This window comes from Echeneis naucrates, chromosome 17 (genome assembly GCF_900963305.1).
Source record: "Echeneis naucrates chromosome 17, fEcheNa1.1, whole genome shotgun sequence".
In the NCBI taxonomy this organism is placed as follows: domain Eukaryota; kingdom Metazoa; phylum Chordata; class Actinopteri; order Carangiformes; family Echeneidae; genus Echeneis; species Echeneis naucrates.
This window is the reverse complement of record NC_042527.1, coordinates 18796908-19065489: the sequence shown is the minus strand read 5'-3', so window position 1 is coordinate 19065489 and position 268582 is coordinate 18796908. Positions and strand designations below refer to the sequence as shown.

The 268582-nt window shown below is 43.1% G+C and overlaps 10 protein-coding genes and 1 non-coding gene across 14 annotated transcripts; 9 read left to right on the top strand and 2 right to left on the bottom strand.

Annotated features, from left to right (window-relative positions):
• Positions 1 to 30071: 30071 nt before the first annotated feature.
• kcnj9 (potassium inwardly rectifying channel subfamily J member 9) lies at positions 30072 to 38873 on the bottom strand. 2 transcript variants are annotated; one of them, XM_029524391.1, is made up of 8 exons: positions 38739 to 38873; positions 37524 to 37933; positions 36561 to 36774; positions 35486 to 35687; positions 34557 to 34749; positions 33994 to 34191; positions 32359 to 32489; positions 31090 to 31356 (listed from the first exon to the last, which is right to left on the bottom strand). In XM_029524391.1, the coding sequence occupies exons 2-8, from the start codon at positions 37819 to 37821 to the stop codon at positions 31090 to 31092; spliced, it is 1503 nt and encodes a 500-aa protein (XP_029380251.1). In that variant the 5' UTR covers positions 37822 to 37933; positions 38739 to 38873. The 2 variants fall into 2 exon arrangements, with proteins under 2 accessions (XP_029380252.1, XP_029380251.1); XM_029524392.1 differs by lacking the exon at positions 38739 to 38873 and having other exon boundaries at positions 30072 to 31356; positions 37524 to 37821.
• Positions 38874 to 39559: 686 nt separating this feature from the next.
• On the top strand, positions 39560 to 42242 carry eif3f (eukaryotic translation initiation factor 3, subunit F). Its single transcript, XM_029524393.1, has 8 exons — positions 39560 to 39692; positions 40228 to 40298; positions 40674 to 40753; positions 40853 to 40990; positions 41093 to 41184; positions 41367 to 41503; positions 41674 to 41787; positions 42087 to 42242. Exons 1-8 carry the CDS (start codon positions 39581 to 39583, stop codon positions 42162 to 42164), a joined length of 822 nt encoding a protein of 273 aa, XP_029380253.1. The 5' UTR covers positions 39560 to 39580; the 3' UTR covers positions 42165 to 42242.
• A 314-nt stretch (positions 42243 to 42556) lies between these two features.
• On the bottom strand, positions 42557 to 43332 carry LOC115057341 (MICOS complex subunit MIC26-like). Its single transcript, XM_029524394.1, has one exon. It carries the CDS (start codon positions 43299 to 43301, stop codon positions 42714 to 42716), a length of 588 nt encoding a protein of 195 aa, XP_029380254.1. The 5' UTR covers positions 43302 to 43332; the 3' UTR covers positions 42557 to 42713.
• A 596-nt stretch (positions 43333 to 43928) lies between these two features.
• Positions 43929 to 46548, top strand: dnaaf6 (dynein axonemal assembly factor 6). The gene is made up of 6 exons (XM_029525521.1): positions 43929 to 44229; positions 44557 to 44623; positions 44725 to 44830; positions 45347 to 45443; positions 45989 to 46074; positions 46318 to 46548. The coding sequence occupies exons 1-6, from the start codon at positions 44131 to 44133 to the stop codon at positions 46445 to 46447; spliced, it is 585 nt and encodes a 194-aa protein (XP_029381381.1). The 5' UTR covers positions 43929 to 44130; the 3' UTR covers positions 46448 to 46548.
• Positions 46549 to 47116: 568 nt separating this feature from the next.
• On the top strand, positions 47117 to 58958 carry pip4p1a (phosphatidylinositol-4,5-bisphosphate 4-phosphatase 1a). Its single transcript, XM_029525695.1, has 7 exons — positions 47117 to 47273; positions 48242 to 48435; positions 49629 to 49735; positions 51324 to 51429; positions 53714 to 53766; positions 55438 to 55528; positions 58208 to 58958. Exons 1-7 carry the CDS (start codon positions 47156 to 47158, stop codon positions 58349 to 58351), a joined length of 813 nt encoding a protein of 270 aa, XP_029381555.1. The 5' UTR covers positions 47117 to 47155; the 3' UTR covers positions 58352 to 58958.
• Positions 58959 to 76502: 17544 nt separating this feature from the next.
• lig1 (ligase I, DNA, ATP-dependent) lies at positions 76503 to 122581 on the top strand. Its single transcript, XM_029524619.1, has 27 exons — positions 76503 to 76647; positions 77140 to 77208; positions 78054 to 78234; positions 79779 to 79944; positions 81448 to 81585; positions 83647 to 84021; positions 84179 to 84287; positions 86668 to 86754; positions 89761 to 89817; positions 90561 to 90619; positions 91176 to 91289; positions 91447 to 91613; positions 92037 to 92113; positions 92344 to 92435; positions 93778 to 93877; positions 94105 to 94190; positions 95111 to 95226; positions 97680 to 97775; positions 102211 to 102321; positions 104445 to 104516; positions 106435 to 106579; positions 107759 to 107841; positions 108481 to 108633; positions 113707 to 113760; positions 118481 to 118624; positions 119555 to 119647; positions 122405 to 122581. The coding sequence occupies exons 1-27, from the start codon at positions 76631 to 76633 to the stop codon at positions 122477 to 122479; spliced, it is 3036 nt and encodes a 1011-aa protein (XP_029380479.1). The 5' UTR covers positions 76503 to 76630; the 3' UTR covers positions 122480 to 122581.
• Positions 122582 to 129445: 6864 nt separating this feature from the next.
• On the top strand, positions 129446 to 140515 carry mpz (myelin protein zero). 2 transcript variants are annotated; one of them, XM_029525653.1, is made up of 6 exons: positions 129446 to 129667; positions 130992 to 131158; positions 133079 to 133292; positions 134096 to 134225; positions 134693 to 134735; positions 138849 to 140515. In XM_029525653.1, exons 1-6 carry the CDS (start codon positions 129622 to 129624, stop codon positions 138933 to 138935), a joined length of 687 nt encoding a protein of 228 aa, XP_029381513.1. In that variant the 5' UTR covers positions 129446 to 129621; the 3' UTR covers positions 138936 to 140515. The 2 variants fall into 2 exon arrangements, with proteins under 2 accessions (XP_029381513.1, XP_029381514.1); XM_029525654.1 differs by having other exon boundaries at positions 138508 to 140515.
• A 4469-nt stretch (positions 140516 to 144984) lies between these two features.
• On the top strand, positions 144985 to 176176 carry atp1a2a (ATPase Na+/K+ transporting subunit alpha 2a). The gene is made up of 24 exons (XM_029524519.1): positions 144985 to 145071; positions 146000 to 146074; positions 147291 to 147350; positions 147958 to 148161; positions 150686 to 150799; positions 151270 to 151404; positions 152802 to 152919; positions 153965 to 154233; positions 155729 to 155927; positions 156906 to 157015; positions 159517 to 159651; positions 161301 to 161380; positions 162646 to 162755; positions 163914 to 164089; positions 166177 to 166313; positions 166979 to 167129; positions 167796 to 167964; positions 168743 to 168897; positions 171319 to 171442; positions 173314 to 173459; positions 173557 to 173687; positions 173806 to 173907; positions 174139 to 174230; positions 175791 to 176176. The coding sequence occupies exons 1-24, from the start codon at positions 145060 to 145062 to the stop codon at positions 175817 to 175819; spliced, it is 3033 nt and encodes a 1010-aa protein (XP_029380379.1). The 5' UTR covers positions 144985 to 145059; the 3' UTR covers positions 175820 to 176176.
• A 980-nt stretch (positions 176177 to 177156) lies between these two features.
• Positions 177157 to 182047, top strand: sdhc (succinate dehydrogenase complex, subunit C, integral membrane protein). Its single transcript, XM_029525233.1, has 6 exons — positions 177157 to 177173; positions 179152 to 179211; positions 179452 to 179553; positions 180420 to 180481; positions 181376 to 181539; positions 181807 to 182047. The coding sequence occupies exons 1-6, from the start codon at positions 177157 to 177159 to the stop codon at positions 181909 to 181911; spliced, it is 510 nt and encodes a 169-aa protein (XP_029381093.1). The 3' UTR covers positions 181912 to 182047.
• Positions 182048 to 183722: 1675 nt separating this feature from the next.
• On the top strand, positions 183723 to 183796 carry trnar-ucu (transfer RNA arginine (anticodon UCU)). Its single transcript has one exon. It is a non-coding gene; the product is annotated as a tRNA-Arg (tRNA).
• A 1896-nt stretch (positions 183797 to 185692) lies between these two features.
• cadm3 (cell adhesion molecule 3) lies at positions 185693 to 263957 on the top strand. Of its 2 annotated transcripts, XM_029525138.1 has the most exons (11): positions 185693 to 185921; positions 187671 to 187828; positions 220565 to 220714; positions 235483 to 235635; positions 241030 to 241167; positions 250989 to 251159; positions 251647 to 251737; positions 257077 to 257249; positions 258531 to 258551; positions 261260 to 261385; positions 263306 to 263957. In XM_029525138.1, the coding sequence occupies exons 2-11, from the start codon at positions 187738 to 187740 to the stop codon at positions 263422 to 263424; spliced, it is 1233 nt and encodes a 410-aa protein (XP_029380998.1). In that variant the 5' UTR covers positions 185693 to 185921; positions 187671 to 187737; the 3' UTR covers positions 263425 to 263957. The 2 variants fall into 2 exon arrangements, with proteins under 2 accessions (XP_029380998.1, XP_029380999.1); XM_029525139.1 differs by lacking the exons at positions 261260 to 261385; positions 263306 to 263957 and adding an exon at positions 259411 to 259516.
• Positions 263958 to 268582: the final 4625 nt, after the last annotated feature.

Sequence of the window (268582 nt, the reverse complement as noted above, 5' to 3'; positions counted from 1 at the left end):
TCTACAAATGAGACCATTTGCTCTGACTTTAACTGGCTTTTGTTTTGTTGGGTCAAAGACTGATAGAAATGTGTAACCCGGTCCAACTATTTCCTTGTGCAAGACAGGATTCACTAAAACCCAACACCAAGGACGTCGGATAAACAACACGAGCCGAGTCCTCAACAAATCCCTGGCTGACTCAACATCAAAGCATCTCTCAGCAAATCAGACTTTAAGCTTTAAAGCCTAACAGCATGTTGGTTTGGGGTACGAAGATGAAGTTATCTCATAGAGGACAATACCACATCAGCCTTTTCTTCAGTCCAGCTTCTTACAAGCCGGAGCTTTACCGACTTCAGGTCTTTATGGGATGTAAATTACGACTGACAGGTGTCGAGCCGCTAACTTCTTCTTTAGCTTTGCAACCTAAAGGCACATTTTTAACTGACCAAGCTTTGTCAGAATCTTCATTTTAATCTCTGCAACTGAAGGCCATTTCTGTCAAGGTAACTTTTTCACTTGCAATTCAAAGTAACCTGACACACTTCGTTTGGCCTTAGGACCACTGTAGGTGTGTTATGGTCTGTACTGGACTAGGACAAACCGTGATTGGCTCCAGAGTAGATTAAAGATACAAGCGCAGGCCTTGTATTCTCTTTTTACTACCAAAGAACCTCATTACATTCCTAGCACTGACTATATTTGATCATGTGTGATGAGAAAAAGATGGATGAGGCGGGTCAAACTGTTTTTGGAGAGTTTGGCCACACCATAAATACTTTGGCCATTTTTAAAAGCGCAGGTTTTAGTTGAAGCAACACAATTCATCCAGTGACGTCAAATCAGTGAGCTAACTCAAGAGCATTTGAAACAGACGCATTATCAGAAGTTAATGTGAACCTGACTGATGTGTTGGGGATCAATTCTGTGTCTCATATCTATCTCACTCTTAAACAGCCCAGCTGTTAACAAGTGCTTGTGAAAGCTGGAAGTATTAATCCTTTCGCGTTCACTATCATCATCATTATTTTATTATGATGGCACAAATACACCAGTTCGCAATGAGGAATAGACAAACCTGGACATGTCTTTAACATCTGAAGACACGTGAAGAAGTACATGCTCCAAAAACCTCTAACAAACACAAAAGCAGGCAGCAGAGAAGGAACCTTCATCCTCCCTCCTTCCTTCCTTAAACATTTACTCTGCCACTCCCTCTTTAGATCCAGATCTGAGTTCTTCCAAGCTGCCCTGCATCAGCTCTGCCAGACACTCAGCACAGAAACCTGCCCGCTCTGCTCTTATATGGATATCAATGAGCAACATGGGACAGTGCTGAGGAGACACACTTAAGAAGTTCTGCAACACTTTAGGCAGAGAAGGAGGGAGGGAGGGGGGAAAGATGGAGTCAAGGAGGAGGAAGATGAGGATCTCAAGCCAGAAATGGATACTTGAGGATTTGGCTGTCCTTTCTTAAAAGGTGCACCATCCAGGAACATCTTCACATTATGTAACAAGATGAGGCAACTTAGTCCAGTTTGATGCAACACAGTCCGTCGTCAGTAACATCTCTCAGTGTTACTGTAGGCTCCATTTCTACAGCTTGTTTTTGGCTGAGAAAACTAAGATGGGAGAGAGCAGATGATGTGCAGCATGAGCCGTGGCTCTGATAACGCTCGTCTCAGTTTACAACTACTAGCATATCAAAATATTATTTTTAAAGGCTAAACTGAGGTACATTTAGTCAAAACACATACATAAATAGAAGTAATAAAATATTAGAACAATAAAAATAAACCTAATCCACACAATGTTAAGCATTTTAATAGTTTGTCTATATATGCTGCCTGCTGTGCAGTTAGATCCACAATTATACCAACTAATTCATACTTGGCATCAGTATGTAACAGCTATAACTACAGTATAAACCATAATTAAACTCTTTATTAGATTAACAGTGATTAAAATATTTAGATTTTTCAAGATGAAATCTGACCTGATTGGATTTCCTTTCCACTGAAATACCCAGATATCATCCAGAAGCATGACTATACATTAGCTATTAGTCTCTAAAAGCAACGTAATAGTCCAAAAACATATCAGAAATATATTTACCATGTTTTTAATAATGCACATCTGAAAGCAAAGGATCCTTTTGTGACTGTGCATTTGGGGGGTGTCAGTACTTCATGTCATATATTTTGTGAAGAGCAGAAAGAAAGAGGCCAGCTTGTTAGCGGGCCAGCAGGCGGCCATGGGCAGCTCTCTGCCTTCTGACATACAAGGTGCTGATGGTAACAGTAGACAGTGGGGACAAACAGAGACGCCACTGAGCACAAACTCTGGGAGTAACTGCTCTGTGAGCTTCTCCTTTGATGATGAAAGGACGTGAAAGTTGCTGATCGCTTCCAAGAGCTGAGCTTGTTGTTCAAATTCTTGCTAGGAGGACACACAAACAGGCCGGTTTGCTGTTCTGAGAACTCAGTCTGCTGCTAAATTCTCCAACACTGATAAAACTTCCAAATGCCAATAACGAGAAATCAACTTACTATGCGTTTCATCCGTGGTGTTAGTATAAAGGACAAGAATAAACTACGTATGTACCTTAAAGGTGTTCATTAAGACGCCGCAAAGCATATACGCATTTGTGGATGTGTATTTTAACTAAGAACATTGGCCTTGACCAAACGAACAACTGGTGATTCAGTTTGCACGTCTGCAATCTTACACTATATGTGGATGAATAGAAACCAGTCACAGAGTCAACAAAGGGGCCCGTAAACCTGTCTGTTCATTTTGATGGGTGCAGCAGGTGCAGAGCACCAAGCGACTTCTGAACAGTCTCACAAGCACACACACATACACACACTATAAAAACAAAGCCGTGGAGAAGTGACGCCTGTTCGCTGTTGGAACAACACACCAGCCCACCTCATAGCTGACAGATCAGCTGCACACACATGCCACCATACAGCCATAATCTGGAGCTTGGAATGCTAATACCCATGTGGTTACTTGAGACAGCTCAAAGCAACAAGAGGGGGCTCAGATGGGACACTGCATTCAGTCCTCCACCCCACTCTGTCTCAATGCTGCAGAACTTCGGTGGTTGCATCAGTGTTTGCCTCCTCTGCCAGACAGCGAATGCTATTATTATGCTAATAAGGGTAATGACAATGGGCTCAAACTATGATTGATTTATAAACTTTGCCTGCTGTTTTCACTTTTATATCAGAATTCGGAAAAACAGAGAAAATGACATAAAGGGTCTTTATATTTAACAGCATTGGCAACATTTTCCTTTTTCTCCTGCACAGAAATTCAAGTCAGCAAAATTGCTTGAAAGGCAACTTCTGGGCTGTCAAATAACTTATCTTATCTCTAAATGATGCCAGTAGCAAGTTATTTCATATTCTTATAAGCCAAGCTATTGCAGCAACGAAGTAAATACATAAATAATAAACTAACATGAGAGCTAAACACTGTCTGTTTATCATAAACTTTAATGCTTTGCAACAGTTCAAATTGTCAAATTATTAATCGTCAGTATATATTAGATTGGCAAGTAAATACAGAGTTTTATATTTTAGCATGAATGATTAAACTATGAAAAGGAAAATACTTACAATGATTTAGCTCCAATAACAAAGGAATGCAGAGGAAAGCTTCACAGGCGACATCCATTTATCCTCATGGTAGAGTTCAGGGATAGGACACCTGAAAACACTAGTTCCTTATTCAGAGCAAAGAAGGTGCTGAGGAGGCAGGAGAGTCAGGTGAGCGCAGGTAAACCCAACAAAGGATCCAAAGTCATCAGGCAGCAGGTCCAAACTCAGCTGCTGACAAATATAGCCTGGTGCTTTCCCACTAGTGGTGCACCAGACCAAATAAATCAGTCCAGGAACAGCCACACAAATCAGAAAGAGGAGGGAGAGGGAACGAGGGGGATTAGGGTATGCAGGACAGCGGTGAAGGAGATGGACAGGGTCTGAGGGGAAACTGAGGAAAAAAAAAAATCCACAAGAGGGGTGCTGCAACAGGGCGATACTCCTACAGTAAGGGCATCTTTAAACTATTCCAAAAGCCAAGCCAGTGTGTGCCAACGCGTCCATTCTTATGAAGCGGTTTGGAGAGACTATAGACTGACAGTGAGAGACTACACAACACTACTTTCAAAGGGTTTGGGGAGTGTGGGCCAAAACTGGTGTGGTAACCTCATCCCACAGCAACCATGTATGGGCTGAAGAGAGCGGCCTCGATAGTGGGGCATCTGCCATAAATAGCCAGGAAGCGTCAGGCTCCCTGTGCTAGGGGGAATCGAATCAGCTGTTAAAACTACAATCCAGCAGCACAGTGTGAGCCAGTGTCTGCAGGGACTCTCACAGCGCAGGGCAGGACCAAATTTTAACTGAGGGATCCTGAAGGCCTTGGTGTTGCATCTTCACTAAATCTACATTCATTTAACTAAACGGTGGAATAATTTCAGCTTGTTTTATAAACATCACACTGTATTAAAGGCCAAAAGTGCAGTATGATCAAGAAGTACTTACTGCAGGATTTGACAGATCCGGATTTCTTCTACACGGTTCATGTCAAGGTGTTAACCTACAAAACACACATGCAAGGAAATCTTTATGAGAGGTTATGCAAGTATTATTTTTCATCACCAAAAATGGCTAGGTGAAGGCAACATACAAAACAAATTTACTAGCAATCGCAAGAATGAATAACAAAACCGTGGACTTCCCATGCTCTAATCGAACTGAAAACAGGAAATTGGAGGTGCGTGCCAGAAAATAGTTCAAATTCAAAGTCCTTTTAACATTTAGGTTGTACAAAAACAATAATGCTTTCTGTGCAGTCAGATGTGATCATATCCAGGTGGACAACTGCAACCACAATATATGCATTTGAGAGATATGCGATATGTGTTCTATATGTGAATGAATTTGTAACTCAAGATGAAGAAAAGGAACTGAGACAGTTGAGGAGCCTGGTTTTTGTTTGTCATTTGTCTCCATCTTGTGGACTCGATTTGCTAAAGCAGGACACTGAAATAAAGTAATATTTCCACACATAAAAAAAAGTATCATTGCAAAGCTGCAAACTCGAATTGTATGTGTATTATTATGTATGTATCTTGTATATTTGTTTAATTTAACATGAGAATGATTTAATATTTCTTTCTTGCTCAATTTTAACTACTAAGATTTATATTCAGGACTGTGGATTGCTCATTAAAAAAAACAAAACATACACTATTAATATATCTGACTGCGTTTGCTGTTCCATTAGTCAAAATCCACACATCGTAGGATCCAGCAGTTTCAGGTTGTGGTACAGGCCAGCAGGTGTGCAGTGATCATAGATATGTAGTTTGCTACAGGCAACTGTGACGACTGGATGAATGGCAGTGAGGGCCAGAGAGCAATGGCGTATTGTTTCATTTTGGAAACAACATATCCACTAGGAGTGTGCCAAAAAAAAAAAAAAACCCCAAACAATTCAATTTATTACTCCTCACCAACACATTTCAGCCGGAGTTGAACCCTGACATTCTGGTCTAGTCTTTAGTCCGGTCTCTGGAGGGGTCCCATCTCTGGTCCAGTCTGCTCTAGGAGCTGGGGGGCAGGCGCCATTTCTTGCTGTAGCCAGTCCATTACTCGTCATTAACATAGATGTGTTCAGGTGCCTACACCGGGAATCGAACCCTGACCTTCAGGTTTGGGGGGGGGGGGGGTTGCTGCTCAAGTCACCATATACATTTACATTAAGTCACTGAATGAATTAAGTTAAGATTCTGCATCCTTCAATCCCCAAAGTACCCCTGAAGTTTATGTTTTTAAGGATAATCAAGAAACACAAAATTTATCAACATGAAAAAAACGAATATCTAGCTTGTCAATGAAATATTGCTCCACAATTACCAAGAGCTCATTTTTAGTAGTGTGAGCCGCCATATTTAAACATTTCATTTTTAAAGTGAAATATTTTCGCACCAATCCACTTTTTTTTTTTTTTTAAATGACACCGCATTCCAAATGATTTCATGAATCAAACTGATCGGTTGTGGCGATCTGAAATACCTGAAATTAAGGATGAAGACGGCGGAAATAAGAAGCTCCTGGTCATGATTTTCAGAATAAAACGATAGCGGAAGCAGAGCTTATATAATCACTGACTCGCCCACACACATCCACATTAATTAATCATAATTCACCAATATTCCTTATATATTTCTTGTGTTAAATGTAATACAAGATATGATAAATTATCAATTTTCAATTTAAACTACAATCATGGTTTCCCTGATTTATTTATTTATTTATCTTTACATGCACTTTTTTTTACATTGCTAACACGATGTATGAAAACTCTAAAAAAATATTTTTCGTTTGTTTGGAAATAATTTAAAACAACTTACCGTTGCCGGCCGCCATCTTGTTACAAGTAAGTAAATACAGGTGGATGACGCGGCGGCATCACTTCCGGGTTCCTCTAAAGGGTACACATGGTGCTAGCTCCCCGGTTCAATATTTTTGTTTGTTTTTAATCCGTTTTTTTCCACCTTACTCGGTCAAAGACTCGGTAGGTTTGGCCGGTGGTCCGAGTCCAACAACCGGCAGCCAGCGGCGGAGTTTGCCCGGGGCCTGATGGAGGTCTGGCGGTCAGTCCTGTTTTCGTTAGCTCCCATAGATAAATTACTATTTCTGTTTTTTCGTGCAACACAATCCCAAAAACTTGATGGAAATGTCGAGGTGAAGGAAAAAAAGTAACCACAGCAATCTTTGCTAAATAAATAAAAGGTAATTCCTGTTCCAGTTGTGGTTGTTGTCAGTCAGCTTGAAGGTCACACACCTTTGACAACACAATATGGATTATCAAGTATTAGTGTCATCACCTGCCGTTTGAAATGAAGGAATTGTGCCGTTCCTTTTCATTGCTGTTTTAGTGCAGACTAGAAAGTATCTTCACCCTTCTGATGCATAGCGGTCACCACAGTGGACAGAAAGATGTTTACTTCTAAATGCAGGAGTCTGCGACTGTGTCATCCAAATTCACCGCCACCCATGGTTAGCCATTTGTGGCACACAAAAAGATGAGATGGCCGGCAGTGCAGGGCAGGAATGTCTCCATTCCTTTACTCTGAACTTATTTTAATCATTGTTTTGTTAAAAACACATTCATCAATTAAAAGTTTAAAAGCATGTTGTCCAGCATCGTGGATATGTCACCAGCTCCTTGGAAAATGTGTGTTTTTTTTCCATGCCTAGAGAATAATAATAATTAAGAAAAAAAACTTGGGGAAAAAAATCCCAAAGGAGGTTTTCATAATTCATGCGTCAGAGCAGCTAAATTAAGTTATATAGCCAGTTTACTGCAGAGCCCCCAATCCTTCAGAGCTGCTGACCTGCATGTCTTAAATGTTAACCTGCTGTAACACACCTAATTTAAATGACGAGCTGATCATTTGAATCAGCTGCTTTGGAGCACGGAAACATCCAAAACATGCAGGGCAGTATCCCTCCAAGACCTCTTTTCAAGACCTTTTTTCTTCTGTGTTTTATGGCGCCACAATACCAGAGGCTCATTCATTGTTACAGAGCATCACACATTTTAATGCTTTTACTGGCTGGAGCAGAGGAAAAATCAATGCCAGTTGTTTTCCCTTTAAATGCATAACTCATAATTCTAATACAGCGATTCACATTCAAAACTAAAATCATAAATAAAGTCCTCGTAGAAGCAAATGCACATCAATGATGAATTAAGCCTGAAAATGAAAGTGTAATTTTCTACAGATTTATGAAGGAGGAGCAGTCAGCAAGTTCTATTTAAGAATTTCAACTTCAGGGCAAAATCTGAGGTATTTTTCTCAAAAATCTAATCAGAATCTGTACATCAATGCATTGTGACTTAAAATATACAGTACATGATTATGTAGACATTAAAAGTACGTCTTAACAATAAGATGAATAAGATTTTCCAATTCCAATTTCAACACACTGAAATAATGTCAGGAACCACTTCAACTGAAGGGCAAACAGAATGAGCTTAGGAGTTGTTGCAATGCATTGAGCTCTAAGGGCCGCAGAAGAAAAGAGATATAAATCAATAATGTGCAATAATAAAAGAATTTCTGACCCTGTGAAGAACGTAAAATAAGATTGCTTTCAAAGCAATCCCTCCTTATAATGGAAAATAAAATAAAGCAGCACTTAAGAGGAAGTACTAATCAGTCCTCGAAAAAAGATGGAACACAGAGGAAGTTGAACAGCATCTCAGGATGGATGCCCTCCAAGCCTCAGAGAGCATGCTGTGAGGTTTTTGCAAGGTTCAGCTCAAGTAGTGTCTTTGCCAACACTTTAATCCAGCAAGTGGAGCTCAGTGTGACAGTCTGGCAGACTAAATGGACTGCTTTTGCCAATACACAAATCTACATGTGTAAAAACACACCCATTCAGTCCTATTGCATTATTATTACTAACACAAGACATTTTTTATCAAGTGTATCTGCTTTTAAAATATAAGACCAGTTGTGACCTACTTGTGTCTGTTTCATACAATAATAGACATTGTAGAATGAGGAAGTTCTGTATTTCTAAGATATTCTGCAAAGAAGGGGAAAAATATATTTTGCTATTTTTTTGGCCAGGAGAGATGTGAGATTCATAAACTTTGTGTTTTTAAACGTTATGCAATTGATCACAAACACAAATTTCATGCAAAGAGTTTATTTATGAATCAGACTGCAGTATCATACAACAGTAGCACAATCATATGACTATGGATTATGCTCATATTTATAGATACAAAGATAAAGGCATGTGTTAAAGAAAAAAAATGAATGAGTTCTCTTTTGTTTTACTCTAAAAATAGCTTTTAAATACTTGGCATAGTTTTGTAAATTAAATTATGAAACATAATGTTTTGCCCACTGGTTTTACTATTGGAGTACCAAATGCAAATATACTTTATGAAAAACTTTTTTTTCCTCCTCTCGCTTGCATTTCATGCAAGGAAGAAAAAAAGATGTCAGTGAGTACAAAAAGCACTTAAATCTCATATGAAAATAGAAAATATTACAAGTGTGCATAATTACTTCATGTTGCACATAACCTGCAGTACAAAAATTCAAATGACACTATGTTCAAGTGTACCTGACATGCCAATTATTGGGGGGCATACTGTATGTACTGAAATAGCTATTTAAATGTTGTTAGGGGCAGTTTACACACAAGACTGAGGCGAAGCCTTCAGCCTTCGAAATGAATTGAAAATGAGATGTTAGTAATCATGGGCGTGTCAGCTTGTCCTCCCTGTGACGCTGACTATGGGCTTGTCTTGAAACACTGAAACTCATCCTGTACTTTTTATAATCACGCTTTTTGTATTATTTAAAGATCACAGTTTTGCTTCAATGTTCCTACAGATAAAACAGCATGAAGAGCAGAAACTATCCACAATGCTACTGTACCTCTCCAGCCAGAGGGATGGCAGAACAGTAAGTTGTTTGTAAAAACCTAAGGTATGAAACAGTGCTTAGTACGTTAATATTTGGCATTGCCTGGAGTATAATGTAATGCACACATAGTAAGGCGACATGATAATTCCAAATTTACAAGAAATGTTTGAAATACTAAGACAAAGTTCTGAGTTGATAAAATGCTACAGCTGTAAAATGCTACATAACAATTATGTGAAACTTGATGAGTAATGGGACAGAGATTGATTCCTACAGATCCGTTGTTGAACCGTTATACCAATGCAACACTGCTGTTGTGGAAAAACCATGTAACTGCAAATTTCTATTTATTCACCAGATAGAAGATTTTTTCGAATTGTAATCTAGAGTTTGAGTTAAGTTTTTATGTTCATCAAAAAACCCCAGTATTTAAAAAAGACAAAACAACTTTTTTATATGTATTTTGCAAATACGTGGTTTTTAGCCAATAATAGCATACCGCATTGTACCCTTTAGTGCAATAAGTGGTGGAGACAGCAAACACTTTACAATTTACTCAAAATGAACATTGTGTGAGGTGATAAATAGGAAGAAAGAAAGGGGGAAATTAGGTGGAGGAGAGTGAGCCAGGGAGGTTGTAAGTAAGGAAAAAAAAAATAAAATCAATTTTTATTTCTAAATATGTTTTGAAGAACTGACAGAACAAAACAAGATGTGATTTGAACTGGAAGACAAAAATAAGACACACGTCACGTTTGACGAACATAGGAAACAAAAGCTGAGATGGATTTATGTGTTAAATATCACAAGGAGCGTCCAACAATGACTCTGTTAGCGTATGAAAAAGCACTATCCAATAGGAAATCATGGCACAATCAAAACGTTCCCATCACATCAACTCTCGTGTTGATGAACCCTATCGCTCACTGAAACCGAATCGTGCGATCAAGGCACACCACAGGGTCATCCCTTCCTATATCACTCTATTAGATTTTAAAGCACTAGAAAATTATGTATACTCTCGATATGATACTGTACAGACATATGATACTTTCAGCTTGATATAAGCGTGGAGAAATAAAAATTCATGGTTGAATAAAAAATATCTCTTAAAATATTTAAAATATACTTTATTTTGTACATTATGCAAACTCATTAACAATTCGATGATAAAAAAAATAAATATTCCGTGAAATGTTGTCTCTTTGCGATACAGATGTATGAACAGATATATATCATGAAGTTAAGCACCCGCCCCCTGTTACACACCCATATACCCTGACACGATTCCATATCCCTGTAATATAATTTGAATGACACGTTCACATTAAGACTCCTGACCATGGTTCCTACACGTAGCCGCACTAAACCACTGAGCTGTTTATACAACAATATTGCTCTACGGATCTTTTTTTTTTTCCCCCCCTTTTCTTTTTTTTTTATTTTCATTTTCCCTTTGTCCATCTTAAATTTTTATCAAAGTTGCTGACCACCATTTCAACTCAATCTGTGCCTTTATTGCTTCCTGAAATTACCTGGAAATGGGAGCTATACATCAAATTAATCGGACGACTAACCAGAGACTTTACCTGATCCAACCAGGAAATAGCACATCTGGTTAATGAAGGCAACTCCCCCTCTCCAGTGTAGAACCAAGGTATCGCATAATAGGTCACTGATCTATCATATCATGTGGTATAGAGTCACTCTTCACTGAAGAGCTCCATGGGTTATGGTTGCAGTGTTTACAAAAGCAATGAGACAGGGCACAATGTCATTGAACTTTAAAAGAAGAAAGGCTGATTTAAATGATCTGAAAATCAAAAACAGTTCTTGAGCCAGAGACAGTGATGTCCAGTTCTAAAACAGCTGTTGCTTTACCACAACAATCAGATGCGCAATTTATTTTGGTTGAGTTTAAATGCAACAGAATAGCTTTGTGACTATACCCATTCTATGTCTACGTTAGATTAAACATAAACGCTTACATTCATATCCTTAACGGCTCGCCCGTAAACAAATGCGAAAAATGTCTCGACTGTATCCACTATGGGCATTTTAGAAGTTCTAGTACGCGCGACAGATTTGCATAATGTCTGCCAATGAGAAAAGCATAGGGAGGATAGAATAGAAAGGACAAGCCGCTACAAGAAGACTAACTAGTAGAAACCCTATAAGAGGATGGGGTTGGGGATGGAGGACAGATGGGGTAGTGGGAAGGTAGTTTGGGAAGGCCGGGGAGGGATTCAGAGTAGAAGTTGCCCCTCACGTGAACAGGGCACCTCCCTTTGGCAGTGGAACAGCACTCTTAGAAGTCAACGCAGCGCCGAGGGTGAGGGTGTACACAATGCTCTTGTCGGACAAGAAGGCCATTTCAGTGTCAAGATGAGATGAAGGCATTCTAGTAGGCAGCCAGGTCACAGTGTTGGAGCTATAAACCTCAGATGGAGATGGTGGTCGTAGTCTTTCTACAATGTCTCCGCTCGGCTGGGATCATGGGGCTCTGAGACAAACAAAAGGAAAATTTTCATTAGATTTCATTTGAAAGAAGAGGCTAAAATGGGTGCTCATTGAATTTGTCGGTGGAAGACACTAACACATCTTGTAGAGAATTCTTTAACAGCAACCCTGACAGCTTCATCAATGTTGATAACTTGCAAACACCGAGATTAAATACAAGCCTGCAGTCTGTGTCTTTCCTCCAAGAATACAAATGTTCGTAAAAAAAAAAAAAAAAAAAAATTGTGAAAAATATTTTCTTTGTTTCTTTTACAAAAAAAAAAAAAAAGAAACGTCTGTATTAACTAATGGCATTTACTTTTTCCAAGTCTGTGTGGAAACACTGGGCAAATATTTAACTTTTATTGCTAACCAGGATACATTTTTGTGAAGCTGCACAGATAATTCCCCAACACATTTTTATGCAAGTGTTTCTAATATTCTTAAATTTTATTCTTACCTGAGAGAGATGACCCCTCCTCCTTTTGTAACGTTGTCTCCTCGGAGGCTTGCTGAGAATGGGTGACTTCTTGATCGTTCTCTGTGTGTGTCTCAGGAGCAGGGTCAGTCTCCTCCACTTGTTCATCCTTGCCCTCCCCCTCCACTTCTGCCTCCCCTTCCCCAGAGTCAGTACTTCTGATGCTGAGGCGCCTCATGCGATACATAAAGTCCACCTCCCTCATACGACCCAAGCGCTCAACTGCCACCCGACCTGGAGAAACAGCCAGCTTGTTCTGCAAAGCTTCGATTCTGTTGGGCGGGCCCTTGCTCCTCCTTTCCCCCTCCAGGCTAAGGGACAGCCTGCGATCTAGGTTTGGGGGGACTGAGAGTGGCAGTCTATCTGGGGGAAACTCTGGTAACCCTGGGTGGTCTCGCCCCAGATGAGTCCAAAGTCTGTGCTCTGGGGCAGCAAATGGCTTCTTCTCATGCTCCTGCTTGTTATCAGACATTGCACCGTCTTGTTTCTCACACTTGGCTGACTGTTTGTCCACACTGCCATCAGGTGTATTTCCTGTAATGGATTCCTTCTCCCCTGCCTCAACTTCTTTAGTCACTATTTCACTAATTCCCTGTACCTCTGTGACTTTGGGGTCTGCGAGCGTATCATTTGCTAATACTGTGGATGTGCTCTCCTCTGTAGCCCCGCTTGCTGGTTTGCTATCATCAGGATTTACTGTACACAAATTGTCCAAGTTTTCTGGTGGAGCATTGTCCATTTTTTCATCCCCTCCCCTCTCCTGTGTCATTGAATGCTGCTCCTTACTGTCAGCACACAGGTCAGACCCTGACTGATTTAAACTTGAATCATTTGCCTCTACTGTTGCATCTTCTGCTGGACTTTCTGAGGCAGCACTTTGTGGCGGACTGCCATTTTGATTGGCCGAGCTGTCCGAGCTGTTCTCCTCATGAAGTGGAGGCAGTGGGCCCTGTCTCATCTGATTCTCAAGCTCTCTTTTACAAATAGGGCACTCCTCCTCTGATTCAGCACTGAGATCCTTTAGAGGCTCTGCGTCATTAGGTCTGGCATTGCCTGCGGACACTTTACTGCCATCCGTTGGGTCTCTAGACTGACGCAAAGTCTGGCATATGTCCTCATAATCTGGTGGACTAGTGAGTGTAGAGGCATCTTGCATGGGCTGTCTATCTGCCCATGGAACCTCAGCTGCTGTGGTGTGCGTTGTTGGACTGAAGTCACAAAGTGGTGTCTCGATGGGCTCATCTGGCAGGTCTAGTTTTACTGTCCTGCCATCATTGCTCCGTCTGCGCGAGAGATGCGCAACAACCCTGTATTCTCTGAAGCCTGTCTCCCGAGGTGGGACAGGGAGTTCCTCCCTAAGCTGCTTGCTGAAAGTTACCGACTTTGTTGCGGGCCTGGAGAAGGCGCTCTTGACTTCCCTGTATTCTGGGTCAACAGACCAGCTTACTGCACTGCGCCTAAGGCTGCTGGGCTTGTTGAGAGGTTCTGATGTCAAGCGAATTTTGATACGCTCTGGAATTTGCACAGAACCATTTGGGACTTTATTGCTGGCAGTGCCTAGCTCCAAGATGTCTTTGTAGGCCTCATTGAGGTCCTCTATGCACTTGTCAACACTGGGCTGTTTGCTGCCCTGCTGCTGCTGTTGATCCTGGACTTCTTTTTTGATGGTCTCTAGCTCTTTGACAGCATCCCATGGTCGCTGGTTGGCCGGTTTTAGTAGGAACTGTCCAAATCCCTCCTGCCCACTGTTCGCTGCTGGTTTGGTCTCCTCCATGTTTCCTGAGGGTGTTACTGCTGGCTGCTGAGCTGTGCTCTTGTTCAGCTGGTTGGAGAAGGTGGCTGTCAGAGAGAAGGCGCTGTTGCTCGAAAGCTTCAAGCTCTTCACTCCCTTTATCGGAAAACTGAAGGTAGTGGCCACTACACCGCTGCTGTCAGGAGGGACTTCAGTGCTGGGAGGGGCAGGTTCCTCTTGTGCTTCCTTGTCTTCAGGGGCGGGTTTTTGGGCCTCTGGGCTAGTTTGTGTCTCCTGGTCTCGATACTGGTTTGAAGGCCAGGATCCTGACAGTTTCAGCTCCTTATAATGATTTATCTTAGGGGGTCTACAGGGTACTCTTTTAAACATTTTGCTGCTTGCTCTACTGCTTGCTTTGCTGCTCGCTATGCTACCAGTTAGTGCTTGCAGCTCAGCTTCAGCTGAAGATGTGCTTTGGAGACTTTGGTTTGTTAAGTGGCCAGTTTTATTATCACTTGGACTGTCTGCTGGGTCCGGTGACTTCTCATTGTTGTTATTCTGATCACGGATTATCCCGCTGAGTTGAGGAGTAACAGGGACAGACACCAAACAAAAAATTGTCTCACTAAGTCTCTTTTTCAGATTCTTGGATTTGTCCTTCTCTGGTGGATCAGGTTGTTCCACCTTTTTTACTTCTGTCACAGTTTCAGGGACACCCTGGTCAGCCGGCTTGCATGGAGGAGGTGGTGGTTTACCCAGAATAGATGAAGGAAAAAACTGACTACGGTTTTGATCAGGAGCTACACTGTCACTCTTTTTGTTCATTCCCCTGTTGCACCATCGATTACTGTTGTCGTTGTCAATGAGGGCTGTTTTGCGGCCGTCAGTATTGAGAGCAGGCCCCTGTTGGGGAGGAAAGGCACTATCATGTGTAGATTGTCCTAAAATTTTAGCGGATGGAATCTCTTTGTTGATGTTACGGATCTTGTCTGAGTCAGTGAGAGAATTTCCACCAGGCCCTCCTGAGATTTGCTTCACTCTTGGGTCTTCAGTGGGTACTTGACGGGCAGGACCTGGTTGTTCTTCATGCCCAGAATGCACCTGCTTTCGATAGGACGCGCCACGATCTCCATAATACTCCAGCCATGAACCACCTGCCTGTCTGGAAAACCACCTTCCAGGATCTGAGCTGTGCATCTGCAGAGCTTCTGCCCTCCATCTTAGATTTGCCATTTCATTGCGGTTGATTGAAACTGCCCTTGGGGGTAGGGCTCTTTTATAAGACGGGGGTGGGATGTAGCCAGGGGGCTCCATTCCAGAGATGGCAGAGTGTTGTGCGAAATAGTCATGTCTCAGCTCCCCACCCCTTGGATAATAGACAGACCTGTCTTTTTGTTTGGCACCCTGGTCTATAGCAAGCATTTCTGCGCTACCCCTAGTCTGCTGGTGAATCTCATATGACGGAGGCTTTAAAGGCCTACTGAACCTGGGCTTTGGTAAAAGTGCAACATGGCTGCTTGGCCCGGCATTCCTAGCCCAGCGGTCCCTGACAGCAGCACCACTATAGATGTACCTACTGTAGGGCCCAGAAAAGACAGTGCTGCTTATCCTCTGTCTGTCAGGTAGGCTAGGCCTGGATGGAATGAGATCTCTATCAATTCCATCAGGTGACAAAACTCTGGGGAGAGACTGAGACTTTGCTTTAGTTCTAGGGTGAAAAAAACCCTCAGGTGTCCTCAAGCGATACTGTTCCTGAGCCCACCTTTCCCCATCCCCATCTGAAAGCTGCCTTCCCAGGCCCACAGCAGGCCTCCATTCTTCTGTACCAAGGCTCTGGCACTTCCTCTCCCCAGTCACTCTTAGCTGACCAGGCGCCGCATCTGGGTCCCTTAGCCAGGAAATGTCCTCCCACAGCTGCTGCGCTCGCCTCTCTGCCCTGTGTTCCTCTGCTGCGATCAGGGCCTGTGGCCTCCATGCACCAGCAGAGGCCCTCAGTTCCCTCCCATCAGCATAGTCCAGGAGGATGCTGAAATCCTGGCCTCGCCTCCGCCAGTAGGAAACATCCCTTTCTTCATGGCTCAGTGGCTCTGAATAAGTCAAACTAGGAACATCGTAGAACCTGCAAAGATAGAAAAAGTGTTGGTAGGACAGGTATAGTGGTGAGTCAAATCACGTGGACTGTCTTAGTTTATATGTTAGTGAAGTACAGGAGAAACAGTGATTGTTGACTATAAGTGACTTGTCCACGCCAGCTTCAAGCATGTGTGTTGGCTTCGGCAGTATCGGCTTTCCAATGCAACTTAATCAAGGAGAGCGAGCACATATGAGACAGAAGTGCTTGAGTCAGCGGCTCCCAAGTCCCTTAAAGACACCATGAAATTGTGATGCTACTGCAATATGATCTGCATATTAAATTGTGCTGACCTTATCTTACGTTGCTGGTCATCTGGACAGCAACTGTGGCTTTCAAAGAATATCGAGGAAACATGCCACTACCTGAGCTCATCTGAAAAAAGAACTACCTCTTTTTGTTGAATCTGATCATATAACTGGGCTAATAAGATCAAACTGTGTCTTTTTGGGACATACAGAATATAGCTTTTATTGGAGAACTGATTCTTTCTGATTGTTGCCAGGGTGAATATGTAATATCAGCTATAATTAAAAAAAAAATGCTTGATGAAGCTAACACAAAATGGCAACTGTGTGACAACTGGCTGTTGGCAGGTTCTAAACAGTGGTTCCACTGTGGTGTGATAAAGCAGTGCCGCCTGGAGATAACTTTAGTAACGGTTCCAATTTTACCTCCTAGGTACAGAATGTGGCTGGAGTGCATGCTGCACTGCCAAAACAATTATCTTAGAACAAGCACACTTAATCATAGCAAATTTAGACCAAAGATCAGAGCTTGCTTTCTTTGTGTTACAGAGGGTCATTATATTCAATATCACTGTAATTTTAATTTTCTAATTTCCTCAAGTAGTGTTGGTGAATTTTGCGCTTGTGGTGGGGCAGCACCGCTGAATGATGCAGAGGACGCAATGTGAAATCCATGAATATCCCCGGATCATCAGTCACATCCAAGCATGTTTGACAGTCACAGCACTTTGATGACAGCCAGCAGCCAGTTATAATGGAATGAGGGAGTGTGGATTTGAAATCATCGCTGACATTCAAATACAACTACCAGGTCTTCTAAATAAAGTAAATTGGATTGGTTATTCATATTTATCATAGAGCCATGAATTACAGTTAGCAGTTCTATAAAGAAAGAGTAAAATCTAATCTTGAAGATACATCATGAATATGTATTAAAGTGTATGTATATATAATTCAGAAAATATTAAGTCTAATAAATAATATGTCAACTCAAAAATTGAATGAATTGCAATTACCATTTTTAAGAGCTCCATCTCATATCTGCACTGCACTAAATCACCGTTAGTCACTGTACTCATTCATTTAAGCAGCAAAGTCAGTGGATCATCCTCAGCAGCATATGCTGCTGTATAGCTGAGGGGGAGCCACGCTGTGCACACTTGCCCAGCAACATGCTTACATCACAGAGCACGTGCTGGGCGTGCTTCAGTGTGCCAGTGTTTACAGTGGAGTGATTACGCGCCTGTCTTGAGGCATGTTCAAGTCTCCTCAGTTTGCTAACCGTCTAGTGCTGCTGTTTGCATCTGCCCGCCTCGTGGAGGCCATGGAGACGATAGCAGTGCTTGGGTGGGCTTCATAGAGACATGAGCCACCTCTCTGTGCAGCCATGTTAGCAAATCAAATGGGTGCAGACGCACTTTTCATACTCCCTTATATCTATATGTGAGTGCTGCTGCTGCTGCAGCCGCTGTGTTCTGCAGCTCTGGAAGGAGGGGAAAGGGAAGAGGAGGGAAAAAAAAAAACCTGCGCAGTGCAGACTCAGTTTTGCATGCAATACCAAAGGGCCCCAGTGAGAAGGGGGCGGGAGAGGAAAAAGGGAAGGTAAAGGGTGTGGGGGATTGCAAGAGAGAGGGGAAAAAACCACTCACCCACTGTCTGTGGCGAGAGAATCACCCAAGGGCTGAGCGTCACCTAGGATACCGATGGCAGCTTCTTTTCTCCTTTGGTTCCTTTCCCCGCTTTCGTTGTCTATGGCGGGGTAGCCCTTCACCAGTGCCTGCCTGCTGCCGTAGATGCCTGTGAAAGATGCCCCCCGGTCTGCCTCATACCCATTCAGTGTCCCCCGGCCAGCCCTGTTGTCCACAAGTTCACGCTGGCAGTCAGCGGGGCGCTTGTCATAAGGCGTGGCAGACGGAGGCCCGCTCTTGGGCAATTTATATCCGTGCGAAATGAGAAGGTCCTCCACACTGTACATGGTGGTGTCTCTCACTTCTGGGCAGGAGGGCAAAGGTGGGTGTGTTGCCTTATGCGCAGTGCTGCTGGTGGAAGCTGGAGCACGTTTGCTCAGCAGAGGCCATCACTGAGGAGAGGACAGGGGAGTGAAGAGGGAACAAGTGAACAGATTATTTCTGCATGCACCTAAATCGAGGATGTGTCACATTCAACGCAGCAGCTGATGCCAGAAAACACGTTTTAATACGTCAGTTTTTCGACGTTGAAAGTGAACGTCGATCCTATATTTAACACGAGCGTGTGGTGAACAAAACTCAATCGTTGCTGCGGACGTTTTTATGTCTCCAAGGACAACTCTCACATCTACAAAATAAAAATCTCATCTTCTTTATTCTTATTCTGTGGGACAGCACAGTTTAATTATCTGAACACAAATCTAGAAACCAGGCTAACGTGTATTCATTGCCACACCCTCCTTTGCTGTCACCACCTTCCAAAAGTATCTGACACATTTGACCTATCCAATTGTCAACCCGCATTTTGTTTTGAAGCCTCCAGTTTGTAATTTGCTTGCCTCTGTCTTCATTTTTGTGGAAAACAGAAGTAATTTGGAAAAGAAGGAGGTGCTGAGGAGGATTGATGGTGGATCAGACCTGCTCTGTGCTCTATCCCGATTGTGTGTTAAAGTCTGTCAATCAGACAGTGGCCACGCCCTAATTTATACCCTGCCTTATGGTCTATTTTCCTCTAAATGGGACCACTGTTTAAAAAGTTAACGTCATGTTTTATTGAGGTAAACTTGAAACCACAGATGAGACCATGAGTTCACTGAGCAAATGAATCATGTGGCCTTTTTCCCATAGACTCCAATACAACTTGCGTATACAACCAGCAGAGTGGCATTTTTAAATACATCCTACAGAGCTTATATAGGAACCGTTAAACTGAGTGCCTCTTGTTCATGAATAAATCCAGTGGAAAATATTTCACATTTTCCTCAACACAAGCAGGAATTAGGAGGACCCTCTCTGTTATTGTTCCGCAGACCAGCATTTAGACAGCTGCACTATTTTATGCATGTGGACATTAATTATGTTATTCCGAGACAGAAAAACAACTGTGTGTGTATTTTCGCAAAAACTGTAAATAAATTATTTAATAATAGATGTAAAAACCTCAGCATTCTTTCATTCTGAGTCAGATGCTGTTAATCAATCATGCAACTAACTTAGGACAGCTGCAAACATCTGGAACACTCATGGCTAATGACTAGGAAAATTATACTTTATATTCCTAAATATAATTGATAGTGCCCTTTGTCTCTGTGATGTGTGCAAGTTCGAAAGTCACCGGTATTTCTTGTGTCGTCATGGCACCAGGAAAAAATATGGTACATTTATTACATCTAATTAAAGTGATTCAGCCACTGATTCATATGATCTGGGTCAAAGTTTAAGTCTAACTTGCAGTGTGAGCAAAAAAACCAAGATGAACACGAAAATAATGTAAAACAATGAAATGGAAAATAAAGTGTAAATTAAAATAGTGACAAAAACCAACCTGTTAATTAGTTTAATCTGCAGTTATGAATCTCACACTATAATGTATTATGAACAAAAGTCTTAGAAAAATTATATCACAATTTTGTAAAAGCACAATGCAATCATGTTTTTATTTCTGTATTGGCCAAAACTTTGTAAAACAAACCCACAAAATCAAAACTTTGTAGACCGACACACCGGCCATGATGAAATCTGTTCAATAAAACTAAAGCTTCTGAGCACTGCTCTCACATCAGCCGGTGTCTTAAATACTCAATAATGTAGCTCACATTTACATGAATATTGGCCAAAGACACCAATTTTTAACCGTTAAGATATAATCGACAATTTTCCTCAGCAATTATTGACTTAAAAAATTCCTCATTTGATCTGTAATGTCAGAATTGATGAGAAGGTCCCTCGAAATGTCATTTAAATGCTGGGATATAAAGGCTCTGGTGGATGAGCGGTTAGAGTACATGCATGTAAACGCAGTGTGCTAGGTTTGAATCTCGGGACTTTCCTGTCAGCCTCTTTTCCAATTACTAACTAAAATAAAGAAATTAAGCGCCTCAAAAAACACAATTAAAAGACAAAAAAATTATATCGAACCTAATAATATTGAACAACAAACATGAAAAATAAAACTAAACAATAAATCAGATATCGAAAAAAGCAGCAGCAATACCTGTTTTGCTGTTCCAATAACTGCTTGATCAACTAATCATTTTAGGTGTAAACATAAAATAAGTTTATTCTGATAAGTTCCTTCACTGTGTGTGTGCCACCAGTCCTGTCTGTCTGATGTATTAATTAGCAGCTATAACAGTCTGTCCTGCCTGGAGATGACAGTGGATGGCTTATAAAACAGTAACGCAGTGATCAAAGGCTTTGCACACATTAGCATTTTGGTTAATCATGTTTGGACCAGAATTGTGTTTCACTCTTAATTTTCTATTGTGCGGATGTCATTTAAAGGACAAGTACATTGTTGAATCAGTGATGTGAGTGCTAGAGACGACTTCACATACCATTACTCGCTTAACACTCTGGAGATGCTTTGACAGAATTACTCAGAAAAAACTTATTTAAACTTCAACCTGTCTGACATTTATTGGCAACTATGAGAATAAGATGTGTCTGAATGTGACACTCGACCAAGCAAACATATGAACAGAATGTGTGACACCGATACTGCAATACGATAAACGCCACATCTCTTCTAGAATTCCCCAGAACAGAGAACCTGTTGTTGTTACCGTCTGACCAAATTCACTAACCTCATCCTGTCACTTTCCTTAACAACATCAATAACACATCAGTACATTTAAATAAGCTCTGCTTCGTTTAGTTTTTTTTTCAATGCAATGAATTATAAAAACTTTAAAACAGGACAATACGATATATATAACAATGATACTCTCTAAAGGTTTTTACATTTCAGTGATCATATAAAAATCTACTCAGAAGATTTGTGAGCGATGGTAGTAAGTGAATCTTATATAGTTTTAAGACATCATTGATTTTGGTTGAATTATCGTTTAAAGGTACAAATGTGACATACTTGTTTTGCTCAACCAACAGTCAAAGCCAGTGCACATTTAACTGATGTACATATGTATGCGACGAAGATGAGAGGAAAAAACATTGTGTGTGTAAAACCAGCAACTATCTTAATGTCTTCAGTTTTCTTTCAGGCAACTAATCCATGAATTGAAAAATCACTGCAGCTCTAAAGCAGCTCGCACTCAGAGAATAGGTTTGTTTTCTGCTTAACTTTCTCCTAAAAGAGGGAGATTTTTTTATATATATATATATATAATTCAGCTCTGTTTTATCACTGGTGCAAAATATATGTTATATAATGTATAATGATATTGAAATGATCTGGAAAATGACCTTCCCCTTCTCTTGACCTTAACGTGACCTTAACATTTCTCACTCCGCAACTTTGTGAATTCTGCAGCTCAAGAGTTGCCTCCGTCCTTGGGGCGTATTTCACACTGTAAGATGCACGCTAACAATTCGGATCAGTCTATAGCCTCAAGATAATTATTACTATCCAGATGTAGAAGGCTCAGCAGAAAATCTCCACTTTGAGACCACGCTGTGTGAGACCATATTGTCAAGGACAACATGTGAAAATGGATTAGTTAATATACGAATGTCACCGTAACTTCACTTGGTAGACGGGCTTTGGCAGAGCCCAAAATAACATGAAACAAATCAGAGCTTCTGATGTACAAGTCCTCCAACTATCCCCAGCTCCTCAAGTGGAGCGAATAGTGTGCTAACTGCAGCAAAAATCAACTCGAGGGTTTCCTGAATTAACCAAATCCAGAACCAGTGAATATGGCCCCTTCTTTTAACGGAGTCTGATGAGAGCGAAGCAGAGGGAACCAGACACACTGTGGGACACACTGTGGCCCTTTTTTTGACAAGGTCACGGCTTCAAATGATTGCAGTGGAAATGTGGCACATGGGCCTTTTTTTGCATAGCAACAACAAGACTACAACAAATAAATGCAACACAAGTACATTTTCACATGCACATTATTGATATATGTTAAGGGATGTGGCAGTTTGGTGTGTTGGGTGGGTGGGGGGCCGGGGGGGCTAACACTAAGGTCAGCCATTTTAAAAGTTAATGTTGATTTCATTCATTCATTTGCAGATAATCACCGCTGGTAAGAGTTTCAGTCCGTCCAGTTTCTGTTCTTAGAAACATTTGTCTTTTCTCCTTTTCTTTTCTTTTTTTTTTTTGTTTTTTTTTTCCCTGTATGTGATTGGATGAGACGCCATCATTGGTAACTTTCCTAAATCTGGAGATTTCAGTCCAAATGTACTTCAAACTTAAAAAAAAAAAAAAAGATTTATACAGCATCACCCACCCTTCCACTCACCACAACTGGAAGCCACCCTTCCAGGAGCTGAGGGATGGAAGGGGGACCCCCCCCCCCCCCTCCATTTACAGCCAGGCCTTACAGACTGCATGCACAGGTAGTGGCCACTGTAACACATCAGCACTAGCAGGCAGCACCACCCTAACTGCCAAGGGAGTGTACCTACATCTTACCTAGTGACAGGCAAAACAGCACCACTGATCACACTAATCATACTGAAAAAACTGCTGATGCAAACTCGTTTAAAGCACATCGATAATTAAGAGCACTCTGTGTTAACTAAGTCCATCAGATCTTGTCAAAAACACCCTCCTCAAATCATTCCCCCTGAATGAAAACTCACTATGAATGAATGATGATCTGAAATAGATCTGTTGTATCACAACACATAGATATTAATAATACATCACTGTTGTGTGCATGGATACGGTGTGACCTACTACAGCCATGCTATAGCCTGCTGCAGTGTTATATGGCACAGCCTACAGAAAATTGACTGCTATGAAATGATTTTTTATTTTTTTAAATCAGCTCCCACTGCCTTCTACCGCTTCGCCTCAGTGCCGCAAGTCCAGCGCCTGGAATTAAAAAAAAAAAGAAATGATGATGATAATAATAATAATAATAATAATAATAATAATAAAAAGCCACCCTCTTCACCTGCGCGCACCGCAAGTTGGACAATCTAACTCAGCGGGTCATGTTTTGGCCAAAGCCTCTCTGGCTGAAATGCACGCAGCGCACATCACCTCCCCGCCTCGGCGGCGGCGGCGGCTCCGGCGAAGGGCGAACGTTTTGAGGTGTGTGCAAGTTGACGCGCCGCTAACGAGGAGCGGTTCTCCCTTTTTTTTTTTTTTTTTTTTTTTTTTTTGCAGATGCATCCTGAGTGTTTACCCAGAGATACCGCTGCTGCCCTGCGCTACCGCATATAAAGAAAAAACACACACACATATATATGTATAAATACACACACACACACACATAGCAACACCCCTCCGTGGAAATGAGCCCGGGTCGGCGGAGCGGGGAAACAGCATGCAGCAAGGATGGCCATAACAGCGCAAAAATGAGGAAGGGCGTAGCGGCAGAGACGCATACCTGGGAAGATGCTTGGCGCGGCCGTCGCAGTTCCCCTGCGCCCAGCTTCAGCTCTGCACACAGCCTGAGCCGAGCATGCCTATTGGTAGGCAGAGACGCGCTGGTTGCTGGCTGCCTGGACTGGGCTCTCCTCACTACAGCTGAGGTGGGGTGGGCTACAGAGAGGGATGGCAGAATGGTTTCTTCCAAACACTTTCCCCTAACTTTTCTCCCTTTTTTTCATAGCAACAGCCCCCCCCACCCACCACCTCCCCACCCCACACACACACACACACACACACACACACAAACCCTCTCATTTTTCAATCTGGCATATTGACTTGAATGATAGCTCCAGTCACATGGAGCAGAGAGGTCTTTGTCTTTGCCACACATGTGGTAGATCAAAACCTGACACACCTTGTGTATTTCTGCAAGAAAAGGCCAACGGCTGCTTGGATTTCTATTTGTTTGTTTATTGAATTATCGCCGAAGTGACGGATTTCCTCGTCGACGGCCGATCAGCCCTTTCCCATCTTGTTAAGTTTTAGGTGAGAAGCGTGGCAGCGATCAGAGAACCGCGCCCTTGGTGATGTTGATGAATCGTCACTGTGTGTGTGTCCCCCCTCCCATCCAATGCCAAGACAGCTTGGCTAATTAAATGTGCTGGGCTCAGGCCTTCCTGTGCCAACTGTGACATGCTACACTCTGAGGGATCCCTCGCTCGGAGGAGTGACTGGCAACGCACACTTCCCAGAGATCCACTCACTGATGAGGAAGTGTTGTCGACTGACCTCTGGGGTCCCTGCAAAAAAAAAAACAAAAAAAAAGCACAGACCATAGAATTTCACTGTTTTCACTCATTTATGGGCCTCGTGTCCACGTCTGGGAGCTGCTCAGTACAACCAGTGGCTCAAAGCAGGGTCATTCAAGACGGCGTAGTTTGACCCAAACAGGCTTTATTCTAGGACACCTGGTTGTCAGACTGATGATAAATGATGCACCTGGTTGACTGACCTGAAGCTAACCTGCGTGCTGCTAACTGCAGCTCATGTTCATCCCGGATTCATCCAAGTCCCCCTCTTCAATACAGCTGAACGTGCAAAGCACACAGTCGGCTCACATTCGCTCCTCCAGTGCCGATACGCAGCCAAATCTGCTGACTGGGCTGATTGCACTGTAGGAGACATTGCACGTCATTGCCATGCGTGAACATGTTTAATTGGCCGTGTTGTCTTTGAAACACAATTCCAGGTACATCTCTGCTGAAGTTGTGGAAAGTTTCAGATGTCAGCTTTTTAAAAACGCTGCTCTAGTGCAGAACACCGTTCATTAAGCTTCCAGGTTGGACTAACGCAAAAGCAGCAGAGCAAAATGATCTCTTGAATTTCTGTGTCCAAAATCTCTTTCAACCGAGAGCTATTTCCTCTGGCTGGGGATCTTGGTTGATAGCTGATAATTCTGGAAAGGTTTTCATTTTAAATCTCAATTCAAGGTTCACTTGCAAAAGATTTTATTAAGTTTGTCACTACTGGGAAATTTAGAGCTGAGGAGTTTGTATTTTGATTACAGGACGACCTCTATTACTGGTCATTTATTCAAGGCTGTTCTAGAGGCCAGTTGTGCAGCCCAGCCTTTCATTCAATCTCCTGCATTCCTTTTTTAACTACATTTAGACGGTACAAAGTCTCAATTTTTAAAATACTATATTTCTGTATTGTGTTGCATATAAAGTTCTTTATGCTCAAATTGAAACATGAGGTTATTATAAACCTCTTCAGAGCTGACAGAGCAAACTCAAACACTACAGTACAGACACCATAATATGGGCCGTGATTTTACAGGCATATTGATTCCTCATTGACATTCAGAATCAATCAATAAAAATCTGAGCCAGTGTATTTTTTGGCCTCCAATAATTACATGTACTGGAAGAAGGGACGACCTTCATCTAATCAGAATCCCAGCAGATTGCACTTCTGTCCGATACCTGCTGAACAGACGACTGTATCAGCTCATCCTCTTCTGCTTCCTGTCATAATGTCAAGGCCCCGCCAGTGATTCTCATCTCTATGGTAACATAAAGAATGGTTGTGCCGTTTAGTGGATGCTTATGAGCCTGATGGTACTTGACTGTATGTTTTATTTTATTTATTTATTTTTTGGTTTGTTTGTTTTAGTCTTATTAAGATCGGTAGTGGTCTGATGATAATAAAGCGTCATTACTTAGGACGGTGTTTTACCCGGAGACACCCGGTTATTCATCAGTAGTTTGAACATCACTGGTCTATTTATAGCACTGAACTTTGCCGGATAAGATACAGCGTCAAAAATATCAGAAGGACAATAAAACAGTGGATTTTTGTTGGGTGTTTTGTGTATTTTTCTCTCTTAGAAATAAAAGTTGTCTATACTTTTCCTGCATTTATGGAACCCCCCCAAAAATACTTATTTAAATTATATTTGTCGTATTTACTCCCCAACTCTTTTATAATAAATGCCATAATAATGTCATTGATTAGTAAAAACTGGTGAGATTCATAGACACACATACATTGCTGGTGACAATTTATAAAATTCTTCAAATTCATTGTGCTCATAAGAATTTCACATTTAGTGTTAATTTAGCTTTTTGCACCATGAGAAGATTGAAAGCTCCAAAATTGAACTGACTTAGAAGTGAGAAGTGACATCGTTTTCTTGAGCAGGTCTCTAACTTGCTTAGCTCAGATCTAAACTCCATCTTGATCAGCTCAGATGTGCCGTTATGAGTTTTACTCAGAAATACTCTGTGGTTTACCGGATGTGGTCTTGAGATTTTCTTAGAAAGAGTGTGTGATCAGCCTCCTGTGGCAGAGCGATATGAAGATGTAAAATGACTCTGCAGCATGTCTGAAGCCCGCTCCTTGTTACAGTGGGTGGTCTACTTTGCAGGCTGACTTTTACAAGACTTCAATGAACAGGCCTTGGAAAAATATGGATGGATTTCAAGCCGTGGCTTGAAACACTTCTGTACATTGATTGAATGTGGTGCCTTAATTCTGCTTGTTCTCAGAGCAGCTGTTACCCAGAGGTTGTAGATTGAACTCACTGCACATACGAGAGGCGTTTTTCACATTAGCAGTAAAGCAGGAAGACACATCTTAAGTTTTTTTTAGGCTCGATGGTCGGTGGTTTTTGAGCATTCAGGTGAAGCCCTGTGGTTCATACAGTAAGGAAGTGGTCATGAATATGTGGAATTAATAAATATTAAATAAACACTATTGGTCGAATATTTCCATTTAGACATTCAACGTGGATTTTGTTGCTACACATATGCTCTTAATGTTTTGAAAATTTGTGGTCGGTTGTCTGATCTCTCTCTGAGTGCTTCCATTTTCCTCCCTTTCCATATCGGGCTGTTTTTTTTTTTTTTTTTTTTTTTTTTTTTCATATTCCGAACATGATGCTAAACAGTATCAGCATTCCTCAGGTACAACACCCAGGAGGACCTTAAAGCTGCACTGTTATAACCTCACAGGAGCTCTGGTTGTTTCGGATGCTATAGAAACAGACTGCACTGACATCTGACACAGACATGAGCCATGTGGCCGCATGTGTCTCGCTATCTGGTTGATGTGTGAGCACAGATTGAGTGTCCGCCCAGAGTCACAGCTTTGAGGGAAGTGATGTACCTGAACATTAAACCTCCATACATTGATTATTGTGTCCACAGATTATTATCCAGATATGAAATGTGCTAGCCAACAGCCAACAGTTGTACCTTGAATAAACAGAATAAACTTTTAGCTCCACTTTGGTCTCCAGTACACAACAGTGACTATTGTTATTACATTTCCAAAAACCTGTTTAAAAGCCTCATTTTGCTCTTTGGGATACTGGAGGTCAGTGTTTTATGGGTAATATTTTTCATTCTTATACTTTTAAATGTTTTTTTTTTTTCCCCTCCTCCACCTTTTGCCATCTGCCTAGACTGAAACCAAACTGTCATGACGTCTTTCCATCAGGAGAAACATTGATTTTGGTTTAGTGGGGATGATGCAAATCAACTTTTCATTAAAATCATAATTAGAAGTTGGAAATGGCACTTGGGGGATCAACTATGTGGCAAACTGAAAAATCACTGGAAACTATTAAACTTGTACTTAGCCTTTCACTCCCAAACAAAACGTGTCTGATCCCAATTGTGACATCGCGTCATGTCTGCCGTCTTCTTGTGCGTTTCCTCTAATAGACTGAGTTTTTCTCTCAAATGTAAGGTGTATTTTTTGTTAAATCGAAAAACACACTTTCCATCTTCCACCTGTCCATTTTCATCGCCTTTTGTCACTGGATAAATGACATTTAGATGCTAAAACTTGTGGCTTTGTGTGGTGCTTAAGGTAGTTTTACTGTGACAGGCGAAACAGAAATTAAAACATGTCGTTATCCTTTGTAACTTGTACGTCAATGTTGAGGACGTCCGTTCTTTTTCACATGAAGGTCAACGTTGTGCATCATCGCCATCATCTGCTCTCGAACAGATACAAACGTCAAATTAACTCTGACAATCCTCATAAACTCCCCCATCAGTTGTGAAAATCCAGTGCAAACACACACACACACACACAAACACACACTCTGCCCTCTTCCTGTCCCCAGCCCCGGTTGCCTAGGAGACAGCTGAGACGGGGACCCCATCTCATTACACACCGATCGGGCTGTGTGACTGGCTGGAGGATCGCCATCTAGCAGCCAAAGTAGAAATAACCTCTCTTCTTCTTCCTTTTTTTTTTTTTTTTTTTGTTTTATAAGGGAAGATTCTGCCTGGTAACACAATATGCTGACTTCTCCTGGGGCCAAGATCCAGCACTGAATTTCTAATGAGATGCATCACATTGTGAGACACAGTTAAAAAGTTTTATATGGCCCATTAGTCAGGCAGTGACCAAATAATCAATGATAATCAGTCATTTATTGTACAAAATGGCATGTTCTTTAAAACGCCGTAATGCTGATGAAGCTTATGTTTGAATACATTATTTTGAAATTACTTTTATATATATTTATATGTTTCTTTTTGGAGAGGGTTATGTATAATAACTAAGGACGTTTTAGAAGTGCTCTTCTGGAGGATTTAACACTTTATGCCACTATGCCAACTGCTGTCTAAAATGAAATGTTGTATAAATAGATTAGTTACTGTTTACTTTTAGATTAAACATGTAAATCATATGACCACCTTTTAAATGCAGCACCATCATAAACTACGCTGCTGTAAAACAAATTGCTCTAAGTAGCTCCAGCAGCTACAGCATACAGCAATTTACAATGCACAATTTTTTCATTGTGTTTTGGGTTTTGTGAAACCACATTCATAATATTTCTGTACTCTAGAATGCATAAACAGATTTTTGGCTCCGGTTTGTGTCCAGTAAATTGATTATTTCTATAGCTGGAAAAAGTTTTCAGAAAGCAGCAATACAACAATTTAAAAATAATCCATTAGAAGTAAGCCCAGAAGTCAAACTCCTTTGTTATGCAATAAAATTGTCCCTGTGGGCGTATTATGTATTATTTATTCATTGTTGTGGCTACATTGCTGTCTGAGCAGCATTTTAATTTAGCAGGTGGAAGTGAAACTAATTTTAATTTGACAATCTGTGTTATTCAATAAGATCATTATAAGACGTGTAAACGTTTAGCATATAATGTAACAGGTAAATAGTAAGGCTCAAATACATTCAGTAGACTAAAAAGCACATTATTATTATTTGTATAATGTGGCATAAATATAAGTTGTCCCATTGATTTTAGTCCCTAAAACTCCAAGAGAAAGATTCGTCTTTTGTAATGTTGCTGTAGTTACTTTTTTACATTAGTCATTAATCTTATTTTCAAGCCTATAGAGAGAAGTACTTCTTATTTTTTATTTTTGTTTAGAGTTTGCTCCCCTACATAGAGTGTGCAGATTGTGGTGTGGCTTTATGCCTGGATCCGCCTCACAACAACACACAATCCAAGACAGTTGCTCTGCAATATACTGTAGTTTATTAATTCTAATCGATGTGTTATATTAAATATTAAAAACATCCAGTAAAAATGGCCACATATATATACACAGCAGCAGAAGCAGGAGTTAGGGCTGAACTGAGCGGGACACCGTTGTGCTTTTAATTTCTACTTGGCTGGGGACAAAAGATAGACAATCCATGTGTGTACACACATCGTACATTAAACGAAGCCACACACACGAGTGTTGACCTGTCTCTGTGTTAAAGGTTTTAGATGGATACCCTATTCGCCATTATGTGGGGACAAGCCACATTAGTATTCAAGTGTTTTTCACAACTGGCATCGTCTGTGTTCCCTGGAAGGCAGGAATGCATCTTTGTTGTCCACATGCCACAATCCACTGGCCACTGTTGCTCATTTTATCCGCCAAATGTGTTTTGTCGAAAGTTTTTTTTCTAGCACCAATCAAAAAGTTAAGATTGTAGCAGTAGACATATTTGAGCTGGTGTTACTTCCCCACCCCGTTAACGCCTGATTGATGTGAAGCAAATCTTTGAACAATCCTCGCATCTAAAGAAAGTTTACGTTTCTACAATATTTAGTCTATACCTCAATATCATCTGGTGATATTCATGCTCAGGTGAAATTAAAGCGTCTATGCACTGTACGTATTTTAAATGGGAACAATCCAGACTAACTTTGCACATAAAAATCGCCTTGTCCTTGACTTGTCTCTCGTCTCTTTTGGTCCACAGGATACACTATTGTTGACCCCGCCTGAAGCATAGTATTGTCATTTAAATGTAGATATAGGCAAGGGTGATAGGAGCTAACACATCAGATCAAAAAGAGATATCACACGTACAGTACACTTGTAACAAAGATCAACGTAAAAGACAAGTATCAAGAACTGAACTCTCTCATGGGAACACAGGATATGGAGGATATGGTGTATATACTGTAGAATTGGGTCTAATGAAACTTCTCATTTTGCCTTGAAAGAAAAGAGCTGCACACGCTAACTGTCATGGCGGTGATGGTGATGGTGACAGACACACTGAAGGTCTTTGTAAACATTCTCTGTCCTAGGCCGCCGATTCGGATTGGTCGGTGGCGACGCTGCCGTTCAGCTCGCCCAGTCCTGATTGCTCCTGAATGTCGGTCATCTCCCCGACTATGAAGGTCGGCTCCCCTCCCGTGCTGTTGGCTGAGCCGCTGTCGTGCTGTTTGGCCGCCTGGTTGGCCAGCGTAGGCTCCTCATCCAGCCTGCTGGAGATGGACCAGTAGAGGTGAGCGTCTAGTCTTGCCGCAGCCAACGAGAGCTCTCGTGCTGAACAGGAGGGCGTGTCCACCTTTGGGGAGATGGGAACGTGAGATCTGGTTAAATCAAAAACCTGAGCCGTGTACTCCTTGATAAAACTGGCATTCACAATGTTGGTGGTATCTGATAAACATCAATGTCGTAGCATCATCAATGCGAGTGTGTAGCTTCTGGAACTACGGATGAACAACAGCAATGCCAGGCTCTTCTGCTGTGACAAAACTATTTCCAACTGGTGTCAGACATCCTAAGACAGGAGAGTTGCTGCTTTGTACTGTTATATTTTGTGTTTTTTGGGGGGGTTGTATGTTTGTATACAGACTCATCCAACAGTAGGAATTGTGTAGTTAAAGCTTTGACATTAGTCCTTTTCCCTCCTCATGTTGGTGCTTTGCCCAACAAAAATATCCATGAAATAAATACTTCAGTTCAAGTTCCTACATTTCCCAGCATGCCTTGTAGCTACCCCAAGAGAATGTGAGGATTCAGCTGCTGGTTTCACACGTAGGTGGAGACAGGAATAGGGATACCAGAGCAAGAGTGGTTCCAGGTTTTCTCTCTACTTGACTTTGCAGTTGTGTCCTTTTCCTTTTTCTGTGTGAGATTTTTTATTTATTTATTTTATATTTTTTTTCTACACAGATTGAGGCCAAAACCTAACATCTGTGTTATACTGTAACATTTTTGACACATTTCTTGACTACCTAACCTAGAAATTAGGAAAATCCCACAAACTGACTCAGGCAGGCAAAGCAGACTGCTGACAAAATACACAGTTGTGTTACCAGCAATGAGGAGTGACAGCTTTCCTTAAAATAAAACTGTTACATTTTTCATACACACTCTTGGGCCTTTCTCAAGGAGAAGACATAAAAGATGAGTCATAAAATATTGAATTATTATTACATATTAAATATTTGCCGCATGCTACTGTACTTTCCTATTTCGCATAAGACAGCTTGTAGAAATCAAACATCCCTATAATTAGCCTTCAGGAATATTTTATCACAGCTCCGACTTCAGGAGACGTTACCTCAAACGTGTGATGAAAGGCCCCGTAGTCGATGTCGAAGAAACCCTCTGCCAGAGACATCATCGGGCTGAACCTGTGACCCCACAACACCTCCTCCGCTAGATAGGAGCTCCTCGCCTGACACGTCATCCCTGCACGCACAAAAACACACAAACTGATAAGTGGACATCACGCCTGACAACATTTATTCAGCCTCTTGGTTTACATATGAAACAAAAAAAAAAAAAACCCCAAACATCTCTGATACAGATGGAATCCATTTACCTATTGAGACAAAAAAAGTTGGCGAGCCGTCTTGACATGAACATTATGTGTATATATGCAGAGTCAGCTATTTCTTTGTTTCTCTCCACGTCACTCTAAATGAATCAATATTTGGAGCGGCAGAGAGGAGATACATCATGAATAGCTCTGATACGCTGAATTCTTGCCAAACAGTGCAGAAGAGTTGGGTCTATAATCCTCTCACAATGAATTTGACAGGAGGCAATATGAAATGGAGATAAAGAAAAAGGGATAAACACTAAATACTCCGAACAGCTACCTGGCCAGTTGTTTCTGCTGCAACATGAAATACTTAACACAACAAAGGTGATTCACTTCTACATGTCAAACATCCACAGACAGAGATTGCGTGTTTCCAATCTGGCGTGAATAATTTTCCACTCAAAAAAAAAAAAAAAAAAAAAAGATGTGCTTTTAGAGGTCTTGCCCAAGGGTTATATTTTCACCTGTAAGATGAAGATTTAAAGGACTGCTGTCGACAATGCAGTGAAAACAACCACACACACTGATGATTAACCCCCCTCCCTCAGATTATTCCCCATTCTAACACATTCACTGACATCTAAAAACCGAAACCATCTACAAATACACGCACATTTCCCCCATGAGGACGTCATATGGCTCTTAAGCACGCTGCTCTACACAGACATCCTGGACAAGGAATTTCATTTCCTAATGGACAGTTTCAAAGACTGCGCTTTTATGACAACCAGTGATGGTATTATTGTAATATCAGATAGTCGTACACATCTGCAAGTTTAATTCCCTAATGGTTGTTTCTAGACGTTGTAGCCAAATGTACATTTATATTATACAGGCCACTGGAATTTTAAAGTCAAATTAAACTGCATTGTATTACTTCCTATACGACACAATGTGTTAGCTGTTATATTTATTATGTTTTTTAATGATTTTAAATAAATAAATAAATAAATAAAAACTCTCAAAGCCACATAAAAGCCTCAAGTAATAAAATATTGTTTATGGTGTTATTTGTTTAGCTTGTACATTCATAAATTTAAAATCAGCTCAGTATAGCAGTTGTTTTTGGCCCAACTAGTTGCAGTGAGTCACTGTGTGTTCATTCACTGCTCTGTGATGCCCTCTTTTCCCCTCATATGCAAACATGGAAATGTATTCCCCCTCACTCATGATTATTTTATCTATCTTGCATCGTGCATAAAACTAACAGACTTAATTGTGCATGTAGAGTATCTTATGGTGTCTTAACCTGAAGCAAATCTCACTAATTCCTCCTTTGAATAACTGGAATATGATGATTAACCACCAACAGATGAATGATTTTTCTGTTTGTCATTACTTTACAGCTATGTTTAAGCCATCCCTCACCGGTGGCCTCCACCATTCCCTCCAGGATAACCACGATCTCGAAGTCCTCCTTCTCCAGCTGGGCCTGGGACATGTCCCAAAAGGGTGAATGTGCATCAATCTCGTGGGAGATCACCAGCGGCGAGACGAGGAAGAGGCGATCGTCGCCTGTCTCAAATCCCACGCTGATGTCTGTCTGGTCCAGGGGGATGAACTCGCCTGACGGGGGACAAGAAGATGGGAGGTGAGGAAAGGGAAGAAGTTTAGATGAGAACTTGTCTTCATCAAAGTGCTTTTAGACAGATTGTATCACATCAGTGTATATAAATAAAACATCTTGATAACTAAAAGCAGGTAAACACAAAAATAGACATTGATTTTATAATGTACTCAAAATGGGAACCATAAACAAAGCAATTAAGGACACAGGGCTGGTTGTAAGTGGGTCATTTTCCTCCCATGGTAGCTGCCACACTGAGATCAATAGTAGTTATACAAAATGGAATTAATAGTCACTGTTGTTGTGGCCATTACCAGGTAATTACTGGCTCTAAGTAAAAGAGAAATAAACATGGTGGTCTCACCTTCCTGAGTCTGTTTGGACTTGATGAGCTTGGCCCTCATGTTGGCCCCTACAATGTGGGAGCTGCGCAGGTCGCCAACTCTGAACATCAGACAGAGCTTGTCGTCTCTCCGGGAGATGACTGCGTGTTTGGAAAACACCAACGTCTCGGCTCGTTTGTTCGGCTGTGAAATCTTCACGAACATGCAGCCGACCTGGAGTGGACAGAGATGAGTGAGGGGAGGATGTGTTACCTGAGGCACTGCTCAAAACTCAGGGAGATATTTACACTAAAAGGAAGGAAGGAAGGAAGGTCAGCTAAAGAGCCAGGAAATCCTGATGCAGCCTGAATGGCTGCAGCCAGCTTTATTTTTTTGCTTTTGCTATTTTCAGTTTCCAGTGTTTAAAACAGTAGTGACACTTGAATTAACCTTTGATTCAATTGTTTTTTAATACCCACAGTACAGCAGCCCACATTTCCATCAGTTGCTAATATGGCATGTTTCCAGCTCACAAACAAAACATGAATCTGCCTGAACGTCAAAATGTGGATTTGTCCTCATCAGCTGGCTGCTTACTCAGCTCCATCAGCAGGGCGAACCATCTGCACTGTGTCATTTCATGTATTCATGCATTCACCTCCCAATCCAGCCTCAAGGAAAACGTGCATTTTAATTTTTTGATTTGATTCAGCTGAACTGATGGGAGGCCTCCTTCTAATCAAACAGGCTCAGATCAAACGGTCTCTAATTGTACTCATCTATGACACGTTCATGTTGTCCATTCTTACATCAGTTAAAAATTTTATATCAATTTTCTAATCGTGAAATTAAAATATGATGTAAAGCGGAGGAGGGAAAATTGTGTATTTTATTTTCACAAATAAGCATTATGATTGTCTTTATCACCATCATCATCTACACAAATCTGTTTCTATAAACCAGAGCTCACCATGAAGGCGTTGACCATTGATCCCAGTATGGCTTGTAGCAGCAGCAGCATGGTGCCCACTGGACACTGGTCAGTGATGACGCGGTGGCCGTAGCCAATGGTGGTCTCCGTCTCGATGGAGAAGAGGAAGGCCGAGATGAAGCTGTTGACGTTGTTGACGCACGGCGTCCACGCCTGATCCTCCAGATGGTCCAGATCACCCCTTTGGGAAGAAAAGGAGGAGAGGGTGAGAGAAAGGAGGGGAGGGAGGGTGACAAAGTGGGTGTCAGGAGGGAAAATTTGACAGAGAGCAAGAAGATTTATATATTTAGAATGGAGGCACAGAAATATACAGGAAGTGTCATGAAACGTCTCGACTCAGGCTTGATGTACCACCTCCATCCAGCTAATGCACATGATGAAGAAGAGTTGATTATAATTCACCATAATTATTAACCCCACATTCAAGGTGTCACTTTCTACTAATGCAGCAAAAATCAACTTTTTCATATGTCATATATCATCACATATTATCCTCTGTCGCTGAGTCTGCTGTCCCTTCACACGATTCCCTTCCAAACACACACCAGAGTGGCAGACGACCGCGATTAGCCCGGCTTCAGCCGGACAGGGAGTTCTAATTAATGAAAGTGGCGTCAAGTATTTTATATAATCTATGACTTTAAATGACCTGTGTTGGTGACCAAGGAATTGCCAGCCACGCAGACAGTTCCCTGGCACCGCTCAGGGGGGCCTGTAATTGATCCAAAAAGGTCACGGTTTTATGAGACGAACACGTTAGCTAATTAGAGCGGGGATCCAGCAGACACATCAAGCAAAGACATCACACATCCACGATAAAATAGGCTGTAATATTAATACTGCTTTGTCATCTGTTCTGGGCCTTTTTTAGCCTTCGGTGCAGAAATGTCTTGCAGTGCTGGTCACTTGTTCATAGTGCCATTGTCCATCTCTGAGCCATTAAAAAAAAAAGGAAGAGTTTGGCATTTGGATGGACGGATTGATTTTCCTTCTCATGTTTGTGCTAAATATTTTTAAGCCACAGCTGAGGAAAGCCCAAAAGACTTCAACTAACCTGCAATAGGCTATGAGGTACCAGATGGCCCCGAAGAAGAGCCATGTGACAGCGTAGGCCATGACGAATACAAAGAGTGAGCAGCGCCAGTTGAGGTCCACCAGCGTGGTGAAGATGTCCGTCAGGTAGCGGTAGGTCTCCCGCATGTTCCCGTGCTGCACGTTGCAACGGCCATTTTTCTCCACATATCGCTGCCTCTTGCGCCGAGTCCGAGCTGGTCGATGAGAGGATGGACGAGAAGAGAAGTAACAAAGTTGAGAAAGTAGAGTAGGTTAAGTTATACATGTACATGGAGAAATGTCAGGTTGTACTCTTGCGGAAAATACCCGCAGCAACAGTTTTGCTGCTTTTTTCGACTTGAAATGAGGTTGAATTCAAATCTTCAGTGGTGCCTCAGTTCTCTTACCCTTTCAAAACTCCTTACAATTCTTTAGAAATCCCTATAAGGCTGACTTTCCAAAGTTTCCAAAGCTACAACTCAGACTGCATTCAGAGGTCGTGAGTAGAAAGAAGGCACACACTGGAGGATAAACACAGGAAGGTGCCAAGGGACAGAGCTCCTTACAGAGATGTGAGTGTGTGTGACGTGTGAGGCTAGTCAAGAAGGGATGACGGAAATGAAGACAGACACGTGATGAAAAGAAGGCAGATTATGTTTGACAGGACAAAGTCATCAAACTCTGAAAAGAAAAGTTATAAAACCAGACTTCCGTTGCTGTTCAACCCTGAAAGTAACGCGTGATTCTTTGTCTGTGGTGGCGTCTTTTTATTCAATCACAGAGGGTTGACAGTCCATATCACACCTACAGCAACCAAGGTGGGGAGGAGAAACAGGTGGACTGTTTGTGAAGAAAGAAAATGTTGAAAATGTTTTTCAGACTAGTCGATCATAGATAGCTTCCCTGTCTTGTCCCTGAAATGGGGGCCCACCCAGGACAGGAAGTCCCATACTCAGCCACTCACCCCAGCCGAATCGTCCCCTCTCCTTCTCCGTCCCCTGGGTCTTCTTCCTGTGCTCGTTGGCTTTGGCCTCCCGCTCGGCCAGCTTGGCCTGGAACGACCTGTTGACCTTGGCCGGGATCAGAGGGGACGGTGCCGTCTCGGTGGTGACCACGTGGCCCAGCTCCTCTGATACGTTGAAGACTCCCGTGGAGGCGGTGGCCTCATTGGCCACCTCCACTTCTTCCCTTTCGCCCTTCTCCTCCACGGGGAGCGAGAGGGAGTCTGGGCGGGAAGGAAAGACCGAGTTCTCCAGCGCCATGGCCCGTGTTTGTGTGGGTGTGTCAGGTGTACTAGCGTGTTATTGATACCCTCCCTACGGCAGACTCTGTCCAGTGGCTATTGATTGGACCATTTGTTTGCTTGACTGAAGCCTAGAACAGAGGAGAAGAACACAATGATCAAACACAGTCATGAAATTGATTAGCTGTTTTTATTCACTGACAAACAGTTCTCAAACAGAAACAGAACCGACTTTAAGAGCTTTTCAGCTCCGTTGTCTTTTAAAATCTCTTTGGTTTTTCTCTTCTGCGTTTACAAAGCCTATGCTGCCGAGATCTGACTTCCTGTCTGTGCCTGTTTCATCATCTCGCTCCTTTTAAAAACAAAACACAAACAACATAAAGAAGGAATTCACAACTCCTGAATTTGAACTTGTACAGTCAGTAAGGAAGGAAAACCGAGTGGAAATGTGTAATTTTCTCTGAGAGAAATCCTGTTCCTGGAGCGGAGTGCCTTATATACACAATAGAGTCACTTTCACTCTTTTGCACGTATGCCTTGGGGTGTGCGTGTGCGTGTGTGTGTTGTGTAAGTGCTCTTACTGCTATGTTAAATATAGTGAATTTATACTCCAGGCCTACTGAGATTTCTTACATAAGTGCCACAGTCTTAGGAACAGAGTTAAATATGTATGTGGGCAGTGAGACACGCTGTGTCTGAAATGTTTGCCCAGTAAAATGGAGTCCTGGTCTTCTTTAACCCTGGATGATGATGCAAGTCCATTTGGACGCAAGAGGAGACCGATGGTGACAATGGAGATGACGCACATGCCTGATGGATGGATCAGAAACAGCCTCTCTGCTGAGGAGGATCCGTCCTCCGGCCGGCAGGCCACACAAACCAAAGGGCTAAGACTGTGGATTCATGGCAGGAAGCTGAGAATGAACAAAATCCTACCTGCTCAGCGCAGCAACTTGTAGATGTGGAAGACCTGTGCTGGACAGATGTTGTATCATAAGAAAAAGGGACATCTGGTCCAAGAGCGAACCGGGATAGGCAGCCTCGGTTCGATGACACCCATTTCTGTTGTTTACCAGCGACGCAGCGTCAGTCCACTCCTGCCCCCCCACCCCACCCCCACCCCCAGGAAAACAAAAGCCCACCTCGATCCGACCACTCAGCATTCACTGTAAAAAAGAGAACGAGAACATCCCGTCCGCTGAGTGATCAGGCATAAATGATAACAACAATAATGAGAAAGGGAAAAAAGCAGTTTAAGGAAAGGAAATGATCGCGGCGCCTGCAGAGCATGTGACGGGGCAGTGGACGTGTGAAATGGTGGCAGCAGGATCCCCCGGCAGCTCCATCATCTGTGCGTCCGATGGAGCCAGTCAGGTGTGGAGCCGCTGAGAGGCGGAGGATGCTGTCATCGGCCCAGCCCCCATCGGCCTCTGCCCGCCTCACGCTCCTGTCACCCCCCCCCCCCCCCCCCCCGGCACGTCGGACATCTGAGGATCCACAGCTCTGATTTAACGCGATTCCTCTGTCACAAAAAAGTATCCGTCGATCGAACTCACTGGGCTATTATCAGAAATTCAAGATATTAATAAAAAAAAATATAAAGTAAAAACAGAAAACACCACCTGTTTCTGTCAGATATGCACGCTTTATATAATTACAGGTATTAGAGAGAGATTATAATTAGATTAAAATGAAATAGAGCCGCTGTTCGCCCTCCGGCCTGCAGGGGGAGCGTCCGTCTTTCGCCGGCAGCCGGTGATCGAGCCTCCCTTTCCAAGATGTCGGTGTTCGGGCCAGTGGTGAAAATTCACCCCGTCGTTCTCGCCTCTATCTGTGACTCCTACGAGCGGAGAAATGAAGGGGCGAGTCGTGTGATCGGAACCCTGTTGGGTAAGTAGAAAGTGGACATACTTGTCTCGGCTCGGACGGACCGGTCAGCTGGTGCTAGCTTCGCGGCTAACGCACGCTGGCTGTAGCTGTTAGCCGCCGTTAGCCGCCGTTAGCCGCCGTTAGCCGGGGAGGCAGCCTCCAGCATCCCATGTAACAGCTGGCTGTCCGTTCAAATTGTCGTGTTGAAGGAAACTTTGACATTCCAAATCAACTTTGTCAAGTCATTCAGCGCGTGTTGGTGATTTTTGAGCTGTTTACACACAAAGCTACAAAGATTGTTGTTAGCTTTGAGCTAACGTCGATGCTCGTCATGAGTTTATTCTGTAGAGCGGCTAGTTAGCTCACGGTGCTAATGTGGCTAATCAAAATAACAATTAGAAATACTTTATTGATCCGAAAGGGGGGTACTGTTTGTTCCAGAGTAAAGGTAGAAATGGAAATATTATAAGAATGTGTACAAGCTAAAGTTACAATGTGGAAAGTAATATTTGTGAGAATATTAAAGTGTATGCTGACTGTTATCTCTCCTCCTCAGGTACCATCGACAAACACTCTATTGAGGTGACCAACTGCTTCTCTGTCCCCCACAATGAGTCTGAAGATGAGGTATGTTCTTTAAACTCATCTGTCCCCAGTATCAGGTTAGTGTGTGCTGTGGATGAAGAAAGCTCGGGTGTTATGGTTCTGTCATGATACAGCAGCCGGGTCGCCAATATTGTTTGGAGGATTAATAACATACATAGCAATTCCTCCTACAACTTCCTGTTAGGAATGCCCCAGTTTGATCACATTATATTGGATATTGGTTTATATTGGAGAAATCAGAATTTAACTCAAATTCAATCTGTACCTCGATAATGTCCACACATGTAACATATTCCTTTGAAAGTTAAAATCTTAACCTCTGTGCAGCAGATAAATATGGTGAAAGGTTTTATATCAAAGTGTCCACTTGTCAAATTTATCCCTTTTGGCCAACAGGTGGCTGTGGACATGGAGTTTGCAAAGAATATGTATGAGCTCCACAAGCGGGTTTCACCCACAGAGGTCATCATTGGCTGGTGCGTGAGTAAAATTTTGCATTTCAAGTGCGAATTATGGGGTAAAAACTTTTCCTTAAAACAGTGCATCTGTTCCCCCCCCCCCCCCCCCTTCTTCAGGTATGCCACTGGCTTTGACATCACAGAACACTCTGTGCTCATTCATGAGTACTACAGCCGTGAGGCCTCCAACCCCATTCACCTGACAGCAGACACGGCCCTGCAGAGTGGCAAGATGAACATCCGCGCCTACGTCAGGTTGGCTGATCTTCCTGTCTACGACTGTTTGTGTGGTCAACTACATGCCGAGTGTGTGTGTGTGTGTGTGTTTAAATGTCCTTGTGTGTTTCTCCTACACAGTGCACAGATGGGTGTGCCAGGAAAGACGGTTGGTGTGATGTTCACTCCACTCACTGTCAAGTATATTTACTATGACACTGAGCGGATAGGCGGTAAGGATGCAAAGAATAATAATTTATCTGTTTATTATTCCCTTAAAGTGTGCTTTGTTCTGTGGAAAACTGTCTCAATCGGACTGTAGTTTTTAGTGTGTAAGTCCTGAAAAAAAAGTTTCTTGTGTTTTTCTGTTTTCTTGCTTTGTTACATACTATAACTGTCCATTTCTGTATTGCAGTGGACCTCCTGCAGAGGACACGTGTCGCTCCCAATCGCACCAAGGGGCTGACCTCTGATCTGTCCCAGGTGGCTGGATCAGCAGCCAGGGTACAGGACATGCTAGCCACTGTGCTTGCATACATTGAGGATGTGCTGGTAAGTAGTGAAGTGTAGGCACCAGACAAGCAGCCTCCATATATACCTGATGATGAAACATTCGCTGCTGTTATTTATATTGTTAGACTTATTCCCTCTGTTAAAACTTTGCGTGACACACTTTGACACAGTTCAATGCTGTCAAGAGTCATAATGTTGTTCTGTTTCAGTCCGGCAAGGTAACAGCAGATAACAGTGTGGGCCGTTTCCTGATGGACTTGGTCAACAAGGTGCCGACCATCTCGGCTGAGGACTTTGAGAACATGCTCAATTCCAACATCAATGTAAGTTCTTTTCATCAGCTTGAGAAAAAGGGGGATGGGGGCGACTGCTGCTGCTGCTGTTTGTTTATCCACACTGGACTTTGTGCATCTCCCTCTGCCTCCCATTCTTTATGTACTTTCTGTTCTCAGCACATCATGGACGTTCTGTTTATTATAGGAAGCACTTAATGAGTTTGCTTCATGTTATCAGTTCTTCTCTGGCTCTGGTTCCTATACTTGCATTAGACTACTGAGTGTTGTTTCCCTGTAATAGTGTAATGACCTTTTACTCATAACAAAATGTCTGTACTGTGTTCCAGGACCTGTTGATGGTGACCTACCTGTCTAACCTGACCCAAGCACAGATTGCTCTGAATGAGAAGCTGGTGCTGCTCTGAAGGGTTTTCTTTGAAATGATTCGTATTTAATTTTTGTACACTCTTATGGCTGAGGGGAATAAAGATGTTTAACAGTCATAAAGGCTAATGGGGCTTTAATTGCTAATGTACACAGAGTTCACATTTACTGCTGTTGTGTTGCTGCCTTTGTGATGTCAGTCAATTAGCCAACAGTTTTCTCTGTAAAACATAAAAACTAAAATGTGTTTGTAGTAGCTCCAAACTTGTCTCATTCAAATGTCTCTTTTCTGGCCTGACAGTCAGTTGAACATAAAGTGGGTTCATATTCATCTTGATTATCACGACTTTAAAGACAGAAGTGACTAAAGTCGAGAAAAACAAATGTCTGTAGAGTTGAATGTAAGACAAGTAGATTTTTTTTTTATTAATTCTCTAGATAAATGGACATTCATATCAGAAGCAGAGTGAATCAGCTGTGACCGGCCATGCCCAGCCTGAGATGCAAGTGAAGCTTAGTGCAAAATAAAAAAGTGGGCATGAGAGTCACATCCCTGCCGGCCTCCGTAGGTGGAGGTCACGCCGGGGTCATCATGGTTTGGGATCCGCTTTGTCGGAACTGCTCTGGGGCTTCAGCATCCTCTCCAGCGCGGCGCAGCCCTGGACGGCGCACTCATACACCGACGCGCCGCCTGACTTGACGGCGGCGGCCGCCTGCTCCGGGTAGTAGAGGGAGGAGCTGACGGCCAGCAGGACGGTCGGGTAGACGAGTTTCTTCATCCTGGAGCCCCGGGCGAGGACCAGTCCCAGCACACCGGTGAAGCCGATGACCCCAGCCCGGGGATAGAAGTCCTTCGGAGGGTTCTTCAGGTAGTCGTAGGTGTCGGTCCCGGACTGGACCACACTTTGGACTTTGGGTTTGATTTTGTCGTAAGTGACCCGGAACCAAGACGTGTACGGCTCCGCCAGGCTCCGGACGGTGGCGACACTCCGCTCCAGCTGACCGGCTTCGGGCGCCGCGTACCGGGACTCCCGCTGCCGGGGAGCGGTGTACAGGGACAGCTCGTCCAGGCTCACCCGGGCGGTCGGCTCTTCTTTCCCGTCACCTGCAGCAGCAAACACGGTGATCGGCAGGAGACTCGGAGCCCCCGGCATTACTCTACCTGTCACCTTCAACATGATCCCCGCCAGCCATGCGTCTGCTACGGTGTCCGGCGAGGGACACAACGACTGCGGACGATTAATCGCTTCGCCTTTTAGTCGAGGTGTTAACAAACAAGCAAGGAATTTAAAACCGGGATGAATATAACATGTCTTTTCAAGCATTTATAGTTTTTGTAAATTGAATACTTTATAAGGTAATTTATTTATGCTAAATACAGTGAGTTTATATGATATAAATATAAATAAAGAAGTGCTAAATAATATAAATGCACACATAAGGATCCTGCTGCTATGAAGTTAATTAGGTTATATCAATAGTAAGAACTATAGTGTACGTTTCCGTTTTATGATATTTTATACTTTTCTGATAAAAATTTAATTACTATTATTGTATTGTGTATTATTTTACATGGTGTTGAAGTTTAGTTCCTCGTCGGACAATTTTAGCTTTAAAATTCTTAAGTAATTGTAATTATAATTTGTGATTTTATTGACGTTTAATTAAGATTTAAAAAAACATGTATGTATTTCACAGATTTAATGAATCTGTTCTTAAATTTTTTTTTTTTTTTTTTTTTTTTTTTTTTTTTTTTTTTGGGGGGGGGGGGGGGGGGGTCTTTTTATTTTTTTTGAAGATGTCAATGTTCGCCACCGTTACGTCACCGGTTCCCATGACAGCCTGCAGCTTGGTCGTCGCCTAGGAGACAGAAAGCATCAACAGTCTGCAGATCAGCACTTCCGTGTTCAGGCTGCTGCCGCTGCTCAAACTGAAGTTGTAACTTTCCCAAAAAAGTATTTATAGCTGTATTTTTTCTACACGTTGTTGTGTTTTGTCCTGAGATAAATGGACTGTTTCGGAGTCTCGTCCTTTCAGAACCTGCAGGCTCTGTCTGCCTTGTTGTCAACTCGGCAGGATGATGACGATGATGGAGAGGAAACACAGGTAAAGTATCTGTGGTGAACTGATCTCAAGTCAGTCTGACTGTTTGCTTAGCTCAGCATGATCGATTATTGCAATGTGTAAGATACAGATACATGCACAGGAGTAAAAATTACATTTACCTCTAAAATGTTTAAATAACGTTCTTCAAAACTGTACTTAGGTATCATTTTGCACATCTGTCAAAAATAGGAATAAAGAGTCTTTAACACTTGCTTTTGGAACCCTCTTAATACTTTTCTGTTGTAATTACTTATGCCACCAGCATTTCTTTGAATTAATGGTAAAAACAGTCTATTAGTTTCCAATAATATCAGTTCATTTCAACAGAGAGTGTCTGCCTATGCACAGATGGGTCCTGGACACATCGGTCCTCCACCCAAAACAGATAAAGAAGGTAATACTTTAAATTTCTCACAGACAAATGGTAAAATAACTCCTTAATATCTTCCTGTAAACTGAATGTGTGTCTTCTTCTCTGTATTTGTGTTCATTTAGTGTCATCTGCCTATGTGAAGAAGAACTCCAAAGATATCTGGAGCGAGGAAGAGGTGGCTGAAGGATCCCAGTACGATGATCTGGCTGATCCACGACCACAGCCAGAGTAAGACAAAAACCCATCCAAGCAGCTCAGCAGTGCATCAGGAGGCGAAACTGAAGGAAACACAGACGAGGCCTTTCTGTCTTTTTCACCTCCTCTATTCTTTGGCTCAGATCAGAGAAGCCCCCATCCTCACCTTTTGAATATATTCAAGAATTAAACCCAAAACATTGCCACCTTAAGGGTTTCACATAGCTTTCCAGTTACAAGCCTCTATTCCAAACAGACAGGTATTGAGAAAATATAAATACTTGGTCATTACTGTGATTGTGCTATAAACTAGTTATAGAAGTACAAGGGAGGGAGAGGCCACCGGGTAGGAAAAAATAATAACTATTAATTATAGCTACTTATGACATTTTCCACACTCCATTGACCTCAGCCGTTATCCCCCCTCTGCTTTCTCTTTATTGTTTCTGATATTGCCCATTGTGAAGTAATTTTAATGAGATGAATATTGCACCGATTGTGTGTCTTTGTGGATGCATGCATAAGTGTGTGTTACCTTTGTTTGTTCAGATATGACATAATCCTGAAGCAGCGTGTGGGCACAGAGGACCTGTTTTTGGGCTTGAGTGGAAAGGACCCGTCCTCCATGTGCTGTGAATCTATGCTGGTACTTAAATTAAATGTCCTCCTCTTTTGCACCCCACAACATATACTAATGTGATGATGAGAAATTAAGAGAACAAAGCTGTGGGACAAGCCAGAGTGATTAAATGATTATATATGTGGGAAGGATTCAGTGAATTAGATTTAGGAATTATAGTCAGACTCTTTCAGACCCAATTAAGGCTAATAGATTTTCTGACACTTTGTGCAAACAGTATGAAAAATGTTAAGGGACACAAAATCCAACTTAAGCAGTATGAATGGGGGAAAGAGGTAGAGAATGTAGACTTAATGAAGCATAACAAATCTTAGTTTCTCAACATGATTACTAGGATTAGATCGAAAAAAGACCTGAATATCTTCCTCCTTAAGGCTTTTTTGAATCAGTATTAGAATGGAATAAACAGTTAAGAAAATATGATGGGAATGGAATTGCTTGGAGAGCAGAATACCATGGGAAATATCATACTCTGTTAACAGGAATGTGCTGTAATGTCTTCTGTACACAGTGTAAAATATTAAAGACACTGACTCTTTCCTCATACTTAGGTGAAAATCAAGCTGCCAGACACTAAAGCAACAGAAGTGGTCCTTGATGTAAAGGAGAAGTTTCTTGATCTACGAACACCAAAATAGTAAGAGATGCTTTGAAAATCTGCTCTTTAATTTTAAATCCCCTCCAGACGGAGCAGCGGCAGTTCAGACCAAAAGCTTCCATTTCCAGGCATTTCCTTTTAATCAGAAGTTAACATCATGATCTCAGCTTTGATCGCTGTTTCACACGGCTCTCGACATCTTAGTCTCTCACTTACTACAAACGCACACATTCCCCTTGTACTCTCTGTAACTATTTAACCTTCCTTTTCCTGTCCCTACAGTAAACTAGGTCTCCATCTCCCTCATCCCATCCACAGCCAAGAGGGCAAGGCTCAGTTCTTCAGTGAGAGAGAGGAGCTGGAGGTGACTCTACTACTAAAACGCTCTATGGATTTCATCAACATCCAGTGAAAGAAAGGATGAAACGGTCCACATGATATAAAGCCAGGCAGCAGAGAAGATATAAACACCGTCTTCTCTATATGTTTGGGTAGATAAGAATTGAGAAATGAACAGTGCAAAGTGTTGCATTTCCAGAGGCACATAGTATGTGAAGTCATATTATTACATGTGTTTCTACTGATTGTGTGAGTATAGTTTGTTATATGTTATATGTTTTTCAATAAACATTTTAAATAAAAATAAATGAATGTAATGATGTACAGTTAATAGATAGAGAGATAGACTCACAGATGCGATTGAATTACTTTAGTAAAAGAAACAAAATGGAAGCAGTGCTGCTGGGACCCAATGTCTCCATGTATTTGTGCATTTTATACAATATTCCTGGATCTTTAGAGGCAGGTTTCTACAATATTATACTATACAGTGGGTTCAGGATCCACGGACAGCTGAGGGTGGGGGGGCATTAACTTATCTTGCTTCCAAAAAATGCAGAATATGCGTTCCTAAACTTTTGCATCTCACTGTAAATGCAGATCTTTGTCTGCAGCTCTGTCCAAACTGCATCCCAGACACTCGCGTTACCGCGGCAACGTTGCCGCAGCAGCGTTACCGCGGCAGCGGCAGCTGTGGTGTGATCACGTGACGCCCGCATTTCCGACACAACAATCCCCGGTGCCGGTCTGCCCCTCCCCTCCTCGCGCCTCGTTCTCGGTTATGGCGGACGGCGAGAGGTCCCCGCTACTGTCGGACCTGGGAGATGGTGCCCTCGGCAGCGGTAACGGAGGGGTGTCTCCCGGCGCGCCGCCCTACGGTTTGCCCAACAAATCGCCGGGTGAGTGTCCCCTCCGCCCGGCTCCAGCCTGTTAGCCTAGCCGACATTAGCGCCCTGACTGACGGGGCATTCTGCCGTTAGCCCGCCGGCTCAGCTGCGGTGGCCACAAAGGGGCCGGGCTGTCTTGTCTGGGCATGTGGCTGGATATGATCTTACCCTCCCCGGTGTTTGCTTATGAGAAAATAACGAAACAATAATAATGATGTGGAGGATGCTCGGGAGCTAAGTAGCTAGCCAGCGTAGCAACCGGTTTGTTAGCTGGACAGCTAGCTCCAGTTATTCTGGTTTGTAGCTCGGTATTACTATCAGCGCCCACAAAAAAAAAAAAAACAAAAAAAAAACCAGACATTTTATTTACATTTTATCAGCACAAACCTTTTCTGTGACACGTGTTTGCACAGCTGAGGTGCAACCACGTCAGGTAAGTGCATCGCTTAGCTAGCCAGCCAGCCAGCCAGCCAGCTAGCATCTGAAACACCTGATGTGACTGACAGAGAAGAGAGCCATTAAGGAGGCTGCTGATGGATGCTGCAAGATACAGCAGCTGCCAGTAGCTGCTCACACACACACAGACTGTCTGAGGACATTCATGGAAAACACGTGAGATAAAGCTCCTAATTATGTTTTCACTCCAAACCTGTTCAAGTGCTGCTGTGTTGCATCAGATTTCCTGATAGAAGCCTGCTCCATGTAGTTTTACCCACCTTCTCTCTCAGACAAACACTTGAACTGTTATTTGTTAAAGCTGAGCCCGCGCAGCATTCCTGGAGTGTTTTTCTCCTAAAGCTCCTTTCACATATTCTTAAAATGTTATTACCTAGTGAGTTGCGATGCAAGAGGTTATTTGTCAAGGGAATTGAGGCAACTCTCGTGACTTTATTTCTTCAACAGGCCTTCGTTTGTCGCTGCTCAGACTGTTGTTGTATTCATTGTTGTTTTGCTTCCTTGTCTCCTCCCGTCCTGTTCAGATTCCCCTCCGTTCCCAATCCCAACTCAGCCCTCGGTGCTCCTAGGGGAAGATCCTCCACCTTACTCCCCGCTCACCTCCCCAGAGAGCGGCAGCGCCCCTGTTATAAACTGCAGGGTGTGTCAGAGCCTGATCTCTGTGGAGGGCAAGATCCACCAGCATGTGGTGAAGTGTGGAGTCTGCAATGAAGCTACGGTAAGTTCTATTTCCAGAGGAATCTGTGCACACAGGTGTACCCAGATGAGCTCATTCCCCCCAGGTTATGCATCTCTGATTTTTCTGCGTCAAATTACAGGAGAATGGCATTATAAAAATTTAACATTCATTTTCCTGTGTCCTCATTACTTTGGAAAATCGCCACACTCCATAGAGAGGTCACTAATGGTCCATTTAAGCCCTGTCAGAATGTTCTTTGAAAGAAAGTTGGTTCCATTAAATTGTGTTTTAAATGTAGTTTTGTGTGATTTCACCGACTGTATTTAAACATCATGGAACCTTTAATTCCTTGAATTATAAAGATGGGAAGTCTATTAGTTTTCACCAAAATTGTCAATGAATTCCCACCATTATTTCCCCCCTTTAGACATAATTTTGCTTGTGAAATTGGTAATGGAGTAATGGAGTTTGATGATGCAGTGGAGGGAACCATCAGCAGGACAGACAGCAGGATGTTCTCTGAAGCCTTGGGGGAAGTTCTGTGTGATTCATATAGTTGTAAAACACAGATTCAAATTTCCATTCTTTTTCTGAACTCCAATGACTGCCTTAATAACTGAACTGCAGTCTTATGTGACCTAGTGGGATTATACAAGGTTGGCAGTGCCAACAATCATAAAATGCACAGTAATATTTAAATAGTTCTGCAAGTAGACATGTATTTTGAAGTTCCTCGATCAGTTCCTTAAGTTTGTGGCCTAAATATTTTTAAAATTTCTGTCTGTATTTCCTGCTGCATTATTCATGTTAAGTTTTCTCAGTATTATTAATATTTATATTAAGTGCTAAGCGGACCTGTTGCTCTGTAGATGCCCTCGAGCTGCCCTCTTTCCTCACAGTAGGCATCTTTGTGATTACACAGAGTGAGTGCCTGGTGCATGTTTTAGTTAAAATTATACCTTGCCTATTAATTACTCCAGAGCTGTGTAATTATGTATTTTAAGTAGAGCAACAAGCAGCTGTTCTAGTATTAGTTTATTGTAATGGCGTCCCATGGCTCCTTTCCCACAATTACAGCACAACCACTTCTTATCTGTCAGAATACCTCTCTGCCTCTCATAGTTCAGGTTAAATAGTGTCTGTCAAGAATAATTGGGCTGTTACCTGCTCTTATTCTAATTCATTTTTCTACTGTCTTCTCTCCTCCTGTGTGTCTCTGTCTGCTTCTGCAGCCCATTAAGAATGCCCCAGCAGGGAAGAAGTACGTCCGCTGCCCATGCAACTGTCTGCTCATCTGCAAAGTCACTTCCCAGAGGATCGCCTGTCCCCGGCCATACTGGTAAGAAATGGCTTGCGAGTGTGTGTGTTTGTGTTTGTGAGCGTATCACTATGAGACAGCAAGAACGTTGTGTATCTGTGTGACAGGGAAGTGAAGCAGAGGAAACAAGGTGCAGTGGGAGCAGTGGTTCCTCAATTAAGGCTATGCTCCCAGCACAGTTTACATGCAGTGTTCAGTGAGCCGGATGAGGATTTAACAGACTCATTAGAGAAGCCCCGCGCCATGAGTTTCACTTCTGTCCTCGATGTTATGAGCGGTGTTTCAGTGCAGAAAATATACAGTGTGTTTTAGGCCACATTTAGTCTGGGATGTGGGTTATGTAAAGATTCAACTTAGTCTGCACTTTGCAGCAAAATAGAAAAATAAATAAAATCACAATTTATTCAGGATATACTAAACTCCTGCAAAGCAGCTACCAACTAAATGCACAGGTAGCAAATTCACTCAAATGATGCACCAATGAGAGGGCAGAATCAGGGAACCGGGAAAGTATCACGCATTACACTAAATATCTCTTGAGTGCCACTTTTGATTTTTTTTTCAGAGCTTAAAAGAAACATTACAGGGTTGCTGACAGTTGACAGCTTACAATTTCTATTTCTCAAGGAAAAGTTTTCTTTTGTCATCTTGTCAGGAAACTTGTTCAATTAAAAAGCCATAAAGCACTCTTCACCGGTCAGAGATGTGCCAATGTGTTGGGATTTTTTATCGTCTAAAACACAAGGCTGATGTCAATGAAAATGTACCACTTTGGCAGCTCATCTGAACATCATGCTGCTGCAGCCTCATGTAATTGCTCAGAAAGATAAGATTCCTTGTTTATGCCCAAGGCATAAAATATGCAAGAGCAACATTTTTAGCCATCCATTTTCTTTTCTTTCTTTCTCTTTTTTTTTCCTGCCTCTATCTAAATATGTATCATGATAAACTGCATCACAAAATCTCTTGTTAAAAATATCTCAAATCCATAATGCATCTGACAGCTTCAGAGCAGATCATCAGGTTAGGCTTGAGGCTTATGGATATTGAAGGCAAAATAATAATTTTCACTAAATGCCCTGATGTCTTTGACAATGATACTCAATCTTTTCCGCTTTTACCATCATCTCTTTTGACATTTGGATGGTCACAGATTGCTGAGATGTATAACTTTTACTCTTCTGGTTGTGTCACATGTGACTGCTGGTGTTGACCACAGGTTGCTGAGCCTGTTCAAGTGTTCACAAAAGTTGTGAATCCTTAGTGGAGGAACTTTTCCTGCATAAAGTGGGTCTAGAGACTTTACCTCCAGTGTCACTGTTTTGCATTCAGACTAGACATGCTGACTGAGAGACACATCTCAGTGCTGCTGTCTAATCAGTGATCCTGAGCTACTGGAGACTTCTCATGAGGTTGGTTGTAGAAAAGCGGTGTTGGTGGTAATGAGAGGACTGGCTGCTGATGGATACCCAAAACTCACTTGTCAGCCTTTCTCCACAGGCATAATGAGGCGCCTACTCAAACTACCAGGTAGTAAACATTAGGCCTAAATGACGAAAAATATCTTGCAGCGTTGATGCTAACTCTGTGTGCCTCTCTCTCTCCACAGCAAGAGGATAATTAATCTGGGTCCAGTTCATCCCGGTCCAGCCAGTCCTGACCCCCAACCGGCCGGGGCCCGCGTCTCCTGTGGACACTGCAGCAACACCTTTCTGGTAACACACACACACACTTCCTCTGCTTAATCAAATTAGTTTTTTCATTCTCTGCTGTAGAAGAAATACCCCAAAAGATCTGCAGTCTTACTGCATTAATTTCAAAGCTAAAGGAATTGCCTGACATTTTAACGAGAAGATCAATTAAAAAGATTGCACAGATATGAGAGTGGTATTGATTTTCATCCTTTCACTCTTGGCCAAAAAGCTGTATAAATTTCTCAAAGTGACTAAACAGAACTCCCTTAAAGGTGAAAATGTCAGTTTGGGATTGAAAACAAAAAATGTATTGTAATATAAATTCTTCCAAGTATAGTGTACATAACAAAAGTGTGCTCAAAGGTCTTTGTCTTGGCTTCTGGAGCCCTCCTTACTTCTCATAGTCTTTATGCAGTAAATGAAGCCGTGCTGTGACTGTGCGTCCATCATGTTGAAATGTGATGTGGTGTAAATGTCACTGGGTTCCCTCCATAGATACATTGTTAAACAAAAGAAAGTAAATTATGAACTGCGGTGTTTCTCCTGTGAGTTTTATTCATAAAGGGTTTAATTGATGACCTGTAATGGCCTCTCTGCCATTCTGAACTGCAACATCAGTGCAGCAGCTGTTTATAAACTCTCTGGCACAAGTCCCCCCCCGAATGATATAAACCTGAGCAGACACAGCCAATAAAATCACACACACTAAGAGCCAAGATCCAGTAAAAGTTTTTTTACATTACCATGCAAACTAGCTGAATAATAAAACTGCCGTGGCGTTTGCTTTTTTTGGCTTTTATCATCCGTAGCTGAAATATCTTGTGACAGTTTCATTTGGCCTGCAAGGTTTCTGTCGTGAAATGTACTGCTGCACAGCCAGAGAAGTGCAGTGAATTATTGAAAAGCCAAAATGGTTTTTGCACCAGACCAAGTAAATGTTGAGTTATTGGTGTAGATCAATAACCCCATCAACCCCCTGATGCTAAGTGCTAGCCACTGTGTGAAGGGGGGGGCAGTAAAATTTTAACCTACTGCTCTGTAACGATGTGGGGGACAGGTAAAGATGGTTTGGATAAATGGTGAAAGGATGAGTGGTGGGCCAGCCTGAGAAAGGAAAGAATAGAGCTATGAAAGGAAGTGAAATGGATGGAGCAGGGTGTTTAACATTCAGCTGGACCGCAACTACCTCCTTAAAGACACGGCTGCTGAAAGAAAACACAAATCTGTGCCCTGGGTGGCGTCGCAGTGATTTTCGAATTGCAGATTTAGTGATAATGTACTGTGTGCTTCCCATACAAAGTGTTGCTATCAGAACGAGAGGAATATACAGCATGTGGAGTGTAATCTGCTCTGCAGGTTTTACAAATGTATCCCACCTCAGCATTACGGAGGGATCAAATGCTTACACGCTGAGAGAGGGCTGTTTTGTTTGTTTTATTTTTCTCCTGTTATCACGTGGCACGCTGCACCTGTTCGCAGGAGCAGGCATATTTGAATAAGGCTATCTGTAAGGGAATTTATCCTAAAGTTGTCTGCACATGTATCCTGTCCCATCACGGCACCTTTCCAAAGAAAAGCTAACATCATGATGACAAATCGGATGATTTTGGTCTGTCAAGGAAAAAAGTGCCAGATATTTGTTTGCTCAAGCCCGAGTGAGGATTATTTCTACTCTCCATTTGTTTTAGAACTGCAAGTGGAATCTTGTGAATCAGACAGAAATAAGCAACCTCCTCATCTTTTTCAGTTTCTGACATTTTTGCCTTTTATGAATAATTGAATAATTGATTCCATTGGCATGAATCTCAGGTTAACAGTGACGTCAATATCAAAATCTAAAGTTTTCTGTTTTACTGCAATAGGCAGGTTTCTCTGCATCCGGCCAGTTGGATGCAGACAGCTTGTCATACCCTTCACACCCACACCATAACTCCTCCAGTCAATATGAAAACCTTCTGGCCAGGACAAACACATTGAGAAAATATTAATTCAGCTGCCTTTAACACATAAACCAGCAGTGAAGGACTTCACGCTCTGACACCCGTACATATTTCCTATTTTCCATTTCCTGCACAGCCATCCTTGCCTTATCTATCTTCATTTATTTCTGATATTTTTCTTTTGCCAGTGACATCAAGGACAACTTGTAATCACCTTTTGATAGACAGTCCTGTTTTTTTGTTTTTTTTTTTTTTTTCTTTTTTCCCCTGCATTGATGAAGGAGGTGGAAATGTCGGCAAAAATTCTCTATAACTGAGACTTTGAAAAAACTGTTGTCTGAAGCTCTTTCTCTCTGTGATTTCAGTGGACAGAGTTCACAGACCGGACGCTGGCCAGGTGCCCACACTGCAGGAAAGTGTAAGTAGCTATGAGCAATTTGTCCGTGCTCATTGCACCAGTTCATTCCCACTGTACGGTTTTTGTTCAGAGAAACCTCATGAACCGTGACCAGGTAGCAGCTTTGAGGACTTTCTCAAGGACAGGAAACTGTGAATCAAACATGTAGCTGACTTTGCCTCAAACATCAGCTGCAGCAAAACCACCAGACTCGGCCTGCTTACATGTCTCATGACTTCACGTCAGATCAGTCTCTGAGCTGTGGGCTTTTTGCTCATGTGTGTTTTTGTGTCACTGGATTGACTGCTGAGCACATTCCTATATCACTGGCTGCACAAGCTTCTTAACACGGTGAACAAAGGTAAAGGAATTGGCTGGTATAACCAGATCCAATGCTGAGTCGGTTCTGATAATTATAGTAATAATAACACGTTTCAGACGCTCAAGGACACTGTAAAATGAATAAAGTCAACAATAAATACAATCAATATACATAAAAGAAACAATGGAGAGCATAATAATAGAAGTTAAAGTGAGTGAGCAGTCTGAAACGGATGAGTTTGAGGTTGGACCTGAAGGTGGAGAGAGAATTCGAGTTGTGGATGTGAGGAAGCAGAGAGTTACAGAGCTGGAACATTTATTTTCATTATGGACTATCTGTAATATTACGGTTTAATATTATAAGTTCATTGGGTAATTCTGATGAAACTTTTATTATGGGCTCACACGGAATAGCAGATTAAAACATTTTAGAATTTAAAAATTCAAAAATTTCACCTAAGGCTCTTTTTTGAGACAGATTGAGGGATTTTTTCGTGCAAAGAAACAAGCTAGTTTCTGTTTTTTCTTTTTCTTTTTTCATTCTAAGCGTTAAGCTTCACAGGTTGCTGAAATGAGGGGTGCCCATATGTCGGTGTATTACTGCAATGCACAGATGTGTCTCATCTATCTTTATGAACAGTTTTAGTCTTGAGAATTCAGTTTGTTGCTCCAAAATGGCCCAGAAACCTGGACAGGATGTGGACAGGTGCTGCTTAAATCACAATCATCCATTAATGTGTTATCACAGCCCTGCGCCCCAGGGACAAGTTTACCTGTTTTGGCTGCAGGAAAAGAGAAAAGCATCTTCCGAAATAAACAAAATTAAGTTCCTGGAGTGATTAAATAATGTAATTTGTGGTGTTTTTCTATTTATTTACTTATTTATTTATTTTTTCGGTCACCATAGACAATCCAGCTTTAACTTGGGATCCACTATAATCAGACTATTGTGATGGACATAAAGTTCTGCTCCACATAAAAAGCTTCTCTCTTTATACTGATTCATTATTTTAACTGTTCTCACCTTCAAGAAGTGTGTGAATGAAATATTTATTTAATGCTCCTTTTTATTGTGCTTACAAAAAAAGGCAGGTTAAATTTTTAACTCTCATTCTTATTATTTCATGGGGCTTTTTCACAGAAGACATTTTGACACACAGCAGTATGAAAATCAGGTGTAAATAATGTGATGAGTGACGGCTGAATTCCATTTAGCAGCGTCTGTTTCAGGGCCCTTGTATTGTTTGTGCTGGTTCGTTGATATGTTTGTTACACTTGACGCCCCGTGAAACTGAGCTGCTTGACAACATATTTGATCTTATTTTCTTCTAAAGTTAACGTCTCTGTTTCTCTTCTCTGTCTGACCTGAAGCTCCTCCATAGGTCAGAGGTATCCCCGGAGGCGGAGTTTGTGGTGTTTTCTACTCTGCTTGCTATTTAGCGTTTCCACCGCTGGCCTGATGGTGAGTGGACGCCACACTAATGCTCACGACACTTGAGACTTGTTTGGTCTCTGCAGTCTCATCCTCTCCAAACCCGTATCACCTTTTTATTTTCTTTTCAAAGTGAGAGCTTTATAGTTGATGGTAAAAACAAAGGTAGGCTGAAGAAGAAGCCCTCCTGCTGTCGCTTGATTAATATGGAGGACGTGCAGCTTGCAGCAGCTTCCCAGACGCTGCCTAACAGCCCTTGATTTGTCAGGGAGATATAGCACAAACATGGCGGTTTAACTATGAGCTCCGTTCAAGCAGCAACACCAGCTGCAGTGCACGTTGAACAGCAGAACAGAATGACCTTCACTTCTTGACTTTGATCCACATGCAAGCTGTCAGGGCTCACAATGAATCTTCTATTTTCTGTTTCTGTGTTGATTTTGCTTAAACGATGAGGATAACCGTGCAACAGTAAAACAGTCACAGAGTTATACAGCAGATTAGCCACACAGCACTCTTCTGTGTGAAAGAGCAGAAGTCTAAAAATGCACGTGGGCTCACAGAAAGGGCCGGACAGTCGGTCCATTCTGCCTGGTGAACAGCAGAGGGTGCAAGATGAGCGCACATCGACAAATCGGCAGCAACAAACCCAGTACGCCTGCCAGCTATGTGCCGACAGTAAATATGCTGTGTTGACAGTGTGGCATCATGATGGTGTGGTGGCAAAAGACTGCAACATGACTTAAAAAGGCATTTTTAATTATGAGTGAGATCCAACAGCAGGTGTTTTGACAGTTCAATCCTTGGAGGTGTTAACTGGATCAAGAGAAGTAACAGATGAAGCTTCATCTCCTGGCTGGATTTGATTCTAAATACATAATCAATGACTTTTTAAATGAAGGTTATTTTACTAAATCAATTTGTTAGAACTGAGGAAAAATATGAATAACTTCAAAGGTTCAGGTAGTTAATTTGTAAACGTTTAAATTAAAATGAAAGCTCTAACCACAAAATCTTATCTGAGGCGCTGTTCATTGGACATCATTTTAGAAAAGGACATATACCTATACTGAATACTTAAAACTAAAGCAATGAATTAACCAGCTGCAGCTTCATATGAAATTGAATTAAATTTTAGAAACAATTCCTATAATCACAAAGAGGGAGAAGTAAGTGCATATGATTGAATATGAAGCCAGCAACTAAATAATTTGAACATTTTAACCGTTGGAGGAAGAAGAAACACAAATGGGCCTTGTGAAGAAACAACTCTGCAAGGACAAATTGGTAAACCAATGAAAGATTTAATTTAGAGTTGACGAGTGCTTTACTTTTTCTTCTTTTCTCATGTAAGTGGAGATCCTTAAATCCAAGGACCTGTCCTGCCTGGTGTCGGTCATCCGGGCTGCAGGTGTAAGAATGTGGGGAATGTTTTCTCAGCTCATTCGCCAGTCAATCATCCTGAATGTCAGAGGCTCTCCTGAGTGTTGTTGCTGCCCATGCACATCCTTTTACCGCCACACTTCACTGTGCCACCGAGCCAAACTGCCTGAAAGTGGTCAAAATGGTCTGAACTGAACTTCAGTGACATTCAGCGTGAATGTGCTGCTGTCAGCTGATGTGAAGTAATAACATCAGCACGGAGTCTCACATAAATATTTTCATTATCTCCTAAAGCCCAAAGCTGATGTCTGTATAATCATATAGAGTCAAAACAGAGAGTATTTTCTATTTCAGGGAGGGTTGAGAGCAGCACAACAAAATGTTGGAAGAATTGATTTTTAAATCATCATTCTTTTGTTTTGTATCCATGTTAGCTTTGCTTTCATGCTGTCATGCTGTTTCACTTTAGAAAACGTTTGAATTCCTATTTCCATATTCTCAGAAAATCCCTTTGGGTCTTCTCAAAGTCATTTTTGCCATCTTCATTAAATAATTTTCTTCTTAGCAGCTGCACACTGAATACTTGATGGGAAAACAATTCTCTCTCTCTCTCTCCATTCTTCAGTGTTCAATATGAGCTCCTCCATGAAAAATTGTGCGTTCAAAGCCACACAAGTCGGTGTCATTGCGTTGGATCAGTGGCTCGCTATGAATACGCAAACTGTACTCAATCTTTTGTCTGTCTTTGTGTCCTTCTTATCAAGTGAATTCCTGCTGGATTTAAGTCAGCAACGTGTCTATCAAACGAAAATCAACTTGCAACGGTTTTGCTAATTGTTTGAAATTGCTAGTTATTTAAATCTGTTTCAATGTACTAAATAATTCAGCTTCTCACTTGTCGGAATTCGCTGCAGTTTGTCTTACATTATTTTGAATTGAGAAGAAACATTTCATATCATCACCTTGACTTTACGTGCCTTCAGTTGGTTTATATATAATCCAGCAGTAGAAATAACTATTTGTTTTAATGTTATTCAGTATCTGTGCCTGTTCCTCTTGGCTCTGGGGAAATCGCTGGATACTTGGCTGGAATTTTTGTAGTTTAAAACACCAAAAATGGGTCATATAATAGATGCAGAAAACATTTCCCAACATAATTATAGCTTTAGCCCTCTGGTTACTTGCGTTTAGCCGGGCTAGACTTGAGCTGGATCGTTATTATCACCGTGATGCACTCAGAATGTGCTCTCAATTTCCTTGAAAGGCTTCACGAGCATCATCTGAATTTCTAAAAACGTGCCTCTTTGTGTCGCCGCGTCTCTTCAGGCTGGGACGTGGGTGAAGGCTCAGACCTACCAGGGGATCTACGCCTCGTGGGCCGTGCTGCTGCTCCTGGTTCTCGTCACCCTGGCTCGGGCCTTCTACTGGGCCTGCATGAGGGTCAGCCAGCCTCTCCAGAACTTCACATAGAGCCCACCTCGACTCTGCGGCACTCTTCATCTCAACCCACCAGGCAGGAGGAAAGATGGCTTGGGGGGGGAGACAAAAAAAAAAAAAAAAAAAAGAGAAAAACCCACAAAAAAACCCAGAATATTTATTTAAATCCACAAAGAAAACATTCTCCTCCTGTTCTCTACCTTTTAGTCAAATGTGTTTCTAAAACTGGATGGTGGCGGCTGCGACTGCTGTATATCTAAAGATAAATGTGACGAGTGACGACGCGTGTAGCCTAATGTACCGTTAATCTATTAATCTCATGGCCAGTGTGGGCTTCATTTTAACATTTTTAACACTTTCTCTTCTCGTCTGTCCCCCGTCACTGATGTTTATACATTTCAGCTTTAGTATGTGACACATCTGTTGCACAACCTCTGAGACGACGGCTGAAAGTCGAGTCTAAGATGTGAATGACTTTTTTTTTTTTTTTTAGGACATCAGTCCTAATTTGATTTGTTCGTATTCCAGCATTTAACAGTTTTTTTTTAAAACAGAGAGACAAATTATTTTGTGAAAGCAGCGATGAAGTCAGATTAAGCTTTAGAAAAAAAAAAAAAAAAAAAAAAACCAACAAGAAAAAGATGCCAGTAGAGGAAAACTAGAGTGACTGGCGGGACATCAGCCTCCTTTTTTTGAATCGAAAGATGCAGGAGGTGCTGAAATGTGTCTGAAAAATTAAATTCAGCAGCATGTGAAGGTAGGCTATGATGTGTCTGAACTCGGTGTTTATGCTGAATTATCCCCTGGGACTGACTTTGATCCAAAGCAGCTTGAAAGCCTTAAAAGGAGGTGTGGTAGAAGGATCCCAAACACACACATCTACACACACACACACACGCACAGCCACATTAATGAATACCGGTACACAATAAAAGGAGGATACTCTTTCAGAGCTGCAACAGCTCAGAAAGCAGTTCTTCAAAGACCGGCGAACACATTTTCACCACAGCTGAGGGAAAAGTGACATACATGCCACTTTGTGGAGAAAATTATGTTATATTGTTCCGCTCCCGCAAGAGTGTTACTAAATCTATATTTTTTTTTCCCTCCTTCCAATTTTGATGTATCTTATTTATTAATCTTTTTTTTAATCTTCAGTTTGACACATCAGAAACACCAACAAATGAAAAAGCTTCTCCGCCAGAATCCAGGAGAAGACTTTCCTTTATTACAAACTGCTCGATGGTTTGACCCGAGTTCATTTTAGTCTGCTCAGCTTTCTGAAAGAGACCTAAATATGAAATGAAACACAAAGAGCTCAGTATCTGTCTTCTCCTTCCCACAATCCCCTGTGAGTATCAGGTGTTTCTGAGATTCAGCTCTCTAAGAGCAGAATTTAGTGGCTGGCAGGGTTTGAATATGTGAAAACAAGAACGCAGAAAGTACAAATCCGTGACTTAAAGCTTCTGCAGCAGTCTTAAAATATTGTAATGTCCATATAAACACATCAAACTCTGAGTTGAAGCCTTTTGTTGGCAGGGACAGGCGATGTTGCTCAACATTTTGATGCATCTGGGGCCATTAATGGTGGAAATGTGCCTGTTGTCGGTGCAGATGGAGGCTGATCCTGAGCGTTCGGTCAGAATAGGTCAGCAACACAAACACAACTCACTTCATGTTCCATTGTCTCTCTGGAAGTCGACATCACGACTTGTCTGTGCTTCTGAATGTGGTGGCATTTCTTTTGTTATTCTGTGTTTTTGTTTGATTGTAAATATAATTGTTTATGTACATTGGAAGTGACTAAGCTAATTACGTTGCACTCAGAGCTTAACACTACTGCTGTGATTGCTGCGGACGTTTTGTTTATTTTTAAGGAGGTTATTTTTGCAGCTCTTCACCTGTTACATATTTAATGATTTGATGAACTACTAACCTAATAAGCCTCTGGACACCCGGTCGTGTCCAAATCTTAACCACAAGCAAAAGCACATCCACACACACACACACACACACACACACAAACCAACAAAACATTATGATCAAAATACATTCCCAAGTGATGACATTTCCATTTCTCTCACGCACAAACGCACACACACACACACACACACACACACCCAGCACCTTAAACAGTAGTAAGAAACACTGCATACACCAAGAAAGAGGAGATGAATTTACCTTGCTAGACTGTACTGAGGTTGCAGACAGTTCAAATGGAAGTGTCATGTTATTTATTATGAATGCTGCAAAAAAAAAAAAGGGCCGTTTTGAAGGTTGCCATTTTTATTCAGTCTTATATTCTTATTTTTCAAAACGTCGGAGATTATTTCCCTTTTTTTTTTTTTTTTTCAGACAAATCCAAGGGCATTTTTTTCCTGTCATAATGATGTTCCAGTTTTAAGTTAAATTAAACTGTAGGAAACACAGAAAAGTGAGATTTTAGGGCAGATTAAGATGGAGTGTTTAAAAGGGCCCCCTTTTTTATTTTTACAGCGGTGATCATGTTTTATCCATGACAGCAAAAAAAAATCAATCATGTTCATGCCAATGATCAAGAACCTGGCTGATGCTCTTTTCAGAGTTTGTTTACACACAAATAAAGACATGATGATGTAAAAAAAAGAAAATGCCAACGTGACTTCTCTTCTGTTCTTTGTTTTTCAACAATGCACAGGGCTTAGTAACGACATGAATCCCCGAGCAGTTCATTTATTTTTCTAGTTTATCATTTCCATTTATCAAATGTCAACAAAGACTGTTGTTGACCGTGTGGCACACGGAGGAATGTTTTGTTTATGAATTTAATAATGCCCTGTTTTCAACAGCACACGCCTCCAAGGCCGATCATCAGCGTTGAATCGGGAATATTTTGGGAGCAAATATTTGTGCGGCTCAGCTTCCTTTTTCAGATTTATTCATGCGCTGGTGTCGGATGGACCTGAAGCCCGGCGACTCCCCCAACAGTACCATGTGACCTTTGACCCCAGCAGTCGGTGAGGTCATAGATTCGAACCATCAGCGTTGAAGTGGCTGGACTTTTACCTAAGAGTTTCTACTCATTCCAAAAATATCTCTTATGACCTTCATCGACTAAATATTTCAGACACTGATCTGTTATTTCTCGGCTAATCGTTTCAGCTACACGTTTGAGCCAACAAAGCGATTTCAGCCGTCTGTGAGGAACTTTTTATTCTTCTGATTATTTATCCATTTATACTCGTTTCAACTTATCTTCACTGATTTCAACCCATTTATCTATTTTTTCAAGTCAACTATTTTAACAAGCTGAAAGTATGTAAAGTGTTCAGCCATTTATTACTGTCAGCTAGCCAACTCATTATTGATCAGTTGTAAAAGAAATGTCTAAGCAACCCGTTTTCAGCTCTTTCATTTATTTTAACTCGTGCAGGTGTTTCAAACATTGATATGTGATTTCTGTCTGCAGGATGCTGCTTGTTATTAAAGTGTCTTATTTATTTATTTTGAATAATTTTCATCAGTTTCAACTCTTCATCCGTAACTAAACCGACCGTGTTCCTTTTACCAGCTTATCGATGATGATTTGTGTTTCAGTGGTTTTCTTTTTGGCAGGTTAGGATATTGAAGCTGATTCAGCTGGGTGCCTGCTGCTTACTCAGCCTATTGGTGAGCATCACATCCATCTGTTCAAATTCTGTCTATTAAATGGGTTTAAAATGCTAACCTGATTTGAAACTCTTTTTCAAAATATCTTTTTTTAATTTAGGTGCTGCATTTCTTTGCACACAGCCCCCCAATCAGCTAATTTCTGTGTATGTACTTCCTCCATCTGTGATGATTTGCCACTAAATTCCTGATTTTGTACTGCTGGTAAGGGAAACCTGCTTAATTGGGATAATTCCTGGTTATTAAAGTGAGAGAAATCAAGCCATTCCTGTTACTGAATGTCTCCATCTTTAAAACCAGGAACTTCAAGTGTGGTGCTTTTCTCTTTATTTTTCCAACCTAGTTTCTTTTTTTAAAAAAGCAGCAGCTCTCCTCACTCCACTTGGCCCCCGTCTGCCTCTTGAGTTTCATGCGGATATATTTTTTGCCTGGACACAAAGAGATGGAGGGATTAAGGACACTGAGAAACCTTTCAGAAACCACACCTCCCTGGAGGCTGAGAGACCAGAGGTGGGGGGGGGGGGGTAAAAAGTAGTGAGGAAGACAATTGGTCCAATAACCTCCTGCTTTTAAGTGCGAGGACATTTGTGTAACCCAACACACACACAGAGTCAGCGCCTTTCTCCCATGGACACACAATCCTACTCAATGCGCTTAAGATCCATTTTATTGTTATTTTATTGCGTTTTATTTTGTCTTGTCATGATAATATACTGCTTTACCTCCGCGGGGGGAGCGCTGCCGTCTCCTTGCCATCTTTTTGGTTTTCCCCAGTGAGATACATCAGTAACGATTCAGATGGCACGAAGGAACAAGGAGATTTGTCTTTGGTATAAATCTGTCTGTCTTGGATCACGACTGTCACAGATCCCTTCATTTCCCAGCCAAGTACAGTATCTACTGTACTGTGGTGCTTTTTATTGCTGCACACAAAGCTTTTTCACGGTTGAGAATCCTTTCACTCATTACCATCTCTCTAATCCAGCCGTTAAAAACAAAACAGGCTCTTTCTGGGTGAGAATTGCTTTTTGACACGCCATTAAAAATAAAAACAAAACAATAAATCAAGTGCACGACACACCCAAACGTTCCCCTTTCATTTCAGATGCTATGAACGATGCTGAAATGAGCCAAATGAAATAAAGAACAAGTGTGGTTGAATTGGATTTTGGCGATAAGGTTGAAATTATAATATTAATGGTTTCTGTTCATCAATTCTACCGCTTTGTAATTATTACTCACTTATCCCAGCTGTTTATTCATTGTTCTCTCAAAGTCCTGCCATTAACACGCTCTGTATAATTTTAGTTTTTCCCCTTTCAGTCCAAACGTACAGCCAAACAAATCAGCGTCCTGTCAGAGGAACTGTGATCCACAGAGCTGTCACACAGCTGAACTACTTAGTCTTTGATTATTATTTGTTGTGAATGAGTCATTTGGAGAACAGGCCTTATTAAAATGATGACACAACATCATCATGTCGTCGGTTTACGAGCCGTTTGTGTTTCAGATGGTCGAGCAGGTTGTCCATTAATTTCCACCATATGTTGTGGAGTGTCCTTCAGAATGACACCGAACTCCCCGAGACCAAACTGATTCCAGCTGAAATCTGCAGACAGCTGGACCATCTCGTTTATTTTAACAAGCGCTTTGTTTTGATTGTGTTTTAAAGCAGCTATACGTCCACCGATCTGCCAACTTCAAACTTTTTATAAACCTGCAAATTCCATTTTTAATGTCAAGTCCAGTTCCCGACATTTCTGCAGACACCAGAAGAGCAGAAATGTGAAAAATGATGTTTCACTTTTTCCTCGAGTGTAGATCACAAAGTTCACCGTTGGTCCTGACTCTGACATTAACGACGCACAAAAAGGAAAGTACAAAACACATTGTGGTTCAGTTTGATTTTCTCCTCAAATATCAAATGATGAAACAGTCACTTCATAAAAATATCATAGTTTAATAACCAGCTCTGTTTTCTGCTGCTTATTCTTTTATCTCACTCTTCCACGACTTGTCTGTTTTGTCCTCCTTTCTCTCCCTCTTCCTGTCTCTCTTCCTGTCTCTCTCTCCTTTCCTGTCTCTTCCTGTCTCTTCTTGTCTCTCTCTCCTTTCCTCTCTCTTCCTGTCTCTCTTCCTCGCTCTCTCCTTTCCCGTCTCTTCCTGTCTTTTCCTGTCTCTCTCTCCTTTCCCGTCTCTTCCTGTCTCTCTTCCTCGCTCTCTCCTTTCCCGTCTCTTCCTGTCTTTTCCTGTCTCTCTCTCCTTTCCTGTCTCCTCCTGTCTCTCTTCCTCTCTCTCTCCTTTCCTGTCTCCTCCTGTCTCTCTTCCTCTCTCTCTCCTTTCCTGTCTCCTCCTGTCTCTCTTCCTGTCTCTCTCTCCTTTCCCGTCTCTTCCTGTTCCTCTCCTTTCCTCTCTCTTCCTGTCTCTTCCTGTCTCTCTTCCTCGCTCTCTCCTTTCCCGTCTCTTCCTGTCTCTTCCTGTCTCCTCCTGTCTCCTCCTGTCTCTCTTCCTCTCTCTCTCCTTTCCTGTCTCTTCCTGTCTCCTCCTGTCTCTCTTCCTCTCTCTCTCCTTTCCCGTCTCCTCCTGTCTCTCTTCCTGTCTCTCTCTCCTTTCCCGTCTCCTCCTGTCTCTCTTCCTGTCTCTCTCTCCTTTCCTGTCTCCTCCTGTCTCTCTTCCTGTCTCTCTTCCTGTTCCTCTCCTGTCCTTGCCGTAGAGTTTGGTCTGGACCTGTTCTGTGGATAAAGTGCTCTGATCTAACTTTGTTATGAATTGGCGCTATAGAAATAAATCAGATTTCATTTGTCATTTTCTCCGCTCCTCTACTTCCATTTCTTTTATTCTCCTTCTCTTTTTTTTTCTTATGTTTAACTGAATTCAAGCAGATCAAATGAAAGAGTTTTAAGCTATTCCACACTGTTTCCGAATGTCTGTCACACGCTCGGAGCTGCTCTTGCACCCTGTCAGTGAATATTGCAGCAGTGAAAAAGGCAGCGGCTCGCTAAAGCCTTGATCCCTCTTACTTCTAACAGGATTTGACCCTTAAGACCTGCAGCATGACCCTCATCTGCTGCAATTCCATCATCCTGTTTAACATACACTCTTACTATTGTCCTCCGCCTCACACACACACGCTGTAATGTATGATGTAACGTCGCATAATTTTACGGCTAACACACACGTTGATGGATCCAGTTTAATGTAAATTGTATACAAGTGCTTCAGGCATTGCCCCCCCCCCCCAAAAAAAAAAAAATAAAAGAGTGAGAAATAAGAAGATGACAAGTGATGGAGGATGGGACAGATGAACTCGCTTTGAGAGGATGATACGATTGAGTGAGTGAGAAAGAGATGAAGAAGAGACGGGGGGGTGGTGAGAGGATGCAAGGAGACGAAGGAGAGGAGAGATTGAGCAGGCAGCTAAGCACCAGATTAAACTCCGGGGTCGTCAGCTGTAAAACAAACAGTCCTTTTAGCGAAAACCAAATCCAGACTTAACCCTCCCCTCCGTGCTCCTCATCTCCTCACACACAGTCCACACAGAGGAGATAATGCTGCCTGCTGAAGGAGGGGAGGATGACAATCTGTGTGCAAAGTAAATTCCCGTCTGGGGGCCCGTTTCTGTGCTGCTGCCTAAATTGGCCCTCAGAGACATAAAGTCTTATTCTACTCGGGCAGAAGTCCTTCATTATATTTGTTTGTTGTTGTTGTTGTTGTTTTTTTGTCCTGCTCTGCTTCTGTCTGCGTCGGCCCCGTCTAATATCTGGCACAGAGGCAGTGAAGAAGTAAATAATGCAGAGGAGGGAGTTTTCCCTCTCCAGCGCTGTTTATATTACATCTTTACAGTAATATTCCCCCGACGGCCACTCGCCTTAATATTCACAGAGTATTTGTTTAAATCTCTCTCTCTGTCATCTGGTTGTGGATGCTGCCCGGGCAGCTCCATCAGTCCAAAGGCTCAATTTCCAAACTGTCAGCTTTTATACTCCGTGTGAGGCCTCCCGCTTTGTTGTTGTGGATGTGTGCGTCTGTGTGATTTTGTATTTGTTTTTTTTTTGTGTGTGTGTGTGTGTAACAACTTGTGCTTCTGTCTTCTAGAAGACCAATTTTATGTATGAGTTCACGCTCAGGAGAGCACACACGTCCCGGAGCTTTCATCCGCATCACATGGACTTCATCACCAGTTGTCGGAGTTTTCGTGGAAGTAAATTGTCTGTCTGTTGTGTTTTTGGCTCCTGTCGAGGTGGAACTCATCACAGTTCATCCGCTGATGACGACAGAGCGATCAAAAGCTGCAGAACAAACGTCACAGGCCGCTGACAGGCTCACCTGAAAATGATAACATGAAATGATGAGTCTCAGTCGGTGCCAAACGTTCGATGGCTGCAGCTGCTCAGATTGAATTAATCTTGTTTTGATGAACTTGATCTTTTTGGGCTTCAGATTGTTGGTAATGATCCAAAACAAACATGAAATTGTTTCACTGTTTTAACGGCCATTTACAAACAAAACAACAAACTGATGAATGAAAAAAATAATGGGGAGAATTAATCAACAACAGCCAGACTGTTAAATGTTTGTGATTTCCTCCATTATGGCAAATCTGCATCTTTAGCCGAAATGAAGAAAACTGAGTGGTTGAAGTTTGATCCAAATGTACAAAATCAATGCAAAGTTTTGGCTAAACTTTCTTTTTTGTTTGATTTTAAACTTTAAACTTTGGCATCAGATGACCCCGCTGACACACGCTGGTTAGCTTAGCATATAGCACAGCAGCCGTTCTGCTCCTCACTAATGAGCATCTGTCTGTTTCTTCTAATGATTTGTGCTTCAATGTGGATTTATTTCAGGTAAATGTAACTTTTATCTGCCGCTCATACCAACACCGAAATCAGGAGTTTTCCATTTTAGTTTGTGTTAATTGAGTCTTAAAGCCAGCACATGCTGCCTGGGTTCTCCGTCCCGGACGTCCTTGAGTGATCCAGAATTGGGCTGAATTTCTGCCAGACTGGTTGTCGGGTGATGTGCGGTGTAATGGAGGTCACTGTGCCCAGATTAATCACCTGGACCATCGGTGATCTGGCTCCCGTCTCCCGTCTCCGTTTTTTGGCATGATGCAGACTTCAGTCAGCTTTCCCGCCATCTGATTTCCCAAAAGGCGGCGCTCAGATCATGTGTTGAAGTTGTGCAGCTCTGTGTGTGGCCATGTTGTCTGAATAATCTGATATCGGTGGGAGTATTCCTGAATATCAGGCAGTCAGTGTTTCTGTCTCTTTATGTTTTCTCAGCTTTGTTGGATGATGGTTAAAAGGCCGTGTTGGTGAGAGTGTCATCATCAAATCTAAATAATTGTCTCAAAGTCCCACCATCCCATCATGATAATGTCATTTAAAGACAGATATTCACGTTGTTACTGCAACACAGTCGCATAACTGAGCCAAACACAAGTGCACTACACATTTACTTAAACAACTCGTGAAACTTTCAACAGCGAGCCAACTAGTTATCATACCATATGGAAATAAATGGAAACTAATGGGCCCTTACAGCACAGGAGCTCTATACAGCATCATCACTAATGTAAAATCTTCTTAATGTAAAGTAAATGGGCTGAAGCGTGCAAAATCACTGCTGCGGTCTATTAAGGTTAACATTATAAGGAAGGGAATGAAGGATATCAATAAGGGTGTGTGTGTGTGTGTGTGTGTGTGTGTGTGTGTGTGTGTGCGTGCGTGTGCTTGGTTGTGACCCGGGGTCTCTGTGCTGCTAAAAGCACAACGTTCAACTCAATTAGTGGCATGCATAATTGATAGCTGTCTGGAAGAGTATTTGTATTTACACTGGAATTAAAAGCCTCCGGTGTCAGTTATCACATCTGAGAGACGATAAGTGCGCATGTGTGCGTTGTGTGTCTGTGTGAGCTGTGTGTGTGCAGGTTGGGAATGTGGAGGGATTCACGTGTATCATGAACCAGAAAGGATTTTTGTTTTTCTGTCTCCTTTCTCTGCTGCAGAGGAAACTAAATCACTGCTAATCCACAAACAAACACAGCAACACAACATAAACACACACAGTGAGTCTGAGTAAACTGCAGAATTAGCTTGTAAGCCAGAAAAACTCTGTGACTCACACTTTTAGATTCATTTTATCTCTCCGTGTTTCTTGACTGGAGCTGATGATGATTTTTAAAATGATGCAGTTCAGCTTCTGATACAATAACGGGGCTTTTGGTGATAATACAAGAACACTGAGAGATAAATATAAAAATATTTCCTCTACAAAACTTTGTAAGAAACTAAATAACCCCAAATAAAAAAAAAGAGAGCGAGAGATATGACTTGCTTTCTATCTGAGCAGTAGATTGTGCAGCCAATATAAAGATAAACCAGCGGCTGCAGATTAATTTAGATTATCATGAAGAATAATCCCGACTCAGGCTCAAATAACTCATCCAGGGTTTGTACAGTTTTATATAATGTGATAAGGCTAATTTATCCTAATCACTAAATGAACTCATCTTGAAAAGTAGGAAGACACATTTCAGAAACTCTTGAATTATTCATTTCAGTTTCATTCTAACAGAAGCGGTTGTGTAACGTGTTTTAGTTCAAACCTACATTCATCCTGCTTACTCAGACGGCTGCATTTGACATTTAATTACAACTTTAATTTGCGGTATTTCTTAACTTTTGGATTTCAGATTGGTTTATAAAGACGAAGTCTCTTTGGAATTTAAAATGATAATTTATTGAAATCTGAAATAATCTAAAAAAAAATAAATAAATAAAAAATGTTAGTTTGGAGCTTTGAGAAAAAACCGTCTCCCTCAAAGAGATTTAACGCATCATTAAATGCACTATTATAATTGGTCTGGGATTTTTTTTTTTTTGCATAAACTTAAATGTAAAAGTTGAAAATATTTAATTAGGCCTCATCTAAAGCTGCAGATTAAAAAAAAAAAAAAAAAAAAAAAAGCAGCATGGCTGTCGGCTCTGTCTCTGCAGGAATTCATCCTCGGGTCTCGCCGGAGTGACACGAATACTTGAGGCTCAGGTAATTGAGGGACAGCCGGCAGGACGGCAGAAACGTTTCCCCACTGCGGCCTCCCGAGCTGAGTATCGAGCAGCCTGTTGACCTTGGACAAAGTCGCCCCCTCGTCGAGTGGAAAGCAGCTGGAGTGGAGTAAAGTGCGGCTCTGGTGTTGAGTTCATCGCCTGTTTGATTCAAGCTCCAGTCACCTTCACCCCCCCCCCTCCTCTGTAAAACGCTGTGGGCCTGATGTGGAGGAGAAATAACTTCACCTATTTCCAGCTACTTTTTTAAAAAGTCTTTTTCAGGTCCAGCCCTTCACACCCTCACATGTAATGACGGTCATTGAAGTTTATTCCCCTGTTGCCCTTTTCGTTTCAGAAAATGGCAGCTGTCGACCTCCACTCTTCACAAAAACGACTTTCTGTCAGCGTCCCATTTCAGGTTCAGGTGAAGGAATACTTCACCTGAACCTTTCACTAACGACTTCGATGACAAATACAGTTCAAAATGTTTAACCGCGAATATTAATGCACCGTTAGTTTGTTTTTTCAGGCGAAACCAAACGTTTTCAGGTTTGAAAGTCTCTATTAAAGTTTTTTTTTGTCATCTGAGGTTGTTACACTGAAGATATTTCAGTTCCAATTTAAAAAGAAAAGAGGATTTGAAGAGACAAAGACAAATTTGACCCTGTTGTTCAACATTTCGAACACGCAGATGCATTAATCGATTCAGGTTGAACGGATATCATGCTGAGCTGCGTCATCAATTATCAGAAGAGTTTGTTGATTTTCTGCAGGCGCTCTTTTTAATCTCGGCGGCAGCAGGAAAGCAGTTTTGGGGATTCTTTTCCTCTGAAGGTAGCAGGACACCGTGGTTTAGTTCTGACCTAGTCCCTGTAAGTCTGGGATGGGAGGGTGACACTGGAGAGGGGAGGACTGGGGGTGTGGTGGGGTGAGATGAGATAGAGGGTCCAGTCCTCAGCAGTGCTGACAGACAGGCACATCATTGTTATTCAGCTAACGAAGCCTTTTCCACTCCTGCTCAAATCAAGGTAACATGACCAATTGAATTATTATTGCACTAATGGGGGGGCCTTTAGTCGGCCCACTCTTTGTAAACGAGATGATTGTAAGGGAGAGAGTTCATGTTGTTGATTAGTTAAATTACACAGGAAAGTCTACTTTTAAAAAATCACCTCGGTCGACCTTCTGTGCTCGACTGGCGTGATGATTTTAGCGTTTTTTTTGGTTTTTTTTAATTGTGTGTCATTCATTAGACTGATGCTGCACTTACATTTACATTTCCATGTTCATGCAGGCTCTTTTCAGCAGAATGAGGTTTAATTTGCAGCTAAATGACCAAACAACCTCTAAAAAATTGTAGGGAGTGATTCACAACAGAGCCATTTTACCGAAAACATGTTTGTTTGTTTGTTTTCTTTTACTCATATTGGAGCGTGACTGGATTTATTTCTTTTTTTATTCCATTCTTGTGTTTTAATTCGTCATCTATTTAAGCTTTGGCTCAGCATTCCTGGCTTCCTGATAAAGTCCCTCTGACCTTACAGTGATCATGTCTGAATGTGGAGCTGCGCGAGAGAAAGAAATAAAATAAGAGCAAAGAGGAGAGACAAGCTGTTGTTTCTTTTTTTGTAGTTGTTGCTGCTCCAAGATAAGAGGATATTACAGCTCGTGGAAGAGGGCTTATAGGAGAGGAGACATCATTCAGTGGGGGGGAAAGGGTTATGTGAAGCACTTCCAGAGGAGATGAGTTTTCAGCCTTCCAGGGAAGATGGTGGGCGTCTCTGCTGCTTCGAATTGCCTGGGAAGGTCATTGTAACTGTGGGTGGATGGTGTGTGTGTGTGTGTGTGTGTGTGTGTGTGTTTATGGGATGAAATTGGCAGCAAAATATAGAAAATACTAAACAGCCTCCACGGGGGAAAAGTGTGCTTTGACACTTTTATTGTGCTGCAAAAAGACTCTGACTTCTAATCCGATCAGCTGTTGCCTTCAGTAAATGTGATTTTGAAGCGACAATTAGATGGATATTGATGCAATATACAGTCTGGAGATCGTCTTTGTTCTGGGTTCAGATTCGTCATTAAATTAATACGTGTGAAGATGATTTAATCATGTAAGTGATGCTGAGAGCAGATGCTGCTGCAATCAGTTTCAACACATCTGTGCTTTGTTGTGATGGCTGATTTACCATCACATAATGGCTAATTGAAACATCTTTTATTAGGTTTTTATTTTCTTAGTTCGCTGCGATGATGAACATGACGTGAAAAAAAAAAAAAAAAAACACTCATCATGTGATTTCAGATGCAGTGCAGCTGCGGCCCCTCAGTCGGACCCCTTTCATCACCTTACTGGAGCAGAAGTAAGACCGTGTGTGTGTGTGTGGTTTTGTTGTTTTTTTTTTTTTTTGTTATCATGATTATTTTCAGTGGTGTGGGTTAGCATTTGTGTGGGTGAATTTTCATCTTTATATAAGAGTTATTATATATTCATCCTGTTTTTTTTTTCTGTTACAGCACCCTGATAAAAAAAAAAAAAAGTCATGAAAAACAAAACAACAGCAAACATGTATCTCCAAACAACACTTCCTCGTGTTGACTGACGGCTTTAACGCCTCCCTCCTTCAGTTGTTGTCACTTTTACTTGCTTGTATTCGCTTCACTCAAAAGTGGCGATGATGTTCATTTTCAGAGGACATTTAATATTTGAATTTTCTTTCCAGATGACGTTTTTTTTTTTTTCCTTTCTTGTGACAGGCCATTTAATTAATTTGTTTACTTTGTGTGCAGCTCAGAGTTGATGACGCCTGCTAATCGCAGAGCTGCGGAGCTCAGTGAGTTTTGAAACATTTCTGTGACGCCAGAAAGACATTTGATTCTGACATTCTGACAGATTTTAAATTTTAATTGGAAAATGTTTTTTTTTTGTGAGGTTGAGCTGATGATAATGAAGATGTTGAGTTTTGCAACAATATTTTTTGGATCTTGGTTCCTTAACAACACAATTTAAAGACAACAAAACACCAACATCAGCCGCCGACATCAAATTAACCTTTCAGCATTACATCCAGTTTCCACACACTAGATTTCAGGTCAAGATGCTGCAGGATCACAATACCAGCATCTAATGATGTCGGGGGGGGTCAGTTTCGTGCCTGTGGGGAAGATGTGAGATTTTTTATGTAAAATTGCAGGTATCCTCTCCTCCTGCTGCGAGGAAATGTACGCGTTTGTTTCAGATAATTGTGTTGCCAGCATAATGATCTTGAAATTGTTTTCTCATATTGAATGAATAATTACTTTGTGCTTGCAGGAATCTAAAGCTTCATGAGCTCCGGAAAAAGATTAATGGCTAAATAATTACTCAGATCCTTTTGACCCTGGATAATGTTTTATATGTTACGTCTCGTTGAAGCAAATGTTAATCAACTCTACTGCAAAAAATTAATAATAATGATTTTTACTGCTTTTCTGTCTGAGAAACAGGGATGTGTGTTTCAAGACAAACTGAACACATTGCTGTTGATAATGAGACCAATGAGCGACAGGGTCAGTGAAAAGGTCAGAGGTCATAAGCAGATTATGAATCGTCATGTCTGTCTCGCCACATTTTCTATTGAGACCTGTAAAATTCCAAATCCAGGTTTTGGTAAACAGATGAATTCTTTCTTTTGCTGAGTGCCTGATGGGAAGATCAATATCGCTCTCATGTCTTGTTGGCTTTATCCAAAATCCACCTGCCAGCTCCTCAAATGGTCACTAATGACCACAAAGATCCTCGTTTGCTGAGCTGCATCATATTTATCGTACGTACATGAGGGCTCTATCGATCTTCTCATTAAACTCTCCCCAACATGTATTTCCCAAAATTAAAAAAAAAAAAAAAAATCACAGTCCCCCGACTAACTCGTGTTTTGTTCAAATCTGATCTGGTGTTTCAACATTAAATTGATTGTCTTTAATTCACCCTCAACCCGACCAGTTAAGGCAAAAGGCCGACATTTCCGTAATCTAAGTCCTGAAGAGTGAGGATCCAGACCTGAACCACTTATGCTGCGGTTTGGTGAAATATGAATAAAAATGGATTTGACTCGACTCGTTACACGCTATCTGATCTTGTATTCATCACCTTTCATTTCCATCATCCTGCTTCTTCTGCATCTTTTCCATTTGAGTGAAAATGTGCTTTAAGAAGGGAGAGAATTTAGAAAAATTCTCCAAAGGTGTTTTGCCCTCGGCTCAGCTGGAAGAGTTGGTGAATCAATTAAAACTAATTGCAACAAAAAAAAAAAAAAATCACGCCACGTTTGGTCCGCTGAAGCGTCAGCTCTACTGAGAAGACCGAAAAGTAACGGGAAAAGAAAAGCCACGTGGAGCAATGAAGGAAATGAAAGACACAGAATGAAGCTGTTGCCACCGTTTTAGGGTCGATTGGGGTTGTTTGGAGTTGAGACACATTGGTGATGAAAATTAACGCAGCCGGCCGTTTATCTTTTGTAACTTCCTCAAGATTCGGTTCAGATTTTGTTCTCCGTTCAGAAACACCCTCACGCCGGCTCCTCTGGTCTCTCCAGCAGTGCTGTTCCCCGACTGGGCCTACAAGCCGGCCTGGTCTCCGGGCTCCAGGCAGGTCCAGCTGTGGCACTTCCTGCTGGAGCTGCTGGGGCGGGGCGAGGGCAGCGCCATCGGCTGGGGAGGGGAGTGGGGCGAGTTCGTCATCAGGGACCCCGAGAGGCTGGCCAAGCTGTGGGGGGAGCGGAAGGGCAAGCCACACATGAACTACGACAAACTGAGCCGGGCGCTCAGGTAACTCCAAACACACTGCTGGAGTTTATGTGTTGTGTTTTTAATGCATTGTGACACAAACATGTGGACTAAACACATAAATAAGGACGGCTCACAGTGTCTATAAATGTGACAGCGTGAAATCTTCTCCTCCCCTCAGGCTGATCCTCTAAATAAACTGTAGTCACTAACACAGACTGTCAAATTGGATTTCAGCAATTCTAAAATACAGATGCAACACTTTTATATGAAGCGCCTCCCCAGGGCAGCATGAGCTCATCCACACAGACAGACAGACAGACAGACGCTGACACAACTCTCATTCCCAGATACTACTACAACAAACGCATCCTGCACAAGACCAAAGGGAAACGGTTCACCTACAAGTTCAACTTCAGCAAGCTCATCCTGGTGAATTATCCCGGATATCCGCCGCCCGGCCTGCAGGTCATTATCACGTCTCTGCAGCTCATGTCAAAACCTCCAGTACTGCTTTTATTCCATTTTATATAAAACCATCAACGCCTTTTTTATTTTTTATTTTGACATTTCCTAAAACTTGGGTGTGGTCCTTTAAGAAGAGTTTTATTCCACAACTCTTAAAAATAATAATTGCTTTAACACTATAATTTGATGCTTAAAAATGGACCCAACTTTAAGAGAAACATTTCCCTCAGTTTTATAATTTAATATGAATTTGTCTGACTTTGAATGCAAATCAGTTTTGACACTCCATCATTTAGTAATAAAATGGACCAAAGGACTGATCCTCGTATGGAGAGGGAAGAGCGTTATATCACATTTACAGGCAAAGCAGGAGCTTAAGTTACCAAACGTTTTTGTTATTTTAATTATGAGATTAATGTTGTGTGAGTAGGCCAAAGAACAGGGAAACAGTGTTTAGTGCGGCTTTTTTTTTTTTTTTTTTTTTTTTTTTTTATGTGCAGTTGGCGTTTGCTAATGGAAATAAACTCTGGATATAATTTAAGTATTTCACTTTTTCTGCATCCATTTACTTTGATCTGTGTGTTGAAAGAAAGAAAAACCAGGTGATATTTTGAGCATGATCGAAAGCTCCATTTCATCCTTTCATCTCATCCTTCACCCCCCCACAGCTGATACAGGGTGGTGCTCTTCCCTTCCCCCTCCTCCCCGCTGACAGCGTTCTGCCTCTGTGTGGAGGGGGGTCAGTGGTGGACAGAGGTAAGAACAGGGGGGGGGGGCCGGTACCAAAAAAGCCTACCAACAATATGAACCGTCTCCGTATATAAAATAGTTTTGTGAAAACTTTTTGTTGCCCCCCCTCCCATTGTGAAGCATCAAACTGCGTCTGACTGCTGTGACTCTCTGTCCCCTGACAGTGATCCAGCCGGTGACTCACCCCTTTTTGCTCCCGTGCTGCCTTCCCAAGGCTGTCCCGACCGCCCGGGGCCTCCGCGGCCCCTTCCCCTTCACCTCCGGCCCTGCACGTCCCGGGGCCAACCTGAACCAGAGGGAGCCGAGGGAGTCGGGGCCCCCGCCTCTCGCCTCTCCCCTCCACGCCAGCGCCAACGGCTGGTGGAATCTGAGCCACGTCAGTCTGAACCATCTCGGTGGACTGAAGCAGACTGAAATTCAAAGACAGGCCAGGAGAGCAGAGGAGCAGAACGAGTGAAGGGACACATGGACTGCCTTCGCTCCTCCAATCTCTGCGTCCTTTTCAGCTCATTGTAGACTTTAGTTTATCATCAGCTGCTGTGGGATTTAAAACAGACTTTGTATTTATTGGGCTGGACAGTGTTGTAAACAGACAAGCTGAGAAATGCCACAGAAGAAGAATAGCGCTTGTAAACAGTTAACATGGCGGCACTTGTGTTGGAGGGAATAAAAGCGGAGCTCTCAAGTTGCATTGTTGATCCGCGTTGTCGTGCATTTCATGACCTCATGAAAATAAAAACTGCATGTGATGCATGTGTGCTCTGCTGCAGCTCCCCTCCGACACGGCAGGGGGCAGCACCAGCTTTTCCCGGGAGTCAGTCAGAGCTGTGAGGGGCAAACTAATTACGAGGTGCCACTCTGACTGCTTTCGGGGGCACATCCTAAAATATCCGACACTCCGACACACACACACACACACACACACACACACACACACACACACACATACATATATATCTCTACACAAGAATTATAAAGTATTCAACCAGTAGTGTTTGAACAGCCTCTTTTTGGATATTATTAAAGTCAAAATAATTTTTATTGTCATTTCTTCTGCACATACAATCAAAATTACATCAGCTCTTTTGTCTGCTGTGGTGTAACATAGAACCAAATAAACTGTTATTATTATTTTATGTTTTAGCTGCATACTGTATTATAACACATTAATCTAAAGAAAGTAATTTAAAATCATTTGTTGGTGGCTGCTTGTTTGCTGGGTTAAAAGGTTAAAGATAAACGACAGAATGATTGATAGATAGAGATTTTCTTGTCATCACACATAAATCACACATAAACCCATAAAATGGGAGTATAAATATTGTTTCAGTCATTTAAAGGTTTTTTTTCAATGACACTTTGTTTGTCTTTTAAAGTAATTTCAGCTTTCTTTCCCAAATCTTTCCCTGCGGAGTGAAGTATTTGACATTTGACGATCTTTGGCTGATGTGTCATTTTGGCGCCGAATATTCCAACTTTTTTTCTGTCGTCATTTTCCCAGCGCGGGACTTTTGTGTTGCGGTGTGAGTGTGTGTGTGTTTGTGTGTTGTCGTCGTCGTCGTATGTGTGGATGCTGGACCCAGCTGTGGTTTTAAACTTCTTTCCGTCTTAAAACACAAAGATCCCCGACAACATGCAGCGAAGCATCGCGTAAGTGTGTGTTTGTTTTTTTTTTTGTGTTTTCCCCCGATGAGCTAACCGAGAGAGCAACGTTAGCTTCCTGGACACACAACTTGTGTTGGTTGTGTTAACCGAGCAGGCTGAAGTGTGTTGTGTGTTGGTTCATTTAAATGTTTGTAGAGACTTTTTTTTTTGTCGTTGCTGCTGTTGTGAAAATGCGGCTTTAACGACGTTTAAAGCGAGTTAGCTTTAGCATAAGTTAGTTTTTGGTGAGAGATTTTTGGGGTTTCTTCGTCTTTAGCTGGCGGTGAAAGCTTAAACATTGAAGCGGATGGTGTGTGTCTGAAGGGGGAAACCTTCCCTCCGTTGGCACAAACCTGTAGTTTTAACAATAACGTAGCTAGCCGCTCCGTTGTGTGCTAACCATGAGTGGAAGCTAGCTGCTTTATCAGCTTCAGTCATGGTGGATCTTCTTAACTCTGTTTGTGTTTTGTTTTTTTTTATATCTGTTTCTGCTGTCAGATCGTTTTTCCAGCCGAAGAGCAAAGACAAGTATGTGCAGAAGAAAACAGCAGATGAGACTGTGAAGAAGTAAGACCAGCCTGCCTTTGAATTAGCATTTTATTTGCTGTGTGCTGCATCTGTCTGGTGGAGAGATGAGCAGAAAAGCATCAGCTGCACGAACCACATCCTTTTTTTTTATCTGCAGCTGCTTTCACACAATAAGTTATAACAGAAAAGAAAAACAACCCCAACCTCTGGCACAGATGACTGACTTTGCTGATTACAGAATATTTCTGCCATTTATAACAGCTGCCAGATTATAAAAAAAAAAACAAAAACAAACCCATTGTCAGTAAAAATACTTAAAGTACCTGCATATGTGAAAAATTATTAGAGATTAGCTGATGTGCTTGGAAAGGCACAGACATCAGTAAACAAGATTAGTGTCTGAGCTAATTTTCAAGCACTTCCTATATATGTAGGAGTCTTTTTGCATTGAGGCCCAACTGGCAGTTTGTGTGAGCAATTATCTCTGATTCAGATCTTTCAGAATCAGAGATCTCTGATGTTTAATAAAAGTTTCTGTGTCCAGTCATTATTACCAAAAGACATGATGAAAAGAGATAACTTAAGTGTCTCATCTCTGAGCTGCTTTGATCATAACGTGCTCATTATCTCTGTGCTGCTGCATCTTTAAAGTACGTCTTCAGCCTCACTTTAATACACTTGCCTTTATGTAATGAGCTTCACATCGTTGCTTTTTGGCCTCTTTCATTTTGATTTTATGCCACAATTGTTTTTTTGTTTTTTTTTTATCTGTATAATTTTATGCTTTCTTTCTTTCTTTTTTTTTTAATCCTCATTATAAACCTTACAGCTTTAGTTATACCAAATGCATGTTGTATTGAAAGTGTGCTTGTGCTCATCTCCAGACCTGTCAAGAGTCCTCTCAAGGTGCAGAACAGAGTCGTGGAAGCCGATTCACCTGTCAAGAAGGCCGCCAAGCGCAGCCGCCAAATCCTGGACAGCGATGATGACGAGGCGCCCGTTGTTAAGGGGCAGGTTGCCACCAATGGACAGGCAGACAAAGAAGTCTCCAGTAAAAGAGAAAAGGTACACACACAAAAAGCATCTCAAACGTCCTAATTTGACAGAATAGTTGAAACAAATGAGATGCGATTGTGTTGAAGAAACAAAGCAGACGTACTCTGAGTAACAAAACATCTGAGTTAATAATAATTATCATCGGGTGACTTCCATTCTCCTTATGCAGAGTAAGTGATTTTTGAACAATTGGTAACCCATAAAATTTTTCTGGCCTATTATAACCTGCACATGGTCAATGTTATAAGGGCGTTAGAGCTCCTGTAGGCAGATCAGTGCCTATTGTTTGTTCAGTGGAGGGAAAAACACTGTCTCACAAAGACATGGTTATTATATGGTGACTCACAATGTTGAATGAGTTTGTCAATAAGCCACATAATAAAAAGACATGATTATCACCTGTGGCTGCTGCTCAACCACCTGCGGTTCAGTTAACACTTCTTAACCTTCATGGGAATTTTGAATTGTTAATGTGTCGGTGTTGTGTTATTTGTTCGCTCAGGGAAGAGAGCAGCATAACTAACTAAGACTAACTACTGTTACTTTCACATGGCTGCAATGATGAAAACAATTTTCATGACTCCAGCCAGAGAGGCTCAATGAGATATAACTGCTGGGCAGCTGCGCAGTATTATAAGTGATATGTGATAAGTCAAAACTTTTCTGCACTTTTCTGTCACAGATTGGTAAACTAGTTGTATTTAGTAGCTTTAATGAACCTCATTTCAACATGTGATGTTTAGATGTCAGAGCAGACAGGTCAGTGTAAAAACTTTGTGCAGATAATTAGTGTACATGCAGTTTATTTCTTATTAATATGACAAATATAACAAGGAATATTGTCAACACTACAATTATGTTTGGGTTTTTTTTTCTTCCTAAACAAAACACAAGGACAAATATTTTTACTCAGTCTGAATTTTTAACAAGTCTCTGAATGTTGAATCCCATTCAGCAGAGAGTTTATTGACCAACTCTGTAATGCTTATTGTATTTATATCATAGTTTTATGTGATAACGACCTCACAGTATAGTTTACTGGGAGTATTGAGACTTCTCATGTTGAGGGTCTAATCAGAAATTCTTTCCAACCTTCCTGTGATGGATCTTTCTGTCTCTCTCTTCCTCTTTCTAGCAGGCCTCACTAAACGATGCACTTCATTGAACCACAAACTTGTTCTTCATTGATGGAGGTTTATATTGTTCAGGGTTTGCGGTGTCCAACACAGAGTAAAGGGCTGAGATATTTTACTTCATGGGCTTTGCTGCAGCTTTTCTTTAATTTGCTTTCAGCCATCTCATCAGTAGAGCTCCACAGACAAATGGATTCTCTCGCCCCCCCACCCCCCCTTTCCTCCTTCTATATTTTTTTTTTTCTTAAATTACCACAAATTTAAAAGCAAAAGCTCTCACTTGCCTTTGCTGAAGATGCCAGACTGAGGATGTGTAATGCAAACTGACACATTGGTCCACATCACACGTTGTTTCATGCCTTTTCCAATATCAGCTGTCCGTGGAAACAGATCACTAATGTTTCTGCCGGTCTTTTTCAGAAGGATGATGTATTTAAGGCCGTTCCCACCCCCATGTCTTCACCGCCTGCTCAGGCCACCCCGGTGACACCCGCCACTCCAGTCACCCCGGCCTCTTCAGCCTCACCGGGGACCCCCACCACCCCAAACTCAATTTCCCCATCTGGGATAGTTAAACGCAAGACCGGTCAGTAACTGATTTCTTTCTATCGATCTTTTTTGATTTTTACTCCAGACTTGCACCCGATTTGTGTGCCTTTTTGCAGCGTTTTGAACTTTAACACCAGCTGAGAATTTATAGTTCCTGCGCCTCGAGCTATTTTACTTGATTACTTGTTAGCGGGGGCCTAATGGCTCCAAATACTCATTATTTAACAACGAGGGAAAAGACGACATTTATCACAAAGTGACTACATGAGAGGTTGTTTGTTTTGTTTTGTGTTTCTTTTTTTCTCCAGCAAAAACAGACAAGTACACTTTCCACACTTTTTTTTTTTTTTTTTTTTTCAATTTGTCTCTTGACTGTCAAACTTTCAGACTGACAAGCGCTATACTGGATGTTACTGCAGTCTTTGTGATTTACTTCATCTGCTGAGCCCATATCATTATTTTCTTGAATGTATTTGCACTGTGATGATAATATCATCGATGCATTACATCTTGCCATGTTCTCTGCTGACTGGGCGTTAATGGAACCGGCAGAGCAAGTCGTCTTATTATTGTGGCTGATTGTCACTTTTGGTTCACAGACAGAGAGAAAAGGCCTGCACATCCGTTGCCCTTATATTTTTTAGCTGCAGCCTGTACATGATTACGCCACATTTCAGAAAAACAGAGAGCTGCTGCTGCTTGCTTTCTTGTCATACATGTTCATTATATGTAAACCCTAAATGAGATCCATGTGCAGTGATCTGCACATATTATAAAATAGAATGGCCAAGGAAATTTGACTAAGGCTGCATATTTATTTATTTATCAGGAATTTAAAGCTACTTTTGCCTGGTTTTCTAGCAGTGAAGATGTGTTTTCATTTGGGAAGCACTCTTTTCTCACTTTGTTTCCTTCATCCTACTTTTGCACTAAGCGGGAAGCGGCTCATTCTCTTTTCATCATCTCATTCTCTTTGTGTCTGATGAGAGCAGCATTGGCTTTCAGGAGCAGTTGCGTTGCAACACTAAGAGCCCTGCCACCATCACCACTGAGGAAAACATCAAATTAAAGTAACGCTCTAATTTGACCTGAAATTGCCTTCCTAATGTCCTGGGCTAATGCTTTCATTATAATATCTTGGGGAAAAAAGACAAATGGTAGCACTACCTGTGCGAGAAGTTTAACAAGGACCAGCACTGAGGCAGCTGCAGAACCTAAACCAAAATTACCCTCAAGCACCACTGCTGCATAAAATTACTGAGGAAATTGTACTGGAACTATAAGCTGCTGTGCTGCATAGTACGTTTCAGGATGGAATTAGTGTTTTCATTAGCAAAGTGCGCATCTTTGATCCCCCCCCCCCTTCCCCCCCGTTGCCCTACATCTGCAGTGAGAGAATGAACTAGACCTGTTTTCATCTGCACTTTCTTTCTGTTCATGCCATGATTTCAGTTGGGATGCCGCCTCTTCTTTTTTTTTTTTTTTTTTTCCCCTTGCCCCCTCCCTTCTTTTAATCTAATGCCTGTCCTGACGTATGCAGCAAGGAAGATGTTCCCCAAGAGGAAGCTTGATGAGAGCAGGGGCAGCAACGAGAATCAGAGAGAGGAGGCCGAGGCCAAAGAGGAGCAGGGTCAGCAAAATAAACGACCCCGTGTGGAGACCAGCGGCAGCAGTCCAGGTATGCCTCCATGTCTGCAATGAGGCTGATAACACTAACAGCTTTCTACACGGGCCCTAAAAGTCTTTGTGAGGATGGAAAATTACCTTAAACCCGTCAAGGAACTGGGAAGATGCACAAACACTTTGGATAAATGGTAAAAAGACAAGAAATATTTTATCAACAATCATTCCAGTCTGATTTTGGAAATGTCTCCACAGAATTATCTCGTATTTTATTATTTCCATGATAAAAGCAATAGAAGATAGAAATATTTTTTCCAATTCCTGTCAATGTTACTGCACAAAATGTCACATTTCAGTGCTGCTTATATTCCTGCTGTACAGACAATGGTATCTGTTGTCCGCATATTCCATGGACACATGCCTTGGTTTTACTCTGTAGTGTGTTGCACATTATACAAAATACTTGCACTCTGTCAGCATCACTTTCTTGCAGTCATAGCAACACAAAGTTTTCACAGCAGCACTCTTGCATGAATACCATCTGTGCCTGAGCAGGAAAAAGTCCAGAACAAAAAGAGGACATGAAGTTAGCAAATATGGAGTAGAAGCAGTTTGTACATATAAATCATTTCAACGTTTCAAATGCTTACATATTTCAAATTGCAGAAAACTTTTTCCATTGAATGAAGGCAGGAAGATATAGTGCTACTTCTAAATAGCTGTGACATGGTTTTATGTGCATCACATCAGAGAGAAGAAACACTTTTATCACACTCCTCCACAAAACACCTCCTGGTTACTTTTCCTGACCTCTTCTTCTGCATATATGGTGCACGTATGCTATGTTTATGATATAATTTGTCATTTCATTTACAAAAAATTGGTCTGCAAGTCTTTGATAATTCACTCTATGTATAAACAAATTTTTTAAACCATTGTAAATATTCTTTTTCTCTAACTTGTGATTACGAAGTGTCAGGCTTTACAGCTTTTCTCTTAGTATAGCTGAAAATTGAAAAGATTTGGTGCGTAGGTTGGATCAAATAAGGAAATCAAACTGCGCTCTGATGAATTGTGAGCTGTATTTTCTTTTTTCTGAGACAAGTTCTGACCTAAATGGCCAACAGATTCATAAAGAAATAATTAGATGTATGAAAATACTTTCTACTTCAAGGCTAAACGATTTATCAAAATATCGCCAATATGCAATTTTAAATTACTGATGCTGCCCTTTCTTTTGTGTTATAACAGACAATAATTATCACTGAAGCGAGACGACGTCAGCTCACAAATCATGTTCTCCAGATGGAAGGCAAAACCTTTGTTTGTTACAAGACCCAACAAAATCCCATCCTCGTCATTTTAATATTTTTTTACTTTCATGTAAATGTGAAATGTGATTTTATAACTGAAATTGTGACTCATATTGCAACAACAATATATGCCAAATATTGTCCAGCCCAGTTTTAGCTGCAGCACTGACGTCAGACGCTGCAGCTCATGTGTGTTAACCAGAGCTGTTCTGGCTTTATCCGATTTGGTTTTGACTTGACGTCTTTTCAGTGGTGAAATTACAAAAAGTGATTTGAGTGTAGGAGGAGGTGGTAACATTCATTTTCAGCGAACTTACTGAGTTTAGCCGGTCAGCACATTTTTTAACCCCACCTTCCGGAGCGGCAATTGTGCCTCCAGAAGAAGCAGCAGTGCAGACAGGGAAATGGCCTCCTGACTCTTTTTCTGAAATTGTTTGGCAAAATGGCAGAAGCGACTGCTGGATTCACCAGTCCAGTCCACTCATCATTTTAACTCACAGATGAGAAAATTAAAGTTTCATGTCCGGGTCTTCACCCAGTCAACGACTCCAGCTCTGTCTGCAGGGACACAGAGCTTCAACTTTTTCTCCTACCTTATTGTCTGGAATGAAAGGGAAACCTCACAAATATTACCTGCAGCATTTTATTGAAGAAGGCTGTTATGTTTAAGACCATCTATGAACGTGGGCTCCAAGCAACAAAGAGGAAAAGGAAAAAAAAAAAACAAAACTGGGTCGCCCTCAGGAAACTTGCTGGCATTTATCTCTTCGGTAACTATTCCCTCTCTGTCTCACCTGGTGTAGGGAAAACCAGTGAACCCATGGAGGAGGGAGCAAAAGATGAAGTTGAAAAGGCAGTGACTGAAGCAAACAGCCCAGATGAGGAGGTGGAGAACAAGAAGGAAGAGGAAGAGGAGAAGGCCAGAGAGGAGGAGCAGGTAGAGAAAAGGAGCGCTGATGAGAAAGAAAAGAAAGCTGAGGGGGCAGAGAATAGAAATGAAGCAAAGGAGAAGACAGATGATGAGAGAGGGCTTGCCGTTGCCAAGAAGGAAGTGGTTGAAAAGGACACACGAGAGGGAGAAGAGAGCCCAAAAAGTCAAACACAGAGAAAACAGAAAGAAGTAAAAGAGCAGAAAGATAAGGAGCCCGCCAAGAAGTCCCCCATCAGCAGTTTCTTTGGTGAGTGGGAAAATTTGCATAGTTCTGTACTTGCACAAAAAAGAAAACATGTCTGTAAATGTTTGATGCTTTTATCAGTTAGGAAAGAAGGCAAAATATTACTCTGCCCCAACCCCTGCTCCACCCTCACCTTTTTTTTTATTTATTTTTAAAATAGCTCCCAGAAAAGCTGCAGTGAAGACTGAGAAACCAGAGAAGAATGAAGGGGAGAAGAAGACGCATGCGGAAAGGAAGAGTTCAGCGGAGGACAGTAAAGACGTTAAGGGGTAAGGGGAACATAATGACAAGAAGTTCTGCTGCAGGTCTCTAGTTTTGCTGAATCCAAATGTCCAAAGTTTACCACACTAGCAGATCCATGGCCTTAATGGGAAAGTTTCTGTAAGGTCAAATCCATATTTTATTGAGTCCACAAAAGACCTCAAGGAGATTTTCTTTCAGGGCTGCTTGTGTTTCAGGCTTCATCTCAAGAACTGTATATAATGAACTGGTTTTCGACACCTGATGACTTTTCACCCTCTCATTTCATCAGTTACCCTTGTATTTAGCCTCTGTGGAGTCATTAGCGAGGCCATCAACAGTGCATGGTTTGTTGGAGCTCCTGGCTGTTCTAATGACAGTAATTTGGATTTAAGAGATGTGTTAAGGTGTCTGCGCTGCCAGTCCAACTGCCCTCAGTTCAACTTACTTGGATAACCATAATCAGGATGACTGGGAATCTTCAGCCTTCAGCATGGATGTGATGGTTATTCATGTAGACTATGAATAACCATATAGATTTGTTCAAATGTACATATTCTGTGGTTTGATGATCCTCAGTTTGAGGTTTGATGTTGAATATAGTGCTAAGCAACCCGTATAAAGGAAAAAGTTGTCTTTACATTCAGACCATATCTGTTAAAGCCACTGTGTAATAATGCAGCTCTGTCACGCATCGGTTACCAACATCAATAGCATCGATACCACTAAGAAATGTTAGCGGGACGGGAGCTTCAGTTTAATGCTGTGGAAACACACAAGTCCTGCTTTGTGGCAAATTTCCGCCCACATGAATAAAATGAGTGTCCAGAAGCTCAGTTTGATTATTGGATTAAGAATCAAAGTACTCATTTTAAAACAGATTTTTAAATGTGGTGAATACAGCATTTATAGATTGAATTAAAATTTTATTGAGGAAGTTGAGTTTTTGAACAGATCTAGACTTGCAGATGCGTCTTCAACATTACATAACATGAAGTACAGGGTGTGCATAAAGTCTCTTTGCAACTTAAAAAGTTTATTACAAAAGCTAATGAACAGACAAATATGTGGAAATTATTACAAAAGATATTGAGGAGTAGATATTGAAGTTTTTTGCCTCATTTAATACACTTATACATTGGCCCCATTAGTTGGACGAAGCACATCAAGATAGTACTCGATTTCGTGCCATGTTCGCTGTAGCATAGCCTCATCAGTGGTTGCAATGGCATCAGTGATCTTTTGCTTTAGGTCAGTGATGTCCTGTGTCTCTGTTCGATACACAATATCTTTAACATAACCCCACAATATCTGTTGAACGAGGTGGCCAGGGAATCTCAGGGTATTTAACACTACCCATTTCATCAACAGGGTACCTGAAATGCAATGTGATTTTAAAAACTTTGATAACCACTGAGTACATACAACACATCTGACCAAGTTAACTCATCAATTGCCTTTATAATAATTTTTTTTTAAATTGGATAGAGACTTTATGGACACCCTGTTTATCCGGTGACTCCCACAGGTTGAGAATTGAAAACACAGAAAGGTGCTGTTTGTTACCCGATTCTCTTTTTCAATATGTAGATACAATTATTTTCTCATTGTCTGTAATTGAAATGTGCATGTATTCCATAAGTGCTTTCAGGCAAACTATTTTTGTATGGATTAATTATTAGTATTAAGATAATACTAATGGTTTGCACAATGCTTTGATTACATTTGAATAAACACTCAGCAGCAGCATCAGTATATTACAGCTTTGTCATTTTGAGGTCATGTTAACTATTCCATCCACAAGCTATATTTAGCTTGAGAAGAGAGGGAATGCATTTTTCATCCTCCTAACTATTTATTTTTTTATCACTGCCTTGTGTGCGAAAGTGTAGGAGTGATAGGCACAGCATAAAAAGGAGAGTTCACAGCTCCCTGTAATAAATTCAGCAGATGATATTTAGTTTTACTCTGGTTTTCTGTGCCCTGCATGAGGACCAGAAACACATATGAGATATTGTAGGTTTTACTTCGGTAAAAAGCAGATCTCTAATCAGAAGGAGGTTCTTTTTTTGTTTTGTTTAGTTTTTTTGTTTTTTTTCTTTCCCCTCCTTCAAAAATTAATCATTATATAAGAATGGTGATATGGGAATTGCACCGCCATTAAATATGTTGAACTTTTCTCAGAAAGAGGTGCTTTTCTTTGAGATTAACTTTCCTGTAGTTCAACTTGGATTTTGAAAATATCTTCTGAAGCACTCATTACATTTCCCAGCAACTCATTGTTATGATAATTGTGCGCATGACTTTCTGCCTACAAAGAGTTGGAGTTGACTTCGGTGAGCGTAACAGCTGTCACCATTGTTCTGCTGGAGACTAATTTGCTGCCATTCTCGTCTTGTTCCTCCTCAGTGAGCCATCGTCAGGACAGACAGACTATGATCCGTCCAGGCCAGGATATCACCCTGTGGACCACGCCTGCTGGAAGCCCGGCCAAAAGTAAGAGGAGTCTTCTTCTTACCTTCCTCCCTTCTCACCAACCTGAGGGAAAACTAAGAACCCAAAGCCCCAGTTTGAATATTTTTACTAATCGGAGAATTTCATTGATTATGGGCTTTGATGTCTTCTAGAGCAGGGAGCCCCGGCTTGGCTTAAGAAGTAGCCCTTGACTCGTATACCAATGTCCATTTTTGTTGGTTAAATTCACGAGTCTACCCAAGATCCAACCACGACCATGGTCATGCTGAGTCTTATGGTGCACATTTACATGAAGACATGCAAATCAGCGATTGTTGCTAAGCAACACACACATAGTCTGACCTGCAACTTCACTAAAGCTGGGAAATATGGACAAAGAAAGCCAAAAGGCCATGAAAATGAAATTTACTGATAAAGAAAGAAGAGAATCTAGGTGGGTATAGCGCCTTAGGCAGCACTGTAGAGCCAAGGATACTGTCCTAATGGCCAGACATCCAGTCTTCCAACGTACACTGATCATATTGCCCAAAGCATTTTGAAGGCTGTGTTAGAGTAAAACCGAAGCACAGTCAGCACCTGCAGGGTCTTTCTCTCCAGTTTTTGCTGTAGTTGAGGGGAAAGCTCCTCCATTAGCTCGAACAAGGCTTGTCTGAGAAAGAGAAACCTGTCTAGTCGGTGACTGTTCCTGTAGACATCCAGTCAGCCCGATCACAAAATGGCCTTTTCTTATTTAACCTGTAAACAAGACATGCTGCTGTCACAATTTAACTGGAGAGAAAATAAATAAGGGGGTGTTCTTGGATCTGACAAGAGTGTGACAGAGCAGGTTGTCTTTTTTCCCCCACAGGAAGGGACGCCATTCTTAAGAAATGTGTCAAAGTTCAGAATAATTTATTTTGTGACAGCGTGATTAAAAGAAATGACTGACATTATGTCAGCCACACAACCGTCTTCCTAAGGGTCACGTCATTTTTCAAGTAACAGTAAGGTAACCGCTCACCATTGGCACTGGAAAACCAGAGAAGGAAACAGAAAAGGAAAGGTGCAGTATACTTCAAAAGGGTCCAGAGTGTGTAAATGGATGTAGAAAGCACTTAGTGTTGTATCATGTAATAATCTCAAGCTTGATGCAGGTCAGTAGTCCCTAGATTCTGCCTTCAAACCAAAAGGATGAAAACATGTTTCCATCTCAGGGTGATAAGGCGCCTAACCTGCAAAGCAGTGAGACCTGATATCCCGTGACAGAGAGGTCACAAACACAGAACACAAATAAATCTCTTCAGGTGGTTTATAGAATACGATAGATTTTTTTTTTTTATAGCCTAGAGAATGAGATCCACATTATCTACAGAGATCAGTCTCTGTGCGGTAGACCTGTATTTTGACAGAACGTCATCTATTTGATTATCACTGCATAGTGACATTTCAGCCAATTATAAAGCTCAGAACTACTGCAGCATGAAATTCCAGGATTTCACTCTTCAAGCCTTTATTCCCCCCTTTTCCACGTTCACATGTCTGTCACAGAAAGATAAAAAGGCCCAAAGCAAATCTCATCCCCAAACAGCCAAATCTGGGATGCAACAGTTGTGACAAGTCACTGTTGTATTAGGGGTGTTTTATTTTCTCCCTGCTGAGCCGAAGTGAAGACCAGCCTGTTTCTGAGTGAACTGCTTTGACTTAGAATTGGTCATGAAAAAGGATTTCACATCAAGGCCATGGTACAAATCACACAGCTCAGAGCAGACTGAGACCATGAGTCACTGTCCTCTGCGCCGTTTGTGCTGTGTTCGCCTCGACCTGCTTTGAATACAGGATGAAGTTGATGTAACACAACTGTCTCAGAAACAATACTGAGATGAATCACAAAAACCAATAGGACACCACAAAAATAACACAGTCCAGAATTTAACACAAATACAAACAACCAGGACATAAAATCAAGACTACAAAGACAAAATGAAATCAGAAAACCACGAAAACAACTCCAGGCGTCGAGGCAACGAGCCCATCGGCCCCCATGCCAGAAGCCTCTGCCCTCCTCTAATGCTGATGCCAGAGCTTTTTAGGCTCCGTCAGATCTATCTCATTGACCAGGAAACTCTGGGTGGTGCTACAGAGACACTGGATAGGAAGAAATCCGATGGTGTCTTGACAACAACTAAATAACCAACCTAGGGCTCAGCGACGCACCTTTTAAAAAAATAAAATCTCAGATTTTCTTCTTCATGCTGAACTTGAATGATGATTCAATTACTTTGACAAATCCCAATTCATTGATTAAAATCGATTTATCGCTGAATTCTTAAACTGTCCCACCGTCTCCACGGCAACCCCCCACCAGCAGCTCTTTCACATCCTTTTTCACTCATAACAGACAGAACATTTATTTCCCAACATTATTATGCCAATTCAGTTTTATTGTTGTTTTTAGTTATTGTAGTTCATACTTTTATGATTTCTATTTTTCAGTCTTCATTACTCCAATACATAATACAGCATATTAGCAATAATTGCTGGTTAATTGTGGAAATCATCCCTCTGTGTCTTTCCTACCTTCTCTTTTTGCTTTTGTGCCTCCTTAATTTGCTTCTCCTTCGCTTATGGTTGTTTCCAAACCTTACTGTCATGTTTTTGCACCAATGAAGGAGGAAAGAAAGAATGAAAGAGTTTACAGTGATATTATTTGCTCTGTTTTAGTTCAAGTAAGTTATTAAAATTTCTATGAATTGAATTAAACCTCAATCATTTTTCTGGACAAAGCTCTAAAGGACGTTCTTTTTTTTTTTTTTTTTTTCCTCCAAACCAATCACAAGCCACTGTGAGGGCACAATTTTCCCACCATGGCAGCGCCGACCTTTTGTCACCTCACTGGTGCTTTAATGGTGCTTTTGATAAGCAGGAATCAAAGCTGGTTCTGCTGTTGTGCTAATTGGGAGCCGCCCTGAGCTCAGCTTAACGCCACGAATGTAAAAATCTCTCATTGTGGACACCTCACCTGCTAACTATGTGCTCATCACTCTCCAGAGTGCCGTACTTGGCAGTGGCTCGCACCTTTGAGAAGATTGAAGAGGACTCTGGCAGGTAAGAGCTCCATATGCAGGAAAAAGGAGTTTTATCCCAGTCTGAAGTAAATGCCATTTGGGAGAATGTGATTGCTAAATATTCAAAGAATGTAGACACATCCCCAAAGTTAGCACTCAGGCTTTCTGCTGGGAGTATCTGGAGTATAATTAGAGGAGTTTGTTCCAGCCAGGGAGAGTAAGGTAATTGGATTAATTTTCTGGAGGGAGGTTGGGGGTGCATGGAACATGACGAAATTTTTACAAATAGGTCAGTTTCTAGGAATCGTGAAGGATGTATTTTAACACAATTTTTACACACTTACATTCTCTGCTGCTATTTTTGAAACCTGGCTGATGGCTTATTTATCAACTCTTAAGCTGAAAAGAAGCTGAAAACCCAACAGAAAATACAGGAAAATCCATGTGACTCTTGGCTGTAGGAATCGAAATGATACATTTTAAAGGATAATTCTGAACTGAGGGCTTTTACCAAGAAATTGAGAAGGCGTTTTTCAGACAGTCTTTATCTTTTGAACATATTAAATGACGGACGTCCTGGTAATGACTTGTATTTTTCCTGCCCACTACAATTGATGTATAGCGTTTCATAAATGAACAGCTCGTCTGCCTCCTGAACTTCCATTTCTCGATTAAAACCTCCAGACAGATCTCATTTCCTGCCTCCCAGTATTTACAGAATGGCTTTGAAATTCGTTTAACTCGTCTTCCTTGTCTCAAAGCAATCCCAATGTCATTTTCTAGGCTGAGAAACATTGAGACGCTGTCGAACTTGCTTCGCTCTGTGCTGCTGCTCTCTCCAGGTAAATGGTGTTTTATCTCTCCCATAATGCATGCTGATGTAGCTACACAGGCATCTGGCTGCCAGCCACTCTATCAAAGAGATGATGATCAAGCCAGGTTGCACATAAAAGTGGGAGGATGAGTCAGTCCGTTGATGTGTGTGTGTGTGTGTGTGTGTGTGTGTGTGTGTGTGTGTGTGTGTGTGTGTGTGTGTGTGTGTGTGTGTGTGTGCGTGTGCACGCACGTACCTGTGGGATTTTGATGAAGTATTTGTGTTGATGTGTTGCTTTTTATTGTGTGTATGTGTGTGTGTGTATCCACTGATGACTCAAGTGTGTCTACTTCTCTGTATGACCCTGTTTGTTTGTGTGTATGCGCGCGCGCGCGTGCGTGTGTGTTTGGTTGTGTCTTGAACGTGTTTGTCAGTATGTCCACGTGTTTGTCACCAAGTGTGTCTAACTTGTGTTAGGTGTGGCGTCTGTTCTTCTGTTTGCCAGCCTATATTGTGTCTCTCGTGCATCCTTATGTTTTCTCCGCAGTAAAATGCGTGTGCGCCTTTTTACATTCTTTTTCCAGAGGACCTACTGTGCTGTGTGTACCTGTGTTTGAACCAGCTGGGTCCTGCCTACTTGGGGATGGAGCTTGGCGTCGGAGAGACGGTGCTGATGAAAGCTGTTGCTCAAGCAACTGGTAATAGACACATGTTAATACCCACACACGCACAAATAACCACTGTCACACACCCAAACGCTTGTGCCTTCTCAGCCTGACTGCTGGTGCCTCTATTCTCCGTTCATCAGCCAATTATGTGGATGCTATTTACCACCTCTCTCGCTCTTGTTTCCAGGGCGACAATTGGACAAAATCAAGGCAGAGGCGCAGGAGAAAGGAGATTTGGGCCTGGTGGCCGAGAGCTCCCGTAGCAACCAGCGCACGATGTTCCAACCGGCCAGTCTGACAGCAGGGGGCGTGTTCAGGAAATTGAAAGAAATTGCCAGCATGAGTGGAAACTCGGTGAGCCACGGAATAACATTTTCATTACAGGAAAGCAAGCTTGACAAAATATTGTTTTCGCTCTATTTCCTTCTGAGTATGGGGGTCAGGGAGGAAAAAGAAAAAAAAATGTTAATGTGATCGTTGAGTGAACAAAGAATTATTAGTTTAATTGTGGACCTTGGCAGACACGGGGTGGGAATTTCTCAGCTTTTGAATAAGTTGTCACCTGGCTGGAATGTTTCAAGCAGTTTGTTTCATTCTCCTTCCCGTTGCTGCTGGGTCTGTTTTTAATTTTTATAAATTTTTTTGTTATCCTCTGGATTGAACGTGGAGTTTGTTCTCACAGGTGACCTCAGTCTTTTTTTTTTTTTTTCTCTTTTCTCTCTCTCGCTGTCTCTCGCTCTTCTTCTGTGAATCTCAATTTCTTCCTGCCTGCCTTAGGCCATGAATAAGAAAATCGACATCATCAAAGGTCTCTTTGTGGCGTGCCGTTTTTCTGAGGCCCGCTACATAGTCAGGTAAAATAACACTCTCTCTCTCTCACACACACACACACACGCATATAGGCTCAACTGATTGTGTGAGCACAGCCACACGTATACATCTGCATGTATAAAGACGTGGCAATCTTGGAATACGTTTTTTTTTTTTTAAAACCTCCATGCGTGAATGAGTGAGCATGTAGCTGCGGTCATGGGCAGCAGGTGTCAATGCTGACTTTGGTTGGTCTTGTGGTTCTGATTGGCAGGTCTCTAGCGGGGAAGCTGCGGATAGGCCTGGCTGAGCAGAGTGTCCTATCAGCACTCAGCCAGGCTGTGTGTTTGACCCCACCTGGACAAGGTAGCCTTTAAAGGATATCTACAACCAAAAAAGCATTCATTCTGAAACATTATTCGTCTCTGCATGGACACTAACCCTGTTTTTGCTCGCTGTTATCACTCTTCCTATCTTTACTGGCCCATAAAAGACCCCCATTTTAAAGCTTTTTAAACCTAAGTGATGCAAAAATTGATCTGAATTTAATGTGCGGCTTCAGCACTTTGAGTTACCCAAGTGAGTACCTTCCAACATTACAGTTTATTTTAGCCCAGAATCCCTCTTTGTTATACAATCTCTCCACCGCAGCTCCACCAGGAAAACACACACTGAATTTTCTCCTAAAAATACCTCGAGTTTGGAAGATAGCCACTTGCTTCGTCTCAACTCAGACGGTTCCAGCCTCACATTAGCTTCAGATAAACTCTCAAATATACTTTTGAATGGATCTGGATTTGTGCACCCCCCCCCCCATCTGTGGGAAGACTTATGTATTTTACTTTTAGTTTGGGAACTTTTTAATACAGCTGTTAATGACTTGCCTCACAAAATTTAATTAAGAATCCTACTGAGAACCCAACAGGCGGTCACACTGGAGGAGAGAAGGTGCTAAAAGGTGTTAAAATATTCTGTGCATTCATTAAAATTGTTGTACAAGAATTTTGATAATTATTGTGTTACCCAAACCAATTTGACCTCATAAAGTTGTTGAATAAAGAAATTACACGAATAAAAACACCAGTTACTGAGAATGTAATTCAGACTTTGATACTGCCATGTCTTCTAAATACTTCATTAAAAATTTACAGCTGTCACTATCTACTTTCATTCCGCTAATCTGACCTGCTCTCACCAATGCCGGCAACACCAAAATTTAATAAATTCATCCCTGGTTTATTAGTATTCGTGTCTTATTCTCCACTGGAGGTATACTTTAATAAGAGTCAATTAGACCAGAGGCTCGGTGGGAAAATTTGCATTGATCTATGGTCTGGTCTGGAAATGTTTTTCTTTGTGTGTTTGTTTATTTATTTAACCATTATTTTATCAGGCAGGTCAACCGAAAACAAATTCTTGTGCAGAGCTCGAGTGGATCATTACGATTAATAATTCAAGCAAAATAATTAATTTGGCCTTTAAGCATATATTATCTTAAACATTTCAACAGCAATGGTGCTCTTAAAGTCTTGTTCATTTTGAAAAACACTGAGGTTCAGGTGTACACAAGTAATTGAGCTGCTCTTTCTGGTTCTATATTTTTCTTTTTATTGCTTTTCTAGTGCCCCTGACCTAACAAATACTGTGCTGCTACGTTCTTACATTTACAGATCTGCTTTAAATGCATCTTCCCCCTTATTTCTTATAGGTTTCCCACCTGCTGTGATCGACGCAGGAAAGGGGATGAGCACTGAGAGCAGGCGGGCCTGGATCGAAGAAAAGAGTCTCATTCTCAAACAGACTTACTGGTAAGTGAAACCTAAACAAACCTCCTCGTTTTGCTTTGCAGTCTTTCCTCGGCGCCATTACAATACCTCATTCCTCTTAAGCCCCGTCCCTCATTCTCCCTCACTCGTACTGCTCACTTTCATATTGGGCGATATTGATTTTCCTCTCTTTCTTTTTTGTTTTTCCTCCACAAACACTTGGCTTTGTCTCCCGCTTGCTCCCCCAACCCCTACACTCTCCCATCCAGCGAGATGCCCAATTACGACGCCCTCATCCCTGTTCTGCTAAAGGAGGGCATAGACCAGTTACCCAATCACTGCAAGCTCACTCCAGGTAAGCAACCAACCGGGGGCTAGAGAGGTTATTTAATCCAAATCGGTGACTTGTGTGTGTTTATTGATCAGTTCAGTGCAGGTGACTCAGTTATTTTAGCTGAATCATTTATCACAGAAAGATAAGATGCCGCTAAACTAAGGATTAACTCCCCATTACACTGTTGTAAAGCTATTTGTGATAAGGAGCCTTGGCACCAAGGCAGAGAATTAATACCAACTACCAACTGAACACAACTAAATAGGGAAACTAAATTGGCTGTCGGTCAGTTTGAGGAATCTAGCAGCTATTTTGGCAGGTAAGTAATCGGTACTCAGAGGGCTCTTTTTGTTCTCAAATTCATTATAGTAAAAGGAGCTGGTGAATTTTTGGATGGGCTCACTCGGTTTGGTCCCAACATTATTGTCCTGCCATATCTTGTGCTATTGTGTTCCTTTAATTGTAAGCTGCAATTAAAGGAATTTGTTTGCTATATTTCATTATATCGCTCTGCTCCTGCTCTCAGAGCTTAACTTAGCAGCGCAGCCTCAGGGTACTTGAGTCAGAGAACTTTCGTATTAGGGCCAAATGAGAATACAAACTCACTTTCAACTGTGGTTTTGTCACAAAAACAGTTATGGGTGTGATGTTGATGTGCCATGTGGGTAATGTGTCGTTGACGCTAATTTCACAGCTTCTGGGTTTCTTGCAAACCAAATGTGAGACCTTGAGGCCTGTTAGCACCGGTGTGTCTCCTCCTCCTCTTCTCCACACATGCACCATAAAAAAGTGGCAAATAGAGAAAAGTCCTCGGCAGACTCACAATTAGTTTCCCAACTGTTTAGAATTCATGAAAAATGGTTAACAACTTTTTTTTTTTGTTTTGTTTCCTGCTGCTTTTACCTTCTCATTGAATTCTCTTACCACCTCTCATCTCCCAGGTGTACCGCTGAGACCCATGTTGGCTCACCCCACGAAGGGTGTTGGCGAGGTGATGAAGAAGTTCGACGAGGCGGCGTTTACCTGCGAATACAAGTACGATGGCGAGCGTGCTCAGGTGCGTATTTGTCTGCATACATGTAGGTGGTAATGTGACAGAATGGGACCATTACTTTTGCATGCGTTTGGCAGCAAACATGTGCCTGCTGAATTTTGTATGCGTATCCCTCACGGCTGTGTTCTTTGAGGTTGAGGTATTGCCATTCTGTGAGTCGCTGTGCCTTCACTTAGTGCGCGAATACATGCCTGGTGTTTCTGCATGACGTGTATGCGTGCCAATTCTTTTAAGATAAACAGTAGTGCTGCTTTCGCCCTGGGCCTGTAGGCAGAGCAAACTACCTCTGCCATTGTGAACCAGAGAGAGAGAGAGGGAGGAGGGGGTGTGTTGGAGATGGAGAGCTCGTGAGGAAAGAGACAGTGAAGGCGAGACACATATGAGGGAGAGGAAGATGAAAAATGGAGACAAACGGGAGACAGTAGTGTGGCTGAGGAAATTTCGAGAGAGACATAAAGCGCAAGACTGTAATGTAAACCCCTCCAGCTGTATTGTTAATTTTGGACAGTCATGCCAATAAAGTGCCTTTGAACTGAGTTGAATTGAGAAAAAGAGAGCTAAGCAGGGAGGGAGAAACAGAAACAGTGAGTGAACAAACCTTATGACGTCCTTTTCTTTCTCTCAGTTCTCTCTCTCTGGTCTCACTGCAGTGGACTGTATCACAACCAGCCAGCAGAGGGACTCGCGGCACACCACTCACTTAATGACTCCCAGTGTGTTTGTGCATGTTTGTTTGTGTGTGTGTGTGTGTGTGTGTGTGTGTGTGTGTATACATACAGTATTTTGTATATGAATGTGATTGTTCGCAGCCGCCACCACAAGTGCAATCTGTGTGTGTCAGCTGATGAATCATGTATTCATGGACTGTTCGTCCTATTTAATAATCAGCTGTGTCTGAATCTCTTTTTGACGTTGATCAGATATGATTGGATCCTTGATCAATGGGGGGAAAAAAAAGGAGCGTGACTCATCATGAGAGATCTGTTGTCCCTGGCCAAGTGGCACCTGAACATAATATGTAGTTGTAGATAATGTGTAAAAAGGAACATAATAACAACAGACACACTGAGCAGCTGTAAAACACATGAGTAATAAAGAACAAATGTAAAACAAGCAATGGCTTGAATTAAAAAAAAAAAGAAAAGAAAAGGAATTTTTTGGCAGAATTCGGATCAAGACAAATGAGCAAATGGCTGCAGGGATGATGAGTCTTGGATGGTTCACATGTTTCAAAGAAAAGCAAGAACTGACCCAATTATTGTTGCCTCAATAGGGCCGACCAGCATATATTGTCTTTTAACAAACGCAATGGATTGATACAAAGATGACACGAATTTCAGGGAGAGAACATTAGTTAGCTCGCAGTCTGACAATATATTTCTAAAGGCAAGAGCAGCGCCATCAGGACACGGAGACCTTAAGCCTGATGATTCTTTTCACACAGACCTGTTGAGGACAGCAGACTACACATACACACAAAAGGCTAAAGACCCAAGTTTAACCAAGCGATACAGAGGAGAGAGAGCAAAGAGCCACGTCGGCCTTCTTGTCCCTTTTCTTGACAAAGCGTTGTATCGGATCGTCTTAGTTGTGGTCAGAATTTTTCTTTCAGCTTCTTTCACCTGGTTTGACAAGTACTCTGACTTATTTTGGGTCACTGACTCATAGAGAACAGCTCAATCCAAACTGCAGAACTGTAAACATGAGGCAGCACCAGGATTCATTTATATAAACCTGTAACTGTCTGTCACCATCTGTCACAGATCCCAAACTAATCACGTGTGGATGAAGCAGCGCTCTCACAGCCGCGATTGCGTGTTTCATTTATCAATGGATTAACCCTTATTGCAATTTTTTTTCCAGCTAAAGACTAAATATTTTGTGTTGTCACCTTCATAAATGTGAACTTTTCCCTTTGAGAAAATAACCTCAATGCCTGTGGCTTGATGTGAGTGATGATTGAATCAAACAAGCAATCTAAGGAAGTCACCTTGGGCACTGGAAAATTACAACAGTGAAAAATTGTGATTGGTTTCTCTGCTGCTTTTTGACTAAACAATTAAAAGACTAATCTAAAATAATTGCCAGATTAATCAATGATGAAAATATTCATTAGCTACAGGTGGAACAGTGATTTCACAAGACTGAACAATCACTGAAATCATGAAAAGTGGTAAAATATGACCAGTCAGTATCATGCAACGTCTATCAGGCGTTGTATGGAAAGAATATAATCTGTTAGTGTCATATTAAAAGGCCAGAAATATTCATTGATATGATCTTATTAAACTTATATACTCATAATTTAAGTGCACATATGGCTGCCTCTTCTTCTGATCTTAATGTCCGTGATCATGTTTCAGTTGCTTTAAAAAAAATCAAAAACAAAAAAAACGCATGAATACCTTTTCTGCTCTGCTTTGTATTTATTGAATTGTGTCCATTTCCTCCCAAAGATTCATATTCTGGAGAGCGGCGAGGTTCGAATATTCAGTCGAAACCAAGAAGACAACACCAGCAAATACCCAGATATCATCTCTCGCATCCCCAAGGTAAGAGGCTCGAACGTGTGGAGCGCTGCAGCTCAGCCCCTGGGGGGCAGAAAGGGATTCACAGTTAGCCCCGACTGTTAACTGACAGCTTCAACAGTGTGCAGATAACTACTGCACACAGCTGTCTGACTCACTCTTTCCCATTTTCCTGCTTTCTCTTGACCTATCTACCTACCTAATATGTCTGGTTTCCATCTGTCCACTCCTGCTCTCTGCCTCTGTCTCAGCTTGAATCCCATATTCAGAGCTTATTTGTTATCTCTGGCTGTTTGTTGTCCTCACCCTGACTCGCCCTGTCATTCCTCTCCACTAGTTAAGAGCCACTGCTACCAATTAAATTTCTTTTTCTTTTTTTTTATTATTTTTTTGAATTTCCACTTAGGACTGCAGAATTTAAAACAACTTGTCATGAAAGTTGAGCTGTCTAATAGGTGTGGAAAAACGCTAGTTGTTTAATTGAAAGCTGGAGCTGTGGGAAGGCTCGCCAAATTAGCAAGGATCTGCTTGCATGGGGAGCAAGAAAGCGATCGCAGGCCAAGGCTTTGGCTGTCGGCCTGGTATTATCAGAGCATACTTACTACCTCGGCACCTGCTGAGTGCGTTTTTTTTGTTTTTGTTTGTTTTTTTTTTTCTGCCAGGGCAAGCTAAAGGAAATAAAGCTATCTCAGTTTTTTTTCCTCTTGCCCTTCATGTCCACTCTGTTGATATTTTTAAGAGTTTGTTGAGACCACCAACACTATTAAAACATCACTAATAATAATAATGAAAAGGAATTCCCTTTTGGTCTGAGTTAATCAAGGCAAATTATTGAATCAAAAACTCACAGCTTTGTCAGAGGTGGTTACTAATGGGTCCCTTTGCTTGAATTTATTAAGGAATAATTTATATGTTATAAGAGGAAACAGGTGCACTGCTGCTCCACTGAATTCTCTGTGGGGGGGGGGGGGGGGGGGGGGGTTAATTTGTCTCTGAAAACTAAGGCAGCACTGCAGCGCTTACCAGAGAGTTTAAGAATCACCCTGTCTCAATCATTTAGAGGAATTTTATTTTGAAGTAAAATGTGTGCAAAACCGCTGAAGTCTGCTGAGAAACAAGTTTCACAAGTTCCATCTTTCCACAATGCACAGTTTTTCAGATCAAGCGTTTCTTCAGTGAATCGCACTTATTAGTACTTACTTCTAATGCTACAAAAAAATTCCTCTGAGCTGGAAAAATAAAACCCAAGGGCAATACTTTGACCGCTACAGGGAACAAAGCTCCATGTTTCAAATAAATTCTCAAGTCTTTCAGTATTTAAAGAAATGCTGCTTCCGTACTGCTAAGTACGGCATATGAACATTTCCTGGTCTGCATCAGTTGACCTGCATCTCTGTCTCAGAAATCAGCAGTCAGATTTTCAATGAATTTTCGGGAATCGTGTTTTTTTGCTGTCAAAGTTGTGGTGAATTTAATCACAGAGAAAGATTAGATGTAAGAAGCATTGGCAATGATCGGACTCTGTTCGGTCCTATTCAGAATTAGGAAGGAAATGATGCTGGGTGGGAGGTTGGAACTGCAGCAAACCAACCGGTGTATATCTGGTTGAGACGTAGTTTTAGTGTGGTGTCACAGCAGGAATAAACACACCTACCTACAGTGTTTTAACAAAGTAAGTTCACTTCAACTTCTAAGTTGCTAATTATTTCATTGTTTCCTGATTGCTTGCGTAATGTGTCTTGTCTGCTTTCAGTTACGCTTCCTCTTCCATTTCTTGCCATCTGCCAGAAGTTAACTCTTTAATAAAGGTCTCTTGGTGATCAAGTTAGTTTTAAACAAACAGTTCAGTTTGAGGCTTGAAAATCGCACAGGCTTTAAATCACAATGGACATAAGCGCCACGATGTCATTCATGTGTTTCCAAAGAACAGTTTTGATGAGTGGGCGGCTCTTGGAGGTTTCTAACTTTACCTTACTCTCCACTAATCTGAAACTGGGCAATGAGAAAGGCAGTATGTGGAGCCGAGACAGGAGTCCGTACCACTTTATGACGAACATACACCAACCTGTCACTGAAAGCGGCTCTGCACCGTAATAAAATAAAAATACACAAGTTGTATAAAATTCCCCCCTAGTGCTGTTGTCGCAAAGCAGAAAATTCGCTCTTGAGACAAAGCTTGTAAACGTGTTTATTTCTGTTATAAAGTTGCGATGATGATAAAACATTTTAACATGAGAGCAAAGGACGATTAACTCCTTAGAAAATCAGTGTAGGTCATTGCAGAAAGATTTCTTTTTGCTTTCGCCCGCGCTCCCGATCTCTCACACCCCCATGTCTCTTATTTCGCCTCTGCCCTCTCACATTGACGTGGTGCTAAGCCCTTACCTCATTGCTCCATCCGTCCACTTGTCTTTTTCATGTCGCTGTCTCATCGTTCCACTCGTTTCTTCTTTGTTACTTCTTGATGTCGCCTGCTCATTCCACACTCCTCTGTGCTTTTTTTTTTTCCCTCCCATTTACTTCTCTCTTCTCACTCTTGTCTTATTCATTCTTGTTTCTCTCTTCCTCGTCTTTTTTCAGTGCTTTGAGACAGGCCTGTCTGCAGTTTCACATTTTTGGTCTGTCTCTCTGCCTCCTATAGCCTTCCCCTCTCACCACTCCTCCCTCCTTCTGTCTCCCTTCCTTCTGCTCTTTTTAGATATTTATTTTTTTGTTGGCTGTCGACGCTCCTATCTTCTCTCGCCTTTTTTGTTTCTCTTTTCAGTTTCTCTAAATACCCATCTACCTTCTCACCACTTCTTTCACACTCATTGTCCTCACATATCTCTCCCTTTTCAAAACCTTCTTTCACTTTTTTTGCTGTCTTCTCTCCTTTCGCCTCATACTCTCTACACCCTTTAACCTGCTGCTCTTGTCTTTTTATTTATTTTTCTGACATCCCTCCTCCGTGCGTCTCTTTTTGTTTTGTCATTATTTCTGCCCTGTATGTATGGTTTAATGATATGTTTTTATGGTTTATGTATGTTTTGTTGGGAGAACCATATAGCATTGTTTAAAGGGTGACACTCATGTAATTTTGATTAATTTGCACTTCAGTTTTTTGTCCTGCATTCATGTAATTTATGATTCTTGGATACATTTAATGAAAGGATGGTGTGAAAACAGCCTGTGCCAAATTTATAAATGAAGCTTTCATCTCAGGTTTCGATTACTGACCGTTTACACGGCACACAGTTAATAAATGATGAAAATTTGTATCTTATGTTCTCAGGGCATCATCAGTGCGCATCTACACATTCATGTGAACACAAAACATGAGGAAGGCATCAGTGAAACGTCACACCAGCACACACGCACTGCATAGAGGAGATGGGCTGATTAGATTTTACAGCACCTTGCTGCATTTATTTGCACATTAATGAGGGGAAACTGAATCTACCACAGTGCCTTAATGTATTAAATTATGAATTAATAGTAATACATTAACACACTCATACTTTTTTTTTTTTTAAAATACCTTAATTTGTAATTAATGCATTACTTAGCCTAATGACCTTATGAGGATAACTGCTTATGTTTGATATATCAGGCTGTTTCCAAACTGCTTGTTACCCTTAATGTCTCTCTTACCCTGACTAGCTTCCTTTGATGACCTTTTAGAACAAATTTTACTGATTGTCTCTCAGTCTTCTTCAAGATGTAAATTCTCACAAAGGATCCTCGTGGTCCTGAATCAGACAGGAAGGTGGAGATGAATCCTTGTGCGCAGGTGGTTAGAAGCCACTCAGTCTGATGTTGAAAATCAGCGGTCACAGTCAGTAAAATCTGCTCCTGATCTCGATGGTTTATCTTCTAAAGACTAAACATTGTCTGTGTTTTGCCTTCAGAAGGAAACAACTAAAAGCTGTCAATACCTTTTTAAATAAAGCAGTTTTTCTTTAGCGCAGCTTTGGCATCCGACCAAGCGTGGGGGTGTGTTAAACAGTTTGGTAACTGTTTGAGAATAAGAGACAGCAACGATAGACATAGCTACTCAGAAAGAGAAATGAATACAGCACAGGAACGAAATGTTAATGTGTTGACTTCCGAAGTGTTTTGCAACAAATTGAGGGCAACTGCAAGCCTTGAAACACTCTGAATATGTTGAGATGCTCCAAGTTAAAAGCTCCAAGTTGAGTTTCCTACTGAGTTGGTGTGAAAGTTTCACTGATGGAAATCAGCAGTCTCCTGTTTGCAATAGCAGATGCTGCTTGTATGCAGATTGGCAAATAACACCATGTGGCTTTCTTGAATTGTGAAAAACATCCTTTACATCTCTCTGTGTGTGTGTGTGTGTGTGTGTGTGTGTGTGTGTGTGTGTGTGTGTGTGTGTGTGTGTGTGTGTGTGTGTGTGTGTGTGTGTGTGTGTGTGTTTTTTTTTTTTTTCTTCCTTTTTCTGATGTCTTAATTTCTTCCATAGGTAAAGAAGGACTCCGTGGTGTCCTGCGTCTTGGACTCGGAGGCCGTCGCTTGGGATCGTGAGAAGAAGCAGATTCAGCCCTTCCAGGTCCTCACCACTCGTAAGAGAAAGGTACGGTGTGAAAAGGAGTGGCTTTTTTTTTTTTTTTTTTTTTTTTTTTTTTTTAAGTTTTGATCAGAGTAATAGTCTCTTTCCACCACAGCAATCACATTAGTGTGGAACTGCTCCCTGTCTTTCCCTGTCCCTCTATATTCATGATGACATCGAAGTAAATTAGGGATGGAGAAATGAGAGTGCAAATGTGGAGAACGTGATGATGAAAATGGACAAAAATTATTATCCTGATGTTTTTTTGTTTTTTTTTTAGCTGGATATTGTTAGGGCCACTATGAAATCATGATTAGTTGTAATGATGCACAAACTGATTGTACCGCCCTTCTGGCATATAGTAACTGCATCTTCACTATTTTCACTACCATAAGCGTTCTTGTCTGAAATATTTCATTTCAGACAAGGAAATGGAAGCAGATATGAACTAATTAGACATCATTTATGAGCAGAGGGGAGAAGTAATGAGGGTGTGAGAAGGAGAATGGAGATGAATCAGGGGAAAATCTCCCAGGTTTAAAGACTGCACAGGTTTTTATTTCGAAAGCCAGCTTTTCATGTTTATCTGTCAGATCTTCCTGCACCTGAAGCTTTAGCGAAGCAGCAAACCACGGAATAGCATCTACTTGTAATTTAAGTGTGGATTCATGCCTTTTTTTTAATGAAAACGATTTTAACAACGCAAAATATTGTAATCGTGTATTATTATTTTTACTACCAAGTAAGTCAATGTAAGTGCAATAAAATTTGCTTTGATAATTAATTTACATTTAAAATGCAAATCGATTGATGCTTCTATTGATACTAACTTTTTGTATATGTATAGAAAAGCTATTCTCATTAAAAATACGAGAATGCTCTCATGAATAATTTATTTGTCATTAAGCTTAATCCTGAGAAAAAAACTAAATGAAATCACTTTGTTGTGACCACCCTTTGGCTTTCTAACAGCACCATTTTTGCTCATTACTGAGCCTTGACATAACTTCTCCAAGATATTGGAGTGTGTTCTGTGTCTTACTGTATGATTGGGGGGGGAACCAGGGTCGGCTGCAGGACTTCTTGTTCTTTCTGTCTGCAGAATGAATTTGAGAACAATTAGATGGCTTCTTATTTAAAGGTGAAGTGGGCAAAGATGACTTTTTACTGTATCTACATATTAGAGTTAAATTAAAGGTAAATTTAATCTCATTAGCTTTTACATTAAAGCTCTTGGCAGTGGAGATACACATTATGTTAGTCTTTATGAGCTATTTTAAACTGCTTCGGGCAGTTTCTTTGTGAAAATGGTTGGTATGTTGTTTGTTGTTGTTTTTGTTGGTTTGTTTACTCTTAATGTTAATCAAAACAAAAATTCTTGAAGCCTGACAAATGTGTTGAATGCACTTCATTTTTAATAGGACATTTTTTGCTAATATCCGTGTTTGCAAGTGTTTTTCCTCCATGCTTTTGTTGCTCCACTTTCTTGTACAGGACCTCCACCTGACTTCAGTGGAACAGTACAAAACATTTGCAGGGCTCTGTATGGGGGGGGGAACATTGCTGCCTGATACTGCTGCTGGCCAAAATTTCCACAGAAAGGTGTTACAATGCCACATAATTTGAGAAACCACTAGTTGGAAAATAGCTGATAGCTCAAGAGGATGGACTTGACTCAGAAACATGGCTGCGGATGCACGAACTGGCACAACCTGAAGTGCAGTTTCTGAAAAGCCATGAGATTTTACATCGAGGTCACCGTGGAAACCCTGTAATAAGGGGAAACCAGGGGGTGTAGTGGCTGAGTGGAGTAAACGAGCAAAATAAATAGGAGAAGGTGTTGGAAAGGTAAGAGCAGCAGATGGAAAAGTAGAAGAGGTTGGTGATGTGAGTCAAAGAGCAGGAAGTAATATGCTGCAAATGCAGGATAAATCCAGTGAGGAGGTGCGATGCTGTTAAAAGGAAGAGAGAAGACTGAAAGGCGGGGTGGTTAACTTTCAAGATGAACGGGAGGGAAATCAAAGAGCTCTTTGTAACAACTCCCAAGGTTGGATGTTCGGATTTGTGAATAAGATGCGTCAATTTGCATATTTTTGTCAAGGGGAAAATATTAAAATGTATATGTGTGTGTTGATGCTTCTCTGCAGGACGTGGATGCTGCGGAGATCAAAGTGCAGGTGTGCGTGTACGCCTTTGACCTCCTCTATCTTAATGGCGAGGTAAGACCTGTGATGATGAGAAATATATTACCCAGAGATCTTTCTGAACACCACTGTTGTCATTTAAAACCAGCAAGTGTGTGCACGTGTTTATTGTTTGTGAGTGCTTGCATGCTCATCGCCCCGCTGAGATGCCAACAATGTCCCTGAATGCCAATGATGATGCTACTGGAGGCCATAACTAGATAATGATTGTAACGCTCATTGTAATTCCAGTGGAGTGTGTCTGAGTGTGTGTATTAGAGGTAAAGTCGGTGCCCTTTTTTTGTGCGCCTGTGCGTCTGCATCATGGGTGGTAATTGTAACTGACTGTGGGATTGACTGTGTGTATGTTTACATCCAAATAATGCACATTTTTAGGCAAACTCATAAAACTCAGCCAAAATGCAAATCAGTGAATATTTCCATCAACGAGTGCGATGTGAATTTTTCCCAAGTGGACGCCAACAAAAATGAATAATTTAAAGAGCGTCAGTGGCTCTTAAATTGTACTGTTTCGTTGCTTCAGCCCACCTAATATGGCATTTATGTAAATCTTCTGAATTAATTTGTCTCTGCAAGCTCATGCTTTGTGTCTTTTTTTTTTTTTTTTTTTTTTAAATCAGCTCTTGTCCTTTTGTTTGTTTATTGTTTATGACAAATTGGGAATGTCTAATTCCCTGTGCTCTGCAGTACTTGTCACTGTTGGCTCGCCGTGTCCTGAGCAGGTCTGTTCATGCTGATACCTTCCCACTAAGGCCCGAAGCAAAAAGCCGGAGCTGCAGTAACTACCACTTATGGCATGAAGGTCACGTCCTTGGTATTATTCTCAGGAATTCACCAGGTTTATGACCTGAAAAGGAGTTTACAACACATACGCTGAGAAATTATTTGAAAGTAATGGGATTTTGTGGTGACATGACCGCTGACATACGTTTGTGACATGTCAAAACACAAGCAGCCAATGTTTTAAATATAAGCCTGCGCAGCAGCAGCGATGTCTTGACGCATGTCAGTGTGTCAGGATATGCCACTGTCCTATTTCCCGGCACTGACACTCATCAACTCTCCAGAACAGTGCAGCTTTTATCAAATTCACTCCCTGGATCGGCCCCTCTTGGCTGCTGTATCTTGACTCTGTATAATATATTTTTGTATGTCTTGTGGGCATCGATAGTAACACATCACATCACACTCTGTTACATTAACAGCATGTGCTACAGTCAGGACTGTCAAACAGGGTTATAAAATACAATCAGAAAGTTAAATGACTTCAATAACATGAAAACATTGAATGAAATGCTGGCAAAATGAAATACAAGTCAGAAACTTTCTCAGTGGGTTGGGCTGGCAGTTGGGGGGGGAATCATTCACTGGTTCCCACGTGTACATGGTCAAGTCTTTTAAGAGCTGTTTTAATTATTTAGTGTTTTAGTTTTGGTTTCTTGCTGTACCTATCCTCCCTGAATTTAAATATGAGAAAGAAAGCCTTGCAGTGATGTCAGTCACTGGGGAAAAAGCTTTGGACTGTGAATGCACCACACTGTTTTCAGTACTCATAGGTGCTTATCTACTTCAGCCAAGTGCTGAATTTAATTCAGGGAAATTAGTGGCGTTTTTATTTCTTTCTTTTATTTATTTATTTTTTTTTTAATGGACAAATACCCCAACAACTATAGTGAGTGGTTGGAAATGGTCATAGTGTCATAGTGTTGTCTTTTTATGTGAACACTGCAGGTTGGAGGCTGCGTGCGTGCGTGCATACTTGTCGTGACTGTTTCTGTGAATAAACTCTGGCACCGTGTTTGTGTGGGTAGCTAGTTGAGATGCCACTTCATCCTTGTCATTGCAAAGCTCCCAGCTACCAACAGGAAATGGTTGTTATGATACACAGTTTTGCTGGTTGTAATGATGCATGTGTGTGTTTGTCTTTGTGCAGTCCTTGGTGCGACAGCCGTTGAGTCGGCGTCGGGCTCTGCTGAGAGAAAGCTTCTCAGAGGTGGAGGGAGAGTTTGTGTTTGCCCGATCCATTGACTCTGACAACACAGACACCATCGCTGAGTTCCTGGAGCAGTCTGTCCGAGGTGTGTATTGTTGTGTATGAGATGGAGACAGACTCTCTTACTTGTTTTCCTTCCTCCTGTCTTTTTATGCCTTGAACTTTGTGTGTGCTCTGTGTAGTTGTTTCCTTGCCTGCTGTGCGTCTTCAACCTTTTTTGTGTGTGTGTGGGTGTGTTTTGTGAGCTTCATTTCATTTGTGCCTTCGCCTGCTGCCTTTATGTGTAAATTATGTGAGGTATGTGTGCAGCAGTTGTATACTTGTACACTCTCTTTTTTTGGCCTGAATGTGTGTTTTTTGTCCAGCAGAATGGAACTTGTGAATTATGTGTTTGAGGTTTCTTGTGTTTTCTGCTTCAGACTCTGCATTTAATGAGAGAGAATATGGCAATGTGTATTTTTATGTACGTTATGTATCTGCGTCTCTTTGTCCATGATGGTCCCATGTAACCTTTTATTGTTGCAGTGTGTGAGTAACATTTGTGCGAGTGCACAATGATCATTAGGCTGTTTTTGTGTCCCGCCGGATCAGCTGCTGGGTCCATCAATGTCATTTTAAGAAATACTTTTTCTTCTTTGCCAGCTCAGCCAATCTTCCCCTTTGTGCACTTTCATCGTATGTGAAACTCCAGAAACAATACATGCAACTCTGCAGCTGATTATTTTAAAGAATAACAGAGAGAGCAGGAAGGAGGATGCTGGAGAGAGAAAGCCAGCCAGAGGTCCCAATCTAGCCTCAACTGTTAAGGATGCAGGCAGGGACAGAATGACTCAACCAGGGAAGAAGAAAATGTACTGCTCTCAACCACAATGACAAACATGCTGTATTGTAGGTAATGTGGCTGATCCACTGCAGGCAAGTCTGAACTCATTACAGGGTCAACACAGTTACAGAAACAGAAAACTTCCAGGGAGTGATCCATCACCCACAACACTGAGCTCCTCCACTTGTGCTTAGTGGTGAAATGGGAGCTACCACTCTCTGGAGGAGAGTGGCCTGGTCATCAAGCTGAGCCCTGTGGACGAGTTAGTCATGTCCTGCACCTCTGTATCAGTGTGTGTGTGTGTGTGTGTGTGTGTCTCCTGCTATGGCACAAAAAAAAAAAAAAAAAAAAAAATTCTGTGTATCAGAGATAATCCGTTTATCTCCTTTCTGCACGGGAAGAATCGTATTTTGGTAAATTAATGTTTCTATGTGTGTGTAGATTCCTGTGAGGGCCTGATGGTGAAGACTCTGGAGAAGGATGCCACTTATGAAATTGCCAAACGTTCCCATAACTGGCTAAAGGTGTGTGTGTGTTCATGTGTGATGGTTAGCATTTGTGAAAATATTGATTCATTTGCAGTTGATATGTTGTCCTTGTAAACATGTAGACACACTGACCCTGACGTGTGTGCTAAACAATACAAAGCAAACACAAACAGAACTAATAACTGTGAAGACTATTGAGCTCCTTATTTGCCTCTCAGTAGGTAAAACATTTAAACATTGTTCCCGTTCTGTTTGATGTGCCAGTTTACTGCAAACACGCAAATGATTTTGAAATTTATAATGCCAAAATAAAGCATCTTTTGTGAGAGAACATTACATTCTGCTGAAGCATAAAGCTCGATAAGTCATCATGACAAAAAGCATCTTTCACATACCTCAATGGATTATAATCCCCGATTTCTAAAGGAAAATGCTTCAGATTTCTGGAGGACAAGAACATTTTAAAGACTATTACTTTGGCATCATTTGGAGTTGATACCTCTGACAGTTCACTTTATTAATATGATGTTTAATTGTGCCCGCTGGCTTTAAAATTTATGCAAAGGAAACCCAGTACCTGGCAGTACAGTATGCATTTTTCAGCCCCACTAATGTATAACACCTAATTATTTAATGCACATTAATAACTCCAAAAATGTTTTTCCTCCCTAATAGCTGAAGAAAGACTACCTGGAGGGGGTGGGTGACACGGTCGATCTGTGCGTGATTGGTGCCTACCTGGGGAAAGGCAAGAGGACGGGCACCTACGGCGGCTTCCTGCTGGCATGCTACGATGAAGAGAACGAGGAGTTCCAGTCTGTCTGCAAGGTGTGTGTCTGTACAGTGAAGCACGTCCAACAGAGGGCGAAACAAACTTATAGTTCTCAACAAAAGTCTTTGTTTCATTGTGAAGAAATCACTGCAGAAAATTCCCTTCTTTACTTCTCCTGAAGCATAGAATGTGCAAATGATGTTTTCAAGTTTAATTATTTCTTAGACTCTGGAGTTGTTTATCCCATCATGTTGAACACAAGATTCACACAATTTGAGCTCTGAAATAATGAGAGCAATCTTTTTTTTTCTTTTTTTTTTTTTTTTGTGAACACATCCATCTCTAATACAAAAACATTTATTGAAAAATGAAAAAATGGCTCAGTGACAAAGTCCTTAATTTCTTCAATCTCTGGAAACATTAAACTCCAGTGAGAGTTGTGGTACAAATGATGGATTCATCAGGATAAATCTGTTATTTATCCTACAAGGTTTGCTGGAGTTTTGTTGTTTTCACTTCTTCCTTCAATTTGTAAATTCCTTTTCTTGTTCTGTGGAAACCATGGAGTAACTGAGACAGACTTGTCACCTCGAGGTTGTTTATTATATTTATATTTCATTCGAAGCCTGATTCTTTTTATTGTAGCCTTTGGATGACATTGTGCTTTGATCTAGCTGTTTGTTGTGATCCAACAAAGAAACAAACATAAATGTTCAGTCTGTTTTCTCCTCGTCTTACGAGAGGGGCTCCGGTGCCTCTAAAATAATTTTAAATGACCCCCATCCTCTTTCAACCTGAGCTACAGAACCCAGAGGAAGTGGCTTTACAATTCCAGAAAGCAGCTAAATGTCAGAACTCATAAACACTGGGTCAAAGTGCAGACAAAATTTATCTGCAGTTATTGTCACATTCACTCAGTATATGAAGTGCATTCGAGCTGTAAGTGTTGTAACTGTCCTGAAATGAATCTAACCTTCATGACAGCTGTGTTCACTTAATATTAACAAAGAAGTGTGTTTGCTATCCTTACCTTCCATGACAATAAAATAACCTGACCATACAGCACAATAGGGAGGAACAGCTGCACAAACCAACTATCCATTATCTATACCATTTATCTGCCAAGGTCACTGCGGTGCGGGAGCCAATCCCTGCTGACATTAGGGGGGTGTGGCAGACCTAGGAAAGGCTGCCAGTCTGTGACAGAGACAAACCAACGCTCAGCCAATGTAGAGTCACCAGTTAACCTGACCCTGCAGGTCTTTGGACTGTGGAAGGAACCTGGACTGAATGTAGAAAAGCCAGGCACATATAAGAGGCCCTGGGGTTCTCTCTGTGAAGCACAGCAGTGTTGACCACTGCTCCACCATGCCGCCCGGCGCAAACCACATCACCACAAAATGGCTATAAACTTCTCTGCTGTGCTTCTGTATCGGACTGTTGCTTTAGCTCGGTGTGCGTTTTGTTGCACCCCGAGCAGCTTGTTTTTCAACTTGTTTCTCTTCTGTGCCATATGTGTTTCAGATCTTTGTATTAAGGTGCTATAGAGTGTTAACGGAGTGTGAGACTTTTCTGTTTATGGCTGTTTGTAGTCTGTTTGTGTGTGTGCTTCGGGGTTTGTTTTTTTTTTTTTTTTTTTTTGATGCCGAGTATATTTTTGATCTGTTTGTTGTTTAGTTGTATTTAGGTGTACGTTAGTGCTTATTCTGTGTGTGTGTGTGTTTTTTGAGCTCTCATTTTAACCCTCAAATTTTATTTGGAGATGAATCTTTAGTGTGTGTGGGGATGCGTGACTGGTTGCATCTTAGAGTAAATGGTAAATGTGTATTAGAGCATGCGTGACCACTTGAGTGTGTGCACACGTGCGTGTTTGTGCGCGACTGTGTTTGAGATAATCAGAGCATGAACATGTCAGAGTATGACTTCACCACTGAGCATAAATTCTGTCTTGTCTGTCCTGCGAAAAAGCTTTCATCTGCATTTTTTTTCCCCTCTGTAACTTTTATGTCTTTATCCATGGAAAGGGGATTTAGTGAGCAGGAAGCTCACACCTTTTTCTTCCCCTTAGAACTGCTTGCTTCACTTTTATATACTTACACACATTCAAATCTGGGAGCCTGCTGGTAAAACCGCAGTGGTCTGCTGTTTGGCTGCAGAGCAGCTTCACTGGAGCAGGCAATGGTTAAAGCACCCATTAGATTACCTTGTTAACTTTTCAGGCACACTAGTGGTTTCCTCGTGGTCGTGTTACTTCTCCTATCATGTCATGGTAAAATGGTGTCATGTATAAATGTGCGCATCAACAGAACACATGCTGGAAAAAGACATTTTTTTCTTCACGTTTCATGTTAAAAAAATTTTTTTTTTTTTTTTACTCTGCTTGTATCAAGCGTGTCACGGCCCTTCACTTCAAAGATAATTTATCAACTTCAAGAGTTTTATTTCATATCATCAGCAGTTTTTAAGCAAAAGTTCACTGAGCCACAGAATGGAAGGAATCAAACCTGTGAGTTGGTGTAATCTGGTGCATCCAGCCAAACCAGGTTTTATCAAATCTATTATTCACACTTTCACTTCAGATCTTGGCCGCATTAAGATCAAGTCTCAAGCTCTGAGGTGTCCTCACTGGCACTGGTATTTTTGATCTCAGCTGTGTGTGGATATCTTGGCAGTTACATCTTGTGCTTTCTCAAAGTTGAGTCGGTGTATCTCCTCCTCCATGCACAGCAACTTAAGTAATATTTTAAAAAGCACACAGAGGCCCACAGGCTTAAAAAACATGAGCCAGGATCAGTTGATATCATAATTAAGCAGAAGCTGATTTTGGTGCTTGGCGTACTTATTGGGCTTTGGTGCGCTGTTTTTTATTTTATTTTATTTTATTTATGGTTATGAAACACTGTGGATGTTGCGGTTTGGGTTAGGGTCTTTGTTATTATGATGCATTTTTTGACAATCAGAAATAACACAGAGGAAAGAAACTCTCATTCCTGTATACTGTCTCAAAAGTTAAAGACTTAATAGTTTTCATGGATGATTTGTTTTTTTTGTTGTTGCTGGGTTTTTTTTGTTTTTTTTTTTATCAGAAACACCTTCTCTGATAAAGGAAATCATTTATTGATGCCACTTGTCTTACAGAAGAGTCACAAGCAGCAACTTTAGTCCTCTTCTAGTCTTCCAGCCGTTTGTTCCATCTGTCACTCTTCAATGACAGCTGTGAGAAAACAAATCTAAAATAACCTTGTTGTCCTTGACACAGAAAACTTGAAGAATCTTCTGTCTGAGAGGCTCTACTGTACCTGAAAGCAGCATTTCAGTCACATTTCCATTTCCCCAAATGTAATTTCAACTCTGCGTCCTTGAGCGAGACACGAGTCCTCAGCACATTCAGGATTGGTGCCGCTGCGGCTCTTGTGAAGTCCTGCAGACGTCCTTCACAGAAACAATGAGGCAGAAGGGACCATTACTGTTGGTTACACACACAGCAGCAACTGGTTTGGAGTCTCAGCATCACTTTAACTTTAACCAAAGAATTTATTCCGTTTCTTTTGGTCATCACTGTCAACAGCATGCTCTGATATAAAATCCCAATCACCTGGGCATCAAGTCAACGTCTCATTCTCTTCTCAAGCTTAGTTTTCCTTGCATGAATACCAGCTATTATGTCAAAACTCATAAGCAAGCTTGTTTTGGGTGAGCTCAGTAGGACGCCTTTGAATAGACTCAGCTTGAGCTTTTGCTCGATGAGTCTCCTCATGTACTTTTACTGAACATCTGTGGCTTGGTATCATGGAAGCGGGAATGACTCGGAGCAACACGCTTGCATGAGTGTTTTTCTTTAGAGAAGGGAAAATCAAGAAGTGTAAAAACAAAACAACAACTGAGGAATCTGAAGCGCAAAGCAAACTCTGCAAAAGATATATTCAAACAGAAGAATCCAGTTAATAAGGCATTCTAAGAATAAAAGCATAAATAAAGCCGTATTAAATCTCAGTTTGGTTCCTTCTGCCTTGATCAGATATTTCATGATCCGAATGGCAACTTAAGTGAAGATTCTTTCTTTTCTTTTTTTTTTCCTTTGTATGTTGTTGAAGCATTTTTGTCTATATTCTAAAATTTCTGCACATAAAAGTCAGAGAGAATGAGAGTGACGATGTGCAGTCACTACAACTAAGACATGAATAAAATTTTTTATAGCTGAAGTTCTGCTGCATCTTGCTGCATTATGACAACAATAAACAGATACAATGAGGTGTTAAGTTCTGAATGGCTCTTCTAGATTGCATTATGCTTTTCTCTTTTATTTCTTCGTCTCTGAGGTTTTTTTCTGGTTTTATTTTGATACACAAACTGTTGATCAGTCGTCTGACAAATTACACAGATACTAAACAAACGATCTTATCAATTTACAGGAGAAATATAAGTTTTCTGAATGTAGCCCAGCAGATTTGTGCTGTAGCTCACACCGGTCTGAGCTCCCTTGTCTGCGTGTTTTCTTTAAGCCTTTAGGTATCAGAAAAATTGCTTCCCAGCTGTCCCACTTATTTAAGTTTGCTCACACACACTGGCACTCCTGTGCTGATTTGATCCAAGCATATAACCCTGTAAGGCTCCTCTGTGTTTGCTGGGATTATGTGGTCTAGATTATCCCCTCATTCCTTACAAATGGCACCGCGGTCCTCCAGGTAGAAGACTTGGCCTGGAGAGAAAGATACAGCTCAAGCATGAAGGCAGTTGAAAGGACACCCTCTTTAAACCTCTGTGTTCAATGCATCCTTGAAACACAAAGATCTTATGGACACCTTCAGAATACACCTTTGAGGACACATACTGTGAGCTAGAAAATGCTCTATTTGCATGATACGCCAGCCTTTTTTTTCTTTCGTCTTTCTGTGCATGTCAACCCATTAGGTGCTCCCTGTGTCTCAGTGGGCTCAGGTCTTTTGAGGGGTGACATGACGCTCCAGGCGAAGCAGGCAGACAAGGCGCTCATGGCGTAGGGGTGGATTTGCTTGCTTGCTTCTGTGCTCTGCTTCCTGCTGCCAAATGTCTCCTGTCTTACCACGAGGGAATATATGGATGTGTATGTCTTCGGTTGCGTGTCTCTTATCTCCTTTTGTCTCTTTCAGATCGGCACAGGTTTCAAGGATGAAGATCTGGAGCAGCATTACAAGTTCTTAAAGGTAAAATCATAGTTCAGACTTCTGAAATTCTGCAGCCTCGTAATTTTAAAAACAGAAAAAAAAAAATCTGTTCTGTGGTTCTTAAAGATGGAAAAAAAAAAAAACAAACAACCCGAACAATTCTTTGGGCCTTGATTCTACAACGAATGACGAATGTCTCATCCCCCATTTCACATGTGATAGTGGTCAAGGATGCACCAAAAACACAACTTGTATGCTTTTTGTTGTTGTTGTTTTGTTTGTTTTATTTTTTATAAGCAGCGCTCGTCCCCACCTGAAGCTTGTTGGCATGTTATCTGATATAATGATCGTGCTGTATATCAAAGAAAAGGAACGAAACCTGGACACTTGGAAATGCACTTCTTGGCTTGCAAATGTGTGAATTTACTCCCTCCGCTTTGGAAATGCTGGGCTGTGAGCATATAGCACTTCTGTTTCACCAATAATAAAATGCTTTTAGAGTAACTGTGCAGGCGTGCTCTGGCATTAGGTTACGAATGGTTTTTTTCAATTTATGTCTGAAGAGGTTTGTTCTAGAGCATCATTTCAACGAATTGATAACTGCTGGCTGAAAACGATTCATCGGAGACTTAATCTGCTAAATTCAGACCTGCTTTCATAGACCTGAGAGCCGAGGCTTTCAAAATGTAGTCATCTCGTTATTAAAGTGTAATTATTGGATGACACCATCTGTAAATATGTAGTCCGTGCTGTTTTGAGGTGAAATAGCCTTATAGAAGCGTTTTAAAAGGTGAAGGGTTTACACTCGGTGGTACAAACTGCAGCTCGGTGCAGAATCACAGTCGAGCAGTGATTGAAAAGGCAGTGTAACCCCCCCCCCCCCTTCCCCAGCCCAATACAGCCTGTTCTGGAGTGCTATGTAATGAAGCCCTCCATCTGAAAGTGATGGATGGTGAATTAAGGTGAGCTGCTAGTGGGGCCATGTTGCTTTAGTTGCAGCAGGGCTCCAGACAGGGAGACTATTGGCTCTGTCCACACTCCTCTGAGGTGCTGCACTCTAACGAGGGACACACTGATTCCCCCCCGTCCTCATGCTGATTCTTATACAGGACCTGCCAGTGCAGCTGCTGAAATCAGCTCCCATTTGGATCTTTTTGCTCGCTCTATGATTAAAAACTGAATATCATTTTATTTTTTATTGTTAACTGTCTAGTTTTCACAATTTCCTGGCACTTAATTGAGAATTTAATAAGCAGGAGAATCAGTTGTTAGTTGGGCCACTTCGCACTTCAAGTAAAATTGCAGTTTTTGTGTTTTTTGTCTCTTATTTCTATCATTAATGACAAAACAAAACCGACTGTGAGAAACTGAGATCTGGACATGTGGCTACAGATAGAACCACAAAGACGGATCGGTTTAATTGGAGGTAAAACCAAAAGTGCAAAAAAAAAAAAAAAAAAAAAAAAACAAACGCAGGAAATGTCAGCAATCATTCGGTGATGCACACCCACAACTATGTCAAGTCCTGTAGATCAAAATTCTGGCTGTAACTTTATTGTTCAGATTTGTTTTCTCTTCTGGAAAAAATGTAGCTGGCTGCACGGCTTTATTTCTTTTCAGCATAGTTGCAATATCCCCCCACAGTGCTGCTGTAATTGGTTGGAATGATGTCATCTGCCTCAATTCTTAGGTGGTGGCCTTAAGAAAGACAGCATTTCATTTATTTCACAGCATTACCAGCAGGGTCATACGTAGCACACACAACACAAGCAACGCAGCCCAGAGCTGTGTGAAAGTTATAACATTCAACTCAGCCGCTCGGCACCCACTTTCAAGTTAAATTTAACCTACACAACCAATATGTCAGGAAAATGAAGTTAGCAGCCGTGTCCATCTGAGGGAATGTGCTCATGCATCTGTTTGAAGAACAGTCGATAGGAAAGCTCTCTCTCTGAAAAGAGAGATTGACCTGAAGTTTCCAGCCACAGGCTTCATTCTTAAAGCTTGAAAACAAAAGCTTCAGAGGGAACACACACAGCCTCGTCTGATGACTTGAATTACAATATCCTGTAATTTCTGCCCTCTAACGCCAAGAAATAACTGTACTAAATCCCTTTCACAGTTTCTCTTGCCTTTCATTTTGCCGTTATGCAGAGCTATTATGCCTCTCCTACACCTTTACACTGACTCCAAGCCATACATTTATTGAGCTAGAAACTGTTTTGATCTCGGTTAGATCTTTGTCCGTCGGTTCATGACAACTAGTGAGCGAGCAGGCGTTATTCTTTTCATTATAGCTGGTTGCCAGCAGCTTTTGCTCCTTCCTGTTTTATGCCTCTAACTTTTGTCCTTCACATTTAAAAGCCAGCTCTCTCTGTTGTTTGTATGATATACGACCCTCTGTTTGCACACTTTTATCAGAGAATTTCAAGACCAAAGCTGTACCAAACTTGAACTGATCCATAACAATCAGAGGAGTTGAGCTTTTTATTTTTTCCCCCCATTTCTTGATAAAGCAAAATCTTCTACAGCTGGCCCCAAAAGTGTTTGTCCTCAACAATAACATCTTTCCTTGATTGTAGTTACTGTCCTTAAATAGGCGTATATACATTTGCCCTGAAGTTGAATTCTTCGCACAGTGCTTCGGGTGTTTATACATTAAAATCAACAGGCATTATAGCAGCAAAATTAAAGAGTTTCCATAACTAAACTCTTGAGGCTCATGCAAAGAAAATATTTATTTTCAGGTGACCATGAACGACTGACGATGTAGATCTAAAAGCTTCCCAATCAATTACTCCGCCTACAGTTGTCCTTTCGGGTCTTTTAATGCATGGCAACGCAGACATGAACAGATGTGAAAGTGTTGCAGCCGTTTATAGCAAGCTGTCACATGCTTGAGCTCTGCTCTAACGTAGCTTCAGCGTGCAGCGACTGTCCAAATACTCGCTGCGCTCTATGTGATATCTTCATCGTTGTGACTCAGTCGCTTAATTCGCCCTCACCTTCATGCCCTGCTTGGGTTTTGCAGTGTGTAATCAAGGCCCCCTCTCCCTCACAGCAGCAGGACCGTTATTTGAGTATCCACCTTTCCCTGTCCAGAAAGGGCCACAACGATGTTCGTTTTATCTCTACGGCGGCCAATATATGGAAGCTCTCAGTCTCATGCCATTATAATCATGTAATAAATAGAACGCAAATGGCAGTAAGGTGATGACTCTAGATGAGAAATAAAAGGAAAGGACAACATGTTGTCAACTGTAAAAAAGCGTCTGTTTATATTGATCAAATTGGCCCAAATAGACGTGATCATCACAGGCGGATGATTAAATAACCATAAAGAGACAGATATGGTATGGATCAGTTCTGCCTGGCTGATCCTGACCTGTCATATAAAGTATGTGAGCGTATCGGAGCATCACTAAGTGTAACTGAGTGGCCACAAGTTTGAGCTCTGACAGAACTCTTGTGTCTATCAGCAGCAGCGTTTTGTAAGGCTCTTCACGCCTACCAGCTCGCTCATTGTTATTCACTCCATATCAGAGTGTCACTTGAATGCCTACAGAATAAATACTGTTTGAAAATCAAATAGTGTGCTGGAGCTTTGTTTCCCTGGTGTTACTTCACTCTGACCTAGTTCTGTGGACACTGCAGCAGTCTGCTTAACATTGCACTGTTTCAGAGCCACGTTCCCTGAAATGATTGTTCCACAGCAAAAGGGGTGGGTATCATTTTGGGAAAGTGTGATAGCCATGCTGACAGAACGAGTGGGCCTGTCGAAGTATGAGTAAAGTAATGTACAAGGTGTAGTTGACAGTTTGCATGAAGGAGAGGACCAGTTCAGTGGAGCCCTTAAATGATTTATTTATTTATTTATTTATTTATTTTTTACGAGGTGAAATTCAGGTAACATGCATGCAGATTGAGGATTTTCTGAATGAAACTTTCATGCCGATGTGTTGATAATCACCCTCTCGTGTTGCTCCTCAGGAAGGTAGGAGTCATTACAATCTGAAAGTGTTGCAAATTTGTACCGTCTCTTTAGAAGTGATTGTAAAACAGCAACAGCATCCAGCAGGGCATCCACAACCACTCTGTCACCGTCTCTTTTTTCAGCTTCCCTGCAAATACATTGGGCTATTTTTATTTTTTTTTTTCTATTATTATTATTATTTTGTCATCTTTCTTTGACATTGTGTAGATCTTGTATATCTACAGCAACGTCTCCTCTCCCTCTGCCTCTAAGAAACATAAAATTTTAAGACAAAGGCTGTATTTTATTTACTTAGTTTATGCACATTCGTCTCCTTTCAGCTCAGCCTGAGAGTCTGCTGGTATTTGCAGTCGTGTAACTTTCTCCTGCTTTCTGTTTCTCTGTGTGTCATACTCCCCCCACACAAAGCAGACAAGACAAGTTGATGAGTCATGTTAAGTCCAATAAAATCCCTCAGAAACCAAAGACGTCAACCCCAAACTGCTGAATGTCAGGCGGAAATACCAGAGATTTTTATTTCAGTATTTTTAAACACAATCTGGTGACAAATATAGAAAGATGGGCCTGAATCAATCTGGCCCGAAACGACCTTTACTGTCCAGGCTGGATCCAAAAGATACACATAATTCAACTTTGTACAGTTGTATCGTTCTGAAACTGAGTACAAGTCAAACATAACCAAACGAGGATCGCTGGGAATTAAAATGGAACAAGATAAGGCTCAAAGAGTGACTCCAGTCTCTGTTTGCCGTTTATTTCCCGTAGGAGCACATTCTGCCGAAGCCCCGTGCCTACTACCGCTTCGACCAATCAGCAGAGCCCGACGTGTGGCTGGATGCTGTGCAGGTTTGGGAGGTGAAGTGCGCCGACCTGTCGCTGTCGCCCGTCTACAAGGCTGCAATGGGAATGGTCAGTCCAGCTTTTTAATGCCTCCCTCTCCCCCTGTTAAAGTCTCTCCTGTTACAGTCTGTTGCCTGCAAAGAGAAGTCGCAATTAGTGCCTCTTAATTGAGTTATTAAAAATGTTGTAAAAGATGCCGGATTTAATGGAACAGATACTGCTTTATTGCCTGCATGTTGGACACAGAGTCCCTCAGTGCACATAAAAATGTTTGCCACAACATCAGAAATACACAGCACTCATTTTAATCACTAGAGGGAAAATGGCTCTGTCTAAAAATATTTTATAGGAAGAATTATGTTACTTTTTTTTTTATGTTTTTGGCATTATTGGTTATAGAGCGCTGAATTTCAAGGTGCTTGTTTTCGGTTTTCAGTGTGAACTTAATTTTTTAAACATTTGGATTTGCTAGAATCCAGACACGGGAGATAATAAGCATTCTGTTTTACTGTTGTTTTGTGGGGGGTTCTTTATTGGTTTTGAGGCTCCTACAAGTCCGTAATTGTTGACCAAAAGCTTCCAGCTCTCAGTGATTAGGTGGATTATAGTTTTGTGGTGAGCTCTCAAAGTTTATACCGTCAGAGTTAAATGGAATTAATGTTGCAACAGACTATTTATCGGCGAATCTCAATCATACATTTCATTTAATACCTCAAGAACATCTTGAATAGTGATTAATTTCCAGTTTTCAAGCTGTTCTGGTTATACAAGAAAAATGCATTGTATTTAGAGGATGATAATAAAAGAAACTGAGAGGACGAGGAATTAAAGCAGAAAACTCAGCGAGTTTGATGTTTTAAAACCTTGAACTAAACATATTGTATTTGTTTTCAAAGCCTCACAGTGAACAAAATAATTCAGCACGGCTCTGAGAAGACTACGTGCTAATGGCAGTGGTTGTGTTCACTGACTGAGACTTTTCTGCATGTCTGCTCCCAGGCGGATCCAGAAAAGGGCATTTCTCTGAGGTTCCCCCGATTCCTTCGGATCAGAGATGACAAAAACCCAGAGGACGCCACAACCGGAGCTCAGGTACGTCCAATCCGCCGCACTGGGAGAAGCTACTGAGAACACTTTCAGCACCGCAGCAAAATACTTTTGAGATTCACTTTGTAAGAATCAAATATTAAGTCTGCAAGAAGGCACGAGGTCAAGCACGGCAGATGTATGTTTGTCACATGGAGATGATGCTTCGTCCTCATCATCCCACACAAATCAAATTGCTGTAAAATTTCAAGGGTGAGCAGCTCCGCAAGGACGTGCTGCGTCTCTGGCGTCGAGTGAGGGATTCAGGGAAATGGGAGTGTGTACAGTACAGTACAGTAGAGATAAATCTAATGTTTGGGTTTCTCTTATGTCCTCATCTGAGCGGAAACCTTTCCCTTCATAACGACATCATCCGCCCAAAGACATGAATGAACGTTTGGTTTACTGTAAAATGATGCTCACTTCGTTGCCGCTGACCTGCCCACTGACACCCCCCCCCCCCCCCCCCCCCCCCCCCCCTCCCCAAACACATCAATTTTTCAGAACCAAACCGAATTACAAGTCAGCGCACACCTCAGTATGTCACTGCAGAGTGTATTAGATTGAATGCCTGAGGTCTAACTGCCCCCGCAGGGGCTGTTAAGAACCACCTCTTCAAGCTCCATTTATATAGAAACGTGCTGCATGTTAATGGTGTTCAATCAGTCAACAAACAAAGAACTGTGGTTCACAATTATTTTTGTTTTCTGTTAGTCTGTCAAATTGTTTCTTGATCAACCAAAGAAGCATTTAGTTTGAAACATGTAAACACACGAAAGAAGACACAACCTGAAGAACACACATTAGTTTTCTTTCAATTAATCATTCAATCGTTTCACCTCCAAAACATTTTCCACATTTAAATTATGATTATTTTTTTTACGGAAAGAATGAAGTAACATTTTAACTGCTACCTGCAGCCCTATTTTTCTTTCTCCCATTTTTTTTTTTCAAATATTAAATGTTCAATCAAAGAAGTTTAAGTTCATCTTAATTAAAAGAAAACTGAAATGTTTCTGTGAAAACAAGCTAATGTTTATTAATTGCACAAGGTCACTTCCTGTAGCTCTGCTCGTTTTATTTTCCTTAAAGTTACAATCAATTACGGCTAATACTGTGCTGATCCATATTATTGACATTATGTCGGTATAATCAGGGAGTCGTGTCAGGATTAAGATTACTTTTCTGAGAAAGGCCCGGGAGCAGGAAACAAAACAAGAAATAAGGAAATGCAGCATGCTTCTCACTTAACTCAAGGCCGACTATAAAACAAGACAAAGATCGTTTCACTTCTTTTTGAAGGAAAATCAGGTTGAAATATTGAGGGACTAATTAAGCAAAAGAGCATCAGAGCGTTTCTCAGCTCCTGCTGTTTGCTGATTCATGCTGCGTACATCAGTTTTTCCCGCCCCCAGATTCCTTTGACCTGGGGTGTAAAACCACCTCAGTAGCTCCAGGTGTGATCAAATCAACCAGGACTGATGTTTTCCCAACGCTGATCACAATAAGCCAAAGATCAAACAGAACATCTTCAGGTCCGGAAAAGCCCGCGATGCTGCAAAACGACTGTGTTTGCTGTTCGATGCTCGACAAATAAATCGGTGGCAAGTCAACAACTTGTTTCAGCCTGTTTGATAAATCATTGTCCCTCATTTTTGGCAAGTCATTGTTACGGCATGCTTTGTTCGACACCAGCTAAATATCTCAGGATGCTTTTGTGTCCGTCTATGAATCATAAATAAAAATCAATCTATCAGCGAGCCACTACCTCCTGCCAAATGACAGATGCTGGCGATGATTGGCTCTGCTTTGTAAACACATTTAAAATGGAGCCCTGTTGTTGTTGTTGACAATACAGTAGAGAAAAGAAACCCTAAAACAATCTAACGCTCGTCAGCATCAAGAATCCGCCCTGGAAGCTTACTAACTGATTGACACTCTCCTCTAAAATCGACACCAGCTATCACACAGAAATTGCTCTTGTGTGCGTGTGTTGTTTAACTTTTGTTGACTTTGTTGGATGTGAACTCTGTGATAATGTGGATGAATCACCAACCGTCTGCTACCTCTAGAGTTTCGATGTGTGTTTAAATGACACTTCTGTCAGGTAGGTCATTATCTGTGAGGAAGCGCACACGCTCACCAACCCAGGGCTCCTGTGGAGAGGACTAAACACTAAGCTGTAACGTTTTCATTTATTTTTCTGCTTTCACAATGAATGATTGTCTATGTCGCTTGGTTACTGACGTCCGTTGTTTTCGGAGGTGCGACGTAGTTTCGCATTTTGTGATTTATTATGAAACTAAATCTTTAATATTATAATTCACTCTGATGTGAATTATAATATTAATTCTAAAAACTGGATGAGGGCAGCTGAGAGTCAGAGCTTGACCTGCATTGGAGAAATAATGTTGTGCTTGATTGTTTTTCTCATCACTGCCGTGCTGCTGCTGAGTGTGGTTAGCCTGCTGTTCACATTATTTATTGTCCCGCCCTCCACCCCCCTCAAACCGACCCAGCGAGCTCGAGCAAACGCACCCTCCATCTCCCAGTGAGCAGCTGGGAGTCACTGGCTTCAAAGCCCCGGATATGAATAATCAAATTATTTTTAGCTTTTCCTCTTCATGTAACTGACACGACCTCATGATTTCCTTCCCTCCACCTCTCCATCCATCCTTCCCTCTCTTTCATGTTTGCTCTCCTGTGCAAACTCTCTCCCCCCTCACTCTTTCTCAAACATCTCTGTCCGTCACATCTCTGCAGATTGCCGATTTGTACAAAAAGCAGCAGCAGGTCCAGAATCAGGGGGAGAAAGCTGACCTGGAGGACTACTACTGATCATCTGCAGTGGAATAATAAATAATGGCAGTTTCAATGTAATTGTAAATAGTGTCTCTCTGATTGTAATGTTGAATTAAAATAAAGGCGTTTGCTGCTTTTAAGCAGCGTGTGATTTGTGTTATTGACTGAATCTGTTCCTTTACTGACCACAATTTTCATTTTTAGAGCCGAAATTGCATAAACATCTCGCTGCATACTGTGCAAACCTCCCACCACAGCAAAAAAAAAAAAAAAATAATCTTAACTGACTCAGCAGCTACAGCCACCCTGCTGGTGATGGATCTCTATCAAAGATTCACTGTGCGTGACATGTATGTGCAGAATACTGACATGTTGAGTGGCCTTCCACATTGACCCTCAAAAGGTGGCAGCAAAGTGCACCCATCGTTTGTGTGTCATTTTAATAAGGGGACAAGCCAAGGAGATTCGTGGCTGCCTGAAACATCAGCAGGAGCTGACAGTAGCTCAAACAGCAGGACAAAAGGGAGAAGCACTCAGTTTACATTAGATGATGGAAATCCACTAACTGTCCTGCTTGAATCAATCGCAGACTGGAGATGTGTTGGGGGGGGGGGGGGGGTGTCGGGTTAAGAGCCAAGGACGAGTGGTTATTACATGGGGAAAGCAAAGAGGATTGTGGGTTTTTCTCTACAGTGATGCCACGAGGCTGCTTGCAACACAGACTGAACCGTTTTTGTGTTCAGGAGCTGTAAGCAACTCGCAAAGCGCATTAAATGCCAACTGGCGTGAACGTGCAGGAAATTGTGTCTGCTGACACTGACGGAGGCCGACTGTGCTCGAGAGTTCCTCTTTTGTACACAGATACAAATAACAGCGGCGCAACGCATCTGCTATCAGGACGGGCAGAACCGTCGGACTGGAAGCGGCTCGTATCTCCTCAAACAAACTCCCGAGTTCTTCCAACGCCTTGAAGGAGGCGTTAACTTATCCTGCGCCTCACTATCAGCTCTGGAGATGCAGATGTCAGTCAGATATACATACAGCTGTCATCCCACCTGCAGCATCTCAATTGTTTTTGTCTGTCGTTACTTGATTGTGAGGAGGTCAGGTTCAGATTTCCACGCTCCTGAGAGGAGGAATCCCCCCCAACATGGCCTTTCCTGGTCACTTTTACTGCTTTGCTCGCAGACAGGCTGCTGACAGCGTGTCCCTGGTCTTGTTTTTAGCTTTTCGGGGCAGGGGGTGTTCACCAGGTGCTCAGTAATGCATTGCAGCATTAGAAGTTGTGCTGAAACACAATGAGATGCATTGGAGGGCCAGCATTCCTGTGGGGAGAAGGAGGCGGGGGGGGGGCCACATCAGGCTCTGCGCTTTGATAGCTGTGGCTTGTCTGAAGAATATTTACATGTAAAACGTTGGCATTTCTGCGGTGACTCTCACAGAATGTGGCACACAGTTCTCCCATGTGTTTCCTGTTCTCCGGAGCTTCTAACATCACTGTTTTGTTGTGAGCATGCATACTGTAGGGCTGCTGGCTGGCTTGTTATTTATGTGTGTGTGTGGGCCGCATCCTGTGTCTGCTGTCGGGGAGTTTGAGAAGGGCACCATTGTGGTAGAATAATCAAGAAAATTCCAAATCTAAATTTGCGTGTCATTTTCATCTCTTGGTTTTTCTGTACCATACTCGCATTTTTCCTTCATCCTTTATTCACTTCTTGCACCCTCGAGGACTTAAATGTGTTTTTTCATCCGTTTGCTCTTTAAATACATCCCTTGCACACGTCTTTGGTTACATCCAACACCCATCTTGAATATAATCATCACATCTTCTTTTTCTTTTTTTTCTTTTTGGTCTCACTTCCTGGTGTTACCAAATCTGAATTTCAAATAGCATTTGTCAGCTGCACTGATGTTTTAGAAGTTGGCTTGAAACAGCAAGTGTGAGGGACAGAAAAGGCCCTAATGGAAATCAAACAAGCAACAGAGCATGAAATATTGAAAATGCAAATATGTAATGAATTCAGTATTTTGTGTGCTGTATGATCCGGGCTCTTGTTGTGAATTACTCTGAAGGTTGACTGCAGCAAACGTCTGATGCTTTATTTGTGTACGTGTGATTGTGTAAGTGGATGGGAAGCGTGATTGTTTGTCTACCTTTGTGCAGGGTGTAAATGCCTACATGCTGAAGCTTTCTGTATTTGTTTCCTCTTTTGTATCTCTAAATTGATTTTTTTTTTCTTTTTTTTTCAAATCATCGCCATGTGAAAACACATTTGACTGGTTAACCGTCTTTCTGTGTGCATATCTGTGCCGCCGATGTTTACACAGGAGAGCAGCTGGCGTACATCATACGCCTGCGGGGCATTGCAGCACAGCGGCCTCCATCTCCGCCAAGGTCCTAGCCCATGTTCAAACAGCTGCGCTGTTAGTTCACATCAAGTCACCCGTTCAGGCCACGTGCTATCGCAAACATACCTGCTAACCAACTCTGGACCTTTCTGTGCTTACAGCTAGGTGGGCTTTGGATATAGGACATTTAAGAATATATAAATCTAAAAAAATAAAGATTCCCCAAAGTGATCTGTGGTGCTGTGACAGATGAAAGCTCATATGAAGGTGGCTCCTTTGTGCTGAAACTGTCCCCACTGTGTGGCTCTTTTAAAGTTTTAGGAGGTGTCTCCTAAAGAAGGTTTATGGATTACCTTCGGCTGCAGAGAAAAAAGGGGGCCTCTATCAAAAAAATGTTAGGTTTCACCTTTCCCTGTCCTTCTGTGTCTCTCTCCCCACCCCACCCCACCCCGTTCTCCCACATAAGCTATCTGTCTTGTTCACAATACCCCTTTCTCCACCCGAGGAACAATGCGTTTGTTCTCTTCCACCGCCTCCTCCTCGCCATCCCTCCATCCCTCGCCATCCTTCCATCCGTTTGTTTGGTGCTCTCTGTGACATCTCTGCCATGCCAGGCTGTGAGGGAGAGAGGGAGGGACAGGCCCTGCCATTGTCCCCATCCAGGCCCCCGGAATATCAATAGTGTTTTTCTTGAGCAGGAGCGCTGAGCGTTGGCCAGTAACCTTTTGGATTTGATGATGTCAGGCCGTCTCTTTTTTCAGGCCCTTTATATGATTTCCCCTCATCCTCCAGTCTCCACTCCAACAGGGTTTGTTGGGTCCTCAGCACAAGAGACAGTGCAGGATTGTATGCACTCATCAGAGCACTTCATCAGCTCGGTTTAAGCGAGTACAAGTTGCATCTGAGTGTGCCAACAAATCCTCAACGACGACAAAAGTGAATGACAATGCTACATTAGTGTCTTTTCCTGATCTGACACTCAAAATCTCTTTCAGAAGCCAAATCGCAGGTACAAAAATAAAAGCCAGGCTACAGATCCGCTTTTCTCGTGGTTTCCCAAAAATACCAGTCAGGTGTGAAATAGAAATAAAACTTTCACACTCTGGTTACATGATTTAAATTTGTCTTGTGGTTGGCCTTCGAGCTCTCCGGGGTTTACATCGCCCAATGCCTGCTGGGACCGGCCCCGAAGTTCCAAGGGACGGACAGGCTCCTCCAATGATTATAGTTAAAATAAAGCAAGGTTGGTTTGAGAAGGTGCTTTCCTGTCGCTGCTGTCGCTTCCCTCATTTTCCTTTGATACCAAAAAAAAAAAAAAAAAAACCCACCATGTTAATAAATATCCATGTTCTCCCCAACTCTCTTTATTTGTTGTACCCCCTCCCCGCCCCATCTCTCTCTCTCTCTCTCTCTCTGGGGTGAACTCTCCATTATTCACTTCAGCTATGTGAGCTGGCTATCGTTTACTTCTCTGAACTGTCCTCCTTTGCAGACAGCGATCTTCAGGAGTTGCAGCTGACCGAATAGACTGAATATTCCTATTTTTGTGTTTCCAATGTAAATCTTTTGACTGACTCAAGCTGCTGGCACAATCTGTCCGTGCATTTCAGCCTAAATGCTTAACATAGTAACTGTATCCAGCTGCTGTTTTTTGGCAGTTTTCTCCTTTAGATGTGCATTTTCTCTTTGCCTTTGTTAACCTGTGTTCTATTAGGAAACGTAGATAGCACACCCCTGCTGTATTTATATTTAATCCTGCCCTCTAGCTTTTCACAGTTTTCGGCCCAATTTCTTGCCGTGGCTCTTTTGACTCTTTTGGGTTATGGAAATTTTTTTGCTTGATTATCCACCCCCCCGCAGCAAAACTATGAGCCCTTCTTGTCATTTACAAGAATACTTTGACTGGTCTGTAATGGCGATGGTCGTTGTTCCCCACTTCTATGTGCTTCACTTAGGCCCACACTGAGAAGATTGTGCTTGAGGGGGCCAAGATTGCGGTTCACTTTGTTGGTTCACTGTTGATGGCCATTACTCTGATGAACTTTGCGCGAACCTGCCTCTGTGGTGTGTAACTCTTCTGTTTCTCTCTCCGTCTTGACCGTCGAGGAACCCTCCAGCAGTCCCGTCTCAACAGGCGCTCTCCATTCACAGAAGCTCTCCACATTTCGAGAAAGTCATTCCCCTTCTGCACACCCGCCAACCCGCCTTGTGATCAGAGCTGCACTCAGCTGTGACAAACATACTCAACATCGCAGAAAAATTAGACACGGATTGAGTTGACAAGAGCCCCTAAAATCTACAGCTCGGGATGTCTTGCCAGACTGTGATTATCCCACGGTCTTTTGACTGTAAGCCTGATATGTTGTTTTTTAATTTTTTTTTTTTTTTTTATATTCTTCATCTCATTGAAAATAATTATGCGTCAAGGAAAATTAAAATATCACAAGAAAATATGCCCTGTAAATTTCTACGGGTGTCTAATGACATGCCCTCCTCAAACGCAACTGAGGCCACTGTCTCATCCCGTGAAAACGAGCTTGATGAGCTACACAGACGGACATTTGAGATGCTTTCATTCACACTGAGTCCTGGAGCCTGCGGTACTTTACGTATTCAGTCATCTCTAATAGCACCAGTTGACATGAAGCCTTGTCCACCTCAATATCGCCAAAGCACAGCTGAGGACTCATCTATAATTTCACAACAGTTTTGCCTGCCTGTTTCTCTCCGGTACCTTCTTCTCCCCTACCTCTCCTCTCTGTATAATTTAGCAACAGATAAGCTCTTCCTCTCCTTCTACATTAGTGTGCTATGTCACTGCCAGCTGAAGGAACGGAGGCCTTCGCTTTATATGTGATACAGTTTCTGCCTGCCAAGCTGAGCCACTGTTGCCGCCACTGTCACTCGGTGCTGACGAGTTTGGGCACTTGCCACGTTCTGCACCTGCCAGGCTCATAAAGAATCCCCCTGTTTCTCTGGGGCCCGCAGGCAGGATCTGCCATAATTGTTGAGGATGTTGCGATTTAGACATTCAAGCCAAAGCTTAGACAGTTGATGGCGCCAACAAGTTGGCAGATGGTCCATTTTGTTCAGCTGATCCGTCAGTGGGGTATTTGAGGTGTTAAGAGGAGCGAGCGGCTGTGATTTGTCACAAGTGGCAAGAATTTATGCCACGGTCTCAAATGTAAGCAAAAGTCGATCTATCAGTAAATGCTTCGCCGCTGTCTTGGCGAAGAGCCCCGCTGCACAGGAGATTGTTGATTTGCAGCAGAGGAACCCTGGATAAGTAGGTTCAGTAAAATATCAAAGTGAAGTGGATGAAGTGGCCACCCTTGTCGAGTACCTCCTCTTCCTCTCACTCACCATATATATAAGGAGGGGGGGGTCAATTCATGATTGATGTGGCTCACACCTCATGTGGAGTATGAGTGAGTCCAGCCTGGGTGTTTGCTGAAGCTGGAGAAGAACCGCACATCGTTAATTTGTGCATGTGTTCACTATTACAATGCCGACGGCTAAATGAAAGCATATTTATGACGTGACAAAATGATGGAATGAGGCATCCAGAAATTAGCCTTCTGCAGAAATTCCACTCCGGCATTGTCAACTCATTCACACCTCCTGCCTCCTGTTTTTCTCGTCTTCTCCCCCCTGCGTCGGCCTCAGTATCTGCCGCTGTCTTTGGCTCTCTCGCATCTTTGCATCTTGTCATGTCCCCATATCAACCCGTCTATATATAGCAGGTCTCTCCCCACACTCTCGCCGTCTCTGTAACTGGAAAAAAAGCAAAGAGTGGGAGCCGCACTTTCAATATGCAGCTTTGTTCGGGCCAGAGGGCAGAAAAAACGAGGCAGGACGAAAGAAAGGGAGAGGCCGAAGAGGAAGAAAGCGCCATTGACAGACGGGTGAACACCCGTCAGCCCCTGTCCCTCCCTCTCTCCATTGTCTCCAAGTGCTAGACGTCAGCAAATGACAAGAATCTGAAGAGAGGGAGGACAGAGAGAGAAAGTGTGAAGAGTCGGGGCTTTGTTTGGGCAGGCTGGCCTGAGAGCCGTCGAAAGTGCACGCAGGGGAGAGATTGGGTCAGCGATGGGGATGGAGGAGAGAGCACTGGGCTCAGCCCGCTCCCCCCCCCCCCCACCCACCCACACTGTGCCCTCCTCCTCCACTGTAAACAGGCAGAAACGGCTTCCCACCGTTCCCCACATAACATTTACACATGAGCAGCGATCACACGGGGGGAGACGCCGCTCCCCTTCACACCCGCCCTCGTTAGCGTGCACATGCAAAGTGCTGATTAGCATTCCCTCTCAACCAAATCACATCATGGCGAAGTTGTAATCTAACACATTACATTCATCGGGGCTTAGAGTTGACAGCGCCGCCCCCCCCTCCCTGTTTTCCCTTTGTTTACCCGATGAATTCTTCTGTAAAACGCAGGTGCCTCATGTCTGCGGTTGCTTTGTTGCCCCCTCCACTTCAAACAGATAATGTGTGTAATTTGTTTTAATGAGGGATGAAATGGAGAGAAGTGGCAGGGTGGAGGTGGGGACGGGAGGTGGGTGGGGAGGAGAGGAATGGGCCGGGCCGGGCCTGGGAGAGGGGTGTGGTTGGGTATAAACCAGGGGACAGTGGGTTATCTGTTGTTGTCCTGTTTTGAAGCCCTCTGGCCTGGCATCCTTCACCCCTCTGCTCTCCTTCTCTCTCTTCCTTTCTTTTGTCCTCCTTCCACTCGCTCCCTTTCAGAGCGGGACTCGTCCTCAACTCGGCTCCTGTCAACTCTGCGGCATCGCTTCGGTCTTTTGGGAGCTCCATAGAAGCCTGAAACCATGCTGACGTTTTTGGCGCTGGCGTCGGTCGTCCTCCTGGGAATAGGTAAAGAAAAATAAACAGCAACAACAACAAAAAAAAAACTTGTATTTTAACTTTAATCTCATTTTGATGAATCCCACACTGAATTGAAACTGACTCTGGAGGCTAAAGGTTAAACGATGCTGAGGAAATGAGGCTTTTTCTTTCTTCCCCTCCAATACTTTTCAGAAAATTCATTAAGATGATGTTACTTTGCCCCCTCTACACTAAACTAACGCCACTCAATTTGGTCTGTGCTATTTTAATTGAATCCAAAATCGCCATTGGGGCCCCTGCAGATAGAGCACCTATTCAGGTCTGCTGCTTATCTGTCCATCTGTGCTGCTTTTCTAAAGCAGGTGTCTCTAATCTTTCAAAGTTTCCCCACCGATGATGTTGCGCCTTTTAGAGTGAAAGTTGGCAGAAGGTTTTCCTCTCAAGCAGATGCAGTATCTTCTCCTTCCCCCTCCCCCCTGTTAGATATTTACTTTTTTTTTTGAGAATTTTAATTAAAAGTGTCAAGTGTGATTTCATTGACAAGTTTTGCCCGGGCTGGCTGCGCTAGCACCAATCGCTCAAGGACACCTGCAGAAAAGCTGTGAACTTTACTATCAGGGTGTTAGGAGAGGAGAAAAAAAAGGCTCATGAACACTTAGGACATGAGTGTTAGTTTATCTGAGAACATCGCAACTCACAGCGATGTGTTCAGAGTCTGAACTGAACTACACAAAAACGCTATTGTGTGTGAATTTAGAGCAGCAGGTGTGTGCGGCTCCTGGGGGCTTCTCGCAGGTTGTTTGAGATGCTGAGTGCATTTTCCAAGGAAGGAAAATATTGATTTTTTGCAGCCAAAACCAAATTAACATCAATCATTAAATATTATTTAAGCGTAAACAGGCCACATGATTAAGCCAACATAATCAATTTTAATGAAGAAAATGATGTTCCCCTTTGACTTTTCGAGACGAGCACCGATGTTCCGGTATCAAACTGAACATTTTCTGGGTGCAGCTACGGATCAATGGTTGGTCTGACACAGCTAATGTGCAGTTTAACTTGTGTATCTGGGTGCAGGTCTAAGTATTTGGGATTTGTTTTATAGATTTGAAGGAGAAAGCTAATGAATGGAAATGCACGAGCTGCTTTGTGTCTGCAATGATTGAAGCAATATTGAGAAATGTGGTGATTTGCGGAGTCGTTATGTGTTTTCACACCAAAGTTTAACAAAACAAGGATGAGCGGTTCTGTATTTTTCTGCATGTTCTTGACACAACCAGGATAAATTGAGAAAAGGGCCGCTTTTTGTTTGCAGGTTTAAATTCATGATTGTGGTTTTTGTGTGTCTCAGTGCCGCAACAGTCCCAGGCCATAGTGATCTACACCGGCTGGGAGCGCCACGCCCTGGTCGGCTCCGACATCCGGCTGTCCTGTTCGTTCTTCTCCTGGCGCTGGACCTCAGAGGACGTCACCTTCTCCTGGACATACAGGCCCGACGGCTCCCGGGACAGCATTTCTGTAATATACACACAACAGTACACAAAACTGCACGGTATTAAAGGCCCAGATATCAAAACTAACATCTAGCCAGGGCACGCTTGAGTTTGCTCTCTCCTGGTTGGCACAACTCGTAAAGAAACCAGTAAATTTTCAACAAAAAGTCCAAATGAATCATTCACGTGCGTTACAATAGCTTTTAGTACCTTTCAGCTCATTGTTTCGTTGCTAGAGCCTCATTTGCGTTGTCTTCAGCCACATCAAGCAGCTGTTTGTATGACAACAGCTCTGATAAAAAGCTGCTGCACACTACCTGCTCAGCAGCCAACGGCAAGCGGGGGGAGTTAATGACGAGCCGATGAACACAGGGCAGCATTTAGCAGCTGCAGAGCCAAATATTTAGCATGACTCCTTAACTGGAGCCACAGCAGACAAGCATCCTTCCCTTCCTCTGCTTGAATAATGTTGTTTTGGGGTTTTGTTTTGTTTTTGTTTTTTTTGTTTTTTTTTCTTTGCGTACTCCCAACTTGAGGCTGATCTTTTTACACATTCAAGAAGCCGCGCATAAATATTTTAGAAGACAACACAACAACATCCTTTACAGCGACAGAAACGTAGCCCTGCCAACAATGGCTTTGTTAGCTGCCAAAACACTTTTTTGTGTGTGTGTGTGTGTTTCTGCCATCTCTGTCTCTGCCAGGAACAAAGACAGGAACACACAACTGCGTCCTGACATCGCGTCACGTGGCCTTTTGGTCCAAACTTCATTGATCTTCGGCTTCAGCAGCAGGAGAATTTAAAACCTGGCCCATCTGAAAAAAGCTCTAAGCTAACAGGACGCAGACGTAGAAGAGCTCGGTCTCACCTGCCGTCACACACTTAAACAATGTTCAGTTTCTGCAATCTGCAGCAGCACAGAAACTTTCCCTCCTAATCTTTCTGGCTCCTCCGGCTGCCTCACCTGCCTCCTGCTCTTTAATTTCACTCTCCCTGCCCTTATCGTCCTGCCATCTCTCTAATCTCTCTATCTCCCCATCCTCACTGTGCCTCCCTCTGCCCACCTCCCTTAATCTTCCTCTCTCCAGCCCTGCCTTCTTTGTCCCTCCCCTCTTCTCACATTATCCCCTCCCCTCACCTCCTTCGCCTTCATCTGTCTCCCCCAGTGCACTCACTTTGAAACTAGATCGCCCCCCCCCCACCCCTTCACTTATCTTCTGTCGTTCATTTCTTCACCCGCCTGGACAGATTTACAGTTTCATATGTCTGTCTGTTTTCGTGCTGCATTTGTCCTTTGGAAATGTCGCATGTGATTTCAGACATGTTCGTATCATGAGAGAGGTTGTGTGGGATTCAATTTTGTGCGTCTTGCAGGTTCAGGAACAATTTCGATCAAATTTGACCTTGACTTTGGGGAGTGTGGCTCATCACTTCAAATCAAATCAATTAGAATTTCAATTTAAAAAAAAAAAAAAAAAAGAAAATCAATGGTTTGACTTTTGGATTTAATTTGCGATGACAGAGGAGGCTTTTTGGTTATGCTGAAATGATACCGGGAAATTTGAGAGTCTCGCCGTCTTTCAGCTCATTTTTTATTTTCCAATCTGCGCTCACATCATGTTGTTTTGGCTCCTGAGAGAATGAATGACTGTACGACACCACGAGACGCAAATAGAGACAGACTAATGGCAGACGGCGGATCTGTAAAGCAGCTAAAATCAAGAGGCTCCTTAAGGAGTTGGTGTAGAACAAAAAAGAGTGAAAAGAGAGAATGCTAACTCCAAATGGATGCTAACGAATCATCATCCAATCATCAATTAAATTCACTTAATTGGGTGTTCTGAGATTCAGCACCCAGGTTTTTGTCTTTTTAAGTGAATCAGTCAGTAAATATGCGTTACTATGGTGACGCCACACATGTAAACAACACGATGTCCCCTACAGATCTTCCACTACACTGGCGGTGCTCCATACGTGGACAACAAGGGCCCGTTCAGGGACCGGGTGGAGTTCGTGGGGAACCCAGCTCGCCGCGACGGCTCCATCCTGATCAAGAACCTGGAGTTCAGCGACAACGGCACCTTCACCTGCGACGCCAAGAACCCCCCTGACATAGTGGGCCGGCCCTCCAGCGTTCGCCTGCTGGTCTTTGAGAAAGGTGAAACAGGAAGGGGGAGGGATGGCTGGCAGGTGGGCGGGTTCTCAGTAAAATCCAATTCCCCAGCATGTTAAGTGTAATGCTGGCATTGTCTTACTTCTGTGCCTGCTCATTAGCTTTCCACTGAGCCCATATGGCGTATTTTGGTGAATGTTTTTTCTCAGAAGCCGATTGTTCTCAGTTGTTGTTATAATCATCCCCAACTCCAAAATTAATCTCAATTTGTGCTGCGCATCAGACTAAAGCGAGCGCTGTGTTCAGACCAGCCGTCGGCGCGCCGCCTCGTTTAGGATTCCTCGCACTTCCATTAAATTAAATCAATTACAACGTTATCTCTTTTTCTATTTGAGATCCCTATCACTGCCTCCCTCTTCATTTCTTTCCTCCACCCCATCTTCACGTTTCTCCCTTCTCCATCATTTGCCACCTTCCTCCCTCCGTTTGCCGAGCTCCACTCTCACATTTGTTCCACCTTCTCTCCGGCTGCTTGAATCCCTCAACTTTCATTCAACCTTTATTTTACCTTTGCTTTCCTTTTTTATTCTCCTTTTATCTCTCATTCTCTTTTCCCTCAGTTTCACCCCCCCCCCGCCTCTTCTGCCATCCATTTCCTCTTTCCTTATGACAACTTCTTTTCTTCTCTTGTCCCTTTACTGTTCCTTTCCTTGTGCCTTCTTTTTTCCCCGGAGCACTGCCTGTCACTTGCTTTACCTCTCTTCCCCCGTTTCATCTCTGATTTCTCAGTGTTGTTCCTGCCTCCTGACGCCACCCCCCCCCCTCCTTTTCCTCTGCTCTCTCCACAGTGCCCATCCAGGCTGGCGTGATCACGGGGGCCATCATCGGGGTGGTGCTGGGTCTGCTGGTGCTCATCGTGGTCATCTACTACCTGATGAGGTTCCTGGTGGCGCGCCGCGTCTTCAGCCTCAGCGTCAGGTCAGTGCCCGGCCTGCGGCCAGCGGCGCTCTGCCAGTCGTGTCTGTGCCAGGGACTGGAGCTGAAGCCAGAGCCCATCCCTGGCACTGACACCTGCGTGGCCAAGCTGGCGTAGCTGCGGTGCCACCACTTGATTTGGTTAGATGTGCACGGTTTAGGTTTGTGATTAGTCAGCTGGACACGGAGCGATGGGAGGGCAGCGGTACAGCAAGAAGATGGAAAGTGGTGAACCCAAGGCGGGGATGATCATGAAGATGATGGATCCATCATCTCGCTCCTACCTTTCCAAACTTAGATCATAGCACATGGAACGCCGATGGCGGAGGGGGGGGCTGTGTTTGACACGGGGGCCAGTAGATTAAGCTGATGCGCTCTTTATGATGACTGCCAGGCAGTGCTGCCCTCTGACCACTGGAGGGAGAGATAGATTCGACATTCTGACATTGTCTTTCTTTTGTCCCCTCCAGCAAACATGGCAAGAAAAAGAAAGAGGGATCACAGCAGAGACAGGCAAGTTTCCTTCAGTCCTTCCACGTCCCCTCCTCTTCTTCCTCTTCCTCCTCCTCCTCCACTTCCTTTTCCTCACACACCATTCACTCAACACCAAATGCAACAGCTTCGTTTTGCTGTCACGCTCAGGCCCCACGCGGTGAAATGACGTCCTTTTGGAGATATTACAGTAGCCTTCGGTGTTTGAACATTTGTTAGGCGCAGGAAATGTGGTGTCAGAAGAAATATTCATCTATTCATTCGGCGAGCAGCCACACAATGGTGCACATCTAACGTGACAGTGCAGAACGAGACGGTCTCGCAATCACACCCCCCTCTCCTCATTGCCAGCTCGAACGGCGCCAATGTGTCCACACACTTTAGCATTTTAGCACCTTATCAACTGCAAAATAACGTGTCATTCAAAATGTCGCCTGGAAAATGCTAATAACAATGTTCAAGCTGTTAAAATGCTAGAGCCTTCTGAGCGTTCAAGGTGTCCCTCCCCTCGATTTCTCCCTCTTGTGGCCCTCACTCCTCCTTCGGCTGCCTTATTGAGGGGACCGGGGGGTGGGGGGTGGGGGGGGCAGGAGCACGGTGCTAGTAAACAGCCGTTGGGCAAAAATCCAACCATCGACTGTGAAATGGCCGAGGCCGGGTCACGGCCCTAATGCTATTGCTGTACTGAATGGGACTGTGATTTGCTCGCTGTGGGGAAAAGGACAGGAGCCACTGATTTCACTCACTGGGAGTCAAATGAAAATCACTGGGCCTATTATGGACAGCGCTGTTATCAGGGGTTTTTACGCTGCTGCACGCTGAGGATTTTGGGTATTTTTTTCTTCCCCCCTTCCATTCCTCAGAGGAGTGTGATAGCCTCAAGTGGTGGATTAATCAGACACTTTGGTGGCTTGTATTTTTTTTTTTTTTGTGTGCACCAGGGCAAGTTCTGTTTGATTACTCAGTGGTAATGTGGGGGCTGGATGGTTCCAGGGGTGTATTGTAATTGACTGTACGTCTTGCATGCTGATGATGGGGAGAAAAGGGGTAAAAAAAAAAAAAGGAAAGTCAAGGGATTTTGGTTGAAAAAAAAAAAAAAATCCCCCCCCCAAAAAAAAAAAAAAAAAAGCTTTCAAATGAGAAGCACACTAAGAGATCAAAGGTCTCAGTGTGACAGTGAGTCATTTAGCCACAGGTGGAAGGTAAAAATGAAGCGGCGGTGACTCGGAGTGCCTTCGTGGCTCATACCTAGGGGGCGACACTGGCGAGGGGCCAACCCGTCCTCCTACCTCAAACGAAGGTGCTCGGCTCTCATCTCCCCGGGGCTCCTTTTCCTCCCTCTTTCTTTTTCTTCCCTTTCTAGTGTCGTTTGATTGTCAGGTTACTCTTGAGTTGCAGTCAGTTGCTCTCAAGTGCCTGCAGCGGGTGACAGTGCATATATGAATAAATAACTTGCCGCCAAAAGGACACTGAAATATTTGACAACGTTGTCGTTTACAGTTACTCTCCTGAAAGTCTCGGTTTGGAGGAGAAATACACTGAAGCAGCTATTCCATCTGAGCTCAGACCCAGACTTATTTTTCATTTTTATTCATTCATTTCCTCCTCGGAGCTGATCCCTCTCTTGCAGCTGTACCGCAGACACAGAGGGGCTCGTGGGATTTCACGGTGTGCTCATAAGTGGTTGTTTGATAAAACAGCCCTTGTTAAGGGCCTCTGCTGACACAACACAATTTTCTATCAGCCCCGCCATCTTTGTTAATTTTCTGTTTGCTTGGCTTGCACTGCAAATCTCCAAAAGGCTGCTGGTGAGGGAGTGAGCGAGCGAGTGAGTGAGACAGAGAGACAAAGAAGCCCTGTGGTGTTTGCTACTCCCCATTAGGTGGAGTGGTGGGAGAGAGTTTACCCCTGCAGACACACACACACACACACACACACACACTGTACTGGAATGATAATTGAGTGCACTTGGTATCGATCTGAGCTCTCACACGCATGCACAGCCCCACCGCACCCATTCCTCTCTCCATCCACCAATTGGCCCCCCAGTTCACTTCATTTCACCCCCTCCTTCGATCTCTCATTCACATTCCTTTCATCCGGTCCCCTGTTTCTCCCTCCCCCTCCTCCCCCCATCCTCCGTTTCTCTTCTTTCCTTTGACTTCCTCACTGACCATGAAGCATCTGTCTGTCTGTAATTCCCTCTCTCTTCCTCCCCTCTTATTCCCTCTCTCGCTCTGCTGATTCACTCTTCGCCGCCGCCGCCGCCGCCGCCACCATCTCCTCACTGTCTTCCCAGTTTCTCTCCTTCTCCCTCCTCAGGTCGTCTGTGTTTTGATCAGCTCTGGTTCTGGACAGAAAATCACTACCCCTCACCCTTCATCTGCCTCTCAATCTCCCCCTCCTCAGCTGTCAGCGTCTCTCTTTAGTATGCAGCCGGGGCCGCAGCCACTTACCTGCCTATCTACCTCCCCACCACCCTCCTATTTTGCCACTGTGCCCACATTTCCTTTGAAGTGTGCGGAGCTCCCGTAACAAGGCTGGTTTCTGCATTCTGCCGAAGCAGGCTGGAGTATCATTAGCGTGGGAGCTCTGAAAATCTTTGCAGCACAAACAGAGCCTAGCCCTGCATGCTTAATGGTAAACAATACCATGATATATGAGAGAATGTAAGTGTGATTGAAGGTAATGACACCGGATGGACCGGTGCAGCAGCCCCCGTGGAGCCGGATGCTGGCTGTAACCTACGCCTTATCAGAGTGTGTGCTGCTTTTGCACAGCGCATAATTAAAGATGATAAATTTTCTAATGCAATCAGTGGGGTATTATTAGTGGGAGCTTAAGCGATGAAGGAGCAGCCCCTGGTGTGCTTTTCACCGTCGACTAACCTGACGTATAAGAGCAGAATGATTTCCGACTCCAAAGCTTTAGATCCAGCGTGCTTTCCATTCACCCCGTCTGTCCTTGGTAACACTTCGCAGCGGTGGAACGGCCTGTGGAAGTGCTTGTTGTTGTTTTTGTTTTTTTTAAATAATCCACAGTGTGGTTAAAGCCTTAACGTTAAAATGAAGGTTCATTTAATTCCCTCAAAGAATTTAATGCACTTATGATACGTTTCAGAAGGTCGACTTGCAGGTTAACGCGCTGGAACACAGCTGTTGATGTGTGTTGGTGTCTTCACCTGACTCCTCTCTGCCCCTTCTGATTTGTGTTGACTCTTCTTCCCTGTTCCTCCTTCGTTCCTTCACTTCCTTTCATAGATTCCTTCTTCAAGATGTTTTTAGACAATATCCAGAATGAGTGGGAGTGAGTGGATGTGCACTGTAAGTGCTAATTGGATGAATATTTGAAGCTGATGTTTTCTTTTTCTAACGCAGACAAGCCTGAAAATCATCTGGAAGTTTCAGATTGAATTAATTATTCTCCTTAAAGCAGCTGAATTCGAGCAGTTCAAATTGGGTTATGGATGGCACGTGTGCTGTACATGAAACGGCTATTTTAAACAACTGCACGTTCTAAATGCAACATAGTCACTGAAAATGTCTAAAGAGCTGTTTTCAATCTCATTTTCAGATATTTATCATTCAAACCAGCATCAGTCAAATCCCAATTAAAAACCCAGTCTGGTATACAGGTTGTGTGTGTGTGTTTGTTTGTGTGAGTGAGTGGGTGTATTTGGGATTGAGTGTGTGTTATTGATCAATTGTCACGCAGTTGTCACAGGTGTTTGGAGCCGGCCTGCCACTGTGTCCCATCCTAACGCATGGTTACCTGTTTTGTCACCCCCTTACAGCTCTGGACACCGCCCCCTCTCACTTGCTACCCCCTCCCCTAAAAGGACTGTGTCTCTACCTCCTCACCCCTCTCTGTCTCCCTCCAAATGTCTGTTTCTCTCCTCCTCCTCCTCCTAAATGTGTTTTTCTTTCCTCTTCACACAGCTCCACCCATCCTGCTAACCCCATCTCTCATCCTCTCACATCTAATGCACCCCATCTCCGCCCCCCAGGTCCTTCCTTCCTTCCTTACTCCCTCACCCACTCTCTCTCTCTTTCTATCTCCCTCGCGCTCCTTTCCTCCTGAAGTGACTCTCCTCCCCTGTTCTCCCCCCGACCCCCTCTCCCTCCTCCCCCACAGGGCCCCGTGCCTCCCGCTGACCCCTCCAAGGTGAAGGCGGCCGCCTCGGAAAAGAAGAAGCAGGAGTCACGCAAGGATAAGAAATAGGATACGGGGAAGGGCTGGGGCGCGCTCGCCAGCTGGCTGCTCCAGCCAGTGCGCCAGGCGGTGGCCAAGTCCCAGCCCAATCAGCAGCAGCGAACCATAGTCAGAAAGACAGAGAGGGTGGGGGGAGGAGGTGGGGAGGAGGGCCCGGGCCGGGTGCTGATGACCATTGAACTGGAGCTGACCCGCAAAAATGGGGAGGAGGGGTCTGGCATTGCGAGAGGGACAGGGAAGTCCAAAGGGCTTGGCCTTCTATCCCACCTCGCCAACCAGCTCACCTTTAAATAATACACCATCAGGGGAGGGGGGGGGGCAGCTTTTGAGGATAGGAGAGTGGGACATTTAAAGGAAACTGCAGAAGAGCTACTTTACACCCACCACAATGCCAACCTGAGCGCCTGAATAAATGAGTCAAATCATATCTGCTCCTGTCACAGGCTGATGACTGTCGACGCGGCCGTACAGGCCACGATGTCGTGATAATCTCTTACACCAGCCGGCACCCCGAGTGCTTTTGTCAGGTCATGAGATATGCCATTTGAAGCAAGACCCTTAGACGGCTGGGTTTGATAACAATATCTTGAAAAAGCCGCTTCTTCTCCGGCTTTTGCCTTTCTGGTTTCTTTTATAGTGATCCTATCCTCTGCCAAAAAAGAAAAAGCTCTCTCTAAGTGTGTCCGATACGCATCACCAATCCTCAGCCGCAGGGACAAGCCAATTTGCTTTTTCTCGAAGGCAACGTGTCAAACTCCAACTTTTCTCCCCCTTCCCCTCCCATCTTCACTCTCTATCCTCTCCCATCCCGTGTCTTCCTCTTTCACTGTGAATTTTTCTGTCTTTCTTTCTTGTTAATGCAAATTACAGAAGTGATTTATATGCTAACTGCTCTATCCTGTTTCTCCTTCTCTCTCACTTCCCTTCCCTCTCTCCTTTCCTTTCCTCTCCTCTCCTCTCCTCTTCTCTTCTCTCTCCTATAGATAAAGGTCTGACTTCTCCATGACTGCCTCCACTCCTCTAGTCTGCTCCCTCCTTTTCTGCCCAGCCTGATGCAACCCCCATTATTTCCCATTATCTCTACTCTCTCAAGACAGCACTGGCTGTAAGAACAGTCCTGCTATAGCAGCGGCAACTGTGTCAAATAATTTTTACAACGCCTCATCGGAGACCCCGTATGCGCTCATTGGACAAACTGTAAAACTGTTTAAGGCCTAACTATGCACATAACTTCCTTAAGAGGAACCTGAAAGACATCCCCGTGTGTTTAGAGTCCCCTGAATCTCCCCCCCTTAATGTTTACGACTCAATCACACACTCCGAGTGGAGCTGCGAGTGCACTCTGGACTTCAGATAGAGAAAAGGAGAGACAGAGAGGGAGAGGAGAGTGATAGTGGGAGAGAAATATGATTCCCGCTCTCAGCCAGCGTAGATAGAGGTTCAAGCCCTCCAGCTCGGGGTGTTTCAATCCTCTCACATTTGAGCTAATGGAGGTTGTCGCCATGTCCCTGCCCCGGCTAAAGGGGCTATTTCTGGCGCTATGAGAGCGCACAGGCTTACTGTAACAGCTGCACATTTTTCAGCCGACAGGGGAGGGAGGGGGGCGATTGGGGCAGAGGTGGGGGGGGGGTGTAGGGAGAGAGAGAAAGGAAGCAGGGCAGGCAGTAGGGGGAGCCTGCGGCGCTGTTTGTGCCCAAGGCCACGAGGCTGTCAGCTGTTGAGTCCACGGCCGGTGACTGACGAACCGGGGATGACGTCACGGCCTCCCCCACCCCTCAGAGGGCTGGCGGACGCTCTCAGGACTCTGACAAAAGGGCTTCCCAGGAAGAAGGTGCAGCTTCTGTGCTCTCGGTTATTTTCGGTCCGGTTAATCTTCCGGCGCGCTTCTCTTCGTCAGCCCAGGGCTAATTATTTTATCGTGTGCTGGTAACCAGATATCTCTCTCTGCACACCCCCCCCCCCTCCTTTAACACCCCCCAGGCCTCCTCTGCTGCCTTCGCTCTTCTCTTATTCACTCTTCGTCTTGGGATTGGTCTCCTTCTACCAACCCGTGTTTCATTCTCTCTGTCCTCACGTCTTTGGCTTTCTTTATCTCTTCTTCTTCTTCCTGTCGTCTGTGCAGTGCATTATTCCCCCACAGAAAAGGCCTAGACACAATCCACTCCACTCTTTAAGCCTCTCCTTATCTGACTGCCAGGCCTACAGCTCAATGCTCAGCTCCTCTTTCCTCTCCGCTGTCCTTCCTCTTCCTCCTCCTCCTCTTCTTCCAACTCGGTGATGGACGTCTCTCTCTCCCTTTCGTTTTGTCCAGTGATTGACGAACGCCCTCTCTCTTGCCCTTCAAAATGCCCACAACCCCCCAAACTCCCCCTCCCTGCAAAGGCACGTCCCTCCTCTCAGCCCTCCTTCCACCGCCCCGCCTTTACTGTCTTATTTCTGCTGGTTCGAATGCCAAAACACACTCTGCTCTGCCGTCCAACCGGCAAAGGAAGGAAACACGTGGGCAGAAATCGGCCTTTAGTTGTCACCGAAGACAGAAACTTATAATCCAGCTCGCTCATCTCTGGTCGCAAATACGACGTGCGTTTTTATGTATATGTGTGTCTAGTTACAGAGTGTTAAATAAAGAGATTTGATATCAAGCAAAAACAGAGAAAAAAAAAAAACTACCCTAAGTAAAGCAAATAATGTTTATGAGACATCGTCTACATGTGTGGAGAACATGTGATGAAATGTAACTGTATTTTATGGGATTATATTTCTGACCGTGCGTGTTATGGATGGTACTGTGTGGCTGCGTCTTACTCCGAGGCGAAGGGAAATCGAGGTTGTCCTGCAGTGGCGAGGGGTGGGATGAAGGTTCGGGTGACTTCGGATTTGGCAAAATGTGGCTGGGGGAAAAAAAAAAAAACCAAACAAACAAAAAAAAAAAAAAAAACAACAAGGAGGCAGGGGGGGGACTGTACTTGCTGTGGGAGAAAGCTTCAGAGGAGGAGACTTATCTGGCGCGTTAAGCCAAAGCCAAAAATCCATATTCATCACTACAGCTCTTCCCCCTGAGCTTTCTTTTAAAGGTGCTCCTTCCCCAACCCTGAGCCAAAGATGGATTGCGATCTGCGTGCGAGATGTGCAGGGTGGACAGTTGTAGACTTGAACGTTCCTTTAAAATTCATAACAGGAATGGAGGTGCTAAAACCCCCGTCTTTATAACTGGAGATCTGTTTCACTAGTCGCTGTTTAACATCCAGTCGGATGGATTAGTTTGAATGTTTTCTTCTTTTTCAGCAAAGCCACACAGACACCTGACATAAGACAGCGTTAAAAAATGCCTTTTTAAAAATGTTTTGTTTGTATGTATTATGAACTGTATTAGTCGTAGCCGCACAATAACACCTTCATTTGAAATGACTGGAGCTTCTTACATATTTTTTACATTTATTTTTAATGCTTGTGATAACTCCAGAGCACTAACAACGTTCAATGGCTCTGTATAATATGTTGTAAAGAGAACGTAAATAAAAATTAAAGCCCCACACGCCACTGTTATCAACAGGAGACAAAGTAAACCCAGCTGAAAGTGTCTGCAGCCTCCTTTCTTTCTCTTCCAAGTCCCGACCATTGAGCAAATCTGTCACGTCTTTTCAATGACATACTTTCATGAACATTTCAAAAGAAGAAATTCGTTCCAAAATGAGATATTACAGAATAGCTCCGGCCTTATTAGCTCTCAGAGGACATTTGCATACACAACAAAAACGCTCTTTCTGATATAATCTGCAGACCTGAGGCGTTGAACAATGACCACCAGGTGTTTTTTCTCTTAAGCACAAAAGGAAATCATTTTTGGAGTTGAGCTTTGAAGCTCCTCTGCTGAACCAACTCCCAAACTCCATTTTTTGCCACCTAACTACCAAAAGTTAATACTGATGAACTGAAAATAAATGCTCACTTTATATTAATGACCTTCTCACTTTTTTGTTTTTGTTTTGTTTTGTTTTTTTTTTTAAGGGTGAGAAAATGAAGTGTAATTTTCAGAGAGGGCTAATTTTTCTGACTTAAAATGCAGCTGTGGTTCGGTGAGCATACGTGACCTTTTCAGACTACTTATTAAGACACACACTCTGTTCAGCTGCAGCAACTGAAAGACTCGACTTGTGGATATTTCATTTAAGTTGAAGATTATACCTGGCAGCATCGGGACACAGAGTGCTGTGACTCTTGTGGCTTGCATGTTCATTTCACATTTCTTTAGGTCGATTAATTAAAAACAAACAAAGAAAACAGTTAAGTGGCAATCAATAAGGTTTCAAGGTGTGAAAAGGTATTTTCCATCTGCTTCCAGTCTTTTATGCTAAGCTAATATCATCTGCAGTTGGTGCAATGCTGCATTTATGACATTGTAATGCCATATCAGTTACTTTAATTGCCACTTGTGAACCAGTTTCAACATCTGAGTTTTAATTATGAGCTGAAATCTGTTCCAGGCAAAGTCAATTATTGAAGGAAAACAAATGAACGGGCCCGGTTGCCAGGATTTGTGCACCTCTGTTTCGCTTTGTTAGTGTTTGTGAAGACAGCAGGAATGTAAAACCCAACACATGCGGACTGACAGCTGCCAGTCGTCCTCCGATGTGAACTTCAGGTTGTAAAAATTGGGAATGTTTCCCATCAGCGCTCCGTCATGATGTGGATGAGGCATCAGATTCAGATTTAAAGCGCCGTGAGTGGCAGCTTTCTCGTGGAGCAGATTCTTTCAAATCAGCAGCTAATGTTTTTGACGTGTTTCTTTCAGACCTTTCCTCTTCGTCTCTTCGCTACGAATAAGTAAATATATGATGATGAACGGCAGCCAACGGACAGATGCTGCTTTTTCCTCAGTTTTTTTTTTTTTTTAGGTTGTGAAGAAGGTTGAGGATTGAAAGATTTAGTTTCCTTATGATTTTTGTGTCGCACAAGTGTTTCAGTCATGTCTGCAAACACAACCACACCGAGTTTGTTCGGGTTAGCTTCATCAGCCACAGTGAGCTACACTTCAGTGTATTGAATTTTCTAAGGTTGTATTCTATAGCTTCCTTTTGAATTACACCTTTTTCCTTTTTCTTTGTAAGTGGGGAAATTGTGTTATTTCAGTGTTCGGAAGTTAATCTCCATTGAGGTTAGAAACAAGACTTTTAGCCAAATAATATCTGCTTTCTATTTCTGCTTCCTCCTGCTCCACTGAGGTTTACACTGAACCGTGTCATTTATTTGATTTTTTTATTTTTTTTTTTTTACTCTGCAGCCAAAATTTAAACCTCCAAATTAATGTCTATGAAATTAGATACCTAAACAAGACGCTTCATCTTTTATGTGTGTGTGTGTGTGTGTCAAACTCTCTTAAACTCCCTTTACTAGGTAGAAACCCTGAAAGGCACCGCAGAGGCTGATACTCTGAAGTGTTATAGGCTTTGCAGCACTCAGGCACAGACTCCACTGTAAAAGTAACTGGCAACTGTTGAGAAGACATTTGGTTCTTATCTGACACAAGATCGTTGGCTGCATCTGTTGTGTGGGCCGCCGGTGGTGACCTGCCGTATGCTCCAAATATGCTGGACTGTAAGCTAATTGCAACGCGTCGTCGTCGTCCATAAATCACTTTGAATTCAAGCAGAGGAAAAAGATTAAACCGTTTCATCTTTGAGGATCAATTAATAAATGATTGAACAATTTATCAGAGGACCTTTTAGCAGAACGGACCTCAGAAAGCAAACGGCTGAACACTCCGCTTCGTTAACAGCTTTGTTATAAATACTGTATGTTATGTAGAGTGCAGAGTTTCATTTGTTGTGTTGACAGCAGTGATTGATGGGCTGTTGTTATCGCAGGTGTGTTTGTGTGTGTGTGTGTGTGTGTTTGTGGGGGGGGGGCAGGTGCAGGTCCAAACATTGAAGCCTCCTGAGTGTTGAATGTGAAGGGGCAGGGGGAGGGAAGGGGTTGGGGGCTCAGGTTACCCTAACAGGGGAGGGGGGGGGTTGGTCAATACCCAAAAAAAGCCACCAGTGTCTTCCCCTGGTGGGGGTGGGGGATGTCAGCTGTGGCGGGCCCCCGAGTGCCGTCCTTCACATTGTAACCTGCCGACTCCTGGACGTCCAGAATGGGCAGAGGGGTAAGTCTGACTTCTTTGATAAAAGCAGAATCAACTCTTCTCCACTTTTTCTTTTTACTATCCTAACCCTGTTCCTTCCTGCCTTAACCGGGGGGGCCACGTGACTCTGCCTTCCCGCTGTAGCTTCTGTACAGTTAGAACATTTGGTGTGGACACGCATCATGGAAAACTACTGCGTTATCTAAATGTGCCTGCAGGCCTCGTGTCTCTGAGCGTCAGAGTGCTGATTTGTTCTTTGTTTTTGTGTTGTTGTTGTTCTTTAAGACAGTAACATCTCAGGATGATGGCTTTTCTCTTCAATAAGTTTTGTCCCCGGCTTGTTGTTTATTTGTGTAATTACGTAATTTTGTTTTTATTCCCACCATCAGGCCGGTTCCATTTACCTTTATGAGAGGACAGCCTGGTAATCGCCCTCGCAAACAGTGAGAGGGAAATTGCTATGCCAGACACATTTCAGGCACTCCACCGGCTCGGCGCTCCCTCTTTGGCTCTTTTTTTGATTACTTTTTCACTGTGTCACTCGCTCACACTCTCCTCTCATTTTCGTTGTATATCCCTCCTCCTCCGACGTAGCACACGTGCTGCTCAGAGCAGACTGACAGCAGCAGGTGATTTCCATGATGCACGCTTCCTCCAGCTGTTCATGGCACACTAGCTCACACATATCTACTATGAGAAGAGGGTTGGACAAAAAAAAAAAAAAAACCCTCCCTCATATTCAGTGAATAATTTGCCACTAGGACCGGGAAAATGAAATGAACTGGCCTCCACAATGTCCATTGTGCTCACATTGAGGCCGCTAATATGTGGCCATGAATGTAAATTGCCAGGCAACAAGTAAAGTGACTTTTCTCTGTTCTTTTCTGCAGCGCTCGCCGACAGGCCTTGGTGTTGAATAATCTCCATCTTTTTCCTTTTTTCCCTCCAGTGCGGTGCCGAGAATGGAGGGAAGCGGAACAAGCGGGACAGGGACTTGGATGAGCTGAAGAAGGAGGTGGCCTTGGTAAGAATAACAAGCTGCCACCGTCACCGGCTCGCACTCACACGGAGATTGATTCCTTCGCCGCTGCTCCCAAACTGCCCCCAATTGGTGCTACGCAGGAGACGCCGGCTTATTTAACGGGGCAATAAATGAAAACAGTGGCCCATAAACAAAATGGCAATCCAACCTGCTTAGAGTATCCAGTTGTTGATGATTTCCACGCCGGCCCATCCTCTCCTGTCTGTTCTCTCCGCCCTCTTCCATGTACCCAGGAAGATAGAGTAATTTGTTGGCCACCAGCAGCGTGGTGCAGAGCTGTGCTGTCAAAACGCAGCCAAGCGATGCCCGTGAAAACTGGGCTAAAGTTTTTGCTGCTCGCGTTACCGCTGTTCAGCTTAAGGCGGCCGCTTGTCAATTACCAGCTTGGCCTGTGACTGATTAAAAGGGAGGAATTCCTCCGATGCTGTCAACGTGCAACGAGCAGTTTTTTTTTTTTTTTGTAATGAAGCGATCAGTCTGCCTCTGCTGCCCCCCCCCCCCCTCAGAAATCCTTTAAACGACCATCAGACAATGTCAGATCAATATTGGGTGTTGGGAGAGGGGCGGCTATCAACAAAGCTTAACTGGCAAACTGTTTTGTGAACGCTGAGCCGTGCCGTTTGTTGGCTAAATTACTTGGTGCTGCGAATCATTGCTGTCTTCTGGCCGCCTCTGGACCGGCGGGGTTTAGAAATTGAGGGATTTCTTCTCATTTTTTTGTCATCACACAAAGCAAGCAGCCCTTTGCTGTGAGAGACCGACACCATGTTGGAGCCATTTTAGACCTGAAGTCTGTTTTTTATATTTTAATTACAACTTTCTCGAGGAGGCTCTCGGCCGTTTGGACACAGTATCTTTGTCAGTTTTGTTGGGGCGCAGTTAACCCGCCTGCTTTTCAGCGCCGCTTGTGGATGCAGGAGGAGCACGCTTCGCTCTTTGACTCCATTGATCCGCCATCAATCATTCTGTACGTTTAAAGCCATATCAGACAGAGAGAACGTAGCCTTTCTGTGGAAAATTGGATTGATTTAGTGCACTCGATGATCTATGGCTGCAGTCTTGCTGTAGAGTTGTGTTTAAAGGTAACCCCTCCCCTTAAATTAGCTTTTGAAGTAATTAAATGACTCTGATTCTGCTTTACTGTTTCTGTTCTACTGAAACAACATTGTCGTTGGTGTTCTTCGTTTTACTCCAACAGGATGACCACAAAATAAATCTGGATGATTTGGGAAAACGTTATGGAGTGGACCTCGCACAGGTAAAGACCGGCACAAACGCACAAACGGCACCCACGTTTACACAAGCACCAAGAGTGGTGGTGGGGGGGCGGTCTCCCTCACTGAGATCCAATCTCTGCTCACATCTACTGCAAAGCAACATCCAGCTCACCTTGAGCCTTCTTCATGTTTAATGCCTAAATCTCTCTCTCACACACACACACACACACACACACACACACACTTGGACGCATCGACTCCTGCAATCTCATGCACAGGAAGATACGAATACATCACATAAGTCTTCGCTTAGCTAAAGTTGGAGGCTGCAGGTGTGTGTGTTAACTGTTCAGTGCGTACGTTAAGGAAGAGCTCAGCTTAGTGTGTCGGGTAGACAGTTAAATTAAACCATGACGCTATTAGGCTTAAAACTGGCTGAAAAAATGTTCAATAAAGTTACATCCAGCAGTTTTACAGCTGAGCACTTGAGAAGATGAGAAGAGTCGCCCAGTTCATTATAAGTGCAGAGTTAAAAAAGCAGGAATATCTGATGTCCTGCAACTCTGGTAGTAAAATAGCTGGCTGTCGCGTTGTAATAAGATGGAGAGAGCACGACGTTCCATCGTTGATGTTTCTGATCTCCCGCAGGGCCTCACCAACACCAGAGCGGTGGAGATCCTGGCCCGGGACGGCCCGAACTCCCTGACTCCTCCTCCCACCACCCCAGAGTGGGTCAAGTTCTGCCGTCAGCTGTTCGGCGGCTTCTCCATCCTGCTCTGGATCGGCGCCATCCTCTGCTTCCTGGCTTACAGCATCCAGGTGGCCACAGAGGACGAGCCGGTCAACGACAACGTGAGTAAACAGCTTGTTTAAAAAATTACGCATGCGTGTGCGCCGCCACTTTCATCAGATACTATAAATCTGCATGACTTAAACACGCAAACACGTCTACCTTTCACCTGCTAACAATCTGTTTTTCTTCTCCTTCCAATCTTTGGTTTGGATCAAAATTAATCGTCCAACATCAACATTTGCATTTCGCCTCAGCTCATCTGTGTAAAAGTCACATCTGTAATCATCCTGCATTACATCTGATAAAACAGAGGCCTGTTAGTCAGACTGTCATGTCATTTGTGGGTTATTTCTGCAAACAGAATCCCCCCCCCTCCTCCTCCACCCCCCCGACTGGCCAAGCTATTGCACAAACCGAATAATTGATCTAGTCGTATATTACAGCATCCCGGTGGGCTCTAACTGATGGTTATTTATTATCTGTCCACCTTTTACGCAGAGAGCAGGTGAAAACGTTCTCTCTGGATGACATTTCATATAGTGAGGAGAGCTGAGTGCTGATTTGGCTCCGTTATTGCTGCTCACTGCAGCCTGACATTGGCTGGCAAATTGTAAAAAGCTCATTTCTTCCTAATTACAAAAATCGTGGGACATCATTAATTTGGCCGACAGAATATTGTCAAAATATGATCATGCCATCTGCCAGTAGTACAAATATCATTGTTCTGCTGAAAATCAAGAATCGAAACATGCACATACAGACTAAATATTCAATCCAGTCTCAACCTGAAACCAGAGAAAAGTCCAAACCTATTTTGTTGACTTTCTTCACCTTTTGTTTTCTTGTGAGCAGATATATTTGTCTGACCTTTACCTAACCAGAATCGCCTCCTGAGGTCTGAATCTCCTTTCCAAAAGTCACAGCCAATTAGGTCACATGACACCAGCCCGGAGCCAACACTCACTAAAGGAAACAGCCAGAAGGAAGAAGGAGAAACAGGGAAAAGCTTATTGGCATATAAAAAGCCCAGAAACCCATTTAAAAGCTCCAGGATTTCATCTTTGCATGGGTCAAATTACCGTGCTGGTAATAATGACGCAGGATCCTCTCCCCCGCCCCGCTGAGGAGGGCGTGAGGTAAAAACAACCACTGACTCTGGCATCGCTCCTGGCATTTGCACAGAAAACTACTCAGACCAACCGCCAAGCAAATGGAGCCAAGCAGCCATCCACACTGCACTTTATGGAGCTGAGTCATTATGCATGCATCATCCGGCGCGCTCCGAAATTCCAGACGCCATTAAGGTCTTGCGTAATATACAGTAACATACAGCTCATAGTCGCGCACACGTGCACACACATGATAGCTTTAATCTCCCCGTGATTTAATCTGCACACTCAGTGCTCAGTATGTACAGCCGGATGCTCTGGTGAGCCACTTCAAAGCTCCTGAGCGCCGGCAGCTTCGGCACTTTGAGTCTTTGCATAATGTACAAGCAGTTATTTGAAATGAAAATCCACCCTAACAGGAATTCGCACAGTGTCATTGTCTTAATTTTCAATATTCTCAATGTTTGTATTGAAATGAGAGATTTTCTCCATTTGAGCATCACCGAGCCGCCGAAACGATGTAATTTACCGCCATTTTAAAATTCACCATTGCAAGTTTATTCTTCCAGTCGTTTAAACTCTCGTAGAGCCAACTCTGTCGCTTGGCTGGTTTTCTTCCTATAATTCGATTCAATTGGTGAAATATCTCCAGAAGTGAGAAGAGGCAAAAGAGCAGCAATTTTAACCTGAAGACGACACACGGAGACAAAACAGGAAGCAGGAAGCACAACGCGGATGTGCAGGCGAACGTTGTAATCAATGATCAGTGAAACAAATGTATTTCTTGGTTCAGAGGATTTTGCTGGAAAAAAAAAAAAAAAAGTCATTCAGATGTAAAAGAGCAGCACAGTTCTGCAGTTGTTGCTGTCAAATGAAAGCGTTACCTTCCAAAAAGCAAACTTTTTCAGGATTTTAGGAATTTTCTGTTCCAGGACTCCGGGACGTGAAGTGCACCACAATCTGGCAGACGCTGTCATCCAAAGCGCCTCGCTGTCTTGTTTGCATCAATGAGAGCTGAATCTGTAGCAGCTTTTTTTTTTTTTTTTTTTCCCATCTGATATAGTCCCCGCTCACAACAACAACAACAAAAAAAAAAACCAAAACAACAATAGCACTTACTGCAAAGGTAGTTTTTGGATGTCTGGGTTTGGCAGACAGATGTTCACTTGGACTAACACCAAATAAACTGTCAGTGAACTCTCCAAGATGGCAGGGACTCAGCTCTCAGGTGGTTTTCCTCCTAAATCTCCGACTAAGACTCGACGCTCCCCCCGTTTTCCTCGCCTTGATTCTTCTCTCGCTCGCTGCATTTAAGGTGCCACCGCTTTAAAACCAGCTTGAAGCTTGTAAATCCCCCATTCGTTGCTCATTTAACACGCCTTACCTGAACCACATCAAACCGAGCGGGTAAAGGACGTCGTCGTCTCCCCCAGCGGCCTCCTCCTCACCCTCCCTCCCTCCTCCCCTGTTTCAGTTGTATCTCGGCGTGGTGCTGGCATCCGTGGTGATCATCACCGGCTGTTTCTCCTACTTCCAAGAGGCCAAGAGCTCCCGAATCATGGACTCCTTCAAGAAAATGGTGCCTCAGGTGAGTTGATGCGGTTCAGTGTTTGGTTGCAGTCGCAGAGCTTCCTGAATCAATAAGCCATCCCTCAAGTCGGTCTTAAACACTCAATTGAGTGGAAACCTAATAGGCTTGCACAAAGGAAGAATAAATGTTTGAGCCAACTTTGGCTTGTGAGTGTGTTTGCATAAAAACTCCACCTCTGGCACTTCGATTGCCTAATTCTTTAATCTATTTAGGCTCCTTTCTCTCCCTTCGTCTGCCTCCTTTCCCTACCTGTCACTTTTTCTTTTCCCTCTCTCTGCACCCTCCGGCTCCTCTCACTTTTATTTATTTATTTTTTAAATCTCTCTTCTAACTCTTCCTCTGAGGAAACCTTGCTGTCCCTTCTCTCTCTCTCTCTCTCTCTCTCTCTCTCTCTCTCCCCCTCTCCCTCTCTTCCTCACCGTTCCCCTCTCCTTTCTCGTCTCTCACTCCGTTTCTCTTCATGCCAGCAAGCGATGGTGATCCGGGAGGGGGAGAAGATGCAGATCAATGCTGAGCTTGTGGTGCAGGGAGATCTGGTGGAGATCAAAGGGGGAGACCGCATCCCAGCTGATCTTCGAGTGATCTCCTCCAGCGGCTGCAAGGTAGGGGAGGCAGAGGGGGAGGTGGGCGGGGGGCCTTTCTTCAGTCTGTCTGTCTTCCCTTTAGTCTTTCTTTTCCATCAATTTCACAGAGATTTGATCATAAAGTATTGATTGACATTCTGGTGGGGAGGGAGGGGGGGTCACTGATTGTTGGGTGGGTGGAGTTTGGAGATGTTTGTAGTAAATTTCATCCAAAAGCTTCTGAAAGTCGTAAATGTACCAAAGTCAGAGAGTCACCGGAGTATTTGGGATTCATGGGAACACGAACGTCTGTAAAAAGCCTCGTGCAGTTACATCTCAGAGCAGCGCCATTAAAAAACTTCGATCTGCTGTTGGCGGCGGACAGAAGTCAGAGGACCTTAAATATTTCATGGCACCCAGTCGATTATACGATGAGACATTTCAGTCCGGACAGGCCTTCTCCTAAAAACAACAGTCAATGGAGCAGACGCTGCTCTTGTTGTGTGATAGTAACACATGTTTATACTTTCTGCTTGGCAGATGTTTCCATATTTACAATCTGGCATCTTGATTATTCTAAACAATCTTTCTTAATCAGTCAATTTCTTTCACTGACGAGGAGAGTCAGACAAGAAGATTTTTTTTAATGATACCAAGTCAGTGTTCTTTATGGAAGATCGACCTCATACTGTATTTTAAGGTTTCTGTTTTCTATTTCTATTAGCTTCAGAAAAGGTTTTTGTTATGAAGGCTGAGTTTGTTTGTCCATCTGGAGTTCTGATTAGTTCATTGTTTGTTTTTAATTTGGGATTATAATGAAAAGCAATGAAAGTAACAAAGAAAACTTTATTTTTTAACTTTTTATATTGTATCATTTCAACAGTGTTCAAGTGATTTTCAGAAAGAAAAGACAAAAACAGATGAATTAAGCAGAAGAAAAAACATCTCGAAGAGGTCACTGTACAAGGTCGCGCTCTGTATGTGATAATCATGTTAAGATGCGACAGTTTGTGTGTGTTGGAGAAAGACGATCATCCATCCAGCAGCGTTTTGTCCCCGTTACAGCGTGGCAATAATCTCCACAAGAGAAAATAAAACTGAGAATGACTTTGTGTCGATCTTTAGGAGACGGGAAAGATCTGATGTAGCTTCTTTTTTTTTTTTTTTTTTCTTTACACAACTGAGTGACATTTTAATACAAAGTTAAAGTGTTCAAACTAAATAATTTCCATATTCACCAGTTCGTGTTTTGTGTCTTTCTCTGAGTTTCCTGTTTGTCCTTCATCGTCACACCTCTGGGAAAAACGCTTTCTTTTCTTTCTTATTTTTTTTTGTTTTGCATCAGTGCACCTTTCCCCATCAACCTCCCCGCCCCGCCGTCCGTCTCATGTCCTCTCTGTCTAATGCTCGTCCTCTCTCTCCCTCTTCCTGTGAAGGTGGACAACTCCTCTCTGACGGGGGAGTCGGAGCCCCAGACTCGCTCCCCGGAGTTCACACACGAGAACCCCCTGGAGACCCGCAACATCTGTTTCTTTTCCACCAACTGTGTCGAGGGTCAGTAGGCCACATCTGGCCAGCGTTGTCTCTTCACACCTCTGATTGTCTTTTTTTTTTTTAGAAAACCATCTGGATATCAAAATCGTTTAGCTGTATCTTACCTCCACAAAACGTGGGTGTGCTTCAGCGCACTGCTGATCCGCAGCTCCGTCCCTGCATCCTCCACTACAGCGTGCTCCGAATGAATTTGGAATGCGTAAAGATTATTAATGAGGGTTTTCATTTCAGATTCAACTGACGGGGGGTTTTAGTTGACATTTCAGTCACCATCCATCATCACGTAGAGATGCAGTGAGCATTTCAATGGAATATTTATGTTAGATTCTGCGACTCCATAAATATTTTCAGCTGGATCCTGATGGTTGAACTCTAAAGTGGAGTTCGAAGGGGGGGAAAAAATTTTTTGGTCGAATAAAAATTTAATAAATGAATGCTCCAGACTGTGAATCAAATAGTTTGTATTCCAAGGATTGAGTTGAGGTTCAGTTCAGTCTCACCTTTCTGATCATATCACATAAACATCATTAAGCAGGGTTTGCCATTAAACTGTCTGCATTTAAATTCCATTTTTTTATTGGAGCACTTGAAGGATTTGCTGTCAATGATAACTTCAAATATGAGGTTAAAGATCCTGCATAAAAAAAAAAAAAAACATGAGCATGAGAACATGTTTTTTTTTTTTTTTCTTTAGAATTTTTCAAAAAAAGATTTCAGAATCAGTAATAAAAACTATAGAATACAGAGCAGCCTGTTTATGTTGTCTTAAATGATCATTTGATCGAAGCAGATCATAGAAAACCAAACAGGCTCCTCTGGTGTGGAGCCACGCAGGTAGACCTGGTTTTGGTTTCCTGTTATATGTTTCCAGACAAATGCAGTGGAGTTAAATTGGCCTAGAAATGATATATTATTTATATTTTTCCCAGAAACAGCGTCCTGGTTTCTCCTAATAATCCACAGATTTTGTTTTCATTGAAACTCCCTGCTCCGAAATTCCTCCGTGTGCTTTTCAAGCAGCATGTGACGCTCCCCTCTCTCTCAGGTACGGCCCGAGGTGTCGTGATTGCCACCGGTGACCGGACGGTGATGGGGCGCATCGCCACCTTGGCCTCTGAGCTGCAGGTGCGACAGACGCCCATCAACATCGAGATCGCACACTTCATCCACATCATCACGGGCGTGGCCGTCTTCCTGGGCGTGAGCTTCTTCATCCTGTCACTCATCCTGGGCTACACCTGGCTGGAGGCCGTCATCTTCCTCATCGGCATCATCGTGGCGAACGTGCCTGAGGGACTGCTGGCTACTGTCACTGTGAGTGGTGTGTGTGCTGGACTTTCTGCTAACACCCCTGTGCGCTCTCATCTTATTTCTACTGCAAGAAAACAAAGCGCGCTTCAGTTTGCAGTAATAAACAACTTCCCCTTGTAGCAAGGACAGGTCATAATATGCTCCTGGAAACAGAAAGTGAGCAGAGCCACGAGGAAAGGTCATAAACTGGCTGCTCAACACAAACAAACACAAAGTTTTGTGTTTTAATTCTTTTCATTTCCGTCCTCTGCTTCATTAGATTTTCATGTAATGAGTCAAGTAAAGTTGGAGGTGATCGGCTCATCGTATCAAACAGATGACTCTGTTTCTGTGAAGCTGCAGGGATTGATTGATTTTTGACCACTACAGCGGAGCGCAGGCCCCTGTAAGGTTAAACCCAACATTTTCACAACATTTGTCTTCAGAACCGTGTTTCTGGTCACCCAGCAAATAAATGTTGATCCTCCTTTCATGCTCCTCACCTGCTCCTGAGGGGAGTGTCTGTCTCTTTAGATATTTGACTTCCTTCACCAGCTTATTGCCAGCTGTGTTTGTGCCTTGCTTGGAGCTGAGCAGCCGCGCTAAATGGGGTTGACGGGACAGGAATTTTCCTGAAAACCAACGCACTGAGCTAAAAACAGGCCTAAAAACTCAGGTGAGCGTTGATAGGTGACCTTGAGCAGCTGCCTCTCACATTACGCACCAGCAATTTGATCTTTTGTTAAAGATATTGATTAGTGCAGCTTTGAGAGTGTCAGCTCCAGAAATCTATTATTAATATTTTACCTGCTGGCTGACAGTTTGAACATGAACCAGCCGTCATCAGTGTCATTTGTTACACCAATTCAACCTCCGAGCATCAGCTGCAGCCCCGCTGATGTCACAGAATGCCCCAAAGCAGGTGATTTATTACTGCACGTCCAAGTTGCTCTAACGCTGAAGTGCATCTAACTTTTTTTCCTGCAACAATAAACAAAGTGAGCGCCAGCTGGCATTTGAAATACCATCAGTCGACATTTCGCTGGTCACAGAAAATAAACTGACTTCCGCCGGCTGGCTTCTTTGCCTCAGACAGACCAGGAGTTGTGTGTGGAAATGTCTCAGCGAGTTATGTGGTCGATGTGAATTAATGTATGTTAATGTGTTTCACAACATATGGAAAGTGTGTGCATCGTACTGCGATGTGCCTGCGCACCTGCTGTTAACCAGCCGACCACACGCAGACACACACTGACACACGCAGACACACGCAGACACACACAGACACAGACAGACACATACACACGCACACGCACGCACACACGCACACACGCTTGCCGTAAGGCACCTGGACCACGCATGGGTTCACATGCAAAAACACTTGAACGCATCGGTGCCTACACATGCTCTCTCCTGTTGTTGACTAACATTCATCCGTCCTCCCCTCCCTCCCTCTTTCTCTCTCTCTCTTCCTCCCCTCCCCACCTCCTCCTTCGCTCACCTCCCGCCGTCCTCCCAGGTGTGTCTGACTCTCACTGCCAAGCGAATGGCCAAGAAGAATTGTCTGGTGAAGAACCTGGAGGCCGTAGAGACTCTCGGCTCCACCTCCACCATCTGCTCCGACAAGACGGGCACACTGACCCAGAACCGCATGACGGTGGCCCACATGTGGTTCGACAACCAGATCCACGAGGCGGACACGACGGAGGACCATAGCGGTAAGACAGACAGACAGACAGGGAGGGAGGGAGGGAAAGAAAGGGAGGATGAGGGAGTGAAGGGTAAAGGAAGAGAGCCTGGAGGGAAGATGGAGGCTGAGAGATATGAAGGGAGGTGGAGGAGTGTGTGGGGGAATAAAAAGCTGAAATTCATCTGTCCAATGTTCATGCCGCCAACCACCATTGCTGTTCGTGCGAGCACTTGGATTAACCGAGCTGCGGCATACGGTGGGCGGCACAAGCCCTCAGCTACAAACGTGTCTTTTTCCCAGAGTTCCCTGGTGAGACTGCTGCTGTGGAACCAATCGGATTCCTGTCTCCCACCAAATGACAAGAAATCCAGCCAAATTTCAAAGATGCTTGCAGCAAAGAACCAAAAAGTTTGGAAGGAGTGAAAAAAACAAACAACTGCAAAAAGCGGAGCCAGGCTGCAGCCATTCAGGCCTGACACGCAGTCCATCCATTTTTCAGGAGAGCACGCTGCTGTGTCTTCTGCAGCTTTTTCAGGCTTTTTGCACGTCGCTTTGTCAAATTCAACAACCCCGGCCACAGTTTGCCTCCGTGTACTTTATGTTATGTGACACTTATCCCACTCCGTTTTCACAATAACAGTGACAGTGACCACTGGAGAGACAGTCCGAGTTAAAATGAAAAATGAATACAGGTGCCAGGAGCAGAGTGATTTTCACTTTGACTGGGTGAGCAAAGGATGAAAATTTGATCTGCGACTTTTTTTTTTTTTTAAGACATACTACTTAAAAATGAATGGGCTTTTTCCAGACTGGGGAATTGAGAATCACATTTGTCAAAGAAAAAGTGATTGCTCGACTTAACTGACCCCGACTCACTGACCTTGTTATTTAGCTACAAAATCCAGTGCTACTCTGTGAACTGAGTTTAATACTGCATGAGCCATACTTTAAAAAAAAAAAAAAAGGACAAAAAAAAGTCTAACAGTTTCCTCTGCTATTCTCTCAGGTTCAGGATTTGACAAGACCTCTGCTACTTGGACTGCTCTGTCTCGTGTGGCTGGACTCTGTAACAGAGCTGATTTCAAAGCTGGGCAGGAGAACTTTCCCGTCCAGATGGTATAAACCTGCAGCGCACACTGACAACACAACAGGAACCCGCCCACCCCCCCTCCAAAAAAAAAAAAAAAAAAACCCCAAAACAAAAACCTTTCATTGATGCATCCGTCTCATGAATTATCTCCACGCTCTAATGTACACGGTGGTTTAATCCAAGGACATTATGAGCAAACCTCGTTAGATTCGGATCAAATAATGCGTCCACATTATTCATGAGACATGATTTTGCCTCCGTGGTTTGGCAGCAGGGTGAAGCTGACGGTGTCAGGAGAATGCCAGGTGAGCTGTCACTCAAAAAGGAGCAGGAGGTGAGGACGTGTTCAGCTCCTTTATCTATGCAGGGGAAGGCAGCCATTCAATAAGTCAAAGATCAGCTAAGTTTGGACTGAAATATCTAAACAGGTGACATGTTCAAATGACATATGCAAAATAATATATATGTCAAACAAGTGAATTTCTTCCCACTTCATTTTAAACATGTCTATCTTCCCACAGAAACCCCTGCACATAACATCAACATGTAGGCTTTGGGATGGGAATGTATGTCCCATATGTGTATGTACGGTAAAGGTCAAAGGTTAAACTGGTATGTGGTTTCTGTAGCGGTTTGGTAAAACCTTCATAGCTAAAGTAGCTAAAACGGATCACTAAAGTTCACCTGTCTCAAACTTTGGAAACGGGTACATTTGGCACACTTTGGCACTCTCTCCTGTTTGCAGATGAGGCTAACCCACATGGTGCCTGCAGGGAAAAATACAACCCATAAAAATAATTCCTCGATACCTCTCGACACAGGTGCATTACGTACACATCGGCTCACACGCTTAACCTCCCTCTCATGCAGAAAGGCAGAAACACTGAGGATAATCCAATGCACCCCTGGAAATAACTCCCCCACGCTGAGGCACAAACACACACACACACACCGCTGGGTTGCTAAATCACTAATATCCCAGCGCTCCACCAGCCGCTCTCTTACACCCCGTGCTACATTGACCTGGAAAAAAGTCTGCATGGCTCGCAGCGACCAGGATTACAGCTCCTTCACTCAGGTGGGAGCAGACTGCTGCCGCTGCAGCCTGACTGGCCCTCCAGGTGCCTGGTCTTCCTCCTCCTCGCATTAACAGCTGCGTCTCCTGACAGCGCTCTAACACAACAGTCAAGGTTCCGGGCTACGCCACCATTACAGGAACACGTCCCCGTCTACACTTGGGGAAACGGAGAAATGGAATTTCCTTGATCTACTTATTGATTCATGAAAAGGCCCAAACAAGGACAAATCAGGCGGCCCGTGCGTGTCCTCGTTTCACAGCTACTCATGAATAAATAAACAGGCAACCAAGAGAAATCTCTTGTCTTAGTTTGGCCCCTGTTGGTTAATATTCGGCATCAGGTTTTGCGTGGATTTTAATAAATTGGCCTCAAGGGCAGGATGAATTGCTGTGATCACTGTGGACGGTGGAGGGAGATTTTACCGGAATAGAATCCACCGTCATGTCAGGACATCTAACCAACACATCATGTTAAGTTGATTGGTGACTGAGTGTGAGTGGTTGTTGGTCTCTGTCTGTCTGTGTGTGTTGGCCCTCTCTAGGGGGCCCCCGCCCTCGCCCAGTGTGAGCTGGGATTGGCTCCAGCATCCCCCACGACACGCAGATGAATAAGTGGTAGAAGATGAATGAATGAATGAATGATTCAAACTCAAATTCAAACACCTGCAAAGCAGACAAATACCAATAGACACTAATCATGTATATGTCTGCACGCGCACAAACAACAAAAACACACTTCAGTTGTACAACCTCCTGCACTTATATGGTAGATGTAGTTGTTAATACTTAGACCAAGGCCTCTCCTGCACCGAAGCTTTGCTCATGTCCTCATTCACAAAGGATAAAAGCCAAATGAGTAAACATAAATGTTACATGAGGTTTATTCAGTGATGCATTTTTTTTTTCTATAAAAAGCATCAGTGATAGCATGAGTTGTCTGTAATATGAACAAATGCACCACTCAGAAGTATCCATTTCCTTGCTAGTTACTACTTTATTGTTGACTTCACTATTGATTATTGCCAAAAGGCAATTTGCCTAATGTGCTCATGCAGCAAAATTTCTATTCGACATGCTGTGAACTCTCTGTGTCCAGGGTCTTGTTCATCCCGTCAATAACTAATGCCTTCAAGAAAACCCAGAAAATAGCAAACATGAAGCTTTTTTATTCACTTTCCAAACTGAAAAAAAAAAAAAAAACAGTTTTGGACTTTCATTACTTTTATATTAAGCTGTTAAATAATGTGGCTGGATACAGTAACAAGTGTTTGTGGTGCAGATGAGGTCTGCATCATTAATGAAGCATAAAGGAAAGTTCTTCTTTCCTTTTTTTTTTTTGAAAACTTCTCTACTCAGGCATCGATAGATAAATATATTTATTTAGTTTTTTTATTTGCATGTAGGAGTGACTGCATTAATGTGTTTGTGTCTTCTGTCTTTCAACCCCAGAGGGACACAGCGGGCGACGCGTCAGAGTCCGCTCTGCTGAAATGCATCGAGGTATGCTGTGGGAGCGTTCGAGAACTGAGAGACAGGAACCGCAAAGTGGCAGAGATCCCCTTCAACTCCACCAACAAATACCAGGTAGGTGCTGAGTCGTGACACGGCTGCAGGGAGTCTGCAGTGAAATCCCATCATTCATCGTTAATGCTTTACAATCTCGAACCGTTTTGCGTCCAGTTAAAAAGTCGGCCTGAATATCAATGCTCTTTTACAGCAACGCCTTATTTTAGATTCCTATGGTGGCCCATCTTTTGTATTTTGGAAGCTGCCCAATAAGCCACAAACAGAGGCCACACAGGAACTGCAGCCTGAAAGCTGTATGTACTGTGCGTTATTTATGACACAGAGATCCTGCACCTGTGGATTACAAAGTGCTTTCTCTTTGGCTTCGTCGCCTCTTTGGAGGTTTTATCATGACAGATCAAATAAATCCAGTTTTAAAAAGCTCTGCGTCGCATTTATGTGGCATCCTGGAGCTGAAATCGGAGTTTCCTCATCATTTCTGATAACATTAGGCATTAAAGGAGATATTTGTAACTTCCACTTCGTAGCTAATATTCGTAGAAACAGCTGTTTACTTAGCAGCTTAGAAGGAGCATCAGCAAAGAGAAGGGCAAAACAATGCCAATGAGAACTGCAGCACGCTAAAGCCGCGAAGAGTTAGCCCTGAAGACTGTAACCTCATGAAGGCTGAGGCCCTCGGGAAGTGACAAAACCAGGTTTGGTGGCTGACAGAACATACGGGTAGGACCTCTGAACATATTCTGTGCTGGTATTTCACAGGGATAGAGGAACGTGTGGCCCAGGTCAAGTTTTTTTTTATATTCTCTCAGAAAAAAGCATTAAATCAGAGCAGGCACTTCTGGGAGGTCTTAAGTTGAGCTGCACGCTTTGTTCCATCCTGTTGGAGTCAACAACAGCACAGACCTGGAAAAAAAAAAAGAAAAAAAAAAAAAAAAAAAGAAGTTGATATTGAAATATAGAAGTCATCACATTGAACTTAACACTTAGGTCAAGGGCACCGCTGCAATTAAGGCAGCGCTCCACAACTAGTCCTTTCCAGCCTGTGTGGAGATTTGAACCAGCGCATGAATAACACAGCAGTCATGTTGGAGCAAACAAAGGACTCAGCATGCATCATGTGCACCTGTTTCCCGAGTTAAAATGGGAATGCCTGCGTTGGGGGAGAAAGGGAAAAAAAAAAAGGCAATTTTGCTCTGGTTTTCAGAGATTAGATATACTGTGACTCAGATACAAATTACCCGGGGGAGTGTGTGTCTGTGCGTCTCTGTGGGAGTGTGTGTTTTTATGGGGGAAGGAGCAATGCGATGTGTAACGCCACAGGAATACATGTGAGGGCATGAGTGAATGAATGTGCCTTCAACACGGGGGATACATATGACTTACACTGTGCACTCAGTCAAGTCAGTTTCAATAAGACTTTTATTTCATACAGCTTGGGAAAAAAAAAAAAATCTGACAGCAACCCCCCCGCCAAAAAAAAAAAAAAAAAAAAAACAGATGCAGGCACAAACGTGAAATTCATTCTTGAGTGTTACTGAGGAGCACATCTGTCTTCAGGCTTTTTTCTCAGTGAAGCAAAATCCCCTTCTGCCCCCCCCCCCAAAAAAAAAACTAACAAACAAACACAAAGCTCATGTAATGTAGCTAAATGCGTTTGGGACCTTATACCTTATAATTTATCCTCTTTTTTTTTTTTTTTTCCACAGCTCTCCATCCATGAAGTGGAGGACAATCCCTCCGGTCACACTCTTGTCATGAAGGGAGCACCAGAGAGGATCCTGGACAGGTTGGTTAATCAATAATGAATCGATGATATCTCTCTAAAGAAGTGTGGCAGGAAAATTTTTCCTTTCCCGTCTATTCCAGAGCTTTACTGTAGTGCAAGTCCCATGAAAGGTGAAAGACTCCAACCAACAACGAATTGATCCTCCTAACAAGTATTGCCAACAAAATATGTCAAACCTAATGAAGCCACGTTTACAACCACTGCTGGCTGAAAACTATTAAAAACACATCAGCGAGCCGCTCCATTGCACCGGCTGACAAGTTCCTTCATCACCTCAAACAAACTGAGTCCCACATACAAAGTCCCACCGCTGTAAATACTGACTGGAGTTACTCACCTGAGAACCCAATGTGTATTAATCACAAAATAGGCACCTGCAAATGCACAGTTTACTCCTCTTAAAGTAATATTTTCTCAACATGACAGAGCCCAGTTGTGTGGGAAATTGCCTTTAATAGGCTCGGGGCCACGGAGAAGCTCGTGGAGTCAGTGTATTAACCATCCCGCTCAAACGGCGTGTTGGCCTTTTGTTGCATTGGTCTGAAATTAGAAATTTACCAACCTTTGATTGATCTTTGATTGTAAATCGATCCTGTGAAACGCTCACAGAGCCACACCAAAGCAGTCACCGCCCCCCAGCCAACCTGGACCGTCCAACCTGACAGGATTTAGTTTCTTCAGCGCTGACGTGAAATCTGCTATGTTTTTGTGACATCACTCAGAAAAGCATTCAGCCAATCACAGGGCTCCGATTGGATCGTGAGATGTTTTTTGGTTCTTAACAACACAAATATATCAACACTTCACATAAAACACAGGGGAAATGTCAAATATGGGACTTTTACATGTTGTAAGTGAGTTGTAGTGGTCGAGGTTTTTAACGAGTCTCTCTCACACACTCTATTTTGTCCTTGGTCCTTTCGTCCTTTTGGTGAGTTAGTTCACGTCCCCCATCAAGTGCCCTCCTTTGGGTCAACTTTCCCCACGCTCCGCTTTGGAGTGTGGAGGGTGAGGGGGGTGCTCCTTTTCTCCCTCCTCATTAGAGTACCCGATGTCACCAAACAGAGCTAACCTTTAGGCTGCTATAAATATACAGTTAACGCAGGATGCATTATTACTTCAATTATGTTGGTTGCATAAAAAAAAAAAAAAAAAAAGATAAATTACCTGTAAAAGTGCAAACATTTTTACTAAAGCACAGATGATTATAGGTTATCATATAAGCAGCAGAAGCAGTAAAAGCCGTGTTTGTGAATGGTTCACAGGTGCAGCACCATTATGATCCACGGCCAGGAGCAGCCGCTGGATGAGAGCTGGAAAGATGCTTTCCAGAATGCCTACATGGAGCTGGGAGGACTGGGAGAGAGAGTGCTCGGTACGTTTCCTGCCACCAACTCTTATCGGCTTGTTTTGGAGGAGTCAGTGGGGAGACGAATAGTTTTCATACTTACCTTCCCTAATTAGGGAAGTTTGGACAAAATGTCCCCAATTTTTTTTTTTTTTTTGTCATGATTCTGAGTCCTAAGAAAAAGGTTTCACTGTCTCACTGCAGAATTTCGGTACGCTGGTTTTTGTGGTTTTCTTTTGCGTCTAATGTGTGGATTATCAGCTGATAATGGGCTGCTTATGACATTCAGGTCATTCTCTGAACTGAACTACAAAATAATTGTACATGAAATAACATTTTCCCCTCTAAAAATGCCATTGACACATTTTGGATAGAAAGTTATTACCTGAAGTTCATCACACCCAGACTCTGTAAATGTCATCATTTTGACAACTGAGAAAAGAAAATGTTGCCTGGCATCTTTTTAAAAAGTGCCATAGGTAATAATTATGTGCCATCATCATTTTTGTTAGAGTAGGTGTCACTTCCACTGAGAGAAATGTGGAATTGTACCATTTTGGAAGTGAGACTACTGAAATCATGTAAATTATTAACTCTCAGTTATGCCTCGGGTGATGATGATGATGATGATGGTCGGCTGTTTCATGACAAGGAAAAGCTCCGCCACTTTTACACTCAGGCTGGTTTTTCATCACGAGCATTTTATTTTGCTCTGCTCCATTAAGATTTAACGGATACATATTTTAAAGGGCTGTGGATCATGAATTAATAAAAGCGGCTGATTCAATTTGTATTGTAGACCTGCACCCGGTCTCCATCTAAAATTAAAAATGATTTGTATGCATACTGTAAAGTAAAGGATCACTGCAGCCAGAGGACAATGTATTTTCTGAAGGCGCCTTTGAGAGCAGCGAGAGCTCATTTGTATTGATATTCTTTTGTTGTGTTTTACTTTAAATATCAACAGAAAAAAAAAAAAGACTCCAGTGCATCTTCAGTGTTGGATGTTTTGGACTTGAAATATCCTTGGGTGATGATCCTTTTTCTAAGTGCCAGATGAATTTACTGTCAAAGCAACAAAACAAGTTTTTGTTGTTGTTGTTTTTTCAGTAGCTGCGGTCTGCTTTGAGACATCTCTTCAGTCACTTGTGAGCGATCACCTCACTGATCCCTCTCCTCTCGCAGGTTTCTGCCACCTGAATCTCTCTTCATCCCAATTCCCCCGAGGATACACCTTCGACTGCGACGACATGAACTTTCCCACCGAGCAGCTTTGCTTCCTGGGTCTCATCTCCATGATTGATCCGCCGCGTGCTGCTGTGCCCGACGCAGTGGGTAAATGCCGCTCTGCTGGCATCAAGGTAATTGGCTGTGCAGGTTTAACCTTCATATGTGTTCCCTGGTAAGCCTTTCCTGAGGCTTAATTTATCAGGCTTTTTAGAGACGAGAAAGAGATTTGCACTTAAAATGTCTTTTTTTTTTTTTTATTAGTCACAAAATGGGCAAGTAGTCTCCCCCCAAGGCATGCTGATGGATGATAATCATTGCTTTAGAAAAATCTCTGTTTATGACAGGCTAATATTCGTCAGCGTAAAGAATACATTCAATTCTCAAATGAGGAAATGAGGTAACAGTTTGGGGACTGATAAAAAAAATAAAAATAAAAAAAATCTAAATAGAAAGCAGGTGATAAAACGTTGACCTCATTCTGTTCCGGTATCACCATTATGAAAAGTGCCATTTAGGAAAGTGTAGATTCAGTCAGATTCATTATATGCTAATCAACTGCAAATACGCACAGAGAGCAGATGTTTCCTCAAAAAAGTAATAAGCCGGGCTGCTGGAAGGTTAAACAGGATAAAATTGGATAATAAAGCAGAATGAGGCGTTAACATTTCAGGGGCAACAAATACAGGGAAAGGTGGATTTTGCACATTTAATTTCAGGTTGCGTTCATGCTCCTTTTGAAAATAATTTTTGAAAGACACACTGTAATTGGCTTAAAGAGCAAACTTGAGGCAGAAGTGTGTCGAAATGTTACTATTGTCGAAAGGAAGAAATCCGTTAATGAGTTTATGATGAAGAACCAAGACTGATGAGATGTTTGATAAAATGCTGGAACTATAAAGTTTTAGTCTGGGGATCGTGAGACGTCGTTTTTGATCTATTGGAGGTAAAAAAATAAGCGTGGGGGTCACAGTTTGACGTTGTTTAGATGTAAGGTTGGCTTTGTTGGTTACGCTCCTCCCCAAATCATTTATTACGTCTGACTGGGAAAACGTGGGCTCAGACCATCCAGTTTAATATACAACATATTAACTCAGCGGTTCTCTGTAAGTTCATTTAAGCTTCAGCCGGATCCCAAACATTAAACGGGCCAACAGGAAACCAAGGTGATTGTTCAGGATGCCATTTTACGCAGACGATATGAGATCCATGAGGACACTTTACATATACAACGTGTCCAGTAATCAGTGTCGTACTAAAGTCATGTGTACAAACTGAACTCACATTCAAAACATTCATAGATGACTTTCAATCGTTTCAGCTCAGAGTGCGTCCTTGCTGTATGACACCAAATCCTCAGGCTTTAGTTCAATATATAGTGCCTTATTTTTTTTATTGCACCACCGCTCAGTGTGTTTAAGTTCTGCTGAATATTATTATAGCGGGGCTGGGGATTTTCACTGAAGGTTTACAACTTGATATTGCTTTGTTTTCTCATAAAAGAGTTTAAAAGAAAGCATTTGTCTGGATATAGTCAGACTACAGACCCAAGCTATGGATGCTCTGTCATCATACAACTGTGTACACGAATGTTACGTGTAAGTGTTTTGATAAATCTGCCCCAAAAGCCAAAAATATTGTTTTATCTTTTAGAGAAGGTTTATCATTTTATCTTGGGCTGCTGAAATAGAAAAAGCTAATTGTGTATTCATAACCAACGCAGACATGGACAGATTTTGTCTGCTGTGTGATGTTTTTGAAACTGAAAATAAAATCCATTCTGTTCTTTTTAACTTTTTTTTTTTTTAAAGTAAAGTCTGTTCCTGTCATTTGAACTATCACAATAACCTGAACATATGTCAGCAGAGCACCTTCAGAACATGAAGCAGCTCGAAAATCGCACAACATAATCAGTCAACACTGAAACAGGCGTGACTTTTCTGAGAACAGTCCTGCGACTCGCTGTGAAGCCGGGCGGCTGTTCTTTATCTAAACTCATTATTTTTCCTGTGAGATCAGCCCACGCTGTTATTTCTGGAGATGAACTGCTGACCTTTAACAGCATCATTCTTCGTCTCCAATTTAACTACACCTTTGGACTGACTTGTAGACCCCGAAGATCCACGCTGCACACTGTGACACATGACATATAGGTGAGATATAACAGAGTTGAATGTGACAGCGTTCTGTGATTTATGAGGCTCTCCGTCTGTTCGGGCAGGTGATAATGGTAACTGGGGACCATCCAATCACAGCCAAGGCCATCGCTAAAGGTGTGGGCATCATCTCTGAGGGCAACGAGACGGTCGACGACATCGCTGAGAGGCTGAACATCCCTCTGAGCCAAGTTAACCCCAGGTGTGTGTAGTATCTTTCAATTTGTGTACTTCGACACCCACACACGGCAAACCAGGCGATGTAATCAAAACTGCACAAACAATTAGACTCTTTAAAGTCGCTGTTTTGGCTTCATAGTGGAGGAAAAGTGCCAGCGTATTGTCAAACTTCTGAGGAAGTAGGACGGGCGACTTATGGAGGGAGGAGGGGCAGACGCAGAAATCAGAAGGCAGCACTCAGGGTCACATGTTGGGGTTACCACTTCCTGTAAGTGCAGTCTTTGATATGGGCAGCACATACTGGCTGGCTGAAGCATTTGATTTGAGACAAAAACAACACAAACAACACAATTCGGTGTCGTTACACCGTACGGATGAATTACACAAGACACGACTCATTGATTAGTGAGTTAGTCGGTGGAGTTTTATACCAGTCAGGCCAGCCGGCCCCCTCCCTGCTTTATGTCTAAGCTACCCAGCAGGTGACTCCAGCTTCACTTTGAACAGACTTGGTTGTGGTTTTAAGACAGAGTGCATACAAGAAGTGTGTGTGTGAAACAAAGAAACAGAGAGATAAACTTTAGGAGAAAACAACAAAATGTCAATAGACAGTTTTGCATAATTGGCCCCGGCATCACTGACTTCCTACTGCGATTGCGTGGGTGTGCGTGTTTGTGTGTTTCCCAGGGATGCCAAGGCTTGTGTGGTGCATGGCTCGGACCTAAAGGACATGAGCTCCGAGTACCTGGACGACCTGCTGAGGAACCACACTGAGATAGTATTTGCTCGCACCTCTCCTCAGCAGAAGCTTATCATTGTGGAGGGCTGCCAGAGACAGGTCAATGGACATGAAGTGTGTGTGTGTGCGTGCGTGTGTTTGGACCTTTTTTTTTTAGAGCGTACAGCCAAATGAATAGCAGTGTGTGTGTGTGTGTGTTTTCAAATGAACAAATATAAGCATGTGTTTGTTTGTGATAAAGTCTGGATGAATGCTTGAATGCCTCTGTTTATGTCTAAGTGTGTAAGTATGGTTGAATACAGGTGTGTGAATGTGTGTGTGTTTGTGTGTTCCTTTGCCATTTAAGGCTGAATACAATTTTTTTTCAGTTTGTGTGAGTTCATATAAGCTTTTTGTTCGTGCGGGTGGATGAATGCAGGATTTTGTGCATGTGCACATCGATGTTTCTTTTTTTTCTTTGTCATATGGTTAAACACAAATGTGAATCTGTCAGGTAGGTGATACACACTAAACTGTGCGTGAAAGCACATACCAACACCTCCATATATTAAGGTCATGTAACTACTTGCCCCGACTCTCTCACTCTCTGTGACTGAACGATTACAACTCACTTCCATTTTTCATTTAATCTTCTCAGAGCTGCTTTGAAAAGACATTATTAAGACAGAAGGGGAGTCGGGGGAATGGAGAAAGAAAAAGCCTAAATCACCGCACTTATCTTTCCTCCTCTTGACACTTTATATTCGCCGACTCTTGTGGGTGCAGGGGTCGATCGTGGCTGTGACGGGCGACGGTGTGAACGATTCGCCAGCCCTCAAGAAAGCCGACATCGGCGTTGCCATGGGGATCGCCGGCTCTGATGTGTCCAAGCAGGCGGCTGACATGATCCTGCTGGACGACAACTTTGCCTCCATTGTCACCGGAGTGGAGGAGGGTGAGTGTCTGGAGGGGCAGTCGGTGGGGTGGAAAATCAAAGTGACAGAACTGAACTAAAAATAAGGAGAAGGATAAAAGGCGCGATGGAGAGACAACTGGAGGAAAAGAAACAAAGGGGAAGAGAGCTTTCAAAAGTTTCCAATCAAAAACGTTCTGCTTTAAAACACATACCTCAGAGTATTCGCTGATGAAGCCTGCTAATGTCAGTGCTAATATCTTTAAGTATTTAGAGACCTGAAAAACATTGAAATCCAGCGCGACAACATGGAAGTCACGCAGCAGAAGGAAAGTCTTGCATATTGTATTGTTATGCCTCTTTAATGAAGGACTCGGGCCGCAGCTATGTACAGAAATACCACTAATGTTGCTCACAGAAAAATGTTGCAATGCCACATCATTAATGGTCAGTATTCAGGGGCCTTTTAAGAGTTGCATGAATTAATGTGTCTTTGCTCTCAAGGACTCCACGAGTGTTGCCACAAGACTGGAATTTAATCTAAATTAAGGGTGGCTAATATGCTTGGAGAAAATCCATGAGTAATGAAGAAGTGCTGACAAAGCAGGGGTAGTCATTTTTTATTGCAGTGAGGAAAATGGAAAAATTCAATTGAACTCGATGAAGCCTATAATAAAAGGAAAAGACGGGACTAAAAGCACACCACAGCGTTGTGTTTCCAGTGTCCCGCCCAGAACCTCCAGACATCGCTCCATCAATGTCAACGTCTCTCGCAGCTCCACTTCCAAACGTTCACTGCTCGTCCTCTCAATCGCTGCAGGTCGACTCATCTTCGACAACCTGAAGAAGTCTATTGCGTACACGTTGACCAGCAACATCCCCGAGATCTCGCCCTTCCTCCTCTTCATCATCGCGAGTGTTCCTCTTCCTCTGGGAACGGTGACCATCCTGTGCATCGACCTTGGCACGGACATGGTGAGCAACTTTAATTACGGCCTCGAGTTCTTTGAGGACATGCTAACAATAGTTTTCCCACCGTTATCTAAATCAATAGATTCGATTGAGTCTGAAAAAGGAGCGCCTAATGACAAAAAGACTGAGAGAATGAGAGCCTCTTCTTTTATTCTGAACATAAAGCAATAATTTGTTGCAAAAAATCTTGTTTCTTCTTTAAAGGCCTTTTTGATGTTTGATGTTTTTTAATAAGAGTGATGGTTCTGTATATGTCACCTTATGTTAAAATACCTGGATGCTTTTTATAATATATACTTAATACATACGTAACTATATAGTTCATAAAACTATATCAAGTCAAGTCATTGTTTATTTATATAACAGGAGTTAACAGTATAAGTTATCTCAAGACACTTGCTCAATGAAATTACCAAAAGAAATGAACCATATAACAATTTTATACTCAGTGCTATACAAGTTTTAAATGTTTTCTTTAATTTTCTACTCACATATATATTGTTCATATGTAAATAGAGATGTTTGCTGCCTTCAGGGCAATTTTATGGTCTCCAAACTGTACACGTTCACTAAATTAATTTTAAAATGAATCTTTATTTATTGGATCACACTCTGGAGCCTTTGTGATGCTCCAAACATAATTGTTTTTCTAATTTCAGGGATTCCTCTTAGTGACAAAATGCTAATTATTAGCATGCTGCATAGCTACAGGCAACTAAAGGTGACATTAAGGTAAATGATGTTAATATTGGTGTCAAATATGAACGCCTGAAGGTAGAAAGAGTAAAATGTTTGGTGTAATTATTCCTCTCTGTCGGTGGGAGAAATCACTTTTGGCTCACCGCCGACGTCCATTTGTTCAATCAGAACAAAGAGCGGGTGATGCTCACATTCAGATTTACATTTCACAGCTCTCCCGTTTCCCGATGCCAGTTTCTTCCATTGTATTTCCAGCAGCAACAAAAAAAAGTTGCTGGCACGCCGCTTGCCTGAGGGGCGTAATCCATCATTTCAGAAGAAAAGGAAGCACACGATGAATACATTCAAAAGGACTTGTTCACTTGTGTTCATTACTTTAACTTAAATTTTTCCTGCTCTCAGCTAGCAGACATTACCGTTCCGCCGAAACAGCTTCTTGTACAACCCAACGGAACATGGGCTGTAATGGTCTCACATTCGAATGGCTACCATCCTTTTTGAAGTCTCCACAGGTTAAAGATAAAGAGGAACGTCTTGCTCGCATTGCGAATAAAGTGGCTCCATTTATTTCACTCAGGGGACATGGGAAAAAAAATTAACTGCTTTGGTTTTCCAGCAGCATGATGGATTTATTCACACTGACAAATATTTACTTAACTGTCTGAGATCATAGGGACAGCTCATTCTTCACTGGCTGTATCTCTCTTTAAAGATGTGATGACTGAAGTTTAAAGGCACCTAATTTGTGCACCTATTTTGCATATTAAAACCCGTCCCTTCAAAGTAACATGTCGGCATTTCTTTAATAAAAGTCGATGGAGGGAACAGTTGGATGTCTGCTTTGAAGAGTGAGACCCTAAAATAAAAAGGTAAAAAAATCGAAAAATTCAATCAACTAGCGGAAGCGTTTTGTACAGTAAACCAGCAAAACTCCAAATTTGCCATGTCTGCTGGTGAGGTTGGTAACAGCTTGTTAACAGCTTAGTTCAACTCCCGGCTACAGGCTTGAGGGCTCTGCTGAGATTTAACAGTGACAAGCTGCACTTGGAGTCTACTATGATTATTTTTAGCAAGCGCTGCCATGTGGAAAAGGATGGCTGCAAAAGATTTTTTTTATCAAAGCGAGATGTGGCACACTTAGGAACGCTTCGAGAATTGATATTTAGATATTACACACACTCTCCGGCAGACTTTCGGAGGAGTGTCGTATCCCTCCCACCCTCCCCGATCCTTGTCTTCTTCACTGCTGTGGGTCAAGGGAGTGTAATACCAAAACAAACGGGATTTGTCCACCACAGAGCATGCGTTCGGTTTCAGACAGTGCCGAGACTTCACCCCAAATCCCACCAAAGTCACAGAGATTTCCCGCTCTAAGTCACACATATTGCTCTGTTGCTTACCTGGTAAAACCAGCCAATATAGGATCTTTATTACAGAGACCTTTCTACCCTTCCATTTTATGAGTCTTGAAATTCACTATCAATCTCTCGCTCCTCTCCCCAGATCTCTCCATCACTGTCACTGCTTCCTTTTTCCTCGCCTCTCTTTGCCCTTTTTCTGTCTTTTCTTCCTCTACACGGTGATTGAATGCTGAATTATATTAATAGTGCTCCGTCTGGTCTACTTCATGTCTGGCTCTGTCATCATACCTTTAGTCCTGATGCCACCGAGACAAATTCCAGCACATTTATCGCACAGGCTGCATAAAACGCTCTCTACTTGCAGGTTCCCGCGATCTCATTGGCTTACGAGGCGGCGGAGAGCGACATCATGAAACGCCAGCCAAGAAACCCGAAGACTGACAAGCTGGTCAATGAGCGTCTCATCAGCATGGCATACGGACAAATAGGTTGGTCCTCGTATGTCTCGTAACCTCTGGGTGCCTCCAGGCCTCTTGTAGGGACGTGATGTGATAATAAATAAACATCACATAAATAATGACAATTAGCAGAAATTCTTATTGCTTGTGTAAATATTTAGGTCCCTACAACCAAGAAAAATTGATTTTGAGGTGAGCAGCAGCGAGCAGAAAAGCTACACAAATTTCATCTAATTGTTATGACATTTAAAGCAAATTGGGAGCGGAGATTGCAACTTATTTTCTACTTAATCTTGGTCATGTTTCATTGGTTGCAGCCTCACTTGAATGCACACTTTTTATCTCTGGGTTTTCTATGTCTTGGGAATAGTGAAGAATCAAAGGCTGGCCCAATTTCATAGGCTGCTAAATGGGTCAAAAATATGATGGAGCTTCATTGGATGGCTCACCATTTAAAGCCGAGCACGTTCAGAACACTGGGGCAAAATTTTAACAGGTCACATCAAGCCACATTTTCAAACCGCAGCTCAGACATTACAGCTTGAAGCCTCCAAAATGAGCTGAGCTCATCTGATCTGAAGGGGGCACACGGCGACGGGGGACTCAGAAAATCTCCATCTTCATAAGCGACGGGACCAGCATGCAAATGCAGCGGGGTTCAAATCGATCAGCAGAAACATCGACCTGGTGCAGGGATTCAATTTGACAGCAAAAATGAGGGAGGTTATTAATCAGTATCATCTCAACTCCTAATCACTGCAGGTGTTGGTTTGGTAAAAGCAAACGCTGGCGCTCTGGAATAGATATCCATTATTGTAAAAATGTTACACCCACTCGAACAAAACGACTTTGCCAACATGAAATCAAAACTCACTATGGCCTATTATTGCCGTCCTCAGCTGTGCAGAGCCGTTTATGTCCAAAAATAAAACAACAACAATGTATTAGGAACAAAGATGAAGATATTCTCACCTGCGCTCTTTCCTTTTTTAATCCATAAAGTGACAGAAACCAGTTGAACTGAAGCTGAATATCTAAAGCGACTTGGGACTCAAAAAGCGGCCTTGCTGGGGATACGAGCCAATTTATTTGTTTTGTTTTGGTACAGCTCCTCTAAATAAGTAATAGAAAAAGGTACAGAATAAATCCTGTTATTTTTCCTACTTGCTGGCCTTTATTGTTAGAAAAATCTATTTCTATTCCCATCCCAGAATTTATTTTGGTAATAGTTTAAGTTGCACTGAAATGGAAGGAGCACAAATAAATGGGTAGTTTCTTAATAAATTCATAATAATTTAATGGAAAGAATTGTTTACAAGTATACGCGTGCTAATGAAATAAGATACTTTTTGAATTAATTGCTAACTATTGCTTGCTACATTATGCATTCCTTTTGTCCAATCTGTTTGTGGCTCAGCGGGTTGTCCACTCATCAAAAGGGTCGCTGGTTTGAGTCCCAGCTCTCCCAGTCTGCGTCGGGCAACATGCTGAACCCCAGACTGCCTCTGATGGCTGTGTGTGAGTGTGTATGGAAAAGTGCCATATGAATGTGTGTGTGAATGGCTGGCTGTGTGTTGTTGTGTGAAGTGCAGTCCAATTACCACTAACCTTCATTTTAGCTGAATGTAAAACATCAAATTGCATCTTTTTCAGTAAGACGTTCACAAAATATTTTAAAGAAGTTTCTTTGTAAATGATCAATTCTTATTTTCTTAGGTTTCGATATTTAGATTGAACAAACCAAACTCCAGCCGATATAAATGATACAGCTTTATTTAAGATGATTGTGAAAAATACAGCGCTACAAAGAGCGTTTTTATATAAACATTGACCGGTGTACTAGAAGGAATAGACACGTTTTGACAGTGATCGCTGATCAATGGGCCAATTTCTTAAAACAGGTATGATCCAGGCTCTGGGTGGTTTCTTCACCTATTTTGTGATTTTGGCTGAAAACGGCTTCCTGCCAAGTGTCCTGGTGGGCATTCGCATCAAGTGGGACAGCAATGATGTCAACGATCTGGAGGACTACTATGGCCAGCAGTGGGTAAGGAGCGACGGGACAAAGACAAAGCAACACACTCTTTCAATATTCCCACACTCATGCACGATATGACGTCTGTGTGTGTGTGTCACCTCGGCAGACCTACGAGCAGAGGAAGATCGTCGAATTCACCTGCCACACCGCCTTCTTCGCCAGCATCGTGGTTGTGCAGTGGGCCGACCTTATTATCTGCAAGACCAGAAGGAACTCCCTCTTCCAGCAGGGCATGAAGTAAGCGTGGGTGAGAGGTGGGAGCGGAGAAGGTTGTGAAATGAAAGTTCCTCGGGTGGGAGGATGAGAGGCTTTTCTTTCTGTTCCAACCATCTGTCTGTGGTTCTCCCATCAACAGGAACAGGATCTTGATCTTCGGCCTGTTTGTTGAGACCGCTCTGGCTGCCTTCCTGTCCTACTGTCCTGGGATGGACATCGCCCTGCGCATGTACCCCCTGAAGTATGTTCTGCATATTCAAATCTCCACTGAGCAGAAAAATAACCTCTTAAGAACCTAACAGGCTGCCATTAGCCTGTCACTCTTGACTTTAAATGAAGCGTGTGAGCTTCTGAAACACTGCGTTGTTATCCTTAATAGTTAGAAATGACTGCAATGAATTTAATCATTTGGCCGGTGCCTGTGACACTGCTGCTCTCTCCATCCTCCTTTTTTTTTAATCTTTCCTCTCAGGATCATGTGGTGGTTCTGTGCCTTCCCATACAGTCTCCTCATCTTCATTTATGATGAGGTCCGTAAATTCATTCTGAGGAGGAGCCCTGGAGGTAAGCAGTTATTAAAAAAGAGAGGACGATTAAAAGGTTTCAACCTTATTTGTCTTGTTAATAAGCTGTAATTAAAAAAAAAAAAAAAAAAACTGCCAGGTTGCCAGGGTTGACATCCGTATCTGAAGGAACCGAAAGTGCCTTTAAAACATAAAATCAGGTTTTTAAAAGTGTAGACTGTCCACTCCATGAAGGACATGCTGATTGACAAAGTCAGCACAGCTCTGCTATGCTGATCTGACCTGAAAGATCCCAGCAAGGGTCTGACAGATGGTGACATGCAGGAGAAGACTGTTCAAAATCATTTCAAAACAGCGGAAATCTTTTCATTTATTTATCTTTATGAAAACTGCTTGAAAGCTCTTTTGAGCTGAGAACAGAAAGGAAAGTAAAGGTACCAATGTGACAAAACAATGACGTGGCAGTTACAGGACGTAAAGCTTTAATTTTGGTGTAACATTTAAAAATTGGTGTCCTGCTCCCATATGTTTGGGATAACCTGTGTTGGAAATTGAGAAATTCCTGTTGTTTTTCTGGTAGTTGTTGGTTTTTTTTTTATTAAACACTTCAAAGACAATCTCACCTACAAGTCATTAGCCTTCAAGGAGGAATAACCCTCAGAAATGTGCTGAAATCTATCAGCCATCTAGCAGAACACAAGCCACTCAATGCAGAACAATTCCTCCACTTTCAAAACCGCAGTCTCTGCAACACTTCACTGATTATTCTTTGTCTTCCAGGATTTCATTTCTGACAAAATAGCTTGTAAATGCACTGCTGTCTGGCAGCTCACTTGAGAACTCTGTTTAATAAATGGAGCAGAAAAACACAGCTAATAAACAGGCAAACATCCGATAGTGAAAATCACACATGCACATCAACAGTGTAATTTACTTTAATCTGATTCTTGGGCTGAGGGCTGCATCTGCATGTCCTTTTAGTTTTTTTTTTTTGCGTAAATGTCTTGCTAATAAACAGGCAGGAGCAGAAACAGGAGTCTCTTCCAAATAAAAACTTTTAGTGAGCCTTCTTTTTGCCTGAAGGTAAAAATACTTTAGCAGCGTGTCGCCTGTAAAACAACAAACACGTAGGCAGAAATCTTTTTGGACTCAGTGTGTAAAACGTGCAATGTGAAACTGATACTACCTGTTCAAACACTAACAGATGCAGCTGCAAATGATGAGAGAGGAAATTAAAGTAGTCCGACGAAGACACACTTGAGCTATACCCCAAAGATCACACACATGATATAGACGCACTACAATGGCTCCAAATCTGCTCACTGCTACGGTGTCTCAGCTGATGAGGGCCAAGACATGCCGAGACAAATACAATTTATCGTGACAGTTAATCATTTCTGTTAATCTGTGTGTCATGGGCTGCTGATCAGAGACTCTGAGTTATAAGGGGATTTATTTGGAAATGTACAGAGACAAAGGCAATGAGATGAATACAAATAGAGCGGTACAAAAGGATATTATGAAAATTTCTCGCCTGTCATTTTGTTCTCTGACACACTCTCGCTCTCTCTCCTATTCTTTTTCTCTCTCTCTCTTCCAGGTTGGGTGGAGCAGGAGACATATTATTAACATTCAGAAAATGTCAGTTCAAATTGTGTGTCTGTGGGAGTGTGTGCAAATGTGTGTATGTGTGCGAGAGTAGAAGTGTGTGTGTGTGTGTCTGTCAGTTGTAATATTGCATGGATCAGTTCCCAATTCTGATTATCATAAAAATACTGCTGAAAATACGCTTTTGATTGTGCTTTGAGCTTTTCTTTCTGTGCGTGTGTGCGTGCGTGTTTGCGTGCGTGTGTGTGTTTTCTCAGAAAACATTTCCAGCAGAAAAATGACAATGTACACTTTTTGTGCCTTACATAAACTGTTACCAAAGTGATGTGTGCTTGTTTGCCGATAAAGGAATACTAAATGCTCCTCATCATGTGAGATGTACCAAAATAAAATGTATTCCAAAATATCCCTGACCCCTGATTTAGTCGAAACTTGTCAATTTTAATATGAAACGCACCATATGTCAAAGTGTGTTGATTCTGTGTGATCCCAGACTGTGAACAGACTGATTAATAGGACAGATTCTACTTCATAAAATATGTCCGTAACAGCGTATTGGCCAGCAAGTCACAAGAAAATGGAACATTTTTCGGATTCAGCTCAGTACATTTTGTCACAAATGTTGGGCAAAGACAGAAGTTTCCATCTGATTGATTCTGTAAAAGATTAGATTTTCCTGACCTCATTCATCCATTGTTTGTCGTATGTTCTCGCTCTCGCCACTTTACTGTTGAGGCAAGGCTTTCAGCAAATTCCTCCAGCTTCCTCCATGTGGGCTCTACCTGTTGATTTATTTATTTTTTTTTTTTATTTAAAGTCAAAGCAACATCAAAACTATTCTAAAAAACATGCTTAATCTCTCACACAAACAACTGAGTCCAAGATATAATTTAATAGTTTCCAGCAGAAGGTCAAAGCAAGGCTGCGTCATTAACCTGCCAGGTTATTTTGTGTGTGTGTGTGTGTGTGTGTGTGTGTGTGTGTGTGTGTGTGTGTGTGTGTGTGCTTTGTTTTGTTCTTGGCATTCATCTCACCTGAATATAGCCATTGCTGCTATTGCATGTTTAGCTGTGTTGTTCTACCTGGCTTGTTTTTACTGTTGGTGTCCCATAAAAGATTTTCTTTTTTTTTTTTTTTTTTTAAATGGCTATTCATTCAGGTTTTTTCTGTGCTGTTCTTTCTGGTGTTTATATAATGACAAAGAACAACAAAAAAGCGTACAGATATGAGGGAATGAAGGACTAAATCTCATCCCTCCATCATCCTGCTCTCTCTGACCTTCTGGGCTCTTCGTGGCTCTCCAGATTAAACCGATAACAACATCCGTAAACGTCACTTCCGCTCGACGCCTGTCAAACATGGCGCTGCTTCTAAGGTCAGTATGTCTTCGCTACATAAGGTTTGGGCAAAGGGGCAGACTTTTGGACCATGTTTCTGTGTTTTTCCGTCAACAGACGCGTTGACAGCATAAAGATGTGACAGAGGAGCCCACCGCTCCTCACTGTAACCTTACAGGTGGCTTATTATCTGGTTTTCATCTTAGCTGTAGAGCGACGTAGCGCTAGCTGACATTAGCTAGCGGCTAGCGGTTGTCGGGTCCGTTTAACAGCCAGCACAGACCTGAACGAGTGGACTTTGTCCTTATTCAGATTATTATAAATGCCGGACTTTGAGACCTTAATGAGACTTTAATGTCAGCCTCTTTATTCGGCTTTGTTTGTTTAGCTTCCTTCAGCCTGGTTTATCTCACCGCTAGCTAACGGCTAGTGCTAACTGTCATGCCTCTATGTAAGGAGGCGATTGTTGAACTTTGTCGGCTTGACCTCAGGAGGCTGTTATAAAGATAGATTATAACAAATAGTTCAGTATCCTGTAGTCTAAACAAACCAATGTTTATTCCTCTTCTGTAATCCATCCAAATGTTTTGTGTCCTTGATGACACTGACTTGGTTTTTCTGTTTTGCAAGCTAAACTTTATCAGACCTAGACTTGAAGTAATGTCCCATAAATATATAAGTGTGTGTGTATGCACATATGTAGAATTAATAATAAGATAGTCTGTTCCTTGTGATGGCGGCAGTATTGCTTGTTACTGTTACCCCACAACAAGAAGGTTGCAAGTTCGTTTACCGAGCCTTTCAGTGCGGAGTCTCCATGTTCTCCCCACGCCTGCGTTGGTTTCCTCCCACCGTCCAAAGACATCATGTGTAGGTTAATTGGTGACTCTAAATTGTCTGTAGGTCTGAGTGTGAGTGGTTGTTGGTCTCTGTGTGAGCTGGGATTGGCTGCAGCATCCCCCATGACTTAGAAACTGATAAGTGGGAGAAGATGAATGAATGTTCCTTGTGACCGCAGCTCTTTGACAATAAGTGTTGTTGCTTTGACAAATTGCAAACTCAAATACCATGTTTCTTGGTATTTTAAACCGTTTTTTTTATTTAATATCAGAGATGAATGTGTGTATTTGAAATATTCTAATGCAATATGCGATTATATTGATACTAATACACACGTATTGTTCTGCCTTACACACATTTTACTGCATTCAGACTTCTCTGTGTGCTACCCATGATGTTTACACGTGTAGCCTTTGTGGTTATTTCTCTTCAAGATCAATAAAATTCCTGCATAGACTTGAACACACCCCATCCTTTCTGTGAACAAATTACTTGACTCACTGGCTCAGTGAATGTGTGTGTCCCTGTGAACAAATAACATGTGTAGGAATGCACCCGCTTACTGAGCGAGTGATTCCAGCATTGATTAGTTTGTTCAGGGATGTACCCACTTGGTAAGTGTATCCCAAAATACCAGTTGGGGTTGGTTACAATTCCCTTTGACTTTTTTGATTTTGTTTAGACTTCAGTGGAATAATTGTTTGTGATTGCAGCTGTATGTTTGGGGCTGTTGTATTGCATGGTGAATAGGAAGTGCTTAATGCTTTTTAATAATGTGTATTTATCAAGGGCAGCGTAAAAGCAATATTTTAAAGTTATTATTCAGAAATGTTTAGCAATTTCTCTTTGTTGTGTGAAGGAAGCCTCTATTATGTAAATATTAACATAAGAATGATGCATTGAGTAATTAATTTGAGAAGGGAAATGTTCTCTTCCATGATTTTGTATTTTTGTGAAATATTTGTTTTGTTGTTGAAGCATGGAACACATCGGTACCCAAAACTCAGACGTCTTCTGAACATATTTATGTCTAATTGTGTTTTGGAACGGTCCTGTAATTTATAATTCTTCCCAGCTAAACTTCATATTTACACAGAACGATGAATAATTTTCTTTACCACACACATAGACTCTGATGAAAAGTCTTAATTTCAACCTTTCTTTCTTCATTTTTAGGACTTTTGCCCGTCAGGGTGTCTGCCTCTCCCGACCAAAGTACAGCATCCTCTACAGACAGTGAGTTTACTGTTGTGATGTCTTTTTACATCTAATTTAATTTACATATCACTTTGACTCGTTTGAATTCTTGCATTTGAAGCGTTTTGTTACTTGAATTGAAAAGTGCTTTACAAGTAAATTAAATCAATATTAAAACCAAGTATGTGCTTAACAAGGATGCATTTTGAATACATAAATACTGCCCCACTGATAGTTAAAGACACTAATATGGCTACTCTGTCATTCTCTTTGCTACAGTGCTGCTCCCATGGGAACCACAGCTAAGGAGGAGATGAACAAGTTTTGGGCCAAAAATACCAAATTGAACCGACCCATGTCTCCCCATCTCACCATCTACAAGTATGTGTATTTTCCCACATCCAGTAGAAGTGTGTGTGTGTGTGTGTGTGTGTGTGTGTGTGTGAGAGAGAGTGAGAAGAGAAAATAATTGTTCAGTGAAACCACATGCTTCATTTATGTTCCATAATTTCAGCTTTGTATTTTCCAAGACTCCATTATTACTTGGTCTATTGCAGCACATTATCCAAGTTGAAGATGATAGTATTGTTTGAGTCAACTTTCAGATCATGCAGAAATTTCATTCTTTCGATGCTAATAAAACAGCAGGAGAAGCCTCTGTTATCAGAAATGTTCATGTCTTTGGATACAATAAGCGCATTGTAACGTCTGGCAGTTACTGCACTCCAAAAATCCAAAGTACAGAAAACATCAGCATGTATTTTACTGGACTTCATCTCCAGGTCACTTATAATATTCTGTTATCTGCAGCCATTTCGTGTCTGCTTGTGTGTGTCCAGCAGTAACAATCCATAAACCACAGACAGAGCTGCGTTTTACCACCTATAACCAAGTAACAAAGCTAATCTGCATAAGCATGAATCTATTTTTACATGCACACATTGAAATCTGTCAAAATGTTAAGTGTGATTTATATATTTGAGGAAAAAAAATCTCCCATGCAGCGCTCACACCTTCATCCTTGAGTTGTTCTTGCAGCTTAAAGCTGTAAAATAGAAATCTCTCTCTCTTTTTTTTTTTTTTTCCTGTGGGAGATCTCAGGGATCCAACATGTCAGTGGCAGCCTAACCTGACACAGAGCAGCTGTTAAAGTTAATGATAGTTCTGTGCTTTCACTCGTACTTCACAGCAGATTTTAAGTGCGAATAAGACGTTATAGTAAAGGTGTTGTGTTTCCTTTGTCTCAGATGGTCCATCCCCATGATGATGTCCATCACACACAGAGGAACTGGTGTGGGGCTCAGTGGAGGTAACACATCACATATAAACATATTCCACTCAGCAGTTTGTCCTTCAATAACTCTAAATGTATCAACTTCATTTGTTGTTGTTGTTTGGTGTTTCCGTGCTCTTTAGTTGTTTTGTCATTTTCTTTCATTACATTTGAGTGAAGCAGCTCTAGTGCTGCTGTCAGCTTCTGATTGACCCTGAAAATCTCTTCAGGGCATTTTAGTCCATCACTATTGATTTCTGCTGAAAGCATTTACTGGCATTATAAAACAGAAGTTACTAAATACAATTCAACACTCTCCACGAGGAAGTAAAATCTAACACTGGACTGCTAACAGCTTTTAGTCATTTGTGTGGTGTGAGGGTTGGTTCTGCTTAGTGTGACTTTGAACATCATTACTGTTGACCTTGATGCACCATGCTAGGTTCAGTCTTGGTCCTGTTTTAATGTGTTCAATAAGGGTCACCTCCCCAAACTGCCGGTCTAACTCCACAGAAACATAAACAGACACTCAACTTTTATGAAAATATTGCACATGCAGAATACTAGTGTGTGAAATCAGCTTTCATGGCCGGTAAACTTATTTTCCTTTTAATTTTCCGATGCTATCGTGCATAATCAATCAAAAGCTGGGTTTTCTCTGAGTGTCCCTTTTGTATTTATGCATTAACTTCATACATACTATTCTTTATTAATCATCTTGGCAGCACAGAAAGAAGCTGTGAAAAAGGAGCCTAATCGATACAGACCTGTTGTTGGGTTTTAGTTTGATTTGCTCCCTACGAAAGGGACTGACTGTCCAGGAAGGACAAAGACTGGTCTCACACAGCGGTCCGTAGCATGTTGGTGCTTGACATGCATGCACACAAACCTTGTCGAATTCCCGTTCTTACTGCGTTTGTTTGTGTCCAGCTATCTCTGCGTTTGCTCTGGCAGCGCTGGTATTACCGGGAAGTTACCCACACTACCTGGACTTGATCCATTCGCTCTACGTCGGCCCCTTCCTCATTGGGTTGGCCAAGTTTGGCATTTCCTTTCCCGTATCTTACCACACCTTTAATGGCATCCGTCACTTGGTAAGTATCAAGTGTTTTTATTTTCTTTTATTTATATATATATATATATATATATATATATATATATATATATGGCATGACTGAAATTGTTTAGGGTCAACCTAAGCTGCATATCTCTACACAATTTGTTTCTCCTTTTATTTCTGTTTACTTATTTTACAGTTTAATGAAAAATGCATTACTCTTGCTTCCATTTACAAACTGAAGATGTCTCTCCTGATAAATTGTCTTCTCTGTTTCTTGTTTGTTTATTATTATTCAAATCAGTGGTGGGACATAGGCAAGGGCTTCAGAATCCCAGAGGTCTACCGCACCGGCTACACAGTTATTGGTCTGTCCATCATCACCTCCGTCGCCCTGACTTTTCTCTGAGGCGCAGGATGAGACAAGAGGAGGGAGTTGAAGGAAATGTGGACTGTGGGAGTCGTGTGTGTGTGTGTGTGTTGTTCTGTTCTGACCTACTACAGACAAGTGTATTAAATAAAGAATTATATTATACTGTGCGCAGCAATGGTGTTGATGTTTTATCCCTTGGAATTAATTATACCCTGAAAGCTTTGGGTCATCAAATGCAGCATGAGTGCAAAGTGCATGCTAATGTGACCTAGTTTATTTCACATTTGTTCTCGGTGTGAACAACCACCATCAGCCAAAATTAGACGTGTCCTACATGTGATGTCCTTATGTAATTTGTCTAATAGCGCTGTGACGTCAAATTCACTTTCATTAATCACTTTGCTCATTCACTGCCAGAGTTTCTGCCTGCCGTCTCCAGTCCCAGAGTGGGTGTGTTTGTGGTGGTGGAGTGGCTGTTCACGCTACACTGTCATTCATTTTTTACTCTCTCCGGGCCGCAGCTGCTCTGATGCAATTTTTAACGTTGGGAAAGAGGGGCTGAAATGTACAGAGTTAGCCCAGCGGTTGAAGCGGTGTATGTGAACAGGCTACTCACTGGCAGCCTGCCTCAGGCCTTACATCCCGCTGAGACACACAGGAGCTACACATCGCACCTCCACTGCTCTCTTCCTGCAGTGTGAATAAGAGAAAGCCATGGTGTAATGTCAGATCCAACTCCATTTATGTTGGATGCAGTAACAAGAGCGTGCTGGGACAGAAAATAAAAAAAATAAAAAACAGCAAGTGTTCCGGGGAGGAGGCTGCACCTAAACTGATTTGTACCAGGGAGGGTTTCTGCTTGCATCACCTGGCTGTGAACTGAGAGAAACAACATGAACACTTTGTCCAGTTACCTCCTATAAAATTGGATTATGAATTTGCCGCTGGTGGCTCGAAAGGAAAATTCTTGTCAACTTGCATTTGTTTTGAGTTAGCTGTCGGGGGGAACAAATTTGCACCACGCTTATGATCAAACGTACTCTGCAGCAAATGTGTCTCCAGAAACTGTCAGTTTTCATAAAACACTACGGGATTTAATGCTTTTGATGGTGTTGTATTCCCCCCAGAGCCATATCGGCTTCATTACCGGACAAGCATCTCTATATTTAACCATTGCCAGCTCAAAGTGATTGTCACTTTAAAATCAGCACTTCCTAAATTGCTCCCTCTGTGTGACTTCTTGTCTGATTGCAGTGAATTTGGCATCCAGTTGATTCCCTGTATTGAGTCTAATCCATGCTACAGACACATTTCCACCTGAGCTGGAGATCTATCGGCCTGCAATTTTGCGTTGTGACTGACAGGGAAATTGCTCAAAACCTGCAAAGTACAGGAGTGGTTTTGCTTATAGTCTGTTCCCACCAAATCTGTACAAATGTGTTTCTATTTTTAGAGTGAAACATAAACTGAGGTAATAGAAAAGCACAGGCTGCTCACTGGAGCCGTTCCCTGCGAGGAATGAGCGCTTTCCTTCAAAGTCACTGATGCATTTACAATGTAAGACGTTCTGTCTTTCGCTCTTTGCTCCGATAATATCACCATTATGATGTTTTGAAGAGATAATCTGCGTGAAAGCAGCGGGGGCGTGGAGCAGGGGGCTCCCGCCATCTCCGAGGCACAAAGGGACTAATGATTACGCGGCGGCAGCACCCCCTACCGGGCGGGAAATTGTTATCCACGGGGCTGCGGTCCTGATGCTGAGGGATGCGAGGATGCTGCGCAGGGCTGGGAGGGGGGGGGGGGGGGGGGACTATAAACCCGCTTTTGATCGGGAACAATGTGCCTGAGTCTCTGTGGCGCAATGGAATAGCGCGCTGGACTTCTAATCCAGAGGCTCCGGGTTCGAGTCCCGGCAGAGATGTTCATCAAAAGGTTGTGGCTTTTTGGATGAAAGGAAGCTGAGTGACTGGACACGAGCGAGGGGGCTGTTTTATAGTTTTTCCTGGTGGGATGAGTTTTAGCAGGCTGCCCTGTGTGCGGATGGATGGATGGGAGGGTAGATGTGTGTATTTCCCTGAGGCCCATCTGGACTGAACTGTCAGAGAAATTTTCACAAGGAAGAGCTTTATTTTTTTTTTCCAAAGGTCAGCGCTTTAATATGCAGATTTCAAACGGGCAAAAAGCCCGAAACAAAACAAAGCAAAAAAAAAAAAAAAAAAACAAACGCAGCCCCGGTGAGGCGGCACTGCCCCGGCTTCCGTACCAGCCAATTACAGTCCTCTCCCCGACGGTCGTCAAGTCGGCGACCAGAGCACGGCGGCGCACGCGTGCACGCGCCCAGCACCGTGTGGCTGTCCGTTCATTTAAACCACAGAAGAGAATAAAAATATAATGACGTTTAAAGCCATTTTCGTCCTCCTCAAAAAGAGTTGAATGATGCCAGATGCTGTGACTGTTCCCCCGACCGGTGTGGGAACAGAGGGAGAGAGAAAAAATGGAGTCGACTCAAGATTCTGTGTTGAATGACAGACTTTAAGTACAGTGAGGCAGGGAGGGTGGAGAATGTAGGCACTGTGCATCTTTAAAATTGGTGAGAGTTGGGACGATTGTGGAATCTTTTCAAGGACCCCTGAAGGTGACTTTTTGGTTTCTGCTTTAGAGAAAAAAAAAACTGGGGCCCCACTGAACGAGGGCCCAGAGCAGTCAGTATTCATTTTTGCATTTCAGTGTGTGAAAAGCAGCTGCTCTCTTGAAGATCTCTCAAACACCACAACTCCCCCCAGCCTCCTCTCCCTTTTTTTTAAATTACTGTTTTGGATTTTCTTCAAACCCAAACCTCCCCAGTTTGGGTTCGGTCGGGACAACCACTGATTGGACCGTTGTGCGTCGGGCTGCCACCATCCATATTTAACCCCATCATGCCTCCCCACACGCAGACCTAATCCTTCAGTACAACTAATCCTTAATCCTCTCTGGCAAGTTGGACCCCTCCCTCCTCCATCCTCCCTCCCATAGATCCTGACTCCTAAATGGGCTCCATGCATGGGACGTCAGAGGATTATATAGATGTCTCTTTCAGAAAGTTTCCAGCCTGTTTTTGCAGAAGTGGCTGTTCCTTCGGATGTACACACCATATGAGGGTTATTATACAAATTTATAGCTGATGAAAGATAAAGAAAGTCAGCGTTAAAGGCCACAGGCCAACAGCTGAATGAGTCCCTCAACTCCAAGGACTGATTACCATATTTCAGATGATCAGGCCTACGGGAACAGCACTGGGCCAAACTGTGAGATAGGATTAATGGCCCCATAATATAGATGATAAGAAACATTATAGGCCACTGAGAACCGTGACTATCAACTTCTGGTGACCTCCCAATACTTTTATTTATTTATTTATTTTTTTCCTTCCTTCTGTACACATGTAGGCTTCATCCCAGCAATAAGACTTCAGACCTGCTCAATATCAATCCTCCAGATAAGGTGAACAGAGATATGAAGGATCCTACAGAAATGATAAGGCCAGAGAGTGTTACAGGAACATTAGGGTGATTTTTTTTTTTTTTTTTTTTTTTTACCCCCCCACCCTTTATGGTGAGATCACACTCCTCTATCTGCTCCATCTCCTCCTTGCTGCTCTCTGCCAGTAGGCCCCTGCTCTGGCCCTGTTATCCCAGTGGTACGGGCCAAATCGTATTAAACTCCCCTCCCCTCCCTGCCTTGTCCCCTCCCCTCCCTCTCGTCTTTCAGACAGACTGTTTTTGCTGCAGTGAACGGTAGCCGTGGAGAGAGAGAGAGAGAGAGAGAGAGAGAGAGAGATACAAACAGAGTGCCAGAGAGAGAGAGAGAAAGAAAGAGAGAGGGGAGGAAAAAAACAAGAAAAACAAGGAGTCAGGCGAAGGAACAAGGAGATAAAAAAGTCGATAAAAGCAGATTGAGAGGAGGCTTCGGACAAGCGACCGCTGCGCATCAAAGGAGGGACCTTACCGGGGACCTTATTGGAGACCAGCGCCAACAAAACCCGACTCCGGAGGCGGAATATAACGGTGTGTGTGTGTGAAAGTGTGTGTGTGTCTGGGGGGTTTTCTTTTTTTGCCGTGCATTGCCTCTCAGTTTGTGTTATTGTCCGGGGTTAGGCTGCAGCCTGTAGGGCGGACAGGAGACACCTGTCAGTGCTGACGCTTTTCCGTCTCCAGGAATGTGTCTGTGTGCGCACTCTGGATGTGTGTGTGTGTGTGTGTGTGTGTGTGTGTGTAATCCCTTATACCAGCCCAGGGAGAGAGCTGTATAATCCCTGCGTGTTTCATAATTTACTCTGAAAATGCGTTTTGTGGTCGGGCTGCCTTTGCTCTCCTCTTCTTCATCTCTCAGCTCGGCTCTTGGTTCAGATCGCTCTCTGCAAGACACCAAAAAAATAAAAAATAAATAAAAACGGGAGGATCAGAGCTGCGCTCTCAGTGCAGCAGCTCTCCGGTGTTCACAGGAGTCTCTAAATCTCACACCGTCACTCTCAGATATTTCTCCAAGTGCAGCTGAGGCTGTTTGGAAATTTCGCTCCGAACTGAGAATCGTCGGCTCTTCTGCCTCTTTGGCGCCCCGTCGCAGTGATGCAGGCAGCCTCCGCCGGCTGTTATTTATTATTGTTGTTATCCTCATCCTCCTCCTCCTCATCATCATCATCATCATTACCAACTATCATTCCGCCGTCCACGTTACAGCAGACAGCGAGAACTTGCGTTGAAATCTCGCCCGGAGCGTCCGCGTTATTTCCCCCGGCGGACGCACTTCTCCTGATTTTGTTTTTATTTATTTCTCTCCGCCGCTCAACAGGAAGGGCTGGGGCAACAATAAACACAGCTACACCCCCCCCCTCCTCATCATCACCCCCTCACCACCACCACCACCACCACCACCCATCGTCCCTTACCTCCCACCCCACCCCACCCCACCCAGCCCTCCTCCGTTCCCGCCCTAACCGAAGGCCCGTCCCGCAAGCGGCACCGTCCTCCGTCCGCCGCAGCTGATCGGCAGATGGACCGAGGGGCAAGGGGTGCTGCTATTTTAAGGAAATGTGCGTAAGAGAAAGAGAAAAACTGGAAGAGAGCTGTGTGTGTGTGTGTGTGTGTGTGTGTGAGAGAGAGAGAGAGAGAGAGACTATTATGCACAACCGTCCGTCTCTCCAGTCTTGTGCAGAGCGCACTGTGTATTCTCAGCGGGCGACAGGTGCATCTCTGCTGCTGTTTCTGTTTCCTTTCTTCTTCTTCTTCTTCTACTTCTTCTTCTTTTTCTTTTCCGTTGTCATCACGACCAACCGGGATGAGCTTGCTTTATTTCTAATTGGCCTAAGTTAGTTTGAGAGGTCGGCCCATGAATACTGGTTTTCCTTCACTCCACCGCTCGTTAAAGCTGATGAATAAATTAACAGTTATGACAACCCCCCCCCCCCCCCCCCCCCCCCTCCTCTTCTTCCTCCCCTCATCTTTACCACCATCATACAGGCTCTTAGTGTTTGGTTCTATCACCACCCCCTCCCACACAAACACACATTTCCCCTCATCTCAACTCCCCCTCTCCCCTCCCTTCCCCACCCACCTCCCTCGATTTCTCAATATGGCATGACACAAGCAGATCGATGAATACCCATGGAGCAACGCGTGAGAATCGGGTGGGCCAAGTGTTTATTCAGCAGCAGCCAGCCAGCCAGCCAGCCAGCCAGCCAATGGCAAGGGATACAATTAGTGGCCAGCCGGCGTGCCCTGCTTGTTTTCTTTATCTGTGCTCTGCTCTCCCTGCAGGTGAAACTCCAGAGCTCCTCTGCCCTCCTGAGGATTCAGAGAGACAGGCGGATCTGTGCGCCCGACCATGGCCTTCCCATCAGCCCCTTCCGCATTATGGAGTGTCAGCTTATTGACAGTACTATTCGCAGCTGCCGTCCACAGCAACATTGCCTTTGGTAAGTACCTCTCTTCCTCTTTATCTACCCGCCTCCTATTCGCTCTATCTCACCCCCCACCCCCCCGGGGGCCCCTGACCTACCCGACCCTCTCTTTCTGTCTCTGGTGGTGCCCCTTATCTGTTGACTTGGGGCCTTTTAGTTGTTTCGTGTATTATGACAAGGGAATCAGAGAGCCGTGAATAAGCACATGGGACACTCCCACCTAGTGGGGACCCCAGAGGAATTTTTGCCGTTGTTTTTGAGGAATGTGTGTGAGTCACGCATGGCCACGAGGCCGGACGCACACACACACACACACAGACAGACACACACACACTCACTCACTTCATGCTCTCTTCTCTGGTGCTGCCATTTCTTTTGTCCAGAAATGTCCTCCTATCTGTGATGTTGATTACACCCACACAAGAAGCACAAAAGGACACACACCAGCACCTGTCAGTTTCACCTGTGCTGATGATGAGGTCTCTGTCAGAGGTTCATGCAGCTTGGACGTTGCGCTTTTGTGAACAGCAGCGGAGGGGTGTGAAGATGACACACACCTACAGGACGGATACGCGACACTCATCAGAGCTGAACCTGTGATGAGGGGGGTGCAACTGAGAGCGGATGCAAGAGAGGATTTGATGACAGAGGCACTTTATAATGATATCATCCCTGCTGTGAGCACCATGTGAGCGGGAATACACAGTTCAGCGTGCTCTCCCAATTGCGTAACGCTGAAGTGACTGGCTGCTGGTAATACAACCTTTAGAGGGCGAATTGTACTGATGGCAAAATGGAACATCACGATTGGCCTCTAATCCATAAAAAATTGATTGACACAGGTAGACTGCTGTTGGCATTTTCTCATTACAGATGTGATTTAATTGCACACAGTGTTTGGCAAAGAACCATATGATGATCAAGCAGGCTAGAAGGCTTCTAATAGACTTTCCCTGATTTGCATTTGCAATATATATTCTCAGAGATCCCATGTGCTCGCTTGCACACACCCACACAATTTCACGAATCTGAATACATTGTGTGTGCGCGGTGGATGTTCGTGTGCGTGTCCAAAGCGAGGATGCGCAGACCGCATTTACTGTATTTCCACTTCGTTTATCCACATCAGCTGTTTTGTACTTTCTGTTGAATTATGCAAATTTGTGCATACGTGTTGGTGTGCGAGGTGTGGGAAAGCGTAGGATTGTCTGTGTGAGTGCACAGTGGCCAGAGCAGCAAAGACTGAGAAACAATCTGTCTGTGCCAAGAAGCTGGGATGAGGTCACTGCTAAACAAATGCAAATGGAGGCCTGTCAGGCCCCTGAAAGCTGTTGAAGATGAGCAATGCACAATCTCCAGATTGAGGTGCTGATGATAAAATATCAGTCCCTCATCAGAGCCCTGACCCCAGCTGTGTAGCTCGTCATTGAAACACACGTAACGGTTTGTTATTTGGGTTCAAAAGCGATTCTGGCTCATTTTCAGACACACGTCACATTTGATTAAGGTGTGCCTCGTGGGAGGCCTGACCATGCATGACCAATTCTTGCTTTGGTTTCACCTCAGCGCTGTTTTACATTATCATGTCAGTCAAGGAGAGTAATTAAACCAGGGACGTCTGACAGTGTTTAGGAGATGAGAAAACATGTCAACTAAGAACATAGGGGAAGCAGAATTGGAGTGCTGACTTAAGATGCAGTCAGTATGGTGTGCAAGTTATGAACTATTAAGTTGTCTTTCATTTTTGCAATGAAAGCATATTCAAATGGTCGAACTAACGGCACTCTGCAATGAAATCAAGAACCAATTTGGTCAAAAAAGTTTGGAATCCAAATTGTTGGCCTGTTTGTGTGGCAGGAAGACATTTATCAGGGTCAAATTACACATTTTCACCCTGATAAGTACTGGAATTTGTCTTGATGGCAGTGGTGCAAGAAATAGTGGCAATTCACAGACTTTCTCACTGGCAAACAAGCTGAGCTCACATGGGACCACACACACACATACACAAAACCAAGAACAGTGCCAAAAATTCAACGGACAGAAAACTATAAGCATGAATCTTTTGGTCACTGTTTTCACAGTTTCCAGACGTTTTAGCAATGTGGCAAATCATGGTGTTGCAGTTCAACAGAGGAATGTTGTGTCGGCTGCGGAGGGCTGGTCCATCGCTCACATCTCTCCCAATGCATCTGATTGGTGTTGTTGTGACACAGCAGCGAAGCTGTTAAGTAGAAGATGGAGTGTGTGTGTGTGTGTGTGTGTCTGTGGGGTGGGGGGTGTTGGGCAGGGTGGGCAGTCAGATAATGCTGTCATAATGGAGATCTCCACACAACGTGCCCCTGGAACAGCGAGGTCTACTTAGCATAAATAATTCAATGTTATGTATCAGAGGGGGGAAAAAAACCATTAGCTTAGCAAATCAATGGGAGAACAGATGAGCCATCAGAGAGCATCATCGCTGCTACACTGAGAATACACGGTGAATTAAAACTTGCATGCAGTTTGTCTCTTTCAATCATCAAATGTGAAAAGAGAAACAAAAGCTTGCCGTTACGGGGCTAATTATCATACAGCAACCGACAGTCTGCGCGCCACGACCGTTTAGACTCCTCATTGGCCCTGATCTCCCAGGTCTCCCACCTGCACTGCCTCATCTTCATTTGATGTATGTTACAGCCAGGGAAAGGACAGAGCTAAGTCTTGTTTCTCGTCGGATTTATCTGCAGCCGTGTTCCCTCAGAGCGAGTGAGCGAAATCAGGGAAAACACTAATTGCGCGCCATTTGACATATCCATTTCCACGGCTGGATGTGCAGCCATGCCGCGCGGATGGGAAAGTGACTCTCACAAGGGCACAGATTAGGCATGCAACTAGCCGGCCGTACCCTGGTTCTGTACAGCTGACCCAGTTACCCCGGGGGTGTTGTAGGCTGTGTACGGCCCGTCTGCCAGGGAACTCTGTCAACAGCAAGTGGAACGGCATGCAGTGGCCTCCCATCAGCCACCTGGCCCTCAACTCCACAGCAGCTCGAGCCCGAAACCCTGGGAGAGTGTTTGTATTCGTGGCAAGAAATGCAGCTAATAGTTTGTTTCCTCAATGAGTTCTGCTGGTCGGGATCAACTGAATGGAACCAGATGCTTCCAGCTGAGACCAATAATGAGGGAGGATTAAAGGATGGGAGTGGTGCGGACCAATCCCAGTGTGGTAAGATTTACAGGAGGTGTGTGTGTCTCTGCCAGCGGTTTACTTTACTCTGCCACTAAATGCGCTCCTTTCACCCCCCCACCCCAGACCGGTTCTTTCTGGCTGGCCTGATCCCCACTTCCTGTGTGTGCTGCTGTTATTTGCTGTTGACTTCCTGTGTGCCAAGATGGGGGAACATTTGGCTAATACACAGTACGGCTAGCACACAATAGCAGTAGGCGGTTTAGATGGGAGGCCTGTGCCTGTTAACAAGGCTGACTGATAAGCAGTGACTCATTAACAAGCCGAGGTACACAGAGCCTGGGGGAATTACAGCCTAGCCACTGTGACATTAATAAGAGGCCTAAGCTATTTTTCCATTTGGTTCTGCTGGCACAGGGCTAAACCAGTGGTTTCCAATCTCGACCCTGGCTATTTACTGGCTCCAGTGCATTTCCATTTGTTTCAGCCGTTGGTTACCTGGTCTGATCGGACTGCGCTAGATCAGTGTTGTCGGTGTGGCCTGCAGTTAATGACATCTTATGCCTCAGTGGAAAAAACGGACTCCCCTCATTAGTTTTCTGCAGGTTCATTCAGAAACATCTGGGGAGGAGTCCAATTAATTCTTCTCATGCTGATCGTGGTAATTAACTACAAATATGTTTTTTTTTTAAAAGAAGAAAGAAAATGACACGTATCAGCGTATGACGTCGATCTCCATTGAAGAGGCTGATGATAATAAATCTGACATTATTTCAACAGAATGCAGATGTTCTCTGTGTAACTGTCGCCTATCTGGATTTTAGATCCAAAGCTATGTTACTCTCATTGTCTTTGTGTTTATTCTTCTCTGATCCTTTAAGCGTTTTGTCGTCCAGATAAGTTTTGTGATTATGAATCGGGTCCTGATTGGCTGGCATTAGTTTGAAACAGATTTACATCTGGCAGAAAACCAATTATTTCTGCTGTTCATCATGCCGATTAATTAAGGCACTGCGGCTGATTGATTAAACTCCCAACAAAGCTCAAACCACGAGCACTGGACCCCAGGGGATGATTTGCATCACATTACGTACGTGGCTGTGTCTTCATGTTATCGTCATATATCGCCTCAGACGTGCTGAAAACGTGATGCACAAGTGAGCGACAGGGAGAGAGCCTCAGCTCAACTAGGCACAAGTGATGATCAGTAATTTGGGGCTAAATTAAGCAGAATTAAAATGCAGTGTCACTTCAGTATCATTGGATCTTAAAGGTATCTGGAGCACGCAAACAAGACTTCATTACACCTCATCAATCTGAGGCAGATCTCATCCACCCAGGCCCACTCAGGCAATGTGAGATTACATCAGAGCAGATCAATCTTGCTCACTACCATCATAATAGCAGAAAATGCCATTTAGAGGCTGAAAGAGAGAAGGGCTCTTGAGGTTTTGCAAAGCCTTATCACACTCAGCTTCCTCTCAGGTGCTCTTAAAAGACACATCACTATGCGAGGAGCTCAGGGTCAAGAAAATGAGGGGTCCCGCATTTGCAGAGCTGTCTGCTTCAGCCCATCACTTCAGAAAGACACGCAGATTAAACAAACAACAACAACAGTGACGACGACGAGGAAGCCAGCCTTGGAATAAATTAATCCACTTCCTTTCCAGTGAGAGCCTTTATTATTGCGCTCTGCTCTCGACTGGCGTTTCCTTTGATCAGGTCGCTCACATCCACTGCCCCCCCCCCCCCGCCCCCCCGGCTCATCCCCAACCTTACCCCAACCACCTCCCTTTCCTTCCTGTTATCTGCCAGACATCTCTGGTGGGTGTTTTAATTGATTGCTGTGGGGGTGGAAATCACCCACCCTGTCACAGATGCATGGCGGGTCAGAACAAGGGCTTCCTGGAAAGGTGTATCTGTTTGTCGGAGCTCATCACCGATGTGTGTGAAACTTCCTGCCATGACGGGGAGCCAGAAGACGCAGGTACATGTGGTGGCTGTTAGGAGCAGCGTTCGTATTGATTGAGTTTGAGTGCTGAGGGTTACCCCTGAGCGCAGGAGCTCCACCAAGCAAAGAGCAGAGGTTGCTCCTCTCTATTTCCTCTCTTTCTCTTTTTGATGATGCCATCACTTCAGTAGGTAGCACTGTGGGGGGATCTTATTGCTGATACCACAACCATAAAGCCATTTTAATTCACCTCTGTCCTGTCTTGGGAAACCTCCCCAGTCTGGTTTGTGCTGAGGATATCACTGTCCATTCATCGGATGTTCTGTCTTATCGAGCACAGCGCTTTCTCGTAGAGAACCACTGGTGCAAAAGAACAATGAGGTTCTCCAGATTGGAACTCAATGTGGCATGAACTCCCATGAACATCATCCCCAAAATAAAGCTTTAATTTGTGCAAAAATGTGCTTACGCATTACATTCTTGCTTGATACACCACTCATCCAAACATGCTGCCACACTCGGTCAGTTCACCTGAATCCCTGTAACAAAATTACAGAAAAAGATTTTTACTGCGATAACCGTTCCACTTTAGCGTTGAACAGACAGTTGTCTGAGGAGTGTGGCATTTCTGCTGCACCAGCTGATTCAATGTCAAAGTGAATAAGCAGTCAGACTGACAGAGTCCTTGAGGCTGCGTCCTGTCCTGGCACATGCGGCAAACTTTTTTATAGATTTATCGCTGACTGATTACTCTCAGTGAGATTGGACCGGGTGCTACTTGCAGCTTAAAAATATGACGCATAGTTTCCCTCAGAGCATTATTTGTATTATGCGGAATCAGCTTTAAATATTGTTTCGCATACATAATGTGCTTTTTATTGTCTCAACTGCAAGTTTATTGTTTGCTGAGATATGGTTTCAGCATTGGAAATGCCGGATGGTGTCATTATGAAAGTCTTGGTATTGTAACACAGCTACTGCTCGGTGCAGTTCATTTGTGGTTCCACTGCACTGCTGCTCTCATTGTGCCGTGCTCATAGCTCCCAAAAGCAGCGTGTATTATTCAAATGCCCTTTGTGTTAATACAGTACCTGGCATTTAGTGTACGTGCTTTCATCACAATTTATGGCTGCATTGTAATTGGATCAAATTTTTTATAAGAGCCCCAATGCGAAGAAGGGGAGCAAGTCGGAAGGTTGCATTGTCAACAAGAACAACCACGACGGGTGCGGGATCATTAGACTTGATACTACTGAGCCCAGATTTACTTTTCACTGAAGTGGAAAAGGTCGTCTTTTATGAGTCTTTCCTGGAAGGCAACAAAAAAAAATGATGACGTGGGTTTTCGCCGCAGTTTGAAGCTACTGTAAACGCTACGGAAGAACTGATGGGGCCGGAGTGTGGTTCGGGATCGGTGCGATCGGAGGAGCTGAGCGGACGGTAAACTTTGGGGTGAGCTCAAGAGTTTTTCTGCACTGTTTGCAAGGCGTTGACTGCATTTACACTTGGGCTGAGGTTTGCTCACCTGCGGGGGGTCCAAAAGACCCGATAGCTCTGCAGGCTGTAACGTATTCGCTCTAACACCGCGTGTGTTTTCCAAAGATATCCACACAGTCATCACATTTTAATACAAGACTTAAACTGGGTCAGTCTCCTGAATGTTTAGATAGAATAGTGCCATCTCGTACTCCACCTACCAGTGCTTTTGTGCGTTTGGCTGATTGTGTTTCTTTGTCAATGCCACGGCCTAGATGGGCACTCACGTGATGGAGTGGATCTCTTGAATTTTAGGTCTGCTGCTCCTACCTCTACCTATTCTTAAGTGGAGTAATTCAAGGCATCACTGTTGAAAGATTTCAAAGCAGCAGCCTATTAATGAAGTGCTGATGAAATACAGTAATGTGCTTTGCTTTTATTCTGTTATCCTTGAGTTTTCTTATGAGAGTGACACATGCACAATTTCCCAGTGACAGCTGGTGCAGACACTGTATCTACTCCCTTTAAGCATGAAATGAGGTTGGCCGATCAATCAGTAGCCGTGATGCAGGATGACGCGCCAAACTGCCCACAGCACAGGTCAGCCTTGGCTTTTATTTTGCATCTGGCCCTTGACGCTGATCAGGGCCGCTGAGTGGATGTGGCTTTTGAGGACGAGGCCATCGCCGCGCGGTGTAACTCATTGCTACTGTGCCGGTTGAAGACAAAGGCACCAAATAGGCATCTCTAATCTCCCTGCTGAATGAATCTGAAACAAAGAGAGGAGGAACGCAGACATAGAGGCTTGGACACACATAGGATAAGCTGATTACCCAGGAAAAAGAGGGAGGGCGAGGGAGACAGAGGCATGCACGTGAACAAGAGAAATCCATACAGTAAGGGAGCAGGAGGGCAGCGAAACGGAGGAGGAGGGGTTCGGGAAGAATAAAGCAAGCGCACTCTAATGATGGGATGTACAGACCTGAGGGAAAACGAAAAGCAAAGGAGAAAACACACGAGATGGGGGAGAAAGAAAAGGTGAACATTTAAAAGGACGAGCCATGGCGCGCTACATAGAGCATGGAATCGGAAAAATGAAGGCAACACATACCTGCCTGTGATCTCCTCTTTAGGAATACGACACAATCGAAAACAGAACATTATGCAAATCTGCCGCAGCTACGGCAACATAATCGCTACCTGAGTCATTTCACCTGCGCTGTTCAGTTGTCGCTATATATACAAACAGAATTACACCCAAACCAGGTGTACAGACTAAATATACAGCTAATTAAAATTAATGAGATTTACTTAGAAAAGAATATGTTCTTTCCCTAAGCTGCTTATCCTTGCATGAGAATCTACTCCACGCTGACACACTCTCTCACACACACACACACACCCTGTTTTGATTCGCTCTCCTTCACCTGGTTTTCCCACAGCCTGCTACACACACTCAAACACACAGTCTGTCTGTGTGTCTATCAGCTGACTTCCCTCTCATGCTGACTTAAACATGTTCCTTGTTCAATGAACATGCAAGTTCTTGACTGGAAGTTGGCACAGACACACACACGCATGCATGCTGACATTAACACACATTCACATTCACAGGGATTCTGCTCGGAGATGCACGACTGCATAAACAGATGTTAACACTCGTGAGTGAAACACACATTCAGGGGGCTCCAAAAGTCGTTCCCTTTGGATTGGAAAGTGGTCATCATAAATGTGGGAAACACATATTTATGCACCAAGATGTTCATAGGAACATTTACACTTCCAAATGTTGCACACAAACACAAATTAAAAAAACAAAAACGCCCATATGAGCCAAGGTGTTGAGTGCCAGGCGAAAAACTGTGTGTATGTCTGCATGTACGAGTTTGTGTGTCTGCATGCACGAGTTTGTGTGTGCTTAGCCGGCCAGCCACTTCATTCACATATACTCCCCACACGGCGTTGCCACTTCTGTACAAAACGGTGCAGGCATTTGATATTTTTGCACACTGCGTACAGAGATATAACTCTCCCTCCATAAGGTGGGGTCCGACCGGCGAGGCTTCACTTCTAGCAGAGCAAAGTGCTGAGTAATTAACAGGCTTTACGAGAAAGTGGAGGAGTGGAGGTGGATGTGTGTAAGTCTCTGTGCGAGTGTGTGCGTGTATCTGTGTGGATGATGAAATGGCGAAGCACAAACTAATCGCACACTTTATTAACAGGCTTTGGTTTCGGAAGAACACTTGTGTGTCCGTTGCAGATGTAGCCTCACCACACACATGCACACTCTCCTGTCTTGTCTCTCTCTCTCTCTCGCTCCCATTCTCTCCTTCTGCGGCTTCATTTCTCAGCCTGGTGAGTACTTGAATGTCATCATGACTTTCGCTATCAAAAGCAAACAGGGAGGCTGTGTCGAGGAGTGCATGCCACACTTCCGTGATTTCCACACTGAGTACAGCATGTCAAGTGCTATTTTGATTATTCTGCCTTTTACCTTGTTTTTTTTTTTTTTTTTTTCCAAACAAACGGATGCTTCAGTTTTTAAATGACAGATTTATCGATGTAGCCATCCGCTGGCTCACGTGGTAATGTTTGTGAATGGACCCCTCCCCTCCCATATCATCCCCCATATCATCCTCCTCTATTTATGGTTACAGTGGTCTGCCTGTCAGGGAGAATGGCTTCATATCTACCAACAAATTCGATCTCATTTGCGTAATGCATCAACAGACGCCACAAGTGAAAAATATAATTGACTTAATGAGCTACACGCCCTTATCTGCTGTTCATTCATACGGGCAGCCCAAGGCGTGACGACTATCAGGCTCCTTACACAGGCTACTGTATGTTTGATGAGTCCCTTGAAGGGGGAATTTGATAGTGCAGTTGAACTTCCTCAAGGCAAACTGTTTTGATGTGTTAAGCAAAGAAGAAGGAGTTTATACTCTGCTTCTCTGGTTATTTATTTATTTATTTTTTCTTGCTCTCTTATTCTATGATGAATATTTAACCATTATTGTGATTTATTTATCGTGGCTCTGTGTTCAGCTTCACCGAGCTATTTTCAGGTTGATATCTTCACAGGCAGCAGGGAGGGGGAGACATATAGAGTTGTACATGGGAGGTGTCAGGCTCGACTTTAGTGACAGCTCTTCAGCAGGCAAGCCTGGAAGAGCGTCTTTTTCTCTTTCTTTTTTTTTTTTTTTCAGTTGCTGTTGAAGCGTTCGATGACATTTACTGGTTCTTCCCCCTCGGGGCAGCAGGCAGTGGGATGGGGGGGTCTGAGAGAGTCACAGCTGGCCTGGCTTCATCCACCTCCTAGTACCATTTAAAGAGGTTGTGTTTGAAAATGGAAAAGGAAAGGAAGGGTCATTTACGTCATGGGGTCAGCAGCCGGCGGCAAGACGGCTGCACGCTGACATTTTCTTCGTACCGTTGTTTGTTTCACCTCGGTGGAGCAAACATGAAAACCGAGCCAACCTGGGGTGACCTTCCATCACAAAGTGTTAAAGATTATCTAATTTTAAGAATTCAGTAGATCAGTTATGAGCAGACTTAGATTGTAGACTGATTATTTTGTAAACCGAAATTTAAAGTTACTAAAATGTCTCATCATCTGATTTGGTTTTGTCTCAATTGTTGCTCTGAGAAATGAGATCAGATTTAGTTTAATGAGAGATCTGGTTGTGAAATCTAAATTTTTTTTGTAAACTTTGTAGTCAAGGACATTTGCCAACGATGCAATCAGCTTTTGAATCTAATGAGGAGAAGACAGTTCAAATTCTGAAGGACGTCTGAAGTCAAGTATCTCATTCTTCAGGGTAAATCCAAGTGAAGCGACAGGCCGTCATTAGCTAATTGGAAATAAAGAGGCAAGCTTTTCAAGTCCTAAACAATATTTTCTTTTATTAGACTGTGTTGATGGTATTTTAATACATAAATGACACTAAGTTTAAGCACAGCACGTCAGATGCTGGTTTATTAATCCCAGAGCTGAAACGATTAATCAATTCGCTTAAAAAAAATCTTTATTTGCTCAAACATTCATATTTTCAGATTGATATCTCTTTTTCAAGAGAGTCCAAGCAGCAAGAAGCAATCACAAAGACACAATCAGCAACATTTCAACAGATACGTAATACAAAAAACAACAAAAAAAGAATAAAGAAGAACTAATGACAATGTTAAAATCAAAGTACATCAAATAATAAAGCTTTAACTCAGAAATCTCAGAAATGTAAGAGTCTAGTTTGAGAAAAGTTTCCAGCCATAGTGCATTTAAATGATGAGCAGTGGAAGCTGTTCTGCCAACAGTAGAGACAACAAGAGGGATCTCGGAGGGGAAGCAGTTAGTGGGTGGTTTTCTGTGGACATTAGATTTAAACGAGAGCAGAGTAATGAGGTCGAGCTTTAAAAATGAATAATGTGAAGATGGCTCTGTCTTCCTGACCGGGGGAGGTCTGACATTACAGCACAGTGGAGGGAACAGAGAGAGCAGAGTTTAAGTGCTCGTGTGTTGATCTCCAAAGTGGAGAACGTAACAGATGACTGCAGAGTTGTTTTACAGTAAGACGAGACGACGTCCTTTAACTGAAGACACCGTTCGGAAGAAAATCAGAACCTCGACAACGAGACAAAAAGTATTCCTATTAGACAGTAAACACTGAAATATGATTTGATCAATTCGTCAATTTGGCGTGAATTATTAACTCTAAACAAAGTAATTTCAATCAAAAACTGGTAATGTTCTTAAGTTTTCAACTGAGCAAATGTAATATCTTTGGATGTTTTTTTTCTTTCAGCTTTGAGTAAACAAAACAAGCAATGTCACGTTTGTATGATGGGAAACTGTGAAAGGTTTTTTTTTTACTTTTTTATATTTTACAGTCTAAGTAATTTATTAAGAAATTAATCTGATGACTCACTGACTGAGATAATTATTCTTACCTTCAATGGTTTCTTTATTGAGGTTGAGACTTGTTAAAAGATTTTGCCTACATGCACATCTCAAGTTAGCTGAAGTGTCTGGGGAGTCAAGTTTGACGTAAGTCAGATTTCACAGTAGTCAAGATCAAGTCAGGTTTCAACGGCACAGTAACTGAAGTGTCTGGCGTTCGGGTCCAACAGCGCCCATGCACTCTGTTTAAGTGTCCTTGGCTAAGACACATATCTCCCCCGCTATCTGCTCAGTCATTGTGTTTGGCTTCAGCTTAGAACATCAGCTAAATGGCTGACGCGTTAAGATGTGCAGTGATTCCATTTTCACAAATCCAATCACTTTTACTGGCAGTTTCATATTAACCCTGACCAGCAGTCGTAAATTGTCAGGCACACATTCCCTGAACGGTAAACGTCTGTCACGGCATATGCAGACATAACTACCGGTGGTTACAGAGGACACGCCGCTGTAGTGAGGGATTGACAACAGGAGGGAGGGGGAGAAAGTCTGCCGCTTCTTTAATAGTTACTCTTCCAATTTGGTTCTCCGCAGAAAACCGCCACAATCTCATTTCCAGTTAGATTTAAGTCACTTAACTCCCTCCAATCACCCGATGTTTCACTGTTTGAAATGAAAACAGAGCGCTTTCACCTGAATCAAATTTGACATTTTCAATTTCAATCAAAAAATAACTGATAATGGAACACTTTCTCTGCACAACATCCAAATGAGCTGTTAACTGTGCCAAAGGGCATTTTGGTTACACATCGACACGCGGGCCAAACAAATGCCCGATTAACTATTCATAAATTCCACATTAAATATTCTCATTGCCGTTGTGCTGTATATAGAAACACACGCTGGGAGATGCAGACACTTACACGCAAATTCCTGATGAACAGAGCAACAGTGACTGGTGTATTTTAAAAGCACCTCACTGTGGGGACGAGTGCAAAACAAACATGCATTTAGTCGACAAGCATCATCATGCACATCATTCTTTTATATTCAAACAGGACCTTCATTGCTCCATGTGGATTTTCCTGAAGATAATTCATAATCACTCGGAGCGCCAGGTGTCGTAGACAGCGTGATAAAACAACTTTTACGGAGCATTTTCAAGCTTAAGTTGCAAACATCTCCGCTGTCTGTAATGGAGAAACTGAACACGGATGCAGCCACGGCGTGCGTGTGCGAGCGGCGGCGGCTAGAGGGGGAATCCTTAACCTCAACAGGATGGCCTTAGTGCAGATCTTATCCACACAGAGGTATAGCAATGCAGCAGATTTTATGCAAGATTTGCATTTTAAAGGCCAGCAGAGGATGTCGTGTCTTTCGGGGAAACGGTCGTCTTTGCTCACTGGATTGAGAGCGATTCATAATGCAGCGTGTCTTCTGAGGTGGCTGCGTTTCAAGATGATTCACCTGCTATCGAAGAGCTTTCACTCGTGACTTTCAGACATCACATAGGTCAAAACGACCAGTTGTGTCCTTTGATTTACTGTGCCGTGTTTTTGGACGATTTGAGATCATCATGCTCGTGCAGAATTTGATCAGATGACGTGAGCGGTTGATGGACTGCATGTAGCGGGGGGAGAATTTCCCTCACGATCTCTCGAGTGATGACACATGGAGTTATCTCATATCTGATATCTTGTCTGAGATTGCTATTTCTTTCCTTCTTTTTTTTTTTTTTTTGCCCCCCCCCCCCCAAGATATTTCACCTTTCATCTAAAAGCCTTCAGATCAGAGTGTAAAACATCTTCAAGGCCAGAGAGGAAGTGCAGTTGCTTTTAATTTTACAGCACCAATATCAGTAGGAACAAGACTTGACTTAAACACAGTGATTTCTGAAACTCGATGTCTGTGGTGACTTTTGTATCCAACCCCAACACATCATGACTGAGCAGTTATCTCTCATTCTTTACTATGTCTCACTACTTTGTGTGGTTTTCCTGACAGAACGGGGCTGCGTGTCGGCCCCACGGCGTTCTGAGCTAAATGTCAACGTGCTAACTTGCTCATGACAACAACGCCAACATGCCGACATTGTTGATTAAATATTTAGCAGAGGCTCAGATTATTGTGTTAGCATTCTTAGTGGTGCTGCTGAGGCTAATGGAAGTGTCATTAGGGGTTTTTTTATGAGCAGCTTGTGTTCAGATTTGCTCCTGTTTCTCCTGAGGGGGATATGAAAGACTGTGCCAATTTTTATGGTCATTTACAATCCAGCGTTTGTCGGGATATTAGAGTCAAACACACTAATGTGGACCTTGACTTCAGTGGGAATAGAGGAAAAGGCAGGAAGGTCATCATTAGGGTTCACTCTCTGGGGAACAAACATGTTGTGTCGTTCCACAAAATGGTCGATGACATGATGATAATTTTGCAACTTGAGCTTCAGCGCTAGCGTGACTCAAGCTCTGCACCGAAATGAGAAGTTTAGTCCCTACAACGCAACAAAGAGTGAAATCATCGTTACAGCTTTGGGATGCCAGCGTCTCCACCTCTTCCACTTGCTGCTGTGTCACAGTCAGGGTGCATATCGCAGGCCTCTCTGTGCCCAAACCAATTGACAGTTGACAAATTACCATTTGGAGCGGAACTCGGTTATGAATGCGATTGGTTTGGATTTAACTCTGCTCTCCCGGCGAAGGAATAGAGTCTGTCCTCTTCTATTCATTCTACCGCTCATCTGTTTCCCAGGCGTGGGAGGTCCCAGCTCGCAGTGGGCGAGGGCGGGCTACACTCTGGACAGGTCGCCAGTCCATCGCAGGGCCAACACACAGAGACAAACAACCACTTAGACTCAGACCTACGAATTTCTATTCACCAGTTAAGCCAAACATGATGTCTTTGGACGGTGGGAGGAAAGCGGAGTACCCGCAGGAAACCCACACAGGCAGGACATGGAGACGCCACACGGAAAGGGTCCAGGCCGGGAACCGAATCCAGCCCACCACAGCGCTGATCACGATGCTGCCGTGCATACACAGAGAGCAGCCAGGCGTCTTTAAAATTGCAAAAGCCTTAAAATAATTTTTAAGACAATGATTTTTTTTGGGTAGAGGGTGACAAACTCCCACCACCCCATGACAACTTTCTTTGTCCTATCTGTCTTCTGTTGGATTATGTCAGAGCAGACTGGGGTTTGAATACAATAGGCCCTGTTTTATTCATCATCCCTGCTTTAGTAAACAAAATTGGACTTGGGTGTTCTTTATTAAATATTTTCATGTTTTCCTTTTTATTACACTGTCCATTCATTATTTCAGACTTCATATTATCTGTGCTGAATGGGAAATGAGTTGCTTTTGGCAGTTTTATAGTGATCTATTTGTGGCAGTGTAAGATCTCTAAACCACCGCTACATTTCGACAATAAAGTAATTACAATAAACAAATGACACTATTACCAGGATGACTGTCAGCATCCGGGGGCCTCTGTGCTTCTTTTTACAAAGTCCTACCAAGTCAGATTTTCCAAGAAATCTGCCAGATTGCTAATGAAACGAGGAATTTGCTTTAGCGGATGAAAATGGTGGGTTGCATATTTCCTTTATTTATTTACTTATCTATTTATTTTATAAAGGACAACATGCAGGGACGTCATTTCCAAAAAATAAAAAGATGGCTGGACCAGACGTAGCGAAACGCTCATTTCCATCCGTAGTCCAAACATAAAAGACAGACACAGTGCACAGTACAATATTTACAACAATCCCATACAATGCCATTGTACTGTCAAGCCATTGTACTAAATTTGCAAAAGTGCTTGACAGATGATATAAAGGATACGTTAGCACAGTCCTTGAATACCTGTGATGGTAAATTTTGGGGCAATGAGTTATGAACACCAGTGACTTTAGCAGCTGTAATAAATATTTTTGGAATATAATGTCATTATGGCTCCACCAGAGTTAAAAAAAAAATTTAATCACATTATTAGGTGATTGGTGTCTGTCATTTTTTGAAAGTCTGTCAAGTGAAATTTCTGAAGAGGGGGTGTTCACTTGTTTTGCTGACCTTCCTGTGGATATATATTTATTTATTCGGCGGACGCTTTTGTCCAAAACATTTCACATGAAGTGCAATCCAAGTCAGGGATCCGGGCATTTGCTCGCCAAACCACAAAGCTGATGGCGAAGTGAGGACGCAAGCGATTCGTCTTCATCTTCAACATTTAATTTTCTCCATTAGTGATCGATTAATCATAAAAATAATTGAGGGATTGTCATTCGTGGAAACAAAGCTTAGTTGCAGCTCTCCATGTTTCACATTTAGTGACTGTGCAAGGCAACATTTCATTTCAGCAACACAGAGTGGCAGCAGGAGATTCATTAGCTCATTAGTGAGAGACTCATTAGCCAGAAGTCATGTGATGTTGTAATCTTCGCTAATGTAAGTACAATAATGTCAGTAATCTTCGCACTCATCTGACCTGCGTTTCTGCCAGCGAGGAGCTGGTATCAGGAAAAGGTCAGCTCGTTGGTGTTTTGGTCAAACTTTAGGTCAAAGCAGATTTATCAAGCTTTTCTCTATTTTCTATTAAAAATGTTTTATCAAACGCCAAATATTCAGGTTAATGCACTCGACAAAAGCTTTAGAAAAGGTTTTTTGTTTCACTTTCACAATAAAATGGCATCTTAACTTGCTCCAGGCGCAGCTTGAATTAATATCATGTGCATTTGATCTACTCCATCATCCAGTTTATGATGCAGTTTGGCAACAGCAGAATTTTTTTTTTTTTTTAAACTAACGACGTCAGTAAAATGTTTAGTATTTCCAAACAGCAGATGTTATCCACATCAGTCAGCTTTCCAGAAACCCTTAACAGATAGATATGTAGAAAAAAAGTTCATGTAAGGGTTTGTGTCAGTTAATTTAAGGTCATAGGTGTAATATTTCCAGAGCAGAGCCGTCCCCGTGTAATTGCTGCTCGTGCTGTCTACAGTTATATTCCGGATCTGATTGAGGCTGAAACTTTTATGGAAGGGATGGATGTTCGTTACATTGTTTTAGTTCCTGTTGACTTCTTTAGTAGCATCTTAGCTTCACAGATGATGCTCATGGATGCTTCTGGATGCCCGACCAGTTGGAAGACAATGGACCTTTAAGGAGGCCCGAGCTTCAGACGGCGGCTCAGCCGATGGGTTGAATAACAGGCAGATAAATAAGGACTATTTTTGGACTGTGAATTATGCAAAGCTACTCCAGTGGAGTCCCAGAATGAAAGTATAGAGCTGGAAATGATCGCATTAGCTCCCCTTTAAATTTCAGGGTTTCCAAGGAGCTTTCCTTTCACTGACATTGTGTGGCTTAATTAGGATGAATGTAGAGGTTCTTAACAGTGGGAATAGGACACTGTTCTGGATGAGACATGCAGTTTTACTTTAAAAATATTGCCGATAGCTTCGAAAGAAGAAAAAAAAAAGAGAAGCCCTGAATTATTCCTTGTGAGAGCTGCAGTCAGGCTGTGGAGGCAGAGTCAGAGAGAGTGCTGCTGCGTCCGAGGTCTGGGTTATTTCAGGATGGTTGTCTTGCGGTGTAATGTGGTTTGGCAGTTGTGTGTCTAGTTGGGGGGAGATATAAGGCTGAATTTGCCTTGAGTGCTTGACTGGTTTTCTGAATGGATGCTCGGATATCTCTGGTTGCTGATTGCTATGGTCAAGGCCCCTCTATGTCGCCTCATCATTTTCTTCCCTGCATCTCTTTTTGTCTGATCTCCCCACCTATTGTCTTCCCTTCTCCATTCTGCTTTTTTAATTTTCCGTCCTCTCTGTTTTTGTTTGCCTCACTCCTAATTTCTTCCTTTTCTTTGTCTCTTTGAAGATCTTGTCCATGCTCTCCTTCTCCTCCCCCATTTTTTCTTTCTTCTTTTTTTAATTCCTCATGTTATCTTTTCTCTTGCTTTTCTTTCTCCACTCCATTCACACTTTCTCCTCTCTCCTCCTTTTTTAATTTCTCGCCACCTTTTTATCTTTTTATATATCTTTCTCCCTTTATTCTCTATTTTTACCTCTCCTCCCTTCTCATCACTTTCAACTCCCTCTCTCTGTTTCTCTCTTGTCATCTCTCTGCCTTCCTGTCTTCCCCTCTTGCGTTCCCCTCTATCCTTTTGCCTTCATCCACATCTCCTTCTCTTCCTGCCTCCTTTTCTGCTCTCGCTCTGTTTTTGAGCTTGCTGTTTTAGCATACTCTGCAGGGAGCACTCCTGCGATGCCAATTATATTGACTGAAGAAAAGGAGAAAGAAAAGGAAGGAGGGAGGGGAGAGGGGAGAGGGGAAGGGAAGGGAGGAAGGGTCGGAAGAGCTGTGCACGCAAAAACGCACACAGATTTACACATTTGCACTGATGGAGTGACTAAGGAATGAATAAAAAAAGGAGGGGGAGAGCTCGAAATCTCAGGAAAGGGGGGATGACGAAAGAAAGGGGGGAGAGCTGGGAGGAAGAGGACAGAGAAATTGGAGGAGAGCGATTCCGTCTGTGAGTGTAATAGTCTCCCGCTGTTGAACCTGAGGGAATTCACTGACTGCAGAGAAGAAGGGAGAGAGAAGGAGGCAGAGATGGAGAGAGATAGAGGAAGCAAGAGAGGCAAGGAGAGGGGGTGTTGGTGGTAGTTGGGGGGAGGGGGGTGATCACAGCAGAGAAGGAGATAGAGAGAGCAGAAACAGAGGTGGCATGAAAAGAAAGATGACTTCAGTCCCTTCCTCTCGAAGCCGATCTCGTAGGGCTCCACTCCAGGCAAATGTGGCTCGCGACATTAAATAAGACTCAGCGTCATGACGGAGTGTGTGAATGGAGAGCATAAGTATATCATTGTAATGTGCTGCTGTACAGTAGCTCAGCACAGGAAATCACTGACGCCGTCTCTGTGCAGGCCTGCGCGGTGGATCCGCACGCCGCCTGCGTTTGTGTGTGTGTGTTGTCATTAGCGTGTGAAAATGTTCTCAGCTCGTAATTTCGTCAATTCAACCGAGTTGCTGAATGACATTTGTTGTTTCTATTTTTCGCTTCCATCCACCTGTACGCAGTTATGCGAATACTTGTGCGCTCAGGTTTTTGACATATGAAGTGGGAGTTTTCTGCCGCCTTCTCTCCAGCTCAATGGAGGAAAAAATGACATTTAAATGAGCTGTTTGTAAAGTTTTGCTTACAAAGCTAACGCTACCTTTAACAGCCGTTTCCAAAGGGAACTTAATTTCCTCCCTCACAGAAAGCCGTCTGCATTGATGGAAAGCAGGTGGCAATAATAACTGTAGTTTGGCCTTATCTAAAGTTAGCATGCTAACCATGTAGCTCCAGCAGATCTGATTCTTTTCGGTCTGGATCGCCGGTCCAGACTGAATAAATAGTGCTGTTCAGAAGGCGTGTTAAAACCTCCTGTAGTACAAGCTTGTGGTTAGACTGTGGTAAGTAAACAGCTGATAGCGCTGACAATTGCTATGTAGCAACAGCTGAAAGTATAAATACACAAATTGCCCCTTTAAAAAGAAACCAAAATGAAATATTTTTCAAGAATAATTGCTCTTATAGTGTATTATCCACAGACCTCACTGTGAACTGTTTTCAAAGAATCAAAAGAATTTTCCTCAGAAGAACCACAACACGCATTAACGTCTGTTTTATTGAAGTAGGTTGGCAGCAGATATTGTAAATAGACGTCCTTAAAATTGGACCAATAAAACAGCTATCGGGCTAGATAGTGAAGAGATATGTGACAAAATGTTTGTTTTGTAATTTCTTACTACTGGCCTGTTTTCCGCTCACCTTCACGTTTTATTTTGATTCAAAAACTTCTTCAACCCCTTTTGAAACTTTTACAAAATAAAATGAGGAGCCACATAAAACAAACAATGAATCAAATATCAAAAGTTTCACTTTATTGGATAACCGCTTTTGAAACTACATTCCAAAGAAAAGTAACAGACAGAAATCTCATTATGTTTATGGTTTAAGTGAAGGAGGTCCACATGGATCAGGACACGGTGTGTGTGTTGGTGTAAAAACAAAGTCTGGATGAGGCCTTTGTGGTAAGACGGGACAAAAACAAAACAGGAGGCCAACATTGGTTTCCTGTTTTCAGTCCGCCACAGCCATGATTGCTACTTCCATAATGAAGTAATAATTTTAAGACAAAATATAATTTCAGTTGACTAATCCAAGTTGGCTATGTTCCCAAATTCAATCAGAGAGGTGTGAGGGAAAAAAAAAAAACCAAAAACATAATTTTCTGGCAGATTGAGCCGCACTGCCGATTCGGAGCATCAGATGTGAAAATGCTTCTATGTGCCTTATTGAAGGGCATTTAAAAAAGAACATGCTTTATATTTAGTTGTGAGGCTACAGTTGGGTGCAGTAACCTCAGTGGGTGGTGGGTTAAAGAAAAAAAACCAACAAATAGCTGAGTTCAGAAATATAGTAAATTTTTCACTGAGTGATTGGATGACTAAAATAAAAAAACAAACAAACAACAACAACAACAACAACATGTGAGTCATATGCTATTGTTTGGCCTTTTGGGTCACAACATCTGAAATAAATTAAACCCCCAGATGGTGAGTCCTTGTGAGAAAGTATTGAAGCTTTTCTGAAGGTTTGTGTTGGAACAAAATCTCCTTTTGTTGGTACATGCATTCTTCAGAAGACTAACAACCAATCCATGGACACGAGCTTTTAAATTTTTAAAAGGTGAAGTGCAGAGAACAAACACCTTGGATAGACCCGAGGAAAAAGTAAAATATGAGGGAAACTTTTGCAAAATGCATCAGATATCCAGTGCATGAAACTCCATTGGGGGGTGGGGGGTTTACAAAATTAGGTGATTTTTCATAGTTTCTGACAGTTTCACATCAGCTGACATGAGTTTTTCAAATGACATTGATGGTACGGTGCACACACATCTGCACTCCCTACTGTACATCCATCATGCATCTGTGCTTGTGATGATGTAGTGTGGGCCGTTTGGTGTTTACCCAGCTTTTTAGCTTGACATTCACCTTTATGATAAAAATTTATAGTACGCATTAGAGACAGGATGATACATTTTCCTTTTTATATACGGGATATCAAATTGTTATGCTGCTGTCTAAAAAGATAGGTCCCTCTCTGACATCAGCCCCAGAAAAAAACAGCCTGCTATATGTGCAAAAGAATAAAAAATAAAATAATAACAACAATAATGTCATATTTGAACACTGAACACTTTAATTGTTTTCATTTGCTTCTTCAGAATACTCATATATTTCTCGAACTATATATCTCTAGCATTGAATCAGAGTAATGGTCCGACTGATCTTAGAGATCTGCTACTAGTTTTATGGTTAGGAAATGAATTTTAGTATTCTTCCAATGCTCTAACTGATGTTTAAAAGGCTTTCCCACCATAACAGGAATAAAATTTACATAGAAATGCTGAGCCTCGGTGAAATCCGTTTGAATCCATCACAGTAAAAGGTATCAAATAGAAGCCATTAAGGAATAAAAGAGGACTCACAATACAAAAGTCGTGAGGTTGCATAAATGCTTCTTTGTCTAACAATTGACACTGAGCAGAGTTGATTCTTCACCCAGCTAGTTATTGCATTTTCTCTAACACCACTAGATGTTGTCATCCTATGCATGGAGTGTATTTGTAGTGTGTCCATTGTGCACGGCTGTGTTTGCACTTTTGGGGTCAGGGGTCGTCGATGCTTCCAGGAGACTTCCAGCAGAATGATAAATGGTTTCTTTTCACTTTCATTTAGTTCAGGACAAATTAATTAATCAGAAAGAACAAGGCCGGATATTGTAATCGCAATATGCATGCTTATGATGCCAAAAGAAATGCACATGCCCTAAAATATTTTATTAGCCAATTTTACATCAGCGTGCATCCTCGTTTCAATCCTCTGCTTCTAGATGTTTATATCTCTCTCTTCTCATGTCAAGTAGGTCACCAAATGGTCAGACGACCGCGCCAGTTCTCCCCATGTTGGCAGCCATGACGGTTAAGGCCATGTGGCGTGACCCTGATTAGTCAGCCCACGACGATGGCTGAAGCCTTTCCCGCCACTCTGTGTGCACTCCCAACAAACCGCCACTGTCCAGCCGCTATTGTTTAACTGTCTGTGTTTGTGCTGCTATTGTTGGTAGCAGATAGCCCCACCCCCCCCTCATCGTCTTCATCTCCTCTTCCCTCGCCTCTCTCCTCCATTGATCTCCATTGGCTTCACTGGGAGGGACAAACCGCAGGGGCCAGCTGAAAGGTTGCGTTCATTAGTGCGTGTTCTACTCTACAAGGCGGACACATTCCCACAGACATGATGGGAGAAAGGTAGAGGGGGTGCACACACACTGTACACACACACACACACACACACGTACGCACACAAATTGGCGCACACTTAAGGACACACATATTGCCAAGTGGTCTCTAGGGAAAGGAAACATGCCTAGATACACTGAAGAAAGTGTTCCAGTACATTGACACACAGTTCCAGTAAAGGGGAGGATAGCACACATTATACACACACACACAATATACACACTCTACACTAAACTTTGGCCATTATTATTTCTGCTCATCCTTGCTGTGTCTTTCTGTGCTATTTCCAAGGAGACACACACACACACACACACACTCTCCTAAAACACTCGTTTTGTCCTTTTATGTCATGTTGCCGAGCAGTCAGAGACACAGGGATGAGAAGAAAGGAAGAAGATCTGCCTGAGACAAAACAACAAAAACATCCAGTCGAACATCCAGCCTGGTGTAACTCAGCAACAATCACACAACAAGTGGAGGGAACACGTTCGATTGTGATTTCAAGTTAAGGCAGGCAGACGGGAGCGCCGGTGTGATGCCAAAGTAACTGACAACAGCAGTCGCTGCAGGTCTCGCAGTTTTTTTAGCATCAGGATATCATGTCCCCAATAATTATCTAATGGTCCAAAACAGTGAAGGCCCAACTGACTCCTGATCAGATCTGCACTTGGCAGCCTTGAAGGGAGAGGTAATTGAAATGATAAAAAGCCGTTCTCACAACCAGAGCACATCTTGTCGTCCGAGCATGTCTGAAGGTAAAAGAGTTTGGGCTTTATCTGGATGGTCCACACGTCAAGGCGGGTCAGAGAGCCCGGCACCGAAGCCTCCTTTTTAGCTGCATCACACCGCCTCCCTCTCTCTCTCTCTCTCTCTCTGCGGGAGCTCTGTGTGTTTCTCAGGTCTTTGTAGTCTCCACAGTGAATTGTACAAACAGGAATAACAGCGCACACTTTTGGACAGTCTCTCCTCAAGGGTGTTCATGGCTTTGCACTTGTGTGCAGCCACGAAAAAGTGATGCAAGTAGCTGTGGAAAGAGTTGGGGGGGGGAGTGAAGAGAGAGAAATTCAAACTCTGCCTACTCTGTGACTTTAACACATCTGCTCGTTGGATTGTTTATTTCATGGAAAATTACAGACATTGTTGGACTCGGCCCCCTTGCTTTTAGATCTTGTGGGGGTTGAAGGTTTCAGTTGGACTGATGCTGACGGATTAAAGCTTATTCTTCTTCTGTTTTTAAGAAGCTCCCTTTTCTCCTTTTTTTTTTTTTTTTTTTTAAATTCCTGGTTGAAATGATCTGATTTAATCTACTGTAACAGATGTTGTGCATCTGTACCAAGTGTCGGACAGGATTATTCGCTCACCATGAACCACATGGTTTGAACCAACTAAGGGGACCTTTATTATGTTTGCATTTCTCAACAATTTATGTTTCATTAAGTGCCCAACCAAAACTAGTTCAATAATATGTTTCATTCACTGTACGTTTGCAAAAATATCAAATGGCGCGCTGTTATCAGACTAATGTTCATTATTTTCTCTGGAATTTTTTTGAAATGAGGCTGAGTGCTCTCTTTCCCTTTTCTGAAGGAGAATCTAGGATCCATCCATTATCTCAAAACACTGTTTGTGTACTGACAGTGCTGCCAAAACCCTCAGAAAAAACATAGCTGCACAGCATTTATTTATTCTACAATCTAATCTTGGAAGCTGGACAGTTTACGTGTTGTGCCTCTCTAGCTGCTGATTTTGGCTAACTTTGCCCCTCTTTCAATTTGATGACCCCTTTTGATTAAAAACCTTACTTTATTTATTCATTTTTGGCTTTTGTTCGGGCAACAGGATGACATTTCAGCTGCGTTCCTCGTTTTTCAGAAGAAAACCTGCCGGCTGTTTGTGTTTGGTGGCCGGGTCCGGAAAGCAGTAGGCAGACAGACAGAGGTGCCAGGTGTGTGCTTGTGTTTTGTGCACACGCGTGCGTAGGTGCCGATGAGCGACAAGGGTGACTCCGTTTCTTAGGTCAAGCTTCGGGTCACCCCGGTTGCCCTGGTAACCCTGTTCTAGCTCGGTTGCTTGGCAACAATCCTCTTTTGTTCCAAATGATTTAATTTGAAGCATATCTTCCCTCGTCACCCTTGGCTCGCTGGTTCAGCCCGCCCTCCCATCTCCCTCGCTTTCTCCCTCCTCTGTGTCACCGTTGCTCACTCGCTCTTTTCCTTCACCCCCCCGCCCTCCTTAGCTTCTGTCGTTCGCTGGAGCTTTACGACCATTCCCTTTCTTCTTATCTTGGCCTTTCCTGGGGCTTCATGAGACCTATCCTCCTTGTGCTCGGCCTATAAGTCCCCGCTGTTATTAGAAGGTTTTATTAGTGGATAGGTGTGTGCGTGTGTGTGTGTGTGTGTGTGTGTTGGTGTAAAGGCGGTGACTGTGCTCCTCTCTGGCTGTCAGTGCAAATGCTTACTGCTGGTGGAGCAGGTCGAGCATTAATCAGCAGGTCAGCGGTTGGATTCTCGCCGTCTGCATGTCAGAGTGTTTTTGGTCAAGAGAGGGCATGTATTATCTGTGAGAGACAGAAAAAACACACTGTGCGAATGTGGCTGGTAGTGTGGCGCACTTCAAGTGGTTGACGAGACCGCAGAAGCTCAGTGTCACACTATACAGTCAGCATGCTCTTACAATAGATGTGCACACTTGAATTTGTCGACATGTAATTGGCAAAAGAGTGATCTGCCTCCATTACACCTCCAAAAGATTTCAAAACCAAACTGTCAGGCTTTCTTCCCATTCAGCCTCAAGAGCATCAGAGATTAATGAAGAACTGATGTCCTGTTTTAAGTCCCACAACTTGACCTTACTCACACAGGACAGGGCTCTGTTTAAACAGATGCAACAACCGTAGGAACGCACTCAAAAACGTTGTCTCAATTTTCATCGCAGGCCGCAGCATTATGATTTATTAGAGCAATAAGCTCAAAGTAGTAATAAACACGGGCTGTCGCCATACTCTTGGCATGTAGAGAGTCATGATATGGCAAATGATGCAGAAATAATCCCACGGATGGTCAGTGCAGTGAGCTGCACAAAACCAAAGTCTTATTATGTGTCAAAGAAAAACTTCAATAATGAATTGTTAGTTTTTAATCACACATTGTTCGAAGTCATTAATCTAGATAACAGAATTTGGTGAAACAGAAATGCTGTAATTTTATCACACTGAAAGACAAACTATGACATTAAATTAGCACCCAGTGTACAGATTTATTTCACACTCATGGTGGGTGTGTGTGTGTGTGTGACTGCAACACAGTGACATCTTTTGGGAACAGATCAGAAACTTCCTTCTGTTGCTGTTCCGAAACGTGTGTGTTGGCCGTACACACGAGAAAAATAAGAAGAAAGGAAAGAGCGAGCTGACGACAGAGAGAATATGCTCTGAGGCTCCCCCATAACAGTTCCAGTGATCTTAGTCAAAAGGGCAGACTTCTGGTAATTGACTACTCATTTCTTTAAGTGGCCTATTGGCAGGGGCAGTCAGTGCATTTGCCAAGGCATTAAAGATTTCACTCTCTTTATCTTCCTCTGTGTTTGTGTGAGTGTGTGTGTGTGTGTGTGTGTGTGTGTGTGTGTGTGTGTGTGCGTGACAGAGTGAGAGAGTACAGATGGACGGATGAAGCTTGGTTTCCTTTTTTTTTTTCTTTCTTTGGTGGATGAGCATTTTTTTGGATCTGAACATGTTGGTGCAACAAAGGGCTCTTCTGTTAAATCAAAAACATCTCCCCGTCTCCATCGCTCCATCTGTCTGTGTCCAATCGCTTCCCTTGCAGCTGTGGGACAGTGAACACTATCACCAAAAAAGCAGTTTAAAGTGCATTACAATACAAGGAGGGCATCAAACAGATGATTAGAGCTAATTATGAAGTAATGATGAGTAGCTGACTAATGCTTTTAGATTTTAAAAAGTCATATCTGATATTATAGCAGCGCCTTGAGCTTGTCACTGTAATTATTCCGATCCAAAGTCCGTAGAACTAAAGGAAGACAGAATCCCACCGCCGTCTAATGTTCTTGTTTATTGCTGATGTTTCGTCCACCCATAAAGCCCTCACAAGACGGGGCCGTATCAGGTAATAACTGTAACAGAACCGACTCTGCAGAAAACGGCTTACATTAAACGTCAACATTTTTTTGGTTAACCAGGTAAAAGCCGGGATGATGGCTGACAGATTGTTGTAAGTCCACCACCTAAACCCCGTATTTCCAGGCTTTCATGTCTCATAATGTAAAGGACACACGACCCCCTCGGAACTAAATGTTGGCTTTGGCCGTAAATTGTGAGGTTCAGTTCAGCCGCCTGGTATGAATGTAACTTCAAGGATACCGAGCTGTGCAGAACTTTTCTTACTTCACTTAGTGATATACCTTGGTGGTTTGCTGTACCAAACACAAATTGTAAATTCAAAGCTTTTGTGGGCCCCGGATCAGTCACCCCCGTTGCCTTGTGGGTAATCCAGGCTGGCACATGCAGCTGGGCTGCAGGATGTATTGTTGGGCTGCAGGTCAGCGAGGCTGCACCGTCTGTTGAAACCGAGCGGAACAAAAATGCTAAAAAAAAAAAAAAAAAAAAGCCAACTTTTGAAGAAGCTCCCAAGTTGATTTGACTAATTTGTGTCTGATTGAGTGCAGACCATAATGGTAGATTTATCCGCCATTAATTACAGACCAGTCACCTCGGAAAAGAAATCACTTCAGCGAGAAGGAATGAATGATTACAGAGAGAGATAACTCTGAGCATGACACAAAAAAATAAAAAATAAAAAATCCTCCAACTCTTATCAGCTTCCACTGTTGCTCTTTTTTTTTTTTTTGCCAATCTCTCCATCCTTTTGTCTCCTCTTTGACTTTCGAGCTCTGCATTCTGCTCTACTTCTCCACTTCATTGTTTTTTTTTCCTGCCTCTTCAGTCTTTGTCCCCCTTTCTAAGTCACCCTGTCGTCTCTCCTCATTGCTCTCATCTATCTATATATGCTTATTCCTGCCCTGTCCTTCACTCACTTCCCCTCACTCCTCTTTCTGTCTCGTTTGCTCTGCTTTCCCCCCCCCCTTGTGCTTTTTCTCTATCTCTCTCCCCAACTCTCTCTATCGTTCTCTTCCGGGCGAATCGTTATTCTTTTTTCTTTTGTCAGCAGTGATGCTGCTGCCCTTTTCCGCAGGCTGAACCCCTCACTGTCTCCCCCCCTCCACATCTCTCAACCCGCACTCTCTTCTTTCTCATAAAGCTGTTCCAGTGGCAGGGTGGGGCGGCCAGCTTGGCGCCTCGGTGCTGCTGCAGACACACTGCTGGGCTGTGGAGGTGGTGGTGGTGGTGGAGTGAGTGTTTGTGTGTCTGGTGGTGGTGGTGGGGTTGGGGGGGGGGTGCTGTAGCTGAATTGAGGATGAGGAGGTAGATGTGGGGATTGTCTGAGCTTTGAGTTAACTGTGTTTGACAGGCAGCAGAGGGAGGGTGGGGTGTCAGGGTCAGCGCTGCTGGAGGAGGTCCTTGGTGGGAGAGGGGTGGGGGCTCTGCTGGATTCCCAGGATCTCCCACAAACCCAAACCCTGAGAAAAAAAAAAGGCGGGCTGAGGAAAAACTATGGGCTAAGGAGTTTGTTTGTGCTAAGACGGCAGGCGGGGGTGCTTAAATCCCAAATACACAGGCCAACCCCCCCCCACACTCACCCACACGCTGCAGAGATTATAAGAAATTTGTTCTGTGCCCTGAGATGACAACGACAGGACAAGAAAATGTGAATTGAAACAACCGTACCCTCTTCAAGGCTGCGAAGCCGCAAAAATCAGGCAGAAAACAAAGCCTTTCGCTACACCCGCTTCACTCCGTACTTCACACGCCGGAGAAGTGTTTGCCTGGCAGAGAAAAGGAGGGAGGCTGCGAGTTAAAAACAAAAAGAGAGAGAGAGAGCTGTTCTTCATTGCAGATGTTTTGATTGGGTTTTTTTTTTTTTTTTTTTTTTTTTTTTAAATTCAGTGGGCAAGTTTACAAAAAGACAAAACAAACAAACCTGGTTTGAATTTGCATGTTTTGATTCAGAACGGGCGGACAAGGAAGAGAAGAGAAGAGTAGGGGAGAGGGGAAGCCATGGAGGGTAGAGGTGGGCAGAAGGACGAGTACACACAGACACACACACACAGGCTTACCCAGGGGGATGGGTGGTAGTTGGGGACAGCTGGGCATAGATGGATAGCGTTGGGGGAGGTTGCTCTGTATGGGTGTGCGTGCGTGCGTGTGTGTGTTTGTCTCTGAATGTGTCCTCTGTGTGCTTTTTTTTTTTTTTTTTGAAGTGTGTGCATTTGTGCCTGTTTGCTCTATGTTCCCAACTGTATATAATGTATTTTTAAGCACATTTTTATGTATCCATGTCACTCTGTAAGCGTAGGTGTTGCTTGTGCTTGACGAATGTGTGTGTTTTCCTGACTGTATGTTTCATAAGAGCAAGAGCAAGTGCGTGCCTGTGTGTGTTTGTGTGCGTGAGGTTCAGGGATGTGCCAGCGGATGCCTGTGTATGTGTGTAATGGCCTGTGTCGTGCCATGCCATATCAAACCGCAGCAATGCCGGCTGAGTTTCCCATCAAATGTGTACAGCATCAGCAGCACCGTGACACATGGCTCTGTCTGTCACACACTGCAGCACTGCTGTCTGTGCAGCTACAACACAATACAGACACACACACCAGCACACATGCCAACACGAGCGCACTCTGGCCTCCACCACATGCAGATAAAAAGCATCTCATAAATCACGCACACACAAGCAGATAAAGTCTTGGCTGGAAAAACAAATACAACTGCATCCCCACACAAACACTTAGATACAAATAAATCCACACCAGGCATCGCTAATAAGCTCCCCGAGACTCGTGCACACATGGCATGCACATAATACGTGACGGCGTGCAGAATAATCTCGTCACGCAAACGCAACACAACACACTTAAGCCAAGACCTACACGCAGAAGGTGCACACACCCGTTGCCATTAATGTTGATAAAGTTCATTAACCTGCGCTAATTAGCAGCAACACAGTAAAGTCTCCCTGGGTGAGAAAAAAAAAAGGTTGGAAAGGAGGAATTATGGGAGGGGAGCAGTAAACAACTATTGGAAATAGGGGAGGAGGCTCGACAGAAGGGCAAAGAGGTGAGGGAGGACGAGGAAACCAAGGAGGACAATGGGGCAGATGGAGAGGAGGAGTGGGGGGAGTGGGGGGGTGGGACAGATGGAGGAGGATGGAGAGCGGGTGAACATGGAGGTGGCCAAGGTGGTTTGAATTTTTCAATGTCTGCTCTTTATAGGCGGCACAATCAACAGGAAGCCGCAGTCCGGTGTTTTCTCTCTGCTTTAAAACGAGATAAGAGGGCCGATAGCGGCCGAGCTCAGCATCGAGCCTGCAGCCCGGGGAGGAAAACACACCCATCGACGTTCCCAAATCTTATTCAGCAGATACACAAGCAGAACTGGCGCTACGGTGCGACACCTGGACCGCAGCTCTGGGAAATCAGGAAGAAAGCCTGCTTTTAAACTTACAAAATGTCTTAACTACTCCCTTTTCACATCTTGGGCGAGCCCTCGAGCTCATCGCAATTCCTCTGTTGTATCATTGACTTCATCTCTCTCCTCACACACTTTGTTTCCACTTCGTTTTGTCACCCCCCACCCCCGGTTCGTACCTTTATCCATCTTTCTCTCTCTACTTCCTCCTCTTCTCCCTCCATTACTTGACTTGATATTTCCGTCAGCTTTCTACCTCAGGGTTCTCTCACCTTGTTGCCAGCAAGAAATGTGTAAATTGTGTTGCTTTAAATATCCTTGTTTTCCTTGAGTTGGCAGATCAGGTTGTCGAGGGGTGTTTGTGGTGTGTGTGTATTGGGTGGGTTGGGCCACAGTGTTTCACTGAACGCCTGCTAAGGATAGATAGGTCTCCTCTTTCGTTTTTATCCCGACTTACCCGTTTAAACTCGAGCTGAACTTCATTTCCCCCCTTTAACTTTGCTCTTAAGCTGCTTCACAGGTAAGAACAGCTGTATCGGCATCTGAGGCTTAAAAAGGGTCATATGCCACCACGCGGCTAACATAGTCGTGCGCACTTTGGTCCACCTCATGAGGACGGCGTGCCAGTTATAAATACATCATGAAATTTTATCATCCCAAAAAACTTTTATCATCTTATTTCAAACAGTCTTATCCCTCTGCCAGCAATCTCAACGCCTGCTGAAGTTAACCCCACCCATCTGACCGCTTAATCCCCGATTAAGTCGATTGGAAATATTGCTAAAAGATTAGTGAGTTGCAGTTAAACTGTTACCACATGGTGCTCCAGCTAAATCAAACCAGGCTTTATTGTGATTAATAGATGAGACTAACAGGGCTGCTGCCATGCTCACATACTGTGTAACATAAAGTGGCTTTGCATTAGCTTTAGATTTATGGTGCAGAATGCCGTTTAATCATCTTATAAAACGTTTTGGACCTTCTGTTCAATAGGTGTGCTCTTGCATCATTTATCAGCTTGCATTATGTTTCTTTATTTATTACCTCGCATTAATTGCTAAAGTTTACTTACTTGTAGCATTTGTCAACTTCAGATTCCATACTTTCGACGGGGAATTCAATGCTGAAGCAAAAAAAACAAAAACAAACTCAAAACAAAACAAAACTGTCAGTGTAGGTTTGAATAGCTTGCTCAATGTAAACATGATAAAAATTTAATAAAGCCATGGGACATTTTTATTTGTGAATGTCTGCACTAAAGTAAATTAGTAAAACCTGCCCACTTCAGGTGTGTTTAAAGGCCTTTTGTTTGGCACGAGTTGGTTTCTCAGTCCACTGATGATTATAAATGAGTACCTCTGGGATCTTGCTGTGTTAAATATTGTGTATAAAGTGTCCACTTAAAAGCAGATGTACTCCCTGAAAGTCCAGAGATGAACACTCACAGTTGTCTTACCGGGACAAATGTCACTTAGAGCCTTGGGCACCACTTGTTCCCGGTCAGGAAGGCCAGGACTCAGTCGAAGGCACGGCGAGAGGCTTTGCTAACCTGTCGCAGCTCATTGCGGTCGGCCCGATGAGTGATGTACTGGGACAGCCAATTTAGCCAAAGTGTTCGTGCCAAGAAGAGGAGCTCCCATGATCAGCCACAAGAATTATCCGGGGATGCTATTAAAGGAGACACTAATCCGTGGTGCACTTGACCACATGTTCAGCCCTCAGCCATATTTGTGCTTAGATAAACTAACCACAAGGTCAGAGCTGAAGTAAAACACCACAGAGAGCGACTTACTGTGACACGAAGGGATCGTAAAGCGTCTGAAGGTTCAGTTTGAATCAAAAACAAACTGCAGCTGTACCTTTAAGAGCAGTTATCGTTGCGAATCCTCTCAGCATGGAGGCAAACCAAAGACCTTTTCTTTTTGTATCTCCTTTCTAATAACTGATGTTCTCTGAGATGCTGAACTCGGCCATCCAGCTTCCAAATGACAAAAATAGTGGCTGCCTGCTTCTCTAAGCTCATGTACTGCAAATGTGGATTTTTGATACTACACACAGTTAGTTTGCTCGCCTCCTCTTCGGCATCCTTTTTTCCCGTGTCCCCCCCTCTTTCATGTCTTGATGGGAGTTCCGCCGAAGCGCACTTAAGCAGATGTTCTTCCTGAGGGGAAAAAAAAAAAAAAAAAAAATCAATTCCACCGCCGGTGCAAGGATGTGATAACACTCCATACCAAATATAAACCTGTCTACCGCTTGACAATTTGGTTCCAATTAAACTATTTATACACGCCATCTTTTCAGGGGTGAGGAGACCGCTTTGAGGAATATCTACTTGTGAGATGTTCCCTCCGTTGGCTTGGTCTCGTCAATTACGCCATATTTTTTTGGTCTTGCTCAAGATGAGGTTGAGTGAGCACTGGCACGTGTGCGGCCATAACTCGGCGCGGCAGTGGCCACGCTCTGCCTCGCCTACCGTAACACGAGGCCGCAAGTTTTTCGGACGCACCTTCGGCGCTAATACACAAAATCATCTGCCACCCTTGCGCAACACAAAGAGCGAGATTAGTGTGCACCATCACCCGTTATCAAGGGAGTGCTGTTAAATACCACAATTTGAGCCAATTTGAATACTGTTACACACCCAGACGATTCGCCGTTCAGTGATTTTTGTGGCGCGCCGGCTCCAGCCTTTAGAATCCCCTCATTATGCCGGGTCATTTGTATTCTCTTTCTCCTTCCCTCTGACCCGCTCATTTACATAATGTCTGTCCCATTCCAGCTTGTTCTGTACCAGCAGATACATATGCATGGCGCTAAAAACTGACACAGATATTGACAAAAGAGGGTTACAACGCCTTTAGAGGTATGAGACAGCGCTCTTGTTGTTGCTCTGACCTCTCGAGAGCCGCTGTCTGTCGCCGTCTCTTCATCTTTGTTGGTCCCTCAGGTCGTGCGGTCTCTGGATACCGGGGCTGCTCCTGACTCATCAGTCTTACACCGGCCTCGCAGTCATACAACCAAATAGCCATTTTCTCAGCTTTTTTTTTTTTTTTTTTTTTTGCCTTTGTCCCCCCTGACAGCAATCGTGTGTGTGTGTGTCTGTGCTTTCAGAAAGACAGATAGAGATATATAGATAATCTGACAGGCAGAGAAAGAGCTGGGCGGGGGGAGATAGATAGAAGGACGGAGAGCTAGGCGAGTAATGCATTTTGCGCCTTTATCTGATTTGTGTGTTGGTGTGCGCTACTGTTTTTCGCTTGTATTTTCATGCAAGTGCAGCGTCTCTCTGACTTGTCTCTGTTTCCTCCCTATCGCTCTGCTTTATGACATTGTTTCTCCTCCTTCTCTCTCTCTATCTCCCTGCCGTTACATAGACGAAGACCCCTTGCAGCCGGTGACCACAGATGAGACGGTGTCCGTCGGGGGCACAGTGACACTGACCTGCCGAGTGGCCGAGAGCGACAACTCTTCACTGCAGTGGTCCAACACCGCACAGCAGACCCTGTACTTCGGAGAGAAGAGAGGTAAGACAGGAATGACGAAGGAAAAATCTGACTTGGGGAAAGAGAAGAAACTATTAAAAGGGCAAAAAGCATTTCCTGCAGCTAATTTGCCTTCCTGAATGTATCTTAGAGGGAACATAAGTGTTACCTGATATAATGCTCATCGACAATCCTTTTCCAGTCCAGAGAAAGTCACATTTCTATACCTCAGAGACGTCCAAAGGGAGTTTCAGTGGTTCTGTTCTGTGCAAAATAGAAATGACCATTAAGAAAAGTGAACAGAACGTATGATTATTTACTGACAGTGACAAATTCTCCTGTTGTATTTAACACTGCAGAGGCTAATCCCTTCTGTCCTGCAACACGTAACAGTATGTGGTGTCTTTGGGTGTCATGTGACTACGGCTGTCATGTCGTGTTACTTACACGCAGAAAGTGTTTCCATTTCACTTTTTTCAAATAGTCTGAAAAAAACATCCCAGAGTTGTTGTTTTGTTTTGTTTTTTGTACTTGTGGCTTGTACAGGAATGTAGAGATACAGGAAAAGGGAGAGAGCCTTAATGACTTGATTTTTGTCAGAATTCATGTTTCCTTAGTGCATGTTGATGGAAACAGGTCTAGTTGTTGGTGATATTGTTGGCAATGTTAATGGTAATTAAAAGCAATCTTTTATGGTTTGGAGAAAGCTGTTTTTGGCAGATATTTTTCAAATATCTATACTTCCCTTTGTCTGCTACAAAAAAATAAATAAATCAGTGTGTGACTTTGGGAGTAGTTAATAGTTGTTCCTCTTAAACATAAATGGAAACCGCTGGGTCTTAAATTTGCAGTGGTAATAATGTTCAGGGAAATGTCCTGCCAGTCAAAGCACTGCAAGTTTGTTTAGCATGAAAGTGGCAGTGTACATAAACTATATTGCATTGACGTGTTGGAATCCGTTTATATTTTGTCATTTCAAGTCACATTTCCATCCAAAAAACGCAATTCAATGCACTTTTGTTTACACCTGGAGACATATATGCATCCCCGTTGCCTACATCACAAATCTAATTGCAATCTGTTTTAGATTTCCCAGGCTGGATGCAAATCAGCACAGCCTCTGCTCCCGATCAGAAGATGGCAGTTATATACCTGAATCTGCTTGTTAGCTGCCAAAAATGCCAGAGACGTGCGCTCCTTAGCAGTTTAGTAACAGAAACAGTAAAGAGAGAGTAAAGGCTGAGGGACGGATTAATCTTTACCTTTCCACCATCTGGCAGGGAAACAAGATTCAATCTGCCGCTAATGCATTTACATTTATTGGATCTATATTCAATCTATCCGAGATGCATGAGTGTAATCTCAACTTATATACAAAGAGAGGCGTTGGGTCTCTGATAATCCAAATAAGGTCCATGCGAATGTAATTTCTAACCAACTCCGTCACAATGAAAATATTTGCTGCCACTCCAGTTGTTGAACAAAGCACTTATAATTATCTTGTAGACACTGACTGGAAACACAAAAAAAACAAAGACATTAGGGGCCCGAGACAGCAAACAGCATATTACTACAACACTGCATAGTGCTCAATAAGTGCAACACACGAAAACAAAAAAACACATTAAAAAAAAGACTGAAGTGCATCAATGTGTCCAATTCAAGGAGACGTTTTATTTATTTTTTAATTTTTTTGAAAGAAACACTTCCTCAGCTTTTTAATAATCCATTTTCTACAACTTGATGGTCTAACTAGCAGCACGGCAGCTTTAAATGATATTTTGAAAGGAGAGACTTCCTACTCCGTGGTGCACTGGTCAGACACACAGCACAGCACAGCAGAACACTCCACTACACAACAAAACACAACACAACACACACACAACAGACCCTGTAGGAAAACAAAAAGGAAGGAGGATGGCTTGTGGGTGAGTCAGAAATTTGGCACAGTAAACACAGACTGATGTTGTAAATGTGGAGTTGTGCTAGTAATGATTACTTTTGACAGTGTTGACTCAAAACGGTTGGTTCAAAACATTGGCAAGAGTGAAAGGGAGTGTGCACATCAGCCAGTTTGAGTATAAAAGCGGGGACATTACCTGGCTCTGATTGGAGTAAAAAAAAAAAAAAAAAAGATTTCTTTTTTTCCTGAAGTGATGACAAGAAATGATAGTTAATAGTAAAATGATTTTGAAGAAAAAATTGGATCCCAGGGAGCTGAAATATTCGCTCCAACTTTTTCTGGCCTGTTTCCTTTTCAGCCACCCGTCATCACACAACGGACTTGGTACATTTTAATGGAAAAAATCAGAGTTAAGTGCAGATGGAAGGAAGGAGAATTAGAAACAAGAGCGAGAAGCGAGATAGAAACCCTGCCTTGTGCTCCAGTACGACACTTTAGAGCAGAAGTCAAATTGAGAATGGGCTGCAGTACAGTACAGGGCGACGCAGGGCCAACAATTTGGACACGAGAAAGGAGGCGAGAGAGAGGAAAGGACAAATGGAGAGATCAGCAAGTCTTTAATCCAGATGGAGCTTGAAGCACAGAAGAGAGGAAGCAGACAGAGAGTAAGGCTCTTCTCTGCAATGACACTTAAAGTCCGACCTCTACTTTGGGGTGAGGGAGTTGGAGGGTGGGAAAAGGGGAAAGAAATGGGAAGAGGAAGCCAGAGGGAGAAGCTACTCTACACTGCGGTGGTCCAACATTGCACAGCAGACGCCGTACTTTGGAAAGTGGAGAGTTGAGGGGCGGAGAGGGGAGACGAGGATGATGGGAGCTCAAAATTCATCCCGTGTCTTCGCTTCAAAGTGCAGCAGATGGAGAGAGAGAGAGAGAGAGAGAGAGAGAGAGAGATGAGGTTCTCTTCTTCTTCTCTCTTTTTGAAAACAGAACGAAAGAAAAATAAAGGAGGAGTGGAGTTAGTGATTGATGTAGGAATGATGAAAAGTGACGATGAGAGACAGGAAGGAAAGAAGGAAGAGAGAAGATAACAGTTTTTGTTGCAGACAGCAGCAGATGGAGAGACTGAGAGAAAGGAAGACTTAAACTTAAATACACTGTCAAAGTAAGAGTAGAAAGATGTCATCTTTTGTCTGCACATGCTTTGAAAACGCTCGGTGGGATTTAGGAATTTTCTGACCTGCTGCTGTTAAATTTACACGTCTGTCTCTTTACCGTGGTTAAGATTCGGTTGAGTTTAAGCCCAAAGCCTCATTTAGGTAATGTTACGCAACACTCGTGCTCGTGTTAAAAAGAACAGCACGACCATCACATCAAGCTGCAGATGAGACGAAGTATCGCCCGGTGTTTGCCACATTACCAATAAATGTCACTCCATTATTTTCTCTCCTGCTAGCTGGGGCTTGATCTTCCCGTCCTGCTATTTAACTGCTAAACGCTTCAACAGGGTCACCATCCAGTTACCAACTTTCTCAGCAGAAGGCTTTTTAAAAAACGTTTTGTAGTTTTAAGCTGAAAACAGTTGGAAGGGGAATCTGTGACAGCCATGTGACTGAATCAAAACATTAAAGTTGCGAGCAAAAAAAAAAAAACAAGCCAAAAGGCTCTGTAGTGCTGAGCTGTTTAATAAGTCTCCGTGGGTGCCACTCCTTTCATGTCGCACATCTAATAAATCGTTAATCTGAAAATTTATATGAGTGCAGCATTAAACCAGTATTGACTACAGGAAGAAAATGGTGCAGCCCAGAAGGGAAGGACAAAGTAAAGGACAGACGCATTAACAAGGTGAAATAAAAGGATGGTGGGATCTATCCAGTGAGGCAGGAGTGAGGAAAAAAACTAAGACTGAAAGTTCTTCAATGATCCAAAAGATAGATTGAAAGAGAGCAGCAAGTCATCTTTGCAGTTGGTCCGAGCAGCACAGCTCAGACAGCGTGCTTCAGAGTTAAGACAGCAAGACATAAGGGGATGAGAGTGCAGAGAGAGAAAAAGGATATACTGGCACTAGAATGGAAGGGGAGAGAAATGAGGGAGTTGATTGAAGAGAAGGAGGTGGGGAATGAGCAAAATCACACAACTCCTCGCCAGCGAATTCCAGCACTGCACAGCGGGCGTCGGCGGCAGGGAAGATGTATGGGTGGAGGGAGCGAGGACTGGACTTACAACCAGATGAGACATGGAGGAAGAAGAAGAAGAAAATGATGACTGACAAATCCTCACAGAGACGGCTGCCATACTGCAGAGCAGAAGATGTACCACGGTGAGATCAGAGCCACGGAGACAGAGGAAGGAGATAAATAACCAGAAACAGGAGGACGGAAGTTACTGTGAACTTCCTACTTTGAATTTAATCTAAACAGGTGGCCCATTACAACAAAACAGACAGAGTAGTAGATATGACACTACAGATAGAAAAGAAATGAACTGGTGAAAATGATTAGATGCTACAGGGAAAGAAAAAGCTGTAATATAGGAAACGTTGATGTCGCCGGCTCGATCCGATACTCCGACTTTCATCTCTCAGCAGCCAAATCCATTGATAACAGTTTGATTCGACCCTGCGTCACACACGGGAGGCAATACCAGGAGATGAAGACTCCAAGGAGGGAACAGAGGAGTTTGGGCACCGTTTATTTGAGGAGGAATGTTAAAAAAAAAAAAAAAAGATGAAGAACAAAACTGAGAAAAGCAGCTTGGTTCCAATGGGGCAGACCAAAGTGAGAGTCCTGCCACTATAACTGAGGAGATAAAGATAAAGCAAAGCATGAAATTAATTGTTGAGGGACACAAAGCCCAGTTGTGTTTATTAAAGCAGATACAGGGACAAAAGAAATCCTTTTTGCAGCTAATCCTGCCCCGTATTAATCTCAGCACAAGAGCCCGTCTGCAACGGTAAAAAATAAACCATCAGATATCTGCAGCTAATTCATGATACTCCCATACATTTCAATTCCTTAATTCTCAATCATTTATTTTTGAGACCCTTTTAAGAGGCCACAGATACACCGGAGGGAACGCGTGGGAGTGAACGGACGGACGGACGGAAGATGGATGAGGGGGAAAAGGTTCTTCTTAGTGGTGCTAATGAAAGAGATTAGACAGCAAGGAAAGCATGAAAACAGATGGGGTCCTGCATTAATGCCAGACTACCGAGAGATCGAGGGAAAGCTACTGTGACAAGTAGATGGACATGAGGGAGATGAAAAGCAACCAAGCAGCTAAAACGCTGAAACCAAGAAGACAAAAACAAACAAGTAAATTACATTATATATCTGGCTTTTGGCTGCGGCTTCCATTCTGAACAGCTTCAACGAGGCTTAAACTAGCATTAATTCAGCACATCGATTAAGACTACTGGATTTCTTACTCGGAGACACCACAGATTCAGACTGTGAGCCATAAAAATAGTTTGTAAAATCCTGTTTGGGAGTCTGCAAACATTTCACCTCACATCACGGTGCGATCGCTTGAAACTGAGCTTTTTATAGAAGTTGGCTCGGCCGGCAGAAGAACTAGAAACTATCGATGCGTGCATTGCTTTACAACCTGCTAATAACTCAGTCTCATCATCAGAGACAATGGCGCTCCTAATAGTAGCGCAGGGAAGGAAAGGAAGGAAGCGTGTTAATGTTTGTTGTATCGATGGGGGAGAGATGTTCGCACACTTGCAGAAAATGAGAGTCAACAACCTTAAAGGCAAAAAGCTGTTGTGGGTAAACAAAGCAACACGATGTTGGTGGATATTTATTTATTTAATTTTTTGCAAAAAGTTACTTAGAGCTGAGACAACACAAAGCTCAGTGAAGCCGTATCAACAAAGATGGCTTGTAGAGGAATGAGCGTCCCGACTGACGACTCTCCTGCTTCAGCATAAGCTGCCTTAACGATAAATATTTTCAAGAAGTCTTTTGTTCAAAGTGTAATCAGCATTTTAAATTTAGCTACAAGTCCCAATCCACACAATTTAGTTTATTGTCATATTGTTTTATTAAGGGAAATTTTGTGCATTCATTTTATTTAGAAGCCAATTAGCTCCAAATAAATGAACCAAATGGATAAAAAACAACCCTGAAATGTGAACCTGTATTCCTCTGGATGAGTCGGACCGGCTAAGAAGTGCAGATTGATGAGGATTGGGCTTTCCTGCCACGGCTTTGATCAAACCAACGCCATTGCAAAACAATTCCATTAAATGGGCACAAACTGTGAAACACACATCTACATGATGTGGACTCCAAAAATACATAGATCGCTCTCCGCCGTCCTGAAAGGATTATATGACAGTAGCACAAATGGAGCACTGTATATTTACTTGTTCAACAACGATTAACTCTCAGCTGGAAAAATGAGGATGAATAAGGGTATTTGTTGTGGTTGGTTGCTTGTGATTAAAAAAAAAAAAAAGAGAGAGTTGGAAAAAAAAATTCTTTTGGGAAGAAAACTTTCTTGAATCATTTAGAAACATAACCAAGGTTAACAAGAAGCTGAAAACAAATACATCTGCCCATTTTAACTCGGGTCTGCGCTTCATAAATCTCCTCTTATTCCTCCCACTTCCTGTCCAAGGTTTGTGTGCATGTACGGCTTCAGCTGTGCTTCAGCTGTGCTCCCATGGCTCAGAGAAAGGAACCTCAGCATGCAGACAGTAGACGAAAACCTGCAAGTTCAGATACTCCTAAATTCTGATTATTAGCACACATTTCCTCACCACACAAACAATTAGACTTATGTGGCGTGCGTGGTTTCCGTCTTTTCTATAAAAGCATCAGTACAATTTAAGGTTACCGCGCTCCGGTGATTTACAGACCACGGCAGATAGGAATGATCCGGCCTACCCTACTGGGAGGATACTGAGGAGACTTTAACTATGTTGACAACGACTTGTGTATCATACCATTAAAAAAGCACGCTCAGCACTTTTGAAGTTTATAGTCCTGAGTGATTCTAAGCGAATCAAGCACAATGCAAAGGATTAAAAAAAAAAAGAGAGAGAGAGAGAGAAAAAAGAATAACAATGAAATTGGTGATGAGATCCCCGCTCAGCCTCTTAGAGAGACAGAGAGACAACCCGCCCAATGACTGCACGCAACACAGCGCGGAGACAGTTCTTCAAATGCTGGGGCGCGAGCTGCTTTTTGACATTTTCTCAAAAGCTATTGATCCACGTCGCATCGGTCAAAGTTTTCTCGGTGTCTGGGAAGGCTCTCCGGAGATTGTATTAACAACAACCATCATAGGACTGAAAGACTGCAGGAGAGGCCTTTGAAATCCAAACACTTGAAAGGCACATTTTTATTGTGTTTTTTTCTCTTTGTATTGTCTCAACTCAGACCGCCACCCCCCCCGCCCCCTCCCCCTGTGTGTTACGTGTGATGGAAGACAGGCAGAGAAGCAGATGGAGAATTCAAAGTTAAAAACTGTGTTTTTTTCTTCAAGTTAATGAAGTAAATAAATCCAAAAACATCCCCCTTATGATTCCAGACTTGGCCTTTTGCCTCTCTCCCAAAAACGGAAAATAGAAATCAATAAATTAGACATAAAACACCAGAAACAGGCAGACATTAAGACCATAGCAGCCTAATTGCAACGGCCCGACACTATAATTTTTAATAAAAAGGTGGAGACAGTCATAACTCAGATGCAGTTTTATTTTTAGCTCAGTGACTCAATGACTCTGGCATATGGGCTTCTTCAGATTGAGCCAAAACATTAATTTATAGAGCTATAAATAAAAAGCCTGCCATGGAGTTCAGATTGAAAATATCTTTTTTTTTTTTTCTTTAGCTCTGACACAAGTTATTCCTTTTGCCGATACTTGTGAATTAGATATATGCTGGAAATTCACGTTTTCTCTTACCTGGAGTCAGATGGGGAGATTGATATGACTCTGCACATGAAAAATTAAGCGACATCCAGTGCATGGATAGCTTATCTTAAAATAGTTTCGTTTTACTTGGAGGCCAGGAAGAAACGTCAGGAGGAGAGGGGGAAATATTCCCACATTGTTTGTGTTAAGTCTGATCCTTTGGCTTAAATAATGAACGGTGAAGTTGACGTGATGGCAACAGCAGACAACTAAAAGTAGCTATAAGCTGCAGGGTGATATAGCCGCAGCCATTATCATAATTGCTTCCTTGTTTTTTTTTTTCTTTTAATAGAGGTGAGGAGAGATGAGAAAATAATCTATGCTTTGCTTTCACCCCGTCATGCTTTCTTTTTTAATCCTTTCGCAGCGCGCTGAGCCAGCCAACACGAGCGTTGTCTTCTCTAGGTAATCTAGCTCTTAGGATGTGTCATCGGTCAGTATTTGCCAGGAAAATCCTGAACGGACATTTTTTCACTTCTGTAAATACTACATGGCAGGATTTCATTGGCATGTTGCTCGAAGCTGATGCACCGTTGGGAACATTTCTCTCTCAAGTTTAAACTGGAACTAATGCCTCGTTGCTTCAATTTGCACCACCTTGGGCAAATTTCAGTTCATCTCACTCCGCTTGCCTCCTTCCATTGATTTTGCATACATTTCAGCTGCTGCCTCTCAATGATTATTTTCTATTCAGTTTTTTTTTTTTTTTTGCTGTCTGAAGGTAGTGCAAGTGAGGCAAGTGGGTTGAGAGGGGGGAAGAGGTGGAAGGGAAGGAGGGAGAGAAGGTGGATAACACAGGCAGAGGTGTGTGTTTATCAAGTGTTTCGCAGTTGGCACAATGATCCGAGATCAATTGATGCTCTCAGATCAGTGGGGACGGTGTGATCAAGGGAGGTCTGCGGTCACTGAACCCAGATCAGCTGTCGGAAAGGACGGATAATTAGGGAGCTAGAGCGAATATTCGGAAACAGATGGGAGGATGGAAGCGACATGTGTGGGAGAGAGGGAGAGAGAAAAGGAAGAAGAGAGGCCATCTTTTTTGGATGAGAGTGTCAGCTCAATGCGTAAAATGTAAAATTAAATGAGAGAGAGAGGGCTAAACAGGCAGAGGAAGAAGAAGACGAAGAACAATGCAGGGAGTGGGGGGATGGACGGAAGGAGTTGGGAGAGTCGGCATGCATTTTCAGGTCGAGCCAGAGAGAGGAATGAAAAAGAGAGACAAGCTGGGAATTGAGATAGAGCTGGAAGAAAAAAAATGTTGGTCTTTAACAGATGTACTTTGCTTCGGCAAAACAGGTTTCTCCCCCTGTCATCCCAGTAAAACATATTTGAATTTGAGAGAGTTCTCCGCAGTTTGGAAACTTTGGTTGGAAAAGCATAAGGAGGCAGGAGGCAGATGTAAAAGGAATATATGTATGTGCGCTCAGTGTGTGTTGTGAGAGAATTCCTCTCCTCCTGAATGTTTGAAGTTGAAAGAGCATGAGAAAGACTGAGGGAGGAGGAGGAGGACGTGGAAGAAGAAGACAAGTAGGCAAAAATAGCTGCTGCGACCGGATCAACAGTCGGACCTTTGGGAAGTTCGTGCTGCGGACCAGAAACGCACCCAAACATGCAGATTGTGTTGCAGGCAGAGATGTGCAGAAAGGTTTGTAGGCTGATGAGCTGATCCTGTACTTCCCCTGTAATCAGGGGACATATTCACCCCCCCGCCATCTCCTGAGCTGAAAGCCCCTCTGACACCACTTCACACAACGATATACACACAAAAGTTTCCCAGCTGAGGGAGTTGTTTGTTGAAGTATTTCTTCAACCCATTCAAAGTTATTAATTACACTCAATATTCCTCAGCAAAAGGATCACGGGAGTCTCCTTGTTAATGTAACTGCTCTTCGGGGCTGCTGGAGACGATTCGCTGCCATTTTGGGGGTCGTGTCTATGACCAAACTAAAGCAGCTCATTTGGGGCTCGAGTGTTTTCTGCTCTGCCGTCTCTCTGAAGCCGTTTATAGTTTTGCTGGACCAGCATCCATCTGTCAAACCTAAAAAGGCGTTTGTGAATATACCGACTGTCTATAGTTAGAAACAACTGTCACTAAATTAATATTTAATGATGCATTTAATTTGTTATTGACTGGTTTTCCTCGGCCTGTCTATCATGCCACATTTCAAATGAAGTTTTGAAAGCAGGAGAGTGAATGCTACAGGTTTCTCCTGCTGACAGATGCTTGGCTTTTATTGCATAGAGTCAGACTTCTATGTCTTTGTTAAAAATCATAAATCAAGGTTGTTGTTTTTTTTTTATTATTATTAATACTGCGAAAGCATTAATGTGCTGAAATTTACACAGTCTGTATTTTTAAACTGCCGACTGTCTCACTCACCTGTTATCACGAGAGCGTTGGAGAAAAGCTTGAGAAATGTGATATAAAACTCCACAAAGATGGTTTTTGGTCCTTAAAAACCACAAATAGGTCTTCTTCTGGATATAAAAGCTTCATATTCAACTCTGTAAACGTATAAAATATGGGACAAAATTTCTGCTACCATAAGAGAGGAACCTTTACTGGGCACTTTGCTGAACACTCCTAAATAATGAATGAAATGTGGCTGCAGAAAGTCGGACTTTATCCAAGACACTCTCTTTCTGAAACATTTTTATCTTATTGAAAATATGTAACATTTAATATCACACTTAATGACAGTTTTTTTTTTATTTCAGTCTGGTTTGTAGATGCCTCCAAATACTGTGACACCAATAAACCTCGGCTGACGTTGCTATGGAGAAGCACCCAGTCAGAGGAACAAAACAGAGCGACAGTAAATGTAAAATGTCTTGTTGTTACTACTGGGAACATGAATTTCTTTCAAAATTGAAACATGAAATTTAGCTGTACTCAAGCTGCAGATGTGGCTCATGGCTGGAATGGTTTGATGAAAAAAAATCAAGTCTTGTCGATAGGATGTTGATTATATAACAGATGAAGCTGTTCACCTTCAAACTGCATTAAAATCAATAGTATATTCTCATAAAAAAAAAGAAAGAAAAAGGGAATAGATAGTCAGATAAAAACAATAAACAACAGATCCAGACACAAACAATCCCATCAACCAATGGCCACAAAAGACAACAGAATTAACCCAAAATCCTGTCAGTACAGCAAGCTGGCTAAAGTTTAGCACAGCCATGAAGAAACACTGCTGCTGCTGTTACAAGCCAGCAAAAAAAATCGATGCCCAGCATGTGTGTGTGTGACCATTTTGTTTTGGCTGCGAGTCGCTGATTTGGTGAACGACACACTGAGTTTGTGTTACCGCAGCCACTGACACCGCGTCAGCCAGCACCAGTGACAAGGCAACGAACGACACCGCCAATTAACAGCACTAACCGTTCTCACCTGTCTTCTACTCGCTGCAGCACGATGAACTACTGAGTCTGGATCTGACTGAAGTTCAAACATGTAACTTAAATATTGCTGACGTTTCCTCTCATCTCGATGTGTGCTGCTGTTTCACTTGTCAGCCTCGTGCGAGCAGCAGTGATGGGTCGGGCATAAAGCCTGATCCAGATCTGATTCACTGTTTCCTTTTTGGGTTTTTTTTTTTTAATGTAGGAAAAACAGGTTTACAAAAATATTTTTCAGAGCAGGGTATTTCTACAAAAGTTCAAAACATGTGTGGAGAGGAACTTTAACCCATTAGGCCACTTTCTACTGGCCATGCAACCAGGGAAGTTGCAGCTGCACCACCTTTTTGCCCCCCTGAGAAATAATGGCTGGATTTATAGTCTCCGTGTCGACATTAGGAGAGGAGAACACACGCTTTCAAAACTTTGAAAAGTTTCAGCACGTGTCAGAAGCTGCGAACTCTAAGTGTAGATGTTTAGAGTTTGATGTCCAGCCAAGACTTGGAAGTGCTCCAAATGTCAGTCGCCTTACATCTTCTGAGAAAAATCGAACAGGACTTCTACTTTGCAGCTATGTTCCTTTACCGCATCACACGCATGCACGCACAGACGCACACAAGCCATCCGCTAATCCAGTTTATCTCACTAATAAGAAATTCATTACGTTCTTTGACCACAAAAACAAAAGCCAACTGGCAGCGTGTGACCTATCGGCAGACTATTTATGTTGCGCATGTTGCTGCGTGTTCAGTTTCCAGGGTTCTCCGGATCGATGCGTCCCCATAACTAGATATCATATCGTTTTTGAAAATCCATCAAACCTGTGCTCACGAACGACATACATTGTTCCTTGTAAAAAAAAAAAAAGAAGAAGAAGAAGAAGAGAGAAAGGCCTGGAGTCAGAAAAAATTAGAAATGGGTGAGGGAGAGGCGGAGAGGGCCAAAAGAGAGGGAAAGAGATTGAGGAGAGATGAAGGAAAGAGAATTAAAGAGACTGATAGTTGAGTGCTAGGTCCAGAGGGCGTGTGTGTGTGTGTGTGGGGGTGTGTGAGTGTGAGTGACCATATGCCTCACACACACCCAAACACACCCCCGCACAGAGAGGGAGGCTCATGAAGACAGATGCAGTGACCTTGCTTAGCGATAAGGCATGAAGATAAAGTAGTGTTGGATGAAATAACTGAAAAATACCAAGAGAAACAGACAAGAGGTTTGTGTGTGTGTGTGGGAGTGCAATATGGATAAATGGGTGAATAGACCGACGGAGAGATGGAAAAGATGGAGATAATAGCGAGACAGTAAGAAAGACGAAGATGAAAAGACCTGAGGAAGGCAAATAAGACAGTACGACCTGAAACAAAGGAGGACTTCTGCACCAGCCCACACAAAATCCCAAATCCGCATTTACAAAATGGTTTCATGATTTTTTTTATTTTGGCTGGAGCTCATTGTTTGAAGCAGCCAAAGCAAAGCTGAGGTCGGTGAACTTTGACCTCGCTGTCATTGGTTTGGGATTGTTGTCGTGCAGGTCGGACATCACGCTTGTGAAGTGTGAATCGTTGGGAAAGTTGGAGCAGAAGAGAAGACGGCTGTTTTAACGACACAGATTTAGAAATGCCAGACAGAAGACGAGAAATCCCTGACATTTCTGAAAATGTCTGAATATTTGAACTTAAGATATAAGCAGCATCAAGTGGACTCTGTGTCACCGTGTGATTTAATGCTGCTGATTCACAGCACCCCATTCATGGCTACCACTGGCATCAGATTCTTTCAGATTTAGCCGGTTCACTATCTAAAAAGTTGGTGTTTAGCTGATAACTCATCAAACAAAAATGATTAGGCCAAATAACTGACTGTCTCTGTCGGCTTCAGGCAGATGATGAAAACTGTAAACCTAAAAAAAAACAAAACAAAGCTTTTAGTCTTGAGTCAAACTTCAACGCCTCATATTTCAGAAAGGCCGAGGATAAAAATAGCGCCGCAGGAACAAGAAACAACTTCGTCCATGGAAACAAATCTATCCAACGATTCATTTTGCTTGACCGCAACAGCATTTCTCCTGCGTCGGCATTGTTTTAGCCGAGATTGTGTTACATTCGGCGATTATTTGCAGAGGGCTAGAGAACAAAGCTGCAAAGGCTTTATTGAGGCCCGAGAGATCGACTTTTAGACACCTCGATAGACAGGCGGATAGGAACACAGGGAGACAGACAGCAATCACGCTGCACAAACACGGCAGAGGTCAATGCTATCACGGAAACGAGCGCTTATTTCGTAGCATTTCATCATCATCATCTATCTCGGTCGCTTGCGCTCACTCTCCCTCTTTCATGGCTGGATTTCTCATTGATGACAAAGCCATTTATGTCTCTCTTATGTCTCTCCCCCTTCCCCTCCTCTGCCTCCTTCCTCTTCAACACCTCCTCCTCCACCCATTTCTCACCATTCCTCCCTTATTCTCTTTGCTATTTATGCTTCCTCTGTTTTTTTTTTTCCTCTTCTCTTCTCGCCTGCACTTTCTCTCGTCTCTCATTCTCAATTTGCGTCTCCTCTCTTTACTCGTCTCTTTGTCTTTCTTTGCCTTGCTTGGTTCTTACGTCTTGACTATTTTTCCTCTCTCTCTCTCTCACCACATCTTCCTCACTCCTCCTCCCCCTCCCCCCCATCTTTCTCTCCTTGTCTTACATCATTTTCTCTCCCCCTCCCACCCCCTATCCATTTTACCTTTCTCTTTCCCATGATTTAAATTCTGCACCTCATCTTTCTTACTTTCTTCTTTCCTTCTCACTCTGCCCTCCCCATCCTTCCTCTCCCTCCCTCGTATGCTTTCTTCCTCCGTTCCCACCTCCCCTTATTTTTCTCATTTCATTCCCACTCCCTCTCCTTTTCTTTCCTTTCTTCCTTTCCCGACTTGCTCCAACTTGCGCCTTTCATATTCTCTCTTTCGTGTGTCCATCTCCCGTTTTATTTCCCTCCTCTCCCCCACTTTCTATCACCTTCTTTGTCCTCCTATCTCCCAGTTTTCACTGTTATGCACTTTGTTTTTCCTTTCTCACCCGTTCCCCCCTCGCCACTTCTCTCCTTCTTTGAATCCTGTTTCCTTCCTTTTCATCTTTAGATCTTATTTCTCCTGAACTTTACCCACAACCTCCTGCTTATTTATTCCTACCTTCCCCATGCATTAACCCTTTTCTCCCTCCTTTCTCTCATCCTCCTCTGTACTATAAGAGGTCTTTTAATTCCTTCCCCATTGCCTTCTTCCTTTCCTTTCTTTCCTCCTCTCTATTTCTTCTTTTTCCTTCAAACAACTACCCCTTTCTGCCCCCCCACCCTGTGAGTTTCTGCTTCTCTCTGACGCTGTAACATCTTCCTTTCCTTCCTCACTCTCCCTCTTTTATCCTCCTTTATGAAGACAGGCGTTGATAATAACAGTACAGCATATATAAAGAGACAAATGAGTTCGTATTTAAGTTGGAAAGTTAAGATGCATAGCTCATGGGACTTAAATAACTTTAAATAACGCACGAAGCTAATTACATGTGGATATTTCTAATCATTGGTGTCTTCTCCGTCCCTCAGCGCTCAGAGACAGTCGCATCCAGCTGTACCGCTCCACGTCCACCGAGCTCTCCATCACCATTGCTGACGTGCAGCTGTCCGACGAGGGCGAGTACACCTGCTCCATCTTCACCATGCCGGTCCGCACCGCCAGAGCCACCGTCACCGTTCTAGGTGGGTCGCACGGGAATTCTGGGGAAAAACAGTCAGCTGGATGTTACAGAAGTTGATGGATCTGCTTCAGCCATCTTTTGGGAATACTATATATCAATTTTTTTTTGATGATTCAAGTCATCTGTTTCTCTAACAGCTTTATTGTTTCGGGGGGGATTTCAAGGAAAGAAACATATGTGATATATTGAACACATGAAAAAAGGCAAAAAAAAATGAAAGAACCATATTCGGTTATTTTATAATTCTGATGTTTTTAGTTTTGTCTGTCCTCGAAGGAGGACCCTTCTCTGTGAGGTTCAACCTCAGGTCTCTTCAGATGTATCTTCCCTAACTAGGCTTTTTCAAAGTGATTCTTTAGCCTCGACTGTTCCGGTCAGCATCCTTTCCCTTGAGTCTCCTTACAGACAGAATACCAGCTGTAGAAATGATGATTATGTCACGTCTTAATTTCTCTCCCGAACCTTTATGATTGAGACAAATTGAAATGGACGATTTGAAGCTTTCATCATCTTTCTCTATCTCCACCTCGGCTGTTATGTTGTTTATAACAATTTTAGAAAAACACTCCCTTTTTCTATCAGCCACCCTCAGACTGCACACAAAAATTGTTGGCCCATCAAATTACAGAATTCCTTAACTGGGAAAAATTGCTCAAATTCACCTTGATGCACTGCTGGGTCTTTGTGTTGGGATGACCCACCCTGCAGAGTTTACCCTCTCTCAGAGCAGAAAGCGCTTTTGACCCTGGATGTCTGTTGTCAGAGTGACTTGCTTTGATTTTTTTGTAAAGCTGTCTTTTGGCACGAAGCAGCGTGATGTTGCTTCACCTGCTTGGGGTTGCATTTCCTTAAAGGTAAGAAGGTTACTCAAGATGGTTTATGGAAGAATGATTCCTGATATTTTACACCTAGAATAGGTAAAGCTGCAAAAATACCAGATCCTACCCATAATTATCTTTTTTTGTTAAATGCTGTATTCCTCGGTTTTCCTCGGTTTCAGTGTAACATATAAAGGTAGAAACACTTTGAAAAAGTGGACCATAATGTAATGATTCCTTGCTCGCGATGCTTTCATCCAGTGTGTTCCAGCTCTTTGCTTTGTGTAAGGTTATGACCTCATATAACTCGTGCATGGAGGTAAACTGGCTCCACTCCTCCTCACGATGGATGTTATTACCAATGTGCGATGCTTTCCTGCAGCCTGCTATAAATTGCGGTCATCCTGTCAGCGGTGAGTGGGCCTGTTTATTGATTGGATATTGAGGTAATCGGCTTTGGACCCTCACAAACTGTCTTATAACTATTGATTTTTATTGGCCATGTTATTGTTCCTCAGTGTCAGCTAATGTTGGCTGTATTTCATAATTTCAGCTGAAGATGAAAACAAAGCAGTGCACTTAGTGATAATATAATGTAGCAGGTAATGACCACACAAGCACAACAGGGATGTGAATGTATATGTGGGGGGGCCAGCTGGTCAGACATTCCTGGGACGATTTATGGCCAACAGATTCGGGGCATCGCACCTTTAAATTGCTGCACAGTGAAACTGAGTTTCATTGTTTGTGCAGATCACACACACACATACACAAAAAAAACATCCCTACAAATTGCTTTTACATACTTTCTGATACGGCAAAAGATAAGTTTTTAACGTGAGCTTGTTTGCAATACTTAGAAAGATTTTTTTCGTTATTAGTTTCTGCTATTTCTTCTCTGCGTTTCTAATCCAATACATCATAATTTACCAACAAATTAAACTATGATGAAAACCAAGCTGCAGCATGTTGCTGCCTAATGCTCTCGGAAAATGCTGTTAGTGGAAAGAAAAAATGCTAAAATTTAGATATTCAGGGTGGGGCAGCAGGGGTGGGGGAAAGTGTGTATGTGTGAGGGGAGGGGGGTGACTTATGTTTACAGCGGCTGTTATGTAGCTGAGAGGCCACGGGGCTGTTCCCCAAAATTTGGGGTTTGTGAGTCGACAGCTGTGGAAGCATCCTTGAATAAATCATTCTGTTGATATTTATTCAAATGTTTTGGCAGAGCTGCAAAGTGTGTCAGAAAAAATGAAGCGTACTTCCCCTGGACAGCAGTTGGAGCCGTGCTCTTAAAATGTTAATGGGATATTTGTGTTTGTGTGTATCGAGGGGAGGGGATTGTGTGTGTGTTGAAGCACGGGCGGAGGCGGGGTCTACCTCAGCTCTTTAAATTCAAATGATTATGAGAGTGGCTCGGCCATATTTCTTCCAATTTCGCAGTAATTGTGATTCAAGCATATTTTATTTGCCATAATTGACGGCGGTGACACTGTATTCTGCGTGTTGATAAATATTTCACGACCCCAGAGAGGGAGCCAAACCATTAAAAATGTATGGTAAAATGTCTAAAACGCACGGACCCCTATGGGAAAGTCAGCCACAGATATCGAGTTTTGGCTGAGCAGTGTTCATGCGCAAATGTTTTATTCTTGTTTTGACATGTGGAAGGATTGACAGACACACACACACACACTGACTGCAGAGCACGGTCAGTTTTAAATCGCTGTCTCCCTTAGAATAAAACGTCTGGCATGATTCTCCGCTATCTGCCGAGCTAAGCACAGAATAATTTATAACGGCTTTATTCTCCTTTCTTCTCCTTGTAGAGGGACGGGTCTCGACAGGGCTTCTCCAGCCAATTCTATACATGCAGTATTATTCCCTCATCAATATTCAATGCTACTTTACTGCCCGAGAGCTTCCGCACACAGTGCACTACATCAAATACAGCTACTTTAAAAATTGACCACGTTTTTATTTTTTTGATCTATACCTTACTTAGTTCGTTGCACTTTATGACCGTGCTTCCGTTTCTGTCCATTTGTCTGTCTCAACTGTGGGAGGTGGACAAAGTAACAGGAACAACTTTGAATATAATTTACGTGCATGAGCCAACACGTCCTCGGAAAAGACAGCAGAGCTCCGTCAACATCTATTTTTCCATCCATTTCCTTTCCCCGCTTCCGTCTTTCCTGAATTTGTGTCCTGCTTTGGAAATGTGGCATGAAAAAAAAAAAAAATCACATTATTTTGCAAATGTAACCATCATAAAATCTTAATTTGCTGCAAAATTTTGAATGGAAATTACTTTCCTCTTGGCTTCTCCTCCAGCTCTGGCTACCATCAGCCTTGAACTTTCAGCTCGTTCTCCTCTTCCCTCCCTAAAAACCAAAAGATGGTGAGATTCACGGTAGACTGCAGCCCGAATGTTCATTATTTTCAAGAGCAGAATGACAGTAAACTCCACCAACACTTGGAGAAAAGTGCCGCCCACAGTGGCTCCAGATGGAGTATGGCGAGAAAAGTTTAATTTTCTCCTCTCTTGCCTTTCGACCACGGTAGTTGAGGCAAAGTGGATACTTAAATATTTGGCAGAGTACACGTGTGGATCTTCAGCCTGCCTTGTTTTCAGTTTCACTTGTGCGCCAAGTTAAAACAATGATTAGGCAAAAAAGCGGTACTTATTTTAACACCTCAAAGTCTTTGCTCCGGCCGCAGGCGTCCTGCTGTTTCAATCTGACCTTTGGCGAACACCATCCCTCAGTCACCCAAGGCTGCAGCCCCCCCCGAAAAGAAAAACATTTAGTCTGACCGAGTCACTCCAGCTCCCATTTTGGCTTTTAGCTAATGAATTTGGGGAGCCCTGTTTCATAAAATCTGCATAACATAATTTATTTCTTTGACATTTGAACTGACCTGAACTAACTGAGAGAGACTGTTCAAACATTTCTGCGTACACGACCAGCCTGACTTGCAGAAATGCAGAGCTTGAGCTGCTGATTTCAAAAAGATAATATCTTATTATTTATTTCATCGAGTTAATTGCTGTTCCATCATGTTCTCAGAAGGCAGCCATCCTGCCTCTTAAGGCTTCATTTGCAATTCTTGGGAAAACTTAACATGCGTACCTCAAAAACTGTTTTGAGTGTTAAGTTGATGAAAGATTTCATCATTTTTCTGTGGGGAGTATTTTTGTCTCGACATTCATCCTCCTCTTAAGAAGCTCATGTCGTGTTGAAAAAAAACCAAAAAACCTTGGTTATGCCAGTAATTCAGATCCATCACAGGCGCTATAAGTGCTGCATGCAAAGTCTAACCTGAACAGCCATGTATGATGCCTGAATGGCGGTCATGGTGACAGTTTTAAACCTCCCTATGAGCGTGCCCACCTCTGCCGCCTTGGTTAGTTCGGCTACATGGTTCGATTTAGCAAAGGGTGCTGATTTGATTCTTGTTATGTTTAGAATAATAATGCGCTTCGCGTTGGAGCAGGTCTTCTGTAGCTTTCCATCCGTCTGCCTAACCGCCTTCTGACGTTCCCTCGCTCTGTTCTGTTCTGACGTTTTGAATGTATAACTGACATAGTACCTTATTCCAGTTAGGGAGCCTCTACTAAGGACATTTCATGGAATACAGTTTCGCTCTAAGATTCAGTATTCCTCCCACATTTGCTAATTAATTTTGCACACAGTCATATTTATACACATTGAACCTACTGATAATGGTTCTATATGAAGCTCCAGCTAACAATTCTTTTATAGATTTATTAACCAATTATGCTGTTGATTAACAGCTGAAGGTTCTTCGCTGTGTTTATATTTATTCCTCTAACAATGCAGTCACTGGTTCTCTTTCTGTCTTTTCACTGCCTGATTGATGAACTAACTCATCACTGCGGAGTCCACATTACCCAACGTAGGCTAGAAACTAAAGATGTTTCTTATTTATCACAAAGAGGTTTTTTTTTATAAACAACATCCTTCAAAGCGCCACTGACAGGATTCGAATGACCGAGTTTTGGTCCGTGAAGATGTCTTTAAGTTTAAACACAAACCTACTTGGTGAGGATTTGCGAACCATTGTGGCGGTTGTGGGTAAAAACAGGAGGTCAGGTGCAAACAGGGCTCTGTCCAACCCAACCTCGGTCCAGTTAAGCTGCTGCTTCACAGACAAAACAGTCATTAATGAAGGTCTTGAGTGGTCACTTGTCAGCAAACATGGAAACATTTCAGTGCACTGGGCCTTAATTGGCAGCAAATAAGCAGACAGCTGCTTCGACGCTTGCGGAGGGTCAAGGTTAACCGAAGCTTTACAGAAATTTCAGCCACTGTGCAATAGCTATTTACAATTTTGGATGCAAAGGATCGCAAGCCTGCGTCATCCTAATTTTTTTACACAGCTGATTTCCATGAGAGCTTTTGACTGAATAAATTCGACCTCACCTGTGATGTGTATGTATATGATGCTGTATCATATATATTTATATATTGCTTTTCCTGCTCATGAGGTGAGCCTTGCAGCCTCTCGTTCTCTCTTGCTAATACCCTCTAACTCTGAATGTCTCTATCTTCCTTCAGGTGTGCCCGGCAAACCTCAGATCTCAGGCTTTGAGAATGCAGTGCCGGAGGGGGGCAAAGTCACCCTGACCTGCATCAGTACTGGCAGCAAACCCCCCGCCAAGCTGATCTGGTACCGTGGAGACCAGGAGCTGGAAGGTGAGAGATACAGGAAGTGTGCAGACTCGCTGTCTGTGTTTGTGCTCTGCAGGGTCAGACAAACGTATGCTTGCCGTTGTTGTACTCTGGTTTGGACTGTATCTGTGTGTGTGATTGGGAAGGGCATGGGTGTGGTAGTTCGTGGCAATGCAAGGGTGAGACGTTCACCTTTGTGCGTGCGGCTGTCTCTGGAATCAGATGTTTATGTGCATGTGCATATGGAGAGCTGAGCATACATCCCTCTTATGTTGTGTTTCTAGTTGTGTGTCTGTGTGAGACTGTGTGTGTGATCATGCTGTGTGTGTATTGTCTCCTTGCCACACTGCCTGCTGTCTCTCACTGTGTCCTAAACCTGTGCCTGCAAATGTTTGCGCACAAAAACGCGAGAGGAGGCTGCCTGTGTGCATTAGTGCAGAAATACGCTGTGTGTGTGTGTGTGTGTGTGTGTGTGTGTGGGTGTATGTGTCGTTCTCTCCCATCATTCCTTTATGTCCTAAATTTGTGCCTGCCTATGTGTCCAGGAATTGTGTATATGTTTTATGTTATTGTATTATGTGTTTGTGTTGATGCAGAGTTTATTCTTGCAAATGTGTGTGTGTGTGTGTGTGTGTGTGTCATCCGTTGAGCTGCAACATATCTGCAACTGGGAATGACACAACAGAGAGTGAGAGATAGCGTGGGTTGGATCCAGTCGGGGATAACGACGAAATCCAACAATAAAAGGCAGGGCGGAGGAGAGGATGAAGGGATGAGGTCCAACAGAGAGGCAGAGATAGAGGAGAGCTTTGCATGAGGTCAGAGCGAGTTGTCTTTTGTTTCAGATAAACAGGAGAAGATGACACGGGTGGACAAATTAACCAGCTTCTCTCCTCACAGTCGAACTGAGAATCAAGGAGGCGACAGGCAGCCTCTGACTCACAGCAGTAGTAGTATTGGCAGAGGCGAACGTTTTTCTCCGAATTACAACCATGTCTTCCGTAAAAGAAAAAAAAAAGAAGTCTGCTTCTTATTGCCTCATCAGTCAGAGGTTTCTGTTTTGCTTTACCGAGCAGGAACAACAAAAAAAAACACACACACACACACACACACACACACACAACACAACACGTTGGAAGTGATGTTTCTGTCGCCCTTCCACTCCGTTCACCATCTGCCTCCACCAGAAACTCTTTCAGCTTTGAGCCACGTCTGCGCTGGAAGAACAGCGCCCCCTGTCTGCGTCCACGGCTCCCCCAACAGATATCCTGCCAAAATGCCTCTCTTTGTAAACTGCAGTGCTCAGACTTCTTTGCATTGGCCTTTTCCATAGTCATTATTCTCATATGATTTGATGATGAAACATGATAATGATTTATTGATGTGAAAATTCGACGCTCTGCCTTTGTAGTGCGAAAATGCCCATTTCGTGTCCTTAATGCTTTGGCAGAATTAGTGTTTGCTGTAATTATGGATTGAAATGAATCGAAAGAATAGACCAGAGCTACAAAGAGGAGGAGTGGGAGAGCTGCCCGACTCATGACTGATAATCTGCTCTGTCTGTTGCAACTGGACTTAAAAAACAGGAGTGAGCGTGGAGGAGGAGTGTGGGGATTGTTGATTTTTAAAGAGTCTGAATTTCAGTTCATCCATAACGCAAAATGATGACAGCTTTCCCTTTTTTATGCTTTTTGTTTTTTTTTGTTTAGTTGCTCACAATATTAAACACTAATTTAATTATAAGAAATTTTAACAGCAACATGTCTGCGGATTTTTATTTTATTTTTTCCAATCATGCTGGATAATTCACCACCATCCTGTCAGGCCTCTGCAGGATTTATCTCTTGCTAAACAAAAACAACAACAAAGAAAGCAGTCTTGTTGCCAAGCATTATATTTATATTGGACGTATTTGTACCTCGTGATTTACATCCAGCACTCGGGGGCCTTCAGAGCCACAGCAGAGAGCAGTGTGTTCTTTATATGTGGCAGGATTGGGGAGTGAGAAAGAAGCTGGACAGACGAGCGCCACGTCTGCTTTCAGTCACAGAGCTGCAGTTAGTGCTGGGTTGTTTTTCGTTTATCTACTACAACCACAGTCCTTCCTCTAAGAAAGATATTTTTCTGGTCCAACCACTTAACCACATCTTAATGGGGGAGTCCAACAAATTAGCATTGCATAATCACAATTAATGCGTTCAACACCTTCACAGTTTTCATTATCTTCTTCCTGCGTGCTGAAGTCTCTGAAACAATTTGTTTGGAAAAAGTCTCCGGAGCTACAGAAGACGATAAATTACTGTTTTCACAGGCTGAGACACGAAAACTAAACTCCACCTTTGACCGTCGTTTTTTATGCCGTGGAGGGACATTAGTATTGAATGTTAATGGTGGACACATTCATTGAAAACAATCCAGCATTTTGCTGAATGAATTTCTCGCCTTGTCTTCTGATGGAGTCGCACCCAGTTGGGTCTTTTTGTGTTGATTTGGGCTGAACTCTCCCTTTAAAGCGGATGGAGGTCAGAATGAAACTGAGCTATTTGAGGGAGATGAAATCTGTGTGGAAAAACGATGCGTTCTTGGCCTCGCCCAGGCATCAGCCAGTTACAGCATGAGGCTTCTTATTGGGGTTTTAACCAAATGCACTGATGGGGGGGGGGGGCGGTGGAATAAATTTTAATACAGTCAATCCAATCAGTCTGATATCAGATGCTGTGGCTTCTCGATTCAATGGATCTGCCGTCTCTGTTTCAAAGAAGGTCAACCGTACGACAAATACAGGAATATATTAACTCACCGCTCACGCAGGGTAAATGCAATGTCTGGTAATTACCAAGATGCAAACAGAAGCAGAAGAATGGCGCTAATCAATGAAGGTGCAATGAATTTGGGAATGGTGGAAGAGAATACGATTAGGTTTTCTTTGTAGCTGTAACAGCAGGGGAGCTGCTGCCGGTTTCCCTCCCATCAGCCGCCGAGCCGCCGCTGGCCTCAGATTGTGCGTCTGATATGTTGTCCTGACTTACAGACGTTTGAGGTCGATGTTGTGAAGTCCAGCGTTTTGGTCCCCAGGAAGCTGTCATATATCGTAAACAAACGGCTCACACACACACACACACACACACACACCCCTTTCATTTAACACACAGGCAGTGGTAATAGACAGCTGATAATCACACACACGAGCTGTCATGCAGCGTTCATCTCCGGCTAGATAGCAGAGAAGCACCTCGGGTCAGTGTGCTATTATTACAGCTTCTCATTCATGCAGACATTGTCTGTGTGTGTGCATGCCAGTGTTTGTGCCTGTGTGTGTGTGCGTGTGTGTGTGTGTGTGTGTTTAAGATGAGCCCATAGACTGCTGCTCACCATTGCTTCTCTGACAGCTTCACTGACAGGAAAAGGAAAGATGGGGAGAGAGAGAGAGAGAGAGGGGAATGAGGGCGACACAGATGTAGAGAGTGTGTGTGTGTGTGTGTGAGAGAGAGAGAGAGAGAGAGTTGCCTTGTATCAAAAAAGTGACAGTGAGGGGCTGCTGAGAAAACAGAGAATAGAGAGAGTGAATGAACCGGTGTGTGTGTGTGTGTGCATAAAAATAGACGGAGCGACTGCAAGCTGGAAACTGGAAGACTGATGGAGGCTGGAAAGAGAGACACCGTAGGAGATACACAGAGCGAGAGAGAGAGAGAGAGCGAGAGCAGGAGGGGAATTAAGAAAACCACAGAACAAGAAGGAGTGAGGCGGCTTTGCAGCTGATTGGGAGCGAAGACCGAAGGTGGTGGCGGGGCGGGGGGTGAAGCAAGAAGGGGGGACAGGGTTGAAAAGAAGAGGGGACCGGAGAGCGCAACAGGAGAGAGGGGAGAGAAAGGAGTGGAGGCTGACGAAATGGAGAGAGAAATCTGGAAAGAGGATTCAGATAGAGAGAGGAGACGGAGAGCGGGAGAGTGCGGGAAAGGGAGTGGTAATTGAGAAGAATGAAAGGCTAAGAGCTTTGAAGACTGTATTAGCTGTACCGTGTGAAAGGGCTATGGATCATTTAGTGACATCGATGTATTGGATTGGAGATAATGGGGATTTATGGTGGCACTTAAGGCCATACCGGCAGAATACCGGCCCAAATTGTCATAATGCAGGACGTGGGGCGGATGGCGAAGGGTACATGGGCGTGTGTCCATATGGAACTATGTAATGTGGGAGACGTGGCAGAATTAGACAGCGGTGAGAAGAAACGCTTCCATCCTTCACTCAAGGGGAAGCCCAGCCCAGATGGTTTTAGATTAAGAGATGTACTCCTGATGTGGACCGGCTCATTCCTGTTTCCTGTTGTTACGTTGTTTGGATGTGCAGCTCGCTGAGAGCGTGTAAAGGACGTGAGAGAAGCAGAACTAGCAGAAGGAACGGTTCGAAGACATGGCGAACTCGAACAAATCCTGTTCTGTTCCCAACGCTCGCAGTGGGAGCAACTGCTGTGTGCTAATGAAAGAAACTGTATGAGGAACAGGAAAAGTGCAGGAAGCTCACGGTGGAGCCAAAGCTACCCGGTCACCTCAGTCGTAACGAGGACATCATCAGAATCTGCTCCATAATCCACTAACAGGCCTAATGGACTCCTTCCAAATTAGACGGCCTCACGTGAGCGCTCAAATGAGACTCGAGTGCTGTCGCTGGCCGTAATCCGATTTGAGCTTAAAAGTGATGACTGTTTTGATTATTTAAACCCCCCCAGCACACCCCACCCATCTGCTGAGCGTGCACAGCGACAGCGGCGGTGTTAAACCATACTTCACTCTGTTCACAGCTACACGTTTTCACACCTCAGACATGCCAAGTAAAGCCGGAGTTTTCCTGCTCTCTGGCGACTGAGCCGCTCCACTGGAGTACCTCTGGGATAAGCACCCGCTTCGGCTGGCAAAGTTTCTGAATATTTTTACTCGCTCATTCACTCTACGTTTCCTTTCTTCTGTTGTTCTTAATCCATATCAGGCCCTAATCATAATTCTTTTCCTCTGTTAAATGACGAGTTGGGTTTCTAAATTGTCATCGGTCATCAGTCATCGGGAGACAATTACCAGAAAAAACATTTGAAAAGTGTTCGCCACCTTCTGATATTTGGTCAATGTAATGACGAATATTTTGAGGGAATAATTTCACACTCAATTCAAAATGTTTGAAGGATTTTCCGATTACTTCTTAGTATTTTCTCACAAGAGGGCTGCACTCTTTAAAAACTCCAATGGCACATTATTTATTTATTTTCTCACATCTCATCATTAGGCTGAAATATTTTTATTAAAACAATCGATTAAGTTGCTAATTGTTTCAGCTTTGATCCAGCAGCGGCGGTCACAAACACGCCTCTCCGGCCTTAAATGCCCGAACATGCCAGACGCAGTAATTGCTGCATGCAGTTGTTTGATTCTCCTAATATGATTATTTTATGGTGGATTGTACGCTCGAGGGCTGAGGCTTCGGCGGCAGTGGCATCTCATCTGCATCGCATCACCACCTTGGGGGAAGTTAGTCTCAAGGATGTGGCGATTGCCCACCTTTTTCATCCCAGGAATGGGAGTTTCACAGAAAACCCCATTAAATTTTTAGCAGGCGCTGCAATGTAGCCAAGCTTAAATATTAAAGAAGGCAAACGATGCACTCACCTCCACTGATGCTGCAAAGGAGTAAAAACTGAATATGAATATTTATCTGTTAATGATTTATTAGTCATTAAAAAAAAACCTAACTTTGATGATGTGGAGCCTTTTTCTAATGGTATTGTTTCTCCTGGAAACTTTTGAGCTGTCTTTATTTGCAATGAATCATGCGATGACGTAATGATGCAATAACTAGATCAAATGATAATGAACTTTTCTGTTCTGGCTTTTTCCGGGATAAACGGTTCTTAAAGGAGTCGATTTACTGTTTCTGTGCCTTTCGCCACAGAAACAGTAGACCGGGTTTTAATTTATGCTGATGGATGTTTCCTTTAGCACTCCTTTTTTGTTGTCTCTACGCCAGCATCTCTAAATTGAATTATCTGTTGCACGGTCTGTGCCTTGAGTGCATATACGCTATCCAGAGTGTTATATATTGAAATTTATATTTACTCATGTTTTTTTCATCATGTGGGCGAAGCAGAAACGAGCTGTGGCTCATAAAGATGGCACGTGGAAATCATTTGCTCATTTACACAGCAGCGTTAGCCTTCTTCAGGAGTCATGTTTGCACTTCAACTCCAACACTGACTCTCTTTTAGCCCGGTGTTTGGTCTGCACCAATTCCTGAGGGAGTCTGGCTCAGTTATTGTTCAGAAAGATGAACAACACGTCTCTGCTTCCTCCCGCTGTACGAAAATGAAGCTAAAACACCCCTGATATCCGAGCAGCGCTGTTGACGTGAAGCCAGAGTCTTCAAAGTGGATGCGGGAAGCGAAGCCGAGCGAGGCCCCTCCCATACACACCGCCAAATCAATCACAAGACCCTAACAGCTATCCATCGTGACTTCACATGCCCTTTTCTGTGCCGTCAGATAACAAGTTAAACCAAAGATGGTCAGAAAAGCCTTAAACCTACACTGAAGGGCCAAAAACTTTCTCTGCTAAAGCCTATCTGGGCCAGGCTGTAATGTTGCAGTTCGACCAACAGCCAGAGATTTCCACCGTTACCTCGACACAACGGCGGGATATAGAATAAAATTTTTACTCCTCACAACACTCAAATATTGCATTTCCAAAAAAAATCCCCCCTCTGTTTCCATGAACCACATCTTGGCTATTCCGATAATCCACAAAAATACACAGAGAACAGTTTCAACTGGAAGTCGTCCCTAATTAAAAAACAAAACACAACACATACACAAAAAAGAAACTCATCCACAGTAACGAGGTGCCCATTTTTGGTGACTGGATTTTTTTTTGAGTCTGTTTATGTGCCATCACAGCAAAACATGTCCCCCAGGGATGCCTCCCGTACTGCGAACTACCACGGAGGGGATTTTCAGCATTTTGGCAGGTGTTTATGTGTCTGTAGATTAAATGTTGTCACCACGATACAGTCGCAGCTGTGGAAGTTACAGCTGCAGAACTTTACGGGCGTGTAGTTGACAGCAAAATAAAAGTTTGAAGGAGGACGTGGTCGGATGGTTTAGTCATGTGGCGGCTGAACTAAACTAAATAAAATGGATCTACATGACTGGAATATACAAATATGCATATATATTAGTGTTGTTTTGTTCAACTGACCCTTGAGAGGTGGAATCTGTCACTTTGGGTGTAACGTTGTTTAACTCAACCTGATGCTGACTAGCAGACCCGATTTGCTTGTTGCGCCACTTGCAGCAGCTGACATGCAAATCTACCGCGACGATCTAATTACGAACTGAGGAAAATGTGAATTATGAGTAAATGTGCCTCGCTGCTGTCTCGGGAAAAACCACTTAAACCGACTGCATCTTATTTTTGTCAGTAATGAACGGGGTGAGTCAGTAACATCGTGACCCCTTGGGCCTGAAAAACTTATTAAAACTCAATTGTATGAATTCGAAAAATACTGTACACAGGAGTCAGTCAGTAAACAAACAGGATTTCTTTATTCCCTCGTCTGGTTTTGAAGATCCATGGTCTTTAATAAAAGTTATAGGATGCCTTTATTTGTGTGCAGAGAAGTGAAAGAGAGACAGTGAAAAAAAAAAGACTCCTCCGAGTGGCGTCAGGATTTTGAGATGCACCTGGAAAGTCAACAAATTTTGAGTTGGAGTTGGAGGGCTGGTTATGGTAATAAAAAGGGAGACGTCATTAGATGCAGTGGTATTTGAGGAATTCTCAGGAGGGGGCGGTTTAAAACACCTGTGTGTTTTACTGACTGAAGGAGTGAGATGGGGGAAAGAAGTATGTGTGTGTGAGAGCATGAGCGTTTTCCAATCTGCTTCCTCGCCACTATCTCTGTCTCCGCTGTGTATATGTTATTCATGAGCTTGACCTACATGCGCCTGTGCTTGTGTGTGCGTGTGTGTGCGTGTGTGTGTGTGTGTGTCAATCCATGCAGGAGAAAGTGATAAGGTTCTGGTCCACTTTCCAAGATTCACCAACCACTTTCACGCTCTGACCACCCAGTTTGATATTTTCTCATACAATGGTGTGCAATCTCCGGATGACATCCCCACTGTGTTTATGCTTTCATACTACTAACTGAAGTGCTGCTGCAGTTGATCAGGCCCACTTACACCTGCGCGGCTCTTCCTCACCTTCGGCCTCCTCCCCGGCAGCACACGCCGCCGCGGCTGCTGCCGAAACTTAAATGAAAAGGGCTTTTATAAAAATAGGTGCATATTATTAGCTGAAACCGTCCGTCCATCCACCTTCGACTGCTTTTTCCCGTTTCCGCGTCGCAGGGGTGCTGGAGCCAATCCCAGCCAACCTTCCGGGCGAGGGCGGGGTCACCCTGGACAGTCCATCACAAGGCCAACACACAGAGACAGATAGAGACCAACAACCACTCACATTCGCATTCAGACCTACGGACAATTTAGAGTCGTCAGTTAACGGCGACACAGGGAGAACATGGAGACTCCACAGGCCTGGAACCGAACCCGCGGCCTTCTTATTGTGGGGGCGACAGCGCTAACCACTACGCCGCCGTGCTGCCCCTTAACTGAAACCTCCCTTATTAAAAAGACATGTTTCATTACTTTAAATATCAAACTATTGCTGCAACCGGTTGAAGTTAAGATGCTGCTTGAGGACTTTTCTGCCTAGAACGCAGCTCGTGTTGTATGATATCGTGGAAAATACAACAAAACAAGTCTGGACTTTGTGTCCTTCAGCATGAGATATCAGGGTCAGGCCGCGGTGGTACCCTTTAGCCCACTGTGTGATTTTGACTGAGGTTACGTTACAGGGGTTCTGGGTACGGACGTCTTCAGACGATGCTAAGACGGTTGACGGCTGACGGCAGCTTTGTTTTTCTGGTGTGTCCTCATGAAGCGAGATGTTGGCCTTGTTACAAGAGGAAACACAACCTGGAGTTGAGTTGTTATTTGTGTCCTTTTGAAAGTGACTCATCAAAAATGAAACAATCTCGGATGTATTTAGAGAAATGGTTATTTCCATCAGATCTGGGATTTTTTTTCTAGTTTTTTTTATATGCTCAGTTACCCATAGACCAAGATTATATCTTCAAAAGCCCCTCTTTTCTGACCGACAGTCCAAAAATACAAAGACATTCGACAAACAGTGATAAAAATCTGAGAAATTCTGCAGATCGTCGCATTTTGAAAGCAGGAATCTGAGATTTTTTTGGTTACTTGAGCTTGATTAATGCCACTATAGCAGCGTTTGATGATTAATTCTCTTTTCTTCAAACTAATTTTCCCATCAACACCTGGTTACCTTGAGGACAAAGGGAAGACCTGTAGGTTTTAAGAGAGGGAAAGTTTAATTGACCGTACTAATCGGACACATTGCGAAATGAGTCAGCAGAATGAAAAATGGATCATTTCAGACACAGAATAGACGTGTGGAAATGCATTTTTAGACATGCAGTATATGTGGCATGTAATGACAGATTGCAGAGGAAAACACCCAAGGGCATAAGGTAACCACTCAGAAGAGGCATTTTTCATTTAATGGGAACAAATGGGAGTCGTTGCATTTCTGTACAATTCTGCACTGTGAAACTGCCACTTCCTAATTACAGCCAGGAGTATTTTCCTGTCATATCTCATGTTTTTTGTATTTTGTGTTTCCTTTTACTGGTCTCTGGTTAAGATGCAGGCACCTCCCTCTTGACTGTCCACTTCCTCTTCTCATCCTCTTTTTTTCTGTTTTTATTTATTTATTTTTTGGCCTCAGGGCGCCCAAACGTGGTGGAGCCCGTTCCAGACGATCCCACATACAACGTGAGCAGTGAGCTGACGCTGGAGGTGAGCCGCAGCGACAACAACGCCCTCATCACCTGCGCCGTCGACCATCCCTCTCTCGCCCCGGGGGACAAGAGGAGCGAGCAGGCTCTGCGGGTGTTGTGTGAGTCGGCCGGGGGAATGATGGAGGAGGGGGGGTGAGAGAGGACAGACGGAAAACCATAAACTGCCCTGGGTTTTTTTATTTCTGCCCTGCTCTTCTGTTTTATTGAGCAGTGCAGACACATTTCCCCTCTTTACAGTTTGACCTCTTCTCCAGTAATTTCATATTATCTTCCTGTAACAATGACCACACAGGAACTTAACCTTCCTCTGCCGCTGCACTCGCCCAGACTTAAGTCACGGTGAATAAGAAGAGCAAGTTATCATCTAAAATTAAACTGTAAATGGAGCGGCGTCAGACCCTGCTCAGGTGCTGCCACCCTGTGGCCGAGGGAAGAGAGCAGCGACGTTGTGTAAGGGCTTATGTCACTGTAGGAGGGAGAGAGATTCAGATGGGGATGAATGAGGCTCCCGACGTCTGTGTGGTTATCAGTCCTGTGTTACGTAACGACGCTCTGTGTCTGTGTGCGTCTGTCTCTTACTTCCAGATTCCCCCATTGTGGAGATCCGTCCTGCCAATGACCTGCCCAGAGAGGGGGAAAAGTTTTATCTGCAGTGTGTGGGCAACAGCAACCCCGAGTAAGACACACAATGCATTCACACGTGCACATTTTCTCCGTACATACACAGATTTACCGATCCCCAATTTAGATGGCATCACGTTTAGGAGAGTACAGATACTGTTGTGTTCATTGCAACTTTAAGGGATTAAATCACCACATCCTGCTTCAGCCAAAACAAACAGCACTGGGCAGGTCCCATTATTTCCAGTCAGTTCGTTTTATATCCGAGGCCTCATTTGTGCCGGTGAAATCAGATCTGATGTATGCGAAAACGCTATAGGAATCTCAGCGTGGGGTGCGTCGGTATAATGATGGATGATAATGGTGTTTGTTCGCTGTGGATGGAGGAAGAAATTCTCTCCCATTACATACAAAAGACTCTGTCAATGCTCGTGCGAGCTGTTTGTTTTTTCCTGTTAGGTTCAGGCTAACTGCCTGTCCCCCTGGTTAAAGATGTCAGGGCTGACTGACATCAGGCTATCCCCACCTTTTCTCATGTGCAGACTGATTAAAAAGATGGATAGACGGGGGACTGTTGCACTGTTAATCCCGGCTCTTTTTTTTTTTTCTTCTTCTTCTTCTTCTTGTGTGCTCGTCCAACTTCTGAAACCTTGCCACGCACACAAGCACACGCAGGCACAGCAAACAAAAACACCTGCTCGGACAAGCTCCTCTTGGCGTTCACCAATACGGCGCACACATCATTTCTCTGATAGACATACAAACAACACTCAAATGTCTTCTTTCCCCCGAGCTTTCTACATTGTAGATCAACCTCCAGTCAAGCAGCCCCATTGATCCGCTCTCCTCCCCCTGTCCTCCCCTCCCTCCCATCACCATCACCACGGCCGTGTCAGTCACAGCTCGTTCACTCCTCTCCGTCTTGTCACGACGCCTTCCTGCCCTACTCATCATCCTCCTCCCTCTGTCCTTTCCTATAAAACTCCTCTATCTGTCTTCGCACCTTTTCCCTTTAAATTCCCCCCCTCCTCTTCCTCTTCCTCTTCCTCCGGCTCTGCTCTCCTATCACCTCCCCCCTTTTGCTTCTTTCTTCCCGTCAGCTCATCACAGAAGTAGCTTGGAATAAGAGTAGCCAGTTAGTTTGATTGGCGGCTGGAACAGAAGGTGGGGGAGGGGTAGAGGAGGGAGGTGACTGTCATCACACGTATCTGATTTAACAGGCAACAAGGGACTCAATGAAGTACAGGCAAGAGCAAAGGCAGGCACGAACAGCATACCGCGGCTCGAGGTTTAATTCCCACTGGGACCTGCTCTGCCAGAAACTATTTGTTTATAACACAATCCAGCACTGCATTAAATGGTGTGCCGTATGTTCTATGTATGAAAAAGTCTGCGGTAATAAACAGCTCCTCGTGGTTCACAAAATCCCCCGACAGAGCAGGAGTTCAGGGTTCAGCTCCCAGTGCGATCACCCGTTCTAAAAATGTACTTAACTCATAGTACATAGAGAAGATTTAGATAAAAGCAGCTGCTGAGTAGCAGAAGATGCACGCAACAACAACAACAAAAAAAAATAAAAAAATTAAAGAGAGTGCAAGAGAGGAGATGAGATCAGATGAGAGGAACCGGGAGAGCGTGGCAAAAAAAAGAAAACGTGACAAGGGAGGGAGAGATAGAAGCAAAGGACAACAAAGCAACAGGAGATGGAGATGGAAGAGGAGAAGAGGCTGGGCGGAGAAAGGTTTGGTGATAGCCACTAAGACAGAGAGAAAGAGCAAACAGGAGAAAGACTGTGTGTGTGTGTGTGTGTGTGTGTGTGTGACAGGGCAAACAAGGTGGGATGTGTGCTCAGTGTGTGCTCAGCTATGTGCACCACCGCTTGTGACCGAGCTAGTGTCCAATCAAATCAGATGCAGGTTGACCCCGCAGCTGTCAGTCAAAGCCCATCACCGTGACAACACCTTTCCTCCGACACGCCCAGCTGCCCCCCCCTCCTTTCTTCTCTGGAGCCGGGCTCACCCGATCAAACTAGATGAACATCACACTCCATTCGCCCGTACACACTCCTCTCCTCGTTCCTCTAACAATAACTTACTGCGTCGAATCCTTTACTGTGTTTCTCCGGCGCCCGGCAGCAAGAGCTCTCTAATAGAAAAGGTGGGAATTTGTGCTCTACGTTCTATTACATTTCCCATCTATTCAACCGGCGTGACTGGAGAGTGCCTGCAATTGCATCACATCTCTGCTCTTGAAGTCATTAAACCACTTAAACTCTCAAAGATTCTTCATTTAGCACATTTGCAGCTAAAAGTCCCTGCATAACTTCGACTCGCGTTACGTGGCGGCTTCGTGTAAGTGAGGTCATGGCCTAGAAAAGAGCAGATGACGTGTAACGGGATTAAGATGGTCTGGAACAAGAATGGCTCCATTGCAGGCGCCAAGGCAAGGGAGTGATTCTGCACACCTCAGGAGGCGGCGGGGTGCTGGGGGGGGGCTCAGGGACACACACTTCCTGTTTAAGGTCTACAGGGTAGACAGGTATCTGGATCAGCAGCCAACTAGATGCTAGACCACGAGGAGGGCTGCTTGAGGCTAACGGAGCCGAGGCTGGTTGATTGGAGCTCAGGCTGGAGGCCAGCAGCTCGAAGGCTCGCCGACTGGGATGCAGACCGGAGGCTCAAAGACTCGGGAGAGGCTGCAGGCAAACTCTCCCGAGTCTGACTGTCTGAGGAGCAGGACTCAGTGGGACAATGTCGTCCTCTTTCAGTCACCACTCAGGCATATACATCTATAAATCCATAAAGTTCAAGCTTAATCCAAACATGTCCTGGGTCTTTAGGAAGGTCAGGATTTACTGTCACAGCTGCTGCAAACAGGACAGCGAGCGAGGTGAGGCCGGCTGGACTCAGAAAATCAGAGAGCTGTCATGGCCATGGGGATAAGAAAAAAAAAAAAAAAAGGACATAACAAAGGTCAACATGACAGGTAAACACGAGGAACCAGATCAGGAAGCACAAACTAACTTCACATTACATTCTGGCAACTGAAAAGTGGAAACACAAGGCTGTAAATACACAGAGGGCTAATTAACTAAAGAGGCACAGGTGGCAAAGAAAAACAGCAGCAAAACACGGAGACAGGAAATGTAACGGACAACCACTACTTTCAGAATAAAACAGGAAACGAAACAAAGGGCTCGTTTTGGTCTCGTCATAGACCTTCAGTGGCCGAAATATTATCACCTAACAAAGCTGTAAGGAGGCTTATCAACATATCGAGCAGACAGAGAGCGGTTTGTCTCCATCTGGCAATATTTGCGCCTGTTTTAGCTCTTTTTTGGTCCCTTCCCGCTCCAGAGAGAGCAGCAGCCATTTAGCAGCTCAATACTCCACTTTCCTAAACAGCTACATGCTGACTTTGCGTGTCTGCTGCTTGGCAAGTGCGGCGTCCGGATTTAGGATTTAGGACGGCCAGTCTGACGAGAGCTGACTGAGTCTAAATCATTAAGATGTGGGCTGTAAGTGAGACAAAGCCGATAACAACTGCTGATCATTGATTTCACCCATTGTTGTTATGAATACGCTGATTGGAGATTTAAATATGGCCCTATTTTTTTGCAGGAACCGCTGGCTTTGAGCAAAGACAGCGGTTTATTTTTCCCTCCCACGTGGCCGATAAGCCGTCTGCAAAACAAGCACACGTCCTACACAACTTGTTGCTATAAGGGTTTTGAAAAAGCGAATGCATGTGTTGCAGCGCCACAACACACAAACAAACACACACACACACAAGAGTTTAACAATCCACGGCATGAAACTCAGAAACTTGGACTAATGCATTATAGGTCCTCTCAGGCATTTTGTGAATATAATATCATCGAATAACACCAATTGTATCATTTCTAGGTATAAAAGATGCAGCTCAGATGACTGGGTGTGTTGGAAAATATTGGATTCCTCCAATTTTTTAGCCGCTGTTATAATTTAACACATTTTATATTAATAATTCAACAAAAACACCCCAAAACTCATTTCTGGTGGTGATAATGATAGCAGCTATGAGAAGGCGGTATATGCAGCGCCAAAGCAATCGCAATAAGGAATTGTTTCAAGCGTATTATTACTTCTGTGCAGTCTTTCCTGATTCGTGCTCACACTGGGAGTAACACACAGGTAGGCATGATGGGTATTATCAGCCCGATCCGACCAATCAGCTGCCTCCACTTAAAAACCCGCCAACCGTATAACAGAGATCGACTTCTGAGCGCCATGTTTAATAACGCCACTCCAGCTACAGCCTGTTAATGTGAAGTTAATTGTTCAGTTAATTGCATATTAACCAACATTTGGAGGCAGTGTAATACAACAGCTGATTACATTTAATTGCAGGTAACCCGACAATGTGGACAAACACGGTCAGGAAAGGCTCGTTTTATACGGATGTTTATGAATTTGGCTTTTTATTTTTATTTTTTTTGGGGTGTGAGGAAGAATATGTATCCTTTATGTGTTTCAGTGCAGCTGAGCGAACACGTCAGCTCTTTTTAAGCACTGTCAGAATTTATATTCCAAAAGTGACACACTTTGGAAACTTTGGAGCTTCTCCCCGGTGTTTGCTCAGCGGCAGGTGTCCAGGGAGCAGACAATTTTTTTCCCAGCAGCAAGAGCGTTGTAGGTTTCACCTCTCAGAAGATGTCTTTAAATTCTTCTTATCATTTTTAAATATTTGTCCAAAAAGAATTCGCTCTGAGATCAGCAACAGATTGAACCTTTGAGCTCAAGCCTCGGATCTATCTCACCTTCAGATGTCAACGAGGGTTTCTTTTCTTTTCTTTCTTTTGACTTCCACATTTCGAAGAACGATTAATCAGCCCAACACACTCAGGTCTGTCCCCGATTCAGTTCTCCCCGTCATTGTAATTACTGTACAGCGCTTAAGGACTCACACATTTACATAATTGATTCTTTTATCAAGGCACGTCTCGGCTATCTCTCATACACAATCTGTTATGCAGAGTGGATTTTTTATTTTTTATTTTTTTTAACACAGGCTGATTTGAAATGCTGATCTTCACTCTGTTGTTTTCTTCTCCTTCTTTAAGCGCCACCTCCTCCTTATCCTTCTCTCCATCATCTCTCTCACCCCTCCCCTCCTCTCCATCTCTTGTTCCTCCTCTCCTCCTTCATTTCATGTCCTTCCCTTTCTCTGTCTGTTTCTCTCCCTGTGATTTCATCTCTTCTTTCCCCTGCAGCACTTGTCACAGATCCTCTCGTCACTTCACCTCTTGTTTGAATTCTTTTTTTTTTTACTTCTTTGTAAAAAAAAAAAAAAAAGTGCAGTTCATCTCAGGATTCTCATGTTTTCTGTATCTCCTCTTTCTCTCTCCTGTCTCAGACCAGCCTCCTACTTTTGGGAGAAGAAAGATGGAGAGCTCCCCCCGCTGGCCAAAGTCGATGGTGCGTTCCTTCGCTTCGAGATGCTCAACAAATCAGATAATGGCGTCTACCACTGCCGGGCCGACAACATTATCGGGAGCAGTGAGGGGGAGTACACACTCCTGGTGCAAGGTAACAAGAGAGAGTGAAAAAGATGGAGGGAAGTGGAAGGGCCGGAATTTCTTCTCTTGCGCTCCTTCATCACGTTTTTTTATTTCTTCTGTCGGTTGCTGTGGTTTTTGCTTGTACTTCTTCCATCTTTTTCTCTTCTGATTTTCTTTCGTTTCTTTTCCTCCTGTTTTTCTTTGTTGTTTTGTTTTGTTTTGTTTTGTTTTTTTTTTTTTGTTTCTCATCCAACCGCGCAACCACAACCGCTGCCACCATAACTGCCACCGCTTAACCATCCAACCGCTTTCGCTCGTTCTTGCGCTTCTGCCCCTTCGCTTGTCATGTGCCCCGTTTCGTTTTGATCCATGGGCATTTTGCGCCCTTTGCCCCGCCCCAAAAGATCCCGTGGACCCAGACGCTGCCGACCCCACCACCACCTCCTTCACCTCCTTCACCTCCTCACCTGTTTCATCAACCGCCACCTCTTTCCTTCCTGCCTCCTTCTTCACATCCTCCGCTGCTCCTGATGTCTTCTCTGGCTCCGGCTCTGATTCCTCCCCTTCCTCACCTTCCTCACCTTCCTCCCCTTCCGCCCCTTCCTCACCTTCCTCCCCTCCTGACCTCACCTCCATTTCCCTCCCCGACTCCACAGCTTCCCCCACCCCCTCAGATGCCGACATGTCAACGCCCATCTCTGAGTCCACCTCCTCCACCACCACCCTCTCCAACGCCCTTTTCCCCGACCTGCCCTTCTCCTCCCCCAGCTCCTCAACTACCCTTCCTCCCTCCTCTGCGAGCATCTCCCCATCCTCTGTCACTCCCACCGACTCCCCCCTCGCCTCCCCCCTTACTCCCTCAGTTTCCGTCCGGCTGAATGGAGTTTACACTTTCACAGGTAAAAATCACTTGGACACACATTTGCAAACAAAAGAGTTGTGAGATGTTTAGTGATGGAGTTGAAAAAACAAACACCATTTATTTTACTGCTTTTGTTGCTTCTTCTTTTTTAATCCCTCAATACACAAACTGTGCTTGCATTGTGGAGCAGTCAAAGGCTGTTTGTTTAACATGCACACACATGCAAACACAAATAACAGACACACACGCAGAATAAAAACAGAATGAAGAGAGAAATGGCGTTGGTGTGTCCATGTTGCAGCTGTTTGATCTTTTTTTCTTGTTTCCCTCTTTCCCCCTGTTAATAACCCCGAACTCCCCTCGACACACGATCCTCCATGCATCCATCCATCCATTCATCCATCCATCAATTCATCCATCCATCCATCCGCTCATCCACTTGAGAAGATGCTGCAGACAACATCGCAGGTATAACTTTTCCACCAGTCATCTGTCGTTCTGGTTTTCTGTCGTTCTAACTTCTGGTCCACCTGTCTGTCTGAACATCCCTCTGTCTGGCTGTCTGCGGACCGTCTGCCTGTCTGTCTGTCCGTCCGTCTGTAGGTTTTTGCTCTGGTTCATTCTGGGAGGCATTAAAAAAAATGAACTTCAGAGTGGAGAGATGAATATTTCATGCTCCTGCCCACATTATACTTTGTTGAAGCCCACACATGCACAACAGACAGGCTCGACACAAACGCACACACACACACACACACACACAACACCACAGTATTCGCCCTCCACGACAACCTCACATCTATCTCACTGACACACACACTAGCATGACCCCTTAAGTGGTACAAGTCATTTACACAGTGTTGCACTTCCTCTGTGTGTTGCTCCGTGTACGTGAGTGTTTCTCTTTTCTCCGTGTGTGTGTGTGTGTGTGTGTGTGCCACCGCTCTGGTGGGAGGGGTCAGGCTTCGAGGTGCTCTTGGGTCTTGTCTGCTTTCCTTTGATGCTGACAGGAGGATTTATGGGCTCATTCTCAGTCTCGCCTCGTCAGCATGCCCCTCTCACCTCCACGTTGGCCGCCCGGCCTGGCACGGAAATGTGTGTGTGTGTGTGTGTGTGTGCTGTTCTGAGTCCACCCCACCCCACCCACCCCCACACACACACTCCTCCACCCCTCTTCTCTTCCTTCGGCTGGCCTCTGGTAGGCTCTTGTCACTTCTCTTAACTGGCCCGAATGTGATTTTTTTTTTCCTGTAAAGTTGGCCGTTTAACTTGTGTGTCGGTGTCCTGACTGGTTGTAACGTAACGTGCTCCTTCCTTCTCTCCTCAGTTCCAGTTTTGTCCACATCTCTGGCCGTCACTGTCTCTATCTGCTGTGGTCTGATTGGGTGTATGAACCAGATGTTTGTTCCTCTGACTGTTTGATTCCTCGCTCTGTCCATTGGTTCGATCCTCTTGAACATTCACCGTGTGAAATATGGTTTCCCTTTTCCTTGGAATTACTTTTGAAAGTCTTTTTACGCTTTGCAGTGAAATGTGAAGTGCTTCTTTTGAGTTGTGCCTTTCTGAGTGACTTTCAAATTGACACCCGGGCGTTTGATCCGTTCTCAAAAGTCAGGCGAAATAAATGATGAATCAAATTATTTCTGCGTAGATTTCTTTTCTCTCCGAGGGACAAGTAGCCAGAAACTCTGAAATGAGGCAAAAAAAAGATCTAATTTCTGCTGTCGGGTGAAAAACCGAAATCTGAAAATATGTCAGCTCTCAGGAGAAGAGGACCAGACGTCTTGTTTTCAGCTCCGTCACTATGAACTGAAAGCTGATTGACAAGTTTGTCCAAGTAAAAAAAAAAAAAAACATTCTACATATTTCTGTGAAGAAATCTAAAGACTGATGAGAATAAATATCTTCAAAGTAAATAATCAATAATATCCACTAAAATGCTAATAGTACTATTGTATTTAACGTGTACTTGCGCATTTGTTATACTTTTCAAAATTATCATCAGTATTTCTATTTGTCTGAAGTACTACTTAAAAAAAATACCTTTCCAATTTGTGTATCTACTGATCATATATTCATGTAAATTAAATCACCCCATCATCATTTAAAATGCACTAAAATATTTAACACATTAATAACAAGTAAGTAATAACTTTTTACAACTAATTTATACAATGTATGCAATCATATCATAAATAGAGTATAGATTTTGAATTCTACTACTTGTAATACTTGAAGTAAGTAATTCAATTTCATGTTAAGAAGTTCACCTCAGTTATTTCAGATAAAACTACTTTCAGTATCTGAGGTGAAATGTTGAGTAACTGTCGCTTCACCACGGCTGGATTAATGTGCCAGCTTCACTCGCCATGTCTGAGTTAAACCAGCAGATAACTTTAAATTTATATTTAATCAGATTATTACCAAAAAACCAAACTGAATTTAGGGCTTTGGGGGCTCCTGGAGGTTTGGGGGTCCTGACGCGTCCCCTGGTTGGTAATCCGGCCTCAGATTCCTCCAGCTTGAGTTTCTTAATCCACAGAAGAGCATTAAATCCTTCCTTCGGAGTGGAAAAATGGAAATCACCAGAGCTAAAGGGGGCTGGGATTTTTCACCCGACACCAACATTGTGTCCCCACGAGGTTCTTACAAGTTGACAGGGACTCGCTTGGTAAAGTGTACAATCCCGCTGCGTGTTAGTCACGAAGCAGCTTTTAAAGGGGGGGGGGGGGGGTGACGCTGTGGCCTCTTTTCTTTCGCCTGACTTTTTTTTTTTTTTTTTTTCATGCACATCTTCGTCTTTGTCTTCTGAAGGTTTGCCTTCTGTGGCTGCGTATTATATATTGACAACTCTTCTCTGCTCCTCTCTTTTCTTTTCTCTCTGCTTCCTCTCTGTCACTCTCCCCATTATTCTCTCTCTCTCTCTCTCTTTCTCTGTTTCTGCTGCCTTTCATCATGTGTCTCCCGTTTCCGCCAATATTCCTCTGCCACCCCCTCCGCCCTCTCTCTGCTTTCAATCTCTGTCTCTTGCCCCCCCCCCACCTTATTTCTTGCTGTCTCATTTTCTCCTGCTGTTTTGTCTCCTTCTCATCCTTCTCTTCCTCTATGATTCATTTTTTATTGCACGACTTTCCCTTCCCCCCCCCCCCTCCTCTCGTCACCTCTGTCCTCTCAAGACCCCACTGCTATGTTATCCTCCTCGGGGGTGGACCACGCTGTGATCGGAGGGGTGGTGGCCGTTATCGTCTTCATTCTGCTCTGCCTCCTCATCGTCCTCGGCAGATACCTCATCAGACACAAAGGTCACTTGCTCGCAGACACACAAGATGCACAGACAAATGAACACACTCACGCCAACGCACTCATGCATGCATGCATGAGCGCACGCACACAGACGTACTCGTACACGGATACACTTACATAAATATGGATACATGCGTACCGAGGCACGCACAAACATGCATAGGCATACAAATGCAGGGATACACAAAACCACTAATGCACTCATACCTAAATATGAATTCTGAGCAGAGGCCTCAACTGTTTTACTCTTGAAGCCAAATAACAAAATGAATGAATGTGAATAGGTGATTGTTTATTCATTCCCTTTTAACATATTTGGCTTCACACAATTTAAGCATATTTTCAGGATGCAGGATTTAAAGTGATTTGCTTGAAGCTTCATTCCTTTCTAACTCTGATCAACTCCTGTGCTCCGCTCTGTTGCTCGCTATCCAGTTTATACTCCCTCTCCAGATTTTCCCTTCTGGAATAGAAACAAACGAAAACGAAGCAGATTCAAAGGGCGTAGAATTTAAATGGTAATATAGAAATGTTTTGGCGCCCAGGTGGGACAGTTGATGCAGGCATAGCCACCGCCACCACAGTGGGCCGGATTCAATCCCCGGCTCCGGTGCATCCAGCTGGCCCTGAATATTGAGCAGCTGGGTTGGTGACCGGAGTTCACAGGTGTCCAGGTGTGTGAGGGATCAGATCTCCTGTAAATTTCTGCACCAGCCACTCCCTCCGGCTGGTTTAAGTGGGACGTCTTTCGTGTGCATAAGAGAGTTATTAGAGCGGCAGCAAAGAAAAACGCTCTCATTCCTCGTCTTTATGGGAGTTGGCTCGATATCGTGATGATATAAATTGGAAAATATCCCATCAGTGACATCTCATGGTCCTCATCAGCAAATGGATCCTCGGTCACACCTGCCGGTTATGTTTGGAGGCAAACCTCATGAACCCACTGAGTGACTGTCTTCCTGTTACATCCACACTGCCGTGTGCAGCCGCCCTTTATCGTGTGACCGAAGTGATCAGTAGATGGCAAATTAAAGGAAAGACATTCCCTGAAAGGTTTGGAAAATGCCAAAGAAAGTCCAACAGAAGTCTTTGGCTCATCAGATATGAGTTAACCCCAACAGGATCCTGGAGAGAGTTTGGAGGTCCAACACGTCTCGGAGCCAGAATCATAAAAAGCTCTGCTGATTCATAACTAAAGCAGAAATCTGCACAAACATTCTTTTCATCAGAGTTATAAATGCGTTCGTACTCATGATTCCCTTTTATAAATCTCACTCACTGACAAATTGAGTGCCCAAGCCTCCATTTCCACTCCCATTATGAGACACTCCCTTCACATCAATTTTCTATATCAACAAAGATGATTTCATTGATTCTAACTGAGTTTATCGGATATTTAAGGACAATTACTCAGAATCTCATTCATCAGGATTAGAGGCATTTTCATTAAGCTTGTGAGAGACATCTGAAATTCTGATGAATGAATTTAGTATTTAAGTGGTTTACAAATAAGCAATGATTATATAATATTAAACAAACATAATTCCTGTTAAATCATTTTTCTGCATAAGCTTACAATGATGTTCAATGATTGAAGCTGCCGAAAGTCAGCTGCTTCGTTTTACGTTCACTTCACTGTATCCAACAGTGACAGGCTCACTGTGCTCACGAAGAGTTCATTTATATATCTGAGCTTTTTGGTTCAAATGTAAAAATCTTTTAGCTGTCAGGGTCACAGTTGTATAACCTGTGTTTCATAGCCCCCAAAATAATTCAAACACCGAAAACATCTGTGTTTATAACAGCCTCCAACATTTTACTTTTACTGCTTCAATCTTATTCCGCCTCCCTCTTTTCCTCATCTCTCTCTCTCTCTCTCACTCCTCTTGGTCTATTCTTTTCTACCTTTCCTTCCCCAGGAACGTATCTGACCCACGAAGCCAAGGGCTCGGACGATGCCCCCGACGCCGACACAGCCATCATCAACGCAGAGGGAGGCCACTCTGGAGCCGAGGACAAGAAGGAGTACTTCATCTAGATAGAGGATTTAGGAGGAGGAAAACCGGGAGGACGTGGAGGAGAGGAGAGGGCAGGATGAAGGAATAAAAACTCCATTTTGTTTTCACAAAGCTTCAGTTCTTCACTCGGTCGGAGGGATGATGGAAGGGGAAGTGAGGGAAAGAACTGTGGGTGGGAAAAAGTGATTCAGCTGGTACAACCCTCTTTGCATTGATACAGGGAAGGGAGATTTTGCACTTATATGCGAACGAACTGTAGTTACACACTCAAACACACACACACGCACACAAACACAAACATACAAACGCGAGTCATGTTATGGAGAAAAAGAAAAAAACTCTTCTCGCACAGACTCGAACGCTCGTAGATGCTGAGATTAACAAACGTGAGCCTCCTACTAACACGTCTGAATTATGACACATTAACACATTTTTACACGAGCATCGTGTCCTCTTTCTAACTGTCAACGCCTCGAAAAAGTAAAATTGTAACTCACATTCCGGTAACCCGATCTGATATTTCACTTCTCACCCCCATTGCCAGCCTCTGTCTTTTCACCTTTTCTGTTTTTTTTTTTTGTTTGTTTTGTTTTGGGGGGTTTGTTTGTTTATTTGTTTTGCTCTCATTCTCTCCATAGGAAATGACAAGGCGGTATATCCCTCAGTAAACATCCCAGTGGCAGAGGAAATCCATCTAAATTATTACTGGCACACATAATCTCCCTCTCACATTGTTTAATCCTATTTTTTTTTTTTTTTTTTTTTTTTGCCATCAAACCTTCTGTCGCTACCGTACAGGCCGACAAGTTTCCCTCAGCGCAGCAAAACACAACATGTAACACTCATGCAAAAATAGCATTCCCACCTTGTGCTGCAAAGCCGAGGAGCTCCAGTATACATATATAAATATATATATATAAATATATATATAAAGTTATATAGCATTCTTTTTACTTGACAGGAAATGTTTGGTGTGCTGTAAATACACTCTCTCTCTGTACTCTTTCTCTCTTCTATCTTCTTCGATCTATCTTCTCTCTCCCTTCTGTATCTCATTCAGTCTGTTACTGCATCACAGTAACGTATATACTCAAAAAAAACAAGAACAAAAAAAAAAAAACAAACAAACGCCTGCCTGGTTTTAATACATGCGCGGAAATGCAGAGTCGAAAATATCAGTATCTGGGAAAAAAAAAAAAGTTCAAATAACGATGATGACGTTGCGACGAAAACTAACCTTATCTGCAAATATTTGTATGAGGAGCGTTTTCCTTCCTGTTTCTTTTTCTTTTGTTTTTCTTTGTTATTTTGTTCTTGTTTGGATTTTTGGAACTAATGGGAGATTTCCTCTCGTCAGTGTCTCAGTGTGTTACCGTCAGTGTTAACAGTTTACAGTGTCTGTCAGTTTGTCGGCCCATCAATCTTAATTTCGGACTTGTGGTTAGATTTGTTCTTTTAGGTTTTGTCGAGGTTCTGATGCTGTTTGTCTTCTCTCTGTGCCGCCATTTTGTCCCCACCTTAGCTGGCCCTCGACGGCCCGACGCTGAACTGTAGCAAAACCTCAGTCGGACACATTTGGGAAAGGCGTCAGCTTTCCCGGATTACGGCCGCCCCGCCCTAACCCTGCTGAACGTACCTCTTTCCTCCACCTCGTCCTTCTCCCTGCATCAGACTGCTCGTCTTGGCGAGGCCACTTGGCGTTAAATTCATTCAGTGACATCATGACTTCCTCTAAGAAGCCGGCTCGGTCGTTGCTTCGGGGAGATGAAAAAGCTCACTCGTTTTCAATCACGGGGTCCAAACAGCACCGTCTACATACATTATGACAAACTTCTTGGCAAGACAAAAGAAAAAAAAAAAACCAAACAAACACTTTGTGTTATTGTTTCTTCTCTTTTCTGGGTGTGTGTTACGGCGAGCAGCAGCCATTCGCCAGCCGAGCAAAAGGTTCCCGTAAATGAACAGTCTTTTATTAAGGTTGGAAGTTCACCTTGGCACCGGTGAGCTCCGCTTGGCCTGGTTGTGGAAATTGATTGCAATCTAACTAAGAGGCTCTGGGCTCCAGACTGTTCACATGCCAAGGTTCTCCTCGGTGGGCGAGGTGCCGAGCGGCAGTCTGGGCTGCGCTAACGCAGGAACTTAAATGTCCTCTTGTCTTTATTCCCTCCGCTCTGCTCGTCCATTTCTTTTCATTCTTTAATTAATCATCCGCTCCAACGTCCTGATCCACCTTCACCCGGCCCCTCTCTCTCTCTCCTCCTCCATCACCCCCCCGGTGGATGTCTGGTTCTCCTTGCCGGTCTCTCTCCCCCATTCAGGCGCTCACGTAGACGTACAGTAGGAGTAGCGTCTTTAGGTTCTTGTCAGCGTCCGCTGATGTCTCTCCGGCCGCACTTGTTTCGGAGTGTTTTTGGAGGGAAATCCATTTGCTGTTGTCGGTCTACCTGTAGACAGTTATGTCTGTGATAGTTTTTTGTACACCTTTTTTGGGAACGTTCAGGGATCGTGCTTTTCGTACCTTTCCCCACATTGTCGTTAACTGCTAACTGGCTGGCTGCTTCTGAAGCGAGCAGCCCAGCCGGTATGTCGATAAGCTAGCTATACCACAAAGAGTAATGTGACCCGAAGCAGGGTCAGCTGTTGTGTTTATTTTATTTAATTTTGTCTTCTCCCTAGAGCTTTCGGTTGAAATTTGGGGCGGCTAAGTTGACGCTGGTAAATTTGGCCTCGACGGTGTTTGAATTTGGTCGGACACGGTTCATATTACATCACATTATCGTATGGTTTCTCCGCCACTTCTCACATTCAGCCATGTCTGCAGACCAGAGGACGGGCCTCGTCTCTCGGAGCTCAGCTGTCGGCTTTGAAGGGATACCTTTAATTTGTATTTAACCCCTGACCAATTCTGATCTATGAATGGATAAAGGAATAGCTGCCTCATACTCAAAAAAGTGTAGTGTCTTTTTAAAAACTAATGGACCTGTATTTGCCTGTAATTTATCGTCCTGTCCTTTGTCTTAGTTAATGTGCTAGCATGTAGCTTGCATGAGAAATGGTTGGAAAATGTAGATAGTGTTGGCAAGTGTCGACAAGCTTGAGACAGGAGTCGGGGGGGGGGGGGGGACTTACACCATCCTGCAGTCCTCTGATCTGCAAACACGAGCCGTGTCCCAGTTTGGCCCATCTGCACCTCCACAACGCTGCAGTGCTGGGGAGGCAGCAGGGTCGCCCCGCTGTCCCCACGTGGAGGTTCCACAGATTTCAGTCGGGCTGCTCATCAGTCTCATTCCTATATTATGGTGTCGGTGCAGTAATGACAAGCTGTCACCAGATGCCAGCAAACAGCAGCTTTTCTTGTCCCCCCGCCCCCCTCGTCAGCCCGAGCTGTCCCGTCCCACCAGACCTGCCCCTCCTCCCCCATTTCAGGCAGTCGCACACTACCTGCCGCTCTTCTCTTCTTTTTGTTTTGTTTTTTTTTTTCATTTGCATTTTGTAAAAGGTGTGCATAATCTTAAATTTATTCTTTTCCAGTTTTCAATCAACAATCATTTCCCCTTTTGAAAAAAAGAGTTTTTGTTTTTCCAAAACTTGAAAGTTAGAAATGTAGTTTTCTTTGCGCATTTTATTGTTTCAACAATCATTTTGATATAATTTCATGTATATAGTGTTGCCTTTACCGTACACTCTTACAAACGCACCCATACACACTTTGCACACACACTTCAGATACATGCACATGCACACACACACACATCTGGATATGCACGGCAGGCATGAGGTCTGTGACTATGGTGTGTTTGTACATATGTGTGTGTATGTGTGTTTGTGTGTGAGGTGTGTATTAACTGACCCAAACAGGCTCTGGAGACACTCCTGCGTTTGTTGCATCCTCAAAGAAAATGTTCTTATTTCCGCGACTAAAAACAATGTCTTTACTTTGAGCATCATTATTTTGGATGAGAAGTCTTCCTTTTCAATAAATGTCCATATCACATGAGAATAGTGCTTTCATGTACATTGATTTGTACTATTGCTGATGATGTCATCAAGGCGCGACCCAACCGCATGCCGTGGTGGGTTCTCCTCTGTTGGCTTTTATGTTCGGACAGTATTTGTCTTATTTACAATTTTTAAAAATTTTTTGGGGGTTCAAATACCAGTTCAGTTGTTGACTTCAATAAACATGCATTTGGGTTAATTTCACCTGTATCGTTGTTGCTTCTTCCTCTGATCTGAAATACTACAATACCGTTCAACCAGAAAGTGAAATGTTTTCCGCCTGTGTCGGCAGCGACAAAAATTAAGACAAGCTATCAAAAAAAAATCTAATTTAAGAAATTTAATATGACACAACAGTGAAAAAGAGAATATTTAATGAAACATGATCACTGAATGTAAATCAACAGGTGGGGAGGCGCTGAGCTGTCTTTGTTTTGTCCAACAGAGGGCAGTACAACGCAATAATTCAAGTTATTTCCGCAGAACAAAAAAAAGGTCAGTTGGTTATGAGATTAGAAGAAGACTGAATTTCATTTTCTATTGGCAGTCGTCTTTGTAACGTACAGCAGACCTTTCTTTGATGCCCTCAGCTCCATTTTGCACTGCGGTTTGGGGTATATTGCTCCCACGTGTTGATGCTGGGATGGATGTTCATGATCAGCCTCACGTTTTACACATAATTCTGCAGCCATGGAGGTTTGTTCCTCCGTCCAGCTGGTTGTGGGACTTGTTTTTGTTGAACTTGGAAAAAAAGTTATTTGGCACAATGTGAACTGCCCGTCGTCACCAAAACAACATGATCTAATGACACACACCTGAGCCAAATGATCAGCTCGTCATCGAGCTCTGCTGAGGTTTTAATCAGGTGTGTTGGACCTGGAGCTCTCTGATCTAACACAACAAAGGGCATCAACATTTAACGCCGACTACCTTTGAGCTTTTCACATCTCCAGTTTCACAAAATGCAAAATAAGTTTTGTTCTTTCAGATCTTGAAAACAAAACAAAAGTGGCAACAAACAGCAGAGTAGACATAAAATAAGAGCGATGCTGAATTCCACTGTGGTCAGTCACAGACAGTTGTGTTGAAGCTAAAATCGTTGATTGGATGTTAAACAAAGCAAAAGCTCTAAAAGGTCAAAGGTCAGAAAGGAAAAGAAATATGGAAGCTTTGTCCCTG

What these genes read in the sequence shown, in the direction of transcription:
- kcnj9 (XM_029524391.1), bottom strand. Translation starts at nt 37,821, where the DNA reads ATGGCGCTGGAGAACTCGGTCTTTCCTTCCCGCCCAGACTCCCTCTCG. An exon ending in TACCTCATAGCCTATTGCAG is followed by an intron (nt 35,688 to 36,560) that starts GTTAGTTGAAGT and finishes TTCTTCCCAAAG; the next exon opens with GGGTGATCTGGACCATCTGG. An exon ending in GTCCAAACAGACTCAGGAAG is followed by an intron (nt 34,192 to 34,556) that starts GTGAGACCACCA and finishes GTCCCCCGTCAG; the next exon opens with GCGAGTTCATCCCCCTGGAC.
- eif3f (XM_029524393.1), top strand. Translation starts at nt 39,581, where the DNA reads ATGTCGGTGTTCGGGCCAGTGGTGAAAATTCACCCCGTCGTTCTCGCC. An exon ending in TGTGATCGGAACCCTGTTGG is followed by an intron (nt 39,693 to 40,227) that starts GTAAGTAGAAAG and finishes TCTCCTCCTCAG; the next exon opens with GTACCATCGACAAACACTCT. An exon ending in CATACATTGAGGATGTGCTG is followed by an intron (nt 41,504 to 41,673) that starts GTAAGTAGTGAA and finishes GTTCTGTTTCAG; the next exon opens with TCCGGCAAGGTAACAGCAGA.
- LOC115057341 (XM_029524394.1), bottom strand. Translation starts at nt 43,301, where the DNA reads ATGTTGAAGGTGACAGGTAGAGTAATGCCGGGGGCTCCGAGTCTCCTG.
- dnaaf6 (XM_029525521.1), top strand. Translation starts at nt 44,131, where the DNA reads ATGGACTGTTTCGGAGTCTCGTCCTTTCAGAACCTGCAGGCTCTGTCT. An exon ending in ACCCAAAACAGATAAAGAAG is followed by an intron (nt 44,624 to 44,724) that starts GTAATACTTTAA and finishes GTGTTCATTTAG; the next exon opens with TGTCATCTGCCTATGTGAAG. An exon ending in GATCTACGAACACCAAAATA is followed by an intron (nt 46,075 to 46,317) that starts GTAAGAGATGCT and finishes CTGTCCCTACAG; the next exon opens with TAAACTAGGTCTCCATCTCC.
- pip4p1a (XM_029525695.1), top strand. Translation starts at nt 47,156, where the DNA reads ATGGCGGACGGCGAGAGGTCCCCGCTACTGTCGGACCTGGGAGATGGT. An exon ending in GAGTCTGCAATGAAGCTACG is followed by an intron (nt 48,436 to 49,628) that starts GTAAGTTCTATT and finishes CTGCTTCTGCAG; the next exon opens with CCCATTAAGAATGCCCCAGC. An exon ending in ACTGCAGCAACACCTTTCTG is followed by an intron (nt 51,430 to 53,713) that starts GTAACACACACA and finishes CTGTGATTTCAG; the next exon opens with TGGACAGAGTTCACAGACCG.
- lig1 (XM_029524619.1), top strand. An exon ending in CCCCATCAGCAGTTTCTTTG is followed by an intron (nt 84,022 to 84,178) that starts GTGAGTGGGAAA and finishes TTTTTAAAATAG; the next exon opens with CTCCCAGAAAAGCTGCAGTG. An exon ending in GTTCCCATAACTGGCTAAAG is followed by an intron (nt 107,842 to 108,480) that starts GTGTGTGTGTGT and finishes CCTCCCTAATAG; the next exon opens with CTGAAGAAAGACTACCTGGA.
- mpz (XM_029525653.1), top strand. Translation starts at nt 129,622, where the DNA reads ATGCTGACGTTTTTGGCGCTGGCGTCGGTCGTCCTCCTGGGAATAG. An exon ending in GCTCCCGGGACAGCATTTCT is followed by an intron (nt 131,159 to 133,078) that starts GTAATATACACA and finishes TGTCCCCTACAG; the next exon opens with ATCTTCCACTACACTGGCGG. An exon ending in AGGGATCACAGCAGAGACAG is followed by an intron (nt 134,736 to 138,848) that starts GCAAGTTTCCTT and finishes CCTCCCCCACAG; the next exon opens with GGCCCCGTGCCTCCCGCTGA.
- atp1a2a (XM_029524519.1), top strand. An exon ending in ACGAGCCGGTCAACGACAAC is followed by an intron (nt 148,162 to 150,685) that starts GTGAGTAAACAG and finishes CCCCTGTTTCAG; the next exon opens with TTGTATCTCGGCGTGGTGCT. An exon ending in TGTCACCGGAGTGGAGGAGG is followed by an intron (nt 167,965 to 168,742) that starts GTGAGTGTCTGG and finishes CAATCGCTGCAG; the next exon opens with GTCGACTCATCTTCGACAAC.
- sdhc (XM_029525233.1), top strand. An exon ending in TACAGCATCCTCTACAGACA is followed by an intron (nt 179,212 to 179,451) that starts GTGAGTTTACTG and finishes TCTTTGCTACAG; the next exon opens with TGCTGCTCCCATGGGAACCA. An exon ending in CCCCATCTCACCATCTACAA is followed by an intron (nt 179,554 to 180,419) that starts GTATGTGTATTT and finishes CCTTTGTCTCAG; the next exon opens with ATGGTCCATCCCCATGATGA.
- cadm3 (XM_029525138.1), top strand. Translation starts at nt 187,738, where the DNA reads ATGGCCTTCCCATCAGCCCCTTCCGCATTATGGAGTGTCAGCTTATTG. An exon ending in GCAGGCTCTGCGGGTGTTGT is followed by an intron (nt 251,160 to 251,646) that starts GTGAGTCGGCCG and finishes TCTTACTTCCAG; the next exon opens with ATTCCCCCATTGTGGAGATC. An exon ending in GTGGGCAACAGCAACCCCGA is followed by an intron (nt 251,738 to 257,076) that starts GTAAGACACACA and finishes CTCCTGTCTCAG; the next exon opens with ACCAGCCTCCTACTTTTGGG.